At 42.7% G+C, this 286775-nt stretch overlaps 2 protein-coding genes and 1 non-coding gene across 3 annotated transcripts; all 3 read left to right on the top strand.

Annotated features, from left to right (window-relative positions):
- Nucleotides 1–72691: 72691 nt before the first annotated feature.
- Nucleotides 72692–188602, top strand: LOC126473706 (troponin C, isoallergen Bla g 6.0101-like). The gene is made up of 6 exons (XM_050100948.1): nt 72692–72856; nt 94923–94950; nt 102724–102867; nt 117491–117610; nt 178381–178512; nt 188427–188602. The coding sequence occupies exons 1-6, from the start codon at nt 72716–72718 to the stop codon at nt 188459–188461; spliced, it is 600 nt and encodes a 199-aa protein (XP_049956905.1). The 5' UTR covers nt 72692–72715; the 3' UTR covers nt 188462–188602.
- Nucleotides 129157–129229, top strand: Trnaa-agc (transfer RNA alanine (anticodon AGC)). The gene has a single exon. It is a non-coding gene; the product is annotated as a tRNA-Ala (tRNA).
- Nucleotides 188603–214637: 26035 nt separating the features above from the next.
- On the top strand, nt 214638–284434 carry LOC126473707 (troponin C, isoallergen Bla g 6.0101). The gene is made up of 6 exons (XM_050100949.1): nt 214638–214788; nt 250371–250398; nt 252952–253095; nt 263573–263692; nt 274787–274918; nt 283986–284434. The coding sequence occupies exons 1-6, from the start codon at nt 214786–214788 to the stop codon at nt 284012–284014; spliced, it is 456 nt and encodes a 151-aa protein (XP_049956906.1). The 5' UTR covers nt 214638–214785; the 3' UTR covers nt 284015–284434.
- Nucleotides 284435–286775: the final 2341 nt, after the last annotated feature.

The following is a 286775-nucleotide window of genomic DNA, read 5'->3' as shown; positions in this document are numbered from 1 at the left end:
TCATGCAGTGAAACATCGTGTAGTAACATCGGTAGAACATTACGAAGGAAATCAGCATACCTTGCACCATTTAGATTGCCATCGATAAAATGGGGGCCAATTATCCTTCCGCCCATAATGGCGCACCATACATTAACCCGCCAAGGTCGATGATGATCCACTTGTCGCAGTCATCGTGGATTTTCCGTTGCCCAATAGTGCATATTATACCGGTTTACGTTACCGCTGTTCGTGAATGACGCCCGTAATTTCTCTTGTACCCAGTGGCAGAACTGTTCACGACGTTCAAAGTCGTCGCCATGCAATTCCTGGTGCGTAGAAATATGGTACGGGTGCAATCGATGTTGATGTAGCCATCTCAACACCTACGTCTTTGAGATTCCCGATTCTTGCGGAATTTGTCTGCTACTGATGTGAGGACAGCAGCTAAAACACCTACTCGGGCACCATCATTTGTTGTAGGTCGCGGTTGACGTTTCACATGTGGCTGAACACTTCCTGTATCCTTAAATAACGTAACTATCCGGCGAACGGTCCGGACACTTGGATGATGTCGTCCAGGATACCGAGCAGCATACATAGCACACGCCCGTTGGGCATTTTGATCACAGTAGCTATACGTCAGCACGATATCGACCTTTTCCGGAATTGGTAAACGGTCTATTGTAACACAGATAATGTATCACGAAGCAAATACTGTCCGCACTGTCGGAATGTTACGTGATACCATGTACTTATACGTTTGTGACTATTACAGCGCCATCTATGACAAAGCGAAAAAAGTGATCCAACTAAAACTTTCATATTTCTGTACGTACTACACCAATATGTAATAGAAATGGGTGTTCCTATTTAAAAAATGCAGTTGATATCCGTTTGACCTATCGCAGCGCCATCTAGCGGGCCAACTATAGCGCCATCTGGTTTCCACCTTGAAGCTAGACGAGTATCGTTCTTTGTAGTTTTTTCGTTTGATGTTTATGTCGTGAGATATTTGGCCCGGTCACAATCAATGGACCACCCTGTATATCTACATAAATAATCCGAAAATATTGTATAGTGCATGGCAGAGAGAATTTCGAAGCACGGTTAGTAAGTCATATTCCTGTCCCACTCGTAAACTGAGCGAAGGAAAAGCACCTGCCAGTATGGCCCCTTGTGAACCCTAATTTCCCTTATTCTGTCCTTAGGGTCCATGCGCGAGTTATTTGTTGGAAGCATTTGGATAGTGCTGCAATCTCTCTGAAATATTTGTCTCTAAACTCCTCCAATAGCATTTTATGAAAAGATCATATTCTTTCTTCCAAGATGAAGCGCCCCGAAAGAATACGCTTGGCAGTGGAGTAGAATTTTAAAGCAAAGCACGCCGAAATAATATGTGTGGGAGTGAAGTAGAATTTTAGAGTAAATCTGGTTACTGCACGAAGGCTAGGTGGAATGTTAATAAGGCAGGATTGCTGTTATTACATGCAATGTGGCCACAAGACAAAGTTAATTGCTACACATTATAAGACCTGGTTGTCCAAAGTGACAATACAACAGAATGACATCAGAGAGAGAGAAGGAGGCCATAACTGTGTTGACCATGCTGAGTGAAGTAACAAGTTATAAGTCAGACATAAGAACGATTGTTCAAAGCATTGTCAATGCAGTATACATCCAGATCTGTTTCTAAAAAGCGAAGTTAAGACACCTTTCAACTACAGCTAAAGTGTCCGTAAACTTCATCAGTCTAGAAAAGCAGGCCAAAACACATGCGAGACAGTTGCTGTACAAATATTGCTCCTATCCGGTAGTTTGATCTACTTCTACTTGTAACGATGCAGGGTTGCCCACTGCTATCCCGTTTTGGTTTTACACTCCTTCAGTAACTTAGTTAAGCAATGAACTTTTATTTTATTTTTTATTTTCACTGCTCAGATTCCGACTACAGATTCTGTGGCCTTCAGCGTCATAGCACAGAATTCAGAAATACTTTAAATAAAATTTCCCTAGTAAAATCTATTATTTCAGTACATTCTAATGTGTATTCTGAAAGTAATGAGCCAATTAGTTTTATTGGAAATGCATTATATTAAAAGTTATGAACAATGACGTATATTGTGCAATACATATTAAGTAGAATTCGAGTGAGCTAATAGAAGGAATTCAGCTATAAGACTGCATCCAAAAGAAAGCCTAAATTTCACTGATTCCAGCAAAGTGTTTAAATTAACTTAAAGCCTATTACTTAAATAGATATTAAGACTTGAAATCTGTAGCCTGTATGACTTTCAGTGCCAAATGTGACCAAAGTACTGAATAATTCTGAGGTCTGTTTTGATACTTTTGCTACCTATATTTTTCTACGTAAAATGACTCCAGTGTCAACTTTGTAAGTGCATTAATTAAGAATTAAGTGAATCTGAATAAGTAAAAATTATTGTTCAAGAGGGCAGGCATGGTTATAAGTCGGGAATTCCCACTGCGGATGCATAAGTTAGTTCTACGTATTTAAACTGATACAGCTCACTCATATTATTTAAGTAATAAAACCCAATAGTTAACTTCAAAACCAGTTAGAAAGGATCATTTTAACCCTGGGAAATTATAAACTATAATACATTAAGAGAAACAGTTAAATATTGAAGCACTCGTCTATATAAGGTCCGAGCTGGTGCAGTTCTCAGTTAGTTCTCGGTCAGATTCTCATGGAGCAAAAGTGCGGCAAGTCGGTGCCGGAATGCGGTGTGATAACAATTGAAACAGAAGCTTAACTTTCCCGGGTACGTACCAAAAAAGTTTAATTGTATTCGGCTTTGAACATTTAACGCGTATTGTGAACATTGTTAAAGACTGGAAGTTTTTGACCCCACTAATGTGACGATTATTAAGTGTAAGTGGCCTGGTCACACGAATATTGTGTGTGTGAGTGATAACAAATAAATCGCACTGTGGTTGTCATAAGTGTTCAACGATGAAAACGGACTTGACTTTTGATTTTGGAAAATATGATCTAGGATCCTGGCTTCTTAACTGCAGTGTGATTTGGGTGAGACGGACGCAGCTACCGAGAAGACAATATTGAATAAGCAAAGCAAGGTAGGTCAGGAACACTGCGCACTATCTACGAGGTGCATTCAAGTTCTAAGGCCTCCGATTTCTTTTCTAATTAACTACTCACCCGAAATCGATGAAACTGGCGTTACTTCTCGACGTAATCGCCCTGCAGACGTACACATTTTTCACAACGCTGACGCCATGATTCCATGGCAGCGGCGAAGGCTTCTTTAAGAGTCTGTTTTGACCACTGGAAAATCGCTGAGGCAATAGCAGCACGGCTGGTGAATGTGCGGCCACGGAGCGTGTCTTTCAATGTTGGAAAAATCCAAAAGTCACTAGGAGCCAGGTCAGGTGAGTAGGGAGCTTGAGGAATCACTTCAAAGTTGTTATCACGAAGAAACTGTTGCATAACGTTAGCTCGATGTGCGGGTGCGTTGTCTCGGTGAAACAGCACACGCGCAGCCCTTCCCGGACGTTTTTGTTGCAGTGTAGGAAGGAATTTGTTCTTCAAAACATTTTCGTAGGATGCACCTGTTACCGTAGTGCCCTTTGGAACGCAATCGGTAAGGATTACGCCCTCGCTGTCCCAGAACATGGACACCATCATTTTTTCAGCACTGGCGGTTATCCGAAATTATTTTGGTGGCAGTGAATCTGTGCGCTTCCATTGAGCTGACTGGCGCTTTGTTTCTGGATTGAAAAATGGCGTCCACGTCTCATCCATTGTCACAACCGACGAAAAGAAAGTCCCATTCACGCTGTCATAGCGCGTCAACATTGCTCGGCAACATGCCACACGGGCAGCCATGTGGTCGTCCGTCAGCATTCGTGGCACCCACCTGGATGAGACTTTTCGCATTTTCAGGTCGTCATGCAGGATTGTGTGCACAGAACGCACAGAAATGTCAACTCTGGAGGCGATCTGTTCAACAGTCATTCGGCGATCCCCCAAAACAATTCTCTCAACTTTCTCGATCATGTCGTCAGACCGGCTTGTGCGAGCCCCAGGTTGTTTTGGTTTGTTGTCACACGATGTTCTGCCTTCATTAAACTGTCGCACCCACGAACGCACTTTCAACACATCCATAACTCTATCACCACATGTCTCCTTCAACTGTCGATGGATTTCAATTGGTTTCACACCACGCAAATTCAGAAAACGATTGATTGCACGCTGTTCAAGTAAGGAAAACGTCGCCATTTTAAGTACTTAAAACAGTTCTCATTCTCGCCGCTGGCGGTAAAATTCCATTTGCCGTACGGTGCTGCCATCTCTGAGACGTATTGACAACGAACGCGGCCTCATTTTAAAACAATGCGCATGTTTCTGTCTCTCTCCAGTCCTGAGAAAAAAAAATCGGAGGCCTTAGAGCTTGAATGCACCTCGTACTGGGTGAGGAAATGTTTCAATACATCCGGTTGTGACGTGAACTTTAAGTGCCACTAATACAAGGATTCAGCCTGACATGTTACATACTCCGTTTGCAGCTGACCAGCCTGGACATGAGGTTGGTGTCAGCCTATCATCTGTTCATCGAGAGTTCTTCGGACTCTGACGGAACAGCGAGTCCTGCCCGGAGGACTTCGTCATCGCAAGCCGCAGTGCACCTGTCGTAGTCGAGACTGGTGGGAAGATGTGGGCGACATTGACATCAGGCCTCCGAGAGACTTAGCCGGTGGGGCCAGGAAGCAGGTAACAGACGTCATCACGGAGGGGCGCGCCACAGCCGCCGGCCGCCTTCCATCCTCGTAGACGTGCTCCGATGCTGCGGGCCTTCCTCTCGTCGAAGGCCGCAGTGCCGCCCAGCTCGACGTCACACACTCCACGCAGAACCAGTGAACGCTCAGGTGGGCGCAGTCTGTGATGTCAACGACGGCGCTGCCCTGAGCTGCTAACACCAGAGTCAGCGTGGATGACACCGACCGAGCTGAGACCAACGCGCCGTGACGTCACGGAGCCTCCACAGCTGCAGCGGATGAAACGCACTACATGTGCGGGAGCCAGTGCAGTCCCTCTCTTTTCCCCACCACTACCAGTGGCAGTCATGAGGATATCAGTGTATTTCGCAACAATAAATGCTTGTTTGTTAACGGTACTTCAGGTGCAAAGCATGCCATCTCCCACCCACCTACAGCTCACCCGCGCCCAAGGCTTGATGGTCTACCCTATTCCTGACATCGATGATCTAAGACCATCACCTAACGTGGTCCCAGGAGTAATAACAAGGATTCCAATTCAAGCACACGGAGCTTTCCTGTTAACATTCCCTAGAGGCCAAAAATCTAGGAGATACCTCTGAATTGCTCTGCCCTCCTCTAATCCGAAGTGTTGGTGTTCCCAAACGTTTTATCAGTACTCAAGAATCGGTTGCACAGTTACCTGTACGCGGTTTTCCTTTATAGCTTCACTGAACTTTACCATATCTCTCCCCATATTTCCCTAAAACTGAGATATGCTTGTTCCACTTCTTGTTGTTTTGCAATGTGTAAGTAGGCTGTTTAGGTTTTTATATTGGTAACGCCACGTAGCGCTCTGTATGAAAATCACTGGCTGTGCTGTGTGCAGTCTGTGCCTGCTTTGCATTGTTGTTGGCCATTGTAGCGTTGGGCAGTTGGCTGTTAACATCGCGTAGCGTTGCACAGTTGGAGGTGAGCCGCCAGCAGTAGAGTTGGGCAACACGATTCTTTTTCCCGATTCGATTCCTACGATTCAATCTGACACTGCGAATCGACTCCTACGATTCGTTCACGATTCTTTCACGATTCATTCTAGTCTGCGATGGCACGATTCTTACGGAATGCAAAAAGTTCTACATGTTACTCACAGATGGCAGGACATGTCTGAAATTGTCAACGGGGTTAGAATCGAACTATGTCAGAAATAGTTTATTTATGAGTAAACATTCATATGACGTTACAAGTGTGATTCTCGATTTATACGTGTAATGCCTTAATTGACGAAATGTCATGTTTGATGTGATTGCATCTATTATTTTATTTCAGTATGCCAGCGAAGAGGAGTCGATTTGTGCAAAAGGTGGCGCAAAATTGCTTCATTTGTTCACACGCATCCTCGACTTGACTGCCATTCGGCACGACTCGGAATGATTCGGAAGTTGCCTTCGATCGAAGCATAGCGTAGTGCGTACTAAGAATCGATGAATCGTTGCAACTTGGAATCGTCACGACTCGGAAATACGCAATCGTTCTTACGATTCTTTTGAACGACGATTCGTCCGTATCACGATTCGATTCTTACGATTCTTTATTTAGAGTCGTTCAAATGAACGACTCATTCACGAATCGCCACAACTCTAACCAGCAGTGGTGGATGTGGGGAGAGAAATGGCGGAGTTTTGAAATTTGTAAGACTGGATATCATGAACTGCTATATATATTATGACTTTTGAACACTATTAAGGTAAATACATTGTTTGTTCTCTATCAAAATCTTTCATTTGCTAACTATGCCTATCAGTAGTTTGAATCTTTTATTTAGCTGGCAGTAGTGGCGCTCGCTGTATTGCAGTAGTTCGAGTAACGAAGATTTCTGGTGAGGTAAGTGATTTGTGAAAGGTTTAGGTTAATGTTAGTCAGGGCCATTCTTTTGCAGGGATTTTTGAAAGTCAGATTGCGTTGCGCTAAAAATACTGTGTGTCAGTTTAAGCACAGTCATGTATAATTTTTCTAAGGGGACGTTTCAAATGTTAAACGTGAATATTTAATAGGCGTGACTGAGTCAATCAGCACAGAATTAATAACGTATTCTAACAGTAAAGGAACGTTTCTCTAACTCATCCACGCTAATTTACAACTACCCGCGTGTAAAGCACGCTGGCATTCTATTCAAGACATCCTGAAACCCATTCAACGATGACACCCTCCCCTATACATAGCTCTACTAGCAGGCAGCCTAGCCGATGTGTCGTGTATGTACATGGAGATCAGCAGCATTCCTACCACGCTTCTCTGGGGAACTGCTGAATTACCTATGTATGAGACGAATACTTGACATCCAGAAAACACTGGGTTCTATTACTCGCAAAAAAATGAGCATCGTCGTTTGTTGTAAATCTTTTAGCAGCCTTCGGAGTTTTGTTTTGCCGGAGTTTCAGTCTGTGCCCCACTCAAGGCGATATTAGTATGGGTCAACATGGCAGCATCTGCAGTCGTGATTGCTTCACTGATTCGTGCACGAAGGGTAGCAATCTCATTGACTGTTGTTGTGTACGCACGATCCTTGACATAACCCAACAAAAAGAAGGCTAATGGCGTGACATGTGGATTGCGGGGGCCGTGTGATCTTCTTTGACACTACCTGTGTCCTTAAAGCTTCTGATCCACATCATTAAGCCTCTCTTTTTGCCAGTTGTACCTTTTCATACTGCCGCCAATAATTCCGCCGCACTGTTGTCACATATTTGGATTGTGCATACCAGATGACAGACTCGTGCTCTGCCGCCATTTCGATGTACTCCAAGTCAAATCTGCAACAAAGGAAGAAAAAGAGGCGTGAGATATGTTAAACGTTTTACAACAAAGCACGATTCTCTAATAGTTTCCAAATTCTGGTTTAGTGGAATGATTTCGCGACTTTATGGAGGCGGTATCAGCTGTTGCCCGGTCGATATCACTTTCAAATATGCGCGCCCCCAGTTACAACGCCGCATTTCCTACAGCCACGAACGATCACGCCTCTGCCAATGAGATGCAAGCATCCCCTCTCACCAGTTCCAGCGGCGGGTGTGCTTTAAGTTCGGACATTCACGCACTAGGCCCATTTTTTGTGTTTGCCAATTGAGTAGCATTTCCAGACTTTCATAGTGGCCAGCGCTCGACATCTTCTGAAGAGACACTGTATTGAAGAGTGACAGATTGATAAATCTTTTGTATCTGCATCCATTTCTACAATCAAATCTACCTGTTAGCAAGTGACGCGGCGAATACAGCAACAATGATAGTTATTATTTTTACTGTTCAACATTACATGTAGAATAAATTAATGTCTGAATTGTCTGTTCGTGAACGGCATCTGTTCCTCACTGCTACGTCCAGTGAAGAACCACACGGCAACCTGTATAGGGTAACAAACTGTGGCCACCGTGGGAGCGTCTAACAGAGGGCCGGCCAAACTTCCACGCGTTCGGCCTTCCTCGGCTTCGCTCGCTCCTTCTCGGAGGTACCAGCAGCAGCAGCACACTTCATTTAACACTGCTGTGTGGCAACTTTCGGTCGGCACAGCTCTCTTCAGTTCGGCAGAATCGTGGCGTCAGCTCTGTTTACCCTCCGCTATTTGTCCGTGGTATGAAGGACGTTGACAAAAAGAGGCAGTCCAGCGATTCATCGTCACGAACCTTTAAAAATGAATGGAAACGACAGGATATGGGGACGAGAGTTCTCAATATCTAATACGCAGTCGCATGAGGGACGGGTAACTGAAATTTCTTATAAAACGGTACTACAGTACCATGCAGAAAGAATATAAAGATTTAGGTGACAATGGAAGAGGAAAATATTATAACGATACACAGACAGAATTCTTTGTTCAGTAAATCAAAAAGCACTTAGTGCTAAATTTGCAGGGATACAGCACGTGAAGATATTGGTGGTATGAATAGTAAAATTTCTAAAGTCGCACCCATTAGTTGCAATTGAACGAAAAGAGTATGGACTCTTTATATTATGCTATTTTCTCTAAAACTGACATAGTGAGACCGTGGCTGTTGCACAATTAATGTAGGTTGATTCTTACAAAGAAGAAGACAGCAAGCAGCTGCTTATTTAAGTAAACAGCGCCGTAACCGGTTTCGAACTGGCAAGTTCATCATCAGACGGCTGTTCACATGGTTTGCAAGATACACTTTACATAATCGTCAGTTTTCAATTTTTATTCTTCCACTGTGGCGAAATATTCTTGCTGTGTTGACGCCCTACGGTAGGAAACAGTGATAGAAGCGCCCTATGTGAACATAACTAACCTCCAAACGATGAAATACAGAGTAAATAAATATGTGAGGTTAAGTGGGTATGGTAGTTACATCGAAAATTCCGCGTGATTTTGTTGCGAAGTTGCAGGATTGTATTTTTCAAATATTCCAAAATATATCCAGCACTTCTGTAATTTGTACATCACCATATTGTGCAAAGCACCACACACACACACACACACACACACACACACACACACACACACAACACATCAAAAAGTATTTGCCACATGTGAAGTTATCACAAAGATTGCAGATTTACAAATACAACAGTGTCAGAGATGTTCTCTCTCAGAGACATTACAGTATACGGATTGCTTTGATTTCACAGTATGATTGTTTTTAAAGAAAAGACATAACGCAATGAAAATTAAAACACAGAGATAAACCTTACACTATGAGTGCGTAATATTACAGAGGAAGTTGACAGATGTAGTAACCAGCTTGTGTGAATGCTACTTATATGGTTTTATGTAAATACTGCGCTATATACTGCCATACAACATTAATATAATTACTACTGTCACATTATTCATGTACCTCATGTATATGTTGTTGCCTGTTTATGGCATTGTATTTACACAATACCATATGAGTAACATTCATACAACTGGCCACCACATTTTCCCAATTTATTTGTAATTAATGCTCATTGAATATGGTATGCTCATAATGTAACGTTTATTGTTTGTAATATAAATACTTGTTAATGATGTTAATATAATTGTTACTGTCATATTATTCATTTCATCTCACATCTATGTTGCTCCCTGTAGCACCGTACTTACATAATACCAAATAAGTAGCATTTACACAAGGTGGTTACTACATCTGTCAACTTCATCTGTAATGTTACGCGCTTATAATGAAAAGTTTATCTCTGTGTTTTAATTTTTATTACCTTATGTCTATTCTTTAAAAAAGTCATACTGTGAAATCAAAGCAATCTGTATACTGTAATCTCTCTGACAGAGAACGTCTCTGGCACTGTTGTATTTGTAAATCTGCAATCTTTGTGATAACATCACATGTGGCAAATACTTTTTGGTGTGTGTGTGTGTGTGTGTGTGTGTGTGTGTGTGTGTGTGTGATGCTTTGCACAATATGGTGATGTACAAATAACGTAAGTGCTGGATACATTTTGGAACATTTGAAAAATACAATCCTGCAACTTCGCAACAAAATCGCGCGGAATTTGCGACGTAAGTATCATAACCACTTAACCTCACATATTTATTTACTCTGTATTTCATTGTTTCCAGGTTAGTTATTTTCACATAGGGCGCTTCTAACACTATTTTCTATCTTAGGGCACCAACACACCAAGAATAGTTCGCCACAGTGGAAGAATAAAAATCGAAAACTGACGATTGTGTAAAGTGTATTTTGCAAATCATGTGAACAGCCGTCTGATGATGAATTTGCCAGTTCGAAACCGGTCGCGGCGCTGTTTACTTAAATAAATAGCAGTATTAATAGTGGATGGTTGCTGCCTTCTTCTTTGTAAGAAACAACTTACATTCACTTTATATTAGTTTGGTGCGTAACTTCGTAGCGTTTTTGTTTAGCGTCTTGGAATTCCAGTTGCTATGGGTTTATCGATCGTCATTTTGTATTTGTTGTTCACTGTTGCTATTTGAGTTTACACATTATCATTCCGTCATTTGGGAACAGTGAGCGTAATTGTGTATGCTATAGAATGGACTACCATGTGGAGAAATCGGAACATTCGGACGTTGTCTTCTGTTTAAGTTCAATAAAGGGGTGACAGCAGCGGAGGCAGCCAGAAACATTCGCGCCTTGTGTGAGAATAATGCTACTGCATAAAGCACAGCAAGAAACCCTCCACGTTCAGGAAGGCCTCTGTGGCTTGATGAAGACAGTTTAAACGCATTAATCCATTACGATCCACGTCCGTGGACTCGAGAACTGGCAAATGTGATGAACTGTGACCACTCCACCATCGTGCGGCATTTGAATGCAACGAGGAAGGTTCAAAATTTGGTTGTACGGATACCACATGATTTAAGCCAAAATCAGAAAAATCCGTGCGTGGCCATATATGCATCTCTGCTTACTCATCATCAATTGTCTCGTGAACAACACCGACCATTCCTATCCAGTATCGTTATTCGTGACGAGAAATGGTATCTTCATGCTAACATAAGGAAAAGATGGGTATGATTGAGCCCAAACAAAGCAGCAAATCCCAGCGGAAAGACATGCGCGCATCCACAAAACGTAATGTCATACATCTGGTTGGGCAGTGACCGTGTGGTGTACCATGTATTGCTTCCGCTAGGTGTAACTCCAGATCACGTAAGAAACAGATTGCCCGATCGCTTGGTCTAGCAGGCAACCCTTGTCAGGGAACGGCCACCAGGCAACATTGGCCAAATGTGTGCAGCTTTCCACTATTTGGCGTCTGTGAAGTACAGCTGTTTCTGACATACCGAGGACCTACGAGTATATCAACTGTGGAAGGAGTAGACGAACAAATCCTCAACTAAAAATGTTCAGATTTCCCGTCAAAGATAAAGAAAGGTTACGCGAGTGGATTTTAAATTCAGGTAAATCAATAAATCAGTTACGAGTAAGAATTAATAAAGATCCACAAGCATTCGATCCTATTCAAATTTTGTCGATGTTATATTCGATATAACGTGGCAGCCCTTCCTGTACAAGAATCATATCAAATAATTTTTAAATGAAATCTTTGCTGCGATTTGGACTTTTTAAAACTGTTTATTCACTTCACTATCGTAATTTTGGGTGTAGAGGCATTTTTATGCGCAATGTGAAAACTGAAACCAATATAACATATGGATTACAAAATGCAGAGCATAGTGTGGTAACATTTGGTAAACAATTTAAGAAGCGTTACCTTACAAGACCTTTCCCTTGGTACTTGAAAATGGCTCTAGAGCTGAAATCGCAACAGTGAAATAAATGTATAATAGCCGTCATCTAACTGCTAGATCATCGGTCCCTCTAAATCCTGGTATATACTAGAACGAACGAGTGTAAAACATCGTTTACACTCGTGCAAACGAGTATTCATAGATAATTCGCCAATGTTCACTGTCATTCGTTTATACTTGTGAACAAGCGTTTATACTGGAATGAAGGGAGGAGAATAGAAGAGAACGAGCATAACATGAAAACTATAGACGCTGCCTCTTTTAATTTTTTTTAATCTCTGCACTAATAATCCTCTCACAGCTTTCACTTGAAAACAACACTACTTATAGTAACAGGTCTGCGCGAGTGCGGATATCCCCAGTAATAACTGTGTCTGTTGCGAATATTTGCGGGTTATCTTTAAACTGTACAAAGTAAATTTTTTACATAAGTATGGTTTGCCGTCTGTGGCTCTTCAAAGTTGACATCGCCAAAATATGCTCGAAAAACACGCTTTCACTTGTATATTACCGCGTTTGCAGCCCCTTTCAACAACAATCTAAAATTCATCGTTTTGTGCCACTCTTATATCATTTACGATAAGTTACATGCAAAGTAAAAGAATTTAAATCTGAAATGACTGTCACTGAAATATGTCTACCCTTAATTCGCATCATAACCGAATGCGGATTTTGAAAACTTTCTAGTGTTAACCTGCACGTGGAGATCTTTTTTACCACCATAATCCGTATCAGAAGAGCTGTATAGCAAAGAGGAAATCGACCGCACGGAAGGCGAGTGTAAAACACTTGCGACTGCAACGCAGTCTGCATTTAAACAGTAACTCGCGAGAAATGTTTGTGTGTTACTTTTCAATTTATTTCATTTCGCATATGATTGTGAGAAATAAACTTGGTTTGTAGAATTACAGGAGCTAATCTACATTCTTAGATTGAAAACTCGGGAAAAACCACAGCCGATCATGAGCTACAGTCAGCAGTGTGACTAATGCATTTCGCGCGCAGCGCTCTAGCCGAACGTAAATGAGCGACATTCACGTCACCGAATACACAGCGTTGCCAATTCGGCGACATGGACAGGTCAGTTAGCATTGTAGCGTCGCCTGTGACATCTGTTGACCGACGGGAAAACTATTTTTACGGTTGCCTGTTCCGCCGTAAGGACGGTCAATCTGTTTCTTACGTGATGTGGGGTATAACCATGACGCGGTCAGAAAAGAACAACCAGGAAGACTATGTGAAGTGATGCTATTCCACGATAAAGACTGCTCGCATTGTGCTAGACTGACACTAAAGACTATACGTAAGCTGAACTGGGAGGTCATTCTGCGCCCACGGTATTCACCTGATCTTGCGCCGTCAGATTTTCACTTTTTCCGCTCCCCATCGAACAGTTTTCAAGGAACTTAGTTTTCAGATGAAAATGCGTCCCCAACATCGGTCGACGAGTTCTTCGCATCAAAAACACGTGATTTCTACAGTTGCAGAATCGAGAAGTTGCCTTAGGTTTGGCAGACTGTTGCAAATAATGGAGAGCATGTTGTTGGTGACTAAAGCCTCTGTGTTGTGTATCTGTTGTGTTTGTTAAACTTATGGAAAAACACTACGTACTTACGCACCATAGCTACACTTTACTAAAAAGTACATTGGTTAATTCAAGGGGGATGTCTTGAAAACATTCCAGTTTAAAACTAGCAATTGTTGAGTTTATGGGGGAGAAGGTGTGCAGGAACGAAAATTAGAACGTCCGGAATAGATTGCAGACCTTGAATTTAAAAGGACTTGACGGCGCACTACTCACAGTAAGATATGCATGATGAGAAACAACTTCTTTCTGATTTGGTGGTGATACATTTGCAAAGAAAATCGTGTTATAGGATGCATACATTCTGACAAACATGATCCTGCTCCCTAAGATCACTGCCATTAAAGAGAACGCTAGGTTTGAACAACTCATTGTCGCCTTGAAAGAATTACAAGGATAATTTCCTCAAGATTTTGAGGACACCGTCAGTCTTACATCCGTTTTCGAGCTGCTTTCCAGACCGTTTGCCGTTTCCGTTAAAAGCGCCCCTGTGCGTGTGCGGATGTAAGTGACTGACCTGTGACGCAATTCCCGTTTTGATGACAGAATATTTTACGTCAGAACTGCCCAGGACGTCTACATTGCTTTCCTCAGGTAGAGTTTCTACATCTCCATAATGAGGTTGCAAAAGTACGACAACAATTCGATCGACATATTTGTGTGAAAGAACTTTTTTCGACTATGATACTAAATAAGTCACGATTACATAGCAACTTAAGTGAGAAAATCTGTGGAATTGTACAGGGTCGTCCATTGACAATGACCGGGCCAAATATCTCACGAAATAAGCGTCAAACGAAAAAACTACAGAGTATGAAACTTGTCTAGCTTGAAGGGGAAACCAGATGGCGCTATGGTTGGCCCGCTAGATGGCGCTGCGGTAGGTCAAACGGATATCAACTACGTTTTTTTAAATAGGAACCCGCATTTTCTACTATATATTCATGCAGTACGTAAAGAAATATTAATGTTTTAGTTAGACCACTTTTTTCGCTTTGTGATAGATGGCACTGTAATAGTCACAAACGTATAAGCACGTGCTATCACGTAACATTCCGCCAGTGCGGACGGTATTTGCTTCGTGATACATTACCCGTGTTAAACTGGACCGTTTACCAATTGCGGAAAAGGTCGATATCGTGTTGATGTATGGCAGTTGTGATCAAAACGCCCAACAGGCGTGTGCTATGTATGCTGCTCGGTATCCTGGATATCATCCAAGTGTCCGGACCGTTCGCCGGATAGTTACGTTATTTAAGGAAACAGGAAGTGTTCAGCCACATGTGAAACGTCAACCACGACCTGCAACAAATGATGATAACCAAGTAGGTGTTTTAGCTACTGTCGCGGCAGGAAACAGGAAGTGTTCAGCCACATGTGAAACGTCAACCACGACCTGCAACAAATGATGATAACCAAGTAGGTGTTTTAGCTACTGTCGCGGCAGGAAACAGGAAGTGTTCAGCCACATGTGAAACGTCAACCACGACCTGCAACAAATGATGATAACCAAGTAGGTGTTTTAGCTACTGTCGCGGCTAATCCACCCATCAGTAGCAGACAAATTGCGCGAGAATCGGGAATCTCAAAAACGTCGGTATTGAGAATGCTGCATCAACATCGATTGCACCCGTACCGTATTACTATGCACCAGGAATTGCATGGCGACGACTTTGAACGTCGTGTACAGTTCTGCTACTGGGCACAAGAGAAATTACGGGACGATGACAGATGTTTTGCACGCGTTCTATTTAGCGACGAAGCGTCATTCACAAACAGCGGTAACGTAAACCGGCATAATATGCACTATTGGGCAACGGAAAATCCACGATGGCTGCGACAAGTGGAACATCAGCGACCTCGGGGGGTTAATGTATGGTGCTGCATTATGGGAGGAAGGATAATTGGCCCCCATATTATCGATGGCAATCTAAATGGTGCAATGTATGTTGATTTCCTACGTAAAGTTCTACCGATGTTACTACAAGATGTTTCAGTGCATGACAGAATGGCGATTTATTTCCAACATGATGGATGTCCGGCACATAGCTCGCGTGCGGTTGAAGCGTTATTGAAAAGTATATTTCATGACAGGTGGATTGGTCGTCGAAGCACCATACCATGGCCCGCACGTTCTCCGGATCTGACGTCCCCGGATTTCTTTCTGTGGGGAAAGTGGAAGGATATTTGAAATCGTGTTCCACCGACAACGCCTGACAACATCTGTCAGCGCATTGTCAATGCAAGTGCGAACATTACGGAAGGCGAACTACTCGCCGTTGAGAGGAATGTCGTTACACGTATTGCCAAATGCATTGAGGTTGACGGACATCATTTTGAGCATTTATTGCATTAATGTGGTATTTACAGGTAATCACGCTGTAACAGCATGCGTTATCAGAAATGATAAGTTCACTAAGGTACATGTATCACATTGGAATAACCGAAATAAAATGTTCAAACGCACCTACGTTCTGTATTTTAAATTAAAAAACCTACCTGTTACCAACGGTTCGTCTAAAATTGTGAGCCAAATGTTTGTGACTATTACAGCGCCATCTATCACAAAGCGAAAAAAAAGTGGTCCAACTAAAACATTCATACTTCTTTACGTACTACACGAACATGTAATAAAAGATGGGCGTTCCTGTTTGAAAAAACGTAGTTGATATCCGTTTGACCTATGTCAGCGCCATCTGGCGGGCCAACCATAGCGCCATCTGGTTTCCCCCATCAAGCTAGACAAGTTTCGTTCTTTGTAGTTTTTTCGTTTAACGCTTATTTCGTGAGATATTTGGCCCGGTCACTATCAATGGACCAGCCTGTACACATCTGTCCGTATGGCGACAGTTTGTACAAGATAACAATTATATTACACCCTATGTGTTCGGGGCCTCAAAAATTAAACAATACTGTAAATTTGTTTTGTTGGTGACCTGTGTTGTTGACAAATGTGTATATAAAACAAAGTCGTATAGGCGCATTCGCGGTTCCCTCATCTATCCCATCCAAGCGCTCAGACAGCGTGGCATAGAGGTAGGGGAAATGTGCCATCCAGGCGGACCGCTATGGTCCACGGTCCAGGGCTCGCCCCCCCCCCCCCCCCCCCCCAGAGATGTAATCTTGCCGCCGCTCGTCTCACACATATGCAACCGTCATTGCAGGAGAGGAGGAACGAGATCGGCTCTCGCACAAAAACACTGCATTTTGTCATTCAGGAACACAGCGATGGCGTTTACGTAGCTATTGCGGACTGACGTGGTAGCGGTTTCTCGTCAACCAAATGTAACGTTCATTTGCATCCTTCTCTCACTAAACCAAATTTCAGTAGCTTCTATGTTGCATCGTACGTCGTTTATGTTCCTTTGTTGTTGCCCACTAACAGCAAAATAAACTGTATCATTCCAAATTGTTCTATGTTTATCTGATCTGAGCGATAAGGTCACTGTTTGTGTTTAAGTTAAAATAAACATAGGTCATAAAACAGAACCCCGCGGTAAGCCAGTGTTCATGCTTTTAGTGGAGAACTTTTCTCAAAATATTTCTATTCTCAAAGTCCGATTTACTAGAAAACTGTCTATGATACGTATATCACAGTCTCGTATTTGTTCCTAAAGTTACACGATGAGGTACTGTTGACAAACTTTGTCATAAGCTTTTGTTTGGTCAAGGAGCATAGCTGCAGTAGGGGTGGAAAGATTCAGCTGTTTAATCGGTCTGTAACATGGGAGAGGCAAAATAACGTGAACACCTGTGCTTACATGGGAATGGTTTATTAATAAGGGATTGGACCCCCATTTGCCCGTAATACAGTTGCGATTCTTCTTGGAATACTGACTTATAATGATTGTATAGTCTCGAGTGGAATGTTACGCCACTCTTCGATCAGAACCTCTTCGAACTCCTCTAGTGACGAGGGAGGCGGAAATCTGCACTCCAATACCGCCCACAAGGATTCGGTAATGTTCAAGTGCGGGGAGTGTGCTGATCAAGGAAGACGCTGCAGTTCAGTTGCATGCTCCTCAGAACATGATTGTGTGAATGGGAGCATTACAGTCCTGAAATATATCATCATTGTTGGGGAACAACACTTGAATCATGGGGTGCACCTGATCACCTAAAATTCTCACATAATCGTTGGCTGTAACACGGCCTTTGAGAGTAATTATGGGACCAGCAGAATACCATGATATGGCTGTCCACACCATCACACTTCCACCTCCATGCTTAATAGTTGCAATCAAGCAATCGGGACTGTAGGCTCCTTTTTGTGTTCTCCAGACGAAAACACGGCCCGATGTTGGAAACAACGAAAACGTTGACTCGTCAGACCACATGACATGTTTCCACTGATCAGCCGTCCGAGATTTGTGCTCCTAACACCATGTTTTACGCTTCTTTGCGTTGTTTGCTGTCACTAATGTTTTCGATATAGCAGCTCGTCCATGAATATTCGCTTTATAGAGTTCTCAGCGGACAGTGTGGATAGATGCGGGGTTTCGAAGATAGATATTGAACTCTGCAATCACTTTTGCCGCCGTTGTTTTGACACAATTTGTGTCAGCGTATGACAATGTCTGTTATTTAGTTTTGATTTTACACGACGATGTCTTTCCAGTTTTGTGTAGGCTGTCATGACTCTTGAAACAGCTGCTTCTGAAACATTCAAAAATTTGGCTGTCTTGGTTACTGATGCTCCAGCTAATCGGGACTCCACAATCTGCCCTCTTTGGAACTCTGTTAGGTCTTTCATTGCACGTCGAACTCGGCCTCTGAATGCAAATACGAAGGGTGCACTACTCGTAAACAACCCGCACTGACAGCTGAACAAGCTGAACAAGCATAGTCCAGCACGACACGTGCCTTAACTGCATTGTTGACAGTCAAACACAACCATCCCATTACTACCACTGTTCACATTATTTTGCCAGTCCCCTGTATGTGTAACACTAGGAGTTCGGTAGAAAGTTTTTTTCTGAAAACTAAAATTCCTTTGGCGTATTACGCTGTGTTCTGATAGTGGTATCGCAATGCGCTGTAAAACGAAACGTTCCATACTAATAGATCTGTCGTTGAATACTTCCCTGAAGGTTTTTGTTGTCAACCTTCGTCGATGATCTTCAATTTTCGTGGGAGACAGCCCCGTCTTTAGCGGATATTGGTTAAACATCCTTGTTAGTAGACAAAATGTTTGCTTGACACGGATCTTCACTGTTCGTTGCGAGATGGTTTTATGTACTTCATTGGGCATCGTTCACTGAGGCAGAGTGAGGGCTCGTGAGCGCCGGAACTCCAGTTGAGTGTCATAATTTCTGTTTTTTCTTCTGCTGTCTCATCTGAGCTTACACTATAGTTAATAATATTCACAGGAATTATGATTGTGTGCATAAAGGGATAAGTCCATAGGGTAAATTTTTGAATTTAAATTAGTATAAGTATGACTATGGAAAGTTACACATGGAAACAGAACGCTGCTAATAAATTTGTTATTATAGATGACAGAAATTGCTAAATAAAACATATCTCATACATTAGTATTCTAAATGTAAAATGTATCCTACGAACACAAACAGGAAGAAAAGGTACGTCATGTAAAGAATATTTCAGCATTCAGTCTTGGACGACAGTAGCATTAACAGTCCAAGAACAACGTCGTAAGAAAATACAGGATACAAATTATTGAAGGAAATAAATTTCCTTGTTGCCGTAAAAGGGCGTGCATCGTGGAAGAAGACGCAATGAAACATTAACACTTTATGATTTGTTTCTTAAAGACGAAATTGTCTTACGGAAGATCGATGAAGGCGTTCATTAGCATAAAATGATACATCGTGCCGTCCTAAGCTCTGCCTCTCGTCTAGATAGCTCGCATCATCTCAAGATAAACAGCTACTCGTTAATACTGTATTTGTCTCTGAGCTCCAATGCATCATCCTTTACGACTTCCAATTATGTCATCTGTGTAGCTATTAGTTCCTCTCCGACACTTCAGTTTAATGAATTTATGGGTGTTAATGGCCGAAGAAGGGTGTAATTTTCAACCGTGCATACAAGTCAGAAAGCAATCCGATGCTTTCCCTGCTCTGATTCCCATTGCCTCTTGCTTCTCTGATTTACTCTACCCGCGGTAATATTCAGATCATCTTCTCTGAACAGGTCTCTGCAGAATGTTCACCTGTCATATTAACTGCGTCAACTGTTATGCTTTGCAACTTTGAAGTAACTGTTCTTAACTGTGCAAAGTTTTTCTTTTTATAGAACTGTTACAGTGGAGTTGAGTGCGTTCTTGTGAAACAAGCTCTTCTCATCTTCCAGCTATATAAGTCTGACTAGATGACCAAAATGTCTCAAATAATATGTAAACAAAAGGTCTCGTTAATGAAAAATAAACACGAGTTTACCTAGATTTTAACATGCTTTAACAGCGGCTAATAACAGAAGTAACACCGACAGACTAGGTATATGTTGAAAGGTGGCTACACCGAGTCACAGCGCCAGAGATTGCGCCAAAGAGTATTACTGCACCGCCTCCACTGGCGCAGTAGTAGTTCAGAGGTTGTTGTGGGCAGTGCTTGTTGAGAGGATGTCGATAGCAGTACTATTTGAGGGCATGTCGTGTGCAGTTGTTATGTTGAGCCAGACAGCAGATGCTGTTCGATTGCGGATGTTGTAATGATCTCAGTGTAATTTTCGTCAATATATATGAAGGTAACCAAAAATTTTTTTATTTCAAATTTCCTAAATAACAATGCCTCTCGGTCACAGGTTCAGTCAACAAAGCATCTGGCTTGTGTTCATGTATTAGACTGTAATTCTGGTTTCTATGTGCAATTATAGTATTTCTGGTTTTTTAATTACTTCATTGTAAATGCGGTTTAAAATATCTTGTCGTATTGAGGAAGAACCGTGCCAGATGTGTACGCTGAATCACACTTCCACACACAGAACAGTTACACTTGTGCTTTGTTGTTTCGTAGCTTTTATAGTTGCTGGGGACTTAATTAATCAACTGTGTTAACGTAAATTTCCTTTCATTCTTTATTGTTATTCTATGCAGTCAGATTGCGTACTAATACTACTCGGGGCCAACCGGTTACGAGACTTCGTAACCGGACATACAGCTACTAAAATTATTTGCATTTTTATTTAATTAAGCCCCCATGCAATGTGTCAGATAAAATATCCGGATAGAACAATGGAAAAAAAGGACGAGGATCGCCACTTCATTTTTTTTTTTTCCAGAGAATCCGCTCATCAATCGACTTAACGGAGTCAGGAGAACAACAGAGATCTGAAACTCGTTCCTCCTGAATGCGAGTCTAATGGCTCAATCATTACACCAACTCACTCGATTGATCTTCATGAACTAATGTTCGGGTTCACCACAGAAGTACAGTTCCATCTGAGACTTGAATAGTCGCCGGTCGCAGTGGCCGAGCGGTTCTAGGCGCTTCAGTCCCGAACCGCACGACTGCTACGGTCGCGGGTTCGAATCCCGCCTCGGGCGTGGATGTGTGTAATGTCGTTAGGTTTACGTAGTTCTAAGTTCTAGGGGATTGATGACTCAGAGCCATTTGAACCATTTTGAACTTCAATAGTCCTGATGTCCTTCCTACATGCTAACCGCTTCATCGGGGGTCAGCAACTGCGGCACTGCGTGCCCGTGCTCGTCTCTATATCGACCACCGTGCGATGGCGCTGCGGTGCTGAGTGAGAAGGGCGTGTCTTTGAGAGCACGTCCCATTTGTCGTCGTGGATTACAGCGAGATATCGCTAGTATCTGTGGTATCGATGCATGTTGCCGACTTTGGTGTGGTCCTGCAGTCTTTGGAGGATACAACACTTTTTATGGTGAGTATTATCGATGAGGTTTCTGTCTTTGTCTATTTTTGTCATATCATGAATTAAAACGAACTCAACAGTATATTTTCTGACAACAGTAAAAACCATCACTGGAGAAAAGCATGAGCGACATGTGTTTGAAACGAGGCTATCACAAACTCTTCTCTCCTACATAGACCACAAAGGCTCAGTAATATTGACGTCTGCGACTGATGTCCAGGGAAGATGCAACAATTCATCCTCATGTTCACAAAACCTGTCCTGAATAGTGTGAGCTCTGTGAAGAGGGATCTTGTCGTCTTTGAACAGTGTCACAGTTGGGGACCAAACACTGTACCATTGTTCAGCCGGAATGGTCACATGATCCATGGCATTAATGTGACTTTGCAGAGTAACAATGGGGCCCATGGAATACCGCGACGTGGCTGCCCAAATCATCACCGAATGCCCGCTATGTTTCACTCTTGCGACGTAAACTCGACCAACAGTTGGAAACATTATGAAACAAAAGTCCTCCGACCAAACTACTGCCGGCCGCGGTGGTCTAGCGGTTCTAGCCGCTCAGTCCGGAACCGCGCGACCGCTACGGTCGCAGGTTCGAATCCTGCCTCGGGCATGGATGTGTGTGAAGTCCTTAGGTTAGTTAGGTTTACGTAGTTCTAATTTCTAGGGGACTGATGACCTCAGATGTTAAGTCCCATAGTGCTCAGAGCCATTTGAACCATTTGAACCATGGCACTGGCATCACGTTTCCCCGATATGGGCGTTTGCATCCGTGATGACTGGTTTTGGAATTCCATCTGACTCTGCAATTCCCTGGTTATACAGCTCCGTTCGCGTTGTTTCGGTCCCGATAGGATTCGGGAGTGCCATATTCAGTTCTGCAGCGATTTCTGCGGCTGTCGCTCTGTTATATCTTGTCACAATTACCTTCAACAACCGTCTATCACGGTCCTCAACACACCCTTTTCGTGTGCGTTTTGACTTAGCGGATGATGTTTGTCCGCTTTCCCTACATGCGGTATGAATCTTCGATATGGTGCCTCTTGAAACAATTCGGCTACCTAGGTTACGGAAGTATCCACCATATGAGCATGTAATGCATATATGCATTCCCTTCACGTGTTTAAGCCAAGTATTACGCACATTTATGCGATCGGGAATGCTCAGTAGTAGCCAGGCTACATGGACATTTAACAATTAAGCGTCTGGAAATCATAGGAGGCAATTTTGTGCAACCTTAGTAGGGACAAGATCCGACAATTTGGGAGTAGGATGTTACAATCTGAGACGGTGTTCCGAGACAAACTTCCGTCACAATGTCCGCAAACGTGACGTCAGATCCGCCTAGCAACAGCGATCTGAACGTCCATTGGCTGAAGGTTTGGGTGTATGTATGTATATATATATGAACGGTCGCGGGTGCATATCTCAGCTGTTAAACAAGATACAAAGTGAAGTCATTAGTTATCAGAACGCCATGTGTCGTGGGCAGTGTCTATCATTATGTAAAGTCAGAAAACTGTGTTAATGTGTGTAAAGGGTCGAATATAACGGCGTAGTCCAGAGCCGTCATATTGCAAATGCTGATTCTGTGACGTGTGTGACAAAGAAATTTCTGTATTAAAAGAAGTATAATACAAACGTTGTTGACAATTAACAACTGGCATCCCTCAACACTCCAGTTCAGCAGGATCACCACCTACATGGAACCTGGCGACGGAGCGCTACTTCTGTGCTAGTTTGGTGAATATGGATTGGGGGGAAGAAATGAAAGAGGAAGCCGCCTGGTAGAATTTTGCACAGAGCATAACTTAATCATAGCTAACACTTGGTTCAAGAATAATAAACGAAGGCTGTATACATGGAAGAAGCCTGAAGATACTGACAGGTTTCAGATAGATTATATAATGGTAAGACAGAGATTTAGGAACCAGGTTTTAAATTGTAAGGTATTTTCAGGGGCAGATGCGAACTCTGACCACAATCTATTGGTTATGAACTGTAGATTAAAACTGAAGAAACTGCAAAAAGGTGGGAATTTAAGAAGATGGGACTTGGATAAACTGAAAGAACCAGAGGTTGAACAGAGTTTCAGGGAGAGCATAAGGGAACAATTGACAGGAATGGGGGAAAGAAATACGGTAGATGACGAATGGGTAGCTCTGACGGATGAAGTAGTGAAGGCAGCAGAGGATCAAGTAGGTAAAAAGACGAGGGCTAGTAGAAATCCTTGGGTAACAGAAGAAATATTGAATTTAATTGATGAAAGGAGAAAATATAAAAATGCAGTAAATGAAGCAGGCAAAAAGGAATACAAACGTCTCAAAAATGAGATCGACAGGAACTGCAAAATGGCTAAGCTGGGATGGCTAGAGGACAAATATAAGAACGTAGAAGCTTACCTCACTAGGGGTAAGATATATACTGCCTACAGGAAAATTAAAGAGACCTTTGGAGATAAGAGAACCACTTGTATGAACATCAAGACCTCGGATGGAAACCCAGTTCTAAGCAAAGAAGGGAAAGCAGAAAGGTGGAAGGAGTACATAGAGGGTCTATACAAGGAAATGGAAGAGGATGTAGATGAAGATGAAATGGGAGATACGATACTGCGTGACGAGTTTGACAGAGCACTGAAAGACCTGAGTCGAAACAAGGCCCCCGGAGTAGACAACATTCCATTGGAACTACTGACGGCCTTGGGAGAGCCAGTCCTGACAAAACTCTACCATCTGGTGAGCAAGATGTATGAGACAGGCGAAACACCCACAGACTTCAAGCATAATATAATAATTCCAATCCCAAAGAAAGCAGGTGTTGGGAGATGTGAAAATTACCGAACTATCAATTTAATAAGTCACAGCTGCAAAATACTAACGCGAATTCTTTACAGACGAATGGAAAAACTAGTAGAAGCCGACCTCGGGAAAGATCAGTTTGTATTCCGCAGAAATGTTGGAACACATGAGGCAATACTGACCCTACGACTTATCTTAGAAGCTAGATTAAGGAAGGGCAAACCTACGTTTCTAGCATTTGTAGACTTAGAAAAAAGCTTTTGACAATGTTGACTGGAATACTCTCTTTCAAATTCTGAAGGTGGCAGGGGTAAAATACAGAGAGAAAAAGGCTATTTACAATTTGTACAGAAACCAGATTGCAGTTATAAGAGTCGAGGGGCACGAAAGGGAAGCAGTGGTTGGGAAGGGAGTGAGACAGGGTTGTAGTCTCTCCCCGATGTTATTTAATCTGTATATTGAGCAAGCAGTGAAGGAAACAAAAGAAAAATTCGGAGTAGGTATTAAAATCCATGGAGAAGAAATAAAAACTTTGAAGTTCGCCGATGACATTGTAATTCTGTCAGAGACAGCAAAGGACTTGGAAGAGCAGTTGAACGGAATGGATAGGGTGTTGAAAGGAGGATACAAGATGATCATCAACAAAAGCGAAACGAGGATAATGGAATGTAGTCGAATTAAGTCAGGTGATGCTGAGGGAATTAGATTAGGAAATGAGACACTTAAAGTAGTAAAGGAGTTTTGCTATTTGGGGAGCAAAATAACTGATAACGGTCGAAGTAGAGAGGACATAAAATGGAGACTGGCAATGGCAAGGAAAGCGTTTCTGAAGAAGAGAAATTTGTTAACATCGACTATAGATTTAAGTGTGAGGAAGTCATTTCTGAAAGTATTTGTATGGAGTGTAGCCATGTATGGAAGTGAAACATGGACGATAAATAGTTTGGTCAAGAAGAGAAAAGAAGCTTTCGAAATGTGGTGCTACAGAAGAATGTTGGAGATTAGATGGGTAGATCACATAACTAATGAGGAGGTATTGAATAGGATTGGGGAGAAGAGAAGTTTGTGGCACAACTTGACCAGAAGAGAGGATCGGTTGGTAGGACATGTTCTGAGGCATCAAGGGATCACCAATTTAGTATTGGAGGGCAGCGTGGAGGGTAAAAATCGTAGAGGGAGACCAAGAGATTAATACACTAAGCAGATTCAGAAGGATGTAGGTTGCAGTAGGTACTGGGAGACGAAGAATCTTGCACAGGATAGAGTAGCATGGAGAGCTGCATCAAACCAGTCTCAGGACTGAAGACCACAACAACAACAACAACTTCTCTTAGAGCCTACAGATACTCTCTAGGAAACTTTCAACTATTTACGTGGAACATGGATGCATAATTGAGCTATCTGTCGGACAAGAAGAAACAGTTAGTAGCTTGTGGGGATTTTAGTGTAGACTTTTGAAAAATACGGCCGGGAAATTGATCTAGAATTATTATTTGGGTGTTTCAATCCCATTTTGGCAGATTTCCATTTCGTGTGCAACAAGATAATAGGACACTGATTGATAGCATTTTTGTAGACTGTGATCAGGCTGCAACAATTACTATGTACACAATCGCTAATGGACTATCTGATCTTAATGCACAATTAATGCAAATAAACAATATGGCACCTTGTAACCCTGGAGAAGATTCATAGAAAGCGGTGAGAATTATTAATGAGAAGAGGACAGAATGCTTTAAAAGTAACTTAAAAAGGGTGCTATGGGATGAGGCATATACAGAAAGAGATGATAATGTCAAATTGAATTTATTCCGTAGTGAATTTGTATCAATGTATGAAAATCTATTTGCAAAACATTATCTAGAAGACCTATAAAGAAAATGAACCGTGGATAACTAAGGATATTAAAATGTCATATAAGAGGATGAGGAAAATTTATAAAATGACCAGAGTAAATTAGTACCCGACATTACTCGCATGTTACCAAAATCACTGTAGTGTATTAAGGAGAGTCATTAAAATTCCGCTCTTCAATAGCATTTTAACATGCCGCATATTAATAGTCCTCCGCTTGGATCTTCAGGCGGGGAATACTCAGAAGGATGTCATAATCAGGAGAAACATTACTGGCATTCCACGGATCAGAGCTTGGAATGTCAGATGTTAGAGATAGCTTCAGTGGCAGGAGGAAGAGGATTTCTGGCCACGTAAGTGCAAGGTTATAAATACGAGATCAAGCATAGTAATACAGAAGTAGTCTAATAATAAATAAGAAAATAGGAATGCGAGTAACCTACTATGAACAGCGTAGTGAATGCATTATCGTCGCCAAGACAGACACAAAGCCAACTCGAACCAGAATGCCAATTAGCTGGTGATGAAGACATTGAAAAAATGTATGGTGAGACAAGGGAAATAATCAAAAAAATTTTCAGATAGTTGAGGGCAAGGACAATTTAAAAGTGATGGTGGACTGAAATACGATAGTAGGAAAAGAAAATAAGGAAAAATAGGAGGTGAATATGGACTGGGAGATAGGAATTAAAGAGGAAGGTCCCATTTAGATTTGCATAGAGCATCCGTGCTCCGTTAAAACTTGTTTTAAGACTCATAAAAGATGACTATACACGTGGAAGACACCTGGAGACACTGGATGCCTTCAATTTGATTATGTAATGTTAAGGGCGAGATTTTGGTACCAAATTTTAAACTCTAAAGTATTTCCATGGGCAGATGTAGGCTCTCGTAACAATTTATGAACTGGAGATAAAAACTAAATGAATTGCAAAATGGCAGGAAATTAGGGAGATGTAACTTGGATAAGTTCAAAGAACCAGAGTTTGTCGAGGGTTTCACACGAAGCATTAGGCTACGATTGACTAAAACGGGGGAAAGGAGTACAGTAGAAGAAGGTATAGTGAGGGCAGCATAGGATCAAATAGATAAAAAAAAACACAAGGTCTAGTACAAATTCTTGGATGTCGTAACAGGTACTAAATTTATTTGCTGAAAGGAGGAAATATAAAAATGCAGCAAAAAAGCAGGCGAAAGGGAACACAAAGTTTAAAAAATGAGAATGAGAGCGAGTGCAAAATGTCTAAGCAGGAATGGCTGGAGGACAAACGTACGAATATAAAAGCATATATAATAACTAGAAGAAGATGGATACCGCCTATAGGAAAATTAAAGAGGCCCTTGGAGAAAAGAGAAGCAGTTGTATACATATCAACAACTCTCGTGGAAAACAAGCACTAAGCAACGAAGGGAAAGCTGAAATATAGAAGGAGTATACAGAGATGTTATACAACAGAAATGAACTTGAAGGCAACATTATAGAAAGAAAAGAGGACGTAGATGAAGATGAAAAGGAGCTATGAAACTGCTAGAAGAATTTGACAGAGCCCTGAGAGACCTAAGTGGAAACAAGGCCCCTGGAGTAGACGGCATTCCGTCGGAACTACTGATATCCTTGGGATAGCAGCCATGACACGGCTATTCCACCTGGAGTGTAAGATGGGTAAAACAGGTGGATTATCCTTAGACTTAAAGAAGAGTGTAATAATACAATTTCCAAAGATAAGTGTGGATATTATCGAACAATCAGTTTAATAAGTCATGGTTGAAAAATAGTAACAGTCTTTACGGAAGAATGGAAACTGATAGAAGCCGATCTCGGGGAACGTCAGTTTGGATTCCGGAGAAATGTAAACAACTGTAGTATTCACGGTTGTACTTGACAATGGTAGTACTGCCCAAAGAGGCCAACTGTACAAAATACAATAAAACTACTAGCAACAAACTTGGAAGCATCAACTTAAAATATCATAAAATTACATTCTAGCGCTAGAAATTACGACCACAAAAAATTATGATCATTCTTCATTGCACAGCCCTCGTATGTAATCTGTCACAATTTTCAGGCGGTAAAGCTCAAACAAAGATCTTATATCGGTATCTTGAGCTTCACATAATTATTGTAGACGTTACTGGGGAGCGATGCAGTTCAGGCAAACTTTAAAAATGAGTAAAAAGATTTAATAGAACGAGTTTGAAAGTAGGCCTGAATGATAACAAGGTTGAAATAGTGTTGAACGCATAGAAAAAGGCTGTACAGGTTTACAATGAACTCATAGAGCACGTCGATCAGATGAAATTTTACGTTTTTCTGGATGGACGAGAGACGAAATAAACAGAAAAATTAAGATGGTCTTGAGTTCTTTTGGCAATCAAAATTGGATTTTCATAAGTTGGTGAGATATATGAAAAACTGGTGGTGAATAGTTCTCCAACGGGTGACCATTTCAGTAAATGGGAAAAAGTCACGAATGAAGTCCAACGGGTTTGGGACCGACATTTATTCTTTACATATGTGAATGACATTTCTCTTAATATGTATCAAGCAGAGTAGGTACTTTTTACAAAGGACTCAATTAATCATCCTGTTGTGATTTTTTAGGTTAGAGGGTATCGGGAAAACACAAGAAGGGCTTCAGTCACAAAGGGTGCATGCTGAACACAGGAAGAACGTAGATACAGGAACCATTGGTATAACAGTTGTAAATTGTCGTGGCTGTGTTGGGAAAGTACCAGAGCTCCAAGGGCTAATAGAAAGCATTGATGCTGAAATCATTATACTCACTGAAAGCTGGCTAAAGACGGATATAAGCTCAGCCGAAATTTTTGCGAAGAACCTAACGGCGTTCCGAAAGGATAGGCTAAACATGGTTGGCGACGGCGTGTTTGTTGCTGTCAGAAGTAATTTAACTTCCTCTTTTGCAACTCGAATAATCATGTTTCAGGTGTAGAAACACGCCTACCAACTTTTATTTCTCACTGCTTCTTCTTGGTGTTACGATTTTTTCCCATCAGTGTATTTCTTTTTTTCCCCAGTTCGTTTCAGTATCTCCTCATTAGTTATTCGATCTACCCATCCAACCTTAAACATTCTTCTAGACATCACATTTCAAAATCTGCGGTTCTCTTCTTATATGAATTGTTTATATAGTCCACCTTTCGCTTCCTTACAAAGCTACATTCCAAATATCTACAAGCCAATTATTTTACAACTTACATTTATGTAAGACGTTGGCAAATTCCTCTATTTACGAAATGCTTTTCGTACTATAGCCAGTCTGTATTTTATATCCTTTCTACTGCTTTCATCGCCAGCTGTTCTGCCGCTGCCATGACAAAACTCATCTATTAGTCTTAATGTTTCATTTCCTCATCCAGCATCACATAATTTAAGTCGACTACATTCTGTTACTCTTGTTTTTACTTTTGTTGATGTTCGTCTAACAATCTCTTTTCAAAACACTATCCGTTTCACTCAACGCCTTTGCCGAATGGCTGTGAAATCTGGTTTTTGGTGCTGCCAGCTGCTGATTTCATGGTTTAACTATTTCGAAAGCTGTGTGTAGTGAAGTCCCTGACATCCTCATTGTTTCACTTGAGTTCGCGCGCGAAAACTGTCGTACAATGATTGTTGATTTCCAATCAGTGCCGAACAAGGCAGTGCTGAAGTATGAAAACAAACTTCTGCACAGCTGATATCTGATTTAGTTAACCATTACCTCTTCAACGGAACTGCTGTGTATGTATCTCTAAATATGTACTCAAAAAGGATTCGTTAGCAACAATTAAGCCTAGTATTTAGTTGAGGTAGTTTTAAAATCGGCTGTTTGAATTTTCAATGTAACTTGGACCATGGCGAAAACTTGTAAGAAAACGCTGGAAGGCACGCCTATTGTAATTACAATCAGTGTTATTTACAAAACGAACTGGAAGAGATTCGGAAACGGAAAATATCGATGCGCCAGGACTCCAAAACATACGCTGTACCTAGAACAACCTTCTACGGCAAAATGAAAGAAATTCGTATAAGAAAAATCGGGGGTCCATGCGTTCTTTCGGAGGACGTTATTTAATTTTCATGTGACTAGTATTATTTAGAAATTTATATTCTGAGATCCTTAAATCTGGCTACATACGTAACTGCCTGCTGAAAAACATTCTTAAGACAATAGGCCCTAACTTCCTAATTTCACTAGGAAGAAGATGCTCTATGCTCGGACTACACTTTATCGCAGGAAAATTTCGAGGGATGAAATGAAGTGTTCATAATTCTTGTGAAAATAAAGGCTGGTGTATACTCTCCAAGAGGGAACAACCATGGGAATGGGGAAACATTCTGACAGAAAAAGTGAAGAAGACATGAAGAAAGTAATCATTGGTATTCTGTCTGAGATAGTGTGTTATTTTAATGTACTCAGTGGATTTCGACGTATCTCAGATTGGTAATTTTTGTTTTGATGGTTAATTAGACAGTAAGGTAAAGATGTCATCAATCCGAACACCGCAGTGCTTTACTGGGCATGTTCTTAGACTTTAGAACCAGCAAACTTACAGTTTTATAACTGAGACCTACAGTTTAACGAGGACTCAAAGCACGGTGAAACTCGGTATTTTTCTCAGGAATAGACACTGTCAAAGGTGAAAGAAGTGGCAAGTGGCAGGTATAAATTCTAGCACTGCCCAGGCCTAGAACCCCCTACCTTGACAGCTGTAGTTTGACACTTTACTACGGTACTACCCAGCCATCTTCGAACTGAGTGACTTAGAGCAACTATTGCTCGTTGTACAAAGCAACAGAGTAGCACCATTCATCTTCCGGCTGACTCGCGCTTGAGAAGGTTTTACGCCGCCAGTGTGCTAAAACTGCGTAGATATTTACGACTGCATGTAATGGAAGGCGAAGTCGAAAGGTTAACTGCCTACTTCATCAGGTATGCTGCCCAGCTGGAAAATCACTTTAGAAAACTCATGAATGTTTGGCTAAGTTACCAGTCTTGGTACACAGGCAAGTAAAATTAACAAAAAAAAAAAAAAGATTAATTAATCTCGAGTGCAACAACCGACTAGGTAGTTGATTGGAGTGTATAATAACTTGCAAATTTCGATCGCCTTTTTTTTGCGGAGACCGTTCATCAAGCATAAACGTCCAACGTAACAAAGAAAAACATGCTCACACTCACATTCCCCGTAGAATGTCAAGGTTTTTAAAATAAGTAATTGGACAGTTGTATAAATTCGGCAAAAACTACAGAAACAATTGCAGTCACACAATTAGCAATGAGAACAAAAAATTAGTCTCACGAGAGATACTGATAGTATTTCCCAGAGATCGAGCTTTGAAACTAAAAAATGTGTCAACATGATATTCATTGCGACCTGAATGTTAAACTGATTCTATTTTCTGTACTATGTAAAACCTTTCCGTTTTCCAGTTGAAACCAGCTATTTCTGGCGTCTATACAATGTTGTGCAGTTATTTCAGAATGCATAATGAACAGTATTGTGGCAATGACACTAGAAGAGTACCAAGGTAATGGGGAATGTCAAATTTATTGCACAATTCTAAGGGAGTTTGATCACACACGAAAAACGTCCAATACAAGACCCTCGTTTTATCATTTCTACAACGTTGTCCGTCAGTCTGGTTGGATTAGCCGAAGAGGTAGAAAGGATCCAAAGAGGAGCTACACCAACCGTCATGGGTTTGCTCCGTATCGGTCAGAGTCGCATCAAAAGAACTCAACAAACTACAGGGAGAGACTACAAGAATATCGCTGTGCACCGCGGAGAGACTTGCTCAATTTGTAAAACAAATCAAGAAATATATTGATTTCTCCAAGATACATCTCCCGTAATGATCACGACGGTAAAATTAGATATTAGTGCTTGTACAAAAGCGTCCCGGCGATGTTTGTTCGTGCGTATCATCCGCGAATTGAACTGAAAGGGGGAAGAATGGGGCTGATAGAACCTCCGCTACACACAGTACGTTGGGTGGGGGTGTACAGCTGTAGATGTATATTATGTTAAATCCAGCCAAGTCGTCAAATACAGGGTGTCTAGAAAACCTGCTTTCTGGGATCGCTGGACAACATTCAAACAAAAATGGTATTAATAAGTTTTATTGCAAAAGGAAAAGATTATAACACTTAACTTTGCGATTACACAGATGTGTCGCCAGCAAAGGGCGACATACGAAATAATCAAGTTTCTTTTAGTATAATGATTCCAAGTTTGAGCTACATAGAATGTACAAGCAAAGTAACTAGTGTTGACGCTTCTATACAAGTAGCTAGTCTTCAGGCTACTCTTCAACTGGGCCGCGATCAGTCGGGGGTCGCGCTTATGCCCTCTTCGCATAGGGGCCGCTGCTGTCGCATTGTCCTCCTGGAGAGAGGTCAGTAAGCGTGCGATTGGCTGACGCCTTCCTAGCCATATCTTCTCTATCGTTCCCGACTGGCGTGCCGGCGCTTGACTATCGCCGTAATAGATGTTGTTGTTTGTTGTTGTTGTCTTCAGTCCTGAGACTGGTTTGATGCAGCTCTCCATGCTACTCTATCCTGTGCAAGCTTCTTCATCTCCCAGTACTTACTCCAACCCACATCCGTCTCAATCTGCTTAGTGTATTCGTCTCATGGTCTCCCTCTACGATTTTTACCCTCCACGCTGCCCTCCAATGCTAAATTTGTGATCCCTTGATGCCTCAGAACATGTCCTACCAACCGATCCCTTCTTCTAGTCAAGTTGTGCCACAAACTCCTCTTCTCCCCAATTCTATTCAATACCTCCTCATTAGTTATGTGATCTACCCATCTAATTTTCAGCATTCTTCTGTAGCACCACATTTCGCAAGCTTCTATTCTCTTCTTGTCCAAACTATTTATCGTCCATGTTTCACATCCATACATAGCTACACTCCATAAAAATACTTTCAGAAACGACTTCCTCACACTTAAATCTATACCCGATGTTAACAAATTTCTCTTCTTCAGAAACGCTTTCCTTGCCATTGCCAGTCTACGTTTTATATCCTCTCTACTTCGACCATCATCAGTTATTTTGCTCTCCAAATAGCAAAACTCCTTCACTACTTTAAGTGTCTCATTTCCCAATCTAATTCCCTCAGCATCACCCGACTTAATTCGACTACGTTCCATTATCCTCGTTTTGCTTTTGTTGATGTTCATCTTATATCCTCCTTTCAAGACACTGTCCATTCCGTTCAACAGCTCTTCCAAGTCCTTTTTCTGTCTCCGACAGAATTACAATGTCATCGGCGAACCTCAAAGTTTTTATTTCTTCTCCGTGGACTTTAATACCTACTCCGAATTTTTCTTTTGTTCCCTTTACTGCTTGCTCAATATACAGATTGAATAACATCGGGGACAGGCTACAACCCTGTCTCTCTCCCTTCCCAACCGCTGCTTCCCTTTCATGTCCCTCGACTCTTATAACTGCCATCTGGTTTCTGTACAAATTGTAAATAGCCTTTCGCTCCCTGTATTTTACCCCTGCCATCTTTAGAATTTGAAAGAGAGTATTCCAGTCAGCACTGTCAAAAGAGTTCCCTAAGTTTACAAATGACAGAAATGTAGGTTTGCCTTTCTTTAATCTATTTTCTAAGATAGTTGGTAGGGTCAGTATTGAATCACGTGTTCCAACATTTCTACGGAATCTAAACTGATCTTCGCCGAGGTCGGCTTCTACCAGTCTTTCCATTCGTCTGTAAAGAATTCGCGTTAGTATTTTGCAGCTGTGACTTTATTAAACTGATAATTCGCTAATTTTCACATCTGTCAACACCTGCTTTCTTTGGGATTGGAATTATTATATTCTTCTTGAAGTCTGAGGGCATTTCGCCTGTCTCATACATCTTGCTCACAAGATGGTAGAGTTTTTTCGGGACTGGCTCTCCCAAGGCCGTCAGTAGTTGTAATGGAATGTTGTCTACTCCCGGGGCTTTGTTTCGACTCAGATCTCTCAGTGCTCTGTCAAACTCTTCACGCAGTATCGTATCTCCCATTTCATCTTCATCTACATCCTCATCCATTTCCATAATATTGTCCTCAAGTACCTCGCCCTTGTATAGACCCTCTATATACTCCTTCCACCTTTCTGATTTCCCTTCTTTGCTTAGAACTGGGTTTCCATCTGAGCTCTCGATATTCGTACAAGTGGTTCTCCTTTCTCCAAAGGTCTCTTTAATTTTCCTGTAGACAGTATCTATCTTACCCCTAGTGAGATAAGCCTCTACATCCTTACATTTGTCCTCTAGCCATCCCTGTTTAGCCATTTTGCACTTCCTGTCGATCTCATTTTTGAGACGTTTGTATTCTTTTTTGTCTGCTTCATTTACTGCATTTTTATATTTTCTCCTTTCATCAATTAAATTCAATATATCTTCTGTTACCGAAGGATTTCTCCTAGCCCTCGTCTTTTTACCTACTTGATCATCTGCTGCCTTCACTACTTCATCCCTCAGAGCTACCCATTCTTCTTCTACTGTATTTGTTTGCCCCATTCCTGTCAATTGCTCCCTTATGCTCTCCCTGAATCTCTGTACAACCTCTGGTTTAGTCAGTCTATCCAGGTCCCATCTCCTTAAATTCCCACCTTTTTGCAGTTTCTTCAGTTTTAATCTACAGTTCATAACCAATAGATTGTGGTCAGAGTCCACATCTGCCCCTGGAAAGGTCTTACAATTTAAAACCTGGTTCCTAAATCATTGTCTCACCATTATATAATCTATCTGATACCTTCTAGTATCTCCAGTATTCTTCCATGTATACAACCTTCTTTTATGATTCTTGAACCAAGTGTTAACTATGATTAAGTTATGCTCTGTGCAAAACTCTACCAGACGGCTTCCTCTTTCATTTCTCTCCCCCAACCCATATTCATCCAGTATGTTTCCTTCTCCCCCGTTTCGTACTCTCGAATTCCAGTCACCCATGACTATTAAATTTTCGTCTCCCTTCACTACCTGAATAATTTCTTTTATCTCATCATACATTTCATCAATTTCTTCATCATCTGCAGAGCTAGTTGGCACATAAACTTGTACTACTGTAGTAGGCGTGGGCTTCGTGTCTATCTTGGCCACAATAATGCGTTCACTATGCTGTTTGTAGTAGCTTCCCCGCGCTCCTATTTTTTTATTCGTTATTAAACCTACTCCTGCATTACCCCTATTTGATTTTGTATTTAGAACCCTGTAATCACCTGACCAAAAGTCTTGTTCCTCCTGCCACCGAACTTCACTAATTCCCACTATATCTAACTTCAACCTATCCATTTCCCTTTTTAAATTTTCTAACTTACATGCCCGATTAAGGGATCTGACATTCCACGCTCCGATCCGTAGAACGCCAGTTTTCTTTCTCCCAATAACGACGTCCTCTTGAGTAGTGCCCGACCGGAGATCCGAATGGGGGACTATTTTACCTCCGGAATATTTTACCCAAGAGGACGCCATCATCATTTAACCATACAGTAAACCTGCATGCCCTCGAGAAAAATTACGGCCGTAGTTTCCCCTTGCTTTCAGCCGTTCGCAGTACCAGCAGAGCAAGGCCGTTTTGGTTATTGTTACAAGGCCAGATCAGTCAATCATCCAGACTGTTGCCCTTGCAACTACTGAAAAGGCTGCTGCCCCTCTTCAGGAACCACACGTTTGTCTGGCCTCTCAACAGATACCCCTCCGTTGTGGTTGCACCTACGGTACGGCTATCTGTATCGCTGAGGCACGCAAGCCTCCCCACCAACGACAAGGTCCATGGTTCATGGGGGTAATAGATTAGGCTGAAAATAAAATTAAGTTAAGTTTGGAATCGAGCAGCACTGGTCTTTAATCCCGCACGATCTTTTTCCACATTTATAAAGTTCATTCAAAAATAAACGAGTCGTTGGCTGTAAAACGAAAACCGCTAGAAGGATCGTGAGCCCTGTATCGACTCGTGCTACACCTCGTGTTTAGGTTGCACTGGTTTTCCTTTTCTTCCCCTGACATGTTTGTTTGATATGTTGTTTGTCATTAAGTGGCTGCTGGGTTGTCTTTTCCATCGGCTATCGATATCTGCGTTTTTGCTTCCGGGAAACTGCTATGTAGGAAGTGAGATCTTTGACCGGTTGTAACCTCGTGTGGTGGCGCGGAAGTAGGGGCGTTGCGTGCAGAGAGAGTGTGGTGGACACGGGAGGGCAGTGTGGCTCTCCAGCGCGAAGCAGGCGTGGTCGGCTGTACCGAGTCGCCACGTGACGTATGTCGGTTGTGTGTAACGAGCGGGTCGAGTTGACGGAAGAGCTCCCCGCGTGTTGGTTGTACACAGAATCGCCCCACGAGTAGTTGCTGTTCATTTCACCTTGGTGGGACGTTAACAAGCTTCTTTAAATCCTCCGTTCCAACACTGGAGTTTAAAAGGAGACACCTAACATGAAGGAGCGGTCACTACCCGTCAACGTTGCAGAGAAGACGTGAACTCCGGTGGCAGAGCGTGTTGTCGCGTGACCGTGGCGTGTCGGGTGCGCTGGCGACGCGTGCGCAGTCGGATGTGTGGATCCTTGCCATCGGAGATCGTGTACTGCCTGGTCGAGCATAATTGCAAGTTAATTTCGTGGAAGGTTTAATCATTAAGTAATAATTTGTGTAACCAGCGTCTCTTCTGCCTTGTGGCCTCCGGCGACCGGGTTTCCTGTCTCTGGCACCGGTGTAATTGAAGACAGTGATCTTTCCTCCTCCTCTCGTTACTGTCCGATGGGAGGTGTAGTTTTGGCAGTTTAATTGTTTCGCTATTTTGTCGTGGGTTATGAATAAATTCATGCTTCTTGTTGGTTGATCATGTGGTCGCTCATTCAGGACTGTGTGGTGTAATGTTTCCTTGCACGAGGTTAGCTCTAATTCTGTCAGCAAGTTAAACCATCTTATAACAAGTTTGTGCTAGCTAAAAGTCGGTGCAGTGACCAGCCTGAGAGTGGCAATTGTGTTTACGGGCGTGTTTAAATTGGTCAGTATTCTGTCTAGCCTGAGCATCCCTGATTGGGCGATTTGTGGCCGCCTTACACGGGTCCGTCATATCTGTTATGTTCTAATGGTATTCCAGGACACTTTTGTTTAAAATTTTTTTTTAAATTCCTCCAAGTTTGTAAATTCCTTTTATTGGCATTAATTGTGTGTTTGCTGAGACCTGTTTAATTTTTTTTAATGGCGGTGTTGGTAGCTTGACTACCTCACCGCACTTTATTAACAAAGTTCTGTGTTTACTTTAGTAGCCTGTTTACTAATGTTCTTTAAAAATTTTTAAATTGTTGTATTGCTAGAAATTACTTTGATTGGCGTTAGCGGCGTGTTTCAAAAGGTAGTTTATTGCCGCACTGCTAGCTTCTGTGTCTTTTTAAATTTTTTTTAACTGTTGTATTGCTATAAATTACTTGATTGCCGTTATCGGCGTGTTTTAAAAGGTTGTTTATTGCCGTACTGCTAGCTTCTACTTTAAAAAAAATTTTTTTAATTGTTGTATTGCTATAAAGTACTTGATTGCCGTTAGCGGCGTGTTTAAAAGGCTGTTTATTGCCGAACGGCTAGTTTCTGTAAGATACGAATAAAACATTTGTGAAAATCTCAATTCGACAGTAAACTACTAGAAATTTGGCCCCGTTTCCCAGCTTGTGGTGTGGCTTGTAGTAACCGTAACCACTGTGTGTGTCTGATCGTAATATAATTGCATTCGGGTGAAGGTGTGGCCCCTGTAAGACCGCAGAGGTCCCAAACTCGCTGCAGACACGGGGCACAGACCGAGCAGTCACACGCGTGAACTGTTCACTGCTCTCAGTCGTGCTGCAAACCGTGAAATGGAAGCTTCAAAAGAGGAGCAAACGGGTGTAGTGAGTTTCCTGACAGGGTAAGGAGTATGGGGAACGGCAATTCTTCGAAGAATGGCACAAGTGTAGGCAGAGCCCTGAATGTCCGTTCAAGGTTCAAGGTGTCGCACAAGTGATTCAGAGAAGGGCGTGCGTCGTTGGCCAATAGCTCACGGTCTGCAACACCACATCGCATCACCGGTGTCATTGTTCTGCGACTGGATGCCCTCACTATTAAGATCGGCGAGTTGCCGACTTTGTGCCTCATGGCCTTCAAATAACACCCAAAGCATCTACATCTACATCTACATTTATACTCCGCAAGCCACCAAACGGTTCCTGTTCCAGTCGCGTATGAGGAGGTATTGAACAGAATTGGGGAGAAGAGGAGTTTGTGGCACAACTTGACAAGAAGAAGGGACCGGTTGGTAGGACATGTTCTGACGCATCAAGGGAACACAAATATAGCATTGGAGGGCAGCGTGGAGGGTAAAAATCGTAGAGCGAGACCAAGAGATGAATACACTAAGCAGATTCAGAAGGATGTAGGTTGCAGTAGGTACTGGGAGATGAAGAAGCTTGCACAGGATAGAGCAGCATGGAGAGCTGCATCAAACCAGTCTCAGGACTGAAGACAACAACAACAATGGTTCGCGGAAGAACGACTGTCTGAAAGCCTCCGTGCGCGCTCGAATCTCTCTAATTTTACATTCGTGATCTCCTCGGGAGGTATCAGTAGGGGGAAGCAATATATTCGATACCTCATCCAGAAACGCACCCTCTCGAAACCTGGACATAAGCTACACCGCGATGCAGAGCGCCTCTCTTGCAGAGTCTGCCACTTGAGTTTGCTAAACATTCCCGTAACTCTATCACGCTTACCAAGTAACCCTGTGACGGAACGCGCCTCTCTTCTTTGGATCTTCTCTATCTCCTCTTTCAGCCCGACCTGGTACGGATCCCACACTGATGAGCAATACTCGAGTGTTTTGGAAGCCACCTCCTTTGTTCATGGACTGCATTTTCCAAGGACTCCTCCAATGAATCTCAACCTGGCACCAGCCTTACCAATAATTAATTTTATATGATCATTCCACTTCAAATCGTTCCGTACGCATACTCCCAGATATTTTACAGAAGTAACTGCTACCAGTGTTTGTTCCGCTATCATATAATTATACAATAAAGTTCAAATGGTTCAAATGGCTCTGAGCACTATGGGACTTAACTTCTGAGGTCATCAGTCGCCTAGAACTTAGAACTAATTAAACCTAACTAACCTAAGGACATCACACACATCCATGCCCGAGGCAGGATTCGAACCTGCGACCGTAGCGGTCGCTCGGTTCCAGACTGTAGCGCCCAGAACGGCACGGCCACTCCGGCCGGCATACAATAAAGGATCCTCCTTTCTATGTATTCGCAATACATTACATTTGTCTATGTTAAAGGTCAGTTGCCACTCCCTGCACCAAGTGCCTATCCTCTGCAGATCTTCCTGAATTTCGCTGCAATTTTCTAATGCTGCAACTTCTCTGTATACTACAGCATCATCCGCGAAAAGCCGCATGGAACTTCCGACACTATCTACTAGGTCATTTATATATATTGTGAAAAGCAATGGTCCCATAACACTCCCCTGTGGCACGCCAGAGGTTACTTTAACGTCTGTAGACGTCTCTCCATTCAGAACAACATGCTGTGTTCTGTTTGCTAAAAACTCTTCAATCCAGCCACACAGCTGGTCTGATATTCCGTACACTCTTACTTTGTTTATCAGGCGACAGTGCGGAACTGTATCGAACGCCTTCCGGAAGTCAAGGAAAATGGCATCTACCTGGGAGCCTGTATCTAATATTTTCTGGGTCTCATGAACAAATAAAGCGAGTTGGGTCTCACACGATCGCTGTTTCCGGAATCCATGTTGATTCCTGCACAGTAGATTCTGGGTTTCCAGAAATGGAATGATACGCGAGCAAGAAACATGTTCTAAAATCTACAACAGATCGATGTCAGAGATATAGGCCTATAATTTTGCGCATCTGCTCGACGACCCTTCTTGAAAACTGGAACTACGTGTGCTCTTTTCCAATCATTTGGAACCTTCCGTTCCTCTAGAGACTTGCGGTACACGGCTGTTAGAAGGGGGGCAAGTTCTTTCGCGTACTCTGTGTAGAATCGAATTGGTATCCCGTCAGGTCCAGTGGACTTTCCTCTGTTGAGTGATTCCAGTTGCTTTTTATTCATTGGACACTTATTTCGATGTCAGCCATTTTTTCGTTTGTGCGAGGATTTAGAGAACGAACTGCAGTGCGGTCTTCCTCTGTGAAACAGCTTTGGAAAAAGGTGTTTGGTATTTCAGCTTTACGCGTGTCATCCTATGTTTCAATGGTGTCATCACTTCGAACGCGAACCAAAACAACGAAGTCCCCTGTGGAAGCATCCATGGCCGCTGCCACCCAAAAAATCCATGGCCGTTTATAACACGGGAACTCATAATTATCACTTTATTTAATTTTGCAATCTCGATATTATTATCTGAATACAAATGTAAGTCTTTTTTATTTTATTGTCAGTGGTCATTAATTGAAGGGAAGTAAGGTATATTTATGAAGAACTATTCAAACCAGATATCGTTCAGGAATGTAGTAGACACCCTGGCAATGTCACTCATAGACCATAGACAACATAGACTGCGCATGACGCCATTTTACTGAAACCAACATCTAAGTCACGTGACTCGGGGCACGAAGCCGAGCACGCATTTGTAGTGCACAATTTATGACATTTTTGTTACAGGTCAAATGTTGTGCTGCTGTGCTTTTTACTAGATGCAGAAGAAAAGACCTTCACATATGGTCAGATTAGTCTTTTTTTGTATCCTACAGATTAGGTAAAGTGACGAAAATCTTAAGTGTAAGTGAATTACATTAAAATACTTGCAGAGATACATCCATCAATTGAAAGGATGGATGTTTGTGTTTGAATGTAAAACTTCATGAATGACTAAGCTTTTGAGAAGACATATGGTTAATACGCAGTTCACTTCATCAGTATAATCAACATTCTGTAACATACTACGCTTCCTATTTTGATATGGTTTCGGTATCTGTACGGGATTAAAAATCAGAAAACGTGTATGCTTATTTTGTGTAAATACCTGACTTTATGCACATAAACGAATTTCCTTTCTTACAAAAGCTTACTAAAGCATTTTGATTTCACACATATTCCTGTGAAATAGTTAGAATACTAATGCTGCGTTCCGCATTGTTATTTTGTATTGCGCTCCTGTAGAAGCGGTGAACTACAAGAATTCACAAGGCAAAAAAAAAGTATTCACGAAAGAACACTCATTCTGTCGCTTGTTAAAAGAACTGTCAATTCGTTTCAACTTGACCACATGTAAAAACTATAACCGCTGCTTTACAATCATGAATTTCAGAGAAATTAGGTAACCTGCACTACTAAATTTGTAAGACTTGTACTACAGTTCGTTGAATTGTCAAAATCAGTGCTTGATCTCAGCTATAAATGAGAGAAACTGTAACCGTCAGCTCCACACAACGCTTAATGACAGGAACTCAGCTTTCTAACCCGAGTCACGTGACTTACATGCTGCTTTCAAGCGTTATCACGGCAGAGATAGTGACGTTATATATGGTCTACGATATCACGGACATAGGGTGATGTGGAGTCCATAGAGTAAATATCTCTGGAGTGAGCATTCACATGCGCAGAACAGATTTTGTGTTGTCAACATACGTTGCCGGCCTGGTCACTTGTTCTCGGGACGTCGTACGTTCGTCCGTATAGCTCCCTGTATATTTAGAATGTCACTACATCCCTAGTACAGACGGATACTTTTCATACGTGTCGTGGATTATTTATATATGTTGTGCAGACATTTTAACAGTATCCATTTGATATCAGGAATAAACCAGCTACGTAACTTTTAAGGGCAAGTGATATTACATCCAGCTTCTTTGCGATAGGTGTCACAGTTCAGATGCACTCGATTTTTGGTAGTTTTCGGTATGATACGGCACTTTATAGTATTACAGAGCGTGACGTACATTTTTGCAGTGATAGTCTTGCAAACGACTTGACAGAACGCTAGTACTTTTGCAAGTGTCCGAAAAACACCGAATTTGCCACGCATTAGCGATTATATCCCTGCTAATTCGTCCTTTTTCTGCTATTTCTGCGTATTTATTTTCTCGTTTTTGCGACCTAATGCACAATTTTTCTTACTGGTGACACTTTGAAGTATTTATTTAAAGCATTTTACGTACTTTCTCCCAGTTTATTATATAAATATTTCTCAGTGAAAGAAAGTACCAAATATGATAACCACAAGTTATATATACGAACCTGACAAATTTCGTTTTACAGGTGGTTTTCGTGTGGGTACTTTTGGTAGTAGGTGCTGCAGAAAATTAAAAATAGTTGCTATAGCATCTACCTTCATCCACACACGTCCAAATTTTTCTCTGTCTAAACATTTCTCTTAAAAGTGTTTTGAACATTCTTTGGAATATTTTGCGGGGACAAAATTACTCCTCCTTATTTTCTGGAGCCACATCTTTACTCGTTGTTCATCCTTCGGGAAACTAAAATATAAATCACACATAATCATTCTCCATGTCCTAGATACACTTAACATGGTCTCCTACTGTAACTTTATAGTAAACAAAAAGGTTTGGACACACACATTATACGAAGACAATTACAGACTCCCACTCTATTGAATTTATCTGTCTCCCGTCTTTCAAATCTATATACATAATCGACAAGTCACTGATAAATGCATGGAGGATAGTATTTGCTGAAACAACTAACCATTCCCTTTCCTGTTCCACTAGCAAATTTACGAGAGGAAGCGATTGTTTGTAAGCTTTTGTACGAGCCGTAATATCTGTTATATAGTGATAAAATCGTAGAAAAATAGGTCTACAGAATCAAGCCTTAATTATAATGCGTCTGGAAATTTTTAAATATATACAGTAGCCCTTACTAATATGATAACTATAATTAGAGCTAAATGGTATGTACCCATGAAAAGTTACTGTCCCTCGTTTCACATATTTTTCTTTCCATCCGTAGCAACAAAAGCAATTCACCACCACTATTACACTATCAACAAACGGTGAAAACAAAAACTCTTGATAGTATAAATGGAAGTGAAACATGGACGATAAATAGTTTGGACAAGAAAGAGAATAGAAGCTTTCGAAATGTGGTGCTACAGAAGAATGCTGAAGATTAGATGGGTAGATCACATAACTAATGAGGAGGTATTGAATAGAATTGGGTAGAAGAGGAGCTTGTGGCACAACTTGACTAGAAGAAGGGATCGGTTGGTAGGACATGTTTTGAGGCATCGAGGGATCACAAATTTAGCATTGGAGAGCAGCGTGGGGGGTAAAAATCGTAGAGGGAGACCAAGAGATGAATAGACTAAGCAAGTTCAGAAGGATGTAGGTTGCAGTAGGTACTGGGAGATGAAGAAGCTTGCACAGGATAGAGTAGCATGGAAAGCTGCATCAAACCAGTCTCACGACTGAAGACCACAACAACAACAACATTATGAATTTCAAACTCTGCGGAAAGCACACACGCAGAGCCAATTCCCAAAAACACGTGACAATCCTGGTTTAATGTTGACAACATGCGCAGAACGCAATGCTCACTCCAGAGGTATTTACTCTATGGTTGAATCCAGAGATATTGTTAAGAGTATGGGACTAACATCGTTGAGACGCGAGCGCGCATAGTGGGGCACGCGAGTTGCAAGCTTACAGTGGCCAAGAACAGAAGGAAAGCGGCTGTCCCTGTCTGCACGATTAACGGCCCTGTCTATGTGGTATCCTAAGGGCGACGAAGCGTTGTTAATTTACGAGCAAGCATATGTCTGGGTCACAATAGGCTACAAGTAATGAAGAAGAGGTGGCAAAATGAATTACTGGCCGAAGTTAATACAAAGAGCTCGTTAACGAAGGAAGAGCAAACTACCAATTATTGTCCTCACAAAATGCATTGCGTCGTGCCATCTGCATCAGACTGAGGCGGTGCCATTTAGCAGTGCAGTATTGTCAAACACCTGCCAGTATCGTAGACTGACGCATTTGCAAACATTATAGTATTTTTTGTTAAACTATAAATATCATTCAATGTTGATGATTTTCCCCAGTCAACAACTGTCAGTAGGATCCTTTGCTGTTATCGTTAACACCGACTGACACTTCATTAAAATACATATTATTTGACCTAAAGAAACTTGATTGCACTTGCCATTAAAACTTAAATTTTGTTACTTGATGAAAAGAGAAACAGTAATAGGTAACTTGCCAGCAGCCGTAAAAAGCTTAACAACCAATGAAATTCAGTTTAAGAGAAGTCTAAAGGATTTATTGGTGGCCAACTCCTCCTCCTTGATGAATTTCTCAGTAGAACCAACAGACTTTGTGTGTGTGTGTGTGTGTGTGTGTGTGTCTGTATAAGTACAATATAACTTCTGCACACTTTCAGTGCAGTAATGTGTTCACTGTAAATAAGTGTGTGTTATGTGTGTGTGTGTGTGTGTGTGTGTGTGTGTGTAAGTACAATCTAACTTCTGCGCCATTTCAGTGCAGTAATGTGTTCATTGTAAATAAGTATTATAGTAGTTCTGTTACTTGTTTATTACCTTATAACTAAAAAAACATTTTTATTTTAAATTCAGTGCATTAGTATTAGTAAAATGATTCTTTCATATAGTGTTCATTAAAAAATGACGATCATTCGACTTGGGACCTGTGGAATGGTACATTAGCTTATTTGCTTGAGTTGTAAATATTTGTCATTTATAATTGTTTTTCTGACATGTTCCACATCCTGGAGGACCTCCTCACTACCGACCAATTGGAATGAAAGTAAATCTAATCTAACTAAAGTCATTACTTCATTGTAGCACGTTAACTGAATTCTACAATTATTTGAAAAATAAGTTTAGTGCATATTAAAAGTAACTCAAAAATGCTGGTACAGTGAACTAATTTATTATAATTAACTAAAACTGATTATATTTGATATGTCCCATAAATATGTTGCATGGTTTTGCCTCGCGTTGTTTCGGAGTAATCTAAATTGATTGCATCTATTTTGTGAAGCTCAGTTGTTATAAAATTTCGTATGGAGTACTGATTATTCGTAGGCATTGTTCCTCAAAACCTGAAAACGGTCAGTATTATGGTGAATGACGTTGCTCAATATACAGGGTGACTCACTAATACATCCACCTAGAATAACTCCGAAAATATGATAGGAGCTGAAAAGTTTGTGGGACAAAAGTTGGATGGGACAACGGTGGCCATAATATGACGTCATTTTTTTGTTGCTAGGTGGGGTCGCTTCAGAAGTATGAAGGTCAACTTCGTTTTTTTAAATGGGATGCCATAGTTTGGTTCTTATTTTCTGATAGCGGCTATCGAGACGAATCCAGCGTGTGTAACAGTAAGATCTTTGAAGGTCAACGAACGTCAAAAAGGTGGCATGAACGTCCATTTACAGAAATTATTTTAAGTGATAATCATAGCTATGAATGCAGTGTTGCAACCTTCTTACCATGGGTTGAGTGGTATTCCTTATCACATCGCCACTTACCGAAGCACATGCTCTGACAATTCCCTCTCGCATATCTTCAGGTGTAGTTGGGACATCTTTATAAACAATGTCTTTTACGAATCCTCACAAGAAAAAAATCCAGAGGAGTCAAGTCTGGCGAACGAGCCGGCCCGACTCACCTCCTCCGCGTCCAATCCAACGATTTGGGAACTGTCTCTGCAACTTATTTCTAGCCATCAGCGAAAAATGTGCCGGACACCCATCGTGTTGATACCACATTCTGTTCCTTGTTGCTAAAGGTATTTCTTCCAATAATAGACGTGATGTTTCTTGCAGGAATGTGGTGTACTTCCTACCATTAAGATTTCCTTCGATGAAATTGGGGCCTACAATTCTGTGCTCCAGAATCCCACACCATACATTCACCGGCCATTTTCTCTGCCTCGTGATGACTGGGTGTTGTGTGATGTCATTAGGTTAGTTAGGTTTAAGTAGTTCTAAGTTCTAGGGGACTGATGACCATAGATGTTGAGTCCCATAGTGTTCAGAGCCATTTGAACCATTTTTATGTATAATCTAATGTTCTGCACTTCGCAGAACAGGCATCAATTCAGAAGATCAAATTTGACCGAAAGACTGCCAGCTAGATCGTGTAATGAATTATTTACGTGTAGTTAGCGAAGCCTGTAATTAATAGCTACCGAGACTGACTAAAATATTAATTATGGAATGATAATATATAATCGCTAGTTATGAATTTAAGAACGTTTAGTGGCAAATGACATTACCTAACAATTACTAAAATTCGTTTGGTGGCAATGGTAAATACATGCTGTTGCTAGACGGGGTCGCTTCAGAGATATGAAGGTCAGCTTTGTTTTTTTAAATGGGATGCTATAGTTGGTACTTATTTTCTGATAGCGGCTATCAAGACGAATCCAATGATGGGTAACAGTAAGGACTCTGAAGGTCAACGAAGGTCAAAAAGGTGGTATCAACGTAACAAAAAAAAAAAGTGCCGGCCGAAGTGGCCGTGCGGTTCTGCGCGCTACAGTCTGGAACCGAGCGACCGCTACGGTCGCAGGTTCGAATCCTGCCTCGGGCATGGATGTGTGTGATGTCCTTAGGTTAGTTAGGTTTAATTAGTTCTAAGTTCTAGGCGACTGATGACCTCAGAATTTAAGTCGCGTAGTGCTCAGAGCCATTTGAAACAAAAACAAACACACACACACAAAAAAAAAAAAAATGTTCAAATGGCTCTGAGCACTATGGGACTTCTGAGGTCATCAGTCCCTTAGAACTTATAACTACTTAAACCTAACCAACCTAATGACATCACACACATCCATGCCCGAGGCAGGATTCGAACCTGCGACCGTAGCGGTCGCACGGTTCCAGACTGTAGCGCCTAGTACCGCTCGGCCACACCGGCCGTAGTCCATTTACAGAACGTGTTCGAAGCGATGACCATTGGCGTCAGTGCAGTGCTGCAATCTGCTTATCATGGATTGAAAGGTATTCCTTATCACTTCCGTACTTATCGAAGCACATGCTCTGACAATTCTCTCTCGTATATCGTGCAAATAGTAAATATTCGCCGAATACGGTGTATCCATCTAACATGCTATTGACATGTAGCCGCGAGAGATTAGCCGAGCTGTCTAGGGCGTCGCAGCCATGGACTGTGCGGCTGGTTCCGGCGGAGGTTCGAGTCCTCCCTCGGGCATGGGTGTGTGTGTTTGTCCTTAGGATAATTTAGGTTAAGTAGTATGTAAGCTTATGGACTGTTGACCTTAGCAGTTAAGTCCCATAAGATTTCACACACATTTGAACATTTGAATTGACATGTAAACAGCATTCGACGGTTTCGCAATACAATACTAATAGGAACGGTAAGACTATAACGTCAATTCAAGCGAATGTGAATGATGTATCCCTTTGAAGAACAAGTCGGTATGCTTCTCATTTACGGAGAATACGAAGGAAATTCAGTGAGAGCTAGAGACTTATACACGGAAAGATATCCTCAACTTACTTGCCCTACACGTCGTACATTTAAATAAGAGTATGATAATGATAACAACTGGATTCTAACGCATCGGAAACATATCCAGCAAAGGAAAGTTACTAAAGAATAAACGGAAATTGGTTCGAGATGCTTGTGTTAGTTCCCGTCAAATCACAAGGGAATCTGGCATGAGCCAGAGTAGTGTTGTTCGTGTTCTGCATCGCCGTAAGTATCGTCCTTACAATATCAGTCTCCACCAAGATTTAACTGGTACGGACTGTATGCGTCGCATTGAATTCTGCCGATGGGCTCACTACAGATTCAGAGGAATGTTCAAATGTGTGTGAAATCTTATGGGACTTAACTGCTAAGGTCATCAGTCCCTAAGCTTACACACTACTTAACCTAAATTCTCCTAAGGACAAACACACACACCCATGCCCGAGGGAGGATTCGAACCACCCCCGGGACCAGCCGCACAGTCCATGACTGCAGCGTCCTAGACCGCTTGGCTAATCCCGCGCGGCTCAGAGGAATGAGACATTTATTAATTTGATTTTATTTACTGACGAGGCTACATTCACGAACCATGGAAATGTTAATTTACATAATATGCATTATTGGGCAGCCGATGTCAGTACGAGTGTTATCGCGGTATAAGTTAATTAAACGTCTCATGCTAGCCCACAATATTTAATGCCACCCCAACCAAAATCATAAAAACATATAATTATAAAAATAAAAATATACACTTATACCGTGATAAGCGGTACGTCGACGATATTCTACGCCCCGTTTTGTGGCTCTTCAAGGCAAGCCATCCGGCGACTGCATATACCGATGAGCCAAAACATTATTACATGGTTAATAGCGTGGTGAGCCAAATTTCTAATGCAAGGTAGCAGTGACTCTGGTGTGGATGCTACACGACTTGGTACATTTCCGGAGCTCCATATAGATCTCTGCACAGATCATGCAGTTGCCAAAAATTATGGGCCTCTGGTTCGCGGATGTGCAGCTTGCGCCCAATAACGTGCCAGATGTTTTCCATCGGATTCTGATCAGACGATTTTACCGGCTAAGGCAAGAAATCAAGCTGAGTTCAGTGCAACGCTCCCCAAATCAATGTTGCGCTATTCTGGCCTTGTCACACCGACGGTTATCCTGCTGGAATATGCAACCATCGCCAGGGAAGACATGAAGCGAGAAGAAGTGCAACTGGAGCTCGATAATATTGACGTGGTCCACAGCTGCAATGCTGCCTTCAATTATTATCACAGGTTTCATGGACGTCCAAGTGAAAGTCTCCCCCCCCCCCTCTCCCCCCATGACACAATAGTGCCTCGACTGGTCTACATCTCTGATGTATTCCATGTTTCGACCAGCCATTCGCGAGGCTGACGGCGTATCTGAACACAGACGTTGGCATTAGCATGGTGAAACATCATTCATCGTACCAGATGTCACTAAATTATTGATAGAAATGTTGGAACACGTGAGGCAATACTAACCTTACGACTTATCTTAGAAGAAAGATTAAGAAAAGGCAAACCTACGTTTCTAGCATTTGTAGACTTAGAGAAAGCTTTTGACAACGTTAACTGGAATACTCTCTTTCAAATTCTGAAGGTGGCAGGGGTAAAATACAGGGAGCGAAAGGCTATTTACAATTTGTACAGAAACCAGATGGCAGTTATAAGAGTCGAAGGGCATGAAAGGGAAGCAGTGGTTGGGAAGGGAGTGAGACAGGGTTGTAGCCTCTCCCCGATGTTATTCAATCTGTATATTGAGCAAGCAGTAAAGGAAACAAAAGAAAAATTCGGAGTAGGCATTAAAATTCATGGAGAAGAAGTAAAAACTTTGAGGTTCGCCGATGACATTGTAATTCTGTCAGAGACAGCAAAGGACTTGGAAGAGCAGTTGAACGGAATGGACAGTGTCTTGAAAGGAGGATATAAGATGAACATCAACAAAAGCAAAACGAGGATAATGGAATGTAGTCAAATTAAGTTGGGATATGCTGAGGGTATTACATTAGGAAATGAGACACTTAAAGTAATAAAGCAGTTTTGCTATTTGGGGAGCAAAATAACTGATGATGGTCGAAGTAGAGAGGATATAAAATGTAGACTGGCAATGGCAAGGAAATCGTTCCTGAAGAAGATAAATTTGTTAACATCGAGTATAGATTTAAGCGTCAGGAAGTCGTTTCTGAAAGTATTTGTATGGAGTGTAGCCATGTATGGAAGTGAAACATGGACGATAACCAGTTTGGACAAGAAGAGAATAGAAGCTTTCGAAATGTGGTGCTACAGAAGAATGCTGAAGATAAGGTGGGTAGATCACGTAACTAATGAAGAGGTACTGAATAGGACTGGGGAGAAGAGAAGTTTGTGGCACAACTTGACTAGAAGAAGGGATCGGTTGGTAGGAAATGTTTAGAGGCATCAAGGGATCACAAATTTAGCATTGGAGGGCAGCGTGGAGGGTAAAAATCGTAATGGGAGACCAAGAGATGAATACACTAAGCAGATTCAGAAGGATGTAGGTTGCAGTAGGTACTGGGAGATGAAGAAGCTCGCACAGGATAGAGTAGCATGGAGAGCTGCATCAAACCAGTCTCAGGTCTGAAGACCACAACAACAACAACAATACGCTCCAATCTTGATGATCCCTTGTCCAATGCCGTGGTAATCAACGCTATAGTTGGGTCAACATGGTAGCACGTATGGTCATTTACTCCAGAGTACCATGTTCAACAACATGCGCTGAATACTGTGCTACGAAAGACTTGTGTCTTCTCCAGTAGTGTACCCTGTCTGCAGATGTCTCAGAGATCACAGCCTACCCTGCTTTACAAAGTAGACAAGCGTCGGATCCTTCTTCAGCACTTCTAGCGGCACACTGTAAATGTTTGTACTGCCGCCCAAATCGTATATCTATACAGTGGAGCAACTGATCATCATGGAGGCTATTTACCAGGGTACGCAGACTTTCCGGCTCATATTGAACCTTACGGACTCCCAAAATGTGTTGCAGAAACCACAACACCTGACGTTTGTTAAACAGGCTAACACAGGCTACATGTCATGGAGAACATAATAGAAGCGCGGACAATGGGCGCTGACGTCCGCTTATTGTGCATGAAAGGGCATCAAGGTATTCTCCAGAATGAAAGACCGCCTCAGTAAGAGGAGGATCCGCCCAACATCAATCCTTTGTGCGCATTTTAACTCGACGGTCAAGATAGCTGCTTATCTCTACTGGAACTGTGAGTAGCACGTATCCTAGCACAAGAAGGGCGGCCCGAACGTCTCTTCTCGGCCACGGTTCAGCTCGGTGAAGCTTAGCTGAAATCACGCGACCTCTAACATCCGCATGTTGAAATTCATCGCTTCTGGTCACTGTAATGGGGACACAACGGCGTTGGCGGATTTGAACCACGTTATACCGGCATATGGCAAGTACTTAGATTACATTAGATTAGATTAATACTAGCTCCATGGATCATGAATACGATATTTCGTAATGATGTGGAACGAGTCGAATTTTCCAATACATGACATAATTAGGTTAATTTAACAACATACTTAAGTTAATATAACAACTTAATTTTTTTGGGTTTTTTGTTTTTCTTTATTTTTTATTTTTATTTTTTTAATATTTTTGTTTTTTTTAATTTATATCTAAAAATTCCTCTATGGAGTAGAAGGAGTTGTCATTCAGAAATTCTTTTAATTTCTTCTTAAATACTTGTTGGTTATCTGTCAGACTTTTGATACTATTTGGTAAGTGACCAAAGACTTTAGTGCCAGTATAATTCACCCCTTTCTGTGCCAAAGTTAGATTTAATCTTGAATAGTGAAGATCGTACTTTCTCCTAGTATTGTAGTTATGCACACTGCTATTATTTTTGAATTGGGTTTGGTTGTTAATAACAAATTTCATAAGAGAGTATATATACTGAGAAGCTACTGTGAATATCCCTAGATCCTTAAATAAATGTCTGCAGGATGATCTTGGGTGGACTCCAGCTATTATTCTGATTACACGCTTTTGTGCAATAAATACTTTATTCCTCAGTGATGAATTACCCCAAAATATGATGCCATATGAAAGCAATGAGTGAAAATAGGCGTAGTAAGCTAATTTACTAAGATGTTTATCACCAAAATTTGCAATGACCCTTATTGCATAAGTAGCTGAACTCAAACGTTTCAGCAGATCATCAATGTGTTTCTTCCAACTTAATCTCTCATCAATGGACATACCTAAAAATTTGGAATATTCTACCTTAGCTATATGCTTCTGATTAAGGTCTATATTTATTAATGGCGTCATACCATTCACTGTACGGAACTGTATGTACTGTGTCTTATCAAAATTGAGTGAGAGTCCGTTTACAAGGAACCACTTAGTAATTTTCTGAAAGACAGTATTGACAATTTCATCAGTTAATTCTTGTTTCTCAGGTGTGATTACTATACTTGTATCATCAGCAAAGAGAACTAACTTTGCCTCTTCATGAATATAGAATGGCAAGTCATTAATATATAATAAGAACAACAAAGGACCCAAGACTGACCCTTGTGGAACCCCATTCTTGATAGTTCCCCAGTTTGAGGAATGTGCTGATTTTTGCATGTTACGAGAACTACTTATTTCAACTTTCTGCACTCTTCCAGTTAGGTACGAATTAAACCATTTGTGCACTGTCCCACTCATGCCACAATACTTGAGCTTGTCTAGCAGAATTTCATGATTTACACAATCAAAAGCCTTTGAGAGATCACAAAAAATCCCAATGGTTGGTGTTCGGTTATTCAGATCATTCAAAATTTGACTGGTGAAAGCATATATGGCATTTTCTGTTGAAAAACCTTTCTGGAAACCAAACTGACATTTTGTTAGCACTTCATTTTTACAGATATGTGAAGCTACTCTTGAATACATTACTTTCTCAAAAATTTTGGATAAAGCTGTTAGAAGGGAGATTGGACGGTAATTGTTGACATCAGATCTATCCCCCTTTTTATGCAAAGGTATAACAATAGCATATTTCAATCTATCAGGGAAAATGCCCTGTTCCAGAGAGCTATTACACAGGTGGCTGAGAATCTTACTTATCTGTTGAGAACAAGCTTTTAGTATTTTGCTGGAAATGCCATCAATTCCATGTGAGTTTTTGCTTTTAAGCAAGTTTATTATTTTCCTAATTTCAGAGGGAGAAGTGGGTGAGATTTCAATTGTATCAAATTGCATAGGTATGGCCTCTTCCATTAACAGCCTAGCATCTTCTAATGAACACCTGGATCCTACTATATCCACAACATTTAGAAAATGATTATTAAAAATATTTTCAACTTCTGACTTTTTGTTCGTAAAGCTTTCATTCAATTTGATGGTAATACTGTCTTCCTCTGCTCTTGGTTGACCTGTTTCTCTTTTAATAATATTCCAAATTGTTTTAATTTTATTATCAGAGTTGCTGATTTCAGACATGATACACATACTCCTGGATTTTTTAATAACTTTTCTTAATATAACACAGTAGTTTTTATAATTTTTGATAGTTTCTGGATCACTACTCTTTCTTGCTGTCAGATACTCAGGCGCTACGTGACCAACTACCTGACCATGACACATACCACCTCATAAGACAACGAGACACTTTTCAAACTCTAAACAAACTAGCAGACGAGGTATCACGAAAAGTACTGAAGGAGTGCATGAGGGAAATAAATTAACACAAATTATAATAAAACTGGGGAAATTCTAATACCAAACACGCTCCCTACTCCCATAGTGCCTGCGCGTGGACAGGCCGACCTCAATAGTCTGGAATCCGCCACGTGCAGGACTAGGGGGAGTGGGGAATAACATCACGGACTAGACGACGCACCGGATTTGACTTAGGTTAGAACTAGTTTTGTAGGACTTACACTAGGAAATTAGTACTAGGATCCTGCAGCGAGTAACATCCTGGCCTGCCCAGGGTCAGGGGGACGCCCATCGGGATCAGCTCGATGGGCAAGGCAATAGAGTAGCTTTATATACTGTATATCTCAGACACATTTGTGACGCTGCAGGTAGTAGAGTTAGTTAAGATCTTAGGAGTTAAATAATAATACGTGTAAGAATAGCTGCCCATTGTAATTAGAGTATAGCTGTAGCTCACAATCCATTACATTGTAATTAGCTGCAAATTGTATCTAACATACTTAGAAAGTAAGACCCACTAATCATGTAAGGAATTGGGTTATGATGTATAATTATTATTATTGATGGTTAATAAGGAATTTTTTTTAAAGAAAAGAAAAAGTACTCAGGCGCACAGGTGATCTTCTACAAAATAAATGTTGTGAGGGGCTACCTCTCCCTAAAAGTGTAACCACTTTACTTCATCGTTTTCGTATATATAGATACTATTTACTCTAAAAGTCACCTATATCCAGTTTTGATCTGTAATTCCTGTGGATATTGTCTTCCCAGGGACCGAGCGAGGTGGCGCAGTGGTTAGCACACTGGACTCGCATTCAGGAGACCGGTGGTTCAAGCGCACGTCTGGCCATCCTGATTTAGGTTATCCGTGACTTCCCTTAATCGCTTCAGGCAAATGTCGAGATGTTACCTTTGAAAGGACATCCGTCAGTATTCTGATGGGACCGACCAACCGGTCCTCAAACAATCAACCCACCCATGAAGCCAGCCCAGTTCGAAAACAAACTGGGACGTCTGTCTATGTTTTTACTTTACACTGAGAATTTATCGTTGTAAACGACACCATTGTACAGCTTTCAGTTATAAGTTTCTGTGGCAGTCATTCAACTCTGGAATCCACCTGCTTCGAAACGTGGACCGCGTTTTTTAAATATATATACAGAACTTATCTTTGTACTTGACACTCTTATCTCTGTTCTGTTGTGAAAACTGCCACTAATGTTAACTTGACTACTGCTGGCTGCATGATGTTCATCTTTTTGTGTTTCTATCTCAGGTTTGTACATCGAACTCTTTTTTATCGTTGTAATATGGAAATAGTAATTATGTTAATATAAGGAAGCGCCACAGAAACTGGTATAGGCATGCCTTTTCAAACACAAAGATATCTAAACAAGCAGAATATGATGCTGCCGTCGGCAACGCCTATATAAAACAGCGAGTGTCTGGCGCAGTTGTTAGATCGGTTGCTGCTGCTACAATGGCAGGTTATCAAGATTTAAGTGAGTTTGAAATAGGCCGTTGTGGCCGAGCGGTTCTAGGCGCTTCAGTCTGGAACCGCGCTGCTGCTACGGTCGCAGGTTCGAATCCTGCCTCGGGAATGGAAGTATGTCATGTCCTTAGGTTAGTTAGGTTAAAGTAGTTCTAAGTTCTAGGGGACTGATGACCTTAGAAGTAAAGTCCCATAGTGCTCAGAGCCATTTGAAACAATTTTTTTGTGAGTTTGAACGTGGTGTTATAGTGGAGCGATGAAGTGGGGATTTTCCTGTATGACCATTTCACGAGCGTACCGTCAGTACCAGGAATCCGGTAAAACATCAAATCTCCGACATCGCTGCGGCCGGAAAAAGATCCTGCAAGAACGGGACCAACGACGACTGAAGAGAATCGTGCAATGTGACAGAAGTCCAACCCTTCCCCAAAATGCCGCATATTTCAATACTGGGCCATTAACAAGAGTCAGCTTGCGAAGCATTCAACGAAAGAACATCGATATGGGCTTTCGGAGCCGAAGGCACACTCGTGTACCCTTGACAGCACGACATAAAGCTTTGCGCCTCGCCTGGGCCCGTCAACACCGACATTGGACTGTTGATGACTGGAAACATGTTGCCCGGTCGGACGAGTCACGTTTCGATTCAATTACATAGATTGACGTGCACGGGTGTGGAGAGAACATCGTGAATCCATGGACCCTGCATGTCAGCAGGACGGCTGTTCAAGCTGGTTCAGGCTCTGTAATGGTGAGGTCAAGGTGCAGTTGGAGTGATAAGGGCCCCCTGATACGTCTAGATACGACTATGATAGGTGATGCGTACGTAAGCATCCTGTCTGATCACCTGCGTACATTCATGTCCATTGTGCATTCCGACAGACTTGGGCAATTCCAGCAGGACAGTGCGACCCCCCACACGTCCAGGATTGCTACAGGGTGGCTCCAGGAACACTCTTCTGACTTTGAACACTTATACTGGCCACCAAACTCCCAGACATGAACGTTATTGAGCATTTCTGAGGTGCCTCGCAACGTGCTGTCCAGAAGAGATCTCCACCCCCTCGTACTCTTACGGATTTATCGACAGCCCTGCAAGATTCATGGTGCCAGTTCCCTCGAGCACCACTTCAGACGTTAGTCGAGTCCATGCCACGTCGTATTGTGGCACTTCTGCGTCCTCGCGGGTGCCCTGCACATTAGGCAGGTGTACCAGTTTATTTGGCTTCTGAGTGTACGACACTTTTGTAAGTACTATTGGCTATACGGTCTTTGCTGCCCAACGCCAAAATAAATAACTGAAAAAAATAAAAGCGTCCTTCCGACCTCCACGTTCTGTGGTGAGGTGTGGACATGAAACACACTGTCATCTGCTTTTGGTTTAACTCTCCTTTAACCACTTCCCATAGATGGTCACAACAACAGAGTGCGAACAGCCGACTAGCCTGCCCTTTACGAGATGCTCGTTCCCAAGTCCGTCAACACAATCCGCTCCGCTCATTGTCAAAGCCGCTTATGTCAGTATTTGCTCCACTTGCGGCACGGATGGACCATCCGAATGATTCCACATATGTCTGTTTTCCGTTGTACACTTTCAATACGGCGTTGCCTGCTGGTCAGTCGGATTTATTCCGGCGGGGAGTGGTGATCATAACATTTTGCCTCATCACTGTCTGCGCTCTGATTGTTGGAACCAAATTCTGTACTTAACTTCGCAATAGCAAGACGCCACATAGTTTCTTCACTCGCTTTCTCTCCGCTTATCCGACACTCCACAGTCACTGGAAAAAAAATTACCCTTCCGCCTGTCAACACCGGCTAGGCAAACTGTCTTACGAGAAAACATCACAAAATCAACTTCGTATTTTAAGAAGAAAAAAGCACACGTCCAAGATATGAGCCCGCAAAATCGATCCCGTTCGAAACTTTTTGTCTTTATACTGACCTGCTGAATCTATAGCTTTCGAACACGCGAGCACACCGCTTGTTTGTCACTCGCTCCCCTCCACTGCACCCGCTTAACGCTTGAGCGAGCGTGAAGCACTGGAGCAGCATTGGAGCTGACGCCTTTTTGAAAAGTGGAAAGAAGCGGAATCCTTCAGGACCGTCAAGAGGAACTTTAAATTATTAAAACAAAAAGAAGATCTTTACACCTGGTGTAGATACCTTGAAAACCAGGGAACACATCAACAAAAGCTTTCCATTGTCAACACAATATGTCTACACAAGTTTAACAACACCTTCAGGAAAAGTTAATGGCCCACGAAGTTAATGTACGGCTGTGGAGCGTTCAAGCCAAAATGGAGGTGTGACTAAAATAGTTTAAAGCTTCTGCCAGATGGGTGTACGCTTTCGACAAGAAACATGGTACTGTGCCGCGAAAAATAGCCCGTGTTACCAACAGTAAAAAGCTGCGTAGTGAGACAGCCATACTTACACCATGTATAGAGTTTTTGCTAACACCAGACCTATTATGGAAATGGTCGATAGACAGAACGTGTAAACACGGGCAGAACGATTTTCATCTAGAAGCCACGCCCTGTCGATCTCTTGCCAAAAGAAGCAACGAAAGGCGTCGACACAGTGGTGCAATCCACCAGTAACACGACGCACAGCTCTACAATAATGCCAGCAGTGTCTGAAGATGGACTCTTGCTGCCACCTCTGTTTGTTGTTTTAAAAGAGCCGACCGGGATGTTTCACGCGACAGTCAAAGTGTCTTTAATGCGAACATTATTGTGGCAGTCGCCTTATCTTCTGGAAATGTCAACACGGAACGTGTGCAGATGTGGTGACAGATGGCGTTTTCTAAAATAGTACAAGATGAAAGCAGAATAATTTAAATTGTTGACTCATTTTGCGACCAACCACAAATGGTTCTCAATGTATGAAGAGAACGGAGAAGAAGACACTGCAGTTTCTATACTGGCGATACCACCAGATGGAACGAACTCGACACGAGTTCTAGACACCACGTCGGCTACGGCCAACGGCCTTCAAATGCAGTCTCTTCTGTACATCTACATCTACATCCATACTCCGCAAGCCACCTGACGGTGTGTGGCGGAGGGTACCTTGCGTACCTCTATCGGTTCTCCCTTCTATTCCAGTCTCGTATTGTTCGTGGAAAGAAGGATTGTCGGTATGCCTCTGTGTGGGCTCTAATCTCTCTCATTTTATCCTCATGGTCTCTTCGCGAGATATACGTAGGAGGGAGCAATATACTGCTTGACTCCTCGGTGAAGGTATGTTCTCGAAACTTTGACAAAAGCCCATACCGAGCTACTGAGCGTCTCTCCTGCAGAGTCTTCCACTGGAGTTTATCTATCATCTCCGTAACGCTTTCGCGATTACTAAACGATCCTGTAACGAAGCGCGCTGCTCTCCGTTGGATCTTCTCTATCTCTTCTATCAACCCTATCTGGTACGGATCCCACACTGCTGAGCAGTATTCAAGCAGTGGGCGAACAAGTGTACTGTAACCTACTTCCTTTGTTTTCGAATTGCATTTCCTTACGATTCTTCCAATGAATCTCAGTCTGGCATCTGCTTTACCGACGTTCAACATTATATGATCATTCCATTTTAAATCACTCCTAATGCGTACTCCCAGATAATGTATGGTATTAACTGCTTCCAGTTGCTGACCTGCTATTTTGTAGCTAAATGATAAAGGATCTATCTTTCTGTGTATTCGCAGCACATTACACTTGTCTACATTGAGATTCAATTGCCATTCCCTGCACCATGCGTCAATTCGCTGCAGATCCTCCTGCATTTCAGTACAATTTTCCATAGTTACAACCTCTCGATACACCACAGCATCATCCCCAAAAAGCCTCAGTGAACTTCCGTTGTTATCCACAAGGTCATTAATGTATATTGTGAATAGCAACGGTCCTACGACACTCCCCTGCGGCACATCTGAAATCACTCTTACTTCGGAAGACTTCTCTCCATTGAGAATGACATGCTGCGTCCTGTTATCTAGGAACTCCTCAATCCAATCACACAATTGGTCTGATAGTCCATATGCTCTTACTTTGTTCATTAAACGACTGTGGGGAACTGTATCGAACGCCTTGCGGAAGTCAAGAAACACGGCATCTACCTGTGAACCCGTGTCTATGGCCCTCTGAGTCTCGTGGACGAATAGCGCGAGCTGGGTTTCACATGACCGTCTTTTTCGAACCCCATACTGATTCCTACAGAGTAGATTTCTAGTCTCCAGAAAAGTCATTATACTCGAACACAATACGTGTTCCAAAATTCTACAACTGATCGACGTTAGAGATATAGGTCTATAGTTCTGCTCATCTGCTCGACGCCCCTTCTTGAAAACGGTGATGACCTGTGCCCTTTTCCAATCCTTTGGAACGCTACGCTCTTCTAGAGACCTACGGTACACCGGTGCAAGAAGGGGGGCAAGTTCCTTCGCGTACTCTGTGTGAAATTGAACTGGTATCCCATCAGGTCCAGAGGCCTTTCCTCTTTTGAGCGATTTTAATTGTTTCTCTATCCCTCTGTCGTCTATTTCGATATCTACCATTTTGTCATCTGTGCGACAATCTAGAGAAGGAACTACAGTGCAATCTTCCTCTGTGAAACAACTTTGGAAAAAGACATTTAGTATTTCGGCCTTTAGTTTGTCATCCTCTGTTTCAGTACCATTTTGGTCACAGAGTGTCTGGACATTTTGTTTTGATCCACCTACCGCTTTGACATAAGACCAAAATTTCTTAGGATTTTCTGCCAAGTCAGTACATAGAACTTTACTTTCGAATTCACTGAACGCCTCTCGCATAGCCCTCCTCACACTACATTTCGCTTCGCGTAATTTTTGTTTGTCTGCAACGCTTTGGCTATGTTTATGTTTGCTGTGAAGTTCCCTTTGCTTCCGCAGCAGTTTTCTAACTCGGTTGTTGTACCACGGTGGCTCTTTTCCATCTCTTACGATCTTGCTTGGCTCATACTCATCTAACGCATTATGTACGACGGTTTTGAACTTTGTCCACTGATCCTCAACACTATCTGTACTTGAGACAAAACTTTTGTGTTGAGCCAACAGGTACTCTGAAATCTGCTTTTTGTCACTGTTTCTAAACAGAAAAATCTTCCTACTCTTTTTAATATTCCTATTTACGGCTGAAATCATCGATGCCGTAACCGCTTTATGATCGCTGATTCCCTGTTCTGCGTTAACTGTTTCAAATAGTTCGGGTCTGTTTGTCACCAGAAGGTCTAATATGTTATCGCCACGAGCCGGTTCTCTGTTTAACTGCTCAAGGTAGTTTTCAGATAAAGCACTTAAAAAAGTTTCACTGGATTCTTTGTCCCTGCCACCCGTTATGAACGTCTGAGTCTCCCAGTCTATATCCGGCAAATTAAAATCTCCACCCAGAACTATAACATGGTGGGGAAATCTACTCGAAATATTTTCCAAATTATCCATCAGGTGCTCAGCCACAACAGCTGATGAGCCAGGGGGCCTATAGAGACATCCAATTACCATGTCAGAGCCTGCTTTAACCGTGACCTTCACCCAAATCATTTCACATTTCGGATCTCCGTCAATTTCCTTCGATACTATTGCACTTCTTATCGCTATAAACACGCCTCCCCCTTCACTGTCCAGCCTGTCTCTGCGGTATACATTCCAATCTGAGTTTAGGATTTCATTACTATTTACGTCTGGTTTCAGCCAATTTTCTGTCCCTAGTACTATATGGGCGTTGTGACCGTTTATTAATGAGAGCAGTTCTGGGACCTTTCTATAGACGCTCCTGCAGTTTACTATTAGCACATTAATATTGTTATTCCCTGTTGCATTTTGCCTACTCCTACCTTGCTGCGTCTCAGGAGGCGTCTTGGCGGGCCTAGGGAGGGGATTCTCTAATCTAAAAAACCCCCATGTGCACTCCACACGTACTCCGCTACCCTTGTAGCCGCTTCCGGCGTGTAGTGCACGCCTGATCTATTCAGGGGGACCCAACATTTCTCCACCCGATAGCGGAGGTCGAGAAATTTGCACCCCAGATCTCCGCAGAATCGTCTGAGCCTTTGGTTTAAGCCTTCCACTCGGCTCCAAACCAGAGGACCGCGATCGGTTCTGGGAACGATACTACAAATAGTTAGCTCAGATTCCACCCCGCGAGCGAGGCTTTCCGCCTTCACCAATTCCGCCAACCGCCTGTACGAACTGAGGATGACCTCTGAACCCAGACGGCAGGAGTCATTGGTGCCGACATGAGCAACAATTTGCAGTCGGGTGCACCCAGTGCTCTCTATCGCCGCCGGCAGGGCCTCCTCCACATCTCGGATGAGACCCCCCGGCAAGGAGACAGAGTGAACACCGGCCTTCTTCCCCGACCTTCCCGCTATTTCCCCAAGGGGCTCCATCACCCGCCTAACGTTGGAGCTCCCAATAACTAATAAACCCCTCTCCCCGTGTGCCTGCTCGGACCTTGCTGAAGGAGCGGCCACATGTCCACTCACAGGCAGAGCGGGCGATGCCACACGGCCAGCCTCCACATTGACCCTCCGCTTCGTGCGCCGCGAACGCCGCTGAACCCGCCACTCCCCTTGGGGAGAGGGTGGCCCAACCGCGCCCAGTACACGCGAAGATGTCTCGACAGCAGGGACAGTGGGTGACGCATGTAACACCTGGGGTGTACCTTGCGACGCACCAGACTCCCCACTGCCGCTACACTCCGAGGCAGCAGCCTGAAGACGGCTGACCGCGGCCATCAACACGCTCAGCTGTTCGCGAACAGTGGCCAGCTCCTCCTGCGTCCGTACACAGCAGTCACACATCCTATCCATCCTAAGGAATCAATTTACTGAAGAGAGTTAATCAACCTTTAACTAGACTGCTAATTCACTAATGGCGGCTGTTTATTCACTAAACTGTGGTTGCTAGGCACTTCTTGTAGAAAACAATGAAAATAGCACTACCTGTCTCTGGACTGTATTGAAAACAAACACTAGCACTACTGGCACTATGGGTGACTAAAGGGACTCTCTCTGACTGTATTCAAAACAAACACGAAATCTATGGAACTATTAATAGCACTCGACAATTAAAGCTTCCTAAAAGCAAATACACACGGAAGAAGAAGTGACAAGTAAGAAAAATACAGTTAATACTTAAATTAAGGTAGCTCGCTGCACAGCAGACGTGAAGCAGACGGCAGTTACGACGACAGGCAGTTCTGCGCACCATTGTTTCAGCTAGTCCTCCGGCGCGGCTGTTATTGGAGTCACTACACTAGTGGCCGGCCAGATCGTTTTCAACATCAAGTGAAATACTCCAGAATGCAATTTTCACTCTGCAGCGGAGTGTGCGCTGATATGAAACTTCCTGGCAGATTAAAACTGTGTGCCGGACCGAGACTCGAAGTCGGGACCTTTGCCTTTTCGCGGGCTAATGCTCTACAGATTGAGAAGTGCTACTTCTGCAAGGTTCGCAGAAGAGCTTCTGTGAAGTTTGGAAAGTAGGAGACGAGGTACTGGCAGAATCGAACCTGCATGGGTGGCTCCGTCGGTAGAGCACTTGCCCGCGAAAGGCAAAGCTCCCGAGTTCGAGCTTCGGCCCGGAACACAGTTTTAATCTGCCAGGCAGTTTCAAGTTTGACAATGGTAACGTGCTTTGTTCACTGTGTCAAAGTGAGCTGTTTCTAACTTGTAGCTGGTGTCAGCGATGTTTTTGTTTTGAGCATTTTTTTACACAAATTCACAAATGTTGTGAGAGTGTGTGTCATTAAAGAAGTAGTTTAACGATATTTAAGTATTAACATCAGTGTTGAGCATTATTTCCTTTGAGTTGGAAAGCTGGCACTGTTAAAGTGAAGAATATTTGCAGCAATTGCGCTATTCTTCAATAGGAGGGCTTCGGTTGCCACTTTGCTGTATGGTACTTCGCTCTCGGGCATCAAATTGCCGCCGTGCGAGTGAGCGAGTGATGGACAAGCTAAGTGCGTGCGGATTTAAAAGCTATACTTTCAGAGGATCAAACCTGCGTACTATCAGAATAATGGACGAAATTTTTACGCGGGATCAATTGCTGGGGCTTATGTATTTTACGTGTGTTTTTCTCCTTAAAATACGAGGTCGAGTTGGTGATGTTTGCTTGTTAGTGAAACATGTGACTGTCTTGATTATGAAATGTTTGTATTACATTTCTCACCCTCTGGTCACAGAAATAGTATGATAACAGAATCCCCCTATATTATCCCTTCCTTCCTGTGGTTATAAATTATTATCAAGTGAAACATAAGAAAGGCATAAAATATATATATATATATATATATATATATATATATATATATATGTATTAAATTATGTTTCAAATGAGCACCAGGCTCCCTACAAATTATTTCAAATGCTTTCGGCAAATGTAATCCAGGCTAAGTTCATTGATCTAGAATAAATCGTATCTTTGTAAGTATGCATTTTTTGACGAAATTAAATTAGTGAAGCCTTGCACTTTAGTTAATTGAATAACTTGAAATGATTCTTTCTGCTCTGGCTGGGGTGATATGTTACACAGTAAAATAAATTTAAATGCACCGCGTAATGGTGGCCAATTGTTGCCAGTCAAAGATCACCGCTGCTCGCTTCGCAAAAACTGAAAAAATGCTACATAACTTCTTGCAATTATTAACTCAGGAAGAATTGTTTGCATTTCTTTAAGTAACACAATGCACTCACTTTTTGTAAATATATTTCCACAATGCACAGAATACACACTTGAATTATTCGATACGTGCCAGAACAAATAGACCAAAAGCTACCGCTTTACAATAGCAAGCGTACCTTACATACAGCAGAAGAAATGATCTGACTCGAAGTGATTTAAAGTATCTTTTTTCTCTTATATATAATGACAAAGATAATAATGTTAGTTTCGATAACGTTATGCACTACGATCTCATCTAATATAAATAATGCCTTTTTATTAGATTGCAATCGATATAGTCTTTCTTTGAAGCTAATTTAATACATTTTCGTAATTAATTTGTCGTTTATGTCCATATAGTATTATTCAGAGTCCTTTTGTTATTTACTTCAAACATATCAGCTTGAATATTTCAGAAGCGACTCTATACCCCCTCCGCAGCCTAGTTCTCCACGACATGCCCGTTTGGTGGCGCTCGACTCGAAGGTATGCCGGTTTGATACCTGATGGCGGGTGAAATTTTCGCTGTCAGTATTTGGCCGGCATGGGGAGGAGATGTGGTGGCGTAAGGCTTCTGATCGCATCGCCAGACTTTGCACCAGTGACCTGGATTAAATTTCAAACCTCTCCGAAGCGAGTCATGAAATCGAACGGGGACCCTAAGCTCAGTGACCAAAAATGGTTCAAATGGCTCTGAGCACTATGGGACTTAATTTCTGAGGTCATCAGTCCCCTAAAACTTGGAACTACTTAAACCTAACTAACCTAAGGACATCACACACATCCATGCCCGAGGCAGGATTCGAACCTTCGACCGTAGCGGTCGCGCGATTCCAGACTGTAGCGCCTAGAACCGCTCGGCCACCCCGGTCGGCCTTGGCGACCACCATGGTGCTACTCGAGAGGATTGAACTAAGTGCTGTCACTGGGTTCATCATCATCATCATCATCATCATCATCATCATCATGTAACACAAACATTACACTACAATGAGGTGAGAGAAGTCACGGGATACGTCCTAATATTGTGTCGGAGATCCTTTTGCGCGGCATAGTGCAATAACGTGACGTGACATGGACTCTCAATAAGACGTTGGAAGTCCTCTGCACATACCGGGTGATCAAAAAGTCAGTATAAATTTGAAAACTTAATAAACCATGGAATAATGTAGATAGAGAGGTAAAAATTGACACACATGCTTGGAATGATATGGGGTTTTATTAGAACAAAAAAAACAAAGATTTAAAAAAATGTCCGACAGATGCGCGTCGTTTGGTGGTGATCGTGTGCTCAGCCGCCACTTTCGTCATGCTTGGCCTCCCAGGTCCCCAGACCTCAGTCCGTGCGATTAGTGGCTTTGGGGTTACCTGAAGTGGCAAGTGTATCGAGATGGACCAATATCTCTAGGGATGCTGGAAGACAACATCCGACGCCAATGCCTCATCATAACTCCGGACGTGCTTTACAGTGCAGTTCACAACATTATTCCCCGACTACGGCTATTGTTGAGGAATGATAGTGGACATATTGAGCATTTCCTGTAAAGAACATCATCTTTGCTTTGTCTTACTATGTTATGCTAATTATTGCTATTCTGATCAGATGAAGCTCCATCTGTCGGACATTTTGTGAACTTCTGTATTTTTTTGCGTGTCATTCCAAGCATGTGTGTCAATTTGTACCACTCTATCTACATTATTCCGTGATTTATTCAGTTTTCAAATTTATACTGACTTTTTGATCAGCCGGTATTTTAAGCCGTGCTGCCACTATAGCCGTCCATAAACGCTAAAGAGTTGCCGGTGAAGGGTTTTGCCCAAGAAATGTTCGACTGAACTGACGCCAGGCCATCTCGGTGGCCAAACCATTCGCTCGGATTGTCCAGAATGTTCTTCAAAGCAATCGAAAACAACTGTGGGCTGTGGACATTACGCATTATCTTCCATAAAAAGTCCGCCATCGTCTGGGAACATGAAGTCCATTAATGGCTGCAAATGGTCTCGAAGTAGCCGAACATAACCATTTCCAGTCAATGATCGGTTCAGCCCGACCAGATGGCTCAGTCCCTTCCATGAAAAAACCGCCCACATCGATATGGAACCACCATCAGCTTGCACAGTGCTTTGTTGACAGTTGGGATTCGCAGCACACTCAAACCCTACCACAAGCTCTTACCAATTAAAATCGGGACCCGCCTGAGCAGGCCACAGTTTTCCAGTCGTCGAGGTCCCAACTGATATGGTCCCGAGCCCAGGAGAGGCGCTGCAGGCTATGTTCTGCTGTTATCAGAGTCATTTGCGTCAACTGTCTGCTGCCACAGTCCATTAACGCCAAATTTCGCCGCACTGTCCTAACGGAGACAATTGTCGTACGTCCCACATTGATTTCTATTGTTATTTCACGCTTATCTTTTAGCACTGACAAATCTACGCAAACGCTGCTGCTCTTGGTCGTTAAACGAAAGCCGTCGGCCACTAGGTTATCCATGGTGAGAGTTAATGCCTGAAATATGGTGTTTTCGATAACACTTGACAATGTGGATTTCGGAATATTAAATTCCCTAACGATTTCAAAAATGGAATGTCCCATGCGTCTACACCCAACTACCATTCCGAGTTCAAAGTCTGTTACTTCCCCCCGTGCGGCCATAATCACGCCGGAAACCTTGCCGCACTACAAATTACCAGCTCCGCCAATCCACTGCACTTTTATACCTTGCGTACGTGAAACTACCGCCACCTGTATATGTGCATATCGCTATCCCACAAGTTTTATCACCTCAGTGAATAGACGCGTCCATTAGACTAGCTGATACAGTTGCTGAAAGGATCAAAGAAAACGTGAGTTTAATTTCAAACACGTACCCGACTCATACGATAATAGTTGGTGGAGACTTTAATTTACCCTCGATATGTTGGCGCAAATACATGTTTAATTCCGGAGGTGTGCATAAAATATCATCCGAAATTGTGCTAAACGCATTCTCTGAAATTTGTTTCGAGCAGTTAGTTCATCAGCCCACGCGAATAGTAAACGGTTGTAAAATCACACTTGACCTCTTAGCAACAAATAATCCTGAGTTAATAGCGAGCATCAAAACCGATTCAGGGATTAGTAAACACAGGGTTGTCGTAGCGAGATTGGATATTGTAATCCCCAAATCCACGAAAAAGAAGCGAAAAATATACCTATTCAAAAAAGCAGATAAAAATTCACTTGACGCCTTCCTGGGAGACAACCTCCACTCATTCCAAATTAATGATATAAGTGTAGACCAGATGTGGCTTAAATTCAAAGAAATAGTATCGGCAGCGATTGAGAGATTTTTACCAAATAAATTAGCAAACGATGGAGCTGATCCTCCGTGGTACACAAAACGGGTCAGAACACTGTTGCAGAAACAACGAAACAAACATGCCAAATTTAAACAGACACAAAATCCCAAAGATTGGCGATCTTTTACAGAAGCTCGAAATTTAGCGCGGACTTCAATACGAGATGCCTATAACAGTTTCCACAACGAAACATTGTTTCGAAACTTGGCAGAAAATCCAAAGAGATTCTGGTCGCATGTGAAGTATGTTAGCGGCCAGAAACAATCAATGCCTTCTCTGCGCGATAGCAATGGAGATACTATCGAAGACAGTGCTGCCAAAGCAGATTTACTAAACACAGCCTTCCGAAATGCCTTCACAAAAGAAGACGAAGTAAATATTCCAGAATTCGAATTCAGAACAGCTGCCAACATGAGTAACATCGAAGTAAATATCGTGCGAGTAGTGAAGCAACTTAAATCACTTAATAAAATCAAGTCTTTTGGTCCAGCCTGTATACCAATTTAGGTTCCTTTCGGAGTATGCTGATGTATTAGCTCCATACTTCACAATCATATACAACCGTTCGCTCGACGGAAGATCCGTACCCAAAGACTGGAAAGTTGCACAGGTCACATCAATATTCAAGAAAGGTAGTAGGAGTAATCCACTAAATTACAGATCCATATCGTTAACGTCGATATGCAGCAGGATTTTGGAACGTATATTGTGTTCGAACATTATGAATTACCTCGAAGAAAACGGTCTATTGACACACAGTCAGCATGGCTTTAGAAAACATTGTTCCTGTGAAACACAACTAGCTTTTTATTCAGATGAAGTGTTGAGTGCTATTGACAAGAGATTTCCGATCGATTCGGTATTTCTGGATTTCCGGAAGGCATCTGACACTGTACCACACAAGCAGCTCGTAGTGAAATGGCGTGCTTATGGAATATCGTCTCTGTTATGTGACAGGTCTTGTCAGAGAGTTCACAGTTCACAGTAAGTGACGGAAAGTCATCGAGTAAAACATAAGTGATTTGTGGCGTTTCACAAGGTCGTGTTACAGGCACTTTGCTGTTCCTTATCCATATAATCGATTTTGGAGACAATCTGAGCAGGCGTCTTCGGTTGTTTGCAGATGGCGCTGTCGTTTATCGACTAATAAAATTGTCAGAATATCAAAACAAACTGTAAAACGATTTAGAAAAGATATCTGAATGGTCCCCCCCCCCTCCCCCCCCATGAACCATGGACCTTGCCGATGGTGGGGAGGCTTGCGTGCCGCAGCGATACAGATGGCCGTACCGTAGGTGCAACCACAACGGAGGGGTATCTGTTGAGAGGCCAGACAAACGTGTGGTTCCTGAAGAGGGGCAGCAGCCTTTTCAGTAGTTGCAAGGGCAACAGTCTGGATGACTGACTGATCTGGCCTTGTAACAATAACCAAAACGGCCTTGCTGTGCTGGTACTGCGAACGGCTGAAAGTAAGGGGAAACTACGGCCGTAATTTTTCCCGAGGGCATGCAGCTTTACTGTATGATTAAATATAGATTAAAGTTAGATATAGTGGGAATTAGTGAAGTTCGGTGGCAGGAGGAACAAGACTTCTGATCAGGTGACTACAGGGTTATAAACACAAAGTCAAATAGGGGTAATGCAGGAGTAGGTTTAATAATGAATAGGAAAATAGGAACGCGGGTAAGCTACTACAAATAGCTTAGTGAACGCATTATTGTGGCCAAGATACATACGAAGCCCACACCTACTACAGTAGTACAAGTTTATATGCCAACTAGCTCTGCAGATGACGAAGAAATTGATGAAATGTATGATGAAATAAAAGAAATTATTCAGATAGTGAAGGGAGACGAAAATTTAGTGGGTCATGGGTGACTGGAATTCGAGTGTAGGAAAAGGGAGAGAAGGAAACATAGTAGGTGAATATGGATTGGGGGACAGAAATGAAAGAGGAAGCCGCCTTGTAGAATTTTGCACAGAGCACAACATAATCATAGCTAACACTTGGTTCAAGAATCATAAAAGAAGGTTGTATACCTGGAAGAATCCTGGAGATACTAAAAGGTATCAGATAGATTATATAATGGTAAGACAGAGATTTAGGAACCAGGTTTTAAATTGTAAGACATTTCGAGGGGCAGATGTGGACTCTGACCACAATCTATTGGTTATGACCTGTAGATTAAAACTGAAGAAACTGCAAAAAGGTGGGAATTTAAGGAGATGGGACCTGGATAAACTGAAAGAACCAGAGGTTGTAGAGAGTTTCAGGGAGAGCATAAGGGAACAATTGACAGCAATGGGGGAAAGAAATACAGTAGAAGAAGAATGGGTAGCTTTGAGGGATGAAGTAGTGAAGGCAGCAGAGGATCAAGTAGGTAAAAAGACGAGGACTAGTAGAAATCCTTGGGTAACAGAAGTAATATTGAATTTAATTCATGAAAGGAGAAAATATAAAAATGCAGTAAATGAAGCAGGCAAAAAGGAATAGAAGCGTCTCAAAAATGAGATGTACAGGAAGTGCAAAATGGCTATGCAGGGATGGCTAGAGGACAAATGTAAGGATGTAGAAGCTTTTCTCACTAGGGGTAAGATAGATACTGCCTACAGGAAAATTAAAGAGACCTTTGGAGATAAGAGAACCACTTGTATGAACAGCAAGGCTCAGATGGAAACCCAGTTCTAAGCAAAGAAGGGAAAGCAGAAAGGTGGAAGGAGTATATAGAGTGTCTATACAAGGGCGATGTACTTGAGGACAATATTATGGAAATGGAAGAGGATGTAGATGAAGATGAAATGGGAGATACAATACTGCGTGAAGAGTTTGACAGAGCACTGAAGGACCTGAGTCGAAACAAGGCCCCCGGAGTAGACAACATTCCATTGGAACTACTGACTGCCTTGGGAGAGCCAGTCCCGACAAAACTACCATCTTGTGAGCAAGATGTATGAGACAGGCGAAATGCCATCAGACTTCAAGAAGAATATAATAATTCCAATCCCAAAGAAAGCAGGTGTTGACAGATGTGAGAATTACCGAACAATCAGTTTAATAAGCCACAGCTGCAAAATACTAACACGAATTATTTACAGACGAATGGAAAAACTAGTAGAAGCCGACCTCGGGGAAGATCAGTTTGGATTCCGTAGAAATACTGGAACACGTGAGGCAATACTGACCTTACGACTTATCTTAGAAGAAAGATTGAGGAAAGGCAAACCTACGTTTCTAGCATTTGTAGACTTAGAGAAAGCTTTTGACTATGTTGACTGGAATACTCTCTTTCAAATTTTAAAGTTGGCAGGTGTAAAATACAGGGAGAGAAAGGCTATTTACAATTTGTACAGAAACCAGATGGCAGTTATAAGAGTCGATGGACATGAAAGGGAAGCAGTGGTTGGGAAGGGAGTGAGACAGGGTTGTAGCCTCTCCCCGATGTTATTCAATCTGTATATTGAGCAAGCAGTAAAGGAAACAAAAGAAAAATTAGGAGTAGGTATTAAAATCCATGGAGAAGAAGTAAAAACTTTGAGGTTCACCGATGACATTGTAATTGTGTCAGGGACAGCAAAGGACTTGGAAGAGCAGCTGAACGGAATGGATGGTGTCTTGAAGGGAGGATATAAGATGAACATCAACGAAAGCAAAACGAGGGTAATGGAATGTAGTCGAATTAAGTCCGATGATGTTGAGGGTATTAGATTAGGAAATGAGACACTTAAAGTAGTAAAGGAGTTTTGCTATTTGGGGAGCAAAATAACTGATGATGGTGGAAGTAGAGAGGATATAAAATGTAGACTGGCAATGGCAAGGAAAGCGTTTCTGAAGAAGAGAAAATTCTTAACATTGAGTATAGATTTAAGTGTCAGGAAGTCATTTCTGAAAGTATTTGTATGGAGTGTAGCCATGTATGGAAGTGAAACATGGACGGTAAATAGTTTGGACAAGAAGAGAATAGAAGCTTTCGAAATGTGGTGCTACAGAAGAATGTTGAAGATTAGATGGGTAGATCACATAACTAATGAGGAGGTACTGAATAGGATTGGGGAGAAGAGGAGCTTGTGGCACAACTTGACTAGAAGAAGGGATCGGTTGGTAGGACATGTTCTGAGGCATCAAGGGATCACCAATTTAGTATTGGAGGGCAGCGTGGAGGGTAGAAATCGTAGGGGGAGACCAAGAGATGAATACACTAAGCAGATTCAGAAGGTTGTAGGTTGCAGTAGGTACTGGGAGATGAAGAAGCTTGCACAGGATAGAGTAGCATGGAGAGCTGCATCAAACCAGTCTCAGGACTGAAGACCACAACAACAACAACATCTGAATGGTGCGAAAAGTGGCAGTTGTCCGTAAATAACGAAAAGTGTGAGGTCATCGACATGAGTGCTAAAAGGAACTCGTTAAACATCAGTTCCACGATGAATCAGTCTAATCTAAAAAAGCCATAAATTCAACTAAACACCGAGGTATTACAATTACGAACAACGTAAGTTGGAAGGAACACATAGAAAATGTTGTGGGGAAGGCTAACCAAAGACTGCGTTTTAGTAGCAGGACACTTAGAAAGTGTAACTGACCTACTAAGGAGACTACCTACACTACGCTTGTCCGTCCTCTTTTACAATACTGCTGCGCGGTGTGGGATCCTTACCAGATAGGACTGACACAGTGCATCGAAAAAGTTCAAAGAAAGGCAGCACGTTTTGTATTATCGCGAAATATGGTAGAGAGTGTCACAGAAATGATACAGGATTTGGCCTGGACATCATTAAAAGAAAGGCGTTTGTCGTTGCGACGGAATCTTCTCACCAAATTCCAATCACCAACTTTCTCCTCCGAATGCAAAAATATTTTGTTGACACCGACCTACATAGGGAGGAGGGATCACCACGATAAAATGAGGGAAATCAGAGCACGTACGGAAAGATATAGGTGTTCATTCTTTCCCCGCGCTATGCGAGATTGGAATAATAGAGAATTGTGAAGGTGGTTCGATGAACCGTCTGCCAGGCACTTGAATGTGATTTGCAGAGTATCCATGTAGATGTAGATGTAGATGTACCCTCTACAAATAAGCATACGCCACAACTCTCATAAAAACAAGGAAGGGACCAAAATGCGCAGAGCAGAAACACCCTTTCTTTCCCGCGGCTGGACCCCCCTCGTGGCTTACGAAATTTACAACCATTTAAAAATAATGAAAGAAAGGAAAGGTTGTAAATTACTAGCGAATTAAATTACGAACTCAAAGTATCTCCTGTATACAACCACACACATGTGAAAAAGGTTCATAGAAATTAGGCAACTCACGAAGGCAGGGGAACCTCTCACTGCGTAAAAATATATGGGTTCTGATTGTTGGAACTGAAGGCTAAAATTAATCACGTAACTTTATACTATTCCGTAGACGTCTTTGCAGCTTCATACTTTTACGTACATAACTTTGGTTTTGAGTTCCAACAACCAGCGTGCAGGCATTTTTACTTTGTGAACGGTTCCCCGGGCTTGCTGAATTGACAAGTTTCTGTACAGCGTACTCGTGGTTTTAGCTTTGTACAAGAGCTACTTTGATTTCGTAATACAGTTTTCTACTATTTAACTATCTTATTTTACTTTCTTTCTTTTTAATAGATGATGTTAATAGATGATGTCTTGCTAAGAAGTCGAAACCGCTTATGAGTTCAGGCTGAACGATATAATAAAAAAATTTGCTATATAAGAAGGTTACGTCTTCCACTAAAATAGTTTTCCTAGCCTCTGTAAGTTCTTCATTTGTTGTCGTCAGGTGGAAAGACAATTTGCTAGTGACTAAGGAGTGTCGCAAAAGCGGAGACGAAGCGAGTGACGTAACTGTGTGCCTGTGTGTGTGTGTGTTGGCGTGTTGCCGGGGTGTGGTAAAGCTGGGCGTCCCGCAGGAAAAACGTCAGATATCGCGCAACACGGCCCACGTGGCTTGCGCCATGTGTCACTTCCATAATTGTCTGCGGATGGTGTTTTCTCGTGCCAGCCATACATCACACATAATACGTGTCCCGGAGATAAAATTAGGCGCGAGGTGTGCACGACTGGATGCACCGCGCTTTCAGTCCACATCCAGACGCAGCAGACGGCGCGCCTCAGCAAAGATGGTACGTGTCGCAGCAGACAGCCCGGCTTCGCGCGTTGGCATTTCCAGAAACCGCGGTCGCCGACTGCTGCACTCTGTAGCGTATTGTTTGCAACTGCCAGCTTGCATCCATCTGGTACAGATACAAAAAGACAAGTCCATCTGCAAGGACACTTTCAGCGCAAACTTTGTGAACTGTACTTCAGTTTACAATGAAACAAAGTCCTATGTACGCGAGAAAGCGATTGAAGTTAGTAACTGCCGCAGAAAACAAGTAATCGGAGAAAACGGTTCAAACCCACGGCTGGTCACTAGGATTTACGTTTCCTGTGGCTTCCCTATACGATTGCGGCAAATACCGGGACTGGTTCGTGTGGCAACAGGTTCCATTCCGCTCCTCGCAATGAGAACTTGCACACCGGTCCTATAACCTCGTCATCAACGGAACTTCTAGCTTTAATCTTGCTTCCTTTCTGTATGAAACAATATAGTAAGAGATTGTAACCGAGACTCTCTTTGCTTTTTTTATAAACAGAATACTGAGTGAGTATTCTGTAATCTTACAAGCGTGCTCCTTTTATGAAATCATCTACATATGTTGCATATTGAAGCAACAGCCTCGGTTTTATGTCTTTGTCTGGTAGGGTTTTCACTAATAGACAGAGTGATTTATGAGGAAAATTTGTCTGTATGATTTATAAATATTTTATGTAAATTCACTGAATTATCATGAATTAAAGTCTTCCTCTGCGGCTTTCTCTCTGTATGTGTAGACTAATTTCAGGAAGTTCTGTACGGATTTTGATACGGTTTTCACTAACAGACAGAGAGAGTCATAATGGAGGCTTTGTATGTAATGTAGTGCCGTTGCAACAAACAGTCTGGCTGCAGACCGTGCGAATTCGGGGCGGGTCGTTAGTTATTTACAATTTAAGATCTAGTTTTCTTTCACACATACTTACATGGCTTACACGGTATGTGTTTCATATGAGCGTATATTGCTAATAAGTTTCGTGCTATCATCTGAGAGTTTTGTCCATACTGGCGGTATGATTCCTAAGTTTTGTGAGTCCACGAAAAGTTCTTTGAAATTACGTTACCTACCTGTGCTCATATGAAACAACATCAGTGAAAATCATCAGCAAAGTGGAAACAAAAATTAACTGCAAGTACGTATTCTATTAGGTTGGTGCATAAGTTCGTAGCCTCTTTTTCCCCGTACAAAGACTTGCGTGCATACACCAAAGATAATGTTACGCTACTTTGCCGAAAATTGATACATTATGGATCTGGCGCAATAGCGACTGTGCACTGTACTATGAACTGCTTCCTGGAGGTGTAACCATCACCTGCCGACATTTACTGTCAGTAACTGAGTCGTCTTGCAGACGCAGTCCAAGAACAACCAAGAACAACGACGAGGAAGACTGCGTGAAGTGATGTTACTCAGCAATAACGGCCGCTCGCATTCTGATAGACTGACAAAAAAGACTGTATAAGAGTTGGATTAGGAAGTCGTTACGCAGCCCCTTTTTAACCTAATCTTGAGCCCTCAGATTTTCATCTTTTCCGATCTCTATCGAAAAACCCGCAAGGACCTTCCTTTCCGGGAGCAAATGTGCTGCCAACATGGCGCGACGAGTTCTTCGCCTCAAAAGCTCGTCATTTCTGCAATCACGCAATCGAAAAATTACCCCAATTAACAGCAGGCTATTGTAAATAGTGAAGGAGAATATATTATTGATAAGTAAAGTCTCTGTTATGTGTATCTGTTGTGTTTATTAAACTAATGGAAAAACGCTACGAACTTATGCCCTAACATAATATTTTTGCAGAAACCAAGGTGGGATATGTTTTAGAAATATAAATAACGCATTCGTAAAACAAAAAGCCGCTTAATGTTGCGGTACGCTCTTTCAATATGTTATTTAAGTAAAACAGGAACGTGTCTACCATACTGAGAGAAGCGCGATAACAGTCGACATTTAAGGATCCTCGTGAAATAGAAATCGGAAGCGCTTATAGTTGTAGTGAGTTCCTGTTAACATCTGGCCGAGAAAACAAACGTATGAACCCGAAAATAATTAACAACGTGAGCAGTCTTAGATAAAAGTTGCGACTGTGTTTCAGGTCCTTACTTTCGCTGCGCCCGTCAACCAATCCGTGTCTGCGTACGCAACGTGTACGCCGTCTTCAACCGATGATAAGTGACGGGTCTAACTTTTCACCTACGATTTTTATAACACATCACTCGACCTAATCATATCTTCACTGGATACCCGATAAATTCTGAATGAGTTTGGATACATGCTACGAGTCTGCCTCGTCTTTGTTGCGAGTTTTCCGCAAACGTTTCATCTCTGTTTATGTTCCAGCGTTTGTCCGAATATTAGTAACTGTAACCCAGCATCTTATTCTGCCGGCTGCATAATGATGGTGCAAATCTTTTCGCTACCAGGCTTCGAAGTGCCTACCGCCGTATCTAACGCTAGCCCACTAACGTGCACTGCCGACTTTCGCCGCGGACAATAGCACATAGCCGTTTCTATGTGTGACTTCAGAAAGTTCGTTATACATTATTATGGCAGCGCAAGTAACTTTCATTGGATGCTGCACTACACTTCAGAGTGACACAGATACAGGATACTGTTTTTGAACATAGTCTCAAATTTCCTTAAACATCGGTTGGAACGTTTTATGGAACTTTCAGCCGCTACGGTCGTAGGTTCGAATCCTGCCTCGGGCATGGATGTGTGTGATGTCCTTAGGTTCGTTCGGTTTAAGTAGTTCTAAGTTCTAGGGGACTGATGATCTCAGATGTTAAGTCCCATAGTGCTCAGAGCCATTTGAACCATTTTTGAACTTTCAGCTGCTCGATGATTGAAATTCCTTCCTTAGTTGTGACAAAATCATTGGAGAATCTGCGTGAACGTCCGCATCAGTGGAAAATCTCTTCCTTCCGTCCACCTGCTTAGCTGGGTGCTAACGTGGCTGCCTCCCGAGCAGCGGGCCCGGTTTCGATTCCCGGTCGGGTTGGAGGTTTTCTCATGGACTGCGTGTTGTTTTGTCCTCATGATTATTTCATCCTCATCACCTGTGCTCAAGTCGCCCAATGTGGCTTCGACTGGAATAAGACTTGCACTCGGCGGGAGAACTTCTGCGGACGGAGCCTCCCGGCCAACGATGCCATACTGTCATCTCTGTCTCTTCCTCTCTCCCACCCAGATATCTGTGGTGGATGTTGGTGTTCTTTCTTTCCGATCATCACCTACCACGTCTTTGCAGCCTTTGTAGAATTAAATACGTCCGAAAGAACAGACACCAGTTTGATCCTGCACCAATTATGAATCAAGACACAAAGGAATTAATGACATTTAGCTGTTAGTGGGCATTGATTTACATCAGTGGGTAAAGTGGAATATTTGTGACGCATCGGGATTCGATCCCGGGTCCTCTGCTCACGAGGCAGATACACTGACCACTAAGCCATTTGGACACAGTGGTCATCGCAAGTGCACGCATTATTCTAGCAAGCGTCCCGTCAGGCCTAAATGCTCAACTTATCCAGACACCACTGACGTAGTGCCCCTACCCATTACTCACTTTACTAGCAGCGTTTCGCCGATTTCTGTCCGTGTTGTGCGTCTGCACTGAAAGGATCATTGGACTGCTTCGCTTTTATTATATATGTGGTGTCTGTTCTTTCGGATATGACTTACGGGAATCGACGAAACGCCGCGCGTAATAAGTATAGTGGGCAAGGGCACTACGTCAGTAGTGTGTGGTAGTATCTGCCTCGTGAGCAGCAGCCCCAGGTTCGAATCCCCGTTCGGCACAAGTTTTCAACTTTCCCCATTGTTGTAAATTAATGTCCACTAGCAGCTAAATGTCATTCATCTTTATCTAAGTTCTTATTATAATACTATTCAATAATTTTATAGGATTCTTCCCATATACTTTTACCGCAACAAGATATCTTGCATTAATTCCTTTGTGTTTTGGTCAAATTGTTGACACCATTTCAGTACCACTGGACGAGGCAACGCATCTGGTCCACAAAGCACCAGAATTTCGCCGTGAATCTGTAACTCATACTCTCTACTGACGATGCGCCACCTCTGTTGAACAATGGTCTTAGAAGGTAGCAAACTGTCTAATCTATATGGTACTTTCTGATGTCCATACGTACCACTCATCATTATAATTTTCAGCTGTTTTTGTTTAACAAAGCAACTGTCTTATTTTAAGAGCGATATTATAGGCTGTGCGCGGGAGCTCACCGTAACAACTGTCAATGAGATGGAAGTTTTACTATGGTTCACTTGTGCTTTCATCTGTCTGTATGAAACGCATGTGCAAAGTCCATGTGATGTACTACCCCTTACATTACTTAGAAGCAGTTTCTGATAGCTGTGAGGTGCTCACTGATCAGACAAATGCAGTAAACATCATATCCTCTGATATTGCTAATTTCAATATCCAGATACTCTCCACGCGGTCACGTAATACAGTTCACCTAACGTAGAAAATAACGTCTATTGGGTAATATGTGTCTCTATTTTCCCACTGACTTCGTATCGCCGACTCTTGTGTTACATTGCCCTGAGCCTGTAATAACGCTACTGTATTACGACGGGGCAAACGTGTATAGCGCGAGCTTTCGTTTTTGCAACGAAGACCTCTAATGTTAAGTCTTGTGGCGTCGGTAACCAAAACGTGAACAGTTCAGACGCCTGCATGCTTTAGTGAAATGTGAACGTCATTATTACTTAAGGTCACTTGGAGTCTATCACTCAACTTGCGAGTACACTACTATGAAATAGCTCTAAGCACTATGGGACTTAACATCTGAGGTTATCAGTCCCCTAGACTTATAACTACTTAAGCTAACTAACCTTAAGGACATCACACACATCAATGCCCGAAGGAGGATTCGAGCCTGCGACCGTAGCAGCAGCGCGGTTCCAGACTGAAGTGGCCAGAACCGCTCGGCCACAGTGGCCGGCACACTACTATAAGATCAGTTTATTAAACAAGACATACCAACGTTCCCCATGCGACAGACTGAAATGATCTGTTATCATAGCTTGCATATACAACAATGTGAAGATATTTACTGCTTATGCCTAATTTGGCCAGAGGATATCTCACAGCTGGGAGAATCTGCTACTAAGTGATACACAAGGATTGTGCAAAAATATGCCAACACAACGAGAAGTGGATGCGTGAACATAAACGCTGATGCTAGCAAAGCCTGCAGGTTACGCTATTGTATTTTACCACAAACGACACCTATGCAATGGCCTCAATAAATTGCAAGTGTCATTCATGATCAGAACAGTGTTCTGTGTTGTTGTGAGTGCCGGAGGTAAGTGATTTGCAAAGCTGGCAGACTTTTGGTTCTCGTACGTTGGGTGCTTCCGTAAACAAGGGAGCTGAAGTGTTCGTTGTTTCAAGAGGGATCGTATCGAAGATTTATACCGCATACAAGGAAAGCGGATAAAAGCATCATCCGCTAAGATACAACGCGAAAGGAAGTATGTGTTGAGTGATCGTGATGGACAGTCGTTGATGAGAATCGTGATGGAAAATAAGAGGACGATAGCTGCAAAAGTCGCTGCAGAGATGAATGTCACACTCGCGAGCTCTGTTAGCACCAAAACTACACGAATGGAGCTCCGTAAGCAGGAAATTGCAGGGCAAGCTGGATTCCACAACCAATCAGTGATGCAAATGTCCGTACCAGGGAAACGTGGTGTCGAAGCCATGAAATCTGGACTGGGGAACCGTGAAAGAAAGTATTTTAGACCGATGAGTGTCGTTTCACACTGTTTACAATTTCTGGTAGAGTTTACGCCACAAAAGTGAAACATGGCGGGGGTTCGGTGATGATTTAGGCAGCCATATTATTGTATTCCGTGGGTCCCATGGTTACTTTGCAAGACTGCATTATTGCCAAGTGTAACCTCCCCCTCACTTATCGACCTTAATGGCAGTGAAAAATTAAAACGCGTGTACCTAATGGAAATTTGGGAAAAGCAATCGTCACCAAAGTTAATTTGTCGGTAAAGAGGGAGGATAGGGTTACATCTAAATGAAAAGAAAAATGCTAATGAAACTGGTGGAAATTAATTTTGAAAAGGGGTGAAGTTAATAAAGAAAGTAAATGTGCGGCCGTTACGTTAACAATTAACCACCGGTAATTAGATATTTGAGATTTGGGGGAAATTACGGTCGCCAGTCCGAAGGACAATTACTATAGTAACTGAAAAAGAAAGGTTATTACACATATAATTAGCACTAGAAGCGTGGCAACTGAAGGTTGACACGTGTAGTGTGAAAACTGAAAGTTTGTCAGAAGTAATAAATTTCGCTACACTCTGACTTAATTTAGCAAAAGACTTAATAAAACCGGAAAATTGAAAGTTAATTTAGTGACTGAAATTAATAGTGAGCTTTGTTTCTGAATCACTTCGAAATTAAGTAAAATACGGTTAGTTTTGGACTACCTCAACAATCATTTCAAAAGCTACTTGAATCTACGCAATTTAGAAATAAGAGATTTAACTTTGAATTTGAATTAAATGATTCTGAACAATTAACAATCGTAAAATTTAGTACGTACCAAGCTGAGCTGCAGTCACAGGTAAGCTAAAATACGGTAACAAAACTCGCACTCTTAATTTGTGCTTGTGTAATCTAAATATTGTAGCCAGCTATGAATACCTTAACTGAACTTTGAAATTAAAGCAGTGAAATGGAATTATATTACTTTAATGCTGGCGTTTGAATTTCAACGACACTCGGGTTCATTTCGGAAAAGGAAGGGACCCTGCTTGGCAATGCAATTGGGGCAATGAGCAACAAAGCTTCATGCTAAGTTGCTGTAATTTTGTGATGCAACAAGTTTAAAAGTTTGAAAGTCCTAAAACTTTACGTGCTTCCAGTCTTCCTTGTTGGTTGATTGAAGGTTTGAAGCCGTCGATCGAGGAGGTGGCGACAGTCACTCATTGTCGGCCGTCGCTGTTGCAGAAGCTGGATGTTGGCGCGCCTTCTTCTCGACACGGTCACCAGACGAAACGGGCTCTTGATGTGTGCCAGCTAATGCTTCCCGTCCGCGACACCGTGTCAGAAACTATCATCGCAAGTCGAGCGCAATTACATGCTGCCAAACCCCGAAAGCGCGGCAACTCGCGGGAGCGTCACACAACACACCTGCTCCACCGCCCTACTCCAGCCAGACTCTCTCTGCTCGCGCTCCACGCGACAGAGTTAATACTACCAAAGATCCTAAACACTTTTGTTCTCCACACGACCTATCGATGTATTCGTTCGATAGCATAGTTTTCCCTAGGCCAGACCCAGCGTATAAATACAAATAATATCCACAAAACAAACCAACATAAATAAATAAATATATATATATATATATATATATATATATATATATATATATATATATATACAAACAGTAAAACAATTACAATATGTAAACACAGAAATGTCATATCTTCAGGTAACAAAATAAGGAAAAAAAATTTATAGTGCAATAGATGGAAATTGAAGGATATGCATTTCCGGCGTTACACAAGGATTAGATAATCATTTTGACCGATCAGGCCCATCCCATGGTACAATGTTTGTTCCGCAATTGCGATGCTATGTTTGAAGACAGGCACTGTGTCCCCACAGCTCGCATCGTGCAGGATGAATTGTCACATCTCACCTTATTTCCAAAGATACCAGATCTGAATACTGTTGAGCCTTTGTGGGCTGCTTTGGAGAGAAGGGTGCCTGGTCGTGATCCACATCCACCATCGTCACCTGAACTTCCAGTGTTTGGCATGAGCAACGGTATGTATTCTCTTGGAAGCCACAGAGTGTTTACCCATTCAGAGACAACTGGGAACTGTTTTGAGCGCCAGCGAGATTCCTGAACCGCATTAGTCATGATAACGTGTCGTGTTTGCGGTGGTTCCCAAATTTTTGTCCACCCCCTGTAAGTCGCAGTACATCAGTTGGAGAATACAGGTGCGTTTCGTACATCCTGATAGAAGCACAAGTACACGTAGTGACGTAAGAGCATCATGCACCAGCGGCTCACCAAAGAAGACTTCCATATCACGGATGGTTGTTACGGTGACCAGTTACACACTTCCAATGTTATACAGTACTAGATGCGTGTCGTGGGGCTAAGCCATAAGAGGGCACCAGTAATCTTCCCATCGCATTCTTTAAAGATTTGATTCCGAAGATATAAAATTAATTCTTGGTAAGGCGGGTACCAGGTTGAGATTCATTCGGAGAGTCAGAAAATGTAGTCCATCAACAAAGGAGGTGGCTTACAAAACACTCGTTCGACCTATACTTGAGTATTGCTCATCAGTGTGGGATCCGTACCAGATCGGGTTGACGGAGGAGATGGAGAAGATCCAAAGAAGAGCGGCGCGTTTCGTCACAGGGTTATTTGGTAACCGTGATAGCGTTACGGAGATGTTTAGCAAACTCAAGTGGCAGACTCTGCAAGAGAGGCGCACTGCATCGCGGTGTAGCTTGCTCGCCAGGTTTCGAGAGGGTGCGTTTCTGGATGAGGTATCGAATGTATTGCTTCCCCCTACTTATACCTCCCGAGGAGATCACGAATGTAAAATTAGAGAGATTAGAGCGTGCACGGAGGCTTTCAGACAGTCGTTCTTCCCGCGAACCATACGCGACTGGAACAGGAAAGGGAGGTAATGACAGTGGCACGGAAAGTGCCCTCCGCCACACACCGTTGGGTGGCTTGCGGAGTATAAATGTAGATGTAGATGTAGAACCACTTCCTGGCAACCGCTTCAGAACTGTTCCAGAGATCCGACAGGCAGCAGACCTCTCCATTCGCACCATCAACAGGCTCTGCTAACGGTATACTACGCCTTCCACATCGCTGCCAACGGGTTCTACACAATGCTGGTGACTACACAAACCAAAACATTGCATAAAACCAGTGCTGCAGTGAAATATGGGGAAAAAACAGCAAATCGGCATTTATAAGAAGAGGAACACTACCAAAAATACAACAGGAGCGTAATACGTAGAAAATCGTCCATGCTACCTGCCACTGAAGATGCCTTGCAGAAAATAAAGGCGAAACGCGTATGGCACAAAAATTGAGTTTCATTCGGTTGTAGTCAGACGGTCCATAAAGTAAAAATTATCAGCATGCCGTAATATTACACGCAACTGAAGAAGACAGCCCTATAAAAATTGAAGATATACGCTGAGTTATTCGAATTTATTTCATATGGTTCACTCTATTAGTTCGAGTATAATGACTTTTCGGGAGACTAGAAATCTACTCTGTAGGAATCAGCATGGGTTTCGAAAAAGACGGTCGTGTGAAACCCAGCTCGCGCTATTCGTCCACGAGACTCAGAGGGCCATAGACACGGGTTCACAGGTAGATGCCGTGTTTCTTGACTTCCGCAAGGCGTTCGATACAGTTCCCCACAGTCGTTTAATGAACAAAGTAAGAGCATATGGACTATCAGACCAATCGTGTGATTGGATTGAAGAGTTCCTAGATAACAGAACGTAGCATGTCATTCTCAATGGAGAGAAGTCTTCCGAAGTAAGAGTGATTTCAGGTGTGCCGCAGGGGAGTGTCATAGGACCGTTGCTATTCACAATATACATAAATGACCTGGTGGATGACATCGGAAGTTCACTGAGGCTTTTTGCAGGTGATGCTATGATGTATCGAGAGGTTGTAACAATGGAAAATTGTACTGAAATGCAGGAGGATCTGCAGCGAATTGACGCATGGTGCAGGGAATGGCAATTGAATCTCAATGTAGACAAGTGTAATGTGGTGCGAATACATAGAAAGATAGATCCCTTATCATTTAGCTACAAAATAGCAGGTCAGCAACTGGAAGCAGTTAATGCCATAAATTATCTGGGAGTACACATTAGGAGTGATTTAAAATGGAATGATCATATAAAGTTGTTCGTCGGTAAAGCAGATGCCAGACTGAGATTCATTGGAAGAATCCTAAGGAAATGCAATTCGAAAACAAAGGAAGTAGGTTACAGTACGCTTGTTCGCCCACTGCTTGAATACTGCTCACCAGTGTGGGATCCGTACCAGATAGGGTTGATAGAAGAGATAGAGAAGATCCAACGGAGAGCAGCGTGCTTCGTTACAGGATCATTTAGTAATCGCGAAAGCGTTACGGAGATGATAGATAAACTCCAGTGGAATACTCTGCAGGAGAGACGCTCAGTAGCTCGGTACGGGCTTTTGTTAAAGTTTCGAGAACATACCTTCACCGAAGAGTCAAGCAGTATATTGCTCCCTCCTACGTATATCTCGCGAAGAGACCACGAGGATAAAATCAGAGAGATTAGAGCCCACGCAGAAGCATACCGACAATCCTTCTTTCCACGAACAATACGAGATTGGAATAGAAGGGGGAACCGATAGAGGTACTCAGGGTACCCTCCGCCACACACCGTCAGGTGGCTTGCGGAGTATGGATGTAGATGTAGATGTAGATTAGTACAGTTCGGGTAATTTCTGCTCTTTTTTAAGAAAAAAACTAGTTTTAGACGCATCTCATTGCTTATGACGTCGTACCTTCTGATATATGTCGCACAATAGTATAATTTTACAGGTACACTCAGTGGTATTGTGAATACTGCCTGCAGAACATGTTGCGAGAACAGTTAGTAGTAAAGGAGTAATAAACTGGTACGTCGTGCCTGACGCTGAAGCCCTACTGTATGAAAAGTGAAAATGAAGAATGTGAAAATTCATTTCCTTTCATTACGTTGATGGGAGTGCCTGCGAGAAATAGTTTCGAAAAGATTTGAAATTATATGTAAAGTTTGTTGGTAGTTGCTAAACGCCGTCGTTCTCAAATACTAGATAAATATAATCTAGGTAATTAGTGTGTCGTGAGCAGCATTGTGTCAAGACATGTACGAGTACATAGTTTCTAACTCTAATACGTGACTTACTGTATTAAACTTACAACGTAACATTATACCTCTTAATGAGTAGGCTGTGTCAGAATTTGAAGTTCATAAATTCGGCGAATGGAATAATGAAAATTAAATTTTTGTTGCTCCTGGAAGCTGTTATATAGGCAACGTACAATTAGTTTTCGATGATGTTAGTAGTTTAGTAATATAGGTGTCGGATGCTTGCAACTCGTAAGAACAAACGAACAAATTACGGACAATGCCTCTTAACGGACGCTGTTTGAAACTCTACAATAAATCTTAACTCTTTAAATTGCCGTTTCGTCAGTCGTCCGTTTCCGTATCGGTAGAATTCACCTTCGATGAGTTGTATATGGCCACGTTGCAGTCCAGAACACTTCCTTTCCTCCCCACTATTTTCAGCCTGCTACGTTAAACCATCGCAGCGTCAACGTCCACTTTCAATACTTTTAACGTGTGCTCACGCTTTCGGCCGATCTTTTAAGAGGCTTTGCGTCGAGCGCTTCAAAATGTTCAATGAAGGATTTTTAGATTTATTTTATTATAAGATTTTAATACGGAGAAAATCTTCCATGCTAGCTGCCACTGAAGATGCCTTGCAGAAAATAAAGGCGAAACGTGTATGGCACAAAAATTGTGTTTGATTCAGTTGTAGTCAGACGGTGCTGAAAGTAAAAATTATCACTATACCGTAATACTACACAACCCTTCTGTTTTGGCTGTCATCATTTATCATGAAGAATTATTTTATTACATTGTGGTCCAAGTCGCTACGACTGGGTTTATGTCGCCGTGGTAGGGAGGCAGTTATAGACCAGAAAAAAACCGTTTTCTATTATTTCCTTGCACGATGTTCAAAGGCTTAGGTTTACCTATCTTAACAACTTCATACCGTTCTCTCTTGTGCCACTAGATAAGCTACACCTACATCTATACCCGCAAGCTACCTTGCGGTGTGTGGCGGAGAGAACTTTTGGTAGCGCCGTCAGTTTCAGCCTATCCTCTTCCCATTACGAATAGTTCGCGGGCAGAAACATCGCCGGTAAGCCTGCGTGTGCATTCGAATCTCTCTAGATTTTCGTCATGGTCTTTTCGCGAGAATACTTGTGAGGAACCCTTCTAGGAACATACTGTAATAATAAACCGAACGGCAATGTAAAACGCCTATAATCCAGCGCCTATCACCGGAGTTGGTTTATGCTTACTAAACGAACCTGTAACGAAACGCACTCCTTTTCTTTGGATCGTCTCTATTTCCTCCTCGAGTCCTATCTGGTACGGATCGCATACTGACGAGCAATATTGAAGTGTTGCTCGAACGAGTGTTTTGTAAGCTCCTTCCTTTGTTGATTTCATGAGGATTCTTCTAACGAATCTCTGTTCGGCGTCTGCCTTACTTGCGTCTAATCTTACGTGAGCTTTGCGTTTCAGATCGCTGCGCACGCACATCCCTAGATGTTTTAGGGAAGTAACTGCTTCCAGCGACCGTTCTGTAATTGTGTAATCAAACGATAATGGGTCTCTCTACGTATTCGTAGTACATTACATTTGTTTTGTTTCTCTTAATTTATTGACTTTCGGGATGTGCACATACAACCATCTGAACAGTGGAATGTGAGTTATGGCGATACGAATGTGAGGACAGCACAACACCCAATCCATGAGCGCAGAAAATCTCCAGCCTAGCTGGGAGGCGAACGCGGGCCTTTTCGGTTAGCGATCCGCCGTGCTGACAGCGCAGCTACCTTAAGCCACACGTATTCGACATTTAAATAGCGCATTCCTAACTAAATCAAATCTGAACGTGACAAGAATAATAGTTTTTACGAATGGATGGCACCACTGCGGAAGAGTACAAAAGAAACATGTTTAGATGCAGTGACATGAAACAATTCGCGTCCACGACGTGTAAAAGGTTTCTTTAAAAGCTGACCAATGAAAACGATTATACTTCTATTTCTGTGTGAGATTTGTTGATGATCAATTCCCTCTCTCCCGCACCAAGCATCGATCTACCTGCGTTTCGCTACAATTTTCAAGCGTTGCGGCTTCTCTGTATACAACACCATCAACCGCGAAAAGCCGGGTGAAATTCCGACGTTACTTCAAACATCTGAGGACTTCTCTCCGTTCGGAATGACATGCTGTGTTCTGTTTGCTAGAAATTTTCGATTCAGTCACACAGTTCATCTGATATTCCGCACGCTCGTATTTTGATCACTAGGCGGCAGTGCGGAACTGTATCCAACACCCTCCGGAAGACAGGGAACACGGCATTTACTAGGCGCCTGTATCTACTGTTGTTCCGGTAAAATAAAGCAGTCTGTACCGTTTACCTCATAAGCTCAGTGTACTGGCATAGTGAGGCAAACTATAACGACGGCGTCTTTGCAGTTGTTTCCTTTCTACTTATATAATAAAGTAATGTTAAGTAAGACGTTCTGGAGCGCACTCGATCTAACAGCTGCGCCACGGACTGCGTAACATCCACGCCTCTACGGCGGCACTGCACGTGGTCCCCCCACTCCTTGTTCCCTGGCAGCTCGCGTGCGACCAGTTCGCGTATTGGCCGCCGTTGAAGATATTTCAGTCCGGCAATGTGCTTTTGTGTTCAGCTGAGCGTGGAGAATGTTTGCGAGGCGTAATAAATCCTACCTCTACTGCCGGCGAAAGACTGGCGCTACAGTTACGCATTTTCTCCAGTGATAGGCCGCACGTGTGGGCGGAAAGGTCCCTCTCGTTGTCAGCATTTGGGGGGGGGGGGGGGAGAGGCGCGGCGAGTGGAGACGGCGGGGAGGGGGGGGAGGGGGGGGGGAGATCGGTAGAGAGCTCAATTCCATAGACAAAACCTAAGTTACTACGATATGAAAACTTTGTTAAATTTATTAATAAACCTGGATATGATCGTCATCCGCAGGTCGATACATGTCTAACGCACTCACAGATTGGAACCTTGCTAGTGTTAACGAAAATTATTCAAACAACTACAATGAAGCGCCAAAGGAACTGGTACAGGCATGCGTATTCAAATACAGAGATATGTAAACAGGCATAACACGGCGTTGCGGTCGGCAATGCCTATATAAGACAACAAATGTCTAGCGCAGTTGTTAGATCGGTTAATGGTGCTACAGGTTATGAAGATTTAAGTCAGTTTGAAAGTGGTGTCATAGTCGGCGCACGAGCGATGGGACACAGGATCTCCGAGGTAGCGATGAAGCTCGGATTTTGCCGTACGACCATTTAACGAGTGTAGCGTGCATATCAGGAACCCGGTAAAACATCACACTTCCGAAATCGCTGCGGCCGGAAAAAAGTCCTGCAAGAACGGGACCAACGACGACTGAAGAGAATCGTTCAACGTGACAGAAGTGCAACCCTTCCACAAATTGCTGCAGATTTGTGAATGCTGGGGCAACAACAAGTGTCAGCGTGCAAACCATTCAACGAAACATCATCGATATCGGCTTTCGGAGCCGAAGGCCCACACGTGAACCCTTGATGACTACACGACACAAAGCCTTACGTTTCGTCTTGGCCCTTCAACACAGACATTGGACTGTTGGTGATCGGAAATATGTTGCCTGATCGGACAAGTCTCGTGTCAAATTGTATTGAGCGGATGGACCTTTACGGGCATGGAGAGAGCCTCATGAATCCATGGGCCCTGCATATCAGCAGAAGACTGTTCAAGATGGTGGAGCCTCTGTAATGGTGTGGAGCGTGTGCATTTGGAGTCATATGGGAACCCTGATACGTCTAGATACGACTCTGACACGTGACACGTACGTAAGAATCCTGTCTGATCACCTTCATCAATTCATGTCCATTGTGCGTTCCGACGGAAGAGGGCAATTCCAGCAGGACAAGTCCAGAATTGCTACAGAGTGGCTCCAGGAACACTCTTCAGAGTTTGAACAATTCTGCTGGCCACTAAACTCCCCAGGCATGAAGATTATTGAGCATATCCGGGACGCCTTGCAACGTACTCTTACGGATTTATGGACAGCCCTGCTGGATTCATGGCGTCAGTTCCCTCCAGGAATACTTCAGACATTAGTTGAGACTATGCGAGGTCATGTTGCGGCACTTTTGCGTGCTTGCGGGGACCCTACACAATATTAGGGGGGTGTACCAGTTCCTTTGGGTCTTCAGTGTATTTAGCATAATGTAAACCATGTAAATTATACGATCTCAGAAAGAAACTCGACGTTGTAACATGAGATTTGGAATTCGATATGATAAAAATGAAAACTTGTGACGCGTTGCGCTACAATGCTGGAAAGTAGCTTGACAGGATTCTTTCAGAATTGACGTGGCATGTGCAGGTAATTGGCACTGATAATAATATTTCCCTACAAAGAGAAATGCCGCTATAAAGATTGATACCACATTTGTGCTGTACGTACGTCAAGGATCAGTTCAGTTCTCTCGTTTCTTACTGTTTGTGATAACAAATGCGCTTGTTGTACCGTTTCATCTATCATCCAAAACTGTCTCGTGCAGGGGAACTATTCTTCTTAAGATTTCCTTCGCCATCGTGCCACTCTCTTAAAGAAGTTTCAAACCTGACACGTTTCGTTCATGCTTCTGTTGAGTTTAGTATGCATGCAGTACCAATGTACACTCTTAGGATAACGATAATAATGAAAGAGAGAGAGAGGGAGGTACTACGAAGGAATTATTCGAATGGGACGGAAATCGGAAATCACTAAATGTGATGTACATGTACAGACAAACAAATGACTACAATTTCAGAAAAACTGGATGATTTATTTCAGAGAAAGAGCTTCACAAATTGAGCACGTCAACAACGTGTTGGTCCACCTCTGGCCCTTATATAGTCAATTATTCGGCTTGGCATTGACTGACAAAGTTGTTGGATGTCCTCCTAGGGATCCTGTGCCAAATTCTGTCCGATTGCAGCGTTCGATTCCTGGCCTTGGTACAAATTTCCACTCGCCGCTTCAGTCTATATACATAAAATACTCCAGTTTCGTTGTTCGTTAACTCATTTGCAAGGCATCAGATGTTTGACATACGGGAGCTCAATGCTTTTAAAAAATTTGGAGTCGAGGTAAATAACCGGTGTTCTTCTGAATTGCAAATAAAACAATTAAATCTGATTTGTCTCAAGACTGTGGTTATTTTCTTACTTTGATGTCGTGCTGATACGCACCAATCAACGTATAGCCCCAGTGCTTTATGAATGACTAGTGCTAGCAAAGAAACTTATATAATCCGCATCTCTTTTCAAGGAGATGTTAAGTCCCATAGTGCTCAGAGCCATTTGAACCAACTACTGCGACCTTTATGACGGGAAATCAAGAATCCAGTCCCTCAACTGAGACGGTACTTCATAGGCATGCAATTTGATTAGAAGTTGCTTGTGAGGAATGATGTCAAAAGACTTCTGCATATTTAAAAATATGGAATCAATTTGACGTCCCCTGACGATAGAACTTATTACTTCGTGAGAATAAAGAGCTAGTTGTGTTTCACGAGAATTACATTCTTTGAATCCATGTTCGGTATTTGCCAATAAATTGTTTTCTACTAGGTGATTTCTAACAAGGCTCAGTAAATGTTCGTGTGGTCAACGTGACGGATTGTCGTCCTACGAGTCCAAGTTCGATTGCCGGCTGGGGATTTTATCCGCTCAGGGACTGGGTGTTGTGTTGTCCTCCCCATGATTTCATCCCCATCCGGCGCGCAGGTCGCCCACTGTGGCGTCGAATGTAGTAAGACCTGCACCAAGGCGGCCGGACCTGCCCCGTAAGGGACCTCCCGGCCAGTGACGCCAAACGCTCATTTCATTTTTTTTTTCATATGTTCGAAAATCCTTCTGCAGATCGACGTTAGTGATGAGGGTTGTAATTCAATTGATGTGGCTTGTGTAACTGTCCAGTCATAGCGTATGGATCTTTTCTACGAGCGAGCAGTTGTGTGTGATTACTGAGTATGGAGCTATACTATCAGCATACTCTGAAAGGAACTTTACTGGTATATAATCTAACCTGAAGCCGATGACATTGTAATTCTGTCAGAGACTGCAAAGGACTTGGAAGAGCAGTTGAATGGAATGGACAGTGTCTTGAAAGGAGGATATAAGATGAACATCAACAAAAGCAAAACAAGGATAATGGAATGTAGTCTAATTAAGTCGGGTGATGCTGAGGGAATTAGATTAGGAAATGAGGCACTTAAAGTAGTAAAGGAGTTTTGCTATTTGGGGAGCAAAATAACTGATGATGGTCGAAGTAGAGAGGATATAAAATGTAGGCTGGCAATGGCAAGGAAAGCGTTTCTGAAGAAGAGAAATTTGTTAACATCCAGTATTGATTTAAGTGTCAGGAAGTCGTTTCTGAAAGTGTTCGTATGGAGTGTAGCCATGTATGGAAGTGAAACATGGACGATAAATAGTTTGGACAAGAAGAGAATAGAAGCTTTCGAAATGTGGTGCTACAGAAGAATGCTGAAGATTAGATGGGTAGATCACATAACTAATGAGGAAGTATTGAATAGGATTGGGGAGAAGAGAAGTTTGTGGCACAACTTGACCAGAAGAAGGGATCGGTTGGTAGGACATGTTGTGAGGCATCAAGGGATCACCAAATTAGTATTGGAGGGCAGCGTGGAGGGTAAAAATCGTAGAGGGAGACCAAGAGATGAATACACTAAGCAGATTCAGAAGGATGTAGGTTGCAGTAGGTACTGGGAGATGAAAAAGCTTGCACAGGATAGAGTAGCATGGAGAGCTGCATCAAACCAGTCTCAGGACTGAAGACCACAACAACAACAATCTAACCTGAAGCCTTACCTTTCTTAAGTTTTTTAAGCTGCTTCGTTACACCGAGGATATCTACTTGTAAGTTACTCGTGTCGGCAGTTGATCTTGCTCCGAATTCAAGAATATTTACTTCCTCTTCTTTCGTGAAGGAATTTCGGTAAACAGTGACTAATAACTCTGCTTTAGTGGCACTGTCTTCGGAGGCAGCCGTAATGGTTCAACAATCAGTTGGGAAAATAACGGTTTTGGTAGTTGTGAATGTGACAAGACGGCCAGGGAAACATTACTAAATGCGTTCTCTGTTAATTGCGTAGCTCTGATTTTTCTGATGATCACTTCCAAATACTGGATAATATTACAAACTCCCAGGGACCATGGACAAGAGTAAATTTATTAATGTCAAGTGAGGGGTCCTAGTCCAAAAATGACCGAGTTGAAAGTTATAACTGAAAATCGTTCTGGTACCTGTGACGGTGGCGTACTTGTATGGGTAGAGTTGTTGGTAAAATTCTAAGGTAGACAACTTTCAAAGGTAGTAGTACGGACTAAAACAAGAAAAAGAAGACTAATAAACATGGGCTCTAAAATGCCTACCTTAAGGACTATGAGCACTTCTTCATCTTAGCTACTACGAAACCTGTTCACACATGTAAGAGATGCTTTACGTATCTTTTTGGATAAATAGTTTTGAATGTTCGTATACTTTGGAGCACATCCAAGCTGAGTACACTGTGTCCCTTTGCGTAATTTCTTCTATAAATACTTTTGAAAATGGTACAAAAAAGAATTCGTAGCATTCGGATACTTTCGAGCACCAATATGGCTGAACTGTGACTGGCTGTTGAATTTTAGTCGTCTGTAAAATATTAGGCTACGATTGGAGGAGAGGGAAAGAGAGAGAGAGACAGAGAGAGCTGTTACATAGCACAACTGGGCTAGTTACACCATCTTGGATTTTAAAAATTTTCTGCCATCTTGTATTTTTAAATTTCGAACCAATGTGACATAATTGATAAAAAAGGCGTTGTCTGTGACGTCATGATGGATTATGTCATAGGTAAGAGGATGTTGTTCGTGATGTCATGAGAGGAGCACTGCCCTGCTCATGTGATGTAAATATAAACAGTGTGCCGGAACACACTAGTCTTCCTACTAAGGGGATTGCTTACGTGTCATTCGTGCGACTCATCCTAAAATATTAGACAAATATGTGGGGCACATACTAAAGTAAAATGAGTGTCACAGTAGAAAATGAACTGGCATACACTTGAAGGTAGACAGTATCCCGAGATGGCCTACTTGCGAAGTTTCGAGACCCAGTTTAAAATGACGACTCTTGAGATATACCACAACCCCCCTCCGTATCTTTTCCGTAGTGATCGTGACTTTAAGTTTAGATTAATTCCAGCGCGTAGGGAGCTATTAATCAATCATTCTGCCATCGCTGTATACGATGATGGAATGAGAAGAGTATCCAATAACTGGTACAATAGGGAGAACCCTTTGCCATGAAACGCACAGTGGTTCAGAGAGTATGGAGGCTAGGTGTGGAACCTCTTGGCGCTGCTATAATTTCACAAACTCCTTGCTGACTATGCGAATCACACGGACGTCCTTTCCCGCTTTGCCCTGGACAACGCGTAGCTAGGCACATCATTCCATCGAGCTTCGGACTCGGCACTGCTTGTGTGAGCAGCAAGATGACTGCAGTGGGGGGTAACCACTTCTAGAGGACGACCATCTTCAAATAATGATACATCACTACCACTAAATAAAACGGGAGTCAGATGTGTAACCACATCAGAAATTCATGAGTCTTCCACCAGCTTGGTGCACTAATTACGAGTGAATGTATGAACTCATCTTCATATTAAACGCATGGAGTTTGGGAGGAGTTTACACAGATTACCGACTCGTGAGCATTATTTACTCATTTCATCACTAGTAGCTCTGAAGGAAGTTATCACTAACCCTCTCTTACGTCGACAGTTTATTAAACAAACTATTGTGTGCGACGAATGTTTCATTTATTTATTCTGGCAAGATAGGGCCTTTAGAGCTCTTCTTACATTCTGCTGTGTTCATAACGAAACATGTGTAGTAAAAAGATTTACATACAACGTGGAATGCAACCCTTAGAAATAACTGCAACATAAGTATTGGAAAGCAGTAGTAGCATATTAGAAAAAAGCACAGTTTATATTAATTCATGGAAAGTAGAACGACACGGAATTATTACCGCCAGAGAGATTTAAATTGAGGGTACTGGCAGAGACAGAGGAACGAGAACGAATACGATTATTGACGGGATATTTGGGGAGGAAGGAGGAGAAGGGGAGAGTAATTTACGAAAGAAAAGTACAACTGGGAGAAGACAGAACCAGTCGTTTTAGTTTCTGACAGAGGGAAATTAGACACACGTGTTAATTTTTCAGAGAAAAATTATAGGATTCACAAAAGAAGGTGTTTTAGCTATTTCCTGAATGCAACAGTGCACTGAATTGTGCACAAAGTACAGAGTAGCTCGTAACAAGAGGCAGACAGCACCAACGAAGAAGGACTTTGAGAATGTATTTCTTTAAGGCTGAACACAGCTAGGGTAGCAGATATCTGAGACATTGTGCTCTGATTATGATGAGGCGGCCGTTACTTGATCTCTCATCTTACGAACTGGGCTTAATGCACAATGAGAGGGCCATTTAGTTACGTAACCTGTACGGCGGCAAACGTCTTAATGCCGTGTGAAGCAAAAGCATGGTGAAAGAGACGGATATTGCAGATGTAATGCACACAAGCGCTCGGGGGTAATTTTAAGCGTCTGGAGATTTCACTACTCGTTCCGTGTTGAATTGCATTGCAACAATGGAGGTTGAGAGGAATAAGTGATTGCGTAAGTGCGTGCTTTACATTATTTCAAAATATATTACGAAAATTCTCAAGAGCACAGGGGCAAGCAGAATTCTTCCTGTACGTGGCGACAGTATATTTTGGCTAGCTGAGATGGTCATTCGAAGTTGCGCCGAAGGTCTTTTCTGATGCGGTACTGGAATATGTTTGAGAAAAACAGGAGACAGTTGTCCGCGGAATTCACAGATTATTAATTTATACTATGATTTACATACAGGGAGAACAGTAGTGGGTCAGAGACTGAGCGCTATGGCACTCCTGGGAGAACACGGTTCCAAGACGAGTTTTTATTCCCACAGACAGAAAGCGGCTGTCTGTTTTTCAAGTACTCCCAAATCCCTTCAGCACACTATGGATAAATTTTAAGTGCTGTACTTTTCTGAGCAGATTGTAAAAATTGACGCTATCGAAGCTATTGTGAAGTATCAAATACGTGAATTCGTGCAGTTTTCGTTATACAGCGGTCACAAAAACCAGAATGGTATTTGGTCGGTTGATTGATTTGGGGGGGAGAGGACCAAACAGCTACGTCATCGGTCCCATCGGGTTAGGGAAATGTGGGGAAGGAAGTGGGCCGTACCCTTTCAAAGGAACCATCCCGGCATTTGCCTGGAGCGATTTAGGGAAATCAAGGAAAATTTAAATCAGAATGGCCGGACGCGGGTTTGAAGCGTCGTCCTCCCGAATGCGAATCTAGTGTTTAACCACTGCGGCACATCAGTCGGTGACTGGTTTTTGCTCAATAAGTTAAATTTGCCTAAGTAGTCAATGATTTTGTTGTAAACCCGTTCCAAGGTGTGGGTACGGAATAAGTTGCCTTCCACGGCACGACACTTCGATTTTGAAATATAAAGCAATCGGTTTCTTCACCGCAGTGCTTTACTTGGCACGGTGCTGCAGCAGGGGGCATGCCAGTACCGTCATTCGACTTATTTATCCAGAGAATTTATAGGGGCGCTCACAGTTTGACGTGGACTGCAAAGCACGAAGCAACTCAACATTTTATGCACTAACAAATTATTTTCCAGGTGGGAAAGAAGTGAAAAGTGACAGAAAAAGTCCAAAATGAGGACTGAAACCAAAATTATTTGGATTTGTCCAGGACTGAGGACTGAAAATCTGATACATTCTCACTTTGCCACGAAGAATAAGTTATAGAAAGTATTCAATTTGTGCTGTGTTCTTCATTTCGCTCACTCCACCTGAGATGATATAACTAATTTAGATAAGAAACTTCCTGGCAGATTAAAACTGTGTGCCCGACCGAAACTCGAACTCGGGACCTTTGCCTTTCGCGGGCAAGTGCTCTACCATTTTATTTAGTTGCATTCAAATGCCTTTTAATATAATATTCGGAGATGTTAGTGCATGTGTTCTTATCAGTATTTTTTTGGTTTTGTTTCAGGAAGAGTTACCTCCAGAACAAATCGCAGGTAAGTGCTCCACTGTTATTTGTAGAAATTAAGTAACTTTTCTGTGTGAGAAGTAACGCTGAAGAAAGTAATGAAAAACTCTTTATAATCTTGTCTCTCGAACTGTAAATTGAGTGTTAAACCACTACTGAAATGTCTTGTGGTTCATTTGTACACCAAGCAAGCCATTTGCGCTCCAAGCAGCACAGGCAGTAACAGCTCCCGCATGGCACAGGTTGTGGCAGCGCGGGGCTGACTGAAAACCGACACTAAAACAACACATAAAAGAAGAAGCACTGTCGTAAACGAAGTCATTAAGTGAAATCGAGAGGTTGAGGACGAACGCGTACTCTTCGTTTTTATGTATACAGGGTGGTCGGATATTCCCGTTACAGACTTCTAGTACTTGCAGAGTGTAGTGAGTACATCGTATTTTCAACAGGAACCCATGTCCGGAAACGTCATCCAGCGAGACTACAGAGCGTCAGAGTTATAGACGCGGGCGTGTGTAAATGTACGTATACACGGGGGGTGATTCCGTGATGATGTTACAGACTTTCTAGGATGATGGAGAACGATAAATGTATTAATCTGAAGTGAGGATCCCTGTACCGGAAACGAACGAGTAGAAAGTTATAAACGAAAATCGTTCTGATATCTCTGACAGTTGAATAAATGTACCGGTTCTTGTGTTGCGAAGAGTGTACAATTGGTAACTTTCAGTGGTGGTAGTGTGAACAAAAACGAAAAAACTGTCCAATAAACGTGGGCTCTAAATTGCATACCTGAGGAGCTAAGACCATTCGTTCATCTTCGCTAATGTGGAACACATCTCCTCTACTGAGTAAGTGTTCATAGCTGTTGAGGTATGCACTTTAGAGCCCACGTTTATTGGACACTTTTTCTCGTGTTTATCCACACTACCACCACTGAAAGTTACCAGCCCTACACTCTTCGCAACACAAGAACCGGTACATGCATTCAGCTGCCAGAGGTATCAGAACGATTTTCGTTTACAACTTTCGACTCGTTCGTTTCCGGTACAGGGATCCTTACTTCAAATTAATACATTTATCGTTCTCCATCATCCTAGAAAGTCTGTAACATCATCACGGAATCACCCCCCGTGTATACGTACATTTACACACGCCCGCGCCTATAACTCTGACGCTCTGTAGTCTCGCTGGATGACGTTTCCGGACATGGGTTCCTGTTCAAAATACGATGTACTCACTACACTCTACAAGTACTAGAAGTCTGTAACGGGAATATCCGACCACCCTGTATACTGTAAGCGGCAGTCAAAGGAAAACAGAACACGATTCAAAACGGGACCATGGAATGATTCCATTCTAAGATAATCAGCAAATGCGTCCCACTGGGAGATGAGACAGTCAATCCCTGTTTCGTCGGCTGCTGACGGATCCACGACCACCCTTACTCTTGCACTTCCTCACCAGACCACAACCGACGTCCACGCGTGTCTTTCTTCAGGTCGCCAAAGGTGTGAAAGTCACACAGTGAAAGATTCGGACTGCACGGTGGGTACTGCAGCGTTTACCAACCAAATCACTGAAGCGCAGCCTTTGTCCGATTGGCAATGCGGGGGCGAATGTTATCGTGCAACAGGATAGTTCCGTCTGACACCATTCCTTGGCCATTTGACTTCATGGCGCGTCGCAGTTTCTGCGAAGTGTCTTTACAGCTCTCAGCTCGACGAGTAGAGAGCCCATGCAGTCCAACAAGAATTCCATCATGGCCTTACCGGGATTTGTGCGAAAGGCTTTGGGTTTCTTTGGCAGGGAAGGGTTGGAAAGTTTCCACTGTTGGTTTTGCCATTTGTCCCTGCACTATCGGAATGCTGTTGTACGGAACCATCCTGTTGGACAATAACGCCCACACTGCTAATTGGACAAATGCTTCACTTCAGCGATTTGGTTGAGAAAGACTGAGGTATTTTCCACACAGCCGGTACCTCTCACCGTGTGATTTTCACATTTTTGTCGTTCTGAAGAAAAGCAAGTGTGGACATCTGTTCTGGTTGGACGAGGAAGTGCAAGATTGGGTGCGGTTGTGAATCCGTCAGCAGCAGACCTCGTTCTACGGAACAGGAATTGATCATCTCGCCTCCCTGTGGGATAAACGTCTCAACGCATGTGGTGATTACTTTTCACTGAAACCATTCTATGGTGCCGTTGTGGAGGGTGCTCGGTTTCCATTTCACCACCCCTTACATTATATATAAAAACGAAGACTTTGGGTTTGTTCTCGGCCTCTCGGTTTGAATTTGGAAGTCCAACTGATTTCAAAAATGTTTTCTATATTTTTGCACAAAAAATTACGTTGCAACGTTTCTCTCAAAACCAGAAATGGCCAAAAGTGCCACAAATGTTGTATGACATTTCCTTCAAATTTCAAACGATCAGAAGCAAAATGCCATGCAACAAGTTATTAAGGAGATTGTTATGGATACAGTGCTGCCAACAGGATGTTACTGGAACTGTTCACTTGCATGTAAAAACTTTTAGACAATAATTTTCCAAGAAATCCAAAGAATATGGAAGGAGTAGTAGTGTTAGTAAAACCAGAAACACAGTGATATTCTCGTGGCATTTAGACACACAGAGAAGACAATGATGAGCCAAAACATTATGACCACCTGCTTAACATACTGGTTCATCTTTGGAACACAATGCAGCAGCAATTCTGCGCCAAGTTGATCCGAAAAATTCTACATAGATTTCTAGAGTAATGTGGCACCAGATGTCTGTGCAGTTACGCGGTAGTTTGTGGGCGTGGAGTTGGCACTCAACAGCGTCCCAGATGTGTTCCATTGGGTTCCAATCAGCCGAATTGGGTGGTCAAGACACCAACGTGATATTACTATCATAACTCTGTAGCATGATTCTGGCCTCATGACAAGGAAAGTATCCTGCTAGAAAATGCCATCACCGTCGGGGAAGATATCAAGCACGAATGGATGTAGGTGCTTCGCAATTATGTTCCCATAGTTATGGTGTCCCTGACTGCTACTACAGGTCTCATGGAAGTCAAGACGAATGTACCCCGCAGCGGGTACTGCACTCACCAAATGTGTCCGTGGTGTAGTGCATGTTTCGTTCACCTTTGTAATGTGAATCATCTGACCAGGTGAAATATTTCCATGGGTCCATGGTCCAGGCTCAGTAATTATGTGCCCACTGTAAATGTGATTGGCGATGTCTTTGGGTTCAAATGGCTCTAATCACTATGAGACTTAACATCTGAGGTCATCAATGCCCTAGACTTAGAACTACTTACAACTAACTAATCTAAGAACATCACACACATCCATGCCCGAGGCGGGATTCGAACCTGCGACCGTAGCAGCAGCGCGGTTCCAGACTGAAGCGCCCAGAACCGCTCGGTCAGAGCGGCCGGCTGTCTTTGGGTCAACATCGGTTATTTACTGCAGCATCCCACGTCCAACAGTGTGTGTGAACAGTATTCTCCAAAACACTGGAGCCTGCACCAGCTTTTCATCTTGTCGTCAGATCTCCCAAGGATCGTCCTCTATTCTGCTTTACAGGTTGGGAAAGTCTCCAATTTGCACTTTCTTTGAAAAGGTGTGGAGGTCAACGCCTGACACCTAGTCGTGCTTTCGTCGTCCTTCAGTCACTTTCCATGGCTGCTCATGACGGTAGCACGAGGAAGGGCGACCAGCTTCACCATTTCCGAGACGCTAGTTCCCAAGCGCGAGCCTCAAAAATGTGACGTTTATCAGAGTAACTTATGTCAGTGGATTTCCTCATTTGCGGCAAGTATCGTCGCTACAATGATTCCCTGTCCATGTCTGCTCTGCTTATATAGGGTGCTCTAAAAAAAAAAAAAAAAAAAAAAAAAAAAAAAAAAAAAAAAAAAAAAAACTTCAAGCTTTAGGGACACGTTCCTTGCACCAAAATAAAAAAATTCTAGTAAACATGGGTCCTAAAATGCATACCTTAAAAGAGCTAAGAATACTTGTTCATTTTCGATTCTATGAAACAGATCTCTTCTACTACAAGGACTTCACTTTACATATTTTGGGAGGAGGAAGTAGGGATCTACCCAAGAAAAAACCGTCTGGTCAACAAGGGATCTGAAATGCATACTTTAAAAGCTGTGAGCACTTGTTCATCTTCGCTAATGTAAAGCACATCTCTTCTGTCGGACAAGTACTCATAGCTATTGCAGAGCCCATTGCTACCAGACATTTTTTCTTGTTTTGGTTCATATTACCCCCCCCCCCCCCCTCAAAAAAAAAATGTACAGGAAAGAAAGAGCTTGAAGTAGAAGAGCTTCTCACACTGGTTATCGAATATTATCTCAGTTATGAGACTGGATTCGCGATTTCCTGTCAGAAAGGTCACAGTTTGTAGTAACTGACGGAAAGTAATCGAGTAAAACAGATGTGATTTCTGACATTCCCGAAGGTAGTGTTACAGGCTCCCTGCTGTCTTTTGTCTATATAAACGACTTTGGAGACAATCTGAACATCCATCTTACGTTGTTTTCAGATGATGTTGTCGTTTATCATCAGAGCCCCTGGTCTACCGCACGGCTTTCCGGATTGGGAAGGAGCGCCTGGTCCCCGAAACGAATCCGCTCGGCGGACTTGTGTCGAGGTCCGGTGAGTCGCCCAGTCTGTGGATGGTTTTTAGGCGGTTTTCCATCTGCCTCAGCGAATGCGGGCTGGTTGCCCTTATTCTGCCTCAGCTACACTATGTCGGAGATTGATACGCAAACAAAGTTCTCCACGTACGCGTACACCACCATTACTCTACCACGCGAACATAGGGGTTTCACTCGTCTGGTGTGAGACGTTCCTTGGGGGGGGGGGGGGGGGCGGGTCCACCGGGGATCGAACCGCACAATAACCCTGGGTTCGGTGTGGGGCAGCGGAGGGGTGAAGTGGAGTGCGGTAGTCGTCGTGGGGTTGTTGACCACTGCGGCTGCGGCGGGGTCGGAGCCCCTCCGTCGTTTCTAGGTCCCCGGTTAACATACAATACAATACAAAGTCATGAGAAGATCAAATTCCAAAAGGATTTGTAATAGATATCTGTATGGTCCGAAATTGGCAGTTGCCCAAAATAATGAAAAGCGCGAGGTCACCCAGACGAGTGCTAGATGCAACAAATCTATTAAGTGGCTGCCTACACAACGATTGTCCGTTCTCCTTTGGATACTGCTGCGCTGTTTGGGATCCTTACCAGATAGGATTAGCGCAGTACATAGAGAAAGTTCAAACAAGGACAACAGGTATTATATTATCGAAAAATAAGGGAGAAGGTGTGTCGGACGTGATAAGGGTTTCGGGGTGGACAAAGGGATCTTGTCACGAAAATTTCAATCACCAGTTTTCTCCTCCGAATGTGAAAATATTTTACTGATGCCGACTTACATAGGGGGAAGCGATCATCAGAATAAAACAAGGAAAATCAGAGCTCACACGTAAATATAGAGGTGTTCGATATTTCCGCGCACTGTTCGTTAGTGGAATAATAGAGAATTATTCTGAAGATCGTTCGATGAAGGCCTCTGCCAGGCACTTCAGTGGGATTTGCAGAATATCCACGTAGATGTAGATATAGCTGTGTTTCATAGTATCGAACATGAACAATGAACAAGTGCTCGTAGTTCTTAAGGTAGAGTTCTTGTAAGTTCTTGTAGAGCCCTCGCTTACTGGACATTTTCTTCTTGTTTTGGCTAAAGCTTGTCAGTGTTTTTTTTATTTATATAAATATAGCCTGCATCCTTCACTTAGCGCGTCGCGTATCTATCTCCAGGCAGCAGCCTTCAGTCTCGCTGTGGTCAGTGGACATAACGTTTCGGCTCCTCATTGCTTGTTTGGAAAAGGTGCCGGAAATCATGAGAATAATGGAGATGAACTACTGAGATAGAGAAACATGATTCGCTCTGTTGGCAGCTGCAGAAGTCACTTGAGCTGTACGCCTGAAGAACAAAAGGGCGGGTTCTCAGAGAACATAGTGAAGTTAGTGATAACTTCTTGTTGAAACCTTTATCCTTATAACAACACAAAGTGAAAATTAGTGAGTCCACAAATAATAATTATAGCCATAGTAGTAATAACAAGGTAATAGTTTATTATTTGTAGCTAGATAGAGTCGAAACGCTGTTCTTCTTGAAAGAAGCAGAGTTTCTGTTCCTGTCTACGTATCACTGCGTTGACTACACTTGCTGCCTGGTTCACCCCACAAAAATCCTGTGACCGTCCTTCTGAGGAGGCTAGGTGCGAATCATGTTTCCTCCTTTCTCTTATTTGAACAAATGTTCCATCACACTTGGACACAAGCTTAACAGCTAATTTAGGAATACACTACTGGCCATTAAAATTGCTACACAACGAAGATGATGTGCTACAGACGCGAAATTTAACAAACAGGAAGAAGATGCTGTGATAAGCAAATGATTAGCTTTTCAGAGCATTCACACAAGGTTGGCGCCGGGGGTGACACCTACAACGTGCTGACATGAGGAAAGTTTCCAACCGATTTCTCATACACAAACCCCAGTTAACCGTCAATGCCTGGTGAAACGTTGTTGTGATGTCTCGTGTAAGGAGGAGAAATGCGTACCATCACGTTTCCGATTTTGATAAAGGTCGGATTGTAGCCTATCGCGATTGCGGTCTATCGTATCGCGAGATTGCTGCTCGCGTTGGTCGAGACCCAATGACTGTTAGCAGAATATGGAATCGGTGGGTTCAGGAGGGTAATGCGGAACGCCGTGCTGGATCCCAACGGGCTCCTATCATTAGCAGTCGAGATGACAGGCATCTTCTACGCATGGCTGTAACAGATCGTGCAGCCACGTCTCGATCCCTGAGTCAACAGATGGGGACGTTTGCAAGACAACAAACATCTGCACGAACAGTTCGACGACGTTTGCAGCAGCGTGGACTATCAGCTCGGAGACCATGGCTGCGGTTACCCTTGACGCTGCATCACAGACAGGAGCGCCTGCGATGGTGTACTCGACGACGAATGGCGAAACGTCATTTTTTCAGATGAATCCAGCTTCTGTTTACAGCATTATGATGGTCGCATCCGTGTTTGGCGACATCGCGATGAACGCACATTGGAAGCGTGTATTCGTCATCGCCATACTGGCTATCACCCGGCGTGATGGTATGGGGTGTCATTGGTTACACGTATCGGTCACCTCTTGTTCGCATTGACGCCACTTTGAACAGTGGACGTTACATTTCAGATGTGTTACGACCCGTGGCTCTATCCTTCAGTTGATCCCTGCGAAACCGTACATTTCAGCAGGATAATGCACGACCGCATGTTGCAGGTACTGTACGGGCCTTTCTGGATACAGTAAATGTTCGACTGCTGCCCTGGCCAGCACATTCTCCAGATCTCTCACCAAATGAAAACGTCTGGTGAATGGTGGCCGAGCAACTGCCTCGTCGCAATACGCCAGTCACTACTCTTGATGAACTGTGGTATCGTGTTGAAGCTGCATGTTCAGCTGTACCTGCTATGTTTGACTCAATGCCCAGGCGTATCAAGGCCGTACTTGGTACTGATTTCTCAGGATCTATGCACCGAAACTGCGTGAAATCGTAATCACATGTCAGTTCTAGTATAATATATTTGTCCAATGAATACCCGTTTATCATCTGCATTTCTTCTTGGTGTGGCAATCTCAATGGCTAGTAGTGTAGAAACATTAAACAAAATACATCTCTCAGCCATTTTATGCGCTCTAATAGTTCCGTCTCAAATGTGTGCTCCTGGTGGTTTCCAGTGCTGAAGAAGGCCTTCGACGTCTTCGACCACCAGAAGACGGGCTCCATCGGCACGGACATGGTGCGCACCATCCTGGAGATGCTGGGGCTGCGCCTCAACGAGAAGCAGCTGCAGGAGATTATCGAAGAGGTGGACGCAGACGGTATGACCAAGCGTAGCGCTGCAGCGCGCCCTCAGACAGTTGTGTTGAGAGCTAGGGCGGGTATTCCTGTCACTTCATCCACAGATCAGAAAGTATAGGATAGCCTGTCTCGGGAGATACGAACAGACCTTTTGACTTAGCACTCCTCACCACCTTGAAGGTCGTTGTCGGGATTAGGGCACTTTGCAGGCTGCTGAGAGCTCCGTACCGTGGCTGCATTGCTGTCTCATCGGTTCGTCGGTGTCCCGGGATCTACTTCCTGGATATTTCCCCCCACACAGTGCGCTGGTGCTTGAATTGTTGCCAAGTACGCAATAATTCTTGTGCTCTAGGTAACAGTTGATGGTTATATCGCGAATGCAGTGTTTAAGGTTTCGTGTAAGCTGTACGCTCGCCAGAACTGACATTACATTACAGAATGGCATTGCACCGGCGCTTTTGTCCTTTGTGACTGACAGGTCCATGTGACATCAGTAATTATCATCATACAGACATATCTTACTTCCAGTTCCAGACATCTGTAGCGCCACCTGAACTAAACGATGCATTCCACGATGAGACCATCTTTCCAAGTATTTACAATTTATACACAGTCACTTTGAAACACCGAGTTCCAAGACTTGGCCAAACGCGTTTAAAATTAATCTTAAGTTTTGTCATGTATAGCGCTGAGTATTTTAAGAGTCAGTGCTTCATTCATTCATTAAATGTGTCAGCATAGGTCCCACTTGTTAAACTTTAGCAGTCTACAAGGCGTGGCTTCTCGTATTTTGAGGTGACAGCCTAATCACTTTTCATGGACTTTTTTTAGTTATCTACAATGTCCGTTTCTGTTTAATTATTTTAGTTTTTTCTGTTACTGTACTTGCAGCAGTTACAAACAAACTTTGATGTGAATGTATGTTACGATGAGTAGGAAATGGGGAAATTTTAATCAACAGCGCTTCCTTAAAATGTGGTATACGCATATCTTCTCACAGTATCCTAGGAACTGAACTCTCTACTCAGCAAGTCAACGTCATTGATGGCCAAACGGAACAGTGACACAAGCTGTCCCAGCAGCTGAGCAAAACCACAGGTGCAGTAGGCTGATCTTCCTACATCACGCAGTATTTCAAATTTTACTTGCTCTATGAGAAGCAGTGAAGTTTCTACCTGTTACGTTTCAGTCTGTCACGTCCGTTTCTTTCCTAATGCCTTACATTCACAACGCAAGAAACTACGCTGGATTACATGAAAGAGAATTTCATCCCATTCCTCCTGGACTGATATTATTTAGTAATGTAGTGGGCAGTGACACTACAAACATTCTCGTAATACATCAGACATCCATAACTTGCTTCATAAATTCTGACTGAAATGTCCCGAAAGGAAATAAAGCGATGTGGCGTTTCTTTCCCGCTTCTATATAAAAACGTAGGATCTGGCAACATGGATACAAGTGGGTACACAAACGTATTTCTGCTCGAAATATCAAAAGCAAATGTCTCTGGTACATAATGAATTCCTGGAAACTTTCCTTGCTCTTTCAGCGGGACATATCTCCAATGTTACTTCCTTTCAGAATCGGGAGACAACCACAAAACTCCAGGGAAATTTTTGTCGGGGTCGGCACTGAAGTAGGAAGCGTCTGTTTTTTGCGACACCACAATTTGTAAGAGTTCGAATCGTGCCACTATATCTGAGATACGAGTAGGCTTCATGCAGGCTTTTAGTCCTTTCCTCTATTACATAGATTTCCGGTGATTCACGTTCCAATCTTTCTTTCCATATTTTTTGTCTCGAATTCCTTATCAGCCTACACTCATCTCGGCCAATCCTTCAAAGCTCATCAAATTCTCCTCTCACGTCGTTCAGATGGAACGCCGATGTACATAATATGTATGTAGCCCGGAAAGTACGTTGTATCAACTTCGTTATTTCTTTCGAAGCTCCAATTTTGATTCTTTGCTACACCTATATCTTCATATTCTGCAAATCTGCACCAGCACATTGCTCATTTCCTCTGTAGCAGAAGTCCGCAGCTTGTGATCTGGTGGCTAACGTTGGTGCTTCTGCATCACGGGGTCTCGGGTTCGATTTCCGGCCGGGTTGGGGATTTTCTCTGCCCGGGGACTGGGTGTTTGTGTTGTCCTCGTCATCTCACCACCCTCATCATCATTCGTTACAATGGGTAGATTGTGACTTTGCAAAAAAATTGGACTGTATAAAAATTGTGACCCTGTGTGGGCGCTGATGACCGCGCAGTTGAGCGCCCCAGAAACCGAACATCATCATCATCATCATCATCATCATCATCATCATCATCAGAATGAGATTTTCACTCTGCAGCGGAGTGTGCGCTGATATGAAACTTCCTGGCAGATTAAAACTGTGTGCCGGACCGAGACTCGAGCATGGCAGAGGTCCCATGTTCGAATCTCGGTCCGGCACACAGTTTTAATCTGCCAGGAAGTTTCATCATCATCATCATCATCATCTGTCGGTGAATCAACAGACTCACAATTACAGTCGACAGTCGATGGAATCGGCTTCACATCTGCCATCCCTACCAGCTTTAGGCTTCCCCTCACCCCGTTTTTCCATGTCAGTCCTAGGTCTTTACACCCATCCCCACGTTCCTACCCTCTTGATTCCTAACCGCTGGATACATGATGCCTCTTCAGACCGACTCAGTCATTTAACAGCTCCCATCTTCGTTTTAAAAGCGGAAAAGACACTCCGTGTAATTTCAAAGACCATCGAGGCAAATAATCTTTTCAATTATTTTAAGCTAAAGTTTTTTCGGTTATGGTAGTATTTTACCATAAGCTGCTTGAAGGACGAAATATTGGCAAGCTATGCTCGCACGTCACAGGCGAGAGAACGAAGTAACAAAAACAAAATAACAAACGCAGAACAGAGCCAGTTGTGTAGCATTTGGCTTCGACATGTTCTATTCGTTTAGTTTTCGAGACATTACCTTGTGTTCAACAGGGGAACGGATGTCGTCACCAGAAGTAACTCTGTACACAGCTTAACTGAAGACATTCCTCAAATGACACTTTCGACATCAGGCTGCAAACGATTTAACCTTCAAGTGCATAGGTTGTTGTGGCCTGTCAATGACCAAATTCCATGAAATATCCTACGGGAGCACTTGCGCTGGTAACCCCGCACGGGCCCCTTAGGCAGGACGAAGTTTTGGAACATTCTGAGTTGTGTTGGACTGGCGGCGATATCTTGAAAAGCAGCACGTCTCAAAATTTAAGTATCCTTACGACCCTGTTTAATTACACAACTGCATTCGCGTGTAATGTTAAAAGCGCTATAATGTACCACAGTTGCTCTTTCAACCCCATTCCACTATCGAGAACGTGACGGTCCGGTAGGTAAAGGCTGACAGACGAGGCTGTTACAGATTCCAGTTTCAGGTTCCTGATGCAATCGCACAGGTGGCAACAAAGTGGCTAAATGACTCTGATGTAGACCGCCTGGCCTTTTGTAAAAGTCTGTAATATCGTAAACTACTAGCAATTCAACAGATCTACGGTACTGCTTAGCAGAATAACCATCTGCAGCCGGACATTAAGCGATATGTCGCAGTGCTTCCACATCGCTAACACGTGTATGAAAGCGTCCTTTCGTCGAGTACAAAATGCCCACCATTGCTTCTTCTGTATGTCCACTTTACCAGCCTCTTGCAGTCGCAACTTGCGGGAGAACTCGACAATAAAACAGCAACACGTAAAAAATATTTTCAAATAAAATTAGAATGTCGTGTAATCTCTTCCGTTCCTTGCACCCTGATCCCTTCGTTAAGCAGGCTTGGTGCCTAGCAACCGCTACATGAGATATGACAATTAGGTTTCTATTTATTATCATTGAGACTTACAGGAAATTTTTGCCAAATTGACTGGCTTTTATATCAAGATTATTAATGAATTGCAGGGACGATAACGCAGCCGGGATGGGACATCATAGTATTTTACAGTAGGCTGTTTTCAAACTTTCACTCTGCATTATCCATATTGATCCCAGTCAATCCAAACCATATGGTGGTTTCACGTTGCATGGTCATCCTAAACTAAACTATACAATACGATTTACAGCGATAATATAAGTGAAAAAACTGGACTTTTTTCTGCATCTCGTTTCTCTGTGGGAGTATACATGGTTTTGGGATGGTGAATTCAAAGGTGCAAACGAAATATCTCTAGCACATCATATTTCCGAGATGCACTCACTATTTAGACTGACATTAGTAATTACTACGTTTCTCTAAGCTAAGAATCGGTAATAGAAAGGCTTCTGTTTATGAAAAATCAATCTTTATTAAAAAAGAAAACAGTCTTAGCAACAACCAAGTCTCTTACGTTAACACTGGCCTCTTAGAGATTTTGGTATTAACTTAAAAAGCAAAGAAAACTACTTCAATAAAGCTCAGAGACATGTTTTAAGAAAGTTAACGACCAATTAAGTAAACTACACAGGAAAAAAACGAACAATGACATTCAATAAAAAAAATAGGGTAGGTATATGAACGAATCAACTAAGCACTTATTTCGTTATTCAGTGTCAAGATATGCCTTTCTATCAATGGAACGCACTTTGTACACATATTTCTGATATTTAGAGCACGTTTCGGTTGTTTTCTACATCTACATCCATACTCCGCAAGGCACCTGACGGTGTGTGGCGGAGGGTACCCTGAGTACCTCTATCGGTTCTCCCTTCTATTCCAGTCTCGTATTGTTCGTGGAAAGAAGGATTGTCGGTATGCTTCTGTGTGGGCTCTAATCTCTCTGATTTTATCCTCATGGTCTCTTCGCGAGATATACGTAGGAGGGAGCAATATACTGCTTGACTCTTCGGTGAAGGTATGTTCTCGAAACTTTAACAAAAGCCCGTACCGAGCTACTGAGCGTCTCTCCTGCAGAGTCTTCCACTGAAGTTTATCTATCATCTCCGTAACGCTTTCGCGATTAGTAAACGATCCTGTAACGAAGCGCGCTGCTCTCCGTTGGATCTTCTCTATCTCTTTTATCAACCGTATCTGGTACGGATCCCACACTGCTGAGCAATGTTCAAGCAGTGGGCGAACAAGCGTACTGTAACCTACTTCCTTTGTTTTCGGATTGCATTTCCTTCGGATTCTTCCAATGAATCTCAGTCTGGCATCTGCTTTACCGACGATCAACTCTATATGATCATTCCATTTTAAATCACTCCTAATGCGTACTCCCAGATAATTTATGGAATTAATTGCTTCCGGTTGCTGACCTGCTATTTTGTAGCTAAATGATAAGGGATCTATCTTTCTATGTATTCGCAGCACATTACACTTGTCTACATTGAGATTCAATTGCCATTCCCTGCACCATGCGTCAATTCGCTGCAGATCCTCCTGCATTTCAGTACAATTTTCCATTGTTACAACCTCTCGATATACCACAGCATCATCTGCAAAAAGCCTCAGTCCACTTCCGATGTCATCCACATGGTCATTTATGTATATTGTGAATAGCAATGGTCCTACGACACTCCCCTGCGGCACACCTGAAATCACTCTCACTTCGGAAGACTTCTGTCCATTGAGAATGACATGCTGCGTTCTGTTACCTAGGAACTCTTCAATCCAATCACACAATTAGTCTGATAGTCCATATGCTCTTACTTTGTTCATTAAACGACTGTGGGGAACTGTATCGAACGCCTTGCGGAAGTCAAGAAACACGGCATCTACCTGTGAACCCGTGTCTATGGCCCTCTGAGTCTCGTGGACGAATAGCGCGAGCTGGGTTTCACACGACCGTCTTTTTCGAAACCCGTGCTGATTCCTACAGAGTAGATTTCTAGTCTCCAGAAAATTTCATTATACTCGAACATAATACGTGTTCCAAAATTCTACAACTGATCGACGTTAAGAGATATGGGTCTATAGTTCTGCACATCTGTTCGACGTCCCTTCTTGAAAACGGGGATGACCTGTGCCCTTTTGCAATCCTTTGGAACGCTACGCTCTTCTAGAGACATACGGTACACCGCTGCAAGAAGGGGGGCAAGTTCCTTCGCGTACTCTGTGTAAAATCGAACTGGTATCCCGTCAGGTCCAGCGGCCTTTCCTCTTTTGAGCGATTTTAATTGTTTCTCTATCCCTCTGTCGTCTATTTCCATATCTACCATTTTGTCATCTGTACGACAAGCTAGAGAAGGAACTACAGTGCAGTCTTCCTCTGTGAAACAGCTTTGGAAAAAGACATTTAGTATTTCGGCCCTTAGTCTGTCAGTCTGTTTGATATTTGCTTTGATCGATGCCATACCGGATTGTTTTATAAAATATAGATGCCATCTTGCTATTCTTATTTGTAACGGTTTCTTCCAGAAAAATAGGCAAGTTGTGTTACTATTTCTTGCGTTTTATTCGCGGATTTTTTCTGCCTCTTCATCGTCGTCTATTTGACTATAAATTTCGTCATCAGGTATTTCTGTTTCATTCTCATTAAACACGGCTGCATCTTGAAAACAATCTGGTGTATCCAATGAGTCAACTGTCTTTGCTAGTTAAAAGTAACCGGCCATTGTGGTCGAGCGGCTCTAGGCGCTTCAGTCCGGAACCATGCTGCTGCTACGGTCGGAGGTTCGAATCCTGCGTCGGGCATGGATGTGTGTGATGTCCTCAGATTAGTTAGGTTTAAGTCGTTCTAAGTCCAGGGGACTGATGTCCTCAGATGTTAAGTCCCACAGTGTTCAGAGCCATTTGAACCAAGTTAATAGTAACTTCAAAACATGATCATCGCTCAGAAGTCGCTCCGTTCCGTCTAAAACAGTTTGTGATGACAAGTAAGAAAAGCAACATTTATAACTTCGTGGGACAGAGAAGGACCCCATCCCGTACGCACCTACGGAAACAATTATCACTGTTAGCACGCGCCTGCACGGAGCACAAGCGCAACCGGTACTAAGAATGCACAGAAGCAGGGGGGGGGGGGGGGGGAGTGGCAACGTTGGTATAGCAACAGGAATGCAAACATCAGTGACGCGTGAGGTAATAAATTACACCACGAATGTAGTTAATGATTAATATGTGATGCACATTAATAGGACCAAAGTACGATGCAACAGCATGAACATTATTCAGACACACAAAAATGTAAACAGAGATCACCTTATTCTAGAAGTGACATGGAATATGTTCTACGCTAAAAAAATTATGACATTTTCGGAGAACGAAAATCTCCTCTTCTAAAATCAACACAGATCCTACAAGCAGAGACGCTGCGAAACTCAGAATACTCTTTTCCTCTGTGAGATCCACAGCACCGTATACAAAGTCGTGTCCAGGAAGGCATTTGATGACGTCAAGCAGTAACGTTTGGTGAAAGAATACGAGCTAACCGACTATCGGACCAAGTTTGCGACAGGTTTGAAGCCTTCGTTGCCGACAGAACTCAACACCTCGATCCTAAAGAAACAAAATCGAGAAATATAAAGGTGATTTCCGAAGTTCCACAGGCAAATGTGACAGGACCATTACTGTCAACAACTCATGTAAATAGTATAATAGAATGCGTCGAAAGCTCTTTAAGACTGTTCGCATATGTTCAGATTGTCCACAAGAAAGACAGTAGCGATTTACAGAATGATCTGCAGCGGACTCATGAATGGTGCAGGCTCTGCGAGTTGCCCCTCAACATAAATGAATGTAACACATTGCCCATACATAGGAAAAGAGAACCACTGTGTACAACTACACTATTCATGACAACCAGTGGAAACAGTGGGCAGTAAAACATCTAGGAGTAACGATCCAGAACGACCTTAAGTGGAATGACCTGATAAAACAAGCAGTAGGAAAAGTAGATGCCAGACTGAGATTCATAGGAAGAATCTTAAGGAAATGTAACTCATTCGTGAAAGAAGTGGCTTACACGACGCTTGTTTAGACGATTCTTGAGTATTGTTCATCAGTCTCAGATTCTTATCAGGTAGGACTGACAGAGGAGATGGAGAAAATTCAGGGAAGAGCGGCGCGTCTCGTTACGGGATCGCTTAGTCGGTGCGGGAGCGTTCCGTAGATACTCAACAAACTCTCGAAGAAAACGATTTATTAATACATAGTATGCACGGATTCAGAAAATATCGTTCTTGCGAAACACAACTAGCACTTTATACTCGTGAAGTAATGAGTGCTATCGACAGGGGATGTCAAATCGATTCCATATTTTTAGATTTCCAGAAGGTTCCTAATCTGGAGTACTGCTGTGCGGTGTGGGATCCGCATCAGGTGGGACTGACGGATGACATGGATAAAGTACAAAGAAGGGCGGCTCGTTTTTTATTATCGCGAAGTAGGGGAGATATTGCCACAGACATGATACGCGAATTGGAGTGGCAATTATTAAAACAAAGGCGTTTTTCGTTGCGACGGGATCTTCTCATGAAATTTCAATCACCAGTTTTCTCCTCGGATTGCGAAAACATTCTGTTGGCACCCACCTACATAGGGAGAAATGATCATCACTATAAAATATGAGAAATCAGGACTCGCACGGAAAAATTGAAGTCCTCGTTTTTCCCGCGTGCCGTTCGAGAGTGGAACGGTAGAGAGACAGATGAAGGCGGTTCACTGAACCCTCTGCCGGACACTTTATTGTGAATAGCCGAGTAATCATGTGGATGTAGACTCCAGTTTTTTTTGTAGCTTTTCAACAATGCAGTCATTACAGAAACTTAATCTTATTCTGTTGCATAAAGAGCCAAGAACAGTGACTCTGTAAGCAGTCTAAGAATTTACGAGTTTAGCGTCGAAAGTGCCATCCATCGCCAATTGTCAGGTGTGTGGTCCAATAAAGAAACTGTCTTTCATCTTGGCATCATTGATCTAGGGAAGAGCGTCTTTCAGCTGGTTGAAAGCCTCACCTGTTTAACGAGCGCCTTTGTAAAATTCTTCGTCTGGCATAACAAAATGTGGAGAGGAGGCAGTATGACTTTACGTAGCGTAACTAATGGTCTTTTCTTAAAATTTAATCAGAGGCTATTTCTTGACATGGTAATAGTTTTCGATGTCTCGGCTGCCTCGCAAACACATAAAACATTATTTTACTAAGGCAACCTCGATGTATATCCCTGAAACTAAAGACAGGCAGATATCGACTTCCACCTGGAGTTCAGAACTATAAAATTAACCATACCGAATACTGATTAATATGAGTAGTATTGCATTGCAAGTAGCTAGGATCAAAGGCGAAGGCCCTAATTCAGGATTCTCTAAGTCTTTTATCATGTCTATTCTTGCTCGTCATTTTGAAGTTAGAAAGCAACACAGGGTTTTTCATTAGTATTCAGCCCTTACGAAAGATGACTAAACGAAAGCTACAAGACTTATCGAAAATACATACGTGACAGTGGATACACCATCTTTCCAAGTCTTTAATAGACAAATACTCTATACGAGCAACGTCTGTCACTCGTCAGCTGCCAATACTTGCGCGTACGCGCGATATTCGGAAACTAACGTCCGATCGGTCGCGAAATGGAAACCACTGCGAAAATCAAAAATGTAGAATGAAACGCATGAGTGTTACATCATGTGGGCTACATGACATCAGACGAAATCTCACACCATGCCTGCACCCTTGGTGGCAGACCCTATTTTGTGGGCATTTTTACGTGCTCACTGCGCTCTCGAAACCGAAAAAAAGAGACGTGACGCGATCGACAGGCATACTAAAAACACCGCCCGACAAATCTGTGCGATGCCTCATCTGTGGTTTCCATCTCACTCCCGATCGGACCTTACTTTCCGAACAGCTCTCGTATTTCATTGAAGTCTGGGACGGCGCGATGGCAGCCTGCTTTGTTAATATGTGTTGACGGGGTTGCCTATCTGTAGGCGCGTCGGTGCGACAGTGTGGAGCGGGTTATTTCTCTACGTATTCTGTCTGACACACCTGTCCCTGGAGCAACTACTCCACGGCGCGTATTACGATTACAACCTTGTACGGATGCTCTATCCACTAGTAGGTGTCATTTTCCTTTGTATCTTCTAGTTTTCACGTAGTCATCTATTGAAACACTAGTTACAGGTAAGAATGACGCTGTAGATAACAAAAATGATGCACATTGTGACAGCGTAAACTGAATTACAGTAGAGAAAGTGGTACAAATATGAAATACCACTTCCTTTTTTCGTTTATAAATTTCTCAGTTTTTCGCATTAAGCAGACAAAATATCTTAAGCACATGCTTTGAGGTATATTTTAATGCTTCCTATATTTTCGAATACATACTATATCAGCAGCATTTCTAAATTAGGCTTAGCACAAAGTTCGACGTTTTTCGCACTTGAGATTATGGGGTACAAATATGGATAGTGCATTTGTTTCAAATTTGTTAAAGGTAAAACAGATAATGGAAAATATAATAATTCATTGTAAAAACACAATAGAAAAACACGCGAAATATACCATACTCAGTTACTAAACTACTTACTCTAAGTAATTTCACTTGCAAAAGCCACAAACATATCGTCCTTAACCGTAACGTGCACATTCAGTGTGCGCCCACACTTCGCATATCAGACACATTACCTATTCTTCCCCTGCTTTGTCCCACGAAAATTTATCTGGGCAAAAGAGACAATTGCCATCTTCGTTAGTGGGTACACCGTCGTCCAGATCGCTACTGATGGCGGACGAATCATCTCTCACACTAAAAACATCATCTTCATGATCTGATGATTATTGTTTCGTAGGCTTTGCTGGACTCTGCTTCATTGTCACCGGTTTATTTGTTACTGCTGTCGAAACTTCAAGAGTTCTCTTGTACGGAGACAAGACTGCTGAAGGATCCGCTTTTCTTCCTCTCATACCTGGCCGCTCTTTTATTTATGCAACGGGTAAGATTTTTCAAGGTGTAATTTCAGATGTGGCAGTACATATTCCTCCCACGACTTCAGCATCAGCCTTTCCAGTTTTAGAGGCCGCACCTCCTGCAGATGTTGCATTGACTGGACCATTGAGTAAATCTGTTATAATACCTTTATTGCTGGCAATGAAACCTGCATCCGTGAAGATATGAGGGTTTAACGAGTGTATTCTTGTTACCCTAAATCCATTCACTGCTATTTCTCCTATTTGGCACGTAAGGCCCGAATCAGTCTGGCGATGTACACGTTTGTTACTGGACGTGCAGTTTTCCTCATCCACATGCGTACCTGCTCAGAATTACAGGATTCAAAAGGGCTCATGAAAGTTAAATCCAGCGGTTGCATCTTGTACTACGCATGAGTCACACACAAGGTGCTTGACATGGTTTCATGTCCGGGGTTTATAACATATAGATTCTGGAGTGGCCCATTTTCTTTTTTCTAACATTTTTAACTGCTACTTGCACAGCAGACTCATTCCACTGCTTTCGAGCTCGTGAAGCGATTCCTAGATTTAAAACAGGTTGTGAAAGTACGGTACAAATATGGAATACTAGGGTAAGCTACTAATATTCCATATTAGTGACACAACCGCCTTGAAATTCAGAAATGCAAATAAAATCGAAAATTAAGTTTAAATACGCAACAAATACACCATTCCACGGCTCCGTGTATTAGCTGAACGTCTTTTTACAAAATATATTAATATTTCATGTATTACGATAAGAATGAAAGTGAAAACCACCAACCTGCAACAATTATTCCTCCTAGTGAATTCGGAGAACCAGCTTCACACTCTCACAAAGCCTGCCATCTATAAAATGGATGCACCCAAAACAGTCTACAGTTGCTAAACGTAGTTTTCAAGCAGCTAACCAAACTACAGCACTTAGAAGGCGAGAAATTTTAGTATCCCATATTACTGCCCCAATTCCCCATCTGCACTTCTTCCTCTAACCATATTCTCCAGCACTATACATTTTTCAGCTTACAGCACCTAGTTATTGGTACTGGATCAAAATGGTGAATGAGTTTACGAAAGGCAGACAACATGTTAGTAGATTCCACCACTCCTAGCAGAATAAGATAATATCGCACAGCAGCAGCAAAAGGATTTGGTTTTGGTAGTTAAAATTTAAATGGAAGGATTAAATTAAATAATGGAGAGAGAAAGAGAGAGTGTGTGTGTGTGAGAGAGAGAGAGAGAGAGTGAGAGAGAGAACGCCGCTATATTTGTAATCAGCAATTTGTTTTTATCTAGAGCAGATATTCGGCTTTCGAATGTTTATAGAGAGCACAGATAAAAACCTAAAAATAACGATAGAATTTCCTTTATTCGTGCGTAAATGCCCTTAGAATCGTGAAATAGTAACGTATGATCCTGTTGTGGCAACTGAGAAATGTGTCCTGAATAATCACTCTTCAGCAAAGTACGAGGGTCGTTCAATAAGTAATGCCCCACATTTTTTTTTCTCAGAACATATTTACTGTTAAGAGTCGTAATTTGGTGACAATATACATCAACATGTTTTGTCCATGTCGTATTTTTCTAGGTATTCCCCATCACGTTCTATGGTCGTACGCCAAAGTTGTGGAAGAGAATGTATTGCCTGCTGGTGAAAGCTCTTGTCCTGTAGGCGTAACCATGTTTTCACCGCATGACTGACACTCTCATCATCTTCAAAGTGTGTTCCCCGTAGAGAATCTTTCAACGGCCCAAAGAGATGGAAGTGCGTGGGTGTCAGGTCTGGACTGTAGGGTGGAAGGGACAATGATGTCCACCCCAATTTGGCGATGTGTTCCCGGGTTCTCAGACTTGAGTGTGGGTGTGCATTATCGTGTTGGAACAAGATTTCTGGTGGATTCTTGTCCGATCGAACACGTCGGAAAGCGTTCTTAGTTTATTCAGAGTCTTCAAGTACGCCTCTGAATTGATGGCATCAAATCCGCGAAAATGACGCCATCACAATTCCTGAAGACTGTCACCATGACTTTTCCGACAGAGGGGGGGATGTGTTGAATGTCTGATTTTGTGGTGAATCAGGATGATGCCACTCCATGGGCTGCCTTTTTGTTTCCGGTGCAAAGTGGTGGATCCAGCTTTCGTTCCCCGTAACGATCCGTGACAGAAAGGCCTCTCCGCCGGTCTCAAAAAGCACGAACGATTCAGATGAAATGGCTTTTCTTGGAATCTTGTGGTCCACTGTGAGCACTCGTGGCACCCATCGTGAGCACCTCTTTGAATATCCGAGAATCTCGGTCGTTGCAGACGCACTTCCAATGCTGACCGACAACTGTAGAGTCAATTGTCGAGCTGTGATGCGCCGGTCGGCATCCGCACGATTCTGCACGTCTGGAGCAGCGGCTGTGACAGGACGTCCCGAGCGTGCCTGATCGTGGAGCTGTGTTTTTTCATTTCCTTTACCCATTGCCCAACTGTACTCCTATTAACTGCAGCATCGCCATGCACTGCGCACAAACGTTTACGGATGTTCACCGCGGCTTCTTTTTCTGCACACAAGAAATCAATAACAGTACGATGGTTGCAACGTGAATCGTATGTGGACGCCATTTTGACGCTGTACTACTGCTCTGCCATCTGCCATAACGGTTCGAAACTTCAAATGTGAAGCACCAACAGGGACTTTTGTGTATGTACCGGCTGATCAAAAAGTCAGTATAAATTTGAAAACTGAATAAATCTCGGAATAATGTAGATAGAGAGGTACAAATTGACACACATGCTTGGAATGACATGGGGTTTTATTAGAACAAAAAAAAAATACAAAAGTTCAAAAAATGTCCGACAGATGGCGCTTCATCTCATCAGAATAGGAATAATTAGCGTAACATAGTAAGACAAAGCAAAGATGATGTTCTTTACAGGAAATGCTCAATATGTCCACCGTCATTCCTCAACAATACCTGTAGTCGAGGAATAATGTTGTGAACAGCACTGTAAAGCATGTCCGTAGTTATGGTGAGGCATTGACGTCGGATGTTGTCTTTCAGCATCCCTAGAGATGTCGGTCGATCACGATACATTTGCGACTTCAGGTGACCTCAAAGCCAATAATAGCACGGACTGAGGTCTGCGGACCTGGGAGGCCAAGCATGACGAAAGTGGCGGCTGAGCACACGATCATCACCAAACGACGCGCGCAAGAGATCTTTCACGCGTTTAGCAATATGGGGTGGAGCGCCATCCTGCATTAACATCGTACGTTCCAGCAGGTGTTTATCGGCCAGGCTGGGGATGATGCGATTCTGTAACGCGATTGTCATGTGCAGTCATTGACGTTTTGCTGTCCAGCGCCAGCTGTCGGACATTTTGTGAACTTTTTTTTTGTTCTAATAAAACCCCATGTCATTCCAAGCATGTGTGTCAAATTTTGCCTCTCTATCTACATTATTCCATGGTTTATTAAGTTTTCAAATTTATACTGACTTTTTGATCAGTCGGTATATTAATGGCTTTTTTAAAAAAATGTGGAGCATTACTTATTGAAGGACCCTCGTGCCATGAGGAAATTTTCCGTACTAGTTTTTTGTGTCTTGATAAATTGTCATGATGAACGGAACAATGAATAGGAGTGACAGATCGGTCAGAGATGTTTAGTTTATGGTCAAAGGCAAGCCTCAGGTACAAATTGTCTGCCCCGTACCAGTGACGCAGTACGTGACGTCAGCCTGCCATAGTGACGTGTGTTGCAGGCTCTGGGCAGCTGGAGTTCGACGAGTTCGTGCAGCTGGCGGCCAGGTTCCTGGTGGAGGAGGACGCCGAGGCGATGCAGCAGGAGCTCCGGGAGGCCTTCAGGCTCTACGACAAGGAGGGTGAGTCGACAGCCCAATCTGTGCTCAGCAATACATTCCCCATCTTGTATTTCCTACCATTGGCAAAGGAGGGCCGGGTGTTGTGCCACTGTTGTTTTCAGTTACAAGTAGAGTTCCGCTCTCATGTACAGTACATAAATGACGTAGTAAATGGTAGGAGTATTGGTAGTATTGGTAGCACTGGAAGGGATAGAAACATAAATGAATGTGTGGGAGAGAAACTGATAGCCGATTACATCACTTTATTTTGTTTCTTTGTTTCTTTATTTTGCAACATAACTAGAACTGTATGTAGTTCAGTGTTAGTCCATTGCGTATGTTACATTCTTACAAAATATAAATTACTTTTTGAAAATAACAAAAATTAGTTGATAGCGTAACCTCTGTGCTTTTATGTAACCAAAGCAATTACTTTTGATGCAAGTGCAGTTTATATGCACTCAGATAAAAAAGCTACAAAATATTGTTGTTATTTTGTAATCGACAGAATATTCTTCACCATAATCAAAGGCAGGTGGTTCCTATTGATACTGACAGGTGTTTATGTGTAACAGATAAATGTTTTATATTACCTTGACGTTGTATTGAAGCAGTGTTTGATATGTTTTATTTTTACGCGTTTTTCTTTCAATTTTAACTTTTTTCCAAAAATTGCGTTTTCTTGCCCTGTGTGATACATCTGTATCGTTTTAAAATTTTTACTTCAACAACCCTCTGTTCCAAATTGCAAACCAACAATTTTCAAATAAACTCTAAATTAAACACCGACAATTTCAATTTGCTATAAGTACTGATTGTTTTCAAGTAATAGAAAGGAGGATAACTATGTAAAAAAATGTTCCGTAAGTTCAGCCCTTTATATATCCTCATTCAATTTCTAGACCGTTACCCGTTTCCGGTTTCTAGGGGAATATAGTAAGATACTAATCACATAAGCGAACTAAGCGATCGGAATCAGATAACGCTCTATAGCTATGCAATTCACTTAACGTACAGTAACGTGGATCGTAATTGACCAAGAAAAAATGTGTGCGAATTCCCAAGGGACCAAACTGCTGAGAGCATCGGTCTGTTGACTTACACACTACTTTAAACTAACTTAAACTAGCCTATACTAAGAACGACACACATATACACACACACACACACACACACATACACACACACACACACACACACACTCCTCGTGCGAGGGAGGACTCGAACCTCCGGTCGGAGGGGTTGTGAAAACCGTGACATGGCGCCTCAAACAGCGCGGCCATTCCGCGCGGCTACTTCCCAGTGTTGATGATAACTCTGAGCCAGCACGGGATGTCTCTCCCGTTGGGCCAGCGGTCGATTTTCCTGCCCAGTCTGGACAAGTATAGAGGGTGGGTATGGTAGTCATTGGGAGCTCCAACGTTAGGCAGGTGACGGAGCCCCTCAGGGAGATAGCAGGCAAGGCGAGAAAGAATTCCAGTGTGCAACCGGTATGTTTGCCGGGAGGTCTCATCCGTGATGTGGAGGAGGCCCTGCCGGCGGCTATCGAGAGCACTGGGTGCAACCGGCTGCACGTAGTGGCAAATGTCGGCACGAATGACGCCTGCAGCTTGGGTTCTGAGGCCGTCCTCGGCTCTTTTTGGCAGCTGGATGATTCGGTGAAGCCAACTAGCAACGCACGCGGGGTGCAGGCTAAGCTGTCTATTTGTAGCACCGTACCCAGGGTTGATCGCGGTCCTCTGATTTGAATCAGAGTGGACGGTCTAAACCAGAGGCTCAGACGGCTCTGCGATGGTATCGAATGCGAATTTCTCGACCTCCGCTATCGGGTGCATAATTGTAGGGTTCCCCATAATGACGCCAGGCCCGTTTCGTCACAGGGTTATTTGGGAAGCGCGATAGCGTTACGGAGATGTTTAGCAAACTCAAGTGGCAGACTCTGCAAGAGAGGCGCTCTGCATCGCGGTGTAGCTTGCTCGCCAGGTTTCGAGAGGGTGCGTTTCTGGATGAGGTATCGAATATATTGCTTCCCCCTACTTATACCTCCCGAGGAGATCACGAATGTAAAATCAGAAAGATTCGAGCGCGCACGGAGCCTTTCCGGCAGTCGTTCTTCCCGCGAACCATACGCGACTGAAACAGAAAAGGGAGGTAATGACAGTGGCACGTAAAGTACCCTCCGCCACTCACCGTTGGATGGCTTGCGGAGTATAAATGTAGATGTAGAAGTAGATAATAGGCCAGGCGTGCTCTACACGCAAGAAGCGGCTATTTGAGTAGCGGAGTACGTGTGGCGTGCGCATGCGGCATTTTTAGGTTAGAGGACCCTCCATTGGGATGAAACACGATTTGCTTGTTAAATTGGTCCTCGCAGATCAGAGACAGAGAAGGTTAATATGATTTTAGTAAACTGCAGGAGCATCAAGGAAAGATCCCAGAATTAGTATCGCTTATTGAAGGCTATAATGCACAGCATTGGGAACAGAAAGCTAGTTGAAGCCAAGCGTCAGTGACAACGAAATCCTAAGTTCAGACTGGAATGTTTATCGTAAGAATAGGTTAGGCGCCAATGGTGGCGTGTGTTTATTGCAGTAAAAAATTCGATATAATCCAGCGAGATTATCACGGATTACGAATGTGAATTAATCTGGGTGAAACTGAGTATCAAAGAACGATAAAAAATGGTGATCGGATGTTTTTATAGACCACCTGGGTCAGGATCTGTAGTTATAGAGCGCTTCAGACAGAGCTTGCAGAATATCATTAGTAATTTTCCTGATCTTGCCCTTGTAATACGGGGTGACTTCAACTTGCCAGGTACAGATTGGGAGTGTTATGCCATCAAAACTGGTGCCAGAGACAGGGAATAGTGTGGCATTGTTCTGGATGTTTTGTCCGGAAATTACCTTGAGAGGACAGTTAAAGAACCAGCTCGTGAGGGTAAGGTTTCAGACCTCCTGGCAATAAACAGACCTGAAATTAACGTAGAGGAAGGTATCAGTGATCATCAGGCTGTGACAGCATCTATGACGACGGGTACTACGAGGAATATTAAGGAAGGTAGGAAGATATATTTGCTCAGCAATTGTGACAGATAAAATTTTCATAATATCTCAGCAGTCAGTATCAAATAATCGGTGATGAGGACGAAGATGTGGAGAACAAATGGAAAAAATTTAAATGTGCCCTAGACAAGTACGTTCCGAGTAAGGTTTTAAGGGATGGGAAAGATCCACCACCTGTGCTGTGATAGTGCCACGCAAAACAACAAGGGGTGCAAGTCCTCTCCATGAAAAACACGATCACACCTTAACACCACCGCCTACAATTTTCACTGTTGGCACTACACACTCTGGCAGATGACGTTCACCGGGCATTCACCATATCCACACACGGCAATCGGTTAGCCACATTGTGTACCGTGATTCGTCACTCCACACAACTTTTTTCCACAGTTCAATCGTCCAATGTTTACGCTCCTTACACCAAGCTAGACCTCGTTTGGCAATTTACCTGCGTGATGTGTTGCTTATGAGCAGCCGCTCGACCATGAAATCCAAGTTTTCTCACCTCCCGCCTAACTGTCATAGTACTTGCAGTGGATTCTGATGCAGTTTTGATTTCCTGTGTCATGGTCTGGATTTCACATTACGACCCTCTTCAACTATCGGCGATCTCTGTCAGTCAACAGACGAAGTCGGCCTGTACGCTTTTGTGCTGTACGTGTCCCTTCACGACTCCACTTCACTATCACGTCGGAAACAGTGGAGCTAGGGATGTTTAGGAGTGTGGAAATCTCACGTACAGACGTATGACCCAAGTGACACCCAACCACCTGATCACGTTCGAAGTCTGTGAGTTCCGCGGAGCGCCCCATTCTGCTCTCTCACGATGTCTAATGACTACTGAGGTCGCTGATATGGAGTACCTGGCAGTAGGAGGCAGCAGAATGCACCTAAAATGAAAAACGAATGTTTTTCGGAGTGTCCGGATACTTCTGATCACATGGTGTCTGTGCTCTCAGAAAAGTTACGCAACTTTTGATGTGTTCGTACTCAAACCCTCACTTTTCCGAAAACAAGGAATACAGAAGGCTGTCGATTCCACATTAATCTTTCGGGTGGTATCATTGTCATAGCAACCAGCTGTACCTATGTTTTCAAAGACGCTATAAAATAACAAAATATGCCAATGAGCTAGATCGTGACAAGAACTGCCTTATTCTCTGATTCAGGGAAATTACACTACTGGCCGTTAAAATTGCTACACCACGAAGATGACGTGCTACAGACGCGAAATTTAACCGACAGGAAGAAGATGCTGTGATATGCGAATGATTAGCTTTTCAGAACATTCACACAAGGTTGGCGCCGGTGGCGACACCTACAACGTGCTGACATGAGGAAAGTTTCCAAACGATTTCTCATACACAAACAAGCAGTTGACCGGCATTGCCTGGTGAAACGTTGTTGTGATGCCTCGTGTAAGGAGGAGAAATGCGTACCATCACGTTTCCGACTTTGATAAAGGTCGGATTGCAGCCTATCGCGATTGCGGTTCATCGTATTGCGACATTGCTGCTCGCGTTGGTCGAGATCCAATGACTGTTGGCAGAATATGGAATCGGTGGGTTCAGGAGGGTAATATGGAACGCCGTGCTGGATCCCAGCGGCCTCGTATCACTAGCAGTCGAAATGACGGGCATCTTATCCGCATGGCTGTAACGGATCGTGCAGCCACGTCTCGATCCCTGAGTCAGCAGATGGGGTCGTTTGCAAGACAACAACTATCTGCACGAACAGTTCGACGACGTTTGCGGCAGCATGGACGATCCGCTCGGAGACCGTGGCTGCGGTTACCCTTGACGCTGCATCACAGACAGGAGCGCCTGCGATGGTGTACTCGACGACGAACCTGTGTGCACGAATGGCAAAACGACTTTTTTTTTCGGATGAATCCAGGTGCTGTTTACAGCATCATGATGGCAGCATCCGTGTTTGACGAGTATAGCGGTGAACACACATCAGAAGCGTGTATTTGTCATCGCCATACTGGCGTATCACCTGGCGTGACGATATGGGGTGCCATTGGTTACACGTCTCGGTCACCTCTTGACGGCACTTTGAACAGTGGACGTTACATTGAAGATGTGTTACGACCCGTGGCTCTACCCTTCATTCGATCCCTGCGAAACCCTACATTTCAGCAGGATAATGCACGACCGCATGTTGCAGGTCCTGGATACAGAAAATGTTCGACTGCTGCCCTGGCCAGCACATTCTCCAGATCTCTCACCAACTGAAAACGTCTGGTCAATGGTGGCCGAGCAACTGGCTCGTCACAATACGCCAGTCACTACTCTTGATGAACTGTGGTATCGTGTAGAAGCTGTACGTGTACACGCCATCCAAGCTCTGTTTGACTCAATGCCCAGGCGTATCAAGGCCGTTATTACGGCCAGAAGTGGTTATTCTGGGTACTGATTTCTCAGGATCTATGCACCCAAATTGCGTGAAAATGTAGCCACATGTCAGTTCTAGTACAATATATTTATCCAATGAATACCTGTTTGCCATCTGCATTTCTTCTTGGTGTAGCAATTTTAATGGCCAGTAGTGTATATACAAAATTTCTGGAATTAAATTCGTTTAAGGGTAAAGATTCATAACTATTATACCAACAAAAAAGAAACATTGATACTAGTGCAGTGAGCTAACAATACACGCAGAAAACAGATGACAAAATTTCAAAGTATGATATATAAGAGTTCCAGAGAAAAAATTAGGTGAAGTTGGCAATTTAACGATGGCGAAGTAGGTAGTTCCGACTCGCCATAAGTCGGGGGGTTGCGCAGGCCAGTCCACTCGCCGAATATCCTCTCGTTTCCAGAGCTCCCCCACGTGTGCTGTTCGGTGCAGTCATGCATTGTCATCCATAAAAATGAAGTCAGGTGCGGATGCACCCCTGAACCGACGCACATGTGGAGGAGTAGAGTGTCACAATAACCTCGACCAGTCAGTGAGAGCAGACGTTCAAATATTTCGAGGTCAGGACGACGATGCAAAATTATGCCGTTCCACGTCATGACACCCGGAGCAGCAAAACGATCTTGTTTGACAATGCTGCACTTACCCTCATACGTCGGGAGGTGGGAACACGTAATCCAGACAGGAATACAGTCAAACGTAAATAACACACCCAGGAAAGTAGTATCACACGAAAGTTGTGAACAAATCAATGGGGATTTACAGAAAATAAATGCGTGGTGTAATGGCCCGCAGTTATCTCTCAATATTAATAAGTTCAGCTAATGCGTATAACAAAGGGAAAATCTTCATTAATGTACGAGTACAGAATAAATGCCCAGTATTTGGAAGCGGTAACGCACGTCAAGTATCTGGGTGTGACTATTCGAAATGATCTCAAATGGAATGATCAGACTACACAAGTAACGGGTAAGGCGAACTCTAGATTGCGGTGTATTGGCAGAATTCTGAAGCGATGCTGTCCCTCAACAAAGAAAATTGCTTACAATACTTTAGTTCGTCCAGACTTAAGAGTATTGTTCCTCAGTATGCGACCCTTACCAGTTCGGTCTAATTCAAGAGACTGAGAAGGTCCAAAGAAGAGCGGCAAGATTCGTTACTGGTACGTTTGGCCATCGCGAGAGCGTTACGAAGCTCACAGAAAGTTTGAAGTGGGACACACCTAAAGATTCACGACAAGCTAAACGGAAGAGGCTACTCACTAGATTCCAAACTCTTATCTTCGCCGAGGATTTAGAGCCATCAACTTTCATATCGCGCCATGACCACCATTCAAAGATTATTCAAAGGGAAATAAGAGCTCGTACTGAGGTGTTCAGACAGTAGTTTCTCCCTCGCGCGTTCCGCGAGTGAAACAGAGGGGGAAATATGACTTTCGAGCGAATAGTGCCCCCCACCACACACGGCTTGGTGGCTAGCGGAGGATATTTGTAGATGTAGGCCGGCCTTCTGTAATGTCCAGGTGACCATCATGAATCGCCGTGACTTCAGTGTAATTATTGTTTATGAATAAAAGTGTCATTTCTGCCCGTTTCGTAGTCCGTTTCTTTCAGTTACCCTCTGTACTATATTGCAGCAGTTCTTTTTGTGTATGGTCCAAGTTTCATAGAGCTATATTACTTGGCAGTGACGCCTAATGCAAAAGTTACTTTCGTCCTTAAGTTAGGAGCACCAGTCTAAATCTGATAAATCTGAAGTACAGAGGAGCTGATTGTAGAGGGAGAAAAGGTGAGGCCGCCAGTCGTTTCGACATTTTGCCCTAAAACCGAGTGAAACCGGTCTGACACCTTCATCTGATCCATGAGACTGGAACTGTTCTCGATTTGTTGCTGGGACAATATGTTCCACACAACGGTAAGTAATGCTAGTGTAGGAAAGTGTGTGTATGGTAGCATAGTTGATCACTGGTCATGTTCGAGACATTACTCGATATGTGTGATGACATGGCATCAGGCAGGCGAATGCAACATACACTGAAGCGCCAAACAAACTGGTATAGGCATGCGTATTCAAATACAGAGACATGTAAACAGGCAGAATACGGCGCTGCAGTCGGCAACGCCTTTATAAGACAAGAAGTTAGATCGGTTACTGCTGCTTCAATGGCAGCTTATCAAGATTTAAGTGAGTTTGAACGTGGTGTTATAGTTGGCGCACCAGCTATGGGACACAGCATCTCCGACACAGCGATGTTGTGGGGATTTTCCCCCACGACCATTTCACGAGTTTACCGTGAATATCAGGTATCCGGTAAAACATCAAACCTCCGACATCGCTGCGGCCGGAAAAACATCTGCAAGAACGGGACCAACGGCCACAGAAGAGCATCGTTCAACGTGACAGAAGTGCATCCCTTCCGCAAATAGATGCATATTTCAATTCTGGGCCATCATCAAAAAGTGTAAGCGTGTGAACCATTCAACGAAACATCACCGATGTGGGCTTTCGGAGAAGAAGGCCCACTCGTGTAACCCTGATGACGGCGCAACACATAGCTTTGTGCCTCGCCTGAGACCATCAACACCGACATTGACGACTGGAAACATGTTACTTGGCCGGACGAGTCTCGTATCAAATTGTATCGAGCGGATGGACGTGTACGGGTATGGAGGCAACCTCATGAATCCATGGAACCTGCATGTCAGCAGGGGACCGTTCAAGCTGGTGGAGCGTGTGTAGGTGGAGTGATATGGGATTCCTGATACGTTAGGCAGGTGTAGCATTTTCTTTTGTCTCTTCAGTGTATATAAAACCATATGATATTTCCTTCCGACACCGTACAAAGCACACAAACTTTCTCACAGCAAAATATGATCGCACTGAAATTACCTAGTAAAGACTACAACAAAGCCAACAGCTAAATTAAATGAAATAAATATCGAAATAAAACACTGTTATAAACTCCATTTGCATGTGCAACTGTGTACTGCTATCAAATTACCAAATATATTGAGATTTAATCCTATTAGGGCGTTCAGTTAGATTCTAAAATTGTGTGGATTCTATTGGCTGTTTTGCAATTAATTCTAACTGTCGAAAACTATCTCTACATCTACATCTACATTTACATCTACATCTACATTTATACTCCGCAAGCCACCCAACGGTGTGTGGCGGAGGGCACTTTACGTGTCACTGTCATTACCTCCCTTTCCTGTTCCAGTCGCGTATGGTTCGCGGGAAGAACGACTGTCTGAAAGCCTCCGTGCGCGCTCTAATCTCTCTAATTTTACATTCGTGATCTCCTCGGGAGGTATAAGTAGGGGGAAGCAATATATTCGATACCTCATCCAGAAACGCACCCTCTCGAAACCTGGCGAGCAAGCTACACGGCGATGCAGAGCACCTCTCTTGCAGAGTCTGCCACTTGAGTTTGCTAAACATCTCCGTAACGCTATCACGCTTACCAAATAACCCTGTGACGAAACGCGCCGCTCTTCTTTGGATCTTCTCTATCGCCTCCGTCAACCCGATCTGGTACGGATCCCACACTGATGAGCAATACTCAAGTATAGGTCGAACGAGTGTTTTGTAAGCCACCTCCTTTGTTGATGGACTACATTTTCTAAGGACTCTCCCAAAGAATCTCAACCTGGTACCCGCCTTACCAACAATTAGTTTTATATGATCATTCCACTTCAAATCGTTCCGCACGCATACACCCAGATATTTTATAGAAGTAACTACCACCAGTGTTTGTTCCGCTATCATATAATCATACAATAAAGGATCCTTCTTTCTATGTATTCGCAATGCATTACATTTGTCTGTACTTCCTTTTATTCGGAAAACGATTATTTATCATCGGTGCTAACTACGCTCGGTCATATACAGGATGGGTACACTGCTGATTGACTACCAAATTGTGATCTACCTGCCGGCCGGGGTGGTCTAGCGGTTCTAGGCGTGCAGTCCGGAACCGCGCGACTGCTACGGTCGCAGGTTCGAATCCTGTCTCGGGCATGGATGTGTGTGATGTCCTTAGGTTAGTTAGGTTTAAGTAGTTCTAAGTCCTAGGGGACTGATGACCTAAGATGTTTAGTTCCATAGTGCTCAGAGCCATTTGAACATCTGACAGTATTTGCGAACATATGTCCTCAAATTCCTTTCGCTTCTCTGGTCTGTGCCCTCACGATGATTCCCAGCCACAGTGGCTAAGATTTCTTCATAAACGTAATTAAACGTTTAATTCTACTACATTTCATTACATTCACAAACTATCTGTTAATCGCACTCCCAATAGAAACTGACTGTTCGCTATTCAGCCCTATGATGTTACCAATCTTTAACTTGCAGAGGAAAGTAAATCTATTGTGGATTCAACCAAGTGGTCGTATCTGGCTGTAGCATAATTTTCCTCAAACTGTTTTCTAAGGAGAGAAATTATATTCTGATAGGAAACCTAAAAAATTCGGTTTCATATCTTTGTATACAGTTTAATTTTTCACATTAAAGCAACAATGAATCTTCTGTTGGACCCTGCTGAGATATGAAAACACGTCAGTGTTGAATGAAATGTCACTGTGGAGCAGAAGACCTCTCGAAAAGAATAATGTTGGTCTTAGGTCGCGCATATAACTGGCACCCACTACATAGAAAAATCGATTTAGGGTTAGGCGACTCTGTGACAGTTATCGCTTCAGTTATATGAATGCATGGTTTCACAACGATATGTGCTGACAAAATTCACTCGCGCTTCCAGCCGCGTCAAGTGGTTTAAAATCCAGGAGCTTTCGGCCGAGTACTTCTCGGCCATCGTCAAGTGGTGACTGTTTTTTAGTAGCTGCTATCGTCATTATACAGCCACGCTGCCTTCTGTGACGTCATTGGTGGCCGCTCCAACGCTAGACAAGGTAATGTCTCCGTCGCACGCCCATGATAAAGACGGTCGCCTACAGCTCACCACACGGATTAGGATCCGGCTGTCGTTAGGTTGAAACGGGCGCTGAGGGCGCGAAACGAAAACATTACCTTGAATCGCGTTGGAGCAGACATCTGTGGCGTCACAGAAGGCAGCGCGGCAATGTGAGGGCGGCAACAGCAACCACAAAACAGTCACCACTTGACGATGGCCGAGGAATATTCGGCCGAAAGCTCGTGGATTTACACCATTCGACTCATCTGGTAGCCCGAGAATTTTATCAGCGTTTCAATTGTCTGATAGTTAATATTCAAATGATATTCATAAAATATGACGTGCTAGACATACGATCATACAGCGCGAGGCGGAAAAGCGTAATACACCCAGGAGTATTGCAGAATGTGATTGGTTTGGTTGTCCAGGTGTTATACTGTGGGGGAGACAAAATGTTGCATGGGAGTACTGGCTTTGAAATTGTTGAACACGGTACACTGACCTGTCAACTTTATAGTGACACTATACTCCTTCCTCATGTGCTTCTTTTAGGATGTGTATACGGCCGTGATTACATTTTCATGGATGACAATGCGTGATCGCACCGAACTGCGCAGGTGGACGAGTTCTTAGAACGAGAAGGTATTCGGCGAATGGACTGGCCTGTCCATTCCCCCGACTTAAATCCCATCGAGCACGTGTGGGATGCGTTGGGGAGACATACTGCAGCGCGTCCGCATGCACGAATGATCATTCACCATAATGATCGAAGCAGACGAAACGAATTAAAATTTCTGCTGCGGCTGGGACTCGAACGCGGGTCTGCTTGCTTGCTAACCATTACACTACCACAGCACAACGGTCAACACTGCAGCCCGAACTATCTAAGCTGAGTGCCCTCCACAACACAAACTTCAATTCATTTCCCCTTATATATTGTCACTACTGCCAGGGCTCTCTGATATTGGCAAACACCCCAGCATTGGACGTAATGGGACGTCCTTGTACCATTGGTGATCTCATACATCTTATAATTACGTCCAATGCTGCGGTGCCTGCCAATATCGGAGAGCCCTGGCAGTAGTGACAATATATAAGGGGAAATGAATTGAAGTTTGTGTTGTGGAGGGTACTCAGGTAGCTCGTGTAGCAATGTTGACCGTTTTGCTGTGGTAGTGTAATGGTTAGCATTTCTGCCTAGCAAGCAAGACGACCCGGGTTCGAGTCCCAGCCACAGCACAAATTTTAATTCGTTTCGTCTCCTTCGCTCATTATCATAGATAATAAACAGAGACTTAAATGTCTCTGGGAAACATTTAAATATAACATCGTCCTTCAGTTGTCAACCGCGTTGGTGCAAGGAATCGAACGCCCTACCGCAAGATATCTTCACCAACTTTGTGGTCAGCATGGGAACACGTCCGTGGTGATCACACACCCTACTGAAGACCATGTCCAACGGACCATCAAAAATCGCCCTGACTTCACTGTAATTATTGTCTTTGCATAAAAAACTGTCGTTGCTGTGGCCGAGCGGTTCTAGGCGCTTCAGTCCGGAACCGCGCTGCTGCTACGGTCACATGTTCGAATCCTGCTTCGGCAATGGATGTTGTTCATGTCCTTCGGTTAGTTAGGTTTAAATAGTTCTAAGTCTAGGGGACTGATGACCTCAGATGTTAAGTGACATAGTGATTTGAACCATTTTAAAGCTGTCGTTTGTGTTCGTCTCACTGCGTATTCCTTTCAGTTACTTTCTGTATTATACTGTAGCAATTCTTTCTATGTATGATCCAAGTTTTACTCAGCTCTGTAACTTGGCAGTGACAAACTACGCGAAAATTGCATTCGTCCTCAAGTTTTGCGCGGCAATGTATTAGCAGCTGGGCACTTTACGTGTTTCCGGACGATCAAAGATGGTCACAGAATCTCAACGTAGTGAGACGTATGTTACCGGCAAAGGGGAATTTCCAACTACCGCCCTCCTGGTGATAGACAAGAAGTCGAAAGGCAGACTGTAAAGTGAGATACCTCAAGATGGATCTACAATTATATGTAGGACACATCAATACTGCTGAAAGATTAATTTGCTTATCTCACGATATCTTAATCAATACGGGAGGAATACTTATCGATCTATTAGTAGATGGTAACGGTAGTCAACACAACAAGATGATTACGTTAATGTCTGAAAAGCAAGAGCACGACAATTCAATTGACTACCATGGCGAATATATTACATACGCGGAACATTGAAAAAAGAAAACTTTCTCACTAATATCTATTACATCTTACTTTGAAGTATTGTCTCAAAATTAATTATTCCTGAATTAAGATACATGAAATGTTTGTGAATCTGTTTATGCTATAAGATGTAAGTATTTTTTTGTTTGTGGTTTCCAGGAAATGAGTGATCCAACTAAAAAAAAAAAAAAAAAAAACAGATAAGTTCGAACTCCGTCTATCACCGCTCGGCGATGTCATGTTCCGCTAATACGGCAGGTGTCACTGAGAAGGCATACGTGCTACCCATAGGCGGTTTAAGTCTATTGCATAGCACGTGGAGCACGATTTACGGGCCCTGCGCTTTCAATTTTTTCTGCGAAAATTAACCATTAGAATGCCTGAAATTAAAATATGAGACTGATTAGGATTGCGTGTGCTAGAGTGAGCAGTATTTTAAAAGCACTGGATACAATAGATAACTGTCATAAAACTGATAATATTTTCGTGCGACTGAAGCACACATTCTACATATACGGGTTCGAATCCCGGTTCCGCACACAATGTTGTAGAATTTTAGAACCTGTTTTTTGCTCGAATATCATGTCGTTTTTGGAAACGCAGAATCTACTCTGTAGGAATCGACATGGATTCCGGAAACAGCGATCGTGTGAGACCCAACTCGCTTTATTTGCTCGTGACACCCAGAAAATATTAGATACAGGCTCCCAGGTAGATGCTATTTTTCTTGACTTCCGGAAGGCGTTCGATACAGTTCCGCACTGTCGCCTGATAAACAAAGTAAGAGCCTACGGAATATCAGACCAGCTGTGTGGCTGGATTGAAGAGTTTTTAGCAAACAGAACACAGCATGTTGTTATCAATGGAGAGACGTCTACAGACGTTAAAGTAACGTCTGACGTGCCACAGGGGAGTGTTATGGGACCATTGCTTTTCACAATATATATAAATGACCTAGTAGATAGTGTCGGAAGTTCCATGCGGCTTTTCGCGGATGATGCCGTAGTATACAGAGAAGTTGCAGCATTAGAAGATTGTAGCGAAATGCAGGAAGATCTGCAGCGGATAGGCACTTGGTGCAGGGAGTGGCAACTGACCCTTAAGATAGACAAATGTAATGTATTGCGAATACATAGAAAGAAGGATCCTTTATTGTATGATTATATGATAGCGGAACAAACACTGGTAGCAGTTACTTCTGTAAAATATCTGGGAGTATGCGTGCGGAACGATTTGAAGTGGAATTTGTGGTGTCACCGCCAGACACCACACTTGCTAGGTGGTAGCCTTTAAATCGGCCGCGGTCCGTTAGTATACGTCGCACCCGCGTGTCGCCACTGTCAGTGATAGCAGACCGAGCGCCACCACACGGCAGGTCTAGAGAGACGTACTAGCACTCGCCCCAGTTGTACAGCCGACTTTGCTAGCGACGCCAAACTGACAAATTACGCTCTCATTTGCCGAGACGATAGTTAGCATAGCCTTCAGCTACATTGGCTACGACCTAGCAAGGCGCCATTACCAGTATATAAAAATGGAGACTATATCTCTACAAGAGCGATGTACACCGATTATGGATTAAAGTTAAGTATTACAATATTTTCGTACTTTATTGCATTTCTCAAGACATTGTCCTGTTCCAGACCTCACGCCGGTCTGCGTGTATTTAGACGCGTGCATTTCGGCCTCCTGTAGCGACACGGTGTTGGCTGTTGAGAGTTTAATGTATTTCATAACAGCTGTAGTCACCGCAGTGCCTCGCCCTTCGGACATGCATGCATGTCGGAAGGAACAATTGCAGGGTAATTCGGAATAACACAGGCACTGCAAAATCGTATTGTGAATTATTAGTCACAACATTGTAATTTAGTTTAATTATGGTGTACTGACATTGTTCTGTCTGTCGTTCAACAGTGTACCATGTATTTATAATCTTAATATTTGCGTAATTAATTGCTGACAGGACGAGCGTATTTCTGAATACTTTACTGATTTTCCTTAAAATATCACAGCATTTCTTTGTAGCATGTAAGTAACGTCTGACCTTGGCTTGTTCTGGCCTTTATATAAATTTCCCTTTTGCTTTTACATGAAATTTTAATCCCTTTCGCTATCCATAGGCGTACTTGTCATTTAACAGTCTTTCTGAATAACATTCTGATAAAGCTACTTTCCGATAGTTACACAGATTTACTATGGAATATACTGAAATTCACATCAGCACCTCTTTCTATATATAGCTTCCATTTAACGTATTCTTAAAACATTGTATCCTGGTATCACTAATAAGCATCACTGCTTTATATGAACGTGCTATATTGTTTATCTCCATTAATTCTACATGTGATCCGACAGTTCATCACAGCTGGGTGCACATCAATTGTTTCAGCCTGAGCACTGACTATAAAAATGATATCAGAGTCCCGCTACCTTGCAGTATATGAGTTGGAGAATTCACTCCTGAAACCAGACTGGAGCAGCCAAATAATGATCCCACTTTATTGTTGCTGTCCAAATCTTTTACGAAATTCACATTCAAATCGCCCTAACTTACTGTTTCTTCTTTGACAAATAGCTCAATAATGCATCTAGATTTCTCATAAATAACTGACAGGTTCCTAGAGATCCGTGTTCTGTTACAAATGCGAGAAAAGCAATCTGCTGTGCAAAGTTACAAGCACATGCCTCTAGGATCTAATCTATACGGAAACTGCTTGTTTCAATAATTTTGCCTTTGTGTCAAACTTTTGAACGTGTTGCAGCTCCTCCTTTGTCGACATTAACTCTGCACGAGAATTGTACTAGCCTTCAATCCCTGATATTTAACTTCTGTAGCCCTACGGTTACATGGTGTCATGTTTATGTTGTTGACAATGTTGGGCCGGCCGGTGTGGCCGAGTGGTTCTAGGCGCTTCAGTCTGAAACCGCGCGACCGCTACGGTCGCAGGTTCGAATCCTGCCTCGGGCATGGATGTGTGTCATGTCCTTAGGTTGGTTAGGTTTAAGTAGTTCTAAGTTCTAGGGGACTGATGACCTCAGATGTTGTGTCCCATATTGCTCAGACCCATTTTTTTGACAATGTTGGCCGAAAAATCGTCTGTATACCTGCATTCGCAGCATATAACTTATACCGTTCTGCGAACCAGTCCAACAGCAAGAATAGTCCCAGAAAGTGACACCTATCTGTTTGGATTGTCATTAGTGATAATCTAGCTCACTTAGGCTTCGTTTGCGACGCTGATTTACGTCCATTTCAATAATCTCGAGTTCAGCCACGAAGTTTCTTTGCAATTTGTTCGTTTACCATGTTTCAACGCATATATGTAACGTTTTCACGGCTGATTTAATGTTTAACACGTTCAGATGCATGAGTGTCCTCGTTTTCTCCTACCTAAGGTCGCATTGTTACGTTTTCAGCGTCCATCACTGAGCGCACCGTATATTTTACTTTCCTAAGTGGTGTGACGTTACGTTCTAGTGTACAGTATAGTCCTATACAGCGTGTCGCGATATATTTTGTTGCATCCAGAAGCCTAAAATTTACAACTGTATAAAACGACGCGTTTTTCTTTTTAGTGTGAGCCATAGCAATTCATAATCAATTCGGCGATAGTCTACACCCACAACGGCAAGCAACTCTCAGCCATGTCGCCCTTAATTCGAGCGACAGTAAAAATGTGTAACGGTGCTTACCTGAGTCTTCTACTTAATGAAAACAGATTATGGCACATGTTAGTGTGTGCTCAGCCTAAACAGATACTGGCTCAACAACTTATTTCAGTTTTACGATGGAAAGGCTTATGATTCACAAACAGCGATTGTTTCCTGCTATGTGAGCGGAGGTAAAAAAAAATCGACTATTACAGGTGGTTTTAGTGTCGTAAGTAGTGTTATTCAATTTGTTGCTCGCATAACAAAGATTCGAAAATGAGGTTAGTACTTACATTAGCGAAATAGTATTTTATTAGACGTCACCTTCAAATGTTATACGGAAATAAAGTAATAAGTTTAAAAAATAAATGCGCACATACAGGTGGACAGAGTCCCCGAAAGTCGATGAGTGGCGGAGGACTCACTTTAGACGTTTTCGGTGCCGCCTGCACCTGCTGCCTTACATGTCTGCAGCCAATGTGACCACAGCCTCAAGACGTCTTTCTGCCGTTAGAATACTTTGAGGACAGTAGCAGTCTAGGATTTTCACTTTTTAACGGCCGTACATGCTGCTATGTCCAATAAAAGTTCGCAGCCGGAACCTCTAATCACATATGAATAGTTCCATGCGAACAAATGAGTGAGCATGCATCAGTTAACCTGTCTTTGTGATAAGAAATTAAGAGACGTTAAAAGCAACTGCTGTGCCTCCTTCGCTGAAATTAGTCTGTGTCCATGTAGTAGACTGCAAAGAAACTAAATTTCTGCGTGTGTATGCTTGCCGTTCAGTCTCTTTCGGTTCGAAAGGGAATTCGATGTTCCAGTTGTACTCAGAAGCTTTAGGTGCCACTGTGATGGGGATACGTTATTCTTAGTTTGCCAATTATCAGACTTTAAAACTGTACGTGAGGTTCCTCAACAAAATGCATGAAACAATATGCAGAACCACAATAGGCAAATTTGGCGAAAACAATCTTCAGAATCACATTCTTGAGCTGCAAAATCGAATGACAACTGATTCACATTCCTGAATTCAGGAATATGTCCGGCAGTATTGTATCCAGCCGCTTGCCAGGAACATTAAAGCATAGGCTGATACAATGGAACAGATGTTTTATATTGCCAGAATAAATATACACCCATAGGTACGTAATTTGTTGCTTTTGCTGGAATGATCATGCATCCAACGTCTTTATCCGTATTGAAACATTTACTATTGTTGTGTTCTGATGAGCACTCCAGTAATCACAGAGTAGTACACACTTCTGATTATTTGTGCCATTGTCAATAACAATATTCACGAAAAATGCTTTTAAATGGTCTTTTGACATTTTGCAACTTTTACTAGCCTCGAAATGTATGTTTGGTGGAAGACTGTTTTCAGTAGCCTTTTTAACTTTCAAGCCGAGTTTTTTCTTGAAGACATACAGTTCTTTTGCCAGGTGCTCACTCACGGAAAGCCTAACATCTATTGTATAACTGTTAGTTGTATTGTGTTGAGACTGGACCAAGGCAACCGTAGATTTTTTTCCACTTTTTCAGATACTGTGGCACCAGAAGTTAGTTTATAATTAAATCCAATTCGATCAATGTTCTAAATGCAGTGTTGCTGTACCTGAAAACTTGTTGTTCCCTGGTTTACTTCTTCGACAAAACGGGTCCTAGACTGGTGAATATCTTGGCCTTCCTGTACATCTCTGGCTGTCATGAAAGCACTGATATGCCTACTCCACACTCTGTATTATTTTTTGAGACGTGCTACGAAAGCTGCAAAGCAGTTAACGTCGTTTGCTGAATATCTCTTACTTTTTGGATTCCCAAAATTTCAGTTGCCAGTAATGGACATATTTTCCTTCATTTCTTGTCAGAATTGAATAGAATGTGTTGTTTTATCTCCAGTTCTTTGATTGCCTTCGTTTCCTCGAAACGAATGTTCATTACATTTCTTCATTTCTCCACATAATCAAATATTACTTTGATGTTCGATGTGCTTTTTGTAGATGGAAGTCTTTTCAATATCGAGTTGTACGTCGCAGCTTTACGTGGTGGTGAATGATAATCATCATAAATACGTTCAAGACGCTATTCCGAAAATTTCTTTTAAATACAAACAGTACTGCATTTCTTTTCTGCTGAAGGTTAATAGTCACCAGAACTGTTAGCTTCTCTTCGACGAGTAATGTTCCGACCACTACCACTAGCCTCACAACCTTGAACACTACTGATCGCGTTATCGTCCGTAAAGCCATTTTCTTCATCCACTAACCTATCCTATTCAATGCGATTTCAGCTGTTGTTGTTATGGTCTTCAGTCCTGAGACTGGTTTGATGCAGCTCTCCATGCTACTCTATCCTGTGCAAGCTTCTTCATCTCCCAGTACCTACTGCAATCTACATCCTTCTGAATCTGCTTAGTGTATTCATCTCTTGGTCTCCCTCTACGATTTTTAACCTCCACACTGCCCTCCAATGCTAAATTTGTGATCCCTCGATGCCTCAAAACATGTCCTACCAACCGATCCCTTCTTCTAGTCAAGTTGAGCCACAAACTTCTCCCCAATCCTGTTCAATACCTCCTCATTAGTTACGTGATCTACCCACCTTATCTTCAGCATTCTTCTGTAGCACCACATTTCGAAAGCTTCTATTCTCTTCTTGTCCAAACTAATTATCGTCCATGTTTCACTTCCATACATGGCTACACTCCATACAAATACTTTCAGAAACGACTTCCTGACACTTAAATCTATACTCGATGTTAACAACTTCCTCTCCTTCAGAAACGATTTCCTTGCCATTGCCAGTCTACATTTTATATCCTCTCTACTTCGACCATCATCAGTTATTTTACTCCCTAAATAGCAAAACTCCTTTACTAAGTTAAGTGTCTCATTTCCTAATCTAATCCCCTCAGCATCACCCGATCTAATTTGACTACATTCCATTATCCTCGTTTTGCTTTTGTTGATGTTAATCTTATATCCTCCTTTCAAGACACTGTCCATTCCGTTCAACTGCTCTTCCAAGTCCTTTGCTGTCTCTGACAGAATTACAATGTCATCGGCGAAACTCAAAGTTTTTACTTCTTCTCCATGAATTTTAATACCTACTCCGAATTTTTCTTTTGTTTCCTTTACTGCTTGTTCAATATACAGATTGAATAACATCGGGGAGAGGCTACAACCCTGTCTCACTCCTTTCCCAACCACTGCTTCCCTTTCATGTCCCTCGACTCTTATAACTGCCATCTGGTTTCTGTACAAATTGTAAATAGCCTTTCGCTCCCTGTATTTTACCCCTGCCACCTTCAGAATTTGAAAGAGAGTATTCCAGTTAACATTGTCAAAAGCTTTCTCTATGTCTACAAATGCTAGAAACGTAGGTTTGCCTTTTCTTAATCTTTCTTCTAAGATAAGTCGTAAGGTTAGTATTGCCTCACGTGTTCCAATATTTCTACGGAATCCAAACTGATCTTCCCCGAGGTCCGCTTCTACCAGTTTTTCCATTCGTCTGTAAAGAATTCGTGTTAGTATTTTGCAGCTGTGACTTATTAAACTGATAGTTCGGTAATTTTCACATCTGTCAACACCTGCTTTCTTTGGGATCGGAATTATTATATTCTTCTTGAAGTCTGAGGGTATTTCGCCTGTCTCATACATCTTGCTCACCAGATGGTAGAGTTTTGTCATGACTGGCTCTCCCAAGGCCATCAGTAGTTCTAATGGAATGTTGTCTACTCCCGGGGCCTTGTTTCGACACTGCTCTGTCAAACTCTTCACGCAGTATCTTATCTCCCATTTCGTCTTCATCTACATCCTCTTCCATTTCCATAATATTGTCCTCAAGTACATCACCCTTGTATAAACCATCTATATACTCCTTCCACCTTTCTGCCTTCCCTTCTTTGCTTAGAACTGGGTTGCCATCTGAGCTTTTGATATTCATACAAGTAGTTCTCTTCTCTCCAAAGGTCTCTTTAATTTTCCTGTAGGCAGTATCTATCTTACCACTAGTGAGACAAGCATCTACATCCCTACATTTGTCCTCTAGCCATACCTGCTTAGCCATTTTGCACTTCCTGTCGATCTCATTTTTGAGACGATTGTATTCCTTTTTGCCTGCTTCATTTACTCCATTTTTTTATTTTCTCCTTTCATCAATTAAATTCAATATTTCTTCTGTTACCCAAGGATTTCTATTAGCCCTCGTCTTTTTACCTACTTGATCGTCTGCTGGCTTCACTACTTCATCCCTCAGAGCTACCCATTCTTCTTCTACTGTATTTCTTTCCCCCATTCCTGTCAATTGTTCCCTTATGCTCTCCCTGAAACTCTCTACAACCTCTGGTTCTTTCAGTTTATCGAGGTCCCATCTCCTTAAATTCCCACCTTTTTGCAGTTTCTTCAGTTTCAATCTGCAGTTCATAACCAATAGATTGTGGTCAGAATCCACATCTGCCCCTGGAAATGTCTTACAATTTAAAACCTGGTTCCTAAATCTCTGTCTTACCATTATGTAATCTATCTGATACCTTTTAGTATCTCCAGGATTCTTCCAGGTATACAACCTTCTTTTATGATTCTTGAACCAAGTGTTAGCTATGATTAAGTTATGCTCTGTGCAAAATTCTACAAGGCAGCTTCCTCTTTCATTTCTCCCCCCCCAATCCATATTCACCTAGTACGTTTCCTTCTCTCCCGTTTCCTACTGACGAATTCCAGTCACCCATGACTATTAAATTTTCGTCTCCCTTCACTACCTGAATAATTTCTTTTGTCTCGTCATACATTTCATCAATTTCTTCATCATCTGCAGAGCTAGTTGGCATATAAACTTGTACTACTGTAGTAGGCATGGGCTTTGTGTCTATCTTGGCCACAATAATGCGTTCACTATGCTGTTTGTAGTAGCTAACCCGCACTCCTATTTTTTTATTCATTATTAAACCTACTCCTGCATTACCCCTATTTGATTTTGTATTTATAACCCTGTAATCACCTGACCAAAAGTCTTGTTCCTCCTGCCACCGAACTACACTAATTCCCACTATATCTAACTTTAACCTATCCATTTCCCTCTTTAAATTTTCTAAACTACCTGCCCGATTAAGAGATCTTACATTCCACGCTCCGATCCGTAGAATGCCAGTTTTCTTTCTCCTGATAATGACGTCCCCTTGAGTAGTCCCCGCCTGGAGATCCGAATGGGGGACTATTTTACCTCCGGAATATTTTACCCAAGAGGACGCCATCATCATTTAATCATACAGTAAAGCTGCATGCCCTCGGGAAAAATTACGACTGTAGTTTCCCCTTGCTTTCAGCCGTTCGCGGTACCAGCACAGCAAGGCCGTTTTGGTTATTGTTACAAGGCCAGATCAGTCAATCATCCAGACTGTTGCCCCTGAAACTACTGAAAAGGCTGCTGCCCCTCTTCAGGAACCACACGTTTGTCTGTCCTCTCAACAGATACCCATCCGTTGTGGTTGCACCTACGGTACGGCTATCTGTATCGCTGAGGCACGCAAGCCTCCCCACCAACGGCAAGGTCCATGGTTCATGGGGGGAATTTCGGCTGAGTAGTCAAATTAATATTCATGTTTCTGAACAATTAGATCCACCAAAAGCATTGTCAAAGTGTCAAAAATATGTGTGAAACCATTTGTCCTACACCTTCCTTTGGATAACACCTTCTTAATTTAGATGCTACAAAATTTAAAATGTTCGAAACGCCAACGGTTCATTGTTGCTGTTTACGTACGACAGTACTGACACACGTATACTAAACATGTCGAGAAATTGCTGAGGTACACTACTGGCCATTAAAATTGCTACACCAAGAAGAAATGCAGATGATAAACTAGTATTCATTGCACAAATAAATTACAATAGTACTGACATGTGATTACATTTTCACACTATTTGGATGCATGGATCCTGAGAGATCAGTACCCACAACAATCACCTCCGGCCGTAATAACGGCTTTGTTACGCCGGGGCATTGTGTCAAAAGGAGCTTGGATGGCGTGTACAGGTACAGCTGCCCATGCAGCTTCAACACGATAAAAATGGAAATGTCGTGTGGCTAGGGCCTCCCGTCGGGTAGACCGTTCGCCTGGTGCAGGTCTTTCGATTTGACGCCACTTCGGCGACCTGCGTGTCGATGGGGATAATAGAGTTCATCAAGAGTAGTGACTGGCGTGTTGTGACGAGCCAGTTGCTCTGCCACCATTAACCAGACGTTCTCAGTTGGTGAGAGGTCAGGAGAATGTGCTGGCCAGGGCAGCAGTCGAACATTTTCTGTATCCAGAAAGGCCCGTACAGGACCTGCAACATGCGCTCGTGCATTATCCTGCTGAAATGTAGGGTTTCGCAGGGATCGAATGAAGGGTAGAGCCACGGGTCGTAACACATCTGAAATGTAACGTCCACTGTTCAAAGTGCCGTCAATGCGAACAAGAGGTGACCGATACGTGTAACCAATGGCGCCCCATACCATCACGCCGGGTGATACACCAGTATGGCGATGACGAATACACACTTCCAATGTGCATTCACCGCGATGTCGCCAAACACAGATGCGACCATCATGATGCTGTAAACAGAACCTGGATTCATCCGAAAACATGACATTTTGCCATTCGTGCACCCAGGTTCGTCGTCGGGTACACCATCGCAGGCGCTCCTCTCTGTGATGCAGCGTCAAGGGTAACCGCAGCCATGGACTCCGAGCTGATAGTCCATGTTGGTGCAAACGTCGTCGAACTGTTCGTGCAGATGGTTGTTGTCTTGCAAACGTCCCCATCTGTTGACTCAGAGATCGAGACGTGGTTGCACGATCCGTTACAGCCATGCGGATAAGATGCCTGTCATCTAGACTGCTAGTGATACGAGGCCGTTGGGATCCAGCACGACGTTCCGTATTACCGTCCTGAAGCCACCGATTCCATATTCTGCTAACAGTCATTGGATCTCGACCAACGCGAGCAGCAATGTCGCGATACGATAAACCGCAACAGCGATAGGCTACAATCCGGCCTTTATCAAAGTCGGAAACGTGGTGGTACGCATTTCTCCTCCTTACACGAGGCATCACAACAACGTTTCACCAGGCAACGCCGGTGAACTGCTGTTTGTGTATGAGAAATCGTTTGGAAACTTTCCTCATGTCAGCACGTTGTAGGTGTCGCCACTGGCGCCAACCATGTGTGAATGCTCTGAAAAGCTAATATTTCGATATCACAGCATTTTCTTCCTGTCGGTTAAATTTCGCGTCTGTAGCACGTTATCTTCGTGGTGTAGCAATTTTAATGGCCAGTAGTAGTGTAACAGATCAACTGCCATGTTAACCCTCCTCCTAGAAGATTGCAAGTGCTTTTGTGTACAAATCAAGAGCAATAAAATCGCACGGCGCCGCAGGCGTGGTTAGAGGTGTGAGATGCATCTGTGTACAAATGTTTGAATACAAATTCCTACTCGAGCCGAGAAACGCCCCCTGTTAGTAACGGCATGGCTACTATTATTTCGCTCTTTAATATTTCATAGTCCAGGTACTTTTCCGTGAAACTGGTACACTGTAACGTGTCGGGATACCGCCTGCTCGGATATTCATCCACCTTAGTCGTTTCCAACAGCGGGCTCTGAATATAATCGCACGCGCAGAGGAGGGGACACGGGTTTCGGTGCCAGGAACAAGACAACAGCTATATGCTGGCAGCCGCCGCACAGCCCTGCGCTCTCATATTTATTTTAGGGGAATGTTTAAATAGACGAACAAAGAGCTCGTTCAGACTCACATTCTTGAGGGAGTCTACTTTCCGGGATGTTTTCGTACCGCTTGTCGCAACGTTCCGAAGGTCGACACCGAAGCGACTGCCGTTACCCGAGATACGGCACAAGAACGGAAATGCGCATTTTGGTTGTTTTGATAGACATTCTGCGACATAGTAGATGACACCCTCTCTGGACTATTTAGATCTTAGGGGGAGACAGCCGTGACAAAAGTATTCCATCTGCTGTGCAAGATGTAAGAGACAACCGAAATATCCCTGATTTTAAGGAGAGTACAATAAATCCAATACTCGCCTGTTATTCAGAAGCTATTCAGAGTGATCAACTTTGGCTGAAATTAATTGCAAATCAGAGAAAAATTTTCACTTTTACACTGATAATCGGGATAAGCTACTTTTTTTTTTTAATTTTGAGGGTCGTGGATGAATTACACTCCTGGAAATGGAAAAAAGAACACATTGACACCGGTGTATCAGACCCACCATACTTGCTCCGGACACTGCGAGAGGGCTGTACAAGCAATGATCACACGCACGGCACAGCGGACACACCAGGAACCGCGGTGTTGGCCGTCGAATGGCGCTAGCTGCGCAGCATTTGTGCACCGCCGCCGTCAGTGTCAGCCAGTTTGCCGTGGCATACGGAGCTCCATCGCAGTCTTTAACACTGGTAGCATGCCGCGACACCGTGGACATGAACCGTATGTGCAGTTGACGGACTTTGAGCGAGGGCGTATAGTGGGCATGCGGGAGGCCGGGTGGACGTACCGCCGAATTGCTCAACACGTGGGGCGTGAGGTCTCCACAGTACATCGATGTTGTCGCCAGTGGTCGGCGGAAGGTGCACGTGCCCGACGACCTGGGACCGGACCGCAGCGACGCACGGATGCACGCCAAGACCGTAGGATCCCACCGCCCCTTCCCAGCAAATTAGGGACACTGTTGCTCCTGGGGTATCGGCGAGGACCATTCGCAACCGTCTCCATGAAGCTGGGCTACGGTCCCGCACACCGTTAGGCCGTCTTCCGCTCACGCCCCAACATCGTGCAGCCCGCCTCCAGTGGTGTCGCGACAGGCGTGAATGGAGGGACGAATGGAGACGTGTCGTCTTCAGCGATGAGAGTCGCTTCTGCCTTGGTGCCAATGATGGTCGTATGCGTGTTTGGCGCCGTGCAGGTGAGCGCCACAATCAGGACTGCATACGACCGAGGCACACAGGGCCAACACCCGGCATCATGGTGTGGGGAGCGATCTCCTACACTGGCCGTACACCACTGGTGATCGTCGAGGGGACACTGAATAGTGCACGGTACATCCAAACCGTCATCGAACCCATCGTTCTACCATTCCTAGACCGGCAAGGGAACTTGCTGTTCCAACAGGACAATGCACGTCCGCATGTATCCCGTGCCACCCAACGTGCTCTAGAAGGTGTAAGTCAACTACCCTGGCCAGCCGGATCTGTCCCCCATTGAGCATGTTTGGGACTGGATGAAGCGTCGTCTCACGCGGTCTGCACGTCCAGCACGAACGCTGGTCCAACTGAGGCGCCAGGTGGAAATGGCATGGCAAGCCGTTCCACAGGACTACATCCAGCATCTCTACGATCGTCTCCATGGGAGAATAGCAGCCTGCATTGCTGCGAAAGGTGGATATACACTGTACTAGTGCCGACATTGTGCATGCTCTGTTGCCTGTGTCTATGTGCCTGTGGTTCTGTCAGTGTGATCATGTGATGTATCTGACCCCAGGAATGTGTCAATAAAGTTTCCCCTTCCTGGGACAATGAATTCACGGTGTTCTTATTTCAATTTCCAGGAGTGTATATGGATAGATAGTCAAGGGATTTATCTTACTTACTTTCAGTATGGTGGGAATTTAAGGAGATGGGGCCTGGATAGACTGACTAAACCAGAGGTCGTACAGAGTTTCAGGGAGAGCATAAGGGAACAATTGACAGGCATGGTGGAAAGAAATACAGTAGAAGAAGAATGGGTAGCTTTGAGGGATGAAGTAATGAAGACAGCAGATGATCAAGTAGGTAAAAAGACGAGGGCTAGTAGAAATCCTTGGGTGACAGAAGAAATATTAAATTTAATTGACGAAAGGAGAAAATATAAAAATGCAGTAAATGAAGCAGGCAAAAAGGAATAGAAACGTCTCAAAAATGAGATCGACAGGAAGTCCAAAATGGCTAAGCAGGTATAGCTTGAGGACAAATGTAAGGATGTAGAGGCATATATCACTACGGGTAACACAAATACTGCCAACAGGAAAATTAAGGAGATCTTTGAAGAAAAGAGAACCACTTGTTTGAATATGAAGAGCTCAGATGGAAACCCAGTTCTAAGCAAAGAAGGGAAGCCAGAAAAGTGGAAGGAGTATATAGAGGGTCTATACAAGGGCGATGTACTTGAGACCAATATTATAGAAATGGATGAGGATGTAGATGAAGATGAAATGGGAGATATGATACTGCGTGAAGAGTTTGATAGAGCACGGAAAGACCTGAGTTAAAACAAGGCACCGGGAGTAGACAACATTCCATTAGAACTACTGATAGCCTTGGGAGAGCCAGTCCTGACAAAACTCTACCATCTGGTGACCAAGATGTATGAGACAGGCGAAATACCCTCAGACTTCAAGAAGAATATAATAATTCCAATCCCAAAGAAAGCAGGTGTTGACACATGTGAAAATTACCGAACTATTAGATTAATAAGCCACAGATGCAAAATACTAACGCGAATTCCTTACAGACGATTGGAAAAACTAGTAAAAGCCGTCCTCGAGGAAGATCAGTTTGGATTCCGTAGAAATATGGGAACACGTGAGGCAATACTGACCGTAAGACTTATTTTAGAAGCTAGATTAAGGAAAGGCAAACCTACTTTTCTAGCATTTGTAGACTTAGAGAAAGCTTTTGACAATGTTGACTGGAATGCTCTCTTTCAAATTCTGAAGGTGGCAGGGGTAGAATACAGGGAGCGGAAGGCTATTTACAATTTGTACAGAAACCAGATGGCAGTTGTAAGAGTCGAGGGGTATGAAAGGGAAGCAGTGGTTGGGAAGGAAGTGAGACAGGGTTATAGCCTTTCCCCGATGTTATTCAATTTGTATATTCAGCAAGCAGCGAAGGAAACAAAACAAAAATTCGGAGTAGGTATTACAATCCATGGAGAAGAAACAAAAACTTTGAGGTTCGCCGATGACATTGTAATTCTGTAAGAGACAGCAAAGGACTTGGAAGAGCAGTTGAACGGAATGGACAGTGTCTTGAAAGGAGGATATAAGATTAACATCAACAAAAGCAAAACGAGGATAATGGAATGTAGTCAAATTAGATCGGGTGATGCTGAGGGGATTAGATTAGGAAATGAGACACTTAACTTAGTAAAGGAGTTTTGCTATTTGGGGAGCAAAATAACTGATGATGGTCGAAGTAGAGAGGATATAAAATGTAGACTGGCAATGGCAGGGAATGCGTTTCTGAAGAAGAGAAATTTGTTAACATCGAGTATAGATTTAAGTGTCAGGAAGTCATTTCGGAAAGTATGTGTATGGTGTGGAGCCATGTATGGAAGTGAAACATGGACGATAAATAGTTTGGACAGGAGAGAATAGAAGCTTGCTAAATATGGTGCTACAGAAGAATGCTGAAGATTAGATGGGTAGATCACATAACTAATGAGAGGTATCGAATAGGATTGGGGAGAAGAGAAGTTTGTGGCACAACTTGACCAGAAAAAGGGATCGGTTGGCAGGACATGTTCTGAGGCATCAAGGGATCACCAATTTAGTATTGGAGGGCAGCGTGGAGCGTAAAAATCGTAGAGGGAGACCAAGAGATGAATACACTCAGCTGATTCAGAAGGATGTAGGTTGCAGTAGGTACTGGGAGATGAAGAAGCTTGCACAGGATAGAGTAGCATGGAGAGCTGCATCAAAACAGTCTCACGACTGAAGACCACAACTACAACACTTTCAGTAGAGAGATTCGCACAGCTGCTGCATAATTATTTATCTGTTTTCATTTATTCATTTATTTATTTATTTGTCCTGATAACTTTAATGCCATCAGACCCTGTCTTACATCCAACCAGTCATTATACATATTTTACTTTACAATCACTAAGATGAGCATGTTATATAGTGCATGTAACAGTTAGTTTCACGTCCATAGATCATTTGTACAATAAATCGTAATGATGTGGAACGATGTCATATACACACCGCAAATTTATTTGTAAATGTGCCTACATTTATATTTTTCGTTTTTATTATTATTAAATACACAGATGTGAGTTAGTAATTTCTATCCATCACCTTTTACACATTATAATAATATAAATTCTTGTACGGAGTAGAAAGAGCTGTCAAGAAAAAAAACCAACATTTATAAATTTCTGCTGAACAAATAAAAACATAGTTTGCATTCGTTCATGAGAAGTACCAACAATAAAGGTAAATCAGAGGCAGCTACATTTAAGCTATGAACGATATCAGCAATGGGCATAAGAGAAGGGGTTGCAAGGTTACTGTTCGGACAACACTTCGGTATATCGATATGTGCGTACGAGGCTAGTGAGAAATAGCAACGGCCAGTTGCGAGAATAAATAAAGCTGCTTCTCTTATCTTGATTTTATCCACACTGCAAAAGGAATGAATGGTAGCCGAGCACTCGGTGACTCGCAGAAGTCCTGTATAAAACGGTCGTTTCAATAACTTTTTAGAAAGTCCCGATTTCCGAGTTGGATATTGTCGAGATGCGTCTCAGCCACAGCCCGCAAAAGGCAATGGTCCTGGGTTCGAATTCTCGTCCAGTATACAGTTTTAACCTGCCAGGATGTTTCATTTCAGAGCACACGCTACTGCGGAGTGAAAGAGTCATTCCAGCAACAATCCTCTAGTTGTTGGGGATACAAAACAATCGATTATCGCTAAAACCGCTTTTACAGTATAACGAACAAATTACATTATTTCTGAAACTTTTTTCCCCCTCGAGGATTTGATAATACCTTTTAAGGTGTCCAGTCCAATTGATGATGCCACTTTTGCGCATATTAAATGAAATCTATTCGCCGTTGCGAGTATGGATTGACGACAATGAAAATTTGTCCGGACCGGGACTCGATCCCGGAATTCCCGCTTCCCGCGGATGTCGGCTTACGGTTTGGCTACCCGAGCATGACTAGGGCTAGACCGAAACTTCCATATGTCGTCAGCTACGTGTTTATAACCTATACTCGAACATTCATTATGTACATTCCCATACAGGAGGGACATTTTACTCGAAAGTTGCTTACCCCTTGGTGTTGGCGGATAAATACGATATTGAACAGCAATATTGTATTTGCGCATATTATTCGGACGCCTAACCTAGTTTAATTGTTCAGACACTCTTTCTGAGCTGTGTTCTTTGGAAATACGGGGTGTTCAGAAAGTCTCTCCGCAGTGCCATATGGTTGTTAGTCGCGCGTGCCGTATGATTGTTGGGCTGCCTCTGTTACTTCCCTTCAAGTGGACTCTCCCAGCATTCCACTGTTTCGTTTATCTCAGCCAGCGTCAGTAGTATCGTTGGTGTGTGTCGTCACGTGTTGACGTGAACGTTTAAGTTTAGCTCCTTTGTTCGTTTGTTTCATTTTTGTCACTGTTAACACGCTAACCATTGAAGAACGTGTGTTTTTAGTCGAACAAGTTTTCAAAGCTGGCAGTAAATACACAATTTCAGTCCGTCAAACATTTTATTCAGTTTTCCCAGAGACAACATTCCCACATCGTGATACTGTGCGAGATTTGATTAACAAATTTCGAAGTACGGGTTCAGTGACAGATGCACCGAGAAGTTGGCGTCCTAGCGTTTTGCCTGAGAATAAACTACTCGACATTTCCGATAAAATGCCCACGAGTCCAAACAAGTCAGTAAGAAAGTTCGGCTAGGAAATCGATGTTGGTGTCGGAACGGCCCACACAGCTGCAAGGAAAACATTAGCACTTTTCCCACACAAAATGACAGCCGTGCAAGAACTGAAGAATACTGATCATGGCAATAAAATGCATTATTGTCAATGCTTCAAAGATTTCGTTCAACAAAATGGAAGGGATATTCTTAATGAAACGTTTTTCACTGATGAGGCGTGGTTTCATTTATCCGGGTACATGAACTCGCAAAATTCTCGTATGTGAAGTACTGCAAATCCATTGTGTATTCATGAGGAACCACTTCATTCTGTGAGTTTTGATTGCAATTTCTAGACGTCGGATTGTGGGTCCCATATTTTTCAGCGAAACGATAAACGCACAACGATACTGCAGTGAGTTTCATTTCGGTATATTCACTGCGGTATACGGCACGCACGGCTGACAATCATACGGCACGGCGGAGAGACTTTTCGAACACCCCGTACTGGGAACTACCATTTCACAAAGTAAGTATCTCATTGGCTAGTACTCTCACTCCACAGTCCATCCCACCATAATGAAGATTATTAGCGCCTAATGAAAAAAAAAATATTTTTTTGGACAGTTTCATTTTTTAAATGACGGAATATAAACAATATTTAGTTTCTGTAGGTGTTTTACTAAACCATGAAGTAATGAGTCAATGAGACAATTGATGCTGCTTATTTCTAGGATAATGAAGCAATTTTCAATGTATCATGAGTGCTAACTACAACTCCTCTGGAAATACAGCTAACTATACACGTTCACAGTAAATATTTGTTGCAAAATATTCTTCCCCTGCACCAATTCTCTCCCTAATGATACTCGCTTCACTCCACGCTGCACCATAATTTAAAATCAACCAAAGTCCAATGTGCGCAGCTGTAGTTGGATCTACTACTTCAAAATCGCTAAACTATTGGGCACCTTGCTTCTCAACTGGCAGGAACTGGAAGAATTCAGGGTGCCAACCCTTTGTGTCTGACCACTGCAACTAATGATAACATTAATAATTAAAGAAAGGAATTAAAGGTGCAGCAACTTTCCAGAAATAAGGCTATTTTCACACAGACAGTTCAATATATGCATTTGGGGACACGAAAAAATGCAAAATAAGTACAGTTTGTTACACCTTTTTGTGAGATTACTACATTTTTCATCTTTTCCCTTTTATTTCAAGCTTAAGCACCTCCCCACAGCCCACCGTTTTTATCTTCGTTTTTAATACATAACACAGAATTTTTTTCCCCTTTTTGAACAGGATTTTAATATTTTTTAATCAGAACTCAACAGCGGAAAATAAATATTAATTAATTTATGGAAAACACCAGTAATTATTCATATCCGCCAACCTTAGAAACAACAGTTGACTTCAGTGACCATGCTCAACCTGCAGCTGTGATTGCAAATAAAATTTAATGAATGATGCTGCAACAGTTGAAACCTAAATTCAGTTAGGGCTGGCATGAATTTGAAGATTCCTATCTAACGACTGTGTAATGTCTTGCTGGCCGTGTTAGTGTTTTACCGGAATGGACTTTTCACAACAAAATCATGCCGAATTTTACGAAGGAGAAGTTGTGTGCACTTTCAGAAGAACTGACGACTCAGTTTGTCGAAACCGATGGCATCGTTTTGGGATGTGCCTCCGCAAAGTAAATATTCCAATCGACGACAAGCATCAAAGATACAAAATAAACCATCGCATCCAGAGCAACAAACATTTAAATAGCATCGAACTTCAAAAGTTGAAAACTAAGGAAAATACTCTGACACACACCTTCGTTTCAGGATCTGAAAAGCAGAGGTCATTGAATGAGTTTAGTGTGGATCTTACCATGGCATTAATCCAGTCAGGAATTTCAATCCACAATGTAGACAATCCTTCATTCAAATCATTTCTTGAGATTTACACACAAAAGTCAATACCAGGTGAAAGCACTCTGCGGCCAATTTATGAGAACGTTTTAGAGAAAATAAGAGAGAGTTCGGCAGGAATGAAGTGGGATTAGTTTTGGATGAAACTACTGGTGAGATGCAAAGATGTATTTTGAATTTGTTGATTTTGCCATTACCTGTTGGACGGATAAAACGTAAGCTTTTTAAAATGTAGCATCTCGAGAAGACAAATGCGTGTACGATGTTGCCGTCAATCAACGACTCATCTATGACCCTATTGCCTGGGCGCATACAGTACGAAAAAATCAGGCCTGTGGTCACTGATCAAGCACGCTATATGTTTTCGGCTTTCCAACAACTGACGGGCATGTAGCCCAACCTGAACCATGTGACATGTACTGCACATGTTCTACACAGCGTTTTCGAAAGTATGAGGGCGAATTACTGCAGGCCGGTCGCTGTGGCCGAGCGGTTCTAGGCGCTTCAGTCTGAAACCACGACACTGCTACAGTCGCAGATTCGAATCCTGCCTCGGGCATGGATGTGTGTGATGTACTTAGGTTAGTTAGGTTTAAGTAGTTGTAAGTCTAGTGGACTGATGACCTCAGATGTTAAGTTCCATAGTGCTTAGAGCCATTTGAACCAATTACTGCAGGGTAAATGCAGTCTGGGGTGTGCCTCCGCGAGGTAAACGTAGGAGTCGACCGCAAGCATCGAAGATGCAGAATCAGAATGAACCAGTACTTCCGGAACAACAAACACTTAAAGAACATTGAACTACAAAGTCCAAAACTATCTGAAGAAGATCCTGGTAAAGGTCCAAGTCGTCAAGTTTTGTATCAAGCAGTGGCAGGGATCCATCTTCCACAGTTTCCTGTCATCGCAAGGTGGGTTACTTGAATAAGATGTGCAGTATTCTAATGCGAAAAGTTTGATAAAATCAAACACTTCACATGTGCCCTAGATTCAATGAACGCGATAGCTGGCCCAACAATTAGTCCACAATAGAGACATAGGGTTGGAACTTTTAGCAGTGTATGGGTACAAGTATTTGCCTGATGCGATTCAGAGTTTGTAAGAAGGTATGGAGGTGGAAGAACAATAGAAGAAGCTGACAGACTAGCAAAAGACAAATTCGTATTAAATTGAAGAATAATTCAGATATGTGAACCTCTGCAAATTTGACTGAACTTCTTTTACCGATGCTCACAAGATATATTCCATTGGTTTCCGTAAATGGTGAAAGGAGTTTCTCCGCACATAGGCAGTAATTGAGCTCAAAGCGCCAGTGACTTAAGTGTCAAAAACTTGGTAATGATGTGTGTAATGCAGTTTTACAGAACACTGTAAATGGGACAAAGAAAATTAATGTAGCTGGTTTAAACCCAGATAAAATACTTTCATAAGCACCTTTATGTATGTTCTTTCAGAATCATTATACCCCGTTTTCCGACCATAATTTGTACCTTAAAATCCATTCACTATTAATAATATTACAATGTAGGCCCTACAGTGGTACTGTAATCATTACATAGTTACTGCTGTGTTGCGCTGCCAATTAGTTCGTTTACTGTTACGAATTGAATAGTGAAGCAACTACCTTAATCTCTGAGAAAACATTTTCATGAGACATTTAAGAATATGTGATATATATGTTCAGTTTACTGTTATAGATGCATGGTACAAAGAGAAAAGCGTGTGTCTAGTGGGTGGACTACATGAGGAAGATGTTTATACCTTCGTTCCACAAGCCATAACGTCCAGCTCATTGCGTCACATGCTAAATTTAGTTTTCTTAAGAAAATTAATTGTTGGTAAGCTATTTAATCAATATTACGGTCTCTCGAAATATTGATAATAGTAATGATCTTCTAAAAATAACATAATTTAGTGACCAAACCACAGTTGAACTCTTGTGTTTTATCCCTCACAAAATTACAATTACCGACAGAGGCGTAATTATCCCCAGGGTGAGAACCACTGCTTTAGAAGGTAAAAACTATAGGAAGCCGAGTTTAGGATATATTCAACAAATACTCGAGAAAGCTGTAAGTAAGTACTGCTCTGAGTTGAAGAGGTTCGCAGAGGACAGGAAGTCGTGGCATACAGTTTCAAACCAATCCGAAGACCGGTCGGTGACACTCCCCCTCCCAGAAAGAGACCTCTAGCTTGACGAGGAAATATACAAAGTTCCTGTAAACTATGATCGATCACGTCACATTCCTGTACTTTGTGATGGATCATGCCATGAACAAAGTGTCTGGAACGAATGAAGACAGGCCATTAATGAGGGCAAACTCACTTAGGGATAGCAGGTGTTAGTAATGAAGGAAATTTATTTCGGGACTCTCCTCTTGTCGTTTCCCAATCTCTCCACTTTTTTTCCGCGGGCCATACCAGCCGGCTTCGCCGTCCCCGCTTGAGTGCGTCCGCTCCTTTGGTGCGGCCGCATTAGCATGACCTGTTGGCGGGCTGTTTTCGGACTGGTTGGCCACGACTTCCTGACGGTCCGGTGGTCAGGTTCCATTTATCGACGTCACCCACACGCTGCCCAAACAAGCCACTCAGTTCGGCCACCCCGACCCCGAACTGCCTTCCTGCTTTCACACACACACACACACACACACACACACACACACACACACTAGTCCACACGTTGCCACTCGACGCCGATCGACTCCTGAGACTTACGTCTATAAACTGCATTACTTTAGTCGCAGAACTGCAGTATTCATGTAAAGAGAGAATTTTGGGAGTTGAGATATAGGTCGTCATGTGGACGTGGAAGAAATGTATTACTGTACTTGTTATTCCCCCCTCCCAACTTGGCAGAAAAAGCAGACTGAGGCCTTGATTAACTGTATGAATCTACAAGAATCATAGTTAAATAAAGGAAGAGGTGTGGTAATCTCCTTTCTATGGGTCCCAGCTCATGCAGTATTGTCTACAGTGATATGGTTGGTCAGCGGTCGAAGGTAGCCAGTGTTTCTGGCCCTGCAATGAATGTCCGACTACCTTCCTCCGATTTGAAGTTACTGAGGCAGAAACTGGCCAAGAAGGAGTGTGCAGAGGATTGGCGCCTTCCAGTCTGTCATAGAGGTCAATATGCTGCGATCCAACCATTTTCGAAAATTTCAGGCGAGCAGGAAGCTGATAACTACACTGAAATGAATTCGTACCAACCACGTTCCGACTGCTTCCCACCGACATCGCATAGGCACCAAGGATAATCCTTTCAGCGAGTTTCAGAAGAAAAAATAAAGATGTGGAAGGAAGGAAAGAAGGAAGGAAGGGAGGTTAGGATTTAAGGCCCCGTTGACATCGAGGTAATTAGAGATGGAGCACAAGCTCGGATTGTCTTAGGGATGGGGAAGGGAATCGTCCATGACCTTTCAGTGCAACTGTCAACAACTTGCCGTTTTTCTGCAGTTTCTTTGATCCACAGCAGTAGCAAGTACTGCGAATCCTTGTGAAATTGGAAGTGTCTCTCCCACCAGGTGCTTCTACATTCTCGTGTTACGTAGATCCTCAAATATACTAATCTCTTTCTTTGTTTTCTATCAGATTGTAACGTGTGTATACATAAATTCTCCAATGTCCAGGTACATGCTTCCCAATCTCGGTTGAGTTCTCTTTTTTATGTTCTATTTTCTCCAAGAGTGATATGTCAAGACTCCATAGCTACGAGTCTTGAACCAGTGTGGAAATTACAAGACAGTTTAAAATCATGATTCACATTATTTCTACTGTGATATACATATTTTTTTTTATTTTTACCGAGCTGTTGGAAGCACACACACACACACACACACACACACACACACACACACACACACACACACACACGCAACACACACACACACATACACACACACACACAATGTTTGTGTGTGTCACATCTCTTCCTAAAGCACTGTAGCGATTTCTACCAAATTTGGTACACATTCCCTTTATTGTCTGTCAATCTGTATCATAGTTCAGGATATATGGCGTCATAATCGATAACATACGTGAAAAACTGCCACATTATGCTTTACATTTAAATTCATTTGCGTGAAATGAATGTTCACATGTGTGTGAAATCTTATGGGACTTAACTGCTAAGGTCATCAGTCCCTAAGCTTACACACTACTTAACCTAAATTATCCTAAGGACAAACACACACACACACCCATGCCCGAGGGAGGACTCGAACCTCCGCCGGGACCAGCCGCACAGTCCATGACTGCAGCGCCTGAGACCGCTCGGCTAATCCCGCGCGGCAGTTATTTGCGTACTACTAACCGTATTCGCGATAAATTTCGCAGGCAGCATCCACATATGCGGCTACAAAATCATGTCACATGACACTATACACAGTGATATACCTGAAAAAACTTCCTCAATGTGAATGACACTTAAACTTATTACTTCCTTGGTACTACAGCTATTCGTAACACGTTTTGCAGACAGTATACAAATATGAAACTTCCTGTAAGATTACAACTGTGTGCCGGACCGAGACTCGAGCTCCCGACCTTTGCCTTTCGCGGGCAAGTGCTCTACCATCTCGGCTACCCAAGTCGTGCCTGGGTAGCTCAGATGGTAGAGCACTTGCCCGCGAAAGGCAAAGGTCGGGAGTTCGAGTCTCGGTCCAGCACACAGTTTTAATCTGCCAGGAAGTTTCATATCAGCGCACACTCCTCTGCAGAGTGAAAATCTCATTCTGGTGTATACAAATATGTCGCGGAATGTACATAGACAAATGTACTATTATGTAAATTGAAGGTGGCGAGGAAAAAAGGAAAAGAAAGGAACTATTGATGTCAAGTGCATCAGGACTTCATTTGGAATCAGCGCTGACGAGTGAAAATGTGTGCCACACCAGGATTCGAAGCCGGGCTCTTCTGGTTACACAGTTGCGTTATCCACTGTGCCATGCTGACACAGTGTTTACCGTCGTTGCGTGGACCATCTCAGTGCGCCTTCTGGACGCCCCACACCCCCACTTAGCACCACACATCGGCAGTCGCCGTCTGTGTCTTCCATGCTCGCTACTTTGAGATTCCCGCATGAGGTCGAACGTTATTTTGCATCCGCAATGAAAGTGGTGAAGTCACTGTCCATCGAGGCGATTCAGTTACATGAATGCAATGGGGTCTGTTCTTTCGGACACGTACACAAAAACAGTCGTCACGCATTCATATAGATACATAATTCTACGACACATAGTTTAAGAGACATGACGTCATAAGCAATGAGATCCGTGAAAAAATGTCGCATCACGCGTGAAGTTTAGTACTGAGACATTCCTACAGTCGAGTCAACTGACGGAAATCCCTGACAATTGGCAGCGCTTTTGTCGGCTTTCAACTGGCGTATATAGAGCTATGAAGTGTGTAGACATGCGATGATGCTGCGCATAGCGTACATAAACTGTTCTGGATGGTACACTACAGAAACAATCCATTTTTAGTTTTCGTTTGTAATAGAAAATTGGCAAAATAAGTACCCGGGCCATGCCAGGTTTGTCAACTAGTGGTTCAATGAACCCAAGCAAGCAAATTAAGTGTTCGTAGTAAAGCGGTCTACAATGTAGCAGATATCTCGCCGAAAACTCAGCAAAACCAATATTTTATGTACTTACGTGTAGAATCTGTTAGATCTAGAACACACTTTGTAAACAACAGTAAAGCAAGAAACAATCGTACGGCACTGTTCGCTGGATGACACCGAGGGCAGGTTCAGCAAATTAACCGAAAAAGGTTTTCCTCCCTCGCGTGCTGAGGTCGTTTTCTTCGCGGTGTGTGAGAGCTGCGACGTAAGAGTGTCTGGTACAGATGATTGTAACAAATGTGTGTATAGTGTGGTGTCAAACTTCTGTTGTATGATGAGGGGGGAGGCGAGAGTGTGAAATCTTGTTTAGGCACACAGTCTACTTCTCTCGAATGGCACCAAAGAGATTACATTAGATTCAATTCAGTTTTTTCCATAGACCCAAAAAATGAGATGATTCTCGTGAGTATGGACCATGTCAGAAAGTATAGCATAAAACATTTGAATATAATACTTACTACCCTGATCATTTATCAAGAGATAGTCGAAAAAGGTGAATACAATGCGGTAAACTGGAACTGCTCATATTTGCAGAATTAACACACTGTCAGAATGGAACATTGTTATGCACTATTAATAAATTTATCATACACAAAATAGCTAATTTGGAGGTTGTGACCAAGTGCTGTCAAAACTGAAATCTCACAGACTATCGAGTTGTAATTCCAAAAATTTCATTGCCAGATGCACAGTTTGTTTTGTTTGCAGATAATAATTAGCAAGTCAAGTACAGATTTAGAAATAACTGCTAATCAAATACCCACTGACCTTAACAAGTGGTTAAAAGCTAATTCACTATCATTACACTTTGAGAAGACCCACTATATGCAGTTCAGAGCCCGTAAGAGAGTTCTTTCCAGCATGTGTATAACGTATGAAGACAAGCAGATCGAAGAGGTTGACAGTGTTAAATTTTTGACATCACAAATCGATAGTCTTTTAGAATGAAGTAAACATGGGTTTTAAAACGCATACCTTAAGAGCTGAGAGATATTCTTGGTTTTCAGCATTGTGAAACAAATCTCTTCTACTGCAAGCTCTTTGCTTTTCGTATTTTGGGAAGTGGTAGTAGTATGGGCCAAAACAACAACAAAATGTCCAGTAAACATGTGTTCTAAAATGCATACGTCAACAGTATGAGCACCTGTTCATCTTCGCTACTTTGGAACACGTCTAATGAACACGTGCTCATAACTTTCAAGGTATGCATTGTAGAGCACGTGTTTACTGGACATTTTTGTTGTTGTTTCTGTCCAAACTACCACTTCCCAAAATATGGAAAGCAAAGAGCGTGCAGTAGAAGAGATTTGTTTCACAATATCGAAAATCAAGAACATTTCATAGCCCTTAAGGTATGCGTTTTAGAGCCGTTGTTTACTTGACATTTGTGCTTCTATTATCGTGTACTTTCAGCAGGGTAAGTTAGCACCATCCTCTCTGAACACCGTGTAGATGGCAAAAGGAACTGCTTTGAAGGGAACAATACAGTAGTTTGAAAAAAAAATGATAGATAAACAATTTGTCTAATTACTTTTCTCACACACCTCGTATATCGCGCACTATCAAGTTCGCTATCAAATGGTTTGAGCGTCCATTCCTCAGGTTTTATGCAAGCTGATTGCTGTTGGACAGAATGATGACATTCTTATGTATTAATTCAGGACCGAACGTTGCAGTTTCCGACAAGCTCACAGGCGTCACTGGATGCGGATATGGAGGGGCACGTGGTCAGCACACCGCTCTCCCGGCCGTGTGTCAGTTTACGAGACCGGAGCCGCTACTTCTCAAGCAAGTAGCTCCTCAATTGGCCTCACACAGCCGGAGTGCACGCCACTTGCCAACAGCGCTTGGCAGTCTCGGATGGTCACCCATCCAATAGCTGGCCAAGCCCGATAGCACTAAACTCTGGTGATGTGATGGGAACTGGTGTTACCACCGTTGCAACGCCGTCGGTGCAAAATTTAAGGGCGAAAGTAATTTTTGCATGATGCTGCCAGGAAACAAAGCTCAATGAAATCTGAACGATACACAGTAGGTAACTGAAAGAAATACGCAATGAGACGAACAGAAATTATACTTTCATTTGAAGATAATAATGACATTGAAGTCATCGCGATTCAAGGTGATCCAATAAAGGCGGAACATGGCTCATAATATGGTGTGCCGGCCGGTGTGGCCGTGCGGTTCTAAGCGCGTCAGTTTGGAACCGCGTGACCGCTACGGTCGCAGGTTCGAATCCTGCCTCGGGCATGGATGTGTGTGATGTCCTTAGGTTAGTTAGGTTTAAGTAGTTCTAAGTTCTAGGGGACTGATGACCTCAGTAGTTAAGTCCCATAGTGCTCAGAGCCATCTGAACCATAATATGGTGTGTGATCACCACTGACGCTTCCCCTGCAACGTTCTCCCATGCTGCTGGCCATAAGGTTGGAAAGGAGATCTTGTGGAAGTGCAACTATTCTCCCACCATCACGGGTGACAACTGCTGGATAGCTGGAGGTATATGCAGACATGCTGCAATATGAATCCCACTGTACAGGATTTAATTCAGGGGAACGAGCAGGCCAGTCAATGCGACCAATATCCTCCAGTTCCGAGAGTTCCTCCACGTGCCGAGGTCGCACATTGTCATCCACAAGGAATGAAGTCAGTACAGAATGCACTCCTGAAGAGCCACATATCGAAATGGTGTAGCGTCACAATAACTTTGACCAATGTGTGTACTGTGATCAAAGATTTGAAGGTCAGTACGCCCCTGCAACATTATACCCTCCTGCCCCCCGCCCCCCTCGTTCACATCACACACCATAACACTTGGACCAGCAAAACGATGATGTTCAACACTATTCCTGGGTGTATTACATGTTCCAATCTCTCGCCTCTCCATCATAACATCATAACTGGATGGTCGTACTAACCTCCAGACCTCTGAAGATGATACAGTCACCTGTCAACAATACTGTGACACTGTACCTCTTCCCCACGCGGCTCTGACTTCATGTTTCTGGATGACAATGAAGACAGCATCAGACTGCGCAGACAGAGCACATTCGGTGAATGGACTGGCCTGCCCGTTTCCTCCACTTAAATCCCATCCAGCACGTGTGGGAGACGTACGTCCATATGGACCAACGACCATCCAGCCCTTGTCAATCGCCCTGGTGGAGGAATGCAACGGCCTACCACAGGAACTCCTAACCAACCCTGCGGCTAGCACGGAGAGCACAATGCGGAGCACGCATTGCCGTCCGTGGCGACCAAACTCAATGCCCCACCTTTTCTAATATCCAGGCCCCATATACATCCCTCCAAATAAACGAAAATGTCATGTAGAGCCATAAATCTCTGGACGTCGTGAATTCAAGCGTTACACTAGTACTTCAGTCGAAGACTTGAGGGTTGGTATCAAGTCTTCGAATGGTTCAAATGGCTCTGAGCACTATGGGACTTAACATCTGAGGTCATCAGTCCCCTAGACTTACAACTACTTAAACCTAACTAACCTAAGGACATCACACACATCCATGCCCGAGGCAGAATTCTAACCTGCGACCATAGCAGCAGCGCGGTTCCGGACTGAAGCGCCTAGAACCGCTCGGCCACTCCTGCCAGCCAAGTCTTCGAATGCAGCACCAATGCACTGATTTAATTCACGACATCCAGAGATTTATGGCTCTACACGGCATTTTCCTTTATGTGGAGAGATGCATATGGAGCCTGAAGATGGCATGGTGAAATGCTGAAACTGGTAGCCTTGAAAATAAAATAAAATAACATATTAACATACACGGCAGTGTGTCTGTTTTATTGACAATGCCAGTTACTTAACCAGCTGGTGTCTCATGTCCATGATGGACCAGAGACTGATTTGAACAAGGCGGAACACATCTGAGACGCTCTCGGGAGGCAGCTGTGTGCCCACTAGACACTGACCCACAGTTTGTGAGGACTTGTGACCTTTGCGTGAGCATCTGGTGCCACATATATCAGGAAATCTTGGAAGAAAGTGTCCAGTCCATGCCAAGCAGAATCGCTGCTGTATTGCGTTCCAAAAGTGATCCAACTAGCTTTTATCGAAGGTGGCTGTAACGTTCTGTAGTATTACTAACCCAGCAGACGCAACTGCTAAGAAATTCGCGATTTAAAGGATGAAAACAGGATGACGATTACGTGTATGTTTATAAGCCTCAGAAAAACATTAAATATTTGTTATTTGTCGAGAAGATCTAACTAAGGGGGGTATTTTCACCATAGCGTGCACCAAGGTGAGCTCGTATGATTGAGGCGCACTGGAGCAGCAAGTAGCCCAGTCAACTGCGTGGTCGTTTGACACGCTGCATCGCAAACGCCTGCTTTCCCGCTTTTTCTGGCGGCTGTGGACAGCACGGAGGCACTTGTTTGTGACAGCAGCTTCCCCGACCCTCGTTAAAGCGCCAGGCAGGAAACGCTAAATGACTTGCGACGTCGCTGCCGACGGCCAGCAAGTAAGCTGCGCGGCACTTCCAGCTGTCAGCAGGAGGCGTGTTGCGACCGCCGCGACTTGCGGCTCCCCTGGGGCGACAGGACGACGAACCGTGCTCCCACTTCTGTTTTACGTCTCATATTTTGACAGGAAATAATTCGTCTTGTCATTTGATGTCTAAAACGTCTATAAACGTCTTCTTGTACAAACGAAGAGTTATTTTAATCTTTTCAACGTCTTCTTCGCAGTAACAGGTATCTTAGCACCATTCGAGATTTTATGAGGTCTCGCCGACATTTGTCCGTTTTCAACCTCACATGATTTTGATTTGCTTATACAGGGTGACCCAGCTGCCCCTGCCTATGGGTTTTATGCAACCCACAATGCCTTCAAATACCACATGCGAGATCTTCATATTCTCTCAATTGCTAAGCGCAAACTGTTAGTCCTAGACAAAAATGAACAGGACCCTTGTCGAAGGAATTGTACCAGTAATGCCATTAAAATTTTGAGCTGGCATACGTTTTCGCAGAAGACCACAGATTTCCAGTTATTAAAAAAAAATAACGCATTTGAAGGCCACTTTTGTACATTTTTTAATAATTCGAAAACTACTGTCTCTACCAAAAACGCATCCTAGTACAAAATTTAACTTCATTAAATTTCCTATAGAAAGTCCTGTTCATTTTTCTGTAGGACTACCTGTTTACACAAGCTGGCAAGTGAATATGAAAATCTCTCTTGTGGTTTCAGAAGGCGTTCCAGTTTGCATAACACCCACCGGATAGGTGCAGCTGAATCATCTACATCTACATTGATACTCCGCAAGCCACCCAACGGTGTGTGGCGGAGGGCACTTTACGTGCCACTGTCATTACCTCCCTTTCCTGTTCCAGTCGCGTATGGTTCGCAGGAAGAACGACTGTCTGAAAGCCTCCGTGCGCGCTCTAATCTCTCTAATTTTACATTCGTGATCTCCTCGGGAAGTATAAGTAGGGGGAAGCAATATATTCGATACCTCATCCAGAAACGCACCCTCTCGAAACCTGGCGAGCAAGCTACACCGCGATGCAGAGCGCCTCTCTTGCAGAGTCTGCCACTTGAGTTTATTAAACATCTCCGTAACGCTATCACGGTTACCAAATAACCCAGTGACGAAACGCGCCGCTCTTCTTTGGATCTTCTCTATCTCCTCCGTCAACCCGACCTGGTACGGATCCCACACTGACGAGCAATACTCAAGTATAGGTCGAACGAGTGTTTTGTAAGCCACCTCCTTTGTTGATGGACTACATTTTCTAAGCACTCTCCCAATGAATCTCAACCTGGTACCCGCCTTACCAACAATTAGTTTTATATGATCATTCCACTTCAAATCGTTCCGTACGCATACTCCCAGATATTTTACAGAAGTAACTGCTACCAGTGTTTGTTCCGCTATCATATAATCATACAATAAAGGATCCTTCTTTCTATGTATTCGCAATACATTACATTTGTCTATGTTAAGGGTCAGTTGCCACTCCCTGCACCAAGTGCCTATCCGCTGCAGATCTTCCTGTATTTCGCTACAATTTTCTAATGCAGCAACTTCTCTGTATACTACAGCATCATCCGCGAAAAGCCGCATGGAACTTCCGACACTATCTACTAAGTCATTTATATATATTGTGAAAAGCAATGGTCCCATAACACTCCCCTGTGGCACGCCAGAGGTTACTCTAACGTCTGTAGACGTCTCTCCATTGATAACAACATGCTGTGTTCTGTTTGCTAAAAACTCTTCAATCCAGCCACACAGCTGGTCTGATATTCCGTAGGCTCTTACTTTGTTTATCAGGCGACAGTGCGGAACTGTATCGAACGCCTTCCGGAAGTCAAGAAAAATAGCATCTACCTGGGAGCCTGTATCTAATATTTTCTGGGTCTCATGAACAAATAAGGCGAGTTGGGTCTCACACGATCGCTGTTTCCGGAATCCATGTTGATTCCTACATAGTAGATTCTGGGTTTCCAGAAATGACATGATACGTGAGCAAAAAACATGTTCTAAAATTCTACAAGAGATCGACGTAAGAGATATAGGTCTATAGTTTTGCGCATCTGCTCGACGACCCTTCTTGAAGACTGGGACTACCTGTGCTCTTTTCCAATCATTTGGAACCCTCCGTTCCTCTAGAGACTTGCGGTACACGGCTGTTAGAAGGGGGGCAAGTTCTTTCGCGTACTCTGTGTAGAATCGAATTGGTATCCCGTCAGGTCCAGTGGACTTTCCTCTATTGAGTGATTCCAGTTGCTTTTCTATTCCTTGGACACTTATTTCGATGTCAGCCATTTTTTCGTTTGTGCGAGGATTTAGAGAAGGAACTGCAGTGCGGTCTTCCTCTGTGAAGCAGCTTTGGAAAAAGGTGTTTAGTATTTCAGCTTTACGCGTGTATCCTCTGTTTCAATGCCATCATCATCCCGTAGTGTCTGGATATGCTGTTTCGAGCCACTTACTGATTTAACGTAAGACCAGAACTTCCTAGGATTTTCTGTCAAGTCGGTACATAGAATTTTACTTTCGAATTCAATGAACGCTTCACGCATAGCCCTCCTTACGCTAACTTTGACATCGTTTAGCTTCTGTTTGTCTGAGAGGTTTTGGCTGCGTTTAAACTTGGAGTGGAGCTCTCTTTGCTTTCGCAGTAGTTTCCTAACTTTGTTGTTGTACCACGGTGGGTTTTTCCCGTCCCTCACAGTTTTACTCGGCACGTACCTGTCTAAAACGCATTTTACGATTGCCTTGAACTTTTTCCATAAACACTCAACATTGTCAGTGTCGGAACAGAAATTTTCTTTTTGATCTGTTAGGTAGTCTGAAATCTGCCTTCTATTACTCTTGCTAAACAGATAAACCTTCCTCCCTTTTTTTATATTCCTATTAACTTCCATATTCAGGGATGCTGCAACGGCCTTATGATCACTGATTCCCTGCTCTGTACATACAGATTCGAAAAGTTCGGGTCTGTTTGTTATCAGTAGGTCCAAGATGTTATCTCCACGAGTCGGTTCTCTGTTTAATTGCTCGAGGTAATTTTCGGATAGTGCACTCAGTATAATGTCACTCGATGCTCTGTCCCTACCACCCGTCCTAAACATCTGAGTGTCCCAGTCTATATCTGGTAAATTGAAATCTCCACCTAAGACTATAACATGCTGAGAAAATTTATTGTGAAATTTTATTGTGTATAATAACAACCTGTGGAAGAGCATACATGAAAGTGAGAAATCTCTACAATAGAAAATTAAGGAATTATAATAGAATTCTAAAATTAGAAGTCGTTTATGGGTCGGAAACCCTACTTTTTATTTGGAAGCAAAATGGTATTAGAAGATTTGGAAAAGAAGGGAAGCAGAATTTTGCGAAAAATATTGTCCACTCAAGAACGAAGATTGCAATTCGGTTTTTGAGACAAAGTAAGGAAATACACTTATTCTGCCTTAAAATAACAACTGAGACTAGGACAAGTCGTGCTACACTCTATGGACATCTAAAGAGAGGTAGGAAGACACTTTAACAAAGAAGATTCGCGTATTACTCCAAAACAGGAAAACAGATAAAGAAAATGGAGTGAGGAGGCACAAGACAAAAAAGAACATAGAAGAAATGCAGACTGACCAGGAGACTACTCAACAGAAACAAATTCGAAGTAGAAGTCAAGAAATTCCAAGTTTTCCAGGAAGGTAAAACAAGCAGAAAAACTACTGGATTCAAATAACAGATGAGAGGAAAAGCGTTCACTCTAAGAAAATGGAAAAATTTTGGAAAAAGATGTTCCTTAGACAATTGGAACGAATCTTTTAGCGAAGTGAGACGGAACGAGTCACTTCACAGAATATTAAGCATGATTAGTGTTAACATTGATATTTTAGCCCTACTCATGCAACTACACTTAAAAACTTTCAGAGGTTATCAGTTTCTAAATAAAAACTTAGTTCATGGAGTAGACGGAGTTGTCCTGGAGGAATAAAATTAGATTAGATAATAAACTTGCTTTGCTGCCAGTCAAACATTTTAAGTTTTTGGGCAAGACGAAAAATTTTTGGTCCTGCATTTCAACTTCTTTGTCAGCCACTAACAGCTTTAATTATGAATAATAAACGTCATCTTTCTCTATTGTTGTAGGTGTGGACACCACTAATCTTCTGAAATACTGCTGAATTATTTATGACGAATTTCGTAGGGGAATGTATGTATTGTGATGGTGCAATTAAAACACCTAACTCCTTGAAAACTTGATGACTGCGAGTGAACACAACATATTATTCCAGAATGAGATTTTCACTCTGCAGCGGAGTGTGCGCTGATATGAAACTTCCTGGCAGATTAAAACTGTGTGCCCAACCGAGGCTCGAACTCGGGACCTTTGCCTTTCGCGGGCAAGTGCTCTATCAGGCAAAGGTCCCGAGTTCGAGTCTCGATCGGGCACACAGTTTTAATCTGCCAGGAAGTTTCACAACATATTATTCTTACTATTGTATTTTGTGCAATCAATAATTTCTTTCTGAGGGAAGTGTTATGCCAGAAAATTATTTCTTAAGGCATTATTGAGTGGAAGTATGCAAAATATGTCAAGGGATTGCTTCGTTTGTTTTTAAGACTAGCAACCATACAAATAGTAAAGCTACATGCTTCTTCCAGCTCACGTTTTCATCAAGACATACACCCAAAAATTTGGGGCATTCTACCCGGTGTACTGACTCCTGTTCATGTAGTACATCAGCATCAGCATAGTATGACACTTTTTGCTGTACGAACTGAAAATAGTGTGTTTTCTGAAAATTTAGGAAGAACCCATTATCAGAGAACCACTTCATAATTTTTCGAAAAACATCGTTAACAATCTCTTCTGTTGCTTTCTCCCTGATAGGATCTCTTATTAAAGTAGTATTGGTAGCAAGAAAGTACCAATTCTTCTTGTTGAATGTTAAGTAGAAAGTCATTCGCATATGTAAGGAATAAGACTGCACCTAATATTTAAACTCTCTGTGGGTCTCCCTTTGTGATTTCTAACCCAGTCACAAAAATTTCCTCTCCTTCCAGCATTGTCTGAATTGAAACTTTCTGGCAGATCAAAACTGTGTGCCGGACCAGTAATGGAACCCGGGACTGTTACCTTTCTTTGGCCAGTGCTCTTGCCACTGAGGTTGACTCAGGATTCTTCCTTCACAGCTTTACTTCCACTTGTAGCTCATCTTCTATCTTACAGTTTTGTATAAATTATTCAGCACAACTTTTTGCATTCTATTTGTTAAGCACGATTTAAACCAGTTGCATGGAGAGCCATCAATTCCATAAAACTTAAATTTTTCTAAGAGTATCATATGATATATGCTATGAAACATCTTGTAACGATCAAAAAAATTACCAACTGGCAATGCCTTAATATTGGTGTTATCCTTTCAAAGAGGAAAAGGTATCCCATCTACTTCTTGTCTTGAGCCAAACTCTTCATCTCAGAGCAGCAGTTATACCCAAGTCCTCAGTATTTGCTAGCTATGTTGCAGTCTCTATCTTCCTATCTCAGGAGCTGCTCTAGTACTACAGAAGTTATTTTCTGAGGTCTTAACACACATCATATCATTGTGTGCCTCTTCCAGCCAGTCTTTTCAACATATTCCATTCCTAACCGATGCTGCAGAGATGTTACTACACTGCTGGAAATGGAACAAAGAACACACTGACACCGGTGTGTCAGACCCACAATACTTGCTCCGGACACTGCCAAAGGGCTGTACAAGCAATGATCACACGCACGGCACAGCGGACACACCAGGAACCGCGGTGTTGGCCGTCGAATGGCGCTAGCTGCGCAGCATTTGTGCACCGCCGCCGTCAGTGTCAGCCAGTTTGCCGTGGCATACGGAGCTCCATCGCAGTCTTTAACACTGGTAGCATGCCTCGACAGCGTGGACGTGAACCGTATGTGCAGTTGACGGACTTTGAGCGAGGGCGTATAGTGGGCATGCGGGAGGCCGGGTGGACGTACCGCCGAATTGCTCAACACGTGGGGCGTGAGGTCTCCACAGTACATCGATGTTGTCGCCAGTGGTCGGCGGAAGGTGTACGTGCCCGTCGACCTGGGACCCGACCGCAGCGACGCACGGATGCACGCCAAGACCGTAGGATCCTACGCAGTGCCGTAGGGGACCGCACCGCCACTTCCCAGCAAATTAGGGACACTGTTGCTCCTGGGGTATCGGCGAGGACCATTCGCAACCGTCTCCATGAAGCTGGGCTACGGTCCCGCACACCGTTAGGCCGTCTTCCGCTCACGCCCCAACATCGTGCAGCCCACCTCCAGTGGTGTCGCGACAGGCGTGAATGGAGGGACGAATGGAGACGTGTCGTCTTCAGCGATGAGAGTCGCTTCTGCCTTGGTGCCAATGATGGTCGTATGCGTGTTTGGCGCCGTGCAGGTGAGCGCCACAATCAGGACTGCATACGACCGAGGCACACAGGGCCAACACCCGGCATCATGGTGTGGGGAGCGATCTCCTACACTGGCCGTACACCACTGGTGATCGTCGAGAGGACACTGAATAGTGCACGGTACATCCAAACCGTCATCGAACCCATCGTTCTACCATTCCTAGACCGGCAAGGGAACTTGCTGTTCCAACAGGACAATGCACGTCCGCATGTATCCCGTGCCACCCAACGTGCTCTAGAAGGTGTAAGTCAACTACCCTGGCCAGCAAGATCTCCGGATCTGTCCCCCATTGAGCATGTTTGGGACTGGATGAAGCGTCGTCTCACGCGGTCTGCACGTCCAGCACGAACGCTGGTCCAACTGAGGCGCCAGGTGGAAATGGCATGGCAAGCCGTTCCACAGGACTACATCCAGCATCTCTACGATCGTCTCCATGGGAGAATAGCAGCCTGCATTGCTGCGAAAGGTGGATATACACTGTACTAGTGCCGACATTGTGCATGCTCTGTTGCCTGTGTCTATGTGCCTGTGGTTCTGTCAGTGTGATCATGTGATGTATCTGACCCCAGGAATGTGTCAATAAAGTTTCCCCTTCCTGGGACAATGAATTCACGGTGTTCTTATTTCAATTTCCAGGAGTGTATCACATCCAAACGGGTAGGCACCCTGTTATTCTTCTGCATTCTTCGTTTTCATTTCGTACTTCCCACTCCAATTTTAGCAATATACGCACCTTTAGCTCAGTGGTTAAGTTGTACCCTACATCGTCGGTGAGTCGCAGGATTCTTATCTGTAACTTATCAATTCTTTCATCTCTGGCATACTTTAATAATATGATAAATGTCGGCTCCACGCTTACTGTGGGTTGCCCTAAAGTGTATGATCAGTTTAATTGAGGGAGAAAGGGAGAAACACGTCAGGAAATTAGTAAAATGTTTATGGTGAAGACAAACATAAATTAAGTCATGTAAATGCACCTATGAACCCCAGATACCATTTTGTGCCCCTGTAATATAGAATTAGGTTACACATATATACTGGATGTAACAAAGAGGTCTCGCCAAACTTTCAAGAAACGTTCCTCGCACCTAGAGGAAGAAATATATGTGATTGTACATGAGTCCAGAAACGCTTTATTTCTATGTTAGGCCTTAGTTTCCAGAATTCTTCAACACACTAATCATGGGAAAGACACAGGAACTAATGTATCAGCACAATATGTAACGCTTTCCTAAATTAAGTGTTCAAAATGCTCTCCGTTGGCAAGGATACATGTATCAATCCGCCGTCGCATTGAATAACCGAAGTGTTGATTTATCCTTGGAGAATTGTGAATTGCCGGCCGGAGTGGCCGAGCGGTTCTAGGCGCTATAGTCTGGAACCGCGCGACCGCTACGGTCGCAGGTTCGAATCCTGCCTCGGGCATGGATGTGTGTGATGTCCTTAAGTTAGTTAGGGTTAAGTAGTTCTAAGTTCTAGGGGACTGATGACCTAAGAAGGTAAGTCCCATAGTGCTCAGAGCCATTTGAACCAATTGCGTATTGCTTAACAACCTCCCACAATGAGGGCACGGGACTCTGCACACCATGTGCCGCGGTTTCATACACAAGAGCCTTCAAATGCCCCCCACAAATAAAAATATAGTGGTAATAGCTCTGGAGAGCTTGAAGGCCAAGGAACTGGTCCACCTCTATCTATCCATCTGTAAAGGAATTTGTTATTTAGAACACCACAAAATGAGGAGGACCTCAATAGTGCATCAAGTTCAGGTTTTTTCAAACTCGTCAAGGCATATGTCTTAGCAGAACAGGTTGAGCATTATCTAAGCAAGCATGGTAAGTTTCCCCATTGAGCCTGGGTGCAAGAAGAGGATCATAAAAGTCATCAACAATGCCGGCGCAAACAATGACAGGCAGTCTGTGTTGGTAATGTGATTGCACAATTTCGTGAGTATTCTCTACAACACATACGCGCGGGTTGTGAAAATTTACAACATAATCAGTTGAAATGAAAGCTCATCCGTGAACAGCACACTTTCTCTAAAGTGAGGGTAGACGCACTGTCGACGTGTACCCGTGCAGCAAAATCAGCTGCTGATACTGCCTGAACACGTTGTACATGGCACGTATACAACAGGTGACCATTTAAAACTCTCCAGAGAGTCGTGTGGTCGACGTTACGTGTTGAGGCTAACTGTCTTACGCCGACAGCAGAGCTGTCGCAAACTGTGCAAAGTAGTTCCCCCTCCAGCTGAGGTGTCCTCGTTCACCTAGGCATCCCCCAGTCCCGATAAGTAGGCTTAAATGCCACTTGTTCCGTAAGACGACAATCAATTGCTTTAAACGTTCTCTCGCCGGGGCACCGTCGCTCGAGAAATCTCTACAAATTCAAACTTATCGACCTTAATGACAGTGAAAAATTAAAACGCGTGTACCTAATAGAAATTTGGGAAAAGCAATCGTCACCGAAGTTAATTTGTCGGTAAAGAGGGAGGAAAGGGTTACATCTAAATGAAAGGAAAAATGCTAATGAAACTGGTGGAAATTAATTTTGAAAAGGGGTAAAGTTAATAAAGAAAGTAAATGTGCGGCCGTTACGTTAACAATTAACTAGCGGTAAATAGATATTTGAGATTTGGGGGAAATTACGGTCGCCAGTCCTAAGGACAATTACTATAGTAACTGAAAAAGAAAGGTTATTACACATATAATTAGCACTAGAAGCGTGGCAACTGAAGGTTGACACGTGTAGTGTGAAAACTGAAAGTTTGGCAGAAGTAATAAATTTCGCTACACTCTGACTTAATTTAGCAAAAGAATTAATAAAACCGGAAAATCGAAAGTTAATTTAGTGATTGAAGTTAATAGTGAGCTTTCTTTCTGAAGCACATCGAAATTCAGTAAAATACGGTTAGTCTTGGACTACCTCAACAATCATTTCAAAAGCTACTTGAATCTACGCAATTTAGAAATAAGAGATTTAACTTTGAACTTGAATTAAATGATTCTGAACAATTAACAATGGTAATATTTAGTACGTACCAAGCTGAGCTGCAGTCACAGGTAAGCTAAAATACGGTAACAAAACTCGCACTCTTAATTTGTGCTTGGGTAATCTAAATATTGTAGGCAGCTATGAATGCCTTAACTGAACTTTGAAATTAAAGCAGTGAAATCGAATGATGCTGGCGTTTGAATTTCAACGACACTCGAGTTCATTCCGGAAAAGGAAGGGACCCTGCTTGGTAATGCAACTGGGACAATGAGCAACAAAGGTTCATGCTAAGTAGCTGTAATTTTGTGATGCAACAATTTTAAAAGTTTGAGAAGCTGAGGTCTGCCATACAGTTCTAAAACTTTACGAGCTTCCAGTCTTCCTTGTTGGTTGATTGAAGGTTTGAAGCCGTCGCTGTTGCAGAAGCTGGATGTTGGCGCGCCTTCTTATCGACACGGTCACCAGACGAAACGGGCTCTTGATGTGCGCCAGCTTAAGCTTCCCGTCCGCGACACCATGTCAGAAACTATCATCGCAAGTCGAGCGCAATTACATGCTGCCAAACCACGAAAGCGCGGCAACTCGCGGGAGCGTCACACAACACACCTGCTCCACTGCACCACCCCAGCCAGACCCTCCCTGCTCTGCCCGCGCTCCACGCGCCAGAGTTAACACTATCAAAGATTCTAAACACTCTGGTTCTCCACACGACCTATCGATGTATTCGTTCGCTAGCATTGTTTTCCCTAGGCCAGACCCAGCGTATAAATACAAATAATATTCACAAAACAAACCAATATAAATGCATAAATATCTATATACAAACAGTAAAACAATTACAATATATAAAGAGACAGAAATGTTATATCTTGAGGTAACAAAACAAGGAAAAAAAATTATAGTACAATAGATGGAAATATGAGGATATGCATTTCCGGCGTTACACGTGCCCCACATTGTCTGAGGATGTTCGTGTAACGTGAACAGACTCAGAAAATGTCCCAAAAAAGAAACAGCGGAAATGCATATGCTCAAAACATCAACAAAATTTAGCATTCGTCTAATTAACCATAAATCAATTTTTAAATCATAATAATTGAGTGGAGACACTCCTAATCTTATTCCACTCTGTCATCTTGCACAAAATAAAACAGGTTGACAACATATTAAAATTCATATAAAACATAGAAAATGTTTTAGCTATTCCAAAATCGTCAAAATTCGTAACACTATCAAGAAATGGAATACTACTTACAAAATTAATCAGAGTACATGGTCATAAAAACAGGTAGATCAAAATACGCAAATTAATTATTAATTACATATTATACACATTTTTATGTAACCTTTTCATAATTAATATTCTCGTCATGAGAGTCCAATTAACGCTAAACAAGAAAATAATATTCAGTAGATCGAAAAAACCATAAATATTGACAACAGAATTCTTTCACATCAGCTGTCCGGGAAGAAATACAACTCCGCCTTCCGTACTCGCAAGTACAAAGAATGCCGACAGCGGCAAGGAGAGCAGACAGCGGCACAAGAGCCGACAGCGGCTCCGCCTCGCCAGTATTGTTGCGCCCGCCTGTGCGGCACGCTTGATCTCACTCGCCCTTGTAACGGCATTTCCAGAACGTCCGTTTCACTGAATTCCTTCGGAAAAACTCACTCCCGAGTAATCTCAAGGAGTCCATTAACACTATCACTGTGGAAAACTCAACACTGTCCATCATCACACGCATGTACTAGCCTGAAACTTAAAACAGCGTCTAAGTACATCGGCAATGACTAGTAAATCACACATTCATGAAATCTTACAGCTAGTTACAAAATCATATTTACATTGCTTAATCTACTGTGACTCAGCTGAAAACTTAAACTAGCAGCTTGGATTTTTCAGGTGATTACTAATCAGTTACTCTTAAATCATTTAGTCAAAATTAATTTCTTATTAATTACAACTTTTTTAACGTCCTCTTGGTCAGGCAAAAGCATGTAAATCTAGCAAATCGTGAAATATTACACTCTATATTTACATACTGTACAAATTACCCATTCTGTGATATTAATCAATCCTTGGTTGGTACAATTTCAAGTCTAGAATGTTCCGTATACCTAATACTTTTCCAGAGCTTGGATACTCTAAACAATAAGCAATTGTGTGAGGTATACCAATGACTTTATACGGTCAATTATAAACAAACTTAAATTTCGAGATTTCATTGTCTATCTCGCTCGATTTCTCATGAGCTTTTACAAGTACTAAGTCTCCGATTGCAAACTTAGCAAAACGCGCTTTAGCGTCATGACGACGTATGCGAGCATCGGCTTTTAGCTTCATTACTTCTCGCAAACGATCTTTTTTCACACCAACACTAATGTCAATCCGTGGAGGGAATTTGATTATCTCTTCCACTAAACTTTTACTTCTATCATCCAACAGGATTTCCTCTGGAGAAAATCCCGTAGATTCATGTCTCAAGGTGTTCATAATTCTCTCAAATACTGCTACATATTTGCCCCATGCCCTTTGGTTGTGATGGCAATAGGCACGGGAAAGTCGGCCTCGTCTTTGTTGGTGTGTTACGTTTGACACACCGTCTACAATACTTTCCAATTCACTTTCTACACTTTTGTCAATACCGAGATTCCTCACGTTACAGTAGTTCAAATTCTTACCTTCGTCAATGGCATCCGGCCAGTTAACAATGTGCATAGGCTGGTATTGCCTAAGCACACCGTCTCCTGCCTCGTCAAAACTAACTACTATTGTTTTATCTTGTGACGTACATGTCAAAGTTTTGCTTTCGCAATTAATCACTGCACGGTACTTTAATAGCCAATCTAACCTGATAATTACTTCCGTAGTTAAGTCTGGCACGACGACAAACTCTTGTTCAAATCGTGCCCCACATATCTCGAAGTTGACAAAAATCTGTTTTGTGACCGGTTTACTGGCCTTCCCAGTAGCACCGATAATTTTCACTCCTGTTACTGGCATAACTACGATGCCAGGTCTGTCTTTCAGTAACTCAAATATTTTCCCAGATACAGCACTCAATTCTGCACCGGTGTCAATCAACACGTTTAGTTGTAGGTCGTGCATATTAACAGACACCACTATCTGTCTACACTTGTCCTCGACTGTTTCTTTATTTTCCCACAGTAAATCCTCGTCTATATCCAGGTCATTCCAGAAAAAACCATCCGGCTTTGATCCTAAATTCGGCTTATCTGGCGGCTTTTTCAGCCTCTGTTCACATACAGTTTTAATTTCAACACGTTTGTCCTGAGGCTTAGTCTGTAGCTTCGCCTCCAATACCGCAACCTTTTCCTGTAACTCGTTAACTTGTGAGTGTTGCTTTGCTATCAATTCATTAATTGTCACCTTCGTTGATTCCTCTTTGGTCAGATTGATTTCATCTGCCAATCTACCTGGAGGAATGTGCCCAGTAATATCTGCAATTACTTCCTCTGGATCTGCGCAACCCACACTGCTACCGTCTGACCGTATAATGTCAGCTCTAACCTCATACACGCTATAATCTATGTGCTTTTCTACCAATCGTGTCCGGCTATCACTAAAATTTTCGCAATCTTTCTCCTTAATACTCTCGCAAAGTTTAAACTGGAGGTTTGCGTCGGATGGGTCGGCTACTTCTACCACTATAACTTTCGGTAAAGTCTGCCGGTCAGGGCCAGAACTTTCCGTTACTACTTCAACATCCAACTCCTGCGAGACGAAACACGACGAATCTTGCTCGTGCTCCCCATTAACATCAACTATGTCTAGTAAAGTCTGCCGGTTAGGGCCAGAACTTTCTATCACTTCACAAATACTATCTTCCTGTGGGACGAGACGCGGCAAATCCTGCCCGCGCTCCCCATAAACACTTCTCCCGTACAGGCCCCTATAATCTCTTAGTTTGTCGTATAAGCGACCGAACTGCCTTAACCAGGACCTCATCCCTCTCTGCATCCCCTCGCTCAATGACGAACATGTTATCCGACATCTGATCTTCTCTCAACAATTGCGAATCATTCTTAAACTCAATCTTCATTTCCGCTGCGGGTGTTACAGCTGCCACTTTATAATCGTTTTCCGGAACACTACTTAAATTGTTCTCACTGACAGTAGATGTATTTTCTACCGCCGTGTCTACAACTGATCTACTACTTGTGGGCGCACTCCTTTCTCCTAACACTGGCACACTCTCCCGCCGTTGATTATTCCATACGGAATTTTCATAACGACGACACCTGGGTTTTCTCCTGTTATTGGGCCGCCAAAATCTCTCCACGCCCGCTCGGCCCCTCACCGGCGCGGCTAATGGTTTCCCTGTCTCGTCCCAGCAGATCTGCTCCCCGGATGCTGCTGAGGCGGCTTATCGCACCCTCTGGCGTTATTACTATCCTGTGAAGCCCGTATCACGTTAGTATGATACTGGTTTACGTCATTCCTGTTATTATTTGCATTGTACCGATTGTTATTACGGTCCGAACTATTATTGCTATTGCTGCCATGGTTGCGGTATGCATTACTCCCATGGTTATTGTTGTTGTGGTACCCGTTGTTGTTACCACGGCCTCTACCACTATCGCGATTATTGCACCAATTGTCCTCGTCCTCAACTCTTTCCAGGAAATCATTGATTGTCCTGTAATTGCTTCCTATGTAGCGTTTTGTATCATCTGGAAGCTTCTTGTAGAGCTCCCAGACTATTTCGGATTCCGTGCGGCGATCACGCAAATATTGGTTGGTTGGTTGGTTGTTTAAGGTTAAAGGGACCAAACAGCAAGGTCATCAGTCCCTTGTTTCAAATAGACTCCATTCTGCTAACGGGACATCTCAGAAAAGTCAGAACAATAAAACGGAAAAAGGGGAAACGTAGAAGGGCAGTCACGTTGTCAATAGTAAAAACAAATGAGGGAAGTACGCAAATATTCCAACTTGCGGATCCAGCCCTCACAAAACTCCTTCATCGAGCCGCGCGAATTCGCATCGAAAGGCCTCGATACGACAAATTCGCGCCAGACACTTCGTTGTTTTTGCTCTGACCAGTATTCAGCCAGAAACAAATTTTTAAACTCGTCAAAAGTCAGGTTCGTAATGTTGAGGTTTAAGCCCCAACGCTTGGCATCACCAGCCAGCACATCAATAACCGCATTAATTTTTCTCTCATTAGTCCATGATCTGGGTAAAGCTCTTTCACAAATTTTAATGAAATCCGTCGCGTGTATACCGCCTTTTTTCAAGGGGTCGAACCGCTCCTCTTCCGTCAACAATTCCGAACTATGTGCACAGATTGGCACATAGCTCTGTTTTTCGTCAAGTTTCTTTTCTAATCCCGACACTCTCGTAATTACTTGGCAAGTGGTTGTCGCAAGCGTTTCTACTTCCCTTTTTTTCTCTTCGCAGGTATTAGCCTGCTTCGTCACTTTGGTATCTACTTCGGATACTAAAGCCTTTAAACTTTCCACCTTCTTTTGATCCTCTTTTTTCACTAATTGAATTTGTTCCGTCACCTTATTCTCGATGATCGGAGCAACTGCTCCTCCTACACTTTTCTCGATTCTGCTAATTTCGGAATAAAAACGAGTATTTATGCTCGCAATTTCCACCTGAACGCCTATCATTTCCTGTTTAAGATTACCGATTTCGGTATTAATCACAACAATATCTTCTTTGATTTTATCAACTTTTGTGTTGACAACTCCAACATTGTTGTTAACAACATTAATAGCTTTGTTCTGATTGTCTAGCTTTCGTTCAATCTTTTCAGACTGAGCTTCTTGCTTGGCAGACAGAGCTTTCATTTCTGCCGATTGACTCTTGATTTCGTTAATCAAAACATTCAATAAATCAGTTAAATTCCCGGAAACTACCGGTTTTACTTCCGTAGCGGCTTCCTCTTTAATTGTCCCCCCATATTCGTCATCAAGGGATTCACATTTGATTTTCACTTCCGATTCCGAAACATTTTCTAAGGTTTGGAATTCCATTTCTGCTCTTTGTTGCGTTTCGGCGGTCGCGTCTTTCATGCTAGCCGCCTGCCTCTGCACAATGGGCTCCGCGGTGCGCGTTTCCCACTGTTCGACCGATTGTTCCGTATCCAAGTCTACCAAATTTTGGCAAATGTTGCCTTCACTCATTTTAATAATTTTCAATATAAATGCCAAATCTCAAATCTAATTAGGATTCCTCCCACTACTTAATCTCGCTGACATAACTGCCTGTTCGTAACCAGTACTTTGTTACGAGATTTGCACAATGCAAAATTCGTGTCCAGAACAACCTCAAATCCGAAATCACCTGTCACCAGGTCGCCACATGTAACCTCCCTCTCACTTATCGACCTTAAAGACAGTGAAAAATTAAAACGCGTGTACCTAATGGAAATTTGGAAAAAGCAATCGTCACCGAAGTTAATTTGTCGGTAAAGAGGGAGGAAAGGGTTACATCTAAATGAAAGGAAAAATGCAAATGAAACTGGTGGAAATTAATTTTGAAAAGGGGTAAAGATAATAAAGAAAGTAAATGTACGGCCGTTACGTTAACAATTAACCACCGGTAATTAGATATTTGAGATTTGGGGGAAATTACGGTCGCCAGTCCGGAGGACAATTACTATAGTAACTGAAAAAGAAAGGTTATTACACATATAATTAGCACTAGAAGCGTGGCAACTAAAGGTTGACACGTGTGGTGTGAAAACTGAAAGTTTGTCAGAAGTAATAAATTTCACCACACTCTGACTTAATTTAGCAAAAGAATTAATAAAACCGGAAAATCGAAAGTTAATTTAGTGACTGAAGTTAATAGTGAGCTTTCTTTCTGAAGCACATCGATATTCAGTAAAATACGGTTAGTCTTGGACTACCTCAACAATCATTTCAAAAGCTACTTGAATCTACGTAATTTAGAAATAAGAGATTTAACTTTGAACTTGAATTAAAAGATTTTGAACAATTAACAATGGTAAAATTTAGTATGTACCAAGCTGAGCTGCAGTCACAGGTAAGCTAAAATACGGTAACAAAACTCGCACTTAACTGAACTTTGAAATTAAAGCAGTGAAATCGAATGATGCTGGCGTTTGAATTTCAACGACACTCGAGTTCATTCCGGAAAAGGAAGGGACCCTGTTTGGTAATGCAATTGGGACAATGAGCAACAAAGGTTCATGCTAAGTAGCTGTAATTTTGTGATGCAACAATTTTAAAAGTTTAAGGAGCTGAGGTCTGCCATACAGTTCTAAAACTTTACGTGCTTCCAGTCTTCCTTGGGTTGATTGAAGGTTTGAAGCCGTCGATCGAGGAGGTGGCGACAGTCACCCATTGTCGGCCGTCGCTGTTGCTGAAGCTGGATGTTGGCGCGCCTTCTTCTCGTCACGGTCACCAGACGAAGCGGGCTCTTGATGTGCGCCAGCTTACGCTTCCCGTCCGCAACACCATGTCAGAAACTATCATAGCAAGTCGAGCGCCATTACATGCTGCCCAACCCCGAAAGCGCGGCAACTCGCGGGAGCTTCACACAACACACCTGCTCCACTGCACCACCCCAGCCAGACTCCCCCTCTGTCCGCGCTCAACGCGACAGAGTTAACACTATCAAAGATCCTAAACACTCTGGTTCTCCACACGACCTATCGATGTATTCGTTCGCTAGCATAGTTTTCCCTAGGCCAGACCCAGCGTATAAATACAAATAATATTCACAAAACAAACCAACATAAATGCATATATATATATATATATATATATATATATATATATATATATATATATATATATATATATATATATACAAACAGTAGAACAATTACAATATATAAAGAGACAGAAATGTCATATCTTGAGGTAACAAAACAAGAAAAAAAAAATAGTACAATAGATGGAAATAGGAGGATATGAATTTCCGGCGTTACAATCCGTAAAGCAAATGGGCATCTGCTAGATCCGCACCTGAGTACTCTTCCATTGCACTGTCCCGAAAACCAAGTCCGTGATGAACACCAAACAGTTGATGCTACATGCTTGCGTAGTCCGTGATGAACCCTAAGCAGTTGATGCTACATGCCTGTATAGTTCGTAATGAACACTAAACAGCTGATGCTATGTGTTTGATGCTAGTAGAGCAATGAAGTTAGGCCCACGTCACACAAGCAATGAAATGAGCCACGTGTCAACATTAACTTCGTTCGATTGTAAAAACAGTGGCCGTGAAGCTAAGAATTGCAACTCACTGTACATTCAGACCAAACGTAATCAAGAGGATATTTCGAAAATTTAATGTATGGAAACGTTTCTTGTAATGCTGATACGTTATGTTTCTGTGTTTCCATAATTAGTGTTATTAAGAAGAGAACTAGGAAATAAGTTCTAACACAGAAATAAAGCGGTTGCTGATCCACATTTATATAACACATTTATTCTCATATGCCTGAGGAATGTTTTCTGAAAGTTTGGCCAAAACTTTCTGTTACGCCCTACATACATTCGCGCCAGTTCTGCAGAGGAATCCCTCACTCACCACCACCCCTCATTTCTTGTCTTATCACTACACTTTTTGTGCTTCATGAACTGAAACGCAGACGATGTCTTATGTGGAACGGGAGAGATTCAAACTTGCATGTGCACTAATTATACTTTCCAAACAGAAGCACAACTAACTGACATATTCAAAAGTACATCACAAAATTTCCACCTCTGCACTGTGTGCAGGACCGAGACTCGAACTCGGGACCTTTGCCTTTCGCGGGTAAGTGCTCTACCAACTGAGCTACCCAAGCACGACTCACGGCCCGTCCCCACAGCTTCAGTTCTGCCAGTATCTCGTCTCCTACCTTCCAAACTTTACAGAAGCTTTCCTGCGAACCTTGCAGGACTAGCACTCCTGAAAGAAAGGATATTGCGGAGACATGGCTTAGCCACAGCCTGGGGGATGTTTCCAGAATGAGATTTTCACTTTGCAGCGGAGTGTGCGCTGATATGAATCTTCCTGGCAGATTAAAACTGTGTGCCGGACCGAGACTTGCCCGCGAAAGGCAAGGTCCCGAGTTCGACTCTCGGTCCGACACACAGTTTTAATCTGCCAGGAAGTTTCATATTAGCGCACACTCCGTTGCAGAGTGAAAATCTTATTTTATTTCCACTTCTGTATCAAATTCACCGATGAAATACGCGAAATTATTTCTTGCTTCGGAGGCTGAACTTTAGCGATCGCGTACCGTCGACCATAGTTAAGTCTAATGAGAGTAACTGTCTTGACGGTCTTTTACAAACAAGTTCTTGTCCAGTGAAGCATTCTAAACCGAACTTTTTTCTTTTCTTTGCAGGCAACGGGTACATAACGACGCAGACCCTGCGGGAGATCCTGCGAGAGCTGGACGACAAGATCACCGAGGAGGAGCTCGACATGATGATCGAGGAAATCGACTCGGACGGTTCCGGGACCGTCGACTTCGACGGTACGCACAAACACCTCTCTGGCTCAAAAATAACGGAGTACAACTCTGCGTAGCAAATAACTGTTACAGGTCTACCACGAATCAATAATCAGAGTTGTTACCGGCTGGTAATCTAATACCTCTCAATATCGTGGAAAAATGAAAAATCTGGAGACAGGTCTTCTGACTATTCTACGGACATTTTTACGATGTATATATCTGATAACACCGAGATGTACGGGGTATTTCAAAAGGATCACCCGATTTCACAAGGCACTATCGAAAGGCGTCAGTCCGTCCAATTTTCAAATTTTTCACGGTTTTATAAATTCGTCTTTCTAATCAGATCGCTAGAGTATCTTTTCTCTGCCTGCGTTTTCTCATATTCTACATGCTACGGAGGAATACCACAAGGGATACAGACAATGAATCTACATGTACATCTACATCCATACTCCACAAGCCACCTGACGGTGTGTGGGGGAGGGTACCTTGAGTACCTCTATCGGTTCTCCCTTCTATTCCAGTCTCGTATTGTTCATGGAAAGAAAGATTGTCGGTATGTTGATTTTGTCCTCATGGTCTCTTCGCGAGATATACGTAGGAGGGAGCAATACACTGCTTGACTCCTCGGTGAAGGTACGTTCTCGGAACTTCAACAAAAGCCCGTACCGAGCTACTGAGCGCCTCTCCTGCAGAGTCTTCCACTGGAGTTTATCTATCATCTCCGTAACGCTTTCGCGATTACTAAATGATCCTGTAACGAAGCGCACTGCTCTCCGTTGGATCTTCTCTATCTCTTCTATCAACCCTATCTGGTACGGATCCCACACTGCTGAGCAGTAATCAAGCAGTGGGCGAACAAGCGTACTGTAACCTACTTCCTTTGTTTTCGGATTGCATTTCCTTAGGATTCTTCCAATGAATCTCAGTATGGCATCCGCTTTACCGACGATCAACTTTATATGATCATTCTATTTTTTCTATTTTAAATCATTCCTAATGCCTACTCCCAGATAATTTATGGAATTAACTGCTTCCAGTTGCTGACCTGCTATATTGTAGCTAAATGATAAAGGATCTTTCTTTCTATGTATTCGCAGCACATTACACTTGTCTACATTGAGATTCAATTGCCATTCCTTGCACCATGCGTCAATTCGTTGCAGATCCTACTGCATTTCAGTACAATTTTCCATTGTTACAACATCTCGATATACCACAGCATCATCCGCAAAAAGCCTCAGTGAACTTCCGATGTTATCCACAAGGTCATTTATGTATATTGTGAATAGCAACGGTCCTACGACACTGCCCTGCGGCACACCTGAAATTAGTCTTACTTCGGAAGACTTCTCTCCATTGAGAATGACATGCTGCGTTCTGTTATCTACGAACTCTTCAGTCCAATCACACAATTAGTCTGATAGTCCATATGCTGTTACTTTGTTCATTAAACGACTGTGGGGAACTGTATCGAACGCCTTGCGGAAGTCAAGAAACACAACACGTACCTGTGAACCCGTGTCTACGGCCCTCTGAGTCTCGTGGACGAATAGCGCGACCTGGGTTTCACACGACCGTCTTTTTTGAAACCCATGCTGATTCCTACAGAGAAGATTTCTAGTCTCCAGAAAAGTCATTATAGTCGAACATAATACGTGTTCCAAAATTCTACAACTGATCAACGTTAGAGATATAGGTCTATAGTTCTGCACATCTCTTCGACGTCCTTTCTTGGAAACGGGGATGACCTGTGCCCTTTTCCAATCCTTTGGAACGCTACGCTCTTCTAGAGACTTACGGCTCATTGCAGAAAGAAGGGGGGCAAGTTCCTTCGCGTACTCTGTGTAAAATCGAACTGGTATCCCATCAGGTCCAGCGGCTTTTCGTCTTTTGAGCGACTTTAATTGTTTCTCTATCCCTCTGTTGTCTATTTCCATATCTACCATTTTGTCATCTGTGCGACAATCTAGAGAAGGAACTATAGTACAGTCTTCCCCTGTGAAACAGCGTTGGAAAAAGACATTTAGTGTTTCGTCCTTTAGTCTGTCTGTAACGCGCGCGTGGCACCCGATACTCCTTAAAGCCTGTACTATGGTAAGTTGACGGGCTTCGCCTTATGAGAAAGGATTTTCGTATAGATATTGACCGCGTGTACCTGAATGGAGGCAAATCAGACTTACACTCACTCTGTAATAACAATGATACGTCAAGCAAGTCCGAAATGCAACTACACGTCAAGACGGACAAGAAACAACACAGCAGATGCTACCAATTTCTTAATAATACGGTCGCCAGCCTAATTAGGCATTAACTGAGTTTCTTCCCTGTACAAGTTGATGTACGTTCATTCAAAACAACACGTAATAACACTGCATAATATGGTAGATTTTAGAACCAGAGAATCTACTGAACTGATAATTTCATTTTCTGTACTGATATGGATAAACCATAGATACATGACTCTACACTATAATGTTTAATACAAAACTTCGTACTGTCTATTGATCTAATTAAAATCGGGCATAGGTTACCCTAGAAATAGCACTTTCGAAACACACACACAATGTCAATTTTGATAAAGGTAAAACACTGATAAATTTTGGTTTTTATATTGACTTTAACTTTGCTGGTCAAATCAGTTTAGAACACTTCACAACTCAAATGAATAAAAAAAAAGGGGGGGGGGGACCCTGAAACTGTTATGATCACTGTATTAAAAAATTTGATTACTGAAATCATTATGTGCTCAAGATTTCCAATATATGAGTTACTACTCTTTTTCATATTATTTCCTGCTCATTTAAATACCATTATATCTGTCTCGAAAGAATTAAACTTCATTACTAAATCAATATCAAAATTATCTTCCAACTTTGTCAGACCTTTGTTATTCGTCTATTGGTTCATTAACAAAATAGTTCTTTAAACATCATTCTAACATAGCTAGGTCTGCAGGTAATTATTATTAACATAAACTTTAATTCTTCATTTCGGGACACTCGGATTGCACAACATTTGGAAAGGACCCTGTCTAGGTTAGTTGTGAGGATAATTAAATGATAGGACAGTTCTGGTAAAATTTAAGTTGTTATTGAACAGTATGGAACAAAAGTAACACTGGTCCACACGAATACAGTACTAAAAGTTTCAACCTGTTCGTATCGATGCGGCGGTTGGTGGGCGACGAGATGGCGAGACACAGAGCACACATACAACCACAGCTATGGCTCTTGATGTATCGGCACTTTATTTCTTCGTAGTGTCGCAATACTTTTCCATTTAGTGCCTATGGAATTTTGCCATGCTGTATGGGCGTTGGAACGGCATATCCGAGGCTCAATGAAACTGCGTCTTCCAGGAGAGCCTCCTCGATCCAGAACGTGTTGCTCAGACCAATGACCAACTCCGACTACTACTGCTGAGCCCGTTATGCCGTGCAGTGCCCGTGTGCGTTTTCCCGCGCTCGCCTGCCATCCACCGTTTACCGCTCCCTTACAGACAGGGTATTGACCCGAGGTTTTACATTCTACATATCCTAATACATTGCCTACGTATGGACCAGACGCACAGTTACAATTTTAACATCTTACAACAGTCTCAACATTTGTTACACTTCAATTCCATTACAATATTGCTTGAAATTTGACATAAACATTAATATTCACATCGAAATTCGTTTACAGTTTTCTCAACACAATGACATGAAACAAAAAGGAAATGAAATCAGAACATCGATTACACTACTTTATCGAAATATCAGAAGAAAAAAATATTATTTATATGTACAACAGTACAGCGTTGTTGTTTTACATGTCATCCTCTGTTTCAGTACCATTTTGGTCACAGAGTGTCTGGACATTTTGTTTTGATCCACCTACCGCTTTGACGTAAGACCAAAATTTCTTATGATTTTCTGCCAAGTCAGTACATAGAACTTTACTTTCGAATTCATTGAACGCCTCTCGCATAGCCCTCCTCACACTACATTTCGCTTCACGTAATTTTTGTTTGTCTGCAAGGCTTTGGCTATGTTTATGTTTGCTGTGAAGTTCCCTTTGCTTCCCCAGCAGTTTTCTAACTCGGTTGTTGTACCACAGTCGCTCTTTTCCATTTCTTACGATCTTGCTTGGCACATACTCATCTAATGCATACTGTCCGATGGTTTTGAATTTTGTCCAATGATCCTCAACACTATCTGTACTTGAGACAAAACTTTTGTGTTGAGCCGTCAAGTTCTCTGTAATCTGCTTTTTGTCACTTTTGCTAAACAGAAAAATCTTCCTACCTTTTTTAATATTTCTACTTACGGCTGAAGTCATCGATGCAGTAACCGCTTTATGATCGCTGATTCCCTGTTCTGCTTTAACTGTTTCAAATAGTTCGGATCTGTTTGTCTCCAGAAGGTCTAATATGTTATCGCCATGAGTCGGTTCTCTGTTTAACTGCTGAAGGTAGTTTTCAGATAATGCACTTAAAAAACTTTCACTGGATTCTTTGTCCCTGCCACCCGTTATAAACGTTTGAGTCTCCCAGACTATATCCGGCATATTAAAATCTCCACCCAGAACTATAAAATGGTCGGGAAATCTACTCGAAATATTTTCCAAATTTTCCTTCAGGTGCTCTGCCACAACATCTGCTGAGTCAGGCGGCCTACAGAGACATCCAATTACCATGTCTGAGCCTGCTTTAACCGTGACCCTCACCCAAATTATTTCACATTTCGGATCTCCGACAATTTCCTTCGATACTATTGCACTTTTTATCGCTATAAACACGCCTCCCCCTGCACTGTCCGGCCTGTCTCTGCGGTATACATTCCAATCTGAGTTTAGAATCTCATTACTGTTTACATCTGGTTTCAGCCAACTTTCTGTCCCTAGCACTGTGTGGGCATTGTGACCTTTTATTAATGATAGCAGTTCTGGGACCTTTCTATAGACGCTCCTGCAGTTTACTATTAGCACATTAATATTGTTATTCCCTGTTGCGTTTTGCCTACTAGTACCTCGTCGCGTCTCAGGAAGCGTCTTTTCGGGCCTAGGGAGGGAATTCTCTAACCTAAAAATCCCACATGTGCACTCCACACGTACTCCGCTACCCTTGTAGCCGCTTCCTGCATGTAGTGCACACCTGACCTATTCAGGGGGACCCTACATGTCTCCACTCGATAGCGGAGGTCGAGAAATTTGCACCCCAGATCTCCGCAGAATCGTCTGAGCCTCTGGTTTAAGCCTTCCACTCGGCTCCGAACCGGAAGACCGCGATCGGTTCTGGGAACGATACTACAAATAGTTAGCTCTGATTCGACCCCGCGGGCGAGGCTTTCCGCCTTCACCAACTCCGCCAACCGCCTGAACGAACTGAGGATGACCTCTGAACCCAGACGGCAGGAGTCATTGGTGCCATGAATGTGTTTCATTCTCAGTTTTACAGCAAACTATGCACCTGTAGTCACTTACACTAAACATGAACAATCGCTGGATCGAATGAATGTTGGCTTCATTAAAAACGCCTGCCACTGGATGAATTCAGGTGGAAATTCTTGACTGAACTTTGCAGTGGGAGCTCGAGGAACGCGGTTGGATGTGTTTTCGAAGGCGGCTCGTATAGCGCCTCTCAGTCGCGATGGGGTCTGGACGATACGAGCGTTTTTAAACGTGTGGCGACGTGCTCGTATCCTCCAGACCCCATCGCCGAAGATGCCGTGTTCGAATTTTGGACGTTAAATCGAGTGTGAAGTTTTGAGGTGAAAAAACTAAATATTGTCTCTCCTATCTTCTGACTGGAGGACGAACCTGCTACAACCGGCTAATTTATCTCGGTGAGCGATTACTTTAGCCTCCCTCCAAGTTTCTTTGATCTATGTGTGTGGAGCAAGGCAGTTTGGATTTTGGACAGAAGTTACAGGAACGCTGACGAGTCAAGTCGCAGCAGAATGTCGGTGCTCCGTCGCCACGAGGGCTGCTTCTGGGCGCGGTTGAACGGCGGTTTTGGACGGGAGTCAGTTCAGGTTTGGATCAGTATTCTCGAAAGCGATTAACCTCAGTTATATTTTCTGCTGTCTTTTTTTAAGATTAAGTTGGAACCGAGCTAGTTCTTTCAACAGCCACGGTCAAATTCATGCCTCGTGCGCCTAGATGACTTTCATGGTTCTTTTTGGAACCAGACCATCCCATCTTTACAGGAAAATGCTGAATCTTGCTTTCAAAAATTCTGTGAGTTTGAATCTTTGTGTGTGAGCAACTATGCGTTCCCTTTTCGTTCCTTAGTAAACGTAATCCTTGCTGAATAATTATGATCAACAATTTATTACAGATTGCCTGTAATGAACCATAGAGTTAGGATTTTATATGTGTTCCACTTTAAAAACAGTTGAGGAGTACTTTTCACCTTTGTCAATAAATCTTTTCATGCAGTTATTTAGTTTGTAAAATTTCATTGCAATGTGCATGCAAGCAACCTTGGATGCTCCTGTGATAACCTACCTCAGGTGCCTACTAACAGAGAGTTACTAAGAAATACTCAGGAAAGTGTAAAGCCAGACCGATCGGCCTGAAGTTCATTTGTTAGATTTCCATGGCGCTTTTTTCTTTTCTTGGGACAGTAACAAGGGCTACAATTTCACTTAATATTTATGGGACTTGTGACGATTTGGTACTCAGGGGTAGGTAGGCAACGTTAAACACTGTATTTGTTGTATAAGAACCTCGAGACTATGAAAAGTCCCTGTTATAGGACGGAAGTTCGACCCGCCAAGGAATTCACTGCCGGTTTTCACTTATGCAGTAAACAATAGGGGCGGCTTTTAATAACTTCTACATCAGTAAGTACAGAAACTTAAGGTGTAACTTTACTTATGCATAGAAACAAAAAAATAACCTTGGCTCAAGTTGTAAGTTTGTGGTTCAGGTTGTTTCAGACAGAAGTCTCCCTGGGACAGCTAGTTCGTTCCCTCAATCATTACCCCATGTGCGCGAAGTGGAGGCGGTGTTGCGGAGCAAATGCCCTATAAAGTTATCCGTTTCAGCAGGTTCCTATGTCTCCCCTATCATCAATTTTGGTGCATATGGCACACCATACAGAAGCAGTAGTGAATGCAGTAACTGCAGACATCCACGCAAAAGTATGGGACGAGTTTGACTACCGTCTGGATGTTTGTCGTTAGCCCAGTAGAAGAAACGTTTGTTTAACGTAAATAAAACCTTCATCCTAAACGTAAATGAAAAAAGTTCCACAAGCTTGCATGTGCATGCATGTGAAATAACTACCGTTGTAAAATCGGCTGGTTCTCTTGGAAATGAAAACTTCGTAGTCCTATGGCCCAAGTTAAAAACATTTACAACTTTCTATCTTTCTTCATGCGGATGATACAGTCTTGTGAAATTGCGTGAATATTTTTTTAAAACACCTTGTCCTATTTAACCCATGTACTTCCCCCACGTCTATCCTTCTGCGCTTAACTGAGATTTCCTGCCCATACATAACTGTCAGCCACGTAAAGAACTGAGTAGATTGCTTTTGTCTGAAACAAAGTGTCATATCTAAGCTGTATCTGTTACTGGACTCGGCAGATGGTGATGTACAAACCACGCTATGCACCAGAATAGGAGGGAGAAGGACAGATTTGCTGAGCATGTAGCAGAAGGTATAAGGGAAGACCACGAGGATACAAACCAAAATCCCTGTGATTACCGGAGTGGCAGGGGGACAGCTTCAGGGTTAGAGCCAAGTCTTGAAAGTCAATAGAACAGAAATGGACCATAACACATGTAGCAGTTTCCAGAAAAGCAAAATTAGTTTTTCATCAGAACGTTAAGTAGCTGTAAAGCAAGGTATATGTGCTTCTTGTATGTCTAGAAAATGTGGAACATTCTGAAGTGATGTTCTCTGCCTCTCTGAGCATCATTCAACTACAGGGATAGAAAAGTGATTATAGAATAGCATCATTTTCGTGTAGAGTGAACGTGGGAAAGGAGGAATTGCAAATATGTGAAAGTTGGACACGAAGTAAAAAATATTGATGTAAGCTGTTTTTGTGTCTATCTGAACCTAGAATCCTGTGTATGTGAGCTGTTATTGAAGAATAGTCATCTTTTGATTGGAGCAGACTACAAGTCCTCTCCAGGAAACTTTCAGCCATTTATGAGAAATCATTACTGACCTACCTGTCAGACAAGAGGTTCAAATGGTTCAAATTGCTCTGAGCACTATGGGACTTAACTGCTGTGGTCATCAGTCCCCTAGAACTTAGAACTACTTAAACCTAACTAACCTAAGGACATCACACACATCCATGCCCGAGGCAGGATTCGAATCTGCGACCGGTGCGGTCACCCGGTTCCAGACTGAAGCGCCTTTAACCGCACGGCCACACCGGCCGGCTTCAGACAAGAGGAAACAGCGTAATTAACGGACATACAGACGACAGAAACTCTAATTATCTGCTGATACCAGTAAATTCAGAGGTACCGGTATTCAGATATTAACGTGTGGACTTTTGAATGTGTCGTGTGCCGTTAGTTGCGAATCTGGATGTAGAGCGGACTATTTAGATTCCTCCAGGCTAGGAACCTTTTAAATAGACCATCATCCACCACCATCTTAATCCTTGAATATACAGTGAAAGTGAAATATAAGAGTGTTGTACTTATTTCATTTACCTAGTACTAATCAGTGAAGGTTTACGGAACCAAAGCTATTCAGCAGTAAGTCAGCACCATCTAGCGGAAAGCGTAGGCATTAACTAACACGCTAACAGAAGTGAACGTTCACGTGTTTCACGGACTGCTTAATATTAACTTTTGTGACTCTTTGACGTCCGCACTCCCTCCGAAAGGTGGCGCAGCCTGTCTTAATCATAAAAGGGAAAATTATTAAATAAAAGCGATATTTACAAGACTCGCAGTAATAGCAAAACACAAGGCCCGCTCCTCATCGGAGAGTCGTCGCTGTCACGTCGGGAAGTAAAGCCGGAAAACCTACCGACGATACGTATCTATGAGCAGACGTCGACGAGGAGCACCTAAAAAGGGAACCGCAAGAGAGTTGAGGATGCTTCAAAGTCCTTTAAGAAAGTTAGTTGAGTCACTTTACAAAGCCACTTAAATAATTCACTCATGTCAGTCACTTACGTCACGTAAATAAGTCCCTTTAGTAAGTCGCCTAAGTAAATCATTTAAGTGATTCACTTAAGCAAGTCTCTTAAGAAAGTCACTTCAGTAAGACACGTAAGTTTGTGACTTCCCTTTGTGATACTCTCTGAAATAGCATATCTGTTGTGGCGTAGCAAGACAGCCACGCCACGGAAGTAGCCGAAAGGCACGCGTTTAGTTCACGCAGGCAAGAGATAGGTCTGTAACAGGATACGTAATGAATGCTATAAAGAAAAGTACGTAGCTTCTGGAATACTTAACTTTAATCCATCCTTGGTACATCGCTATTGACGATATAAGTGAGAATCCATAGATACATGCAATGATACTAATGGCGCCTTGCTAGGTCGTAGCCATTGACTTAGCTGAAGGCTATTCTAACTATTGGCTCGGCTAATGAGCAATCCTTCGTCCATGTAGTCGCTAGCAAAGTCGTCCGTACAACTGGGGCGAGTGCTAGTCCGTATCTCGAGACCTGCCTTGTGGTGGCGCACGGTCTGCGATCACACAGTGGCGACACGCGGGTCCGACATGTACTAATGGACCGCGGCCGATTTAAAACTACCACCTAGCATGTGTGGTGTCTGGCGGTGACACCACAATATCTATCCGAAATACCTTCAAATTTTACAAGCTGGCTCTAAGAACTTGATATCTATGAATTTGACGAGTCTTATTTTTGACAAAGTAATGTTGTGCATGCACTGTTGATACAATGAGCAGTGTGAGCTTTGGTTAAGTGTGTGTTCTGAACTTGTGCCTGTCTCGTTGCAGAGTTCATGGAAGTAATGACGGGTGGCGACGACTAGAGAAGAAGGTCTCCTCGAACACAGGATCTTCGCTGCTGGCTCCTCCCCAGAAGACAACATCAACCACTGCAAGTCCTCTGTTGGCCTGTGTGTGTACATCAACAACAAAAAATCGTTAATAAATGTTTACAGGAACAAGTATTTATCGAATTCTTATTTACTGAATATGCAAACACTATTTCGAATTTAACTAACCATATTTCACAAAGTAGGCTACTATAGAACCCACATCTCAAATTACAAATGTTGACGGAAAGAGTTACGTCTCAATAATAATAGAGCTTCTTGTGATATTCTTCTTCTTTGCGCTGGTGCAGGTGGTTTGTCGTTGGTGTTCTCCGACTTTACACTTTAGCTATAAAATACAGCACAGTTAAATGGAATAACAGCTACAAACGTCTATAACTATTTAATGCATGTCAGTACAGCAATAATAATTACAGAGAATTTAAAAGAAAGTAAAAAAATAGCTTTACCAAGTTATAAGGGCTCTGATGACTCCCTTTGGTCATACACACAACATTAACTGATAATCTATTTCACGTCACACGTTCTGAAGCATACATGTAGTTACCGAGCGGAACGCTTACGAAATGAGTAAAATGAGTCCTGGAACGGTTTCTGGCAAAGGAGGCTTACACGCAAGGTCTCAGACGACTCCATAGAACGCTATCAGTGTCAGGTACGTAGGTATAGATGACGAAGACCAAAACGCTGCATCGTCATGACCAATACGAGCCGTCTTATGGTTTGGAAGACGTTAATTAAAAAAAAAATGCGAACCTCCATACCATAACTGGTACGGGATTGATCAGTCTTACTGAAAATCTTCTCGACTTGTGATGACACAACAACAGTTCTAAATTTTTAACACGCAGAATGCCTTCCGTACGGAACCCGCCATTTTAGCCTTAAGGCATGGAACTTCCACTTCGGCGTCGCCCTTCAATGATGTTGCGCAGTGTATACACGTCTGGCGGCCTGCCATCACAGGGTCAGTCCTGCTTCTTCCTCTGTCCTACTTTCCAAACTTCGCAGAAGCTGTTCTGCATATTTTGCTGGACAAACACTCATGGAAAAAATATATTCGCGGGCTGCAAACTCCTGGCAGATTAAAACTGTTTGCGGGGCGGAACTTCAACTTGCACGAGTACCACTACAGCAAATTACGCAAGACAGCTTCTGTAAAATTCGGAAAACAGGAGGAAGGCAGCGGCAGAATCCAAATTGTGAAGACTTCCCTTGATTCGTGCTTGGATAGCGCCAAAATATGAAAAAGAAGAATTTGTGTATGTCACTGTTATACACTGAAGAGTCAAAGAAACTGGTAAACCTGCCTAATGTCGTGTAGGTCCCCCGGGTGCACGCAGAAGAGCTGCAACACGACGTGGCATGGACTCGACTAGTGTCTGAAGTAGTGCTGGAGGGAACTGTCACAATGAATCCCACAGGGCTATCCATAAATGTGTAAGAGTATGAGGGGATTATCTCTTCTGAACCGCGCGTTGCAAGGCATCCCAGATATGCTCAATAATGTTCATGTCTGGGTAGTTTGGTGGCCAGCGGAAGTGTTTAAACTCAGAAGAGTGTTGTCATGGAGCCACTCTGTAGTAATTCTCTTCGTGTCGCGTGTTGCATTGTCCTGCTGGAATTGTCCAAGTCCGTCTGAATGCACAATGGACAAGAATGGATGCAGGTGGTCAGACAGGATGCCTACATTCGTGCCGCCTGTCAGGGTAGTATCTAGACGTATCAGGGGTCCCATATCACTCCAACTACATACGCTCCACACCATTACAGAGCCTTCACGAGTTTGAACAGCCCCTGTTGACATGCAGGGTCCATGGATTCATGAGGTTGTCTCTATACCCGTCCACGTCCGTCTGCTCTATACAATTTGAAACGAGACTCGTCCGACCAGACAACGTCTTTCCAGTCATGAACAGTCCAATGTCGGTGTTGAGGGGCCTAGGCGAGGCGTAAAGCTTTGTGTCATCCAGTTATCAAGGATACAAGAGTGGCCCTTCGGTTACGAAAGCCCATATCGACGATGTTTCGTTTAATGGCTCGCACACTGACACTTGTTGATGACCTAGCATTCACAAATCTGTAGCAGTTTGCGGAAGGGTTGCACTTCTGTCAAGTTGAACGATTCTCTTCAGTCGTCTTTGGTCCCGTTCTTGCAGGATATTTTTCCAACCGCAGCGATCAGAGATTTGATGTTTTACCGGATTCCTTATATTCACGGTACACTCATGAAATGGTCGTACGCGATAATTCCCACTTCATCGCTACCTCGTAGATGCTGTGCCCCATCGTTCGTGCGCCGACTATGAACACGACGTTCAAACTCATTTAAATCTTGATAACCGGCCATTGTAGCGCAGTAACCGATCTAACAACTGCCCCAGACAATAGTTGACTTATATAGACGTTGCCGACAGCAGTGCCGTTTTGTGCGTGTTTACATATCTCTGTATTTGAATACGCTTGCCTATACAAATTTCTTTGGCGCTTCAGTAAAACCACAGTGAAAATCAGATTAAGATTTGCGCAGATGTCTTTAGTATACCCGTCGATCGCGTCATGTCACACTTTTCAGTTCGCGTATAACACTGAGCACCTAAAGAAGTCTAGAACAACAGACTCTCCCGCCAAGTGTGAAGTGCGTGTTGTCGTTAGCGTTCTTTACGCTGAGGGAAACCACCTGACAGCAGGCAGCTTACGTAACGTAACTGTCGTGTTTGACAGCAAAGTGCGGCAACGGTGCAGGAATTCTGAAGCAGGACGTAGGGACGCTGATCATGTAGGTGGTCAGAAAAGGAAGCGACTGTTAACTGAGAATCTTTGAAGTTAAAATCTTCTGGGTTATTAGGCGGCGTCATATTTCCACTAAAATGATCGACGTTTCGACCCCTCTGCTGGGATCTTCCTCAGGATCTTGTGGTGTCCACTACTGCTAGAACACTGTCAAAGACGAGTGTCTCGTCCTCTTATAAAGGGGATTTTTCTCGCGTTCGTGCAGGAGAAGTGACGCGACACTCGTCTTTGACAGTGTTCTAGCAGTAGTCGACACCATAAGATCCTGAGGAAGATCCCAATAGAAGGGTCGAAACGTCGATCATTTTAGTAGAAATATGACGCGGCGTAATAATCCAGAAGGTTTTAACTCCAATAACAACGGCCATGAAAGCCTGCAGAATTACATAATTGAGGATCTTGTTTAGTGAGTAGCTCTATTCTTGTGAGAAAATTGTCTGCGAAGGCCAGTTCAGTACAAATTAAGAAGAATACAGTCATAAGGCATTACACTTCTTCACGACAATGCTCAGCCACAAGCTGCAGCTGCTACAAAGACGCTCCTGTACCGTTTTTAATGAGAAATATTTAGCCACCCACCACATAGCTCTGACTCGAGTCCCTGTGATTTTCAGCTCTTTACTCAAATGAACCGCTGGCTATGAGGACAGAATTTTGGCAGAGACAACGAGCTGCAGACAAGCGTAGAGAATTCGAGGTAAGCACTAGTGGCTCCTATGTCGAGGGTATCGGAAAGTTCGTACATCGCTATGACAACTGTCAATGTCGGAGCGGCGACTATGTACACAAGTTGCTGGAAGGTGTAGCCAAATGTTGCAAATAAAACATTTTTTATTCTCACTATCGTTTCCATTTCGCGGTCGATCGGATATTGAAAAAAAGTAGCTCTCATATTATTAGGAAGCTAGCCGCTACGAATATACCAGCAGGCACGCCTGAGGCGACTGACTGTTGGTCTCAAATTCCGTACACTACTTCTACAATACTTTGCGTCTCTTACATCAACAATATTGGTGTGTCCACACAAACAATACCTATGCCTAGCTCCCTTCCGTCATATTTCAGAAACAATTTTCCTACAAAGACTCATGGATAATTCATAAGAAATTTGCTAAAAACCTTTACAGTACAATGTCAAACAGCCTTTATGATCTGTTATGATTAACTATACTACTGTGTTAATGAAGTTGTCCATTGAATTTGTAACCTTCACGTATAAATAAAAAATATAAAATAATGATACGTAACCAACCGAAACAGAAAATTAAAAATAAAAATAATTAAATTTGGATATTTAACTTCTGACATATGAAAACTGATAAATCTTAACCCATGAAAAACTGATAAATTTTCACGTAAGCAGCGCTACGCCATGGCGCTGGATCTGTCCGTGAGAAATAAACTGAAAAATTCCTCCCTCGTGATGGTGTCGCCGGATAACGCTGTTTAAATATCTGCTCGTAAATGGCACAACTTACTGCAATGCTGCCCTATCTACTAATACTGGATAACATTTGTCTGAGATCTGAATTACTAGAAAAACTGACTTTACTTAGTGACACAGCTGTAGAGCTGGTCGTCTGGTTACTAAAGAATACATGACTATGATCTGACAAAAATTCCGATATATTTTAATTTAGATAAATGACTGGATCGGGACTGGTAATATCTTAAGGCGAAAGGATACTTTTATAATTGACTGGTAAAAACAATTATATTCTGAAATTTTGTTACGTTATTGATAAAGATCTACAATCCATTACACGGGAAAATTGAATATATTACAAATCTGGGTCAACTGGTGCTGACGAATCACAAAAGAAAAGATTGAAACAAATTCATATTAACATCTCAGACGAGTGACTTAACAACGCGCATGCCAATAAAAATTGTAAAATTTCTCTTACAATACATGACTGATTTAATTACACTGTTGATTTTTCATTATATTAACAATTATTCATTTGTTCATCATCATCATCTCATTCCATGGTATCATTTAGCTCTGCAGCTGATCACAATTATTATTCAGTTCCATAGACTAAAATTTTACAGTTTGTTCTGCACTGTGACTCTTTTCTTATGCAGCCTAAATTGCCCCGTTAACAATATATCAGCTTGAAAGTGAAACATCAACCTGTTACGTTACGTCTGTACAAGAGGATACTGGAGACAAGGTAAGAAGTGATTTCGCCAGCCGTCAGCTCCACAGATACGTCCACGAAAACTACTGTAGCTGCAATAGGGACCTCTGCTTGTTGAGCGACAATGTACAGTGGATGAGCCACTGCACTTTCCAGGATACAGACAGTTTGTGCAACCTGAGAGAGATACCAGCAAACTAGGCATTACTGTGGAATGCTTTTTTTGGGGGGGGAGGGGGGAAGGACATTTTTTCGTAAGTGTGTAGTTTTTAGCGTAGGGAAAAGAGGGTTTTACTCAGGCACGACGAAGGTGGTTAAAAAATAATTTCACTGGCATCAAAACCGAGGTTGATCAATCAAAAGTAAGGTCAAATCAAGAGTGAATCTTGCGGAACGACAGGGAGGGCAAGTATCTTCAATGTTGAACAACGCTTTACTTGTGAAGTTAAGCAACGATGATAGCTGAAATCGCTAAACGCCTGGTGAAATTCAGTCCAGCCGAAAACTGTACACAACTTGCTTCCGTCTCACGTCAGTAATGTGAAAATAACATGACATCTGAATGCCCATACGCTGGTGATTACTCAGTAACGACATGCATTAAAGCTCTCTAGTAGACCACTCAACCTGTGTAAGAGTTTTTTAAAAACCAGGAAAAGCGCCCACCGGATTTCATTTATAGAATTAGCGTGTTAGTGTTTTTAAGTTATGTTTTGATTAAAATACGTTAATTGTAGCTTAAACATCTCAGCACTTCATAGTAAGGTATTAGTTAACTTTGCAAAGCATAAATACCACCAATCTAGCTGTGGTCCAGAAGAATTGTTTAGGCAGAAATACAATCAGTTATTATCTGCTTTAGTTATATTCCTGCATACAGTAAATAGAATTTTGTAATCATATCTCTTATAAATGCCACATTTAAATGCATCACTCTAATTTGCCAGTGTGCTTGGTACACCGTTTATCAATAATAGCCGTGATTAATGTAAATTAGCTCCTGAAGTTGTAGCGTAATACATCACACAACCACTCAAATGCACATAACAAAAAATTTTTCCCATCACTCCAGTTCCAGAACTCCTGAAGACAGACGTTGACTATGGATATTGAATCACAGACACAGACCCTTTGACTGTTCAGAGAGCCCGCATCTCGTGGTCGTGCGGTAGCGTTCTCGCTTCCCACGCCCGGGTTCCCCGGTTCGATTCCCGGCGGGGTCAGGGATTTTCTCTGCCTCGTGATGGCTGGGTGTTGTGTGATGTCCTTAGGTTAGTTAGGTTTAAGTAGTTCTAAGTTCTAGGGGACTGATGACCTAAGCTGTTAAGTCCCATAGTGCTCAGAGCCATTTGAACCATTTGAACTGTTCAGAGATATCACTAAACCCACACAAAGACGTAAACAACCATGCATGAACAGCGCCCATTAGACGGAGGGGGTCTGACAGCCGATCAGTTCCAGTCATTCCACCAGGAAGGAGGTACACGGCCCGTCTTGTCTGTAGTTCAACCGTGCCTAGACGGTCAATACCGCGGTACCATCGCGTCCGCATTGTTACTTTGTGCCAGGAAGGGCTCTCAACAAGGGAAGTGTCCAGGCGCCTCTGAGTGAACCGAAGCGACGTTGTTCGGACATGGAGGAGATACAGAGAGACAGGAACTGTCGATGACATGCCTAGCTCAGACCGCCCAAGGGCTACTACTGCAGTGTATGACCGCTACCTATGGATTATGGCTCGGAGGAACCCTGACAGCAACGCCACCATGTTGAATAATGCTTTTCGTGCAGCCACAGGACGTCGTGTTATGATTCAAACTATGCGCAATACACTGCATGATACGCAACTTCACTCCCGACGTCCATGGCGAGGTCCATCTTTGCAACAACGACACCATGCAGTGCGGTTCAGATAGGCCCAGCAACATGCCGAATGGACCGATCAGGATTAGCATCACGTTCTCTTCACCGATGAGTGTCGCATACTCCTTCAACCAGACAATCGTCGGAGACGTGTTTGGAGGCAGCCTGGTCAGGCTGAACGCCTTAGACATATTGTCCAGCGAGTGCAGCAAGGTGGAGGTTCCCTGCTGTTTTAGGGTGGCATTATGTGGGGATGACGTACGCCGCTGGTGGTCATGGAAGGCGCCGTAACGGCTGTACGATACGTGAATGCCGTCCTCCGACCGATGGTACAACGATATCGGCAGCATATTGGCGAGACATTCGTCTTCATGGACGACAATTCGCACCCCCATCGTGCACATCTTGTGAATGGCTTCCTTCAGGATAACGACATCGCTCGACTAGAGTGGCCAGCATGTTCTCCAGACATGAACCCTATCTGACATGCCTGGGACAGATTGAAAAGGGCTGTTTACGGACGACTTGACCCACCAACCACTCTGAGGGGTCTACGACGAATCACCGTAGAGGAGTGGGACAATCTGGACCAACAGTGCCTTGATGAACTTGTGGATAGTATGCCACGACGAATACAGGCATGCATCAATGCAAGAGGATGTGCTACTGGAGAAGTACAGGAGTGTACAGCAATCTGAACCAGCACCTTCGAAGGTCTCGCTGTTTTGTGGTACAGCATGCAATGTGTGGTTTTCATGAACAATAAAAAGGGCGGAAATGATGTTTATGTTGAAGTCTATACCAATGTTCCGTACAGGTTCGTGAACTCTTGGAACCGAGGAGACGCAAAACGTTTTTCGATGTCTTTGGTTTCAGTAATGTCCCTTTAACAAAAGGACGTTACAATGTATAGATAGTCGTTGTTTGCTAGTTGTTAAGAGGCTACTGGATAATGCTAACAAGGTGTTGCTATTGCTGCACGTGTTACTGAACTTCTCGTCGAGGTGAGCCACACGCACTCATCACTTCCGACCCTCTCGCAGATTGTTGAAAACTCTGAAAAATATCTCACTGGGATGTTTACCTGAAAAGAACAAAGTTTGATTAACTACCGTCTGTCAAACTCTCAGGAGTAGGTAACGAGAAACGTCGGGAAAAAATGGCGGTAGCATAATCACTGCCGTTACAGAACTTTTAAACATATTCCGCATCGGCATTAATGAAGTCGCTTGTCCTTTTAGCGGTTTCTTGTACAAAGAGAGAGTTACCGATAGTTTACTCTGCAGTACGATCAATCATTCGCTCTCGTTCTACACACTTTCTTAACATCTCGTACTGACAGTCTGATGGGACATGAAACTGATTATGTGGCTGAGTATAACTGCACATACTCAGAACAAGCTCTTTTTCTCTGACAGCAAGCACGTCATACATCTAACTTTCCTACTATTCATAATTTATCTTTCTATGATTTTTTTACAATTTACTTGTCCGTTCTTTGCAAATAATCCTTGAAAGGCGCGATCTTCTCCATTATGCAATAGTCACGTAAGAGTATAGTTGTCAACTACAAGTTACCGATTTGCAGCCTTTCGTTTGCAAATGAAAGTAGGAAGACTAAAGTATGACAGTACACACGTCGTCGTGCTCACTGATGTTGATGTGGGATCGTGGTAACTGTATGGTATTTGGAGTGGGGAGACGTTTGAGATGATGTCTGATGAAGATGGATGTGTGATGGATATTGGGGAAGAAACTGACAGCTAAAATGTAGAAATTAGGATATGGGTGTCATTTCAATTACACAGGGACATGAAGGTGGGTTGGGCCCTCGCGTGAGAGGCGTAGTGTAAGGGTTACCGTTGATAGGATGGTTAGATTTCTGGTATTACTTCACGGCCTGCGAACGGAACAAAGTTAAAATGGGCCAATAAAAATATGTAGAGTGTTTGGAGATAGGCTGGGTAGTGTATCACAGCTCTCAAGGACGGGGGATAAAACGGGGTGTTTATCGGAAACGTATGACAGGCTACGGTGTTCTAGGTAGCCGAGAAAGTTAGGAATCTTTACGAGGTTTATACCGCATACTGGAGAAACTATTTGTGTAAGAAAAGCTAGGCAGACCGATCGTCATTAAAGGATGTGGAAGGTGTAGTAAATCGAGGAATGGCCATAGATTCTAGAATACCATAGAAGAGGATGACGAGGCTGAGGGAACTGTATGTACGGATGGTGGTTGTGTTATTTAGTCTGCATTTTTTATCAGTTATTAGTTTTAATAAGTTTAATCTATTCTGGATTCTCCTTCCGGTAATTTGGGTTGCGGTAAATATTAGCGTTTGCATAGTCTTAGGCTACGGCTTAATAATTACTGAAAGTTTTATTGCTACGGTACTGGTCGCTCGGAGACGACGGGGAGCGGGTTCTGCCGCATTTGGGAAAGGCTTCTCTTGTTCCCCGCACAATAGTTCCTTTCCTCGTGGGGTATGAGAGTGGTGTGTGTCGTATCTGCGTCTGTTGCGTGCAGGTCACTGTAATGACTGTGGGTAGTGTGGTGTCATGTTTCACTTGTATGACAGTGCTGGCACATAGCCTGTCCCGCCTTCCAGCAGCTTAAGAGTTTTAGTTACTTAGGTAGGAAGCTTGAGGACTTTTGGGTAAGGGGCTCTGAGGTGGATTGTACTGATGCTTCTTCCTGTAATTATTCCTAATTATTCTCTGGATTTTTGGAGTATGGAAATCAGAGGGTGATGTTTTTGGGTGTCATTTGTCTAAAAGACATGAATAGGTAGTGGCGGGACAGATCCTTTTGGTACGCTTACATTTGGGACAATAATCTCCAGACCTATATCCTTCCTTTAAAAACCTTTTATAGCTCTGGAAATCGGAGCGACGTGATTTACTTATTTTTACAATTTGTATAATACTCATAACTCTTTGAAGATTTGTGGGGAGGGCGGCAGACCGAACAGCTGCTACGGTTACGTTCGCCTGTAACACTACCAATTCTCATTAACGTCCTTCAAAGTAATGTCGGAGGAAGTTATCGCTTAATCTCGTTTCTTCTTGATAGCAGCAGCTCCGAAATCTTCTTCTGCGGCCTCCCTCTTACTGGATAAATAAAGTTCTGACCGTGTCGCGGCTATAAGGTACTGTCTTCGTGATAATAAAATTTATTGGAAGGGTTCTTAAGGGACGAATGTTTTGTCCTCCTACCGAATAAAGCCTCGCTCCAAACTTGTAACGAACGCTGTATTGAATACTTTCAGATACAAGTTTACACTTCTTACTTCACAAAAAAGACGGTGTGTTTCGATAAAACATCCTACCATTGAGGCGTCCGAAACAAGAGAAGTGATTAATAAAACTGTTAACAAGTGAGTACTGAAAAAGTTGAAATTACTGAGACAATATTGACTACCTGTTAGGTCTATCTTCATACAAATCACGAGAAAGAGAGACAAACAATTAAAAACTTTACAGTCTTTCAGGTATCCCAGTTTAGGTACATTACACTTCCATACACCATCAGAGAATTTTTAACTCTTACCTTATTCGTATTAGTAAAAGATGCCTCGTTATTTGTAGAAGTAAATTGTAAGAGGTAAATTCAAAGTAGCTGCCTGCATATGACATAGCAATTTATTGGGACTCAAGCTTATTCTCAGGCTTGATGTTTTGTGACCTAATGACAGAGATATGTACTTTTTCGCTACGCCGCAAAGTACTCTTGAAACAGAACGCAAAGAAAAGGATATATAGGGTGTATCACAATTAATGACGTAAACCTATTCAGTGGAAAGTACACGATACGAGAAACAAAAAAGCCTCAGGTAAATAACTGCGATTCTGTGATTACCACCTGCAACTGACTAAATTCTGTGTACACGTCATCCCAGTTAGGAAATAACAATTCTGCACATCTTTAAGAAAAATTGTAAGACCTACTTTGATAGAAGTGTAGGTGTTTTGAACGAACACAATAGTGACATTCCTGTACTCATAGTTGAAGGATGTGTTCAAAGCGCCGTCCATGTACTCAGATGCAGGCTTGTACCCGTCACCGCAATGGGTTTCGAATCCTTTCAGACACGCCTTGATCATTTCTAAATTCTTGACAAGCACTGATATGTCTCGGCTCCAATTCTTCTACTGTGTTAACCGGGGGGTGAGCACTACACCTTTAAGGTGGTCCCAAATGCAGAAGGCCATGGGGTTCAGATCAGAATATCTTGGAAGCCACAATACGCGTCCTTCTTGCCCATTCCATCTTTGGTCATATCGGCGCGTTGGATGTCATGTTACCACAGCAGCAAACTGTGCCGTGCTCTATCACGCAAACACCACTTTCTCTGGCGTTGCTCTAAGGACACATTCTCAAGCAATCCTGCAAGATGATGCCGCAGAAACCGAAGGTAATGCCGTCCATTGAGTCTTTTTGGCAACACGTACTGGACGCTAAGACGATCATCAAGCAACCCTAACCACACATTCAATGACAAACGTCGCGGATGTGGAGGCTCATGTATAACATGGGTGACTCCAAACGCGAGAATTGTAATAATCACGAATGAACCGTGCTTCGTCTGTAAATGAAATGTTGTTTTGAAACATAGGGTTTCTTTCAGCTTGTTGTTTCGTCCACTGACAGGACAAAAATCCACCTCACTAAGACACTGAAATCGTGTGAAGTGGTACGAGCAGATTGCATTGCGACGTACTGTCCTCCAAGCACTGCTGTGACTCATTCCAGGAACTAGCGTGGCAAATCTCCTTGTCGAGACTCCTGGAGGCTGTTCTGCTGTTTCCAGAACCACATCTTCAACACGTGGATAATTTGTACAGACCTAGCCACTCCCAAAGTATGTGTAAAGAGCGCAGTTTCTGGGAGGCGTTGATGCACCCTTGTAAATGTTCAACTCTTGGGGTGCCTTCAGGCAGGACGTGCTTCTTGGTGCAAGGGCGGAACCTCCCATGCATTGTTGTTAGGCCTACCACACATGAAATGCATGTTCGCATACTCCTCTTTACTGTAATATTCCATCTTACCACCAATACTCGTACAATACAACGGACCCTCCGCAAACAGCTGGGATGAGGGGGCACTCTTAACTGTGTACAGTACTGTCATATCCATTCTGTTTATAACACCACGTCTCGAAAATGTAAACGAAGACCACCCACCAAGGACCAGCATGTGTTGTTTACACATAATCACACCAGTAGTAGCTGGTAACAACCAAGTCGCACTTATCTCGCAAACGGTTCGTATACAGACCAGTGTTTACCGAGACTTTTTTGCTTCTAGTATACTTTCAACTGTACGCGTTTACGCTATTAATTATGATACACTCTGTACAAATCTTATAAGAGATCGTTTGAACCTGCACTAGACAACTGTGTTCGCTGGGATAATACAATTTTACAGCTGGCCATAGATATAGAAGAGTCCAGGCTTGCTGTGTTAGGACTTTTAAAGTAAGTGCGTGATCTGCAGATTTCTTGGAAGTTAAGATAAATTATCTGTGAATCAGCTTCAAAAAATCAAAATTCTGTTTTTCATCTTAAATCGACGTTTAGGTTCTTTTGAAGTAAATGGTGATTAAGAGAACTGAATTGGACATCCGAAATTTGTTTGTAAATCAACTTAAAAATCTCTCGGTGGGCGCCCACACCCGTTTTTCCTCTGCTTTCACACGTCAGTATTGTCATTAGACCCCTGTTCGAGAAACATATACTTTACGACTGTTATTCAAGCTGACAGCCCAGTTAGGAGAAACGCTTTGCGATGCTCTTATTACATATATTTGGCTTTCGAGCGTTGTTTGCCTTATTAACTTTTCTGTTCTTTTATGAAACGTCCCCTTTGAACAATTATACAGGACTGTGCTTAAACTGACACACAATATTTTGTTAGCGCAACGCAATCTGACTTTCAAAATTCCCTACAAAAGAATGGCCCTGACTAACATTAAACTATACCCTTCACAAATCACTTACCTCACAAAAATCTTCGCTGCTCAAGCTACTGCAATACAGCGAGCGCCACTACTGCCAGCTAAATAAAAGATTCAAACTATGGAAGGCACTAACTACTGATAGGGATAGTTAGCAAATGAAAGATTTTGATAGAGAACAAACAATGTATTTACCTTGATATCATCATATATAAATATAGCAGTTCATGACAAATTTCAAAACTCCGCCATCTCTCTCCCCACATCCACCACTGCAGGCGGCTCACCTCCAACTGCCCAACGCTACGTGCTGTTCACAGCCAGCTGCCTAACACTACAATGGCGAGTATTACAACAATGCAAAGCAGCCACAGACTGCACACAGCACAGCCAGTGATTTTCATATTGAGCGCTACGTAACGTTGCCAATAAGAAAACATAAACAGCCTACTTACATAGCCCCCATGCTCCCCACAAAAAATTTTACAAATTGGGTTGGGCAGTGGCCAATACAGATTTGAAAAAAATTTTTCATAATTACAATAACAAAGAAATCAAATGCACACACTTATTGATACAATGTTGGTCAAAAGCTAAAAATTTCTCACAGTCCATAAAGACAGTCCACATTGTTCATCACAGTAAAAATGCAGAGTTTTTCTCAAAGTCTGAGCAGTAAAAGAAAATGCACACAGAAGTAGTGGATTTCCATGCAGTCTTGAAGAAGTAGTGTTGTCCTTCCAACGGAAATACAGTGCTGACTCGACATGCAGACAGGTAATGGGCCACAACAGAGTAAACCCACAGCAGAGTCAGTCGACGTTTTGAAGAATATTGGTAGTTAGGTCATCACAGAGCAGACCTACTGTAGTCCTGGTAGAGATTACGGTACTGGTGGGCCATCAGAGGCGCAGACCCACTGTAGTCCTTGTAGAAATAATGGTATTGGTGGGCCATCAAAGATGCAGACCCACTGTAGTCCTTGTAGAAATAATGGTATTGGTGCGCCACCGAAGGTGCAGACCCACTGTAGTCCATGTAGAGACGGCCAGCAGCCATCTGTTGCGACTGTGCAGGTGCACAATCACCATTGAAGAGTCTTGCGGATAATATAGCAAGTCCATAACCACCACTTGTGCACTCACAAAGTTTTTGGAATTGTCCTTAGAACCAACAATGCTGTTATCCAGTCCCTTGCTGAATCATTAACACACGTGCAAACACTATCAGTCCCTACTTCTCACATATTGTCCATATACTATGACCAACAGAAACGTGTGCAGTGAAATGTAACTAACAAGTTAATAATATCATGAACTGGTGACAATTACAATTTTATAACATAAGAATACAATAACAAAGGTACAAAACACATCATTAAAAACATAATAATACAGATAACATTTGTAGTAATATGGGCTTTACAAAAGAATCGAACTAACATATACGTCAGTGTTCCAGGAATTATGACATGAGTACATACATAAAAGATCAGAATAACTTTCGAAACACCAACTTCACACATGAACATTAAGACAGAACAGAATAAATAATGTATAAACATCTTTACAAAGAAAATAACATAGTATTTGAAAAATTCTACAACATAAATCTTATTAGCTAAACACATAAAGACAGGAAAAAGACAAATACACAAGGGTACACAAACATATAGAGGGATGACACAAAAGGAAAGGACAGGGTTTGTTTTACTGCAGTCCAACCCAGAACTTCATTCCATATATCTTTCCTCTTATTTCAATATTTGTTTCCACCAAAAAAATTCTATCCAAGCATGCTTTCTGTATTTATATGTTCACACATTTCTTACCTCATCATTTATTTCCAAGAAAATCCTACCTAAACCTGTTTTCTGTACTTTTTTTTCGTATAACTTCTCAATGCATTTCTTCCAATTCATCGCAACTCATTCTCTTAGAGGCTACCCCCTCTTAAGCTAACTTAAATCTACTGAGCTCAGATGCTAAACTAAGGAACGAGGCAATGCAGCAGCACAAAATAAGTAATACAAACAACAATGACCAAAAAAATGCCAATTTGCAAAGCAAGCAGCAGCAAATCTAAATTAACAGATAAAATGCAAAATTACAACTAATATGAGCCAATGTGCAGCAACAATAAAAATAAATCAATAGAAAAACTAGCTTAACAGAGTAATACAAAGTGAAATTTAGTAGCACTATACCTGGCAAACAGCAGTAATTTATACCTAAACATGACATAGCTCAAGCAGAAAAAATATTACAGTAAAAACAACAATGCAGATAAGGGAAATGTATATTTACATCTTAATATCTATGTAATTAAAGTGGTGCACCACAACAACTGATTGTAAAAAGAAATATTACCATGTACTTGAAAAGAAAATTATGTGTTACTGTTACTAGTCCGTTCTTATTGTTCTTTCCTTTCCAAGTGCTCCTTTTTTGAAGAATGTGGATCACAAAATTATTATTTAATAGATCTGTTGACAGAAAGTGTTCACATTAGCAAATGCATTTAATTTTATTTTATGAAACCAATGCTGCAACACAGCTGAAAAACAGATGTCAAATGAAATAAGCAATTACGCAAACCAAAGCATAAAAACATCATTCAATAGCTATGTGGCATTTTTCAAGTTCGACCGTGTCGTTTTTGTGATGCTTTCTACAAAGGAACGTCAATAGCGAGGATAATGGAAGTAATGAGGGTGTCGCATTTGCAATATTTTCTCTAAAGGAATGTCAATGGCGAGGCTAAAGGCCTGCCTCTTTTTTTTTTTTTACCTGTGCTTCCGGAAAGGCTAATGGCTTTTTTTTTTTTTTCGGGCGGCTGTCGCCCAGGTGGGTGCCCGCGACGCATTACGTGCAGGTGGTCACTTAACTTTCTTATGGAAATATTTACGACAGCAGTTTCCGCTACAGTGACAGTCTCATATAAAAATTTCATAGGTCGAGAATTTACGTTGCAAATGTGTAGAAACAAAATCCTATGACTATAACAGTGTCCAAAAAAAAATTTTCGCCGGCATTGTGATACAGTCATGCATTTACGCACATTTCATAACTCTTAAAGTACGATTCTTGGTTCCCAACATCCTGTTTCACAAGTCAAGAGTCCCTAACTTCTATTCATTATTCATATACATATAAACACGTAATCACATTCCTCATATATGGTAGCATCATCTTATTGACATAAACATACCTCAACAGCATAATACACATCGTCGTCGTAAAAATAACATCATAACACCTCAGTCAAATCTCAAAATCGTCGTAGCTTCCTCCAATAATTTCAAAATCTAAAAAAAATTCTCTGCTCATTTCAATAGTGTCATCTACCTCAAACGTACTTTAAAATCATGCTCCCTTACCAAATATATCATTCAAAGCTCTCATAGTATCACAATGGTTCCGAAAAAATATGAACAGATCACACAGTACAGACAAAATACAATTTCGTAAGTGTGAAGTAATCCAACTCTGTAATTGCGTAAACATATGTCACTGATGTAATAAAAAAAAGTTTATCTCTCAGTTACATGATCAGATAGCTGTGTAATTTGTGTGTTAGAGAAATATGGTACCGATGTGTAAAGTTGTATAAGCAAATACCATATTAGCTAGGGTTCCTTGTGGTTGCCACACACATGGTACACAAAGTAAGTGTGTACCCCCCTGAGGATTAATGTAATTATACCCTCAGGTGTTACAGATTACAGCAATGGAATGAAATGTATCACGGAAAACTTTCTTTGTAATTAAAAAAAATCTTTAAAAATAAGAGTTTTAAGTATAAGATTAATCACTCAAATGCGTGTACTGTAGCGCTAAACTGTGCATCTTGTCGCAACATAATCTCTGTGGAAGTGTCGTAGTTATCGTCCTCCGAAAGCTAAGTTCTGCAGAAGTCAATGTACTTACCTCATAATACACAAAAGTGAAATGCTTTGCGTATAGATATCGTAGTTGTTATGCTTATTGGTGTGATGAAGAAAGTGCTGTACAGTAACGTATTGTTATGCCACGAAAAAGGCTGTTTCATTGTTGCTATACCACAAAAGTTACTACTAAAACATGTTTTTCTTCCTAGAAGAATTCAGAAAACTGTGCAGATATAAAACAGATACACTGCAAAAGCAACATTGTAAATTGTCACTCATTAGTAGCGTCGTGATAACATCGTGTAGTTGTCACTTAAACTAACCACTGTGTCGTCTGGTATCTCACAGAAAATACTTTAAACACAGAATGTATTTTCAAGTAAACCAAAATGTTGCATTAAAATCTCATTAGCAGTACCAGTATGTGTCCTAAGTATGTAAGCCTGATAGTCGTTACGTAATCGTGCAACTAACAAGCAAGAATGTACAACTAACAACACTGTGTCGTCTGTTCATTATAACAATGCATTCGTAATTTCTGTTTAAATAAGTTCCCTAGGTTCTAGACTGGATATTTAACTTCAAACGTTGTTGTATGTTAACAGTTTCTTAAGTCTGACACAGCACCCTAGTAATGTAAAGTGAAAAGTTATATGGCAAAGACAAAGTTAAAAAGCAGATTATCTTTCAATAAACGGTTTTACATGTGAAATGTGGTGTAAACCTTTACTCTTCCTAGTGCACAGAGTTTCAACTTCAAAGCAATTATCATGTTGTATACATCGGTAAAGAATGCTAAAATTTTTCTCAAGGCTAGCGTCTTACGTTATTTTTCTCGGAGCCAGCGGGCGCACGCGGCTGCCTGCTGTGCGAGTCATTGTCTGTCTCTTTGTTGGCGCGCGCCGTTATTGGGATTTGGAGACCTAACTTCTACGAATTCGTGTTGTCGAGAGGGCCCTGCTCTGTTTGAATCCCGCCAGTTCTGATGCAATTCAGGTCTGTCGTTACGATCATATCGTCTGTCGTCATGTCGGTAGATTCCATAGTTTCTTTCTTGCCGGTCACATGGTGGAGTATTTCTCCCTGAATCGTAACTGCGCGCTGGACCATTGCGTCTGAAGTTATTCTGTCTCCCTTGATAATAATTATTTTGGTTCCCATATTGTCTGTTTCTATGGTAATCTCTGTCACATTCATTACTACAGAAATACGATCTTTCTCTGTAACTGTTATTACTCTGCCAGTGGTTGTCATATGGGTGGCGTCTGTTTTGGTCACGATTTGCTTTGTAAGAATAGACTTGTCGTGTCCAGTTATTGTTTCTGTCGTCACGAAATTGTGATGGATGTGACCTGTAGTGATTGTTTTCCTGTTTTCCGACTGTCTGTGTCGATTTCTAATTCTTGTAACAGTCCCTGAAAAGCTTCAATGTCGTCTTTGCAACGTCCTGCTAAAATAATATGTCGTAAATGTTCAGGCAATTTCATTAAGCAAATGCGGATGAGTTCTGAAGGGCTGTATGGGTTTGAAAGATATTGATTCTTATGCAACATGTCTTCAAAATATTTCATAAGACTGGAAAATTCAGATTGTTCGAAACGTTTCATCATTATGATGCTATGTTTTACTCGGTCTTGTGTGGCTTGAGACCAATATGCTGAGAGGAAGGCATGGTAAAACTCTCCTTCACTGTGGCAATCGTGAATTACCGATCGCATTCTTACAGCTGGTTCATTCTCCAAGTAGCCACACATAAATTCTAATCTGTGTTCTAACGACCAGTTGGGAGGAAAACAATGCGAGAATTGATGGAGCCATGCTTGTGGATGAATGTCGTTGCCAGAATTCTTAAATGTTTTGAATTTACGTGTAGTAATGAACAGCTTATAGTCGAAGTCATCATGTCGGCGAGTAGCATATCGGTCATTGTTACGTCGTGTCGGCCGTTCCATCTCAAAATTCGGTGCACATTGCCAATTTCTTTCATAACTTCCGAAATGCCCTGTGTTATTATTTTGTGGCTGTTCCGTATTTCTGTGTCCCTCTTCCCGTATTGGGGCGCGAGTATCCTCTGAAATACGTAATTCTTGTATTACCTGTGTCAGCTGATCTTGTACTTCCCGGATTTCTCTTTTGTACTGTGTATTGATTTGATTTTGATTCTGTTTGAATTTTCTAATTTGTTCATACTCTTGTGTGTCAGTGAAGGCTACAGGTCTTGTGTCATTCAGATCATCATCTACCTTTGTAGATAAGTTAGTAACCTGATCCGAAAGTTCGGCTACTTTCTCCGATAGTGAACACATTTCCTCAGTGTGCTTTTCTGAACCAAGTTTCAGAGTGTCCATTTGTGTTGAAATCGAATCTACTGTGTCCTTTAAGTTTTCCTGAGTTTTTGCAAGTTGCTTAACCGAATCGGTAGATGCAACTGAGTCAATTTTAGCCCACAAGGTCTCATGATTTTCATGAACAATGGTTTGCAGTTCTTTTATGGCTGCTTCGTGATTCTGTAATGCATTTTCATGCCGCGAAAAAATAGGTTGAAAATGCTCACAAATTTGTGTTTTTACGTCATTACAGACTTTTTGACATTTCGATTCAATGTTATGTAACTCAGTAGTTAAATCTTCACGTGTTTGATCAAGTGTGGTGTCTAACTTTTGAAGATGTTGTTCCATTGTGTCTAACTGTTGCTGTGTTTGTCTCTGGTGTTGTTCCATTGTGTCTAACATTTTAAGATTTTGTTCCACTGTGTCCAACTTTTGAAGCTTTTGCTGTGTTTGTCCCATTTGTTGTATTAATTGTAATAACAATGCATTGGTGTCTGAAACATGTTCCTCAGTGCTTTTCGGCAGTGAATTTACACCGGAAACATTCACATTTTGACAAGCAGAAAATGTGTCTTGACTTATTTGAGAAAACGGTGAGGATCCAAAACCTGAATCTACAGTATTTGCGAGATCGTGTCGTGTCATTTCGGCTTCCTGAGGCGAGCTATTGCCGACCGATCGATCGATAATGCTTCCCTCTTCACTAATTGTTTCACTGTCCACGCCATTGTTTGACGCCCGCTCCATTTCCCTGTGCACAGTTACCAAATTACTAATTTGAACATTAGTAAATTCATTACTCTGCGGCGCTGATAAGCTACGCTCGTCGTTACTATTATTTCTCAGTTTAGTTTGGAGCCTAGTGTTACGTTTTTCACACGCCATAATTGTCACAATATTTCACACGATAACACAGAAAAGCACAATTTGAAGTGCAAAAATAGGAGAACACATTAAAATAGCACTGAAAATAATATCTAGTTAATTGCAAGCGTAGCTGCGAAATACTTGGTGCAAATCTATATGCATGCCACAACTGTTTTACTGTACAACAATGAAAGGCTACAACTACAAAGGAGATTCTCTCTACAATTACGCGCTAGCAATAAACAAAAGCTACACTAAATACACAAACTACAAGAAAAAATCAGAAGATTCCAGTGAGGTATCCTAGGCTAAGGGTCGACATATGAAACGTCCCCTTTGAACAATTATACAGGACTGTGCTTAAACTGACACACAATATTTTGTTAGCGCAACGCAATCTGACTTTCAAAATTCCCTACAAAAGAATGGCCCTGACTAACATTAAACTATTCCCTTCACAAATCACTTACCTCACAAAAATCTTCGCTGCTCAAGCTACTGCAATACAGAGAGCGCCACTACTGCCAGCTAAATAAAAGATTCAAACTATGGAAGGCACTAACTACTGATAGGGATAGTTAGCAAATGAAAGATTTTGATAGAGAACAAACAATGTATTTACCTTGATATCATCATATATAAATATAGCAGTTCATGACAAATTTCAAAACTCCGCCATCTCTCTCCCCACATCCACCACTGCTGGCGGCTCACCACCAACTGCCCAACGCTACGCGCTGTTCACAGCCAGCTGCCTAACACTACAATGGCGAGTATTACAACAATGCAAAGCAGCCACAGACTGCACACAGCACAGCCAGTGATTTTCATACAGTGTTGCCAATTTAGCGACTTTGTCGCTAGAAATGGCGACTTTTGCCTTCGTCTTAGCGACAAAAAAAACTTTTTAGCGACAAAAATTATTTAGCGACTTATCTGGCGACTTTTGTAGTACTGACGACTTTTGAAGTACAAATCAAAACTATTTTGGGCCAGTATTTTCATTAAGAAAACTAAGATTTTAGCTGTAGAATGGGTCCTACCACTGACTCTGTTCTAGATTTACTAAGCTAAATTAAGTTCTTAGCAGATCATGTAGCATTATTCAGCATATAGTAAATCTGAATATGGGAATTGCCTACAGAGTAAGAAAACCATGACTATAGAACAATTCATTATTCATTACCCACTAGCCTGTTATCGTCGATAGCGTATCGATCTATAATTCTTCAACTTTTGAACTGACAAAAAACGTACGTAATATTAAGTATAATAAAATACATTTCTGTCCAGCAACCTCTAATTTTTCGAAATGTTAAGTCGCAGTCAAATTAGTACCACATGCACAGTGGTAACGCAAGAAGAATTCGGTGGGGGTATCTCAGACATTATTACGTTTTAAACAATGAACAATAGGACTGATATCGAGTTACCGAGTGAGTAGATTGTTTCATGACCTCTAGTTCACCTGAGTTTTAATGTATTTTCAGTGAGTATAAATTGGTGAAACTTATGTTGTGGTGGCTTACATAATGGATTTACCGCGGAAGAAGAAGCAGTACGCTCAAAAATATCGGGATGTGTGGGAAGCAGAACCTGAATTCAATGGGTAGCTGAAACCAGTCATTGGAGACTTATCCAAGGCAAGATGTCAAGTATGTGCAACAGAGTTTTATGCTAAATTGTGTGATATTAGAAAGCATTCGAAAACTATTAAGCATAAACAAAGAATTGATTTTAAAAAAACACAAACCACCTTACCTGTGAAAATTCTTCCGAAAACTGCAGTTAGAATAGTAAGCAGAGCGGAAGGCGGCCTTCCTTTATTTATTGCTGAACATTGTTCTATTGTAGCTGTAGATCATTTAGGAATACTGTGCAAGAAGGTGTTTTCCGGTAATGAGGGCGCTAGAAACATGCATTACATCGTACAAAGTGCACTCACATTATAACTGAAGTTTTGGCTCCATATTTTGCACAATCATTGGTTGAGAATATGGGTAACCAAAAATACAGTGTACCAATAAATGAATCCACAGATGTATCAATATTTAAAATGCTAGGTATCGTTATACATAACTATAGGGTAAACAATCAAACCATTAGATCAACATTTCACAAACTCGCTGTAGTACAAACTGCAGATGCAAGAAATCTGGCTGCTGTTCTTGTGAATTCTTTGAAAGATCTCAAACTTCCAATCGCTAATATGGTAGGAATTGGCACAGATAATGCTTCTGCAATGGATGGAATAAGCAATGGGCTTTTCGAATAACTCAAGAGAGAATATGGTTTGAAGTATTTGGTATCGATCCGTTGCATTTGTCACTCTTCAGCTTGCAGTTTTGCACGCCTCAGTGAATACCATACCTACAAACATAGTTTCTTGTACGGGAAATCTACAATTGGTTCTCCATTTCACCCAAAAGACAGGAGGATTATAAAAAGGTTTATGAGACAATAAATTGTGGAAAACATCCACTAAAAATTTTGAAGGTCTGTGCAACATGTTGGCTTTCAAGTGAACCAGCAATACGAAGAACTCTGGAGCAGTGGGAAGAACTAAAGCTACATTTTTCACTTTCCATGGTTCAAGACAATTGTTACACTGCTGATCTTTTGTACAAGATGTATTGTGACGACTCAAATCATCTTTACATGTTTTACCTTAAACATGCTTTAAAAGACGTACAAATAACAATAAAAGCTTTTGAAGGAGAAGACAATGACCCCACTAAATTACTAGTTACACTTGTATTTCTCATGCAATCACTCGGACAAAACACAGTTTTTCCAACTGTTGATTTGTTGCCGGCCGCGGTGGTCTAGCGGTTCTAGGCGCTCAGTCCGGAACCGCGCGACTGCTACGGTCGCAGGTTCGAATCCTGCCTCGGGCATGGATGTGTGTCATGTCCTTCGATTAGTTAGGTTTAAGTAGTTCTAAGTTCTAGGGGACTGATGACCACAGATGTTAAGTTCCATAGTGCTCAGAACCCTTTGAACCCCCCCCCCCCCTTTGATTTGTTGATAACACCAGTTCCAAGCAAATGTATGTACGCAAATCCGAACCTTGGCTTTATGTTTGAATAGAAATTCTCTGAAGAAAATAAAGTTTATTTGAAGAAGAGATGCATTCAGTTTAGTCTGAAACTCATAAAAGAAATTCAACAAAGACTGCCAAGTAACGTTACGATCCTGAAAAAAATGTCAATGCTGAATGTTGAAGAAACACTAAAAGTGAATAAAAATAATGCTGTAGCTGATGTAGCCAAAGAATTGGGTTTTAGCGGCGATTTCATAGACGGTATGCTGCAAGAATGGCATAATATCAACTTCATTAGGTGGAATAACACTACTAACACTGTTCGATTTTGGAGTGAGGTTTTGCAGTATAAAAATTCCGCAGGGGAGAATCCTTTTTCTTTGATTTCACAGCTAGCAATGACTGTTCTATGCCTACCGCATTCAAATGCAGAAGTGGAAAGAATATTCAGTTCTATGAACATTATAAAAACTAAACAACCTAAGACAATTAAAGACAATTAATGCTTTGATCATATTGAGAGACCAGCTGAAGAAACAAAATAAAGATTGTGCATCTTTTGACATACCGTCAGACGTATTGGAGCTTATTGGAATGAACAAAAGTTACTCCTTTGCGACCAAACCAGTAGAACTGCAACATCATCTTTCGAGCGACGTTCAACCCTCTACATCAAATACAGTTCTGTCAGAGCATGAAACAGAAGAGTTATTCGATCTTCTGAGTGACGACGATGAATAGCTCACATACCGGTATGTATATATTTTGTAACCTAATTTGCGTTCTTGCTTTCTTTTGTTACGAATGTAGTTGTATATTTCTAGTATATTTGACTACTGTGATTGAAAAAACAATTTATGTGTTGCGTCAATTATGATAACATGTTTAATTGAACATTCGCGTATTTTATATGTATGTTGTTGCAAGCGATGCGTCATTTAATTAAGACAATATAGCAATTATGTATGAGACAATTTTTATTAATATTTTATTAACCTCCCCCCCCCCCCCCCCCAACTGGCTTATTGCACCATTCACAGCACGAAGTTTTCAGTACACCCCTAGTAAAATCAGTTTTAGCGACTTTCTAGCGACTTTTGATATTGAATCTAGCGACTCGGGTTTTTTAGAGTTGGCAACACTGTTTTCATATTGAGCGCTACGTAACGTTGCCAATAAGAAAACATAAACAGCCTACTTACACTTTGAGTTGCTGCTATCTTGTCGTTCTCCGAAGTTATTATGCCAATAATTTGTTTTAATGTGAGGCAGTTAGCAGCTGCTAAGTTCTAGAGTTCTTATGAATATATTCTGGGTTTAATATGAGACCATCACTGTTAGCAACTGAGTCCACGAGAGTGGTCAAAGCTGGAAACTAAAGACGCCAGAATAACAGAGAGAAACAAGAAAAGGAAGAGAGAAGATGAGGAACATGTAAACGAAGAAAATTCGGCCACTGGAATGTTTTATGAACAACAGAGGTCAGTGAACTGAAATATCACTTTGAATTCAGCGAGAATAGAATTATCTGGGACGTATACTTTATGAACAAAGAATCTGACCTATAGATCTGAAATTTCTGAGATATTTCAGGATACTATATGAAGGAATGTAGACTACACACGCTAACGTACTATCAACAGGAAATTCAATACCTACTGAGTAATTATAAAGAGGTGATCTCAATTGTGATTACCGGATGTAAATATTTCTAGAATAAAAACTGGTAGCTGTAATGACATGATTGTCTCACTGGTCATACCGGACCGGAGAGTTCATTACCGCAGCAACGTATTTTCGCCATCTGTCCCTGTCTCGGGCTATTTCCTTCGATCCACCTTCAATACCCAGGCTCCTCGAATCAGCCTTCACATTGTCCTCCCATCTACTCCTCGGTCTCCCCACAGGACGTTTTCCTTCTAGGTGCCCTACCAGTACTCTGCGCGCTGCCCTGCCCTCATCCATTCGAGCTACGTGACCCGCCCATCGCTGCCTACGTGATTTAATAATACTGATTATGTCAGGGCTTGAAGCTCTTCGTTATGCAGTTTTCGCCACTCTCCGCTAATGTCATCCCTGTTTGCTCCGAAAATTTTCCGCGAAATTTTGTTTTCAAATACTCGAGACGGCTTTTCATTTTGCACAGTGAGAGACCAAGTCTCACACCCATACAGCATAACTAGTAGAATAATAGTTTTGTATATTCTAATCTTTAAATTCCTAGACAATATCCGCGATGAAAGTAATCTATTCAGTGAGAAGTAGCACGCATTTCCCGCCCGTAATCTCTTCTTCAGTTCGGATTCAATCTCATTTCTCGAAGTGATGTCCACGCCCAGATAGTTAAATGTGTTCACTTTTTCAAAACTGCATGCTTCGAACTCTTAACATGACATGATTGTAGTCTACTTTTTTGATAACACATAGTTAATACGTACTTGAAGTTTCAGGCATCTACGTAAGGCAGTTAGTCAGTGAATTGATTCGAAAGAAGGACCAGTATGTCAAAATGTAATTTACTGATCTTCACAAAGAACTGTAGTAAGAACTATAGTAAAATGTACATGACAACTAATGTTATTAATTGTATATCGAAATGTTCAGGGAGAAGCATTTCCTATAGTTCGATAATTTTCATCCGACTAAGACTTCACACCGCTTAGTCAGAGCCGAGCAAAAATTATGAAAATTGTACGTATTTTTGCAGGCGGTCTCGGACAAATGGCATTAATCCAGTCGAACTTGTATTGGAGCACCTCGACCACCGCATATTCTGTGTGAGTCTTTCGTGACATCCCACTCAGCATTGTGTGAGTTTTTCGTAACCCACTCAACATGTATAGCGAGCACTGCAGGTGGCTCTACCTCCTCTACCAGTGCCAGCATCGGACTGACTGACTTGTAAAGAGTTATCTTCTGTGTGTACTACAAACGACTACAATTCCGAGTGCTAGCAGGTGGTCATAATAACGCTACTGGACAGAGTAGCACTGCTAGCGAAGCACAACGGGATATTTCCGCGGCGACAGAAGCCATCGAATTAGCATAGCCACTGGGACGTCTGTCAAGTTATGCTAATAAGCGGCGCTGCAGCTCCAGAGGACTTAGCGGCGCCTCGGCCCGCCGGGGCACGCGCCTCGCCTGGTCGCGGTATTATAAATAAACCCGCGGCCGCGGGTCGCCCGAGACAGTGGAAACGCGCTGTAAAGGCCCGCCGCCAGCTATATTTTGATACGCGGGGCATTTTCCCGCCACGGAGAATAGCGGGTGCGGCCCCTATAGCCCATTTCACGGCGTCGTTGCGCGGGTAAATATAGCGGAGCGCCGGCCGAGCGGGAGTCCGCGGAGAGCAGTCCGTACCCGGCCGGCAGCGCAGCACCTCAGCTCAGCTCAGCTCAGCACACCTCAGCAGCCATGGTAGGCGGCCTGCGCTCCTCCGTTCCACTGCTGCGACGCGCCGCCCTACCACCGCCCACCGACACCCGTCAGCTCGCCGCATCCCTACCCACGGCACGCCGCGCACGTTCCGGGGCCCGTCTGTCAACTGTCTGCTCACACTAGCGCCCTACGCTGCCGCGGTCTGTCAGCGAGCTCTCTCTCGATACAAGTCAGGGTACTCCGTCACCACTGCTGAACCTCGCTCGTCGGCATGTAACCCTCTCTGCCCTAAGTAGGCTACCCGTTTGTTCTGGGAATACAGAATGTAAACGATAACTGTTTACCATATGCACAGTGGTGTAGGGGAAGTCGAGGCAAACAATTTGATATAGGACACTTGTAGTTCACCACTGACGTAGAAAACCCCAAACTGGTCTACAAAGCCCACCTAAGCTACAAAAATTCAAATGGCTCTGAGCACTATGGCGCTTAACGTCTATGGTCATCAGTCCCCTAGAACTTAGAACTACTTAAACCTAACTAAGCTAAGGACATCACACCTAAGCTACAGGTTATGAACATTCTCTCGTTATCTTACGCCACAAGCTTAACCCATTAGCGCCGGAATTAATTTTTTCGCGATTTTAAAAAAAATTGCGTTATTATGTCTGTAAAAGGCATAAATTACACAACAGAGTTGTTTCGACAAAAGTCATTACTGGCATTAGTGAGATATTTGACGTTGCCATATGGCAACGCTAGGCGCTTTCACTACCTAAATTTATACGGATTACAATTTCAACTAAAATAAGTTGGTTATTGAAATTTCTTATTACATATACAAGTCTTGCGCAAATTTATTACTCAGTCTTCATCATACATCTGATACTTTATAACACAGTACAATTCATAATCAAATATCAAATCTTGAACTCAGCATTATTTTACATGAAATGGAATAAAAGTCAATACACAATCCCACATTACACTTCGAACACACTGTTCTCCCAATAGATTTACAGTCCTTGTGTGCATACCTTTTCTTCTTCTTTCCTTCTGTGTGCTGGACGAGGTGGTCAGTCTTACCAAACCTAATTGAATCTGATATGCGGCTGTCGGAACATGCCCTTGATGTAGATGGTGTCCTGGCTCCTTTTGGTAACGCTTGGTGTCTCTGCAAGTACATTGTTGCTACTTCTCTCTTGAAATCACGCTGAGAAATAGTTCGGTTTCTTGCTTTTTTATACAAAATCCAGCTGTTTTGTATGGCGACATCTAAAATCCATGTAAAGAGACACCAGTACCATTTCTTGCTTCTTATTGCAATGCGACAGTACGCTAGATTCTGATCCATCTGATCAATACCTCCCATATATGTATTGTATTTGGCTACAAGTTTTGGTCTGGGAATCATTACATTTCGCTTTTTTAGTTCCGAGAATCTCTTGACTTGGCCAACTTCTTGTGCACCACATGAAGAAGAGATTATTGTGACAAGTAAGTTGTCCAGCCACCACATAATCCATCATGCTTCTGTATTCGGATCTGGGGGCTCAACAAACACATCACCTTCAATATCGTCATTATAAAAAATCTCCAGCGCCTCAGCCAGCGAGAAACCTCTTCGAAAACAAGAAAGAGAAAATTCGTCCTTTTACTGAGTACAAGCGCCTAGCGTTGCCGACGTTCAAACGGCCTAAAGGAACGTAATTTATTTCACAGCAAGCAGTAACCTCCAAAGAATATATATTTGAGTATTTAAAGCACAACCGTACTAAAAAACCAAATTATATATCGTAAGTTACTGTGTAAAACATACTTACTCCAACTTATTCTCCATTTTTCTTTGTCATTCAGCAAACGACGACTTCCAACACTGCTTACGCTGCAGAATTTAAATGTATTGTTAAAAACGTTGCATTGTAGTGATCTTTACAGTCTTGCGGAACGGAATCCAGTGCTGCCAACACTCTCGCTTCGTTGATGTCGTGGAATCAACGATTTTAAAAAAGTGTTACAAACATTGCCATATGGCAACGCACGGCGCTAATGGGTTAATCAGTCAGAATAGGGAAGACGTTTATTGCTGGAACAACCGGTTTCCGCTCATACCAGTTTTTTTCGTCTCAACTGTAACCTGTTACAGCCGGTCAAAGGTATAACTGATTTTTGTTTTTTACTGCTGTTACTTGCGGTAATTGACGTAGATTTCTAACAAAGATTGAAAAATTTTGGTGAAAGTTAAGGAGAAGCAGATATGGATCGACATGGGGCAGAAATTGACCTTAATGCCTCCAGAAAACATGGCACAGGTCAAGTGGAGAGCGCCAGAGGTCACAAGTTGATGACTTTCTTGCATCATTGCTTCTGGATGGTATTAATTTTTTAGCTTGAAGCAAGCACGGACATTTTCTTCTTGTGTGATATCGTAAGTTTGTTGTGCCCCTTCCCATTTTTAATCCTTTTTTGCAAATGAAGCTTTTTACTTCACTGTTACCACACTTCGTAAAATATTTTCGAATCAGGGACGGTGCCATTCTGCAATACAACCTGTGTGCTAGTGCGACAGCGAGAAACTACCGTACAGACTGCACGTACATGCGCACCGTCTCATAGGTCACCACACACGGCAACAGCGACTCTACTGTCTGCAGTGCTGACCAATTCTTGTGTCTTTTATGTTTGTTTCATGTTTCTGTGTGAGTTGTTATTAAAATAACACTGATCGCTTTTCCTGTTTTCTATAATAACCCAATACTTCAAAGCAATGTAAATTTTACCAATAAACATTTATTGTTAGCAAAAACCAAACATTTTAGCATTGCTGCAATAGCAAATTAATATGCCGGTTTCTACTGTGAAGATAAAATGAGAGCAGTAACTTAAAAGAGATTTCATAACAAAGAATCGATGCCGAAGACGCTGGAATCGTTTGATTCCGATACTAGTCGATTCCTAGGGAATCGGCGATTCTTGGACTTGTGTAATCGGAATCAGCGCATGACTCATCCCTCATTAAAATCATTATGTTTTACTGTAATATTTTTGCAGTAGCATAGTATAATTAAAAATACTACCTACTGGCTACTTACTTAATATGAAATATACTTTATTTCAAGAACGACTTTTAAGCCTGAGATTCGTTTACTTTTTTTATGTACTACCTCAACAACAGACCTGATTGAAAACGTATAAATACGTTTACAGTCCAGTTTATTTCCCCTAATAACTCTTCCATAACTGTCAAGCAGCTTTTCCAACTTGGTTACCCAACCACTACAGAACAACCACTACAGAAGCTGTGTTGCAAAACACCTTTTCCAACACGAAATATCAGTTACAAAAATTTTTTTAAGTGCCGGTTTTCAATTAATCTTTAAAATGCATAAATGCTAAGGCATTTATGAATTAATGGCACTTGCCCAGGCATTTATCCTGGGCATTTGCTCTAACTTATAAATGTCCAGGCATTTGCATCACTAAGCGGAGAGACTGCTGATTTGAAACTTCATGCCAGCTTAAAACTGTATGGCAAAGGTGGGAGAAGTGGTACCGGCGGAGGTGAAGCTGTGAGGGCGGGTCGTGAATCGTGATTGAGAAACTCAGTTGGTTGACTACATCCTCACGAAAGTCAAAAATCCCAGTTTCGAGTACCGGTTCTGCACACACTGTCAGGAAGTTCATAACAATAGTATGGCAAGCGTAGAGTACTATTCACCTACAAAGTCAAAGAAATTACGAAAATGAAAGACGAGGAAGTTTACTCACAACTGTAACATATCGTATTCAAGCTAGAAAATAAAATCGCAGACTTACAGAACAATTAGTAATTTGTGTAGTGTGGGATACATCTCACATCTTTGTTTCCAAATTTTGCATACGGTTGAGAATATGGTATTCAATCAAAACATGGTGATTTGACCCGCCGCGATCCCATATACGTAAGGTCCGGTTAATGCTGTACATTTCGTATCGTTATTTCTGCAAGTAAAATTACACTCTGACCAACAACAAAAAAAAGTCTATTACGCTTGAAACTGATTTGACTCGAAACCATCTATGAAGTCATAGCGACTTACAGTTCTAGGTTTCATAGGAAAAAAAGGTTAAATTTGTTGATTTTTCTACACTGTGAACCGCTGTGAAATCATATTGAGAACGGACCCAGTGCATATCCGTATGGTGACGTTGAGTGGGAAAAAATATAACACACACATTAAACGGATCAAGTTTAGTAGTGTTTAACGCTAGCCTCGACCTTTATATCATGTTGGTACGGAGAGCAATGTTACTCCTAGAAGGTAAAGCATTCTCACAATCAGCCTGACTTCATTCATTCTATAAGACTTGTCTCTTATGTATCTCGACACCACACAAATAATCGTCAAGTTTTATTCGTCAGATGTTGTGAAACAACGACAGTAATCCCCTGTCGCGTTCCGTTATGTTGGTTGACAAGCTGTACCACTTAATGCGACAGGTTTCACAACACTCACACCACGCATTGAAAATGACAGCCCAGCATCCGAAAAGAGTTATATAGTCCGTCAGACATCCCTACAGTCTCCCAGATTTGCATAGGATCTACATTTAGAATAGTTGAATTTGCATCTAATGAATGCATGCATTCTACCTCCAGAAAAAAAAATCGCTGTTCGGAATACTTAGGTAAAATAGCGACTAACAATTTGTGTCAGATTGTAAATAGATTGTTTACGTGAAAGATTTACGAGACGTAACATTTTTACAGGGCTCCTTGCTTAGTCGCTCCTGGGTACTCTTTAGAGTTGATCACCTTTCGTAAGCGATCCTTGAACTGTTTATAGTTGCTATCAGTACCTACATTTGATTACAGTGCTGCCGGCCGCGGTGGCCGAGCGGTTCTAGGCGCTTCAGTCCGGAACTACGCGACTACTAAGGTCGCAGGTTCGAATCCTGCCTCGGGCATGGACGTGTGTGATGTCCTTAGGGTAGTTACGTTTAAGTAGTTCTAAGTTGTAGGGGACTGATGACCTCAGATGTTAAGTCCCATAGTGCTCAGAGTCATTTGAACCATTACAGTGCTACTTTAACTCAGGTGTCGCACGATGTTCTTAAGGCCAAGTCCAACTTGACACGCCAATAGTTTTGCGGATCAGCGTTTCTTTTCATTACTAACTCACTTCACCAAGTACCTCCTTGTGATATCTAGTGAGACCACGATACGGCATCTCTCTCTCCCCCTCCCCCCCCCCCTCTCTCACTCTCTCTCTCTCTCTCTCTGTGTGTGTGTGTGTGTGTGTGTGTGTGTGTGTGTGTGTGTGAAGTTACTCTGGTATATAGAAAATGAAATTTTGCGTATATTACAATGTTTTAAGGCCTCGTGTTTACGTTTAACGTGTTTCATAATTCTTCAGTTTCAACACTGTACTGACAGGCAAACAGCAACTTGATTACATTCTTTAAGTCGTTTATTAACGATTCTGTCAACAATTGCAGTATTTATATTAGGCGACTTGTTTCAAGCCTTACTGGTTTATTTTCGAGCCTGTCCTACTGAGATTGCACTAAGAATGCCTGATCTTAACAATAAACATCAAAGTGGCAACACATGCTTTATAAGTTGTTTCCAGAATGAATGCTACGATCCACGCGTGCCTCTCACCAAGTGAAAATCAAGCTAATTCTGTAAATAACGCACAAAGCATGATTTGCCACTTTGATGTTCATTATCAAGGTCAGGCACTGTGAGTGCACCCACAGCAGGTCAGGCTTGAAAATGAACCTCTGAGGTTCGAAACTAGTCGCCTGATATAAATACTGCAACTGCTGACAGAATCGTTAATAAGCACTAGAAGGTGTTACAAAATGTTTACCCTATCCTAAAGAATATTCGAGGGGCAAATTACGTTTGAATCGACTTTCCAGTAAGATGGTTCTTCTGTCAGTACAAGACAGCGATCAATTAAACTGACTACATTATTTAGAATTGTCTCTTAATTTTACTTAGGTTCATTTACTGTTACGAAGCAGTATGTGGTCATTATCAATGCAAGGACTACTAGCATGCACGTTGACCTTGAGACGGCCGTTTGATTTGGCTGAAATCGGTCTTCTTCTTCTTCCTCTTTTCTCCTTTATCTCGTTCCTTCATGTGACCGACATGTTAATTGTTGGATTTGCCAATGTTAGTGGTACAAGGTCCGGATGTCCCTCCTGCCTCCAGCGCTATTTCCCCCGGGGGCGGAATTTGTCTAAATGTTCGCGGATCATGTAACTGAGGCAGTATGTGGGCACCTGCCCAGTGTTCACCTACTCGGACGTGTGAAACCGCCTAAAATCCACATCCAGACCGGCCGGCACACCGGCCCTCGACGTTACTCCACCGTGTGGATTCGACACGGGCCTGGCGTGCATCCCCGGACCCCGGAATCGTCGTGCTGCCACGCACGGCTATCCAGGTTGGTCAGGGTTGAAATCGATCATGCAGGAAAATAAATGTGATCATATGGCCAAATCCATAAATAAAAATTGACGCTTGTAGCACTCACGGCAGCCTCCATACAATTACAAATTCGCACTTCGTAAATTGCTAAAAACCATTAAACAGCAAAGATCGCATGAAACATTTTTTTAAATTTAAGACTACCGGTTTCAACAGACTAAGCTGCCATCTTCAAGTCTTAAAATATTTTTGTTGTAAAACATGTTCATTTTACGCTAACCTCATGCACAAGATGTCAAGTCAATAAAAATAGCACATTATAAAATGTTTGTTAACGCTAAAATATTTAAAAACTTAAAGCACCTTGTGCAACAGGCTATATCCATATACATATTGCTCACAGTTGTTTGCTGCATCATACAAACACCGTACACAATAGCACAGCTATTCACATGCGCTGGACATATTGTAAATAGTGCGAATCCACTTTAAAATCTGTTGTGTAGCGTGTCCGTAAAAATATATTTTATGTGATGTTGGCTGTTGAAGGGTTTTTAACAACTGAACAGATCGCCCTTCAGTGCTCTCAAAATGAGAAAATTCGAAGTACTTCCTAAAAATATGTTACTCTATTTTGTATCGTAATTGTCTTAAAGCATCTACTGAGCAAATCTATCAGATATATATAGTCCTGTCTTGCTACAAGAGACTCCATAGTGTTTTCTAGTGCACAGCAATATTGATGTATAGATCTGAAAAAAGTAACGGAAAATGACATATTTTCGGTAATAAAGGCATGGAATCATAGAAGAAGACATTTGATAGTATGATTCGAAAGCGCCTACTGATTCCCGAGGATAGTAAGAACGTGGAGGAAACAGTTGGTATGTTGAGCGGGTCGTGACAGATAGTAGCAGTTCCTGCTACTCCATTTTATAACGACATTTCGCCGGCGAGTGCGTGTCTGAGATTACTCTTCTGTCCATATGCCACATAACTGGCGACGGAGATTGAGAATTACAGCTGTTTATGTGGTGTGAAACGCTTGTCTTCTTCTACTGCTGACGGTTGAATACGCCAGTATCTTTAAACAAATAGGTTAAGTGTCCGCCGGTTTTAGAAATGAAATAATGTGTTTCTCAGTTTGTGAACATGTTATTCCCAGCTATAGTGTTGTACATACCTAAATCCTAGCTACTTGTGGTAGTTTAGAAAAGTTCTGTAACACAGTACTGAACTGACCTAGCAGTGTACTTTTCTCGTGCTTCCACTTCACGTTAGAGTTTCATTACCACATCTGCAGCTCTCTGAAACTGTCTGTTGACGACGCAGTAGTGTACAAGGAAGTGATATCCCTTAGAAGATTGGTATTAAATGCTCAGCATTTGGTGCTTCACAGTAATGCTCATAAATAGACAAATAGATCCGATAACTTTTGACTAGGCGATCGGCGGCAATTAGTCATTGGAATCAGTCACAATCTTTAAGTTTCTAGGAATTTCTAAACGATATAATGCAACAGCAATGGTAAACCTAAATTTAAGTAATGTAAATGATCACGTAATCGAGTGGTGACCTAGTCTCTTTACGTTACACTGAATAAATGAGTTAGTAAGCTGTGGCTAATTCCACTGGTGGAATTATGAGGAGAAAGTAATGAAATTAAATCTACTGTGGAACCCAAAAGTAATAAAACTGTACCCATGTACTGTGTACCTTCACTCAGACATGCAAGAACCAGGATAAAGAAAATTAATCATCATTGTCTGGCATTATAATTACGACAAGAATATAGCGTTAATGTAGTTTCATAATATGTATGCATGCAATGAAAAATATGCTGTTACTAGAAACTCACTGAGGCACCGAACCCATGAAATTCGCTTAACGTTGTAAACAAAACAAGCCGGCCGAAGTGGCCGTGCGGTTAAAGGCGCTGCAGTCTGGAACCGCAAGACCGCTACGGTCGCAGGTTCGAATCCTGCCTCGGGCATGGATGTTTGTGATGTCCTTAGGTTAGTTAGGTTTAACTAGTTCTAAGTTCTAGGGGACTAATGACCTCAGCAGTTGGGTCCCATAGTGCTCAGAGCCATATGAACCATATATGTAAACAAAACAACACCAAACACATGCACACCAGCTGTCAAATTCGCATACTGCGCTAGCTGCTGTTCTCAGCCAATCAGAATAAAGGTCAGTTACGATAGGTTCTCGCACAGGCGCTATAACGGCGGGTTACAAATAGTTCATTTGTTAAAATTACTGATTTTTTTTACGTGAGAAAGCAGAACCTGCGAAACATAGCACATACAATAAATGAATGGAAGCAGGCGTCATTACTATTTGATGAGATAGTAGAAAAATTGTAGGGAGAGATCTGCAGCATACACTACATCTAAATGTTGGTATCGTTACAATGGTACGTAGACTAATTACAAAATTACGACTGGAACAACATTTTGTTTTAAAGAGAAAGCAGTTAATACATTACTTTAGTAGCTAACAGGCTGATGGCATTTAAAAGTCTTTTTAAGAAGTATCCGCGTTGGCTGCAGCTTACCTTGTTGCAGGATTTCGACATTGAGTGGTAGCGATGACACGCGATTTCACCATTCTACGGTGAAAACAAGGTCTCCAGGTCCGTTTAGCATCTGCTTCAGATAATGTTAAACTTCTGCACTGCCACAGCCGTCGTTATGGGCTTGGGGCTTGATGTCGTGTTATTTTAGTTCCAGAGAGTGCACAATTTCAAATACAATACACTGACATATTTGTCTATACAACGTCTACTACGTGGCACCTGCGAAACAGTTACAGTTCTATGATTTATATGACATAATGCAACCGCTATTCGTATCAAAGGACCGTCCTCGAAATGTGCAAACCTGATATCGTGGACACTAACTGTTTCACCAGTGACCACTGATTTTCGTCCATAGCACACGCGAAAGCTGTGTTAGTTCATTTACGCATAAAGCAGAGCGCAGTTCATAGTTTACTCGGTATTAATCACTACTCCTCTGCAGTTCACACGATATGCTGCACATATTGCTTCAAATGTTTTATCCGTGTATATATCCATGGGAACCACCACACCAACCACGTCGTACTTCAACAATCAGTGTCGTTCTTCGTCGCCGTTCTACTACTCGATTGTTCAGTTTCGATAATCGAGAACAGGCTCTCTTACAGCAGAGATATATATTCACCCCGTTTACATCGGGCTCCCAAAATCGGATTTCGTAAGCCGGTTTCCCAATACCGGTTTTAGTTGGCCATGTAAACACTTAAGAATCGATTTTGGAAATCCGCTTCTAGTCGCCGGTTTCCCAATTCGGCAATCGATTTTCGCTTCCATGAAAACGCAACTGGTCTTGAAACGTAATCGGTTTGTCAAGTTACGTGTTGTTTTCAGAATGTTCGGTAAGTAAGGACTTATTGCATAGAGAAAGAGAAGCACAAATATTAGACTGCGCATGAAGCTGTGCAGCTGTAACATTTAAGTGAAGAGAAACAACGATTGTATTGACTGAATCAGAAACTGGATCAGTTGTTTTCCAGACGCCATATTTAACTGTGCTAGCAAACGTTCTTATAATTTTTTAATGTACTAGTGTTAATTACTTAACGTATTGAATGAAACAAAATGATAAAAGGAAAAAAAATGCTTACGCCGGTTAGGCTCTCTCGACTATAACTTTTTAACAAATTAAGAAAAGGAAACAAAATATTTTATTGATCCAGTGGTAGGGAAAGCAGATGATTATGTCAGATACTTCAAACATGTAATCTGCACACCAAAGATATCGCTTAGAAGACACTCGTTCGATTAATTCGTGAGTATTATTTGTCAGTCAGGGGCCCTGGCCAAGTTGGATTTACACAAAGAAGAGCTGTTCTCTTCTTCAATTTTGTATAGTCAGCATTACAGGATCACAGAAATGCCAGTTAACGTGCAGACGTTACAAGGAAGGCGCTATGTATCGCCAAGGCCCTCACTCATATTATCCCGGGTGCCCACGCAACAAAATGAGTCAGCAAACCTACCACTTCCTGCAATATGCTATCCACGTATTGACCACAACGATGTAATTAGGGAAATTCTGAGCGCAAAGATTGTTTGGATAATTTCTGAAACATTCCTCTCGCAATTACGTGTAGTCCTAATCAACTTTGCCCCTGACGGCAACGACTATGTAAAAGAATCGTAGCCGCCCTAGATGTTACTCTGTGTATGCGAGCACGACGCCCATGTATGTATTGTATGTGGCTGTTAAGTAAATCGGGCCGGCCCGTGTGGCCGAGGGGTTCTAGGCACTTCAGTCTGGAACCGCGCGACCACTACTGTCGCAGGTTCGAATCCTGCATCGGGCATGGATGTGTGTGATGTCCTTAGGTGTAAGTAGTTCTAAGTTCTAGGGGACTGATGACCTCAGATGTTAAGTCCCATAGCGCTCAGAGCCATTTGAACCATTTGAACTAGAACTGACCTGTGATTAATTTTCACGCAATTTGGGTGCATAGATCATGAGAAATCAGTACCCAGAACAACCACCTCTGGCCGTAATAACGGCCTTGATACACCTGGGCATTGAGTCAAACAGAGCTTGGATGGCGTGTACAGGTACAGCTGCCCATGTAGCTTCAACACGATACCACAGTTCATCAAGAACAGTGACTGGTGTATTGTGACGAGCCAGTTGCTCGGCCACCATTGACCAGACGTTTTCAGTTGGTGAGAGATCTGGAGAATGTGCTGGCCAGGGCAGCAGTCAAACATTTTCTGTATCCAGAAAGGCCCGTACAGGACCTGCAACATCCGGTCGTGCATTATCCTGCTGCAATGTAGGGTTTCGCAGGGATCGAATGAAGGGAAGAGCCACGGGTCGTAACACATCAGAAATGTAACGTCCACTGTTCAAAGCGCCTTCAATGTGAACGAGAGGTGACGAAGACGTGTAACCAATGGCACGTCATACCATCACGCCGACGGATACGCCAGTATGGCGATGACGAATACACGCTTCCAATGTGCGTTCACCGCGATGTCGCCAAATACGGATGCGACCATCATGATACTGTAAACAGAACCTGGATTCATACGAAAAAATGACGTTTTGCCATTCGTGCACCCAGGTTCGTCGTTGAGTACACCATCGCAGGCGCTCCTGTCTGTGATGCAGCGTCAAGGGTAACCGCAGCCACGTTCTCCGAGCTGATAGTCCATGCTACTGCAAACGTCATCGAACTGTTCATGCAGATGGTTGTTGTCTTGCAAACGTTCCCATCTGTTGACTCAGGTATCGAGACGTGGCTGCTCGATCCGTTACAGCCATGCGGATAAGATGCCTGTCATCTCGACTGCTAGTGATACGAGGCCGTTGGGACCCAGCACGGCGTTCCGTATTACCCTCCTGAACCCACCGATTCCGTACTCTGCTAACAGTCATTGGATCTCGACCAACGCGAGCAGAATGTTTCGATACGATAAACCGCAATCGCGATAGGCTACGATCCGACCTTTATCAAAGTCGGAAACGTGATGGTACGCATTTCTCCTCCTTACACGAGGCATCACAACAACGTTTCACCAGGCAACGCCTGTCAACTGCTGTTTGCGTATGAGAAATCGGTTGGAAACTTTCCTCGTGTCAGCACGTTGTAGGTGTCGCCACCGGCGCCAATCTTGTGTGAATGCTCTGAAAAGCTAATCATTTGCATATCACAGCGTCTACTTCCTGTCGGTTAAATTTCGCGTCTGTAGCTCGACACCTTCGCGGTGTAGCAATTTTAATGGCCAGTAGTGTATTTTCAGTTGATATTAGTAACAGCCACTGTCACGCCTAACCGAAAATGTTCGCATTTGAAGCCATGAGCCTGTTTCAACTAACATGGATCATATATCTGCGGATATCTAGGGTACTGTCCGTCGGAACAGGCTTCTGAAGGCCCAACGGTACCGATCGACCGCCGTGTCATCCTCAGATGATGAGCGTCACTGGATGCGGATATGGGGGTGCACGTGGTCAGCACATCGCTTTGCCGGCCGTTGTGTTATCGTGACTGGAGTCATTACTTCTGCGTCAAGTAGCTTCCCTGCTGGCCGCGTAAGGTCTGACTGCACCCCGCTTGCCAACACCTCTCGGTAGCTCCAGACGTTCACCTATCCAGGTGCTAGCCGAGCCCGACAGCGTTTAACTTCTGTGATCTGAGGGGAAGTCGTTACCACGGCGGCAAGGCCATTGGCTAGGTACCTTGGAAAAGCACATATTGAATCAATGCACTCTTAGGGGGATTGGAAACACGTACTTAGACAAGAGGCTCACACCTCATTCCCACTTGTTCTCAGTCAAGATTCTACAACGTCTGACTAAAAAGTGAAGCACACAGAAGGGGAGGAGAAACGAAACTTCACAGGCTGAAAGGGAGTGTCATGATATTTTAGTGATTAGAAATTCGAGACAAATTTACAAAGGAGGTGGGAGTTTGAATCCACTTATCAGCATGACGTTGCATCGTTTCTAGCCTGAATGCTTGCACTGATTCAGTTGCTAAGAGTGTCATGAAGCTGTTGTACTCTCTCCTGAGGCGAACTGGTCCTTCACATCCTAGATCCTGCACTAGGACGCACTTGACGTTTAAGCCAGTCCCACTCATGTTCCATCTGGGAGATATCTTGGGATCTACGTTTAAGCCAGTCCCACTCATGTTCCATCTGGGAGATATCTTGGGATCTTCCTGCACAGCATCACGCAGACAACTTATGGAGACATGTGCCTTGTGAGGACGATACTGTTTTGTTGAATAATGGCCTCATGAGAGTGTCGCGTGAGAAGTAACACGTGAGGACTCCGGGAGTCGCTGACGTAACGTTGTGCCGTCAGGGTTCCCTCACTCACCACCGGCCTCGAGCTAAGCTCATATCCGATAGCTCCCCACGCCACGACGCCAGGGGTAACACCACTGTGTATCTCCAAAAGTTGGAAGAATGGGGCCTCTTCCGAGGTCGCTGACATACTAGCCAACGATGGTCGCCCGAGGTACTGCAGAACCCCGACTCCTCACTGACCAAATGCGACATCGCAGTCTATGGTTCATGGTCACAGCACCACTCCAAACGCAGTCCTTTTGTAGACGCATCAAAAAAAGTCTTGCATCACCTCGGTTCCGAGAATTCCGGGACCTGCACAGAAAATTCGAACATAGATCAAAATAAACATCATTTCCGCCCTTTTTATTGCTCTTGAAAACCACGCTTTGCTGTTGTACTACCATACAGCGAGACCTTCAGAGGTGGTGTCCAGACTGCTGTACACACCGGTGCCTCTAATACTCAGTAACACGTTCTCTTGCATTGATGCACGCCTGTATTCGTCGTGGCATACTATCCACAAGTTCATCTAGCCACTGTTGATCCAAATTGTCCCACTCCTCAACGGTGATTCGGCTTGGATCCCTCAAAGTCGTTGGTGGGTCACGTATTCCATAAACAGCCCTTTTCAGGAATAGGGTTCATGTATGGAGAACAAGCTGGCCGCTCTAGTCGAGCGATGTCGTTATCCTGAAAGAAGTCATTCACAAGATGTGCACGATGGGGGTGCGAATTTTCTTTCATGAAGACGAATGCCTCGCCAATACGCTGCGATATGGTTGCACTATTGGTCGGAGGATGGCATTCACGTATCGTACAGCGGTTACGGCACCTTCCATGACCACCAGCGGTGTACGTCGTCCCCACATAATGCCACTCCAAAACAGCAGGGAACCTCCACCTTGCTACACTCGCTGGACAGCGTGTCTAAGGCGTTCAGCCTGACCGAGTTGACTCCAAACACGTTTCCAACGATTGTCCGGTTGAAGGCATATGCGACAGTCATCGGAGAAGATAACGTGATGCCAATCCTGAGCGGTCCATTCGGCATTGTGTTGAGTCCATCTGTACCGCGCTGCATGGTGTCGTGGTTGCAAAGTTAGACCCCGCCATGAACGTCGGGAGTGAAGTTGCGCATCATGCAGCCTATTGCACACAGTGTTTTAGTCGTAACATGACGTCCTATGGCTGCACGAAAACCATTATTCAACGTGGTGGCCATAATTCTTACGTATCGGTCATCCACTGCAGTAGTAGCTGTTGGGCGCCCTGAGCGAGGTATGTCATCGACAGTTCCTGTCTCTCTGTATCTCCTCCATGTCCGAACAGCATCGCTTTCGTTCACTCCCAGACGCCTGGACACTTCCCTCGTTGAGAGCAGTTCCTGGCACCAAGTAACAATGCGGAGGCAATCGAACCGCGGTATTGACCGTCTAGACATGGTTGAACTACGGACAAAACGAGCCGTGCACCTGGTGGAATGACGAACTGATCGGCTGTCGGGCCCCCTCCGTCTAATAGGCGCTGCTCGCGCATGGTTGTTTACATCTTTGTGTGGGTTTAGTGACATTTCTGAACAGTCGAAGTGACTTTGTGATACTACATCCACAGCTTAGGACAGTAATATTCTAGTCCGGCTGCTGTTAACCTCCGACCAGTGATGTGGGATGACAGTACATTACTTGCTCTCGGATGGGAGTCACAGATGTGAAGGCGTTACGATTTGCTTGGTGCACAATACCGCGACCTTCCCTTGTGGTGGTCAGACGTGGCCGACAACGAATGTGCCGACCTTCACTTTCCCAAGCAGTCCAACATCGGGCCACTGTCGCATCCAAACGCTCCACAAATCCAGATGGCCAAATGGAGGCACCCTACAAGGCCCATTTCAAATTCGCTCTCATGCTGATAACGCTGTCTCAAACGAATACGCGGCATCTCCGTGTCCTTCGTAATCGCTCAACATTTGCCGCTGTGCACTCCCCTATTAATACTCAAACAAGTGTGGTAACAACGATAAACACGAGAAACATTACTGCAGTTTGGTGGCCGTCCTACCAGTCACAGGGAAATACGACCTCAATCATTCAGACACCCGCCGGAGGTGTAGAAGTATAAGAAGTTACATTTAAATCCGACCGTGTCTTCTGGGCGCTTTACTACTTTTGTCAGGAAGTGTATTATCTTCAAAGCACTCTTGGGAAGACCTTTATAAAGATTATTTCAGTTTACAAAACTTTTTCTCTGTATATGAAAAGCTACTTATATTGTTTGTTTAATTAGTCATTGCTGATAATGCATATAACGAAGATGTATTGCCTTACTAATAGTGCAGCCTCCCTCCTATATTTGTTTCTGTGTAGAATTTAGGTCAACTTTACCTCCCAATCTATAAAAGTCTACGTATTACCAAAACTATGTACCTACAAAGTGTTGTCCAACTTAAGCTCGTATGCTAACCTTTGACTGAACAGAACCTAATTTGAATTGCACTGTAACTGGTCTGAATATAATTTTATATTAAATGCGCAACCGAAATAAAACAATTATCGGGGCCTAATCAAAATTTCTACTTTCCTTGTGTCTTGACAACATTATTGCAGATTTCTCGAAAACACAACAGCAAACAGCAGGCAGGCAGCCGCTGAGCTAGATTTCCATTTCTAAATAAAATTTCCAAACTATATTCAAACTGTTGCATACCACATGGTGACATGTGGTAATGCTTAGTGATAAACAGTGGGATCGGGAGAGTAACTATTGGTTCAAATAGCTCTGAGCACTATGGGACTTAACATCTGAGGTCATCAGTCCCCTAGAACTTAACTACTTAAACCTAACTAACCTAAGGACACCACACACATCCATGCCCGAGGGAGGATTCGAACCTGCGACCGCAGCGGTCACGCGGTTCCAGATTGTAGCCCCTAGAACCGCTCGGCCACCACGGCCGGCAGAGTAACTATTCCTATGAAATGATATTGAAAGACGACTATTTTAGAGTGACGTATGTATTCAAAAAACCAGAATAAAACTTCGCGTTAAGTTCAAACATAACATTGGTGTGAACAATACTATGCTTAAGAAAATGAACAATGATTTAAAAGGTCTGCAGTGTTAACAGAGAACTCCTATAAAAACCATACAACATAATCAATTAATATGTTGATCCATGACTCAGGAAAGTGGGGTGATCTTTCTCTCGACCCTGAGCCCTGAGCAAGTGAAGAAAGTTAACTAGCTGCCAATAATCATTTCTTCCTTATTACAAATTAGATGCACAGTGCTGCAGTCGTACCTCATACAACTTCTCTTTAAAAAAATAAAAAATAAAAAAAAAATAAAAAATAAAATTCTTTCGCTTTCAGACGTATACATCATGTTCATCCTTGTTGTGCTTTACGGTAAGTCTTTCTCATCTGACAGATACAATCACAAGTCAACACAGCACTACAGAATACGTCCATCACCCACCACACTTTAACTAAGAATGTATCAAACTGCACAGAGGCCAAGACTGTGGCACAACGAGATCAAAGATTAACAAGTTTGTTTGTGTGGCCATCCTCCGCAGCAAGCATATAAATACTTGTTTTGTAAATAAAACTGCCTTTCCCTGCTGCTAGTTACTTTATTTATCCGATACGCGTTTCACCTTCTTCTGTTCTAAGGCATCATCAGTGGTATTTATAACCATACAGTTTTGTTAGTTTTAGATTATTAAACAGTTCACTACGCGATTTTTTTGGAAAAAAAGTAATTACTTACGATTTGCTGATCTGCGTTTCCTCACATCTGGTCTGGAGGTCGCACTACCACTTTTGTCACTGCCGTGTAATCACATCTGTGTTCTCGCCTTCCACACACTGTTCACCATGTTTCTCACTCTTTTTTGTGGTGGACTATTGTTCGAGTGAGGAAAGAATAATAGTCCACCACAAAAAAGAGTGAGAAACATGGTGAACAGTCTGTGGAAGGCGAGAACACAGATGTGATTACATGCCAGTGACAAAAGTGGTAGTGCGACCTCCGGACCAGATGTGAGGAAACGCAGATCAGCAAATCGTAAGTAATTACTTTTTTTCCAAAAAAATCGCGAAGTCATCTGTTTAACAATCTAAAACTCTATCGTTATAGATCCGACTGAGGATGCCTTAGAACAGGAGAAGGTGAAAGGCGTATGGGATCAATAAAGTAACTAGCAGCAGGGAAAAGCAGTTTTATTTGCAAAACAAGATCAAAGATTGTTTAACAGTAATATAACTTGCTCTCTCTCTCTCTCTCTCTGACATGCACATCGATAACATACAAAATTCAATATGACATGTCCACCTTATTAATAGTTGCTTTCAGAATCTGACGTGTCGGTCCCGTAGAAAACGTGAAATTTAAATTTAAAAGATGACAGCTCGCTGAGGAGCATTCAAGTGGTGAGTTACCCGTCGCTCTAACAGTGAATGGAACGAAAAGGAAGCTGTGATAGGTGTTACAATGAAACGATGCACTGGCCCACTCCCTTTCGAGTTGTTCACAGAAGTAAATAGGGCCGTTTTTGTCAGAAGCACTCACAATACGTTGCAGAATCTGTGAACAAACGTCTCTGCATACGTATTTGAAGTAAATAAGAATCTACACCACTGGCCATTAAAATTGCTACACCAAGAAGAAATGCAGATGATAAACGGGTATTCATTGGACAAATATATTATACTAGGACTGACATGTGATTACATTTTCACGCAATTTGGGTGCATAGATCCTGAGAAATCAGTACCCAGAACAACCACCTCTGGCGGTAATAACGGCCTTGATACGCCTGGGCATTGAGTCAAACAGAGCTTGGATGGCGTGTACACTTCATCAAGAGTAGTGACTGGCGTATTGTGACGAGCCAGTTGCTCGGCCACCATTGACCAGACGTTTTCACCAGACGTTTTCAGTTGGTAAGAGCTCTGGAGAATGTGGTGGCCAGGGCAGCAGTCGAACATTTTCTGTATCGAGAAAAGCCCGTACAGGACCTGCAACATGCGGTCGTGCATATCCTGCTGAAATGTAGGGTTTCGTAGGATTCGAATCAAGGGTAGAGCCACGGGTCGTAACACATCTGAAATGTAACGTTCACTGTTCAAAGTGCTGTCAATGCGAACAAGAGGTGACCGAGACGTGTAACCAATGACACTCCATACCATCACGCCGGGTAATACGCCAGTATGGCGATGACGAATACACACTTCCAATTTGCGTTCACCGCGATGTCGCCAAATGCGGATACGACCATAATGATTCTGTAGACAGAATCTGGATTCATCCGAAAAAATGACGTTTTGCCATTCGTCCACCCAGGTTCGTCGTTGAGTATATCATCGCAGGCGCTCCTGTCTGTGATGCAGCGTCGAAGGTAACCGCAGCCACGGTCTCCGAGCAGATAGTGCCTGCTGCTGCAAACGCCGTCGAACTGTTCGTGCAGATTGTCTTGCAAACGTCCACATCTGTTGCCTCAGGGATCGAGACGTGGCTGCACGATCCGTTACAGCCATGCGGATAAGATGCCCGTCATCTCGACTGCTAGTGATAGGAGGCCGTTGGGATCCAGCACGGTGTTCCGTATTACCGTCCTGAACCCACCGATTCCATATTCTGCTAACAGTCATTGGATCTCGACCAACGCGAGAAGCAATGTCGCGATACGATAAACCGCAATCGCGATAGGGTACAATCCGACGTTTATCATAGTCGGAAACGTGATGGTACGCATTTCTCCTCCTTACACGAGGCATCACAACAACGTTTCATCAGGCAACGCCGGTCAACTGCTGTTTGTGTATGAGAAATCGGTTGGAAACTTTCCTCACGTCAGCACGTTGTAGGTGTCGCCACCGGCGCCAACCTTGTGTGAATGCTCCTAAAAGCTAATCCTTTGCACATCACAGCATCTCTTCCTGTCGGTTAAATTTCGCTTCCTTCATAATGGTTACAACAGTCGCTGCCGTAGCTTCTGACAGCCGTACGTGAGGCGCTGTCTGCTACCCTGCGCGGTGCTAATAGCTAACACGAGGCCACGCGCCTAGGAGTCGGTGTCTCTCCACATCGGACGCCAGACATGCCTCTCGGCAGCGCCAGCGAGTGTCGTGACCTTTCAGTCGGGACAGCACCTGTCGCGTCGCTCAGAGGGTGCCCGCCGCGCCAACTCTGCTGGCAAACACCACACCCCTTCAATCTGTGTCAGCCCGTGCCGTCGGGGAGGGCTGAAATAAGAACGGTTCGTCGGAAGAGCAGTTAAGATCAGATGACAGTGCGTACGAGCTACGATGGCAGCTGCACGAGTAGCCGAGCAAGTTGTTAAAGACATTAGGCGCTGGTGTGTAACAGAAACTACCAGGGATCAAATACTGTTTTTGTAGTCACGCTGTAGGTGTCCCTAAAATGTCTACTTACGAACATCAGATAAACTCCTTTATGCACTAAATGACCTGTAAGATGTTATACCATGAAGCACCAGTCCGATATTGAAATGATTACACTTTCATTCCATTCGGTACTAACTCTCCCCGATGTTATTCAGTCTGTATGTTGAGCAAGCAGTAAAGGAAACAAAGGAAAAATTCGGAGTAGGTATTAAAATCCATGGAGAAGAAATAAAAACTTTGAGGTTCGTCGATGACATTGTAATTCTGTCAGAGACAGCAAAGGAGTTGGAAGAGCAGCTGAACGGAATGGACAGTGTCTTGAAAGCAGGATATAAGATGAACATCAACAAAAGCAAAACGAGGATAATGGAATGTAGTCGAATTAAGTCGGGTGATGTTGAGGGAATTAGTTTAGGAAATGAGACACTTAAAGTAGTAAAGGAGTTTTGCTATTTGGGGAGCAAAATAACTGATGAGAGGATATAAAATGTAGACTGGCCATGGCAAGGAAAGCGTTTCTGAAGAAGAGAAATTTGTTAACATCGAGTATAGATTTAAGTGTCAGGAAGTCGTTTCTGAAAGTATTTGTATGGAGTGTAGCCATGTATGGAAGTGAAACGTGGACGATAAATAGTTTGGACAAGAAGAGAATTGAAGCTTTCGAAATGTGGTGCTACAGAAGATTGCTGAAGATTAGATGGGTAGATCACGTAACTAATGAGGAGGTATTGAATAGAATAGGCTAGAAGAGGAGTTTGTGGCACAACTTGACAAGAAGAAGGGACAGGTTGGTAGGACATGTTCTGAGGCATCAAGGGATCATCAATTTAGTATTGGAGGACACCGTGGAGGGTAAAAATCGTAGAGGGAGACCAAGAGATGAATACACTAAGCAGATTCAGAAGGATGTAGGTTGTACTAAGTACTGGGAGATGAAGAAGCTTGCACAGGATAGAGTAGCATGGAGAGCTGCATCAAACCAGTCTTAGGACTGAAGACCACAACAACAACAACAACAACAACAACAACAATTAATGTCCACTAGAAGACGAAGTAAACATTCCAGAATTCGAATCGAGAACAGCTGCCAGCATGAGTAGCGTAGAAGTAAATATCTTCGGAGTAGTGAAGCAACTTAAATCACTTAATAAAAGCAAGTCTTTTGGTCCAGACTGTATACCAATTAGGTTCGTTTCGGAGTATGCTGATGCATTAGCTCCATACTTAAACAATCATATACAAATGTTCGCTCGACGAAATATCCGTACCCAAAGACTGGAAAGTTGCACAGGTCACACAAATATTCAAGAAAGGTAGTAGGAGTAATCCACTAAATTACAGGCCCATATCGTTAACGTCTATATGCAGCAGGATTTTAGAACATATATTGTGTTCGAACATTATGAATTATCTCGAAGAAAACGGTCTATTGACACACAGTCAACATGGGTTTAGAAAACATCGTTGCTGTGAAACACAACTAGCTCTTTATTCACACGAAGTGTTGAGTGCTATTGACTAGAGATTTCAGATCGATTCCGTATTCCTGGATTACCGGAAGACTTGTGACATTGTACCACACAAGCGGCTCGTAGTGAAATTGCGTGATTATGCAATATCGTCTCAGTTATGTGACTGGATTTGTCATTTCCTGTCAGAGAGGTCACAGTTCGTAGTAATTGACGGAAAGTCATCGAGTAAAACAGAAGTGATTTCTGGCGTTTCTCGAGGTAGTCGTATAGGCCCTTTGCTGTTCCTTATCGATATAAACGATTTTGGAGACAATCTGAGCAGCCGTCTTCGGTTGTTTGCAGATGACGCTGTCATTTATCGACTAATAAAGTCATCAGAAGACCAAAACAAACTGCACGATGACTTAGAAGAAATACCGGAATGGTGCGAAATGTGGCAGTTGACCCTAAATACCGAAATGTGCGAGGACATCCACACGAGTGCTAAAAGGAACTCGTTAAACTTCGGTTACACGATAAATTAGACTAATCTAAAAGCCGTAAATTCATCTGAATACCTAGGTTTTACAATTACGAACAACTTAAATTGAAAGGAACACATAGAAATTGTTGTGGGGAAGGCTAACCAAAGACTGCGTTTTATTGGCAGGACACTTAGAAAATGTGACATACTAAGGAGACTGCCTACACTACGCTTGTCCGTCCTCTTTTAGAATATTGCTGCGCGGTGTGGGATCCTTACCAGATAGGACTGACGGAGTACATCGAAAAAGTTCAAAGGAAGGCAGCACGTTTTGTATTATCGCGAAATATGGGAGAGAGTGTCACGGAAGTGTTACAGGATTTGGGCTGGACATCATTAAAACAAAGGCGTTTTTCGTTGCGACGGAATCTTCTCACGAAAATCCAATCACCAACTTTCTCCTCCGAATTCGAAAATATTTTGTTGACACCGACCCACATAGGGAGGAACGATCACTACAATAAAATAAGGGAAATCAGAGCTCGTACGGAAAGATATAGGTGTTAATTCTTTCCGCGCGCTATACGGGATTGGAATAATAGATAACTGTGAAGGTGGTTTGATGAACCCTCTGCCAGGTACTTAAATCTGATTCGCAGAGTATCCATGTAGATGTAGATGTAGTAACATCAGCATCATGTTTCACCCCCAAGGAAACGAATACACTCTTTTCTTCGTTGTGGCATGGAAGCGAACAGTCTCCGAATGTCATCTACAGGATTTTTCTTGGAATGTCTGAAGCAAACGGTGTATTTGTTCACGCAGGTTGCTGGTTTTACTATTCTTGCCGCTTAGTCTAAATTCATTCTTCCTGTTCTTTCCGTGAGATTACACAGGAGACAGGAGGTTTACTCTCTTTTTTCCAAAGAGCGCAACCGTACAACTATCATTAACCAACGATTAATCAACTGTCACTGAATTGATCAAGTCTGATGAAACTATACAAATGATAAGTACACAACTCGTAGTGGATAAATAATGGACACTGATGCGCCGTGGAAAATGTATCATTAGTAGTTCGAGCAGTCGAGGCAGTTTTGTACTGCAATGCAGATTCGTCAGAAGTGAAAGTTAGTAACCCTGAAAGGAGAAAACATGTCTCTTTCTTTAGTAATAACATAAATCATTTCAATAACAATGGTAATCAAACTGCTGTTTTTTTTTTTTTTTTTTTTTACAGATTATGCCTGAGAAAGACTCAAAAGCAAGTTTACGGTCCTCATGTTTTGAAATGTACATCATACTATCAAGTTTGAAACCAAGCAGATCTTGTAGCAAGTGAAATATTTCAGTCGTAAGCTTTTGGGCTCCCTCTTCACCATTCAGGAATACATTAGTACATAAATAGTCGTACATACAGTGGGTTGTACGGGAAATATGTTTTCCTGATGAGTTCTTGTAACTGTGTGGTTTCGTGGTTGCTGCTGTACCTGAGAATGCATGTAATTCGTTTGCGAGTTGAAACTGTGTGTATCATGAGGCATGTTTATAGTAGAACATACTACAAACGGCGGCCATGTATTATATATGGCTTGTAATTCGCTTAATACGTCACACATAGTAATACCAAACATTCGCGTTAGTATGGTTCAAATGGCTCTGAGCGCTATAGGACTTAACATCTGAGCTCATCAGTCCCCTAAGGACATCACACCCATCCACGCCCGAGGCAGGATTCGAACCTGCGACCGTGGCAGTCGCGCGGTTCCCGGACTGAAGGCCTACAACCGCTCGGCCACAGCGGCCGGCCGTGGTAGTATCTCTGAGACTTACAGTGCCAACGTTAACAAGTGATGAGAATATATGCTATCAGATGAAAAGTATCCTGACAGAGGATATTCATGTAGGGTCTGTCCACCCTTCGCCTTTATGATGGCTTGAAATCTGCTCGATACACTGTGATGAGACAAGATGGGATATTTTTTACTTCCCCTCTTGTTTTGCCATCTGCCTCCTTAAGAAACATTTTTGAAATAATTACTATTAACATTCGTGAGTATAATTTGCATTTTCATATGAGAGAAAGGTTGGCCCTCAGCCTTAAAAAAAATGACACCAGATCTAATTTTGTGCTTAGTTTTATGTATGTAATTGATTTTCTCATTTATTTTGACTATTCCTAATTGGTAACTTCTGTTATAGGGTGAAATCGGCAATGGTTTCGTAACTTAATTCCTATTGACGTATAAACACATATAGGGTGTTACAAAAAGGTACGGCCAAACTTTCAGGAAACATTCCTCACACACAAAGAAAGAAAATATGTTATGTGGACATGTGTCTGGAAAAGCTTACTTTCCCTGTTAGAGCTCATTTTATTACTTCTCTACAAATCACATTAATCATGGAATGGAAACACATAGCAACAGAACGTACCAGCGTGACTTCAAACACTTTGTTACAGGAAATGTTCAAAATGTCCTCCGTTAGCGAGGATACATGCATCCACCCTCCGTCGCTGATGCGCTGATGCAGCCCTGGAGAATGGCGTATTGTATCACAGCCGTCCACAATACGAGCACGAAGAGTCTCTACATTTGGTACCGGGGTTGCGTAGACAACAGCTTTCAAATGCCCCCATAAATGAAAGTCAAGAGGGTTGAGGTCAGGAGAGCGTGGAGGCCATGGAATTGGTCCGCCTCTACCAATCAATCTGTTGTTGAAAAGCGTACGAACATTTCGACTGAAATGTGCAGGAGCTCCATCGTGCATGAACCACATGTTGTGTCGTACTTGAAAAGGCACATGTTCTAGCAGCACAGGTGGAGTATCCCCTATGAAACCATGATAACGTGCTCCATTGAGCGTAGGTGGAAGAACATGGGGCCCAATCAAGACATCACCAACAATGCCTGCCCAAACTGTAGAGCAATGAGTCGCATGTCAACACAAGCACCGAAGTCAACATTACCTTCCTTCAATTGGGCCAACTGGCGGTGAATCGAGGAAGTACAGTACATACTGACGAAACTAAAATAAGCTCTACCATGGAAAGTAAGCGTTTCCGGACACATGTCCACATAACATATTTTCTTTCTTTGTGTGTGAGGAATGTTTCCTGAAAGTTTGGCCGTACCTTTTTGTAACACCCTGTATAAATTCTGTACTAATTATAAACATTTGGAAGACGAAATAATAGTAATCCTGAAGTATCTATTTGGCTATATTCGAAAACATGATAGCAAAGACAGCCCTTAATTAATTCCAAAGTAGTTAATAGTATGGTCAGAAATATTGTTTGCGTAACTATATATGTTAATTTCATGATTTAAAAAAATAATTCAGCCTAGCTCTTGCAGTAGAAAAAAAAATGTTCAAATATGTGTGAAATCTTATGGGACTTAACTGCTAAGGTCATGAGACCCTAAGCTTACACACTACTTAACCTAAAGTATCCTAAGGACAAACACACACACCCATGCCCGAGGGAGGACACGAACCTCCGCCGGGACCAGCCGCACAGTCCATGACAGCAGCGCCTAAGACCGCTCGGCTACTCCCGCGTGGCCTTGCAGTAGAAGAAACTGTTAAAGAGAACCAATTTTTGGTGTATTCAGTTAATTTAATGAGTTACGTTTTAATTGTAATTTATTGTAAATTTAACTTCGAACAATGTGTAAGTTCAGTAACTACACTCCTGGAAATTGAAATAAGAACACCGTGAATTCATTGTCCCAGGAAGGGGAAACTTTATTGACACATTCCTGGGGTCAGATACATCACATGATCACACTGACAGAACCACAGGCACATAGGCACAGCCAACAGAGCATGCACAATGTCGGCACTAGTACAGTGTATATCCACCTTTCGCAGCAATGCAGGCTGCTATTCTCCCATGGAGACGATCGTAGAGATGCTGGATGTAGTCCTGTGGAACGGCTTGCCATGCCATTTCCACCTGGCGCCTCAGTTGGACCAGCGTTCGTGCTGGACGTGCAGACCGCGTGAGACGACGCTTCATCCAGTCCCAAACATGCTCAATGGGGGACAGATCCGGAGATCTTGCTGGCCAGGGTAGTTGACTTACACCTTCTAGAGCACGTTGGGTGGCACGGGATACATGCGGACGTGCATTGTCCTGTTGGAACAGCAAGTTCCCTTGCCGGTCTAGGAATGGTAGAACGATGGGTTCGATGACGGTTTGGATGTACCGTGCACTATTCAGTGTCCCCTCGACGATCACCAGTGGTGTACGGCCAGTGTAGGAGATCGCTCCCCACACCATGATGCCGGGTGTTGGCCCTGTGTGCCTCGGTCGTATGCAGTCCTGATTGTGGCGCTCACCTGCACGGCGCCAAACACGCATACGACCATCATTGGCACCAAGGCAGAAGCGACTCTCATCGCTGAAGACGACACGTCTCCATTCGTCCCTCCATTCACGCCTGTCGCGACACCACTGGAGGCGGGCTGCACGATGTTGGGGCGTGAGCGGAAGACGGCCTAACGGTGTGCGGGACCGTAGCCCAGCTTCATGGAGACGGTTGCGAATGGTCCTCGCCGATACCCCAGGAGCAACAGTGTCCCTAATTTGCTGGGAAGTGGCGGTGCGGTCCCCTACGGCACTGCGTAGGATCCTACGGTCTTGGCGTGCATCCGTGCGTCGCTGCGGTCCGGTCCCAGGTCGACGGGCACGTGCACCTTCCCCCGACCACTGGCGACAACATCGATGTACTGTGGAGACCTCACGCCCCACGTGTTGAGCAATTCGGCGGTACGTCCACCCGGCCTCCCGCATGCCCACTATACGCCCTCGCTCAAAGTCCGTCAACTGCACATACGGTTCACGTCCACGCTGTCGCGGCATGCTACCAGTGTTAAAGACTGCGATGGAGCTCCGTATGCCACGGCAAACTGGCTGACACTGACGGCGGCGGTGGACAAATGCTGCGCAGCTAGCGCCATTCGACGGCCAACTCCGCGGTTCCTGGTGTGTCCGCTGTGCCGTGCGTGTGATCATTGCTTGTACAGCCCTCTCGCAGTGTCCGGAGCAAGTATGGTGGGTCTGACACACCGGTGTCAATGTGTTCTTTTTTCCATTTCCAGGAGTGTATTATTGTGAGGATATATAAGGTCCCAGTTTTTGGTCACGAGACAGACAGTCCACGGCTGAATTACAGACGAGGAACCTGGGTTGTAGACTTGGCCACAGTTTCTATGTTTCGATACAGTGTATCGATACGTGGAACTGTTTCAGTGTTTCGGAACGGCTGTGGTTCACTGTTTCGAAACAGTGGTGTTTCATTCCGCCCCTGGCTCGGATAACCGGACCAGATTCGATCTCGAGCCAGACACAGAAACTGTATCGTTGTTTCAAAACAAGGCTGTTTCAGTTCATCTGTGCTTGGAACGGACTAATTGTATCGAAACAGTGATGTTTCATTCCTCTCTGTGTCGGACGAGATTCGGGCTTGGCACAGGTACTGAAACACAACGTACCACTTCGTGAAACACTTTCAAGAGTGTCGAAATCTTTTTGACAGGCAATAGCATGAAGCATAAGATATCCGAAAATAAAGCTTCGTTTCTAGCTGACTGTCCTATTCTGAAATGGCGTAACATCTGCTTTATAAACACTAACCAAACAATAAAACAACGCATACTATTCACATTCAAAATAATAAATATGTGAAAATTATTCAGTTAAATTACACTTTTTTTTAACATACGCTTCTCTGTTAATGTACAGTAATCATATTAAGAAACACAAGTAAACATACAACATTTTGAATGAAGAAGGCGTAGAGTGACAGTTATTAGACATATACATAAATCTGATGTAGGTATAATTGCAAGCAATCTGTTTGACGTACCACTTATAGTGTAATGGTGAACGGGAAGGGCTGGGGAGCATTGTGAATTTATAGTAACGGTTCGAAACACCTTGAAAGACAAAATTTTTTTCTGTTATATTTTATTATTTATTCGAATTATCTGTGAGCCTATAGTCAATGTGCCTATTATCCACAATGATTCCCTTTGTGTGCATGGAAATTAGCAGGATGGGTATATTACCCGTACTAACGGAATGTGGGAATCCCAGTAGCACGTCCGTAGTTTCTGCAGTTTGCTCCCACCTCCAGTTCCGTCCGTGGTGGTTCTTCTGCCTTCAGCTATGGCTGTCCTCAGCCAGTTGAAAAGTATGAAAGTCACACGACACGAAAGCAATGCATTTGCTGCAGGAAATACGAAATGCCTATACGCCTACATCTACATCTACATGACTACTCTGCAATTCACATTTAAGTGCTTGGCAGAGGATTCGTCGAACCACAATCATACTATCTCTCTACCATTCCACTCCCGAACAGCGCGCGGGAAAAACGAACACCTAAACCTTTCTGTTCGAGCTCCGATTTCTCTTATTTTATTTTGATGATCATTCCTACCTATGTAGGTTGGGCTCAACAAAATATTTTCGCATTCGCAAGAGAAAGTTGGTGACTCAAATTTCATAAATAGATCTCGCCGCGACGAAAAACGTCTTTGCTGTAATGACTTCCACCCCAATTCGCGTATCATATCTGCCACACTCTCTCCCCTACTACGTGATAATACAAAACGAGCTGTCCTTTTTTGCACCCTTTCGATGTCCTCCGTCAATCCCACCTGGTAAGGATCCCACACCGCGCAGCAATATTCTAACAGAGGACGAACGAGTGTAGTGTAAGCTGTCTCTTTAGTGGACTTGTTGCATCTTCTAAGTGTCCTGCCAATGAAACGCAACCTTTGGCTCGCCTTCCCCACAATATTATCTATGTGGTCTTTCCAACTGAAGTTCGTAATTTTAACACCCAGGTACTTAGTTGAATTGACAGCCTTGAGAATTGTACTATTTATCGAGTAACCGAATTCCAACGGATTTCTTTTGGAACTAAGTGATAGTTTCATACTTTCTGCAATATGATTAGCGCTATCGCTCCTCATTTGTGTTTATATGGACATACTTATACAGTAGACACTCAAGATGATAAAATGTGTAGGTTTATTAGATTACTAGACACAAACTGTTTCACTGTTTCGAAACAGCGTATCGAAACATTACATTGTACTGTTTCATTTGTTTCGAAACAGTTACGTGTTTCAGTTTGCCCATCTCTACTGTGTTGGTTAGAACGATAACAATACGTCGACTTAACAGTGAAATAAGTGTTACACCAGTAGGCCGTGTGTAAAAACAATGACATTGTCTGTTTCCATACGTGCCTGATAATTCTTCAAGAACAGTGAATTATGTAGTGATGTTTTTACTGCTCAGTGATGTTCAGCAGGAAACTATTGTAGCGGTATGTGGATGTTCGCCTGCTAACTATTGATCAGGCATATGGGAAGTTAGAACAATAGTGCTCTGGCCATATATAACTGTGTATTATTGGGGAATTGTGAAAAGTGAAAGTAAAAGACTGTCAAACGCAACTATGCATCTGTCGGATACATCATTTACAGTAGACAGTAGTTAAGAAAGGCAAGTCTTCCGGTCCAGATGGTATACCAATCAGGTTCCTTTCAGAGTACGCAGACACAACAGCGCCTTTCTTGGCAATCATTTACAACCGCTCACTTGACGAAAGGTCTGTTCCTAAACACTGGAAAGTAGCACAGGTCACACCAACATTCCAGAAAGAAAATAGGAGTAACCCATTGAATTACAGACCCACATCACTGACCTCAATTTGCAGTAGGATTTTGGAGCATATACTGTACTCGAACGCTATGAATCACCTTGAAGAAAATGACGTATTGATACATAACCGACACGGATTCAGAAAATATCGTTCTTGTGCAACACAGCTAGCTCTTTATTCCAATGAAGTGATGAATGCTGTCGACAAGGGATCTCAGATCAATTCCATATTCCTAGATTTCCAGAAGGCTTTTGATACCGTTCCTCAAAAGCGACTATTAATCAAATTGCGTGCATATGGAGCGTCGTCTCAGTTGTGTGACTGGATTCCTGATTTCCTATCAGAAAGGTCACAGTTCGTAGTGATAGACGGTAAATCATCGAGTAGAACAGAAGTGATATCTGGAGTTAGGCAAGGTGGTGTCATAGGACCTCTGCTGTTCCTGATTTACATAAATGATCTAGGTGATAATCTGAGCAGGCCCCTTAGACTGTTTGCAGATGACGCTGTAATTTACCGTCTAGTAAAATCATCAATTCCAATTACAAAATTATCTAGAGAAAATTTCTGTATGGTGCGAAAAGTGGCAATTGGCACTAAACAAAAAAAAGTGCGAGGTCATCCACATGGGTACTAAAAGAAATCCGACAAATTTTGGGTGTACGATAAATCGCACAAATCTAAGAGCTAAATACCCAGGAATTACAATTACGAGCAACTTAAATTGGAAAGACCACATAGATAATATTGTGGGGAAGGCGAAACAGAGACTGCGCTTTTTTGGCAGAACACTTAGTAGATGCGACAAACCTACTAAAAAGACAGCCTACATTACAGTTGTCCGTCCTCTGCTGGAATATTGCTGCGCAGTATGGGATCCTTACCAGATAGGATTGACGGACAACATCGAAAAAGTGCAAAGAAGGGCAGCTCGTTTCGTGTTATCGCGCAATAGGGGTGAGAGCGTCACTGACATGACACGCGAGTTGGGGTGGCAGTCGCTGAAACAAAGGCGGTTTTCTTTGCGGCGAGATCTATTTACGAAATTTCAATCACCAGCTTTCTCTTCCGAATGCAAAAATATTTTGTTGACACCCACCTACGTAGGGAGAAATGATCATCATAATAAAATAAGAGAAACGAGAGCTCGAACGGAAAGATTTAGGTGTTCCTTTTTCCCATACGAAAGTGGAATGGTAGAGATGGTTCAAATGGCTCTAAGCACTATGGGACTTAGCATCTGAGCTCATCAGTCCCTTAGACTTAGAACTACTTAAACCAAACTAAGGACATCACACACATCCATGCCCGAGGCAGGATTCGAACCTGCGACCGTAGCAGCAGCGCGGTGCCGGACTGAAGCACCTAGAACCGCTCGGCCACAACGGCCCGTGGATGGTAGAGGAGTAGTATGAAAACGTTTCGATGAATCCTCTGCCAGGCATTTAAGTGTGAATTACAGAGTAACCATGTAGCTGTAGATGTACTGCACGTCCATCCCCCCCCCCCCCCCACCCCCCGCCGCTACCCTCCTGTTTTTTCAGCCAGTACGTCGACACCGAGGACAGTCAACGAAGAAACAAAGTAGGCGAACTGCTACAACACATTCCGCGAGATGACGCAATGTCTGTGGTGGAATGGCAGTCTGTTCTTCCTCAAGAACCGAAACCATTGAAGGTAGTGACGGTGTGCGCTGGGATCTGGAGTAAAGTCCACGTTCTCAACTGAATGATGTTCCACTGGTTTCAGATCGTGACCCTGGGCAGGCCAGTCCATTTCAGGAATGTTATTGTCGACAAACCTTTGCCTCACAGCGGCTACCTTCTGACAAATTTTTTTCTCATTCTGATACAGTCATCGTCTCTGGCCCGTTCTTCTACTGTACGAAGTACAGAATGCTGTTAAGATGTGTTCACCACCAAACACACCCTCTTATATCGAAACACCACCCCCTCCGTATTTCACTGTTGACACTATGCGTGATGGCGGATAACGTTCTCCAGGCATTAGCCAAATCTAAGCCCTTCCATCGTATTGCCACTGGCTATAGCGTGATTCGCCGTTCAAAACACTCCTACAAACATGTAATCATCCTGCCCCGTCGCTCTTTACACGACCTAAAGCAAAGTCGGCTACGGCGTGCAAAACGTCACATGTGCAGATCGAGGCTCAGTCTTACTCGGCACTGCACAGTGTGTTTCGGCTTTGGTCGGCCTTTCTCGGTGTAGCGCTACATTTCTCTTACAAGGGAACCTCCCCATCGCACCCCCCTCAGATTTAGTTATAAGTTGGCACAGTGGATAGGCCTTGATAAACTGAACACAGATCAATTGAGAAAACAGGAAGAAGTTGTGTGGAACTGTGAAAAAATAAGCAAAATATACAAACTGGGTAGTCCATGGGCCACATAGACAACGTTATGGAGACATGGAGCTCAGGAGCGGCGTGGTCCCGCGGTAGCGTGAGCAGCTGCAGACTGAGAGGTCCTTGGTTGAAGTCTTCCCTCGAGTGAAAATTTTACTTTCTTTATTTTTGCATAGTTATTATCTGTCCGTTCGTTCATTGACTTCTCTCTTCACTGTAATAAGTTTAGTGTCTGTGTTTTGCGACCGCATCGCAAAACCGTGCGATTAGTGGACGAAAGGACGTGCCTCTCCAATGGGAACCGAAAACATTTGATCGCAAGGTCATAGGTCAACCGATTCCTCCAAAGGAAAAAACATCTGATATATTCTATACGACACTGGTGACGGCATGTGCGTCACACGACAAGAATATGTTGTCGACCCACCTAACTTGTACACTTGGCGAATAGGTAAAAAGATTCTTCTACCTTGCCCGATTTAGGTTTTCTTGTGGATGTGATAATCATTCCCAAAAAAGTGATGAAAACATAAGAGTTTGTCACATAAACTGAAAATAAAAAATTAAACTTTTTAATCGATGGATGATTTGAACCAATGACCTTTCCTTCCGCAGCTGCTCACGTTACCACGAGACCACGGCGCTCCTGCATTCCCAGTGTCCGTGATGTTGCCTATCTTGCCATGAACTGCTCAGTTTGTATATTTTGCTTATTTTTTCACAGTTACACACAACTTCTTCCTGTTTTCTCGATTGATCTGTGTTCAGTTTTTCAAGGCCTATCCAATGTGACAACTTGTAATTAAATCTGAGGGGGGTGCGATGGGGAGGTTCCCTTGTTAGCAGTGCGATGCGACACTTCCTTCCAGCATTTGGCGAGGCCTATTTTGCTCGTCACGGTTTTCTTCACTTTCGCAGAATCGTGGTGTAAGTCTTGTTTATCTTTTGCCATTTGCTCGTGCCTGAAGTAAGTTCACAGGTCCAGCGACTGCTAGCGAAAAAGCAGGCAGCGTAGCGGTCTTAACATCGCAGTCCTTTCAAAATATATGGGAATCACAGCGGAGAAGAATGAGGACTTCTAGTGTTTATTACTGGTACGTAGTCGCATAATCGACGGCTTCCGGAAACTTGCTGTGAAACGGTATTACAACAACGTGCAGAAAGAATTTAAAGATTTAGTTCGCGATGAAAGAGATAAAAATTGTAACAATCGACCAACGGTTTGTACTGGATTCATTGTTTCTTACATCAAGAGGAACTTTTTGTTAAATATGAAAGCATGGAACTCGTGATGGAATTGTTAGTGCGAATAGTAAATTTTGCGAAGTCGAAAATGTTATTACTACGTCATTTGCCGCAGTTTTTGAAGGAACTAAAACGAAGACTATGGAGGTATTCTATATTACTGCAATGTACATTGGTTAAGTCGGACGATATGCCTGGAGTGAGTTTTCGATTTTTACTGTGGGGTATTAATACTGCGTGTTTCAGTTTTTATATGTCTATGTTTCTCCAACTACGGACGGAATATTCCACACTGTTCTCAAATCTGTGCGTAATTAGTTGGGTTAGTTACGTTTCTCGCTTATGTGACGAGGTCTACTACTGTTTTTTAATCGAAGGAACGCCCTACCGTTCTACCCTATCTTGTAGTAGAATACTGTCCATGTAGCTTAAAAACTATATGAGCTACACTTTGATTACATCTACATCTGTAACTACATTAACAGTTTTAAGACTGTTATCATCTCTGATTTACTTGAAACGAATACACGTACGGACCTATTAGTGTCAGTATGGTGTCGAAGCCACAGCGTGATATATCTTGCCTACATCCAGGTTGGTGATGATGATGATGATAATGATGTTGATGCTGCTGTTGGTGATCGCAACAGCGAAGCGCTGTGGTCGACGATGCTGTCCTTGCACAATATGCTTTACATACATGCACTTACAACACTACGTCATCACATTCCGCTAGCAACGGTCTAGGGCAGATGGCTGAGTGCCTAGGGACAGATCGTAAAGTTATAAAACGATTTACGAAAGGTTTCCAGGAGAGACTGATATCCTTTAATATCTACAATGAACCGCTTCTCTATCTTGCAGATCCACGAGAGCAAACTGGTAAGGTTGTTGTATACGCATATGACCTTTTCGATGGCATGAAACAGATCTGAAATCACTTCTCAAGTATAATAACATTTTTGATACACGATTTCATTTTGTATAAGAACTTTCTACAATGGTGCACGGATACACATCGGCAACCGTCAAATGAGATTCGTGAAGTGGCGAGCACATGACAAATTGAAAGAGATTCCACCCGTTTGATCTGCATTATATCATTAACGCTGTGCTTTGTTAAACATTAAAGCATAGCGAAGAGGAAACGTCGCGGAATACTTCCCTAAGAACAAATAGCGGCTGCTTCCAAGATTCAGATAATAGCGATTCCACATGACATGTTTACTGGTCACAGAAGTATAAACTCAAAAGTCATTAATAATTTGTAGTTCCAGCTGGTCGAGGATGTGTTCCATAATATCAAAATCACATTGTATTGACGCTTTCCTATCGAGATAGACCAACCATTTAGTGAATTGCACAGAATGGTTGCTACATTCTCATCAGCGCTGCCCCATCTTCTACCAATTACACACCTTTACATCGCGCAAGTCCATTATAGATTCTCCAACTTCCATTTTTCAGATGTTAATGAAGCACTTTGATGTCCTGGAGAATCACCTAACAGATTGAGAGTGCTCGGTGAGGGCTGCCATTTTCTTGGGGGCAATCTGGGAAAATCACCCCAATCACTAATGTTTACTGCCGGCCGGTGTGGCCGGGTGGTTCTAGGCGCTTCAGTCTGGAACCGCGCGACCGCCACGGTCGCAGATTCGAATCCTGTCTCGGGCATGAATGTGTGTGATGTCCTTAGGTTAGTTAGGTTTAAGTAGTTCTAAGTTCTAGGGGACTGATGACCTCAGATGTTAAGTCCCATAGTGCTCAGATCCATTTGAACCAAGCCACTAGTGTTTACTGACAAAGAGGGGTATCATACAATCCGAAATGGATGAAAACATGGCTGCAGTCTAGTAGAAAAGAGACCGTTAAAGCTTACAGAAGAATCATGTGAAATTACTTTAACAATTGAAATTTGTATCGGAACAGTCATTGGTATTTACGCTTGTTGCCACAAGACTCGGGAATGATACATTACCTTTGTTGACACATACTTCAGTTAGAGTACATAGACTTTTAACACTTCCAGCACTAACGTTAAATATATCAGTAGGAGAAACAATAAGGAGCGTGACAGAATCAGTAGCGTTTAAGCAATTGCAGGGCTGGAAAATGTGGTAGCGGTGCCTATCATAGAAAAATGAAGGAACGTAGAAACAAACGCAATACTGATGAAAAGCTCTCGTGTTTCCAGCCGGTTACAGTGTTAAGACACTGCGACGTTTCGACGAGTGTCGTATTCATCATCGGTATCATACTCATCACTTTAATTCACGATAAGTATGACACTCGTCGAAACGTCGCGGAATCTCAACACTGCCACCTGGTTGAAAATGCGTAAGCTTTTTACCAGTAGTATTCTTGGGAAAAGTCTACATCACACAGCGGCCATATTATAAACTTTTTAGCACGAGCTAATTTACGACTGAAAGAACTTTCAAAGTAAAACATTAACATGGAATAAGAGGCGGCCATAGTTTTTGTCACGTCTATGACGATGTTCACTCTTTATAAAAGTATTCGAGATCTTGACTAAACATTATTACAAAAGTGAAAGAAATGAATCGCTCTGAGTATTTACTAGCGTTCATGGACATTAGCGTTACTGTAATGTTCGTTTCAAGACTTTATGTGAGAGGTAGCGCTTACATATGTTTCTAAAGTGTACTTTTTCACTTTTGTTTCAGGAGGAGCTCCCACCAGAACAGATCCAACGTAAGTACCAACACTTGATGTTAAGCAGCAAATTATAAGCTTTATAAATGTGATTCCCTATCTGCATTGCTGGAACAATCTTTCACAGAATGATGAATATCAGAAGTAATGATTCAAAAATCACCTTTGTAATAACTATGTTAAATAGCAATTTAATACTGTCTGCTTCCCAGGCAGAGAATCAAATCTGATTTATTTTTATCTTACCCCATCCAGTTTTGGTTCTAACATGTCAATGTCCCACTCTTATCGAAGAAGCCGTCCGAGAACCCCGCTCAGCTCTTATTTATAGCTTCAGTCTGCTGGCGCCTATGTCTCAGTTTTACAAACTTTTTAGTGAAAGTAATTCATCGTAGTTACACGTGATATTTATCTGACTTTTCTTGTCTTCATTTCGAGCACTGATGAAGTTTTAAATAACTGCATGTAACAAATGATCCTTAAGAAATGTGGTCACAAGCAATGAAATGTTACTTAGTAATTGCCCGAGAGAAACAGGGAATTAAAAAGTTTGTAGCTGACAGTTACTGCCTTTCTTGAGTATATTTATGCTTTGTCTCAGTGTTGAAAATATTGCTACACTTAAGAACAAATGAGAAACATAGTTTACTGTACCGCAGACCTTGCCGCTACTGTCAGCGGTTTTTGAGTCTCCCAGTACACGCAAGTACGAAAAATTACCTTTGATCCGAGTAATTATATATTCTGACCCGTTATTAAGTTTCAAGTTAAGCGTAGTTGTTATGGAAAAATATTGAATAAAAACTAAAACAATGGTCTCGTTATTTTCTCGGGCAATGCGTCGGTAGTTGGTAGGACTGACACACTCAAGATCGTCCGTAACCTGTTTATCATACTCCCAATCTCTCTGTGACAATATAAATTTGTTCTTCTACTGCTTCATTCAGCGACAAGGTGTCGTATTAGATGTTTCATTAACTTGTCTCCTCGTGTGGTAGTGGTTTTCGATCAGCTTCTTTCTTCTCTTGTTGTTTCTGGTACTCCACCTCGTAGCATTTATTTTTCTCCTTAGTTTTTAACAGGTCTAGTTGTCATAATATTCTAGGTGTTTCTATTTCTTTTTATCTTTTAACTTGGTCCACGTTTCACTTCCATGTAACACCTTTTTACAGATGACTACTTCTTGGCTTTTTTTTTCACAACTTCGAGACAATATTTCATACCAGCTAATCTCTTTGTCGAAGAAAGCTTTCGTTCTCTCTATGTCCACCTAACTCACATAGCTTTCTTGAGCTGATCGTCCTATATAATCTTGCTTCTTAGCTAGAAGACTATTTTTCAGTTCTACGACTGTAACTTTCCAAATTTTGATTCGTAACAAGTCACTTACAGTTCTTAATTATTTTCTTCTTAGCCTTCTTTATCCTTGGCGCACCTCCTCTGCCGTTTGTTTCATGCAGCAAACCTTCTTAGTTATTCCACTTGTTCGTCTTGTGAGCTGCAGCGTCCGCGAACCTGCCCATTGGTATCTGTTACTTTTAATTTCTCCTCTGAAATCTGCTTTCAATATCTTTTTTTGTTTTTTCGACTTTCACTTAAAATCAATACTAAGCAGCAACAACTCTGCATGACATTTATATTAACACTATCTTGCCTCTCTTGATCTTCGTCTGTTCTCATTACCACTCGGTTTCTGTGCGTACTGTGGAATGTCACCTACCACTACACTTCATTCTCATTGATCTTGAGGTTCCGAAAATGTTATCCCAACCCACGTTACAGGAAGGCGTCTGTAGGCCCACAAATATAGTAAAAGTGCTCCCAGGTTTCTTTATTTTTCCTTCCGTTAGCGCAAAGTCAGAATATCCGATCTCGTAGGTATACGTTTTCTGAAACCAAAGTAATCTAGTCTCTGTATGCTGGTCTTTTCAGAGATGGTTGAGGGACCTCGGTTGTTCAGTACAGAACGTCAAATCAAACGCCTTTCGGCCGTCCAATTTCCAAACTGTTACTTTATTGGGCCACCAGTTTCGGCGATATATTACGCCATCTTCAGGCCTCCTGACCGACGAGTAGGAAGATTCCCACCTTGGTTCCCATCAAAATAGGGGCCAGCATTCAAAGCTGGTGTCTGTAGATTTTTGATACAATGATGACTTCAGACACCAATCTTTGAGTGCTGGGTCCCATTTTCACTGGAACCGATGATGGATTCTTCCTACGCGTCGGTCAGGGGGCCTAAAGATGGCGTAATATATCGCCGAAACTGGTGGCCCAATAAAGTAATAGTTTGGAAATTGGACGTCTGAAAGGTGTTTGATTTGACATTCTTCTAAACAGGTATCCAGTGAGTCTTAAATTTTTCCCTGTGATCTTTTGCATATTATGCTGGTCAGCACCCTACAAGAGTTAGACGTCGGAGATTTCGTCTTTAGTTTGGTGACGATGCGTGCCTCGTAATCTGATGGTAAATCACGTGTTTTGCAGAGTTTCGACGGCAGACCAAACAGCTTGGTCCTGTACCTATCATTACATTAGAGTATAGACTCGAGAATGGTTGAGTTTCATAACCTGTTATCCTATGTTTTGCAGTACTGAAGAAGGCCTTCGATGCCTTCGACCAGCAGAAGAAGGGCTCCATCGGCACGGACATGGTGCGGACCATCCTGGAGATGCTGGGCCTCAAGCTGGACGAGAAGCAGCTCCAGGACATCATCGACGAGGTGGACGCAGACGGTGCGCGACCGCAACTCTTCCTACCCTTGTTGCGTAATCCCTAGGCACAAAAGAAATACACGTTTAGAAACTTCATTTCCATATCTTATTGTAGACTAGTAGTAGTAGATGTAACATGATTCGGAACGATAAGCTAAATACACTTTTTTAGTGTGATCAATTCCACAGTCTTACTTTTCAATCTATTCACAGCAGAATTTACACGTGTTCAATACAGTTTTACTGAAAATGTTTGCCGAATTGGTGCAGAAGAAATTAAATACGGATTAGATTAGATTAGAGATTAGATTAGATTAATACTTGTTCCATAGATCATGAATACGACACTTCGTAATGATGTGGAACGTGTCAGGTTAATAAAAGATGTCTGTACAAGATATTACATTACACAAAATATTGCATGACACTAATGTTTAAGTTTTTTTTACCTTAATTTATATCTAAAAATTCAGCCAGTGAGTAGAAGGAGTTGTCATCTAGAAATTCTTTTAATTTATTTTTAAATGTTAGTTGGCTATCTGTCAGGCTTTTGATGCTGTTTGGTAGGTGACCAAAGACTTTTATGGCAGCATAATTTACCCCTTTCTGTGCCAAAGTCAGATTTAACCCTGCATAGTGAAGATCATCCTTTCTCCTGGTGTTATAGCTATGCACACTGCTATTACTTTTGAACTGGGTTGGATTATTAACAACAAATTTCATAAGTGAATATACAGGGTTATTACAAATGATTGAAGCGATTTCACAGCTCTACAATAATTTTATTATTTGAGATATTTTCACAATGCTTTGCTCACACATACAAAAACTCAAAAAGTTTTTTTAGACATTCACAAATGTTCGATATGTGCCCCTTTAGTGATTCGGCAGACATCAAGCCGATAATCAAGTTCCTTCCACACTCGGCGCAGCATGTCCCCATCAATGAGTTCGAAAGCATCGTTGATGCGAGCTCGCAGTTCTGGCACGTTTCTTGGTAGAGAAGGTTTCAACACTGAATCTTTGACATAACCCCACAGAAAGAAATCGCATGGGGTTAAGTAGGGAGAGCGTGGAGGCCATGACATGAATTGCTGATCATGATCTCCACCACGACCGATCCATCGGTTTTCCAATCTCCTGTTTAAGAAATGCCGAACATCATGATGGAAGTGCGGTGGAGCACCATCCTGTTGAAAGATGAAGTCGGCGCTGTCGGTCTCCAGTTGTGGCATGAGCCAATTTTCCAGCATGTCCAGATATACGTGTCCTGTAACGTTTTTTTCGCAGAAGAAAAAGGGGCCGTAAACTGTAAACCGTGAGATTGCACAAAACACGTTAACTTTTGGTGAATTGCGAATTTGCTGCACAAATGCGTAAGGATTCTCTACCGACCAGATTCGCACATTGTGTCTGTTCACTTCACCATTAAGAAAAAATGTTGCTTCATCACTGAAAACAAGTTTCGCACTGAACGCATCCTCTTCCACGAGCTGTTGCAACCGCACCGAAAATTCAAAGCGTTTGACTTTGTCGTCGGGTGTCAGGGCTTGTAGCAATTGTAAACGGTAAGGCTTCTGCTTTAGCCTTTTCCGTAAGATTTTCCAAACCGTCGGCTGTGATACGTTTAGCTCCCTGCTTGCTTTATTCGTCGACTTCCACGGGCTACGCGTGAAACTTGCCCGCACGCGTTCAACCGTTTCTTCGCTCACTGCAGGCCGACCCGTTGATTTCACCTTACAGAAGCATCCAGAAGCTTTAAACTGCGCATACCATCGCCGAATGGAGTTAGCAGTTGGTGGATCTTTGTTGAACTTCGTCCTGAAGTGTCGTTGCACTGTTATGACTGACTGATGTGAGTGCATTTCAAGCACGACATACGCTTTCTCGGCTGCTGTCGCCATTTTGTCTCACTGCGCTCTCGAACGCTCTGGCGGTAGAAACCTGAAGTGCGGCTTCAGCCGAACAAAACTTTATGAGTTTTTCTACGTATCTGTAGTGTGTCGTGACCATATGTCAATGAATGGAGCTTCAGTGAATTTATGAAATCGCTTCAATCATTTGTAATAGGCCTGTATATACTGTGAGGTTACTCTGAGGATCCCTAAATCCTTAAATAGATGTCTGCAGGATGACCGTGAGTGGGCTCCAGCAATTATTCTGATTACACGTTTTTGAGCAATGAATACTTTTCTACTCAACGACGAATTACCCCAGAATAGGATGCCATACGAAAGCAAATGTCGTTAGGTGTGACTATTGGAAGGCGTGGAAAGGTACACCTGTAATTAACAACTTCTACTGTGACGTTTGTTCTGCCTGTTGGCAGTATTAAATTAGTGTCATGTTTGAGTTAGACTGAAAACGATCAGTCCAGTACACAGCTTTTAAACAACGTTTAGGAACAAGATCAGTTTGGTTTCAGAAGGGGATTTGGAACAAGAGAGGCGATTCTGGCACTGAGACTCGTTATCGAAAATCAATTACAGAAAAATAAACCGACTTATATTGCCTTTGTAGACATGGAAAAGGCATCTGGTAAAGTTATCTGGCAAGAAATGTTCAGAGTGGTGAGGAAAAGTGGAATAGGCGGCCGGTGTGGCCGAGCAGTTCTAGGCGCTACAGTGTGGAACCGCGCGACTGCTACGGTCGCAGGTTCGAATCCTGTCTCGGGAATGGGTGTATGTGATGTCCTTAGGTTAGTTAGGTTTAAGTAGTTCTAAGTTCTAGGGGACTGATGACCATAGCAGTTAAGTCCCATAGTGCTCAGAACCATTTTTGAAAAGTGGAATAAATTACAAAGACATCCGCGTGATACTTAGTTTCTATAAGAATGAGGTCGCAGTGATTAGGAACTGTCACCAGGAACAAGAAGCAAATATTAGAAAAGGGGTAAGGCAAATATGTGCTCTCTCTCCTCTTATATTCAATGCTTGCACCCAGAAAGCTATAGACCAACTTCGAAAAACTACTGAGGTGGGGATCAAAATTAATGGGCAGAAGATAGACATGCTACGTTATGCAGATGATATTGCTATAGTCACGGAGACAAAAGAAGATCTAGAGGAAGTCTTCAGAACAATAGAAAAAATTCTATACAATCAGTAGGGAATGAGAATAAAGAAGAAAATGACTAAAGCGAGCAGAATATGAACCTCTGAGAATGAGAATTGGAAGAGAGGAGCTGGAAGTGATAGAGGAATTTACTTATCTGGGAAACAAAATCACAAGAGATGGTAGAAGCTGGAAAGAAATTGCGAGCATAATACAAAAGGCCTAAGTTGCATTTAATCTGCGTAGGAACTTACTCACCAGCAACAACATCAGTCTGAAAATAAGGAAACGTACTACGAAAGGTTTCGTTTGGAGTGTGGCCCTATACGGATGTGAAACTTGGACAATTGGAAGAGAAGAGAGAAGACGGCTAGAGGCCCTGGATATGTGGTGCTATAGAAGGATGATGAAGATCAGCTGCAGAGACAAAGCAACAAATGAAGAGGTGCTTAGAAAAGTACAGGAAAGCAGATCTCTGTGGAGACACATCCAAACAAGAAGAGACTAACTTGTAGGGAACATCCTATGGCACAACAACATCATTGGAACAACAGGAGGAGGAGCTATTGAGGTAAGGAATCGGCAGGGGCGACAAAGGATATCATACATGCAGCAGATCATGAATGACGTTAGATGTAACACGTACGTGGAAATGAAGAGGAAGGCAGACAGAACAGAGGAATGGCGCTCTGCTAGCCCATTTCCATGTATCGTTCGTTGGCTGCTTGGCCATCACTCGCCTAAGGCCGAAATCGTGCTGCAGTACGTAAATAAACGAAATGTCTGCAGTGGCAGGCAGTTTAAAATCGTTTTAGAAATCCATGGCATCTGTGAACCCGACTTCGAAAAAAAAAATGAACTGAATGCAAGCTAGACGCAGAATAAAATCTGTTGTGCAACGATTGATCTCAGATTTTCTCCAAAAAAGACAGTATATCAATTTTCTAAAAAAAGAAAGATTTAAAGTGCTTTAACGAGTGATGGAATTGTTCGTGCTAAACGAAATTTTCAGGTCTGCTTTGCCTGGGTATATTAATTTTCCCTGGGTTTGGCACGTGCTTCAGAAACATGTCTGATTAAATTATTTTGGCCTGCCAATATGACTATCGTAACATAAGGCGCAATTTCTGGGCCGCAAGAGGAGACGACCAGCACTGCGGGAAATTATACAGCGAGGAAGAGTATGTTTAGCCGTCGTCCATAATAAAAGTACTGTTAAAGGAAGAAGTTTCCGAACAGCGGTCTGTCCCTGTAGTAACCGTGTCTGTTTCCCATTAGTTTTGAGCACATCTCCCCATAGCATCAGCTTCATCATCACTTCATATGAGTAATGAGTGAAATATTTGTTTTAACAGTCCTGTGTCCAGCAATGGGTAGTACCAATTTCTAGCATGGGTTGTTTTTGTTTCACATGGCCTTTAAAGTTTCTTCTATTCAATTTACCGAATTATGCTTGTTAGGAAATAGGAGGGGTAACATACTTTCACAATCCCAGAGTATATGCAAATGTCTTATTTTCCTTTCGTAGCCACAGCACTCTAGATTCACATGAACGCCCTACTGAAAAGCTTGGATCATCTATGTTCTGCTTTTCTATGTGAACGATGAAGTCTAAATCATCGCCATATCATTATCATCATGATCATCATCATCCTATAGACAATTTCCATGCGCTATGGCCTCTAACAATACGATGCAGTGACACGTATTAGCATTCCACAGATTTCTAGAGAGTGACTACACTCTGTCTCCTAGCTTTCCCTCAGTGCTAAGCTGCTAAAACGTGTGGTGTACACAACGTTATACTCTATGAGGCATATGCGAATTTCACCCAGTAACTTCTTTTCATGAACATCATACACGTCGTCACACGTATTTTCTGTAACACACGTGTGTAATTGAGCAAGCTGCCCTGTTAAAGCGCTACTACCATCTCACGCACATTTGGTTGTAAGACATTTGAACAAGTTATTTGCTAGTACACTCTCCCTGAAATGTCAGTTAACGAAATGTATTCGACTCTAGACAACGTAAGAAACCACAAACTGAGTTAATGTGTGGAGTGAAGCTCCCAGAAGTGGATGGGGAAACGAAATGGAACTTCACAGGCAGCGAGAGTATGTGATGTTATTTCAGTGATTGCAAAACCGAGACAGATTTACAGAGTATTAGGCAGTATGAGAAAACTTATCAATATGACGTACAGTCCTCATGTGTGCATTGATTCCCTTGGAATGGTGTCATTAGGCCATCGTATCCTCTCTTGAGGCAAACTGTCCCACAACTCATGTAACTCGCCACTCGTTTCCTGCATATTGGGACTGGGACAGAGATGACGTCCGAGGTGGTCGCACACATATTCTATCGGGGACAGATTTGGGGACCTCCGTCACTCCAGGGGTGGCTGAATATCACGCATCTAGCTCATAGAGACACCTGTCGTGTAAAAGAGCATTATTTTGTTGAAAGCTGGCATCACGATCCTGTCGCAAGACAGGTGAACCCCTCTGTCACTACCAGCTGAGACCTGAACCCGTATCTGCTGGCGCCCCACACCAAGACGCCACGAGTACAGCGCCGTACCCCTCCAAAGAATGGGATCTCGACCCGGATCGCAAGCGTACTCACTAACTGTGGTCGTCGGGGGCAGTGCCTGACCGCCATCCATCAGTGAACACAAGACTCCATCCATCAACAGTCCATGTTTCCCACTCACAGCACCACTCCAAACGCAGTCGTTTGCGCTGTGTTGGCGGCGGACTACACATGTGACGATGATTTCCTAGTTTGGCTGCGGCGAGTCTCTGGCCAGTGGTGCCAGATGACACAGAACGTTTCAGGGAGCCCATTGCTTCTTCTCGGATAGCAAGTACAGATGTGAAGCGGTTAAATTATTTGGTGCACAATGTGTGGTGTCTCTATGAATATCAAGAGCTCAGATGTAAACCCAGTTCTAAGCAAAGAAGGGAAAGCATGAAGATGGAAGGAGTGTATAGAGGGTCTATACAAGGTCGATATACCTGAGGACAATATTATGGAAATGGAGGAGGAGGTAGATCAAGATGAAATGGGAGATATGATACTGCGTGAAGAGTTTGCCAGAGCATTGAAAGAAGGCCCCGGGAGTAGACAACATTCCATTGGAACTACTGACGGCCTTGGGAGAGCCAGCCCTGACAAAACTCTACCATCTGGTGAGCAAGATGTATGAGACAGGCGAAATTCCCTCAGACTTCAAGAAGAATATAATAATTCCAATCCCAAAGAAAGCGGTGTTGACATATATGAAAATTACCGAACTATCAGTTTAATAAGTCACAGCTGCAAAATACTAACGCGAATTCTTTACAGACGAATGGAGAAACTGGTAGAAGCCGACTTCGGGGAAGATCAGTTTGGATTCCGTAGAAATCTTGGAACACGTGAGGCAATACTAACCTTACGGCTTATCTTAGAAGAAAGATTAAGAAAAGGCAAACCTACGTTTGTACGATTTGTAGACTTAGAGAAAACTTTTGACAATGTTAACTGGAATACTCTCTTTCAAATTCTGAAGGTGGCAGGGGTAAAATACAGGGAGCGAAAGGCTATTTACAATTTGTACAGAAACCAGATGGCAGATATAAGAGTCGAGGGGCATGAAAGGGAAGTAGTGGTTGGGAAGGGAGTGAGACAGGGTTGCAGCCTCTCCCCGATGTTATTCAATCTGTATATTGAGCAGTGAAGGAAACAAAAGAAAAATTCGGAGTAGGTATTAAAGTCCATGGGGAAGAAATAAAAACTTTGAGGTTCGCCAATGACATTGTAATTCTGTCAGAGACAGCAAAGGACTTGGAAGAGCAGTTGAACAGAATGGACAGTGTCTTGAAAGGAGGATATAAGATGAACATCAACAACAGCAAAACGAGGATAATGGAATGTAGTCCAATTAAGTCGGGTGATGCTGAGGGAATTAGATTAGGAAATGAGAGGAGTTTTGCTATTTGGGGAGCAAAATAACTGATGATGGTCGAAGTAGAGAGAATATAAAATGTAGACTGGCAATGGCAAGGAAAGCGTTTCTGAAGAAGAGAAATTTGTTAACCTCGAGTGTAGAGTTAAGTGTCAGGAAGTCGTTTCTGAAAGTATTTGTATGAAGTGTAGTCATGTATGGAAGTGAAACATGGACGATAAATAGTTTGGACAAGAAGGGAATAGAAGCTTTCGAAATGTGGTGCTACAGGAGAATGCTGAAGATTTGATGGGTAGATCACATAACTAATGAGGAGGTATTGAATAGAATTGGGGAGAAGAGCAGTTTGTGGCACTACTTGACAAGAAGACGCGATCGGTTGGTAGGACTTGTTCTGAGGCAACAAGGGATCAACAATTTAGTATTGGAGGGCAGCGTGGAGGGTAAAAATCGTAGAGGGAGACCAAGAGATGAATACACTAAGCAGATTCAGAAGGATGTAGGTTGCAGTAAGTACTGGGAGATGGAGAAGCTTGCACATGATAGAGTAGCTTGGAGACCTGCATGAAACCAGTCTCAGGACTGAAGACCACAACAACAACAACAACAACAACAACAACAACAACATGTGTGGTGGTCACAAGTTGTCGACCTGAACCTCGACAAGTATACCTGCCCTCACGCTGCCACGCAGTCCAACATCGGCCCACTGCCACATCCGAATGTCCCACAGATCTGGATATTGCACGATTCGATCATCAGGCCAAATGGAGACCCGTAACGAAGCTCCTTTCAACCTCTGTCAGGTGCCGGTCACGCTGTCTCAAACGAGTCACACGCCACATGCGTGTCTTTCACTGTGATCACTCAAAATTCGACGTTGTTAATGCCCCTTGTATTAGTTACTGTACCAAGCATGGTAGCAATACTAAACACAAACAACACTAATGCACTGTGGGCGTCGTGCTACCTGTCACTGATGATTACAGCTCTAATCACACTCTCTGATGCGAATAACATCCGACCACGTCGTCTGGGTACTTAATTTCTCTTTTTGTCAGGCAGCAGTGAATATGTCAATGAGTTCTTGCAGCTAGAACATAAACACTGAAATTAAATTCATAATATTCTTATCTATTCTATCTCTAGGTGGCTTACCACCATTTCTTGGATTCCTACCAAAAAGAATTGTAATACAATCATAAATAGAAAACAGCATAATAACTATTATAACTATTATAGTAGTATTAACTACAATTACACTTTATTATTACATACGTATTAGATTCTCAGCCTTAATTATGTCATATACCGAAAATTGATGATCTACACTCCTGGAAATTGAAATAAGAACACCATGAATTCATTGTCCCAGGAAGGGGAAACTTTATTGACACATTCCTGGGGTCAGATACATCACATGATCACACTGACAGAACCACAGGCACATAGACACAGGCAACAGAGCATGCACAATGTCGGCACTAGTACAGTGTATATCCACCTTTCGCAGCAATGCAGGCTGCTATTCTCCCATGGAGACGATCGTAGAGATGCTGGATGTAGTCCTGTGGAACGGCTTGCCATGCCATTTCCACCTGGCGCCTCAGTTGGACCAGCGTTCGTGCTGGACGTGCAGGCCGCGTGAGACGACGCTTCATCCAGTCCCAAACATGCTCAATGGGGGCCAGATCCGGAGATCTTGCTGGCCAGGGTAGTTGACTTACACCTTCTAGAGCACGTTGGGTGGCACGGGATACATGCGGACGTGCATTGTCCTGTTGGAACAGCAAGTTCCCTTGCCGGTCTAGGAATGGTACAACGATGGGTTCGATGACGGTTTGGATGTACCGTGCACTATTCAGTGTCCCCTCGACGATCACCAGTGGTGTACGGCCAGTGTAGGAGATCGCTCCCCACACCATGATGCCGGGTGTTGGCCCTGTGTGCCTCGGTCGTATGCAGTCCTGATTGTGGCGCTCACCTGCACGGCGCCAAACACGCATACGACCATCATTGGCACCAAGGCAGAAGCGACTCTCATCGCTGAAGACGACACGTCTCCATTCGTCCCTCCATTCACGCCTGTCGCGACACCACTGGAGGCGGGCTGCACGATGTTGGGGCGTGAGCGGAAGATGGCCTAACGGTGTGCGGGACCATAGCCCAGCTTCATGGAGACGGTTGCGAATGGTCCTCGTCGATACCCCAGGAGCAACAGTGTCCTTAATTTGCTGGGAAGTGGCGGTGCGGTCCCCTACGGCACTGCTTAGGATCCTACGGTCTTGGCGTGCATCCGTGCGTCGCTGCGGTCCGGTCCCAGGTCGACGGGCACGTGCACCTTCCGCCGACCACTGGCGACAACATCGATGTACTGTGGAGACCTCACGCCCCACGCGTTGAGCAATTCGGCGGTACGTCCACCCGGCCTCCCGCATGCCCACTATACGCCCTCGCTCAAAGTCCGTCAGCTGCACATACGGTTCACGTCCACGCTGTCGCGGCATGCTACCAGTGTTAAAGACTGCGATGGAGCTCCGTATGCCACGGCAAACTGGCTGACACTGACGGCGGCGGTGCACAAATGCTGCGCAGCTAGCGCCATTCGACGGCCAACACCGCGGTTCCTGGTGTGTCCGCTGTGCCGTGCGTGTGATCATTGCTTGTACAGCCCTCTCGCAGTGTCCGGAGAAAGTATGGTGGGTCTGACACACCGGTGTCAATGTGTTCTTTTTTCCATTTCCAGGAGTGTATAAAGTCTCAAAAATCAAGACTTATTCTTCCTATAACCGTAGTAATTTCAACAATAGGATTGATTTCAACATCAACCTTAATCTCATTGTACTAAGGACTTAAGTTAATTAAATTAATAACCTTGAAAGTTATAATTAAAAGAATAATATTTTAGGCCTTAGTAAAAATTTACACCTCTAGAATTGCAGTCTAGAATCATAATTGAATATAAGACCAAAATAGGGTAAGAAAAAAAATATCTCATAAGTAAATTTACAGTCTAGCACCTAAAATTCAGCCATCTTACGGCAAAAATGATTATTCTCAACAAACCATAAGGACATTGGTGCTTTCTGCTTTCTACTTGGAGCATGAGCAGGAGTAGTAGGAACATCAATAAGAATACTTATTCGTGCTGAACTTGGTCAACCAGGATCTCTAATTGGAGATGACCAGATTTATAATGTTATTATTACAGCCCACGCACTTGTAATAATTTTCTTCATAGTAATACCTATTATAATTGGTGGATTTGGTAATTGAATTGTACCATTAATAATTGGTGCACCAGATATAGCATTCCCACTAATAAATAATATAAGCCACCTTCATTAACCCTTCTTCTTGCATCTTCTATAGTAGATCTAGCCATTAGGTTCAAGTTTGCTGAAATCTTAGTACGTTGGACGGTTTTGAAGATTCAGAATGTGCGCTTTTCCTACTCTGTTACCTGAACACTTACACTTATTCAACTTGCAGGCTCTGGGCAGCTGGAGTTCGACGAGTTCGTGCAGCTGGCGGCCAGGTTCCTGGTGGAGGAGGACGCCGAGGCGATGCAGCAGGAGCTCCGGGAGGCCTTCAGGCTCTACGACAAGGAGGGTGAGTCGACACAACCTCTGCTTACCCACTTCGAATTCAGCATCCAAAAACCAACTTCTTTACCTCCATTGTCGACACGCAGTTATTTTTTTATACATTCACAATGAACACACTTATTGCATGATCTGCAACGTCACTTAGCAAACTATGTGCAGCTTGCTGTTCAAATATTTGACTGTGCCAACTCTGTTCACGTCGTTTTTGGGGTATTTGTCATAAATAACACAGACTCATTCTTGCGATTTGTCGTTTATAATATGAATTTGAAACCGAAAAAGAAGACAATCGTAGCTTTTGAGGTGCAGTGCAACAGGAGGATACTGGAAATTAAAGGCAATGATGAGATAAGAAATGACGTCCTCCGTAAAATAGACAAGGAAAGGACTTGTGGAAAACACTGACTCTACAAAGGGACATAATGACAGGACATGTGCTAAGACATAAGTGAAAAACCTCCATAGTACTGGAATTTTACCACGAAATAATTGAGAACATTCGATGTAAGTGCTACTCTGAAATGAAGTGAGGAGGTTGGCACAGGATATCCCACTCTCCTCCAACCTCTCTCTCTCTCTCTCTCCCTCCCTTTCTCTCCAAAAGGACTCCCCTAAAGGAGCTGCAACATTCACGCAGCGAACATTAGATAGAAGAATGACTTTCAGTTCGATGATACTTTCTAAACTCAATACATTTTGCACAGTTGATACCTGGTGCCCCACACCTCGTATGTATTTGAGGAAAGTTCTTTTTTAAGAAATAACAAGAGCTACTCATAAAATAAACCTTTATTTACTGCCACTTAGACCAGCCGACGTGCATCGTGTATCATAAAGTTATCTGTTTGACCCTCAATGCTATCGTTCTTCTCTGGCGTCACAGAAAAGAAATTAAGAAACATGCTGAATCACTGATACTGTCGTCAACAATGCAATTCTGGTCTTGCGGCAGCGTTCTCGCTTCCGGCGCACGGGGTCCCGGGTTCGATTCCCGGCGGCGTCAGGGATTTTCTATGCCACGTGATGACTGGGTGTTGTGTGTTCTCCATCATCATCACTGACTCGCAAGTCGCCGAAGTGGCCTCAACTGAAAAGGACTTGCAATACGGCGGCCGAACTCCCCCGCAAGGGGCCTCCCGGCCAACAATGCCATACGATCATTTCATTTCATTAATAAACTAAAATGAATTAATATTGTTAAATAACTTTCGTCCAGTGACCTTACGCAGGTTCTGTCATCTTGGTAGGGACACTTCATTTGGCCAAGACTACGTCCCACAAAGAAGGATGGTACCTGTATGTAAACGGTCTTCTTTTTCTTCTTAGCGCCTTCCAGATCATGCCATTTCTTATGATCTAAATTTTCCCCTTGACTTAGGGTTCTTGATCGTAGAGCTGATTTTATAGTGTCTAACCACCGAAATTCAGGTCTCTCACTAACGAAGTATCCATTCTTGAATCTTCTCATTCATTCGAGACACTCAAACTAGTTGTCGAATCGTTGTGTTGTTGATATGGTCGACCAGAGAAATGTCTAAGATCTTCTCAGTATCAGCATTTTCATAACACAGAGTGAGTCTCAGGACTTCCAGGGGCGGGCCAACATTGATACCATATAATGCAACTGCTCTGAACATTCTTTCATTTTTTTATCTTCGATTTGTGGCCTACTGGCACCTTATTACACAAAGAATATCAGTAGCGTCTCTGAATCGCATTCTGTTAGCTCTGATTCATCATCACTCACATAGTCGTTACTCTGTGATCGAGATCGCCGGTACTGGAATGTATTCACCTTGGTAAGAGAATTTCCATTAATTTGCGTAATTCGAGGAGAATTTAAACGGATGTCAAATCGATGCATCTTTCGACTTGAGTTTGAAGATCCTTCCAGGTATTCGCCTCAAGCATCATACCTTCAGCGTACAGCATTGTCACGATACATACCTCTGTAGGCTGCTCCTTATGGTATCCACTGCGGTAACAAAGAGCGGTGGAGTCATAGTTGAACCTTGTTGATCACCATTAGTAACAGGGCAGGTGTCAGTCAGCTCTGCTAGCGAATTTGAATAGCATTTTAAGCCAGTGTCTGTAAGTTTCAGGAACTTAATGATCGCGAGAAGCATACCGAATGATCTGAAGTGATACCCAATCGAATGCCTTCCCAAGGTCAAGAAAGGCAAAGTGTAGTGACCTCCTTTTCTCAAGAAATTTCTCCTTCAGCTGGCAAAAATTACTTGTATCGTGCCACATCCCTGCTCAAACCCATATTGATTTATTGAAAACTGGTCCATATTTCGCAGCCTGTTGACAAGGATATGTTCAAATATCATAATAGTGTGGGAGAGGACCAGAAATAGACGGCAGTTGGTACATACAGCAGGGCCACCATTGCCTTTAAAAGTAGGTACTCTGATACTGAATGACAAATCGGTGGGTAGGTGTTACAGAATAAGAAAAGTATTAAAATTAGGAATTGTGTATATATGTCTTGAGGCTATATTCATCTAGTATTTTAGAATCAGGGCGTACAGCGGCTTGAAAAATACTTTTACACATAATCTGAAACGTTTCCGAAATTTTTATTTTGCTGGCACTCCCCCATTCCCCACCCGCCACACATACACATACATACAAAATAATGAAAAAGAAAACAAATTTATCAATTACTGCACTTTCGCTTTTCATGTACTAGAGCTTCAGTACCAAGCGTGACGTCTTAATTTGTTTCTTCATTACTATTTCAGTTCGTAACACTTTTGTAGACAGTATCTACATATACCGCTGAATTTTCCTGCACAATTATATCATTGTACGACACATACTTCAGGGGGTAGGACGTCATATACGTTGATATGGGTGGAAAACTAGCTTTTGTTAAAATGGAACGCAAATCGCTCGCACGTTACTCGTCCAGAGTGTGACAATGAGAGCACTTGGCGCCTTTCAGCAAACTTCAAACATAGCTGAAACCTTTTCTAAACTTTCCTGTCAGTTTATAGGTGGATGATCCGAAGCTAATTAAAGCCAACATAATTACGGTTCTGTGTCTTTAAACGTAAGGGCTTTACATGCCTAACCTCAAATACTTAACACATTAAGTCATTTGTAAAGCAATCAGGCGCTAGAAATTGTTTTGTACATGGGTTTTCGATTCTTTCGATTCTTTAAATAATCGATTCTCTTTATTCTTCATACTTTAAAGATTCTTTAAAGAATTCTGTTCTTTAAAGAATCGAAGGTTGGCTGCATATATTGAAACGTCCCCTTAGAAAAATTATATACATGACTGGGCTTAAACTGACACACAATGCTTTTAGCGCAACGCAATCTGACTTTCAAAAATCCCTGCAAAAGAATGGCCCTGACTAACATTAACCTATACCTTTCACAAATCACTTACCTCACCAAAAATCTTCGTTACTCGAACTACTGCAATACAGGGAGCGCCAATACTGCCAGCTAAATAAAAGATTCAAACTACTGAAGGCACTAACTACTAATAGGCATAGTTAGCAAATGAAAGATTTTGATAGAGAACAAACAATGTATTTACCTCAATAGTGTTCAAAAATCATAATGTACATAGCAGTTCATGACATCCAGTCTTACAAATTTCAAAACTCCTCCATCTCTCTCCCCACATCCACCACTGCTGGCGGCTCTCCTCCAACTGCGCAACGCTACGCGCTGTTAACATCCAGCTGCCCAACACTACAATGGCAGACAACAATGCGAACTAGCCACAGACTGCACACAACACAGCCAGTGATTTTCATACAGAGCGCTACGCGGCTTACCAATATAAGAACCTAAACAGCCTGCTTACAATATCGGGGCACAACACCGTTAATCCATTAATAGTGAATTAACGAAGTAAACTTTTCGAGTAACGGATTAACTTTAAATTAACTTTTAAAATCAGTAACGGACTATGTAACTTCTTTTAAGTTTCTTTGAGACCGCTATTCGACAATCAGGTACCTGCTATTTATGACATGACGTCGCACCGCCCGCGGAAACCAGGCTCTGACAAGTGCGGTTCATGTAGGTGTGTGGCTATGCCAGGTTGCGCGAGATCGATGTAAGCAATCGAGTGCGAGCGAGAATAACTAGATGCTGGCTGTTTGTTGTTGTTTCTTTTCCGAGTTCGCCTTAAAGTATAGTCCGCGCAGGCTACGGTAGTCGACGTGCAGTGACCAATTTTCGTTCAAAACGTTAGACAAGATCATTCGGTTGTTCGGAAACCTTACCTTGTCTGAAACCTTTCGGCCAATCGTCGATGACAGAATCGAAGTGTTCACCCTGCAATCTTTCTCAAACGATTCTGCAGAAACTATTCGATAAAAAAATTAACTTTTGCTTTACTTATAGCTTTATACGTCTGGTTCATGATAATGTGTCCATCATTTTGTTAATGGTCATTTTTATTGTGATATTTGTGTGGAAGTAAGAGAGTGTGTGAAATTCGAACAAGTTACCAATGAAAAATATAGGTTGCTAAGATTTTTCCTTTGGTGCATTTACATAATGTGTTGCAGCGATTGAAATTTAGCTAACATATTGATTTTTTTCTTTAGACATGGGCGGAGGTCTCTATCCGTTACCAATCTCGAGAAAACTGATCTGACGTAACACAATCATTTGCGATCGCGCCGCGCCAGTGATAAAGCCAGAGTGAATTATCCACAACATTCCTCATATTTCATAAACGGTTTGAGATATCGAAATGAGATTTTGGTACATGATAGCACGCAAAGAGAAGAGTACTTTGCCATTGTGTTATCACGCAAAACTTCATTGTCTACCATGTTATTCCACTAACTACAGACTTTTTCGATGAAAGAATGCAATTTTTTAGGGTCAGGGATATTTGGTGAAATGAGAAACGCTATCGGTTTTGGAATAACATAAGAGAAGACATTACAAGTTTACTTTGCAACGAGAATGTGCTTTTTTATAAGCTATTGACCTTATTTTTCCCCAGTTCCTCACTTAACAAACTTAACAAAACACTTTTTCAGAATTCTTTTGCAAACTGCATATGCATAATGTGTACTGAGCTGCGACTGTGTAAAGTCTGCTGTGTTTTGCCAAAAGAAGCAGATTTTATTTTGGCAAGCAGAGAAATGTGTAGGTTTTACTCAAAATTCGCTACCCATTATGTTATTTTGGGAGTTACAAATGGTTAACAATCAAACAATAATAAATCGCTGCATTTTTGAGGAAATTCTGTTTGGATGCTAACCAAAGGAGATGTCACAGTAGATCTTTTTGAACGGCCACCAGACAAGTGTGGGTATATTTACAGAAAATATGAACGTGTATGCTCTCCAGCGCTTGGCATTTCCCCTACAGCGCCTGCCTATAACCCCCACCACTACACTCTCCCCACTTGTGCCCCGCCATCTGTGCATTTGCCGGCCATAGAAATCTGCACTCACTGTACTATTTCTTGCTAGTGGATTGACTAGCCGGCCGCGGTGGTCTAGCGGTTCTAGGCGCGCAGTCCGGAACCGCGGGACTGCTACGGTCGCAGGTTCGAATCCTGCCTCGGGCATGGATGTGTGTGATGTCCTTAGGTTAGTTAGGTTTAAGTAGTTCTAAGTTCTAGGGGACTGATGACCTCAGATGTTAAGTCCCATAGTGCTCAGAACCATTTGAACCATTTTTTTTGGATTGACTGTGAAAGCTAAATCACGGAATCGGAGCGTAGCTCTACAACTGACACAAATCCATGGCTGCATTAATTTTGTTTACACGTTGGGAGAACAAGTACTTCCCGATTGTAAACTGTGCTTGCCTAAAAAATCAGCAATTAGGGCTCACATATCGAGTTTAACAATTTGAAACAATACATACAAATAGCAGATGAATAGCGGTATGTCCAGTTTGGAGAAACAGTGAGGGTAGGCTCCAGCCGAGGAAAGCCAAAACAAAAAATCAATCTTGGGAACTCAGATGTCGACTGTGAATCCAGTAGAAGTAATCCAGTTAGAAAAACACGACAGACTGCAGAGTCTTTTGGCAGCGCTGTGTCTCAAGACAGTGTGGACCAATGCAGAGTAAACGTTTTGTTACGAACATGTCATCGAATCGAAGTCGTTTGAGAATCTGACAAAAACTTAAAACCTCAGTAAAGTTCAATGTCGAGGAGAAATTTGGGCAGACACATTGTTGATTAGAGGAACATCTTATTAATTAAGCAGATACTTCTTCACTGAAATTCAAATGAACCTACCTGCGGTATTTCTCGTGGAAGAGTATTTAGCAAATTTCTTTATTAAATATAGTACAACACCATCGGATGCTGCAGTCGAACGACTGTTTTTTTCGTGGGCGAAGTCATTTTGTCTCCTAAACGAGCCTCGCTCTCGGATGCAAACTTTAACATATTGATATTCATGAAGGGAAATATGCACCTTATCTCATATATTATCTGATGCTCCTGTACAGTAATTTGGTTCTCCCGTGATTTGACATTGGCAACTAAATAATTATAAAACTAAATGATTAAATCGTTCAACTGTTCTTTTTTATTTATCTCGATGTCCTGCCTAAAACTTCCACTACCAAGACTTTTTGTTTAAGTAAAGGTATTGCATTTGGTTCACTTGCTCATTTCACTACATCCACAACATAAAGTTTACTATTACGAGTTAACGACTTACGTTAACTTCTGATAAATCCCTTGTAAAGTCGGCCCCCATCGTCGGAAGTTCGAGTCCTCCTTCGGGCATGGGCGTGTGTGTTGTCCTTAGCGTAAGTTAGTTAGATTAAGTAGTGAGTAAGCTTAGGGACCGATGACCTCAGCAGTTTGGTTCCTTAAGCCCCTACCACAAATTTCCAAATTTTTTTCCTTGTAATGTAATGCTTTAACATTTACCAAAGTTAACTTTTTTAGTAACAGACTAACGATTAGCGAAGTTCAATTTTTGAATAAAGTTACTCAGCTGTGGTTGGGGGTTACTGGTACCTTTCAGAACAGACTTACTAACACCTAAATTTATATTCGATGGTAACAAATTTATTTTTCCAGAAATTTTTTGTTACTAATACCAAGTAGGCAAAAAGACGAGGGCTAGTAGAAATCCTTGGGTAACAGAAGAAATATTGAATTTGATTGATGAAAGGAGAAAATATAAAAATGTAGTAAATGAAGCAAACAAAAAGGAATACAAACGTCTCAAAAATGAGATCGACAGGAAGTGCAAAATGGCTAAGAAGGGATGGCTAGAGGACAAATGTAAGGATGTAGAGGCTTATCTCACTAGGGGTAAGATAGATACTGCCTACAGGAAAATTAAAGAGACCTTTGGAGATAAGAGAACCACTTGTATGAATATCAAGAGCTCAGATGGAATCCCAGTTCTAAGCAAAGAAGGGAAAGCAGAAAGGTGGAAGGAGTATATAGAGGGTCTATACAAGGGAGATGTACTTGAGGACAATGTTATGGAAATGGAAGAGGATGTAGATGAAGATGAAATGGGAGATACGGTACTGCGTGAAGAGTTTGACAGAGCACTGAAAGACCTGAGTCGAAACAAGGCCCCCGGAGTAGACAACATTCCATTGGAACTACTGATGGCCCTGGGAGAGCCAGTCCTGACAAAACTCTACCATCTGGTGAGCAAGATGTATGAAACAGGCGAAATACCCTCAGACTTCAAGAAGAATATAATAATTCCAATTCCAAAGAAAGCAGGTGTTGACAGATGTGAAAATTACCGAACTATCGGTTTAATAAGTCACAGCTGCAAAATACTAACACGAATTCTTTACATACGAATTGAAAAACTAGTAGAAGCCAACCTCGGCGAAGATCAGTTTGGATTCCGTAGAAACACTGGAACACGTGAGGCAATACTGGCCTTAAGACTTATCTTAGAAGAAAGATTAAGGAAAGGCAAACCTACGTTTCTAGCATTTGTAGACTAAGAGAAAGCTTTTGACAATGTTGACTGGAATACTCTCTTTCAAATTCTAAAGGTAGGAGGGGTAAAATACAGGGAGCGAAAGGCTATTTACAATTTGTACAGAAAGCAGATGGCAGTTGTAAGAGTCGAGGGACATGAAAGGGAAGCAGTGGTTGGGAAGGGAGTAATGCAGGGTTGTAGCCTCTCCCCGATGTTGTTCAATCTGTATATTGAGCAAGCAGTAAAGGAAACAAAAGAAAAATTCGGAGTAGGTATTAAAATCCATGGAGAAGAAATAAAAACTTTGAGGTTCGCCGATGACATTGTAATTCTGTCAGAGACAGCAAAGGACTTGGAAGAGCAGTTGAACGGAATGAACAGTGTCTTGAAAGAAGGATATAAGATGAACATCAACAAAAACAAAACGAGGATAATGGAATGTAGTCGAATTAAGTCGGGTGATGCTGAGGGAATTAGATTAGGAATTGAGACACTTAAAGTAGTAAAGGAGTTTTGCTATTTGGGGAGCAAAATAACTGATGATGGTCGAAGTAGAGAGGATATAAAATGTAGACTGGCAATAGCAAGGAAAGCGTTTCTGAAGAAGAGAAATTTGTTAACATCGAGTATAGATTTAAGTGTCAGGAAGTCATATCTGAAAGTATTTGTATGGAGTGTAGCCATGTATGGAAGTGAAACATGGACGATAAATAGTTTGGACAAGAAGAGAATAGAAGCTTTCGAAATGTGGTGCTACAGAAGAATGCTGAACATTAGATGGGTAGATCATGTAACTAATGAGGAAGTATTGAATAGGATTGGGGAGAAGAGAAATTTGTGGCACAACTTGACCAGAAGAAGGGATCGGTTGGTAGGACATGTTCTGAGGGATCAAGGGATCACCAATTTAGTATTGGAGGGCAGCGTGGAGGGTAAAAATCGTAGAGGGAGACCAAGAGATGAATACACTAAGCAGATTCAGAAGGATGTAGGTTGCAGTAGGTACTGGGAGATGAAGAAGCTTGCACAGAATAGAGTAGCATGGAGAGCTGCATCAAACCAGTCTCAGGACTGAAGACGACAACAACAACAACAATACCAATCTGTCTTTTATATCCTCTCTATTCTCGTCACTTATTCCGCTGACTCCTGTAATATTCATTATACACTCCTGGAAATGGAAAAAAGAACACATTGACACCGGTGTGTCAGACCCACCATACTTGCTCCGGACACTGCGAGAGGGCTGTACAAGCAATGATCACACGCACGGCACAGCGGACACACCAGGAACCGCGGTGTTGGCCGTCGAATGGCGCTAGCTGCGCAGCATTTGTGCACCGCCGCCGTCAGTGTCAGCCAGTTTGCCGTGACATACGGAGCTCCATCGCAGTCTTTAAAACTGGTTGCATGCCGCGACAGCGTGGACGTGAACCGTATGTGCAGTTGACGGACTTTGAGCGAGGGCGTATAGTGGGCATGCGGGAGGCCGGGTGGACGTACCGCCGAATTGCTCAACACGTGGGGCGTTAGGTCTCCACAGTACATCGATGTTGTCGCCAGTGGTCGGCGGAAGGTGCACGTGCCCGTCGACCTGGCACCGGACCGCAGCGACGCACGGATGCACGCCAAGACCGTAGGATCCTACGCAGTGCCGTAGGGGACCGCACCGCCACTTCCCAGCAAATTAGGGACACTGTTGCTCCTGGGGTATCGGCGAGGACCATTCGCAACCGTCTCCATGAAGCTGGGCTACGGTCCCGCACACCGTTAGGCCGTCTTCCGCTCACGCCCCAACATCGTGCAGCCCGCCTCAAGTGGTGTCGCGACAGGCGTGAATGGAGGGACGAATGGAGACGTGTCATCTTCAGCGATGAGAGTCACTTCTGCCTTGGTGCCAATGATGGTCGTATGCGTGTTTGGCGCCGTGCAGGTGAGCGCCACAATCAGGACTGCATACGACCGAGGCACACAGGGCCAACACCCGGCATCATGGTGTGGGGAGCGATCTCCTACACTGGCCGTACACCACTGGTGATCGTCGAGGGGACACTGAATAGTGCACGGTACATCCAAACCGTCATCGAACCCATCGTTCTACCATTCCTAGACCGGCAAGGGAACTTGCTGTTCCAACAGGACAATGCACGTCCGCATGTATCCCGTGCCACCCAACGTGCTCTAGAAGGTGTAAGTCAACTACCCTGGCCAGCAAGATCTCCGGATCTGTCCCCCATTGAGCATGTTTGGGACTGGATGAAGCGTCGTCTCACGCGGTCTGCACGTCCAGCACGAGCGCTGGTCCAACTGAGGCACCAGGTGTAAATGGCATGGCAAGCCGTTCCACAGGACTACATCCAGCATCTCTACGATCGTCTCCATGGGAGAATAGCACCCTGCATTGCTGCGAAAAGTGGATATACACTGTACTAGTGCCGACATTGTGCATGCTCTGTTGCCTGTGTCTATGTGCCTGTGGTTCTGTCAGTGTGATCATGTGATGTATCTGACCCCAGGAATGTGTCAATAAAGTTTCCCCTTCCTTGGACAATGAATTCACGGTGTTCTTATTTCAATTTCCAGGAGTGTACTAATAAGTGTATGAAACACCCTGACATTTATCTAAAATGTAATGATAATTAAAATGTCACCTGTAAATTGTTAAATGTGCCATTTTTACTTCGGTCTATGTTATTTCGAAATGATTTTGTGTAGCGAAGAGTACTTTCAATTCCAATATCACTTACTCCTTCCAAGTTCAATCCATAACTTTTGCGAGTTAAGTATGCCTGGCAGTAAGCTCCCGTGTGAACTCGGATTCCTCTCCTTTTCCCATAATAGTCATTTCGAGAGGTATTTGTGACAGGGAACAGTGTAACGTTTGATAGTTATAGGGACTACTGTAACGGCAAATCTGTCGCGGCGCATACCGCCTTTCTTGCAAACTTAACACTGGCGTTTGACGCTCTCGTGCTTACTAACGAACCTTTCACCTAACTCTTCGTTGGGTCTTCTCTATCTCCTGCACTGATACTAGACGGGAAGGCTCCGAACCACCGAGATTACCCCTGATGATTTTCTCTGAGCGACATGAAGTAGTGAGACAAATGTGTCGAGATATAAGTAGGTGTTCTCACAAAATATACTAGACTTCTACGAATGCGAAAAATATCTTGTTCCAGGTAACGGGTACATCACGACTGGCGTCCTGAGGGAGATCCTGCGAGAGCTGGACGACAAGATCACCGAGGAGGAACTCGACATGATGATCGAGGAAATCGACTCAGACGGCTCCGGGACCGTTGACTTTGATGGTAGGCGAGCTGCACCATATATCGACCCGTAGAAAGTATCGATGTTATGTTGAAATAATGTAGATATCAAAAACAGATAATATATTGTCGTTATATTGACAATATGTAAACATTTTCCCAAGATATTTGGTTTTCATAACTCTGTTTTCTGTATACTTACTCTAGGTGTTGGAAATAAGTAATCGTTGTTCTCACACATTCTGTGAAACGTCTTCAGTTCGAGGACTGGTCCGATATAATTCTTCACGTTAGTCTTGCCTATTCAAGTCTCCATATCTTAGCATAGCTAATCCATTTCAATCTACTTACTATAGTTTACAATTCTTATCGCCCCTCTCCCTTTCCTCCATTACCAAAGCAACTGTTTTTCGTTGCCAACCTATCCGTTCTTTTAGTCAAGTTCTGTGAATTGTCCTCTCTCTGATATCTGTTGATACAGGTTAATCGTATTGTAATTACTTCTTCCTTTCCTTCTCCCTGCACGTATTACGCATTTACCTGTTACGCCCTCTTGACTTAATTGGTTGATCTTTCTATCTTTTCCTCGATTTTCGTAATAGCCTTCAATCCAGTGGGTAATAATTCATCATTGATTTTGATGTTCTGTCTTCTTCCATTCTTGTGACATGGTTGTTCCAGTCATTCTGTACTCCTTACTCTGCTCGTCTAAGCTTTTCGCTCACAGTACAGACTTGATGTCAGTATTTCTTTTCCTATCCAATAGTGTACACTGAGCTACTCTTCTTAGGAATCGCATCTCCGCTGCTTGTATTCTTTGTTCATTTCTTTTTATTACGCTCCACGACTCACTACCATATGTCTCGGTTGATACTGACTTCGTTTTGTAGAACTTGAGTAGAGTTCCCTTTCTTACTTTCGTTCTGAGTGTTCTTCAGATTATTAGGTTAATGTAATTAAATACGGTTGCCTTATGAACTTTAAACAAATTTCTTGGCACACCTGTCATAGACCAAATTTAAATAATAACCAATTCCTGTTTCGAACTTAACAATTTTTAAAAGTAAGTAGGATTCGGTCATTTTGATATAGCAGTAAGCCAATATATAGAAAGTATCGATGTTTTGTATGTTATATATCACCATCATGGAAATCGTACACCCGATTTACTGAAGAGGCGGTACATCGATGTCTCCGTCACTAGGTGCAAGTAATTTTCTAGCTCTCCTATCTATCCAGTCTTCCGCTATCCTGCTGGAGTGCTTGTGCTGAGCCCAAATTTTTCGCAATCTTCGCCTGGTATCTGTTCAGCTCCTTTTATATCATAGATAAGTACAACTAGCGACAACACTTGTGATATGTTGGGACCAGATTTCGCAGTGCCACTGCTCGCCTGCCAGCATCGCGGGTGACAGTAAATTTCTCCCCTTGCAATTCTGACTGTGTCCCATGCTCTCAGAATTTTGCAGTTCCATGAAACAACAGAGTACATGGAAAGACGTGGAAATAGAGGCAAAAGCTGACAGGAGAGAAAGTAGCCCCGACTTTAAAAGTTTCTGGCGTGTCCAAGGAGAAATCCATGATGGAAATTACTATGAAGTGACTCCATTCTTTTAAAAACAGTGTACCCGTGACCTTAGGGATCTTTTAAGACCGTCCGTTTAAACAAGCTGATCACTGCCCCAGAGAAACTGCCACATGTACTGATGTGTGATGTGTGGTCGTTGTGTTACATTTGTATACAATGCAAGACGTCCAGAGCTGAGCGCAGGCGTGGGACACGTACGTAGGTATAGTAACATCGATCACCGCGCAGGCCCTTGCGCGTTTCTCCCTCATTATTGTCTAACGTATTGTTTAACAATATCAAGTGATAAATTTGCTAGTTGGATAAATTGTGCTCAAGAGCCATGTGACCTGAGAGCGTATCTTTCTTCACTATAAGCCGAATTGTCTAAAATCACTTGCGACGTCTCTTAACAGTTATTGGCATCCTTTCGAAGGAATATTAACACCTCATTGCACCAGCAGGCACGTAAAATCATGAGAATACAAGTGACTGTAATAGAGGTGGGATTGTTGGATGAGTACAGCACATGCTTCCGTAGTCTTATGTTACGAATTTCAACTAATCCCAATAACATTTCTTCATTTTGTATAAAGTTCTACACATTCTTACCAAAAGTATCCGGACACCTGTTAGTGAACATTAATATGAGCTGCATCCAGGTTTTGCCTTCATGTCGGCTTCAACTCTTTTGGGACACCTTCAGCGAGGTGTGTGAATATCTGTGGAGGAATTCCAGCCCATTCTTCCGCAAGAGGCGAAACCAGAGATGACAATGATATTGGATGCTGGGGTCTGTATGGAAGTCAACTTTCTGATCCCAAAGGTGTTCCACTGGGCTCAAGTAGGGACTCTGGACAGCGCAGTCCAATTCAGGAATTTTATTCCCCAGAAAACCCTGCTTCAAAGACGCTGCTTTACCAAAGGATGTGTTGTCTAGCTGGCCATCGTCTCTGAACTGTTCCTCAACTGTACCCGGTGCACAATGCTGTAAAATGTTTTCACATCCTGCCGCATTTAGCTTTTCATTAAGCGGAATAAGCGGACCTCACCGTAACCACGAAAACCGTCCCCACTCCGTAACACTACCTCCTCTATAGTTCACTGTTGGCACCACACATGATGGCAGGTGACGTTCTCCAGCCACTCGTCAAATTCGTACTCTTCCGTAGGATTGACAGAAGGTACAGCGTGATCCATCACTCCAAATCGCTCGTTATCATCCACTCTCCAGTGGAGTCTCTCTTTACTCCACCTCAAGCGTCGTTTTCCATTCTCTGCGGAAGTATGTGGCTCGTGAGAAGCGTTGTACAAAATTCGTTTTAACTCCCTACATACAGCCACTGTGCTAGCTGCTTTACTGGTAGCACTTTGGAACCCTTGAGTAATTTCTTTTGCTGATTCATGCGATTTTTTTCCCACCACCATCCACAATGGTCGACGGTCTCTGTCCACCAGCACTGGACGTCCACCTGGTCTTGGTATACCTGTGGTTGCTGCCTTGAGTTTCCACTTCACAGTCACAGCCGTCATGGACCGCTTTCGAAGGGTTGAAATGTCCATGATGAATTTCTTACCCAGCTTACATCCAATGAATAGTACAGGTTCTAAGTCGCTGAGCTCTGCTGATTGACCCTCTCCTGTGTTATTTCTTCTCTACTGACAACACAATACATTCTGCCTCCTTATATACTAACGGGTCCTCTTCTCGTGACATATGGTGGTCAATTCCGCATTACGTGGAGACGTCCAGATACACTACTGGCCATTAAAATTGCTACACCAAGAAGAAATGCAGATGATAAACGGGTATTCATTGGACAAATATATTATACTAGAACTGAGGTGTGATCACATTTTCACGCAATTTGGCTGCATAGATCCTGAGAAATCAGTACCCAGAACAACCACCTCTGGCCGTAATAACGGCCTTGATACGCCTGGGCATTGAGCCAAACAGAGCTTGGATGGCGTGTGCAGGTACATCTGCCCATGCAGCTTCAACACGATACCACAGTTCATCAAGAGTGGTGACTGGCGTATTGTGGCGAGCCAGTTGCTCGGCCACCATTGACCAGACGTTTTCAGTTGGTGAGAGATCTGGAGAATGTACTGGCCAGGGCAGCAGTAGAACATTTTCTGTATCCAGAAAGGCCTGTACAGGACCTGCAACATGCGGTCGTGCATTATCCTGCTGAAATGTAGAGTTTCGCAGGGATCTAATGAAGAGTAGAGGCACGGGTCGTAACACATCTGAAATGTAACGTCCAAAGTGCCGTCAGTGCGAACAAGAGGTGACCGAGACGTGTAACCGATGGCACCCCATACCTTCACGCCGGGTGATACGCCAGTATGGCGATGACGAATACATACTTCCAATGTGCATTCACCGCGATGTCGCCAAACACGGATGCGACCATCATGATGCTGTAAACAGAACCTAGATTCATGCGAAAAAAATGACGTTCTGCCATTCGTGCACCCAGGTTCGTCGTTGAGTACACCATCGCAGGCGCTCCTGTCCGTGATGCAGCGTCAAGGGTAACCGCAGCCATGGTCTCCGAGCCGATAGCGCATGCTGCTGCAAACGTCGTCGAACTGTTCGTGCAGATAGTTGTTGTCTTGCAAACGTCCCCATCTGTTGACTCAGGGATCGAGACGTGGCTGCACGATCCGTTACAGCCATGCGGATAAGATGCCTGTCATCTCGACTGCTAGTGATACGAGACTGTTGGGATCCAGCACGGCGTTCCGTATTGCCCTCCTGAACCCACCGATTCCATATTCCTCATGTCAGCACGTTGTAGGTGTCGCCACCGGCGCTAGCGTTGTGTGAATGCTCTAAAAAGCTAATCATTTGCGTATCACAGCATCTTCTTAGTGTCAGTTAAATTTCGCGTCTGTAGCACGTCATCTTCGTGGTGTAGCAATTTTAATGGTCGATAGTGTACTTATGACCACGTTAGTGTATGACCATCGATTCACAATTGTTATCAATAAAACACAGGGAGACAGGCTACGCTTTGCAGTTGTGGGTGCATAATGAGGACGAGTCTGATGTTTTTTCCCGCATCGTCAGTCTTTCGAGTGGTTAGATGCTTTTGTCCATTTTGCGCTAATCATATTACCCGACCACGATGTTACGGCATTTAGCGCAGGCGGAAACATGCGGTGGCGTTACAGTAAAGAAGTAGACCTGTGTCTGAGGAAAACGCTTCGCACTGTGAGAGATTTCACGACAGTTGTGCAGATGCTAGCAAGTGTTTCAGCGTTTCACGTGAAATATCACGATAAAAACTCGCGGTAAGCAGACCGAAGCGCCCTTAATCTCAGATGCAATCATATTGTGTCGACTAATATGTCTATGGCGGTATTGGGAGTTGTTACAGTCAAGGGAACAATCCAGTCATCAACAACACATTGTAATGCCTTCACAGGTACATCGATGGTGTGAGTTCTTGCAATGCCCTGCACAGAATATCTAGTATTTTTTGTTACTTATTAGTTTTCTGAAAAAATGTTGCAGTATATTACCACTCTCTGACAGAAATAATGATATGCTGGTAAATGACTGGTTCAATAACGCGTGTTGGCCTAGATGGACACCATGTTCTTCTTTGCACACTATGCAGATATCGACTGAATTTAGTGAATATTGCAATTAAAACTCCTTAAAAATTTGCCTTCATGCAGTATGGTATGTCGTACGTCTACTTCCAGCCTCCTCTTTCGAGAGTGCCTTACTGTTGATATTTTGTCGACAATTTTTATTCAGTTATTTTAATGGTTTTCAAAAGGATCCACTGAGCAGAAATGGTATACATTCTTGCATTCGTTGTGATATGACAAGTAACAGCCTCTGGATTTCATTTTGAGGAATTTCTTCTTACTCCTAAAACACATGCAGTATCAGTTCATGTAGGTTCCTGTTGCAGTTAAAAATGTACCTCTTCCCATCACATCCCAGACATGCTTCACGGTTGATAAATCAGTACACCTGGTAGGCCAGTCAAGCGTCCATATACTCTAGGATTTTGTGGTGCGATGTGCTCAGTGGGGTCTTGCATTGCTGTTGTTGTTGTTGTTGTGATCTTCAGTCCTGAGACTGGTTTGATGCAGCTCTCCATGCTACTCTATCCTGTGCAAGCTTCTTCATCTCCCAGTAACTACTGCAACCTACATCCTTCTGAATCTGCTTAGTGTATTGATCACTTGGTCTCCCTCTACGATTTTTACTCTCCACGCTGACTTCCAGTACCAAATCGGTGATCCCTTGATGCCTCAGAACATGTCCTACCAACCGGTCCCTTCTTCTAGTCAAGTTGTGCCACAAACTCCTCTTCTCCCCAATTCTATTCAATACCTCCTCATTAGTTATGTGATCTACCCATCTAATCTTCACCATTCTTCTGTAGCACCACATTTCGAAAGCTTCTATTCTCTTCTTGTCCAAACTATTTATCGTCCATGTTTCACTTCCATACAAGGCTACACGCTATACAAATACTTTCAGAAACGACTTCCTGACAATTAAATCAATACTCGATGTTAACAAATTTCTCTTCTTCAGAAACGCTTTCCTTGCCATTGCCAGTCTACATTTTATATCCTCTCTACTTCGACCGTCATCAGTTATTTTGCTCCCCAAATAGCAAAACTCCTCTACTACTTTAAGTGTCTCATTTCCTAATCTAATTCCCTCAGCATCACCCGATATAATTCGACTACATTCCATTATCCTCGTTTTGTTTTGTTGATGTTCATCTTATATCCTCCTTTCAAGACACTGTCCATTCCGTTCAACTGCTCTTCCAAGTCCTTTGCTGTCTCTGACAGAATTACAATGTCATCGGCAAACCTCAAAGTTTTTATTTCTTCTCCATGGATTTTAATACCTACTCCGAATTTTTCTTTTGTTTCCTTTACTGCTTGCTCAATATACAGATTGAATAGCATCGGGGAGAGGCTACAGCCCTGTCTCACTCCTTTCCCAACCACTGCTTCCCTTTCATGTCCCTCGACTCTTACAACTGGCATCTGGTTTCTGTACAAATTGTAAATAGCCTTTCGCCCCCTGTATTTTACACCTGCCATCTTCAGAATTTGAAAGAGAGTATTCCAGTCAACATTGTCAAAAGCTTTCTCTAAGTCTACAAATGCTGGAAACGTAGGTTTGCCTTTCCTTAATCTTTCTTCTAAGATACGTCGTAGGGTCAGTATTGCCTAACGTGTTCCAACATTTCTACGGAATCCAAACTGATCTTCCATGAGATCAGTTTCTACCAGTTTTTCCATTCGTCTGTAAAGAATTCGCGTTAGTATTTTGCAGCTGTGACTTATCCTGGTGAAAATATGACATTGTCTACCCTGGTAATGAACGATATTACAGCAGGATTTACCATTCTTGCCACGTAGCGGTGAGTATTCAGGCTTCCTTCTATAGTCATCAAATCAGCCCTTCTGTCATATCAAACAGCTCCCCACACATATGATTCCAAGAGTTAAGGTCTTCTACGTATACGCTGGCGTCGATCTGACTGCCACAAACAAAATCGAGGCTCTTCCCTGAACACCAAGGAATGTCACTCAATGTCCCAGTTGACACTGAATCTACACCATTTGCATGAGGTATGGGAGTCAATAGAGAAGCCGCACGGCAATTCTAGATCTCAACCTAGCATCCATTAATCTCTTCCAGAGGGTACGTGATGAAACTTAGTGTGCAACCTCCGCTCGCATTTCAGCTGTTGTCATCCGTTTATTCGTCTAACCAATCGACAATTCGATCATCTTTTCGTGGCGTAGTCCTCCTAGAAAGACCCTGTCTACTCTCACTGCCAAACGCTGTCCTGAGTCGATATCGTTGCCAATGGTTCTGAAGTCATTGCACTACAGTCAACGATATGTGATCTGTCAATATGATACTCCTATGCCCCTTATGCCAATGGTCTGACTTTTCCGAAGGTATGAAAGCTGTCGGTAAGACGTCTTCTGGTCGTGTGTGTTGTTATCTTCACCTGAAAAGTTCCAGCAACGTTAGATACACCTAATAGCCATCATTAACTCACATAATTTTTCATGTGTAAAAATGGCTTACTTTTCTGAACCGAAAATTTTCAAAGTGAGCACACATAAGGATGGCGTTTTAATCAGTATATCCCACAGGCATGGAAATACTGGAGTATCAGTTTGGCATCATTTGGTCTAGGAGCTCATGGTGTAACAGTTTCCATTTCCGTCAGCAACTGAGCCCATGTTATCGTATGTCTTGTTTATAATACTCGAGTGAGAAATAAAAGTACCTTTCCTTGCTGGTAGTAACATCCAACAGTGTTCGACCTAGCCCCTACACACTGTGTTGCTGTTTGCCACTTGCTCCACTGTGCAGAACAGGTGTTTTATTTATTTATTTTTTTTATTGTTCCGTGGGACAAAATTAAAGAGAAGTCTCCATGGTCATGGAACGAGTCAATACATGAAATTATAACACGATAGTAGAAACAGATAAAATGAAATACAAGAAACGTATTCAGGCGACAATTCGTAAGTTTAAATAAAGAAAATCAACAATGTAACACTGGAATTTGCTTAATTTTTCAGCTCTTCAAGGAGCTTCTCGACAGAATAGGAGTGAGCCATGAGGAAACCCTTCAGTTTAGACTTAAAAGCGTTTGGGCTACTGCTAAGATTTTTGAGTTCTTGTGGTAGCTTATTGAAAATGTATGCGGCAGAATAGTGCACTCATTTCTGCACAAGAGTCAAGGAAGTGCATTCCACATGCAGATTTGATTCCAAGAGTTGACCTGTGTGTGCCACGTGTCTGTGTTACAGCTGTCTATCCAGTCACTGTACTCTTGCATGTGGCTGTGTTGCAGAACGTATGTAGGTGCTGTACTTACCTAGATGTGTGGTTGTGTTTCAGAGGTAATGTAGCTGTTACACTTACCTTGACATGTGACTGTGTTGCAGAGTTTATGTAAATGCTGTACTCACCTTATCGTGTGTCTGTATAGTAGTGTGTGTGCCTGGTGCCATGTGTGTATGATGCAGAGTTTTCATGCACGTGTTGTACAGAACCTGCCAAGCGCGAATGTTGCAAAGTTTACGTCGGTGCTATACCTACCTTGCGTGTACCTGCGTTACAGAGGGCATGCAGGTTCTGTACTTACCTTGAAATGCAACCATGTTGCAGAGTTTATCTAGGGGTATACTCTCTGTGCCATTTTTCCGGGTTCCGTGTGTATATCGGTGCTGCACTTAACGTTACTTTGCGCTTGTATTGCGGAAATTTTGTGTCAGACCTTAAATACTTTGCCGTGTACCTGTGTCGCAGAATTTATGTAGGGCTGTACTCCTCGATACACTCTGCAACACAGGCACACACAAGGAAATACAGTGCCGACGTGTGTACCTGTGTAGCAGAGTTTATGTCACCGCTGTACTTACCTCCCGATGCATCTTTGTTGCAGAGTTTTATCTCACTGCTTTACTCTGAGTTGCAGAGCTAACGCCAGTGCTGCGTTTACTTTCGCTCTGTTGCAGAGTTTATGGAGGTGATGACGGGCGAGTAGGCGCCGCGCCGCCCCCGCGCCGCGCCGCCCCCGCGCCGCGCCGCCGCCCCCGCCGCCCACCTCCCCCCGCCCCCGCTCAGCTCCCACGGCTGTCTCTACATTCCCGGATGGGCTTCGCCTCTCCGCTTTCTCACCTCGTCGGCGAGCACGTCGGAACGGAGTGCGCAGCTGCACTCCACAACAAGCGTTCTAGTTTTGGTAATAACGGTAAAAACCACACTCGTTGCCACACGAAAGTTTTGTCCATCTTTGTTTACGCATAGCAGTAAGTGTACTCTGTGAGTGTGCAACAACAACATAAATGTATCGAGCTGTATTTATGAAATATCTGTGTGGCAATACATTCTGAGAAAGCAGTGCTGTGACCACCAGCTATGTAATACAAAGTAATTGTCAATAAAATATTTTATCGTCACACAATTCACGACTACATATTTGATTTCTTACTAAAAATTGGACGTAACTATAAATATTAAAAGCGACACAGTAGTCATGCCACGAAATCCCAACATGTAAAAGTAACATACACCGCCTATTCAAAAATTGGGGACATATTTTAAATATTTACTGCTTCCAAACCACAGAATTTCTCTAAGCACATCCGATGATACCTGAATGACACCTGTAACGTATTACTATCTTTACGACGTTTCTCATCGAGCCATACACGTTATCTCGCATTTCTAGCCGCTTCTCTCACACAAGTAATGATAAAAATTGAGAAATTGAGGGTCACCACCAGCCCAAGCCCTTCCTAACCATTTAGAAAAAACGGAGCTGAAAAATTATTAGTTTAATTACTTTAATAATTTAATTACAAGTATGCAAATTTCTTTAAGTGGCCAGATAAATAGCACTCTATGTCGTGCATGAAGCAACTTGATTAATTCAGGATTGGAAATCAGAGTAAGTGAGTAAAATCAAAACCACAGAATTTGTCTTTCACGTATCTAAGTATTTGGTTGCACGTTCTAATACGCATAACTGGTGCCTGACTAGTAATACACTCCTGGAAATGGAAAAAAGAACACATTGACACCGGTGTGTCAGACCCACCATACTTGCTCCGGACACTGCGAGAGGGCTGTACAAGCAATGATCACACGCACGGCACAGCGGACACACCAGGAACCGCGGTGTTGGCCGTCGAATGGCGCTAGCTGCGCAGCATTTGTGCACCGCCGCCGTCAGTGTCAGCCAGTTTGCCGTGGCATACGGAGCTCCATCGCAGTCTTTAACACTGGTAGCATGCCGCGACAGTGTGGACGTGAACCGTATGTGCAGTTGACGGACTTTCAGCGAGGGCGTATAGTGGGCATGCGGGAGGCCGGGTGGACGTACCGCCGACCTTGGGGAAGATCAGTTTTGATTCCGCAGAAATGTTGGAACACGTGAGGCAATACTGACCCTACGACTTATCTTAGAAGCTAGATTAAGGAAAGGCAAACCTACGTTTGTAGGATTTGTAGACTTAGAGAAAGCTTTTGACAATGTTAACTGGAATACTCTTTTTCAAATTCTGAAGGTGGCAGCGGTAAAATACAGGGAGCGAAAGGCTATTTACAATTTGTACAGAAACCAGATGGCAGTTATAAGAGTTGAGGGGCATGAAAGGGAAGCAGTGGTTGGGAAGGGAGTGAGACAGGGTTGTAGCCTATCCCTGATGTTATTCAATCTGTATATTGAGCAAGCAGTAAAGGAAGCAAAAGAAAAATTCGGAGTAGGTATTAAAATCCAAGGAGAAGAGATAAAAACTTTGAAGTTCGCCGATGACATTGTAATTCTGTCAGAGACAGCAAAGGACTTGGAGGAGCAGTTGAACGGAATGGACAGTGTCTTGAAAGGAGGATATGAGATGAACATCAACAAAAGCAAAACGAGGATAATGGAATGTAGTCGAATTAAGTCGGGTGATGCTGAGGGAATTAGATTAGGAAATGAGACACTTAAAGTAGTAAATTAGTTTTGCTATTTGGAGAGCAAAATAACTGATGATGGTCGAAGTAGAGAGAATATAAAATGTTGACTGGCAATGGCAAGGAAAGCGTTTCTAAAGAAGAGAAATTTGTTAACTTCGTTTATAGATTTAAGTGTCAGGAAGTCGTTTCAGAAAGTGTTTGTATGGAGTGTAGCCATGTATGGAAGTGAAACATGGACGGTAAATAGTTTAGACAAGAAGAGAATAGAAGCTTTCGAAATGTGGTGCTACAGAAGAATGCTGAAGATTAGATGGGTAGATCACATAACTAACGAGGAAGTGTTGAATAGGATTGGGGAGAAGAGGAGTTTGTGGCACAACTTGACTAGGAGAAGGGATCGGTTGGTAGGACATGTTCTGAGGCATCAAGGGATCACCAATTTAGTATTGGAGGGCAGCGTGGAGGGTAAAAATCGTAGAGGGAGACCAAGAGATCAATACACTAAGCAGATTCAGAAGGATGTAGGTTGCAGTAGGTACTGGGAGATGAAGAAGCTTGCACAGGATAGAGTAGCATGGAGAGGTGCATCAAACCAGTCTCAGGACTGAAGACTACAACAACTAACAACATTGAATACATAACAGCAATGTTTGAAATCTGTTCCTTCTTTTTGAATAGTGTTGTATTAGCAGTGAATGATAGAATCCGCTACAGTCACAAAAATTACTTATTTCTAAAAAGGAAAGCACTGCCCGGTGTTCGAAAAACCGCCATCATGCGGATCCATGTGTTGTGCGTCCATGACCTTGGACCATTGTCCACTACAGCGTGAAGCTTTCTGG

The sequence above is a fragment of the Schistocerca serialis genome, chromosome 4 (assembly GCF_023864345.2).
Source record: "Schistocerca serialis cubense isolate TAMUIC-IGC-003099 chromosome 4, iqSchSeri2.2, whole genome shotgun sequence".
Lineage (NCBI taxonomy): Eukaryota > Metazoa > Arthropoda > Insecta > Orthoptera > Acrididae > Schistocerca > Schistocerca serialis.
The sequence above is the reverse complement of the archived record's forward strand: the minus strand, read 5'-3'. Positions and strand labels throughout refer to the sequence as shown.

Bases quoted from the DNA above. Each gene is read 5' to 3' on its own strand.
- LOC126473707 (XM_050100949.1), top strand. The intron at 250,399-252,951 runs GTAAGTACCAAC...TATGTTTTGCAG, and splicing joins CCCACCAGAACAGATCCAAC to TACTGAAGAAGGCCTTCGAT. The intron at 263,693-274,786 runs GTGAGTCGACAC...ATCTTGTTCCAG, and splicing joins CAGGCTCTACGACAAGGAGG to GTAACGGGTACATCACGACT.
- LOC126473706 (XM_050100948.1), top strand. From the start codon at position 72,716: ATGGTGTTTTCTCGTGCCAGCCATACATCACACATAATACGTGTCCCG. The intron at 102,868-117,490 runs GTATGACCAAGC...CGTGTGTTGCAG, and splicing joins CGAAGAGGTGGACGCAGACG to GCTCTGGGCAGCTGGAGTTC. The intron at 178,513-188,426 runs GTACGCACAAAC...GTCTCGTTGCAG, and splicing joins CGGGACCGTCGACTTCGACG to AGTTCATGGAAGTAATGACG.